This window comes from Saccostrea echinata, unplaced genomic scaffold, assembly GCF_033153115.1.
Source record: "Saccostrea echinata isolate AGI-Se365-2 ecotype Australia unplaced genomic scaffold, CSIRO_AGI_Sech_v1 ptg000034l, whole genome shotgun sequence".
In the NCBI taxonomy this organism is placed as follows: domain Eukaryota; kingdom Metazoa; phylum Mollusca; class Bivalvia; order Ostreida; family Ostreidae; genus Saccostrea; species Saccostrea echinata.
The window spans coordinates 4020048-4272500 of NW_026889783.1; the positions used below are offsets into that span (position 1 = coordinate 4020048).

Here is a 252453-nt window from a genome sequence, read left to right on the forward strand (position 1 = left end):
ATGGTACATTCAGATAATGTTTCTTTGAAAAGAATTCAGGAGAAGAAATCCTAAACGACTTTAGTACTGTAACACTGAACGCAATGGATACTACTTCTGAGAAATCGGATATAAAGAGTACAGAAATCACATCTAACCAATCAGGTACGAAGTACACAGTACAACATCACGTCTAACCAATCAGGTACGAAGTACATAGAGCTGTGAGAATGTTAATGTAGGAAACACTGATATTCTTTATACAGATACTTCTGTCTATTTTGAATATTGCCTGAACCATCATTCAGATATAATATGTGTCAAATATCAAAATTAACACAAAGGAAGTCAATACCACATATTGCAGGAGAATGTAGTTTCTTACTCCATGGCACCTGGCCCCATCTCTGATGCTGAAAGAGGTTCGTGTATGCTCTGCTCCCGATATATATGGTTTCAATCAGGCCCGTAGAATGCGGGGGGACACTTTTTTCTAAGTATCGTATTTTGCTATAGTAAATTTTCATTTATATGCTGGTTGCCCCCCCCCCCCCCACACACACACTTTTTGTTGCTGCAAGGTCGAGCACTGGCAAATTCCAGGATTTAGTCAGTTAAGGAGGGTTTTTTGCCTGCCAGATTTATTTGGAGAGGTTTGCCCTACCCTTACTTATGAAACGGTTGCTACGGACCTGTCAATGGACTTTTGGTCTTCGTTGCTGTTCGTTCTCTCCATATTTCATTACTTCTAATATAATATGACTTTCATATTCTTTTATTTTGTTTCTCCATTTTAAAGAAATACTTAAGGATTCTCTTATAGAGATGATTATTTCCTAATACTTAAGGAATCATGACCTTCCGCTAGAAACGTGAATTCTTTTCAAAATTGTGTAGAATGTGGTTCATTTGTAATATTTAATACCTCAGAATCCAGTGGCCTTGACTTCTGATCTTGAATATAATATCCTTTAGTCAAGATTAAGTCCCGTAAATAGGACAATAAGGATTTATCCATATCAAGAGTTCCAAAGCCGTAGTTTCTATGAACACACCGTTTCTATATGATTTCAATAGCACATGAATTTCAACAGCTTTCTAAATAGCCAGGAGTTCCAGAGTTATACATGTATAATGCAATACAGGCAGATAGTAATATTGAGCAACTTTGGAAGTAATAGTAGTCCCAAATCTGGTGTGGAAGACAAGAATAACATTTCTCAGTTTACGTGTTTTAGCTGTCCTGAAAACATTATAAGATTGTTGTGAATAAATCCTTAATAACCATGTAAATAATCTACCATCTAAGCCCTTCATTATTTTATGCAGTAACGGTCATAGGTATTTCGATCCCTACGCATTCAGATAGTGTTTTTTGTATTTCTCTGGCGTATGGTTGATTAAGTTTATTATTTATTTTAGATATGGACAAAGATGACATAATAATCACAGTGACTACAATAAGCATCATTCTTTTGATCCTCTCTCTTTCTGGATACTGCTTTATAAGGTAAGAAGCAGATAGACAGGTAAATTGACACATATGATAATCTGATGTAGAAAGTGGAGATGAACAGGATTACATAATAATATGATATAACATAATAACGCTCTGTGAACTTTATTCAAAGTCATACATAGCTGTCTACATTATATCTATGCCTTTTGAAGTTTTTCTCAAACAAAATCTATGTAGACCAAAAATTGCCCTGACTTGACGCTTCACAGGACGGATCTTTTATTGGTAAAATCGCCAAATTTTTCAAAAGTTGTTAACATCAAATGTACGACTTTTCTGTATACAACCATTCCTCACGATAAATTATAAACTAGACTTTTTGATATCGTAGATAACTGCTCCTTTAATAAAAATGGAAGTCGAAAATTTTCCTATCTTGTGATTGGTCATCAACAAAATTACTTTGTCAAAATCACTCTGATTCTACACTCAAGTACTCTGAAGTTGATATTAAAAGGATGCTAGAGTTCCTCATTGACAACATTTATGCAGTCTTCGGAGACCAGTTCGTCCAACAAACTGATGGAATATCGATGGGCACGAATTGTGCTCTTTTATTAGCCCACTTGTTTTTATAATCTATGAAGCAGAATTTATTCAAAAACTTTTACTTGAGAAGAAGAAAACACTTTCTGTGGCCTTCAATTTAAATATCGACGATGTATTGTCATTTACAATGGTTATTTTCATTCATATGTCGATTCGATATATCCCAGTGAACTTCAAATAAAAGACACCACAGAGTCTGCCACATCTGTTTCATATTTGGATGTTTAACTGATTATTTACGATAAGGGCCAACTAACAACTAAATTGTATGACAAACGAGATGACTTCAAGTTTTCTATCGTCAACTTTCCTTATTTATAGAGTAATATCCCGCTATCATCTGCATATGGTGCTTATATCTCTCAACTTATTCGATACTCAAGAGCATGCTCCGAATCCGATCAATTTTTAAAACGAAGCAGGCTACTGACAGATAAGTTGATGTTACTGGGATTTCAACAACCTCGTTTGAAGTCAGCATTTACTAAATTTTATGGTCGTTATAATGACCCCTTTTAAGTAAATATAACCTATCACTGGTCGTATTGTGGCTGACTTGTTTCATACCAATTGTTAGGCCTTTTTTTTTAATACTGAATTTGACTACGGAATGTTCCATCTACCGGATCAATGCATAGAGCTCTAGACGGGTGTGACCAGTTATCAGGGGATGCTTACTACTCCTCTGATCCCACCTCTGGAATTTCCAGGGGTCCGTGTTTTATGCCCTCTTTACAGAATTGTATTGTTTATAGATTTTTTGTAGATCGATCACTGTTCGTTGTCTTCACTTTTTTCATTATAGATGTTCTGCAATTTTTTTTCTGATTTTGATTGTTTGAAACATGTTATAATGGATGTTCCTGAGTTTTTTCGCATCCTATTTATGTCAATAGATTAGTTTTGGTATATTGTTGTGGATTTAACAACTGAACACGTGTTTTAGTCAAGGTTCTATACAAATATGTATACTCAAACTTTTATAAAGCCAAAAGTTCCGGTATATAGCTCTTTATTTTGATATTTACGAAGACTGAAAATTCAAGGGAGATTTTCCTGGGTTTTCACATTTTAAAATTTAACCATGGATGAATGTTTGTTTGACTTACTATGTTACAGTTCATCAATGGTTGATTTAATAGATATTTCTATGTAAGTAATCATGGTTATACACTTTGTCGAAGTCAATCATTTCACAAAAATGCCAGTTTGGTACCTTGCAATAAATTCCCAATTTCATTCACCTGCTTGCTATCTTTGCTTGACACACTTAGCACTGAATGAAATTATTATACCCCCGCTCCGAAGGAGAGGGGGTATACTGTTTTACCCTTGTGTCTGTCCGTAACAAATTTTCGTCACAGTTTTCTCAGCGACTGCTCATCACAGATGATTGAAATTTTAGCACACTCTTTGTTTAGGCATGCCATATGGTGGGATTCATTTTTATTCGAATCTGATGTCAACTTCCTGTTTATCCGTGCGTCTGTGCGCCAAATTTCCGTCAAGTTTTCTCAGCAACTACTCAGCGCAGATGCTTGGAACTTTAGCATAACCTTAATTGTTTAGGCATGCCTTATGGTAGAATTCATTTTTGTTTGAATTCGATGTCAATATGAGAGGGTATATTCACATCGGAGCGGGGATATTACTAGTGAGCATTCGCTCACATACTTCTTGTTAATTATACTTTTGTTTATTATTTCAGGAAAATAATATTTGGAAAAAAGACACATAAAGCCTTAAAGTCGACAAGATTTTATAACAAAACCTATCAGGAAGGTGATGATAAAGCTTCTGGAGATGACACAATACAAGGGCTGCAGACAGATCACTATACTTCTGTAGAACCTTTTGAAGCAGTTTCTAAAGAGGAATACAGTGAAATAGGTATTTACAATCACCTCAGAGACAAGGAACAAAGAAAGGACCAAACCGGGGACTTAGGTTTTTACAATCATCTTAGAGACAGTAAACAAAAAAGGGATCCAAACGGGGGCGTATATGACTGTGCTTCTACACACGAATCTGCGGCCTCAGGTCATGGGAATGTTGATCACATCTACGATCAATCCATTAGAGATGTATATGGGGTAACAGAGCCTGAGTCTGGCCTTGAAGGTGATAAGTATCACATTGGACCTATTCTGACAGAAAACACGTACGACCAAACAAAGGTTAATTCTGCGGAACAAGATATAGACGGAGAGTATAGTCATCCACAAGATTTACAGACGGAACACACGTATGGGAAAGTGGAAGTGGATACTGGGGCTTTAGATGATGAATATTGTCACACAGAAGATATAGAGACAGAACCCTAAAGGAAAAACAACAACCAAGAAGTTCAATGGAGACACGTATGATAACATGAGAGGTTTAACACATAATGATTTGGCAGTTATTTCGAATGCACGGGATGCCATCCATATTTTTTACCTTCATGAATTACAGAAAAAATAAAACGTGTCACACCAGAGTTCGGAAATTATTAAAGAAAGAAACTATTTTTCAACATTGCACCTAGAGACATTGTCTGATTTCCTAGTAAGTCAAGTCAAAGGAAAAGCAGATTTATTAACAATTTTGTCGTTAGAGATTGCAACTTATTCTTCTATTTTTTTTTATAGAAAAAAAATTATCTATTATTTTAATTTTTAAAATTATCTTAGTGTATAAAATGTTTATATATATATATATATATATATATATATATATATATATATATATATATATATATATATATATATATATATATATATATATGAACTCATGAAATATTTCTTAAGCAGGGTATGATTTTTCCTTATAATGTTATTGTACTTCAACATATATATGTTCGATGGAACATTGTTCCAAGTAAAAGTGGACCAATTGATGTCCTTTAGCACCGCATCTTGTTACTTCTTGCTGTTTTTCTTTGTACATGGATATGTAATCATTTTTTGCCATTATCCTTGTTAAATTAGATGTACCTGTACAAGTTTCTTTGAACAAAATTGAGCATAATTATCGGCCACATCAGCGGCCGATCTATTTGTGGTTGTGTTAGAAAGTGCACATGGGGAAATGAGACGTTATTTTTCGATTAGTTCAAATAATTCTTTAATATAACATGTATAAAATCATGAGTAAAATATTTTGAAAATTGGCTTTAATATAAGTCTAAATTGTTGTTATTATATTTCAATTTCATTTTCATTTCTCATCAGATAAATATTGATTTATGATCATATAAAAAGAGTTTACATGCAATAGGTACTCTCCAACCTGGGAGTGAGTAAGATATGAACGCAAATCGATAGGATTTTCCGGATAATAATTTTAAAGTGGTAAAAGTGCTTGATGAATAAAAATTGAAAGTTGTTCAACAAGTAAATATTGTTTTGAAATGCTAAATTTTGTTTGCGTCATACTTGATGCTTTGAATCAATTTTACTTGTATGACTCTTTCTCTTATGCAAGCCATTAGAGTATTTCTTAGTAACCTATATACTTAAACTTCACACCATCGATGTAGCTTATATCCTACTTATAATGTTACATTCATTATTTTGCATAAATGTTAGTATGAAAAAAATATATATGATTAGTTTACTTATCTTTTACACATTTTTTTTCAACTTGTATGTCTAGAATCATCATAATACATTATACAAACTGAACAACGAATTGTTTCTCTAAGTTGCGTTGTATCTAGTCATCATATCATTATAATACAAACTGAAAAACGAGCTAATTAGTTACATGTAAATTGTACTAATGTGTTTTATGCGTATTTATATGTAATCATGATTGTTATATGTCATGCCCCATGAGGCCCTAATTTGGAAATAAATTCTATTTTATTCTATTCTACTCTCTCTCTCTCTCTCTCTCTCTCTCTCTCTCTATATATATATATATATATATATATAGGGAAATAGTGGTGTTACCATGGAAACAAAAAAGTGAAAATTCCCATTTTACTTTGTGGATTTAAATGGATTTTTTATACCATGATCTCAAACATTTTTACAGATAAAAGTACATATAAATGATAGAAAATGTAATTTAAGACATGTTTAAGGATAAATGACTATGAAAACGACGGTGTTGCTGTGACAAAAGTCATTAAAATTAGAGAGTTTCTGTCCCATCTAGCTGCTGCTTTAACAAATATACTAGCATAGTGTTGATATAGAAATTTAATGAAGAAACCCACTATTGTTTACATATGATTTCATTTACATGTATTTTGTTGGAAACATACCTTTTAAGGAAAATTTTCTCATTTTTGATTGTAATTTATTGATCTGTAAACTAGTTGGAAATTCAAGCTAGTAATAAGGTTCAATCTAAATGCAAAAAGAAATTAGTACATGTAGATACTAATGAAACAAGATGTGTTTGTGAAACACTGATACCCCCGTATATGGCAACTTATAGCGAAGGTTAAACTTTCTCGAATGCAAATCAAATATGTTGGTACCCAAAGTAAGTTCTTGTCCCGAGGAATATTCCTGTGAAATATGAAAGCCTTAGCAGCAACCATTTAAAAGATATGGAAAAGGTAAAAAAATTTCAAAGGTAAGTCAAACATCAAGGTCAAGGTCAAAATTAATGGTGCCCAAGGAAAGGCCTTCTCACAAGAAATGCACATGTGAAATATGAAAGCCCTAGCACCAACCGTTCAAAAGATATGGCCAAGTTTAAAGTTTATCAAAAGGAGGTCAAGGTCAAAGGATCAAAGTTGTAGGTATCCAAAGTAAGGTCTTGTCACAAGGATTACATATGTATGAAAGCCGTAGCACCAACCGTTCAAAAATTATTACCAAGGTTAAAGTTTGGTAAAAATTTGGAAAACTGGGTCAAACTCCAAGGTCAAATATGATGGTATCCAAAGAAAGGTCTTGTCACAAGGAATACACATGTGAAATATGAAAGCCATAGCTCCAACCAATCAAGAGTTATGGGCAATGTTAAAGATTTTTCGGACAAACAGATAGACAGACAGACGGACGGACAGGGCAAAAACTATATACCCCCGAATCTTCGATACGTTAATAAGTGAAGATAACGAACAGTGATCAATCTAAAAAAAAACCTACAAACAATACATAAAACATGGACCCCCTGAAATTCCACAGGTGGGGTAGGAGGGGTAATCATCCCCTGTTGACCCGCAAATGTTAAAATTTTTTCATCGTTGCCGAATTCACTTGCTTAGTGAACATGGACACCAGTTTGTATTCTTTATGTAATAAAATCAACTGTCCATTTTTCATAGATGAAATGAGATGACATACAGGGTATAACAATATAAACAGGCAAAATTGATCATAAAAAATTGAAGTCATCCCTTTTGTCATGTTTACAGTAGTTGTTAGTTTGGCCCTTTAGTCAATTAACAATCCAAATATGAAACAGATGTGGCAGATCTGGGTGTCTGTTATTTTGAGTTCACTGTGTCGTTTCGACATAGACATAAAATTAAATATTGTTAAGTGATACATCATTGATATATCTAAATTTCGAACTGAAGGCCATGTAGCAAGAGTTTTCCTCTTCGCTTGTAGAAGTTTTTAAATAAAGTTTGATTGAGGAGAATATATTATCAGGTTTGCAAATAAAGAAACACAATTAGTGCCCATCAGAATTCCAACAGATTGTTGGAAGACTTGGTATTAAAATACTACAAAGATAATGTCAATCAGGAACTCAAGTATCTTATTAATATCAACTTCAGACGACTTGCTTGTAGAATCAGAATTATTTGAACAAATTTGTAGATGACAAATCACAATATATAAAAAATTTCCGAGCTCCATATTTATTGAAAAAGCAGTTTTCTCCGATGTCAAAAAAACCTGGTCTTTAATTTATCGTCAGAAATGGTTGTATAAAGTCTTGAAAGTCTTAAAAATCATTCACTTATCATATGCTGTACCTATCCTGAAAATATGCATCCTAAATATAGTTTTGATGAGATTTTTTCTCTAGTAGAGGGTCTTAAAATATGAATTAGTTTAAACAATATTTATTCAAAATAATGAATCGATTGGGTAACAGGCAATGCCTATAAATACCCTCTCATACAAGAATCAAAGTTACAAAATACAATGGACTGAGTGAATATATATATATATATATATATATATTACAATGCGGGTAAACACACACAGACACATCTACAGAAACACACACAGACACACACACGCAAGCACACACTGACACGCACAGATCCAGATGAATTAAGCATAACACATAGTATTAATGAAATATAGTAAACAATATATATATCATAAGGAAATGTATTTAAAAACGTTTTGTTGACCTAATATATTCTTGCACATAATTTGTAATGTTGATGTTCGTTTGATACGATAACTTCGAACACCCATATAAAAGAATCTTTAGTTCATACGGTATACCTAGCTCTTGTAAATTTTTTCTTAGTTCATTTCTTTGTATACTGTAAACTGGACAATTCATAAAATAGTGCTCATTATCCTCATTATGGTAATCACACCTAGGACAAGATGAATCAGCTATTATATAATGATTTTTTAAGTGTGCATTGAGGTTACTAGCTTTTCTGCGTAATTGACAGTGAAGTATATTCTCTTTTCTGTTACCATGGTTATAAAGAAAAATATTAATTGACGGCATAGAAATCTCTATGATATCAGAATATCAAATAAAGGTATCTTACTGACAGAAAATTAAATGAAATCGATCTGTAAAAACAAAATTTTGGGGAAAATCAAGAACAGAAAAATTAATAGTAGTAAAGAAACAATATAACGATGTCTTCTATTTCATTATCACTAGATATAAAACATTGTCCAAGGGGAAAAACAAACTCAAGCAAAAACAAAGAAGCAAACAAGAAACAAACAAAATTATGCAACAACAGGAAACTTTTTCGAAAGTTACACATCATTCCATATATAATAGAATTAATACACAGTAATGGATTTATTTCAAAATTGAAAGAAAATGAATACTTATTGAGATAATCAATATCTTCTCAAACATTGCAAATTACTGCAAAGAATGGGCAGCAATAAACGTAACCGGAATTGAAAGACGGTGAAAAATCTACTATATAGAAAGTTTTCCCTCGTACCTTGGTATAAAAAGGGGGATCTAACTATGTAACAATTGTCTGTGAGGAAGGGGGTCACCTATAGAGTCTGTTTGTCGGGGAAAGGGAGGGGGGATGGCTTGTGGGAAAGGCTACTATTCACCATTATATCAATATTTTTTTTTAAGAAAGGACCTTTAAAAAAATATAGTATTTCGAATTTTTTTTAAATAAAATATTTCGAACGAAAGACAGATAAATTCAAAGTGATATGAAAGCTTCATTCCAATAAGATATGACTCTTCCAGAGTACTCCATCCCAAATAAATATCTTATTCTAATTACATGTATATTGAATGAAAATACTCCAGAAGATCTTATCCTAACTAAAATATATTTAACCACTTCAACCCTCCAAAATTTACATAACCAAACTTTATCCTATGAAATTTCAATGATACGAAGATGAATTTTAATTAGCTTAACATCAACTAAAATACGAAGGGAATGGAGTGGGGTCTGTCAGCTAACATCCGCAACTGTACTCGGCAGTGCTGGTACCGGACATCCATGACTGTACCTGCTCACTAATATTAAAAACGGAATGTCAGAGCAAGATTTTCCGGATTGTTCAACATATTAAACTATATGTTTTTAATTAAGTATGGATTGTTTTTTAATGAAAAATACGAAATGTGTTAATATGGAGGAAAGAAAATTTCTGATTTTAAATAAATCTACTTTATGGAAGGCTGTAATCGCCAAAACGGTAACGATAACTGGCTTAGTGAATATATCGCGGAAAATATATGTAAACTTGACTATGCCTAAATTTTGTATATCTATGACTGTATACCTGTGCCTGATATACACCATCTGCGACTGTACCTGTGCCGTACATACACACTACCACTGACTCAACCCGCGCTTGATTAATAACATCCACGACAAAAAATTCTGTGGATTTTCTCCGATTTAAATTTAGAATGAATTCAATCAAAGCGCAATTAACGCTAATCTTTATATTACCCATGACAGTGATACCGAGACAAACGATGACAGCAGTGATTAGGGAAAGATCCAAAACTTTTACAGCTTTATGTTCAGAGTACAATATGAGCCAGGTCTTTAATTTTTTTTTTTTTTTTTTGGGGGGGGGGGGGGGGGGCTGGGGGCATGATTTCAATATCCTACGTGCTCAATAATAATGATGAATTTAAAATGAAACATCCTAGTATAATTATAGAAAATATACGAGTAAACAATAAACAAAGTAAAATAAAAAAGGAAATTAAAATACATATTGAAATTAATTTGTAATCCTTAATTTTATGTTAGAAAGTATAAGTACGTCACAATATTATTAATTTCACCCATTTTATTGATCACGCAAGTGGTGTCAATGAAAAGCACAGGTTTTTTTCCCCATATATATACATTTGTATGTCTTACGATATATACGGGTGGAATGGGCTGATCCACCCGTTTTCAATGAGTTATATATAAACATCTCAAGTGCACCCCAGGAAATAGCCTCCAATGCCCTGAAAAAGAATAGTTCCTGACAAAAAAAATTATTTATTTACAAAGTACATAAAATTTACTAGGCACAGGTATCAAAGTTGTAAAAATAAGCTGGAAGACCCCCCCCCCCCCAAAAAAAAAAAAATTCTCAAAAGAAATAAAAATTAATTTTATATGCATGGAACAATTAACATCATGACTGGTCGATAACCGTGGCGTGATACCTGAAATATGTAGGGTATGGTATTAAAATAATTGCTCATATTAAAGGAAATTAATGCTATAATTATCGATAACATCCGAAGAAAATATTTGTATAAGTAAATATTCTTATTAGATCCGCCTCTCTAAGATTCTGCAATCAGTTGTCTGGAATCAATCTATAGGGAATATCGGTGAAAAGCGTTAATAGCACCTTTATAAAAACGTAAGGAATTTCTTGGGATGCAACATCAACAACTGTACCTGTCCTGACAACTGTACCGGTGTCTGATTGACAACATCCACGACTGTACCTGTCCAGTACACACACTTTATTCTACATCCATGACTGTGCCTGTGCTTATAAACAACATCCATGACTGTACCTGTCCAGTACACACACTTTATTCTAGATCCATGACTGTGCCTGTGCTTATAAACAACATCCATGACTGTACCTGTCCAGTACACACACTTTATTCTAGATCCATGACTGTACCTGTGCCTTATAAACAACATCCACGACTGTACCTGTCCAGTACACACACTTTATTCTACATCCATAACTGTACCTGTGCCTTATAAACAACATCCACGACTGTACCTGTGCATATATACACACTTTATTCTACATCCATAACTGTACCTGTGCCTTATAAACAACATCCACGACTGTACCTGTGCATATATACACACTTTATTCTACATCCATGACTGTACCTGTGCCTTATAAACAACATCCACGACTGTATCTGTCCAGTACACACATCTTACTCTACATCCCTGACTGTACCTGTGCCTTATAAACAACATCAACGACTGTACCTGTCCAGTACACACACTTTATTCTACATCCATGACTGTACCTGTGCCTTATAAACAACATCCACGACTGTACCTGTGCATATATACATACTTTATTCTACATCCATGACTGTACCTGTGCCTTATAAACAACATCCACGACTGTACCTGTCCAGTACACACACTTTATTCTACATCCCTGACTGTACCTGTGCCTTATAAACAACATCCACGACTGTACCTGTCCAGTACACACATCTTACTATACATCCATGACTGTACCTGTGCCTTATAAACAACATCCACGACTGTACCTGTGCAGTATACACATCTTACTCTACATCCATGACTGTACCTGTGCCTTATAAACAATATCCACGACTGTACCTGTGCAGTACACACACTTTATTCTACATCCCTGACTGTACCTGTGCCTTATAAACAACATCCACGACTGTACCTGTGCATATATACATACTTTATTCTACATCCATGACTGTACCTGTGCCTTATAAACAACATCCACGACTGTACCTGTCCAGTACACACACTTTATTCTACATCCATGACTGTACCTGTGCCTTATAAACAACATCCACGACTGTACCTGTCCAGTACACACACTTTATTCTACATCCCTGACTGTACCTGTGCCTTATAAACAACATCCACGACTGTACCTGTCCAGTACACACATCTTACTATACATCCATGACTGTACCTGTGCCTTATAAACAACATCCTCGACTGTACCTGTGCAGTACACACACTTTATTCTACATCCCTGACTGTACCTGTGCCTTATAAACAACATCCACGACTGTACCTGTCCAGTACACACACTTTATTCTACATCCATGACTGTACCTGTGCCTTATAAACAACATCCACAACTGTACTTGCGTATGACACACACTACATCTATGACTTCCTATGCCTTATAATCAAGATTTACACACAATAAACTTCTCAGGGTTTAAGAGGTACGTATTGTATACTGTATTTGGACCATCCTACCATAAAAAACAACAATATTTAAACAATTTTCTTTCACTCACAAATTTTGATCTTTAAGTGTGTACTTGACTCTTGAAATTTGACCATGAAAATCAATTAGAATCAAGTTCGAGACACAATTAATCATCAGTGTACAGGTGGAAAACTCAAATCTATAAGTCAACATATAGCCAATTACTATTATTAATTTTAATTAATTTTAATAAACATTTGTCGTATACGTTTGACGTATAATCAGTTGTAAACTATGATAATAATACCCCTCAACTTTGGGGTTGGCACAGAAGAAGGTATAAAAATGTTTTCATAGTTGAAAACATTTTAGGATGGAATAGTGCATTTTATCGTGTTAACAAAGAAAGACCTATCGAAAATAGTTATTGCAGTACATGTAATACTACATGTATCTACACTTCACAATTCAATGTTTAAATGGCATTCAAAAGAATTAAAAAAAAAAAAGAAGTCTGTGAGCCAATGCTCACTAGTAATACCCCCGCTTTGACGTGAATGTACACAAGTTCAGTTATGGACAGAGACAAGAATGAACAAGAAGTTGACGTCAGATTCGTACAAAAATGAATCCCACAATATGGCATGCCTAAACAAAGAGTGTGCTAAAATTTCAAGCATCTGCGAAGAGTAGTTGCTGAGAAAACTGTGACGAAAATTTTGTTACGGACAGGCAGACAGACTGACACACAGACAGACGGACAGACAGACAGACACACAAGGGTAAAACAGTATACCCCCCTTTCCTTCGGAGCGGGGGTATAATAATGATGACAATAATAACAATGATGAAACATGACATAAACAGGAGGGGAAAATGAGGAAAAAGTTGGACTTTTTTTCATGTGCTTAAGAGCCCTCTATACACTGCACACTAAAGAGTTCTAATTTTGTGGTACATTTATGCAAATAGAGTAATCTGCCCTTTCAATAAGAACAAGCATTCTGAGAGTATTGCATTAGCAATACTAGTCCCCTACCGGCAAGTGTAATCTGGTTCCCGTTAAAAATTGAAAATGCCATGATTCCGTCAAAAATCAATGAAGCGGAACGAAATGCAAACTTCATCTATAACTCATCAAGGTAAAGTCACATACCAAAAATCAGCTCAATATCTGCAAACGTTTAGAAAAAAATGCGGAAAACCCCGAAAAAATGAAAAGGTCGTAATTCCGTCAAAAAGCACTGAAGCGGAACGAAATGCAAACTTGATCTGTAACTCATCAAGATACACTCACATGCCAAAAATCAGCTCATCAATATCTGCAAGCGTTTAGAAAAAAAGTGCGGAAAACCAAGTTGGACAGACAGACAGACAGACAGACAGACCGACAGACGGACGGACAGACTCAGAGGAAACCTATAGTCCCCTCCGGCTTCACCGGTAGGGGACTAATAAAATAAATTGAAACCGGAGGGGACGATAGGTTTCCTCTGAGTCTGTCCGTCCGTCTGTCTGTCAAACTGTCCGCCTAGCTGTCCCTCTGTCCCACTTGGTTTTCCGCACTCTTTTCTAAACGCTTGCAAATATTAAGCTGATTTTGGTATGTTAGTGTGTTTTGATGAGTTACGGATCAAGTTTTTTTATTTCGTTCTGCTTCATTGATTTTTGAGGGAATTACAATCTTTTTAATTTTTAAGGGTTTTCCACACTTTTTTCCCAAACGTTTGCAGATATTGAGTTGATTTTTGGTATACGAGTGTATCTTGATGAGTCACAGATCAAGTTTGCATTATGTTCCGCTTCAATGATTTTTTGACAGAATTACAGCATTTTCCATTTTTAATGGGAACCAGATTACACTTGCCGGTAGTGGACTAGTATTGTTAATGCAGAAAGCTTGTCTCAATAGCTTTAATACGCATGCTTGAATAAACCATATGATAGCAAGAATGATAGTAAAATTCTGCCACCTATCGCAGAGTTAATTTAGAAAGGTGACATATTGGAATGATTTTTTCATATTCATATACCGAATATTTATGTGAATTTTATCAAAAAACATAACTTACTTGGGAAAACAAAGAGAGATAAGTCTATAATTTTGGTAAAACTTCATCTCTATAGAAATCAACGGAAAATATTTTTACTCCCCCCCCCCCCCCCTTCACTGAAACAACAATTCCTTTTAAAGTATTATGAATTGTTATTTCAGAAATTCAAATTTATACCAATTGTTTCTTGTTTCAGGGGAGTGGGTTGTTGGGGAGGAGGGGGGGGGGGGTATGAGGGTATAGAACATATATTTACATACTAAAAGCAGCAAAAATAGTCATTTTATTGCCAATGAATCTAATATGTCAGTTGACTTTTACATAAGTTAAACATACGGAGAGATTTGATGGTTATTTATCCATTTCCATGAGTATTTGAAAATCTGGATCACTTGTTATGTTTAAAACCCGATTTCAATTTATAAAATTGTCTAACCCTTCCCCCTCTTTATGAGAAGAGTTTTAAATGAACAGTTAACTTTTTGACACTGGTTTTAAAATAATTAATCCATTACCTATAAACTCTTCTACAATAATAATAAAACTTGGCAGAAGTTGTGAAGGCGAGGATGGAGTATATCGAAAGAAGGAGTATTTCCTCTTAAAAAAAAAGACTAAATCCCAAGCTTTCTTGCAGGATTATATGATTCAATTTTTTTGACGGAGTGGGGGTTGCATTGGGGGTGGGGGTTCGGGTCACAAACGACAAAAGAACAAACTTTTAGTAGAGCCTTGAGTAACTTTTCTTGGATGTTGTTAATAACGCAAAGATGCAGACATGGAAGTAGAATAAAGTGTGTGTACTGGACAGGTACAGTCGTGAATGTTGTTTTTAAGGCACAGGTACAGTCAGGGATGTAGAATAAAGTATGTATATGCACAGGTACAGTCGTGGATGTTGTTTATAAGACACAGGTACAGTCAGGGATGTAGAATATAGTGTGTGTACTGGACAGGTACAGTCGTGGATGTTGTTTTTAAGGCACAGGTACAGTCATGGATGTAGAATAAAGTATGTATATATGCACAGGTACAGTCGTGGATGTTGTTTATAAGGCACATGTACAGTCATGGATGTAGAATAAAGTGTGTGTACTGGACAGGTACAGTCGTGGATGTTGTTAATAAGGCACAGATACAGTCAGGGATGTAGAGTAAGATGTGTATACTGCACAGGTACTTTCGTGGATGTTGTTTATAAGGCACAGGTACAGTAATCGATGTAGAATAAAGTGTGTGTACTGGATAGGTACAGTCGTGGATGCTGTTTATAAAGCACAGGTACAGTCATGGATGTAGAATAAAGTGTGTGTACTGGACAGGTACAGTCATGGATGTTGTTTATAAGGCACAGGTACAGTCAGGGATGTTGTTTATAAGGTACAGGTACAGTCGTGGATGTTGTTTATAAGGCACAGGTACAGTCAGGGATGTTGTTTATAAGGTACAGGTACAGTCGTGGATGTTGTTTATAAGGCACAGATACAGTCAGGGATGTTGTTTATAAGGCACAGGTACAGTCATGGATGTAAAATAAAGTGTGTGTACTGGACAGGTACAGTCATGGACGTTGTTTATAAGGCACAGGTACAGTCATGGATGTTGTTTATAAGGTACAGGTACAGTCGTGGATGTTGTTTATAAGGCACAGATACAGTCAGGGATGTTGTTTATAAGGCACAGGTACAGTCATGGATGTAAAATAAAGTGTGTGTACTGGACAGGTACAGTCATGGATGTTGTTTATAAGGCACAGGTACAGTCAGGGATGTTGTTTATAAGGCACAGGTACAGTCAGGGATGTTGTTTATAAGGCACAGGTACAGTCAGGGATGTTGTTTATAAGGCATGGGTACAGTCATGGATGTTGTTTATAAGCACTGGTACAGTCAGGGATGTAGAATAAAGTGTGTGTACTGGACAGGTACAGTCGTGGATGTTGTCAATCAGGCACCGGTACAGTCATGGTGTAAAATTTCTAGAGTTGTCTGGACAGCACAGCAGAATCTTAGAGAGGTGGATCTAATAAAAATATTTACTTATACAAATATTTTCTTCGGATGTTATCGATAATTATAGGATTAATTTCCTTTAATATGAGCAATTATTTTAATACCATACCCTACATATTCCAGGTATCACACCACGGTTATCGACCAGTCAAGATGTTAATTGTTTCATGCATATGAAATTAATTTTTATTTCTTTTGAGAGTTTTTTTTGGGGGGGTGGGGTGGGGTGGGGGGTCTTCCAGCCTATTTTTACAACTTTGTTACCTGTGCCTAGTAAATTTTATGTACTTTGTAAATAAATATTTTTTTTTTTGTCAGGAACTATTCTTTTTCGGGGCATAGGAGGCTACTTCCTGGGGTGCACTTGAGATGTTTATATATAACACATTGAAAACGGGTGGATAAGCCCATTCCACCCGTATATATCGTAAGACATATATTTATGGGAAAAAACCTGTGCTTTTCATTGACACCTCTTGCGTGATCAATGAAATGGGTGAAATTAATAATATTGTGACGTACTTATACTTTCTAACATAAAATTAAGGATTACAATTTAATTCCAATATTTATTTTAATTTCCTTTTTTATTTTACTTTGTTTATTGTTTACTCGTATATTTTCTATAATTATACTAGCATGTTTCATTTTAAATTCATCATTGTTATTGAGCATGTAGGATATTGAAATCATGCCCCCAGCCCCCCCCCCCCAAAAAAAAAAAAAATTAAAGACCTGGCTCACATTGTACTCTGAACATAAAGCTTTAAATTTAAATCTGTAAAAGTTTTGGATCCTTCCCTTATCACTGCTGACATCGTTTGTCTCGGTATCACTGTCATGGGTAATATAAAGATTAGCGTTAACTGCGCTTTGATTGAATTCAGTCTAAATCTAAATCCACAGAATTTTTTGTTAGCTCTACTGGTCAGAGACCAGAAGAGCTTATGCGATAGTAAGGTGTCCGTCGTCCGTCCGTCTGTCTGTCTGTCTGTCTGTCTGTCCGTCTGTCTGTAAACAATTTTTCAAAACGCTACTCCTCCTACAGTTTTGGTCCGATTTCAATATAACTTGGCACACAAGTAGACTACACTAAGATACATAATTTAGTGCATCGGTTTTTGATTTCGATGGACGGTGTTGCCATGGTTACTAAAAATAGAAATTTCTGTGAAATTCCTTTAAAACACTACTCCTCCTACAGTTTTAGTCCGATTTCAATATAACTTGGCACACAAGTAGACTACACTAAGATACATAATTTAGTGCATCGATTTTTGATTTTGATGGACGGTGTTGCCATGGTTACTAAAAATAGAAATTTCTGTGAAATTACTTTAAAACGCTACTCCTCCTACAGTTTTGGTCTGATTTCAATATAACTTGGCACACAAGTAGACTACACTAAGATACATAATTTAGTGCATCGGTTTTTGATTTCGATGGACGGTGTTGTCATGGTTACTAAAAATAGAAATTTCTGTGAAATTCCTTTAAAACGCTACTCCTCCTACAGTTTTGGTCCGATTTCAGTATAACTTGGCACACAAGTAGACTACACTAAGATACATAATTTAGTGCATCGGTTTTTGATTTCGATGGACGGTGTTGCCATGGTTACTAAAAATAGAAATTTCTGTGAAATTCCTTTAAAACGCTACTCCTCCTACAGTTTTGGTCCGATTTCAATATAACTTGGCACACAAGTAGACTACACTAAGATACATAATTTAGTGCATCGGTTTTTGATTTCGATGGACGGTGTTGCCATGGTTACTAAAAATAGAAATTTCTGTGAAATTCCTTTAAAACGCTACTCCTCCTACAGTTTTAGTCCGATTTCAGTATAACTTGGCACACAAGTAGACTACACTAAGATACATAATTTAGTGCATCGGTTTTTGATTTCGATGGACGGTGTTGCCATGGTTATTAAAAATAGAAATTTCTGTGAAATTCCTTTAAAACACTACTCCTGCTACAGTTTTAGTCCGATTTCAATATAACTTGGCACACAAGTAGACTAGACTAAGATACATAATTTAGTGCATCGGTTTTTGATTTCGATGGACAGTGTTGCCATGGTTACTAAAAATAGAAATTTCTGTGAAATTCCTTTAAAACACTACTCCTGCTACAGTTTTAGTCTGCTTCTAATATAATTAGGCATACAAGAAGACTATACTAAGATACATAATTATTGCATTGGTTTTTGAATTCGATGAACAGTGTTGCCATGGTTACTTAAAATAGAAATTTCTGTGAAATTCCTTTAAAACGTTACTCCTCCTACAATTTTGGTCTGATTTCAATCTAATTTGGCACACAGTAAGAATACACTACGATACATAATATGTATTTCTGTTTTTTTTTTATTTGGGTGAGTGATGTTGTCATGGTTACCGGTACTAAAAATAGGAATTTCCGTGAAATACTTTCAAAACGCTACTAATCCTAGTTTTCATTTGATTTCAATATAACTTGTCACAAAAGTAGACTACATTAAGATACATAATTCTATTTATTGTTGCATGTTGCAATGTTTCAAATCCAAGTGCTACTTTTCTTTTGTTATACAAACAGACCAGTAGAGCTACAGTCTCATCAGAGACTTCTGGTTGTGGATGTTATTAATCAAGCGCGGGTTAAGTTAATCAAGCGCGGGTTGAGTCAGTGGTAGTGTGTATGTACGGCACAGGTACAGTCGCAGATGTTGTATTATACAGTCATAGATATACAAAATGTACGCTGTAGTAAATGTTACTTTTTAGAGATAATAGCGATCTATGCAATGGATTTAGGCATAGTCAAGCTTACAAATATATTTTCCGCGATATATTCACTAAGCTAGTTATCGTTACCGTTTTGGCGATTACAGCCTTCCATAAAGTAGATTAATTATTAACACATTTCGTATGTTTCATTAAAAAAACAATCCATACTTAATTAACAACATACAGTTTAATACGTTGAACAATCCGGAAAGTCTTGCTCTGACATTCCGTTTTTGATATTAGTGAGCAGGTACAGTCATGGATGTCCGGTACCAGCATTGCCGAGTACAGTTGCGGATGATAGCTGACAGCCACTGTTGAGGGAATGCGCGGACGTTACTTGTCCCCACAAATAAGAAATTATCTGTTAATTATCTCCATCTTTTTCAATTTTAAAACGTACACATGCATTCGTGACGCTGCAAATTCATATCGACATGAACACATCGATATCAGCGGTGATCTCATGTAATTCTTAAACAAAAAAATATACAAAATGTTTACTCTTCGTTTAGAAAGACTAGTCTTGAAAAGGTAAAATATATTTCGAATGGAAATGTAGATTTATTCTTTTAAAATAATAGAATGAGAGGTATTTAAATATTATGTTGGACGAGAATGAAATTTAAATTGATGAGTAAGTATTGCTACAGTGTTTAAGGAAATACTTCAGGCGCTCCTCTATGTAGAGATTCACGTTTGTTTGGTCGCTTTAAATGGCAGGAATGGCATTTTACACAAAAATAAACTGGATTTCCTGAAGTTGAAGATGGAACGGAGAACATACAAATAATTAATGAAATCCACCTGGTAACACGTGTGAATCAGTAATTACTGATCAATAAGACAGACAAGGATTTTAAACTTCCTTAGGTATAAGTTGCATACTTCTCCATTCAAAAATAAAGAGTTAATTGTATAACACAAAAACTTGTTTTTAAATCCCTGCATTTGCTATAACTGAAACTTCACATTGGAGTTCTAGAGTTGAAATTTAAATTTCTATAAAGAATTGAGGTAAAGCGGTACGCGGAAGTAGAAAGACTGGTTCTGTGTAAAACGCCCATCTGTTGATGTACGAGAGGGATGTCTGAGGGAGGTAAACAGATCCTCCTCCTGATACTAATAGTAGCACAAGGTGAAGTACTATATTTTAAATAATTTTCTAAAATTGATTTTCAGTACGTTGTGTATTGTGTGCATTATGTTCAGTGTATTTCACTTCAGTGTATACCCTGTTAGTTTGTGAAAATGTGACAAAATATTTAGGAAAACTTTAATTTGTGAAAATGATCATCGTCGTCTCAGGTTGCCGTTTACCATATCATTTGATGAGTAGTCGATTTGTTTGAATAGGTAGTGGTGCAAGGCGAGATGGTTTATGATAAAGTCGAAAACAAAGGGATTGTTTTAAATCTCTTTACACAAACTCTCAACCAAATTGGTATTCTACTAACACAAACTGTTTACATATCAAGTGTAAATGTATTGATTTCAGACGGAACTTTTGTCTTTATTTTCTAAGATACATAATCCTATCAGACTGGGCGAAATTATGGACTTGGTACCTCCAGCAATCCTTATTCTTTATCTCCAGAACACTCGATATTGCTTTTGTTCTTTTGAAGGAGAGAGCTTCTTGGAATCATCAGAACCATTAACGTGGATTGCGGCACAGAAATTCTGTAGTGACCAGCAAAAAATTCTGATCCCGGGAACAAAGGAGGATTTCCCCTCCCCACACTGGACAGGATATTATCATAGACTATCTGACTGGATACACGTTCTTGGTAAGCGAATTCATTACGAAACTTCTATTTCTTACAAATTAAATTCGGGCTTAGGCCTCATTATCCATTTGCCTCAGTAGAAACTAGAAAGAAAACAATAAAACTCCCCATCTAACTCAAATCACACAAAATAATTGTGAATGAATGATTTAAATGCAAGAGAGATGTGATAAACAGTATAGTGGAGTAGGGACAACAGAGCTATTTAGAATTAATGTTCTTAAGGCTGTCATGGTGTCCAGTCTGTGGAAGATCTGGTGGTCCTCTCTAACTATACTTTGGACAGAGGGTCAGTGGGGCTCTGTCAAGAGAGGTGTGGATCAAACAGCTTCGCTCTTCAGGTATTCAATTAATTTCAATTCATTCTGAAATAAAAATAAGCATCTCTGTTCGTTTCAGATCTATATTTCAGGTCCAAAAAAGAAAACTGAATCATTTAAAATTTGATATGTTAAATTGTAGTTTGAAAGCACTGTATAATCAACTCTCATTTTTTTTTTCTTTGTTTGATTTTAGTTCACGGCTGCAGAATATTTAATATGATCATCTGTATGTTGTCATTTAACACTGTGAATAAATCATTTAAAATTTGGAAGAAGACATAAATATTGCCTTGTAGGTTTTTTTAACAACATTATCCTAACAGACTTTCATCTTTTTGTCTTTGTCTTACTTTACTTCACATCTACAGAACTTCTCTTGTGTACTTTAAAAATTTATATCTTGACAAGGTAGATCATCAACACACAAACACATGTATATAAAAATTTGAAATATTTGCTTGGACAAAAAAGCAAAAGAGAGTTATGCAAAAAGAACTATGATTCATCTTACAGAACACCACGTGTCTTTGTCTTTTTACAGAACACCACGTGTCTTTGTCTTTTTACAGAACACCACGTGTCTTTGCCTGAGGGAGACACCCCAGATTAATAGTCTTCTTCCCTCACGATGTGATTATTACTGTCCCTCTGACGATGATAGTCACGTGAACGACTGCGGAGGAGGCGACACCTATAATGTCTACAGAGTAACAACAAACAATATCTTAACTAGTGGTTAGTTTCAATGCAGTAATTTAAAGTATTTTCATATGGCTACAAATGTACAAAAACTATACAAACAAGCAAACAACTTTAATGGATAAACATTATCACATGATTATATAAAAAATTAGTTTCTTAGTTTCAAATTACCATTTTAGAACGGACAGTAAACTGTGTAGTATTGGGATGTTATGAGCAGTATTCACAGATCCACACCAACAATTGTACTGAGGACCTGGGTCGAGTCTGTGAGTCAGAAGGTAAGGATAGTCATAGGAATATTTTTTATTTGCTGTAATCCAGATTCTCCGAGAGAGAGAGAGAGAGAGAGAGTTTAAATTTGTATACATAATTTCCCCTCATATTTTTAGCAAGTACCAATAAAACGATTGCCCCTGACGAAGAAAATTTTAAGTCCTGGAATCACACCTATACGGAATGTAGGGAGAGAGGGAGCTACCTTTACGGTAACCTCAGCCTCAATGAAGACTCCAGAGCACTGTGTAGTAAGCTGTACAACATCAAAAGTAACACCCCGGAAACCTGGCTGGGGGTGGCCAGACAAGTTTTCCGGACCAGAGACAGAGGTTTGTTGTGTTGTCAATCATGCTACAGCATAAAACTGAAATATTGGGACTTCTTTTATTTTTCAGTTTCAGATTAAAGTGTTATTATCAACGTAAGAATAACAATTATCAGCTGTTTATCTGGATATTGTACATTGAACATATTTTTGAAGCAGTCATTACATGTATGTAGTGTGTATAAGTATGGTTAATCCTGCGAGAGACCATTTCAGGAGAACAGCTGGATGGGCGAGTTGTGATAGACTGCAGCATTTGTCAAGGACAGGCGGGATGTTCCTATGTAGATAACTGTAATAGTAATACAATGAAAGCAACCGCAATATGTGGCAATGTAGGTATCAGTGTAACTAAGCAAAATGACAGCTCGCTTAAAAATTAAATAGTTTTAGAAAATTCTAACTATAGAAGCAATTAAATTCAAAGGAGGACGATTTGCTACCACCTACACTAGGCACAGGGGAAACATCCACGATGACCAGCACTTCAGGAGCAATTACGGCTGCACCTGCACCTAAAACCGGGATCGGTATAAAGTCTTTTATACAGAAAATAGATATTAACGTTGATTTACCTAAATTTTGAATTAAAAATGCCTAAAGACTTACTGTTCTACATAACAAAAATGTAAATTTTCCTTTGACTTGAATTTTGTACACACATTGCTTTGCTGATTTTTCAGAACACGTGTTTAGTCCAAGAAATTATTTCCGAACTTATATCTAAATATCAAAGCAATAAAATGGTGATTCAAAATTTAACATGGTATCCAATATTTTTGGAAGGTGACGATGCAAAGCAAGCAATTGCAATTACAGTATCCCTTGTAGTTGTGGGGATCGTGTTGGTAATTATTGGAGTTGTCTGCATCCGGTAAGTGTCTCTGTAATTTCAAAGACTTTCATTTCTTATGATTTCTTATCATTATCAATTTTTAAAAACATTTACATTTAGAAAACGGAGACAAAGGTCTGGTAAACCAGACGAAGTCCCTGGGGAAAAGTTCGGAAAGAATGTTGTAATTGAAAGTGAAAGAGGCAAAGGTTCGGTAGATTCGTTCATGAAAGAAAACATAAATAGTAAAACAATTGGCTTCGAATCTCCGACTCCATCTGTATCGATACCGAAAGATACACAAAGGGAATCTAACAAAAGGAATGACAAGAAGGAGTTAAAAGAATCAGAGGTGGTGACTGGAGATTCTTCCAATGGTAAATCAGATGAAGCAAAGCTAGGATCGACCAATGATCTCATCCAACAGTCTATCACTCAAATAGATACAGAAAACAAACTGGGCAATAATACCAAGCAAATAGATACAGAAAACAAACTGGACAATGATACCAGGCAAATAGATACAGAAAACAAACTGGACAATTGTCCAAACACAGAAGAAGGTATTCTAAAAGACAGTCCAGAAGACAAGAGTGAAATAATAAAGAGGAAGGTCGAAAATACACCTTATTGTACAGAAATCATACCAGAAAATGATGCCAAAAATCTGAGAGATTCTAAAGAGATTCCAACAACAGATATCGATACAACCAGGACTAAAGAAGCAGAGAAAACAGCATCCGAAAATACAAACACAAAGCAAACGGAAATGAATGTGCCATATGTTGATAGGTCAAAGACAATACCATCAAAAGATGATGGAGTCAGACTTCCGGTTACCAAGGCAACGGCAAACAGCATGCCACTGCCAATTGCAAATATAAGTAGTGGAAATCCAGTGAACAAGAAAAATGTCTCCATTATTCAAGTATCTAAATTCTAACAGATTTGGTTCATTGCTTTTTACTAGTATTTGTATTCAGAAAAAAACTAGAGAAGTTTATACAAGTCTCAAATATTTATAATAAGAGTCATGGCTACAAGCCCTTTAATGATTTTGGGAGGAAATAACTACAATCTGGCAATATGATTGCTGTTACCCAGATGTTTGTACATGTTACCATAGTAACATTCCCACTGACAATCACATGTTACCAATGACATCATTTTTTTTCCTCTTGAATGTTTTTTCATATCAGGAGACAATGCAAGTTTAGTGTAAATAACATTTTATAGAGTTAATGCAAAAGACATACATATTACTGATATAGCAAGGAATAAGATTTTACAAAACGTTCCTTTTTATTACATTTTTTAGTTTTCAATATTTATTATTATCTATCTGTGTTCATTTTTGGAAACAAATCCTTTAGTTAATATTACTTATACTGAGTAAGTGGTAAAAACATGTTGATTTGCAGATGTATTGATAAAATAATCTATTTATTGTACTGTGTTTATGTAACCGGAGTGAAAGATATATTGTAAGGAAATATTTATATTAATTAAAAAATCTTTTGGCATTAATAAAAAAAAAATCAACGATTAAAGTAAAGCATAACGAATTGAGCAAGTAAATTTTATATCAGGTACCAGCTTGTTTTGTTTGAAAACGATTGATCTTCGAACAAAATAAAAATTACAAGAACAGGACAATAAAATATAGTTATTATGACAAATAATATTTGAAAAAAAAAAAACGGAAAAAAACCCAACAACAAGAACATGGGCCAAATCGCTCATATGAGCGCACTGGCTAGTAAGAAGCAGAAGTCAGTTCAGTATTGAAAGGGGGAACTTAAATTTACACTACCTCAGGATGCCTCTATATCAATATTACTATTCATGGTTTTGCTGTTCTTAAACAGAATAATTTTAAAGATTTTTTCCCTATGTATTCCTATGTAAACTTCTGATTGCTCATTGTGGCCCCACCCTACCCACCATAAATTTGAACAAATTTGAATCTACACTACCTGAGGATTCTATAATAATATGACTAGTCATGGCTTTGCTGTTTTTGAGCAGAAGATTTTTTTTCAAGATGATTCCTATATATTCTTTTGCAAAACTTAAAAAAAAAAAGACCCTCTGTTGTGTTCCTAACTCCTGGGGGCCATAATTTGAACAAACTTGATTCTACAATACCTAAGGTTGCTTCTGTATAAATATAACTGATAATGGTTTAGTTGTTCTTGAGGAGAAGATTTCAAGGATATTTCTTATGTAACGTGTATGATCAGGCTCTTACAAGGGATAAATTGGTTTTCCTTTTACTCTGTCCGAGTTAATGATTGAAATGATTATTAAGACAGCTCCATCTGAGGGTATATGTTCTTAAATTTTCTCTTACCAAGAGATGGGGACTGGGTAAGGTACTTCTTGCACCGATTTTCTCCCCTAGGTTCCCATTGATAGATAGGAACCAGTTGGATCAATCTTCTTCAGATTTACTACACCCAGAGCTCAACTTCAATTCCCTAGGATACTTGCCTCTGGTTTTTATAACTTTTATACCTTCATTTTGCTTTTACCCTTAAGGTTTTCCATCCTCTATCCTTAAATGTTCATCGCATACATAATACTCTGATACTAATGTAAAGCATTTTACTGTAGAAAAGGATTTACCAAAAGAATGTTTCAAAAATGTAATTAATTAAGCAGTAAGTACTGAACAAAGATTGCATTGAAGTCTGTGGAGCAATTTTTTAAAAATAAAAATTCAAATAATAAAAATATCAATAAATACTGTAATGGAAAAAAGCACTAAAACACATTAGAAATAGAATGACAATTGAAAACGATTTTTTTTACAGATAATTTTTTTTTTAAAATTGATTTTTTATTAATAAAAAAACAGGTCACCCGCGTGGCGCAGTGGTTAGAGCGTTCGCTCTAGAGTCGCGGCGTAAGGGGTTGATCCTTACGTCGCGGGTTCGAATCCCACTGTGGGACGTGGAGACCGATCCTTCGGATGAGACCGTATAAACCGACGTCCCGTGTCGCAGTAGGTGTTGGCACGAAAAAGATCCCTCACTGCTCAATGGCCCCAAGTGCCGAGTATAGGACAAAATTTTCAGCTCTCCATCCGCAAGTGGTGGCGTCTCCATATGAGTGAAAAATTCTCGAGAAGGACGTTAAACAACAAAAAATTAAAAACAGGGAGATAACTCTTACCAAAATTCAAGATCATAAATTAGGACACATCCCATCCCTACGTGCTAATAATAATAAATGGGAATTATGTCTAAATATAATGAGTATTCAACACCTACACATCTGTTATGTTTTCAATTTCATTGAATCTATTGCTATTAGGATGGAATACCTTAACTTCGTCTTTGCTGATCAATCATCCAACTTCTTCATCTACCTTCTGAATGTCTGACTTTCCCAAAACTTTGCCTTATATACCCTTAGGCTAGTCCATTCGAAGGGTTGTCATGTCATTTTACTATCTGAAGTCTTCAATGCGTTTTCTCAAATGCCCCTTAACCATTACACCTATATATTTCAATGTAAACCTTGACACACTGTTGTGACCCCGCCCTACCTCCGGGGTTCTTAATTCGAACAAACTTGAATCTACACTACCTGAGGATACTTCTGTATTAATATGTCTAATAATGGCTTAGCTGTTCTTGAGAAGAAGATTTTTAAAGATATTTCCTATATATTCCTATGGTAAACTTTGCCCCCCCCCCCCCAGTTGTGGTCCTGCCCTATTCCCAAGGGTCATGATTTGAACAAACTTGAATCTATACTACCTGAGGATCCTTCTATTATAATATGACTAATCATGGCTTTGCTGTTCTCGATAAGAAGATTTTTAAAGACATTTCCTATATATTCCTATGTAAAACTTTGACCCCCTCTTGTGGCCCCGCCCTACCCCCGGGGGTTATGATATGAACAAACTTGAATCTAGAGTATGTAATGAAGCTTTAACAGAAGTTTCATCTTCTCTTGCCCAGTGGTTCTTGGGAAGAAGATTCTTAAAAGATGCCACCAAATGTTCCCAAATCCTTAATTATCTCCCCTTGAAAGAGTGCGTGACACTTCCTGTAAACAAACTTAAATCCCCTTAATCCAAGGATGCTTTGTGGCATGTTTGGTTGAAATGTGCCCAGTGATTCTTGAAAAGACGAAAATGTGAAAAGTTTACAGACGACGGATGGCAGAGGACAGACGGACGCCGGACACTCTTTGATCAGAAAAGCTCACTTTAGCCTTCGGCTCAGGTGAGCTAAAAACCAAAACAAAGCAAAACAAAACAAACAAACAAACAAAAAAACAATATAATTACAACCCAAAATTGTTCTTCGTCAGCCTTTCCGTCCACTACTCTTTTCCTATTTTTTAAAGTATCACCCAGAAACAGCCATGCAGTCAAGTTCCCCAATTTACGCCCAAAGCACTTGAGTAGGGAAAATTTATGGTATTTACTGCGCCAAATTAGAAGGACGATATATTCCTTCCAGGAGATTAATTTAAATAAAAAATATCAGTATATATGAAAACTTCATAGCATAAATTAAGGTTGTTCAAATTACGATCCCCGAAACACATTAGGCTGCTCTATGGATGATCAAGAGGTGATTTTTTTTTTTTTTTTTTTTTTTTTTTTTTTTTTTTTTTTTTTTTTTTTTTTTGTAATATTACACTAAAATGTTTTCCCCTAAATTATGTACATTTAAAAAAAAAAGTTTTTAAAACTGAACAATTTCAATTTTTATTTATAATGCTTTGATATAAATTATAGCTTTATTCCGTATGTTTTCGGTTTTTTAAAAGTACATCATGTTCCTCAAACCATTTTAAATACGGCATATAATAAGGTTTACAAATCTAAATACAATTTTCCGGCATACTGATTAAACAATGCTTTTTTTTTTAAATCGACAAATAAGTTCCCTGTGCTATTGATTAAATGAAAATACTATCTATCTTCAACAAATCTACTTTTTAAATATCCCTTTTAAAGACATGGTTATTTTCAATTTTTCATTCACTCATTCAGCCAATATCTTTTCACGGTCCCACAACATAAATTCTAGTACCGGGAACTACTTAACATAGTCTTAGAAGTCAACTGCTCTTGGGGTTTCCTTGAAGCATTCATTTATTATACTAACAATGAATGGGAAAAGGGGGAGTCCGGTTTCACTGTATTATGTAGGTCTATCGTCGTGGCAACCTTTTGAATTTAATATGTCTGGGAAGAGCTGAGGGTGTCGGCAAGCGGAAGTTAAATCGCTGAATACCCAGATATATATAAAGTAGACAATGATCACCTGGCAATTATTTATCTTGTCTCATCTTATTTATCAAGGTAAGAAAATTAAATTATTCGTTTATTTCTCCTGTATTTTTCAAACCTGACCTATGTCACACTCTACACCGTGCACGGCAAACCAGTCAAGCATTCTAGTCAGAGGTATATCTAGCGTGCACATTGCAATTAACGCAAAACTTTCTTCAAGGATCCATGTAAATATAGATTTTTTTTGTAAAAATGACTAACGAACAGTGGGAATTTGGAATTATGGTATTAAAATATACTACGCTGTGTTTATTATGGTCAATATTTTTAAAGAATGAAATGTCTTTCAAAAGTGAAATTCCTTCGATGCTTCATTTTGCGAATAACCAGTGACGCATAGAAAGATGGATTGAGATAGGGCTAAAACAAGAAGATTATCATAATTCTCTAGGCATACACATTTCCGTCATTGGCAGATAAACAAGGATTAATATATTATGTCATTTGATAACGTCTTAAAAAGAATTATGTCCGTAAATCCTTTTACTGTGATTGAAAACCGCTATAATATGATGAATATCAGGTGTCATTACATTGTTGTATATATCCTTGTGTTTTTTTTTCTACTTTGCATGAACAGGTTCAATGCATTTTGATATTTAAAAAACACGCAAATTTTTAAATCTTTAGTACAAATTGTATTATTTACATTTTTTTTGCTATGATTTTCTTCAAAATCGTTTATTAATTTTTTTTCGTAGATTTAAAACAAATTTTATATAAATCACGTATACATAGCAATAAAATCAGTATTTCTTTCAAGGCGAAAGTTTGGTTGTGTCAAAAAATAACTTAACTTGGATCGCGGCCCAGAAATTCTGTAGTGACAAGCAAGAAATTCTGATCCCTGGGACAAAGGAGGATTTCCCCTCCCCACACTGGACAGGATATCATCATAGACTTTCTGACTGGATACACGTCCTAGGTATACAGTATAAACACTGATAAGAAAACTCATTCACCGCAGGTTGGTCATTTCAAAAACATTGACATTGGGTGTCGATGGATATATAGCTGTTTTGATGTGTTTTACTTCAAAAATTTATATTTAATCATAACTACATGTGTATTTGCATTTATAAAGTGTTCAATAAAATTGGTAATTATCTTATGAAGTCTAAAATTGTATTTTCTGTATGTCACTTCATAATCCAATACCATACAACTCATTTACTACGGTAAAGTTATTCATAAATGCACAAATCTAAATACATGTATGCTTTAATTTTTTTTGTTCAAAAGGGTACACACAACATTAAAAAACAATTTGACAGAAACTTAATCCTTTGAAAAGATGACAAAGCATGCATGAACGACACAAAAAAAAAAAAAAGAAGACATATTCAAAAATGAAGTTGCTTTTCAGGATGCTATGATGACGAGTTTGTGGAGAGCCTAAGGGTGCAATCGACTCACAGACTTGTCAGGGGATCAGTGGGACTCTGTCAGGAGAGATGCCCCTCTAACCGCTTCGCTCTCAAGGTGTGCTGTGTATTGTGTGTAGAAGAGCTCAATCTGACAATGATTATATCTATTACAAGTTTTTGTGAAAATGTTTATCTTTTGCATATCAATGAAAGTGAGAATCTCATTTTTTTGTGATTATCATTATAAATAAAAAGTCAAATGCTGTAATGGGCGTACAAGTTAGGCTAAATCAGGAGGCTATATACATGTATATATAATACTGAGTAATTGATTAAACATGTATGATATATATTGTGTGTTTATTAGTACATGTATAATATTTTGGAAAAGCAGTTAGCGTGTTGAAGAGGACATTTTACATACAAAAAAAGCTTTTTCCCTCTAGAACAACACGTGTCTTTGCCTGGAAAATGTTCCCCAGAATAATGGTCACCCTCCCTCTCTCTGCAATTGGTACTGTCCTTCTGAAGATGATAGTCACGTGAACGACTGCGGAGGAAGCGACACCTATAACGTCTACAGAGTAACACCAAACAATAACTTACGCAGTGGTGGGTTTTCTATTCATTTGTTTTTTTCCCTTCTTGTTAGTGAAATTCGATTACTGAATATGACAGTAAATATCTGATATTATTTTTTTACCTTATCTAGAGAGGACAGTAAACTGTGTAGTGTTGGGATGTTATGAGCAGTATGCACAGATTCACACCAACAACTGTACTGAGGACCTGGGTCGCATCTGCCAATCAGAAGGTATGGATATGTAATTCAAACTGATCAGTTTAATTCTAAAGAACAATTCACCTTGTATTGTTATTACTAATGTAGCATTGATAATCAGAGAAATTCATAACATTCTCATAACAGACCGTTGTAAAAGACACTAACATGCAGTGAGTAATACAATCACAAATCCAAAGAAAAATAAACTTAAAATGATGAAATTGATCGAGTCCTCTTACTTATTTGTTTCAGAGAGTACCAATAAAACCCTGGCCCCAGATGAGGATGACTTTAAGTCTTGGAGCGAGACATACACTGAGTGTAGAGCGGAGGGGAGCTACCTGTACGGTAATGTCAGTCTGAAAGAAGACCCCAGGGCGCTGTGTAACAGTCTTAGTAACATAAAAAGTAACACCCCGGAAACCTGGCTGGGAGTGGCCAGGCAAGTCTATCTAACCAAGGACAGAGGTATGATCTCCTCATGCAAACTATTAATTAAGCTTAAAATTCAAGTAATTACTATAATATTCCAATTTTGACAATTGTTTGGGACCATGAAACCTGACAACCTTGACCTTTCATTCCAAAGTAAACATATAATGGAAAGACTATACATCTTAGACACCGGTTCAATCTGCCTGATGCTCCCTCATTCACCGGGAGTCTATAATACACATGTTCATTTGTTTTAAACCCAAGGACTATCACAGCCTGACCAGCATTCAAAGCTTTGAAATATTGAGTATTAAACATAAATTCGTTTTAAAGAGGAATTAGGGTATAATCGGAGAAGACTGCATCTTTCATGAGTTTTTCGTTGCCTTTATTCATCTTAAGATGACTGCTTAGGCTAACAAGCGGCCATTAGCCCTAATGATAACCTAATAGTCTCATGGCAAGTTTCTGAACCATGTCATGCATTCCCTTCTCTCATCTACTCCATGATAAAACGCCAACTTTATGTACTCCATTTTGTCGTAATGACAATGGTATACTGATAGGATTCTATCCTACAAGAGAACCTTTTGGTGAACGTTTGACGTTTTTTAGCTCTTCTTTGAATTTTTTTTTGTTTTGAAAGCATTGAGTCTTAACTTCTGGTGACTGCATATGAATTTTAAAATTAAATACCCCTTTATTCTTAAAAATTATTCTTATAAAACTTCCTACAAATTAAAAAAATAACCCCTTTTGTAGTCCCATTCTTGCCCTCGGTCCTAAGGATTGAATAAGTATTACTAGAGTATAGCTTCAATAAAATACAATTGGCATTCTAAAATTGTAAGGTTTCCCTATGTTAATTCAAACTTTGGGTCGTTTTGTGGTAGTACCGTTTTGGGGCCATGGTTTCAATAAAGTCGAATCTCCAAAAACAAAAATGCTTGCATTTGTTTGAGAGTTTTTTGAGAAGAATTTTAAAGATGTTGTTTATTTTAAACCTATTTTGAGACCGAATCTCAAAGATAAGACCGCGGAACATTAACTGGCAAAATTGGAAATATGCAGCTTACGTCATTTTCATCTGTTACCGTCAAAACATTTAATGATAGACAATGAAATGGGCGGGTACAATTCGGCACGGACGTCTGCGAAAACATTGGAATTGAAATTGCAATTCGAAATCCATTTTCAATCCACCTCAGCTACGCTAGAACGCACGGTGTTACTGATTGACACAGAAGACAAATAATTTGAAATATATATAAATCAGAATTTTCTATCCCATGTTTTTAAAGAAATATAAAGGGAAAAATATTTGATTTCTGTTTGGTATGTGTGTGTTGGGTGGTTGGAGGGGGAGGGACTGAACGATCTTGGAAATGAATAAGAACGTTTTATTTTAGTTTGGACAACCCCTCCCTGTTTTTGTTTGTCAAACATTTTTCAGAGAAGAAAAAACTAAAAAATAAAAGCTCTTGTCATCCTAAAAATTAATACATTCTTCATGTGAAGGCATGATCTGACTCGACAATTTTTGACACCCCCCCCCCTTTCTAGAATCAAATGGCCGTCCCCTGATAAATTATATTTATGTATTCTAGGACTTTGACGTGTCCTTAAAATTATAGGCTAAAAAACTCATATAAATATGAATTTCAAACAATATGTATTTGGGAATTGAATTTATTTGTCTTTTGAATCATACATTCACACTTAAAGAGGCTGGGGGGTTGTGGCCATTTTTAGACTATATTGATCTCCTTTAGAAGAAGAGCTCCATATGAAGATATAGAAAATGATCAAATTTTAAAACCAAAATTTTTGAAATTTTTCTTTGCCAAATGATAGTTGAAAGCTTAAGATATCATATCTAAAAAATTAAGTTAAATCTAGTGGTTAATTTGTTGACCCCCCAGCCTCCTTAAGGTTTGAAAACAGCTCAGATGGATTGAAATTGAATTTCAAATTTTTTTTCAGTGAAGAAGAAAATAAATAATGTCTTTTTTCATCCTACAAATATTTAATATATTCTTTCATGTGAGACATAACCATAAATAATCTGATTCGACAAAATTTGCTAGCCCCCCCCCCCCCAACTTCTAGAATCAAATGGTCTTCCCCTAAAAGAATATACATATAGCTATATCTTCTATAACTTTTGTTTGTCCTCAAAATAGAAAATTGTTATACATTAATTTCAAACTATACGCATTTGGGAACTGAAATTATTTGTCGTTTCGATCATATAATTATAGCTTTGCTAAAAATAGCTCAGGTGGATTGAAAATGAATTTCGAACTGCAATTTTAATCCAATGTTTTCGCAGACGTCCGTGTCAAATTGTACCCGCCCATTTCATTGTATATTATCAAGTGTTTGACTGCGATAGATGGAAATGACGTAAGCTGCATATTTCCAATTTTGCCAGTTAATGGTCCGCGGTCTTATATTAAGGTTTAGGGCCAATTATTTAAAAACAGCTTTATTTTAGAAAGCTTTCACAAAAGTTTATTTTTTTAAAAATTATCTTACCCACTTTGCACTATTACTAAATTCAGGTCATGCTCCTTTATTTGAACAAATTCAAGGATGCATTATCATTTGCTGTGTTTTCAAAAAAGTCTTACATGTGAAAAGTTAAACGACACACTACGGACGAAGAATGAGACAGTGATTCAGAAAAGAGAGAGACAGAGAGAAATATCTGATTAAAAGTTATTTCCCCATTTCTCGATGGTGTAAACTAACTTTTAAAAATCTTGTCATAAACTTTACAAACAAAGATTTTTTTTTCAGGAGAGACTCCCGGTGTTGTGACAAGTTGTCAAATCTGCTTTGGTCAGTCGAGATGCTCTTTTATTGAAAAATGTGATGACATTTCTCAAAAAGCCTATGCAGTCTGTGGAAATGTATGTATAAACTGCATTGAAAATGCCTTGTATTAAACATTCAATATATGATAATGTTCATGTAAATTAGTTGAATCTTATTCGTCGAGAAACATTTGTTAAAAAACACTTTTACCCGCTGAATGATGAAGCCACGCCCTCCAGCGTAGCAACATTTAACATTGCTTGACGATGGGTGTTATTCCAAAAAGAAGTGACTGCGCATAATTTATGCGCAAAAGGTTCAGTGTTACATGTATTTGTATAAAATATTCAGTATAATATAATAAAAATTGCATGTAGATGAGTGTAGACTCGGTTGACAATGGTTTTCTTGGGGTGAAAATTTCAATTTTACAATCAACTACATGCAATATTATATATATATATATATATATATATATATATATATATATATATATATATATATATATATATATATATATATAATGATACATGCATGATCCAAAAACCATTAATTTTATTGTAGGCTAATGATTTATTAGACACTACCACAGTTACAATAACAACAGAAGGAAGCATAATCACTACAACGGAAAATCACACAACCACAACAGAAAGTCCCACAACAACAGAAAGTCCTTCAACAACAGAGAGTCCCACAATAACAGAGAGTCCTACTACAACAGAAAGTTCCATAACAATAGAGAGTCCCACAACAACGGAAAGTTCTACAACAACAGAAAGTCCCACAACAACAGAGAGTCGTACAACAACAGAAAGTCCCACATCAACAGAAAGTCCCACAACAACAGAAAGTTCCACAACAACAGCAGAAAACCCTACAACAACAGAAATTCAAACAACAACAGCAGAAAGTCAAAAATCAACAACCGAAAGTCCCATAACAACAGAAAGTTCAACAACAGAAAGCCTTACAACAGAAAATCCCACAATGGAAAGTTCTAGAATGACAACAATGGAGAGAGGTACAACAATAAAAGAAAGTTTCACAGCAACAGAACATCCTACCATTACAGGAAGTCAAACAACAATAATGGAAAGTAAACTAACAACAGAGAGTTCCACAACAGAAATTCCTATGACTTCGATGGAAAGTTCCACAACAAATGTGACCGAGGTAACAACAGGATTTACAACCACAAATCTATCACCATCTACACCAGAAGAAACTACGAAAGCATCAACAACAGAAACAACAGCAGAAAGATCTACTGCAACAACAAGCACTCAAGTGACAACTAAGACCACAGCATCAGAAGCAGTAACACAGGGACCGATAGCGCCTGAATCACAGACCGGAACAGGTTATAATCTTACACATAAAGTTGTTTGGTTTATCACATTCTCTTATGCCACATGATTCACAGTTTTACACATCGAGTTAAAATCATGTGTAGAATGTTATTATATCTCGCTTTTTATAAAGCATGAGATCATTAAATCCCATTCGTCCGTCACTAAAAATTTAACCTTGCGTATAACTTTTGAATGAGCAAAGACAGGGCTTTCATATTTCACATGCGCATTACCTGCGATAAGACCTTTTCGAATGCACTATGATTTTAGTACCCTATGACCTTGAAGTTTGACTTCATTTTCTTACATATTTTATTGGTCATAACCTTTTAATGAAGAAAGATAGTAGTTTCATATTTTGTGTATTAAGAGCCCTCTATACACTGCACACTAAAGAGTTCCAATTTTGTGGTATACTTTTAGGCAGATAGTGTGATCTGCCATTTGGTCAAAAATAAAATAAATTGAAATGTACAGTTTATTACATGTACTTGAATTGTGATCAAATAAAGCATTCACAGCATTTTCATAGGCCAAGATGAATATTTGCAGGTATTTTGCCCACTTAAGTAAACAACAGTGAATTATGTTCAGCAGTACTTTATTGTCTTTGAACATTTTTCTTGGGGGTAAATGCAAGGTACCCTTTGTTAAAAATGTGATAGTTAAGCTCAATAATTAAACCTTTACAGGCTATAATTTTCTTAATGTTTAAGAAATATTAACAATGTTAAGTTCTTTCGATTGCACTATGAATCTTGACTCCGTGAAGGTTGACCTAATTTTCTAAAATGTTAACATTAGAAATTAATTTTGAGTGAAAGATGATAGGGCATTCATATATCACATGTACAAGTTTAACCTTCTTTTCAAAATAAATAAAAAGGCAACACCTTTCAAGGAGTACAATCAATCTTGATCTCTTGAAGTTTGACATATTTTTTAAAAAAGAAATTAATGGTACCATACTGCTCTGAATTTGCTTGTTTATTTAAAAAAATACGTTAAACTTGCAGAATAATGCACATATTTGTACTAAGCAATAAGCGTTCTATCAAAACTGAGATAAAGGTGTTTCTGGAATAAGGCTTAAGGTTTTTTGGGGTGGGGGTGGATTAGTGATACTGTGCTAAAATTCTCCTTATAGTAGTTAAAACTTTTAATTTACTGAGTTTGTCACTCTTACAAACTAAGAGAATAGACGACAAAATTTGATATTACTTAGACAGTCAAATATTAACCAGGCCTGTAGCAACGCTTTCAAAAGTAGGGGGCCAACTTCCCAGAAAAATCTGACAAGCAAAAAAAAAAAAAAAAAACCTAAAATGACCAAAAGTGGGGGATGGGGGGGGGGCAACTTTCTAAAATTTTAACAAACAAACAAAAAACAATTGGCTGTTCAAATCCTGGAATTCGCTTGTGTTCGACCTTACAGCATCAAAAAGTGTGTGTGGGGGGGGGGGGGGGGGACAAGCATCTAAAAGAACTACATGTACATGTAAAGCAAAATACTATTCTCAGAAAAAGTGGGGGGCTCCCCCCACCCACCCACCCCCTGTTCTACGAGCCTTTTAACTACTTTGATAATCATTTAACGTCTTATGATTTTAGATGCCAAGACAGAACGAGCCATCACTGTAGTCGTGTCTGTAACCATCGTTGGAATCCTCATGGCGATACTAGCAATCGTCTTTAAACGGTGAGTTTCGACGTCATTTATATTAGTTACAATGGTGATGTGAAGTAATAGTAAAATATATGTATATTAAAGTATATTTCCTATGTTAGGAGAAAAAAGATTCCGTTCAGAAAACAAAGGAACCCCATTGGAATTACTTACCGGCATTTCAGCAGCGGTATAAGCTCAATTTACGACCAAATTATTCTGCCGGAAATGGACTTACTGAATTTCGATTCAGAGAAAGAGGATGCTGGAGACATCAACGAAGTCGGAGCTTATTATCAGAATGTGCATACCGAAGTTGAATCCGACAATGGTAATCTTGTGTCGACAGAAGAGCAAAAGGAACTAATAAATCATGGAAGCATAAATCACGTGATACAAAATGGAGGGAATACCAAGGAACACGCCGTCGATACAAATGGTGTAAATATAGAGAATTCAAAAAAAATATCAGTAGCAAAAAATCAAAATGGTGAATCAAATACTAGTATACAATTAAACGAATCTCCGTCTCATGTATCTGTGATAAACGTTAGAAAATCGTCTCAATCCGGGGCCTCTGGAGATCGACCAGAACAAACTATGACAAGACCGAACGCAAAAAATGAAACGAAGAAAAATGTATCAGTGATTCATGTCTCAAAATCATGAACTTAAAATGAAAACTGATTATGTATACTGTCCATGTTTTATCAAGAAGTCATAATATAGGATTTACAAAAAAATGAATATAATTAAAAATAAAAAATGTTATTCATATTTTTACAAAATAATGCTATAAAAATTATCTATAATATTCTTCATATATACCTGTGCTACATATTTAAATTTTAGATGTTTATATACTAGTAAGTGCTATTTGTCTTTATACAATGTAAGAGTAACATATGACTTTTGTAACGTCATGTAATATTTTTAGTTTTTACTGTATATAATTGTTATATATTAAATGAATGTAAGAAAGTTATTAGAAACACCGGAAGTACTTATGTCCTGACAGGATAAGTAAAGAGAACCTTTTATCGTCCCAGATTAATGAAGAGTCCCAATCTCACACAATATTTACACTGGCGGATTAAGAGTAGCCCAGGGCCCCCTTTTGTGACCAATTAATGATCTTTTTTTGTTGTTGTGGGATATTGCATTAATTTTACATAGAGTTTAGCTAAAATAAGTCAAAAAATGTTCCATAAAACTCCTACAACCTAAGAGCTTCCGATGGCTTCGCCCCCTGGTCCCCGTACCCAGACCACGATCTGGTTGGGTCCCCCGTTTTTAAGAATCCTGGATCCGCCACTGATCTTGTACATGTAATGTGTTAATAGCTTTAAACTTCAAGTATCATACCAGATGTGTAACAGATTTATTATCCTGCTCAAGCGCTTGTTCACCATATAAACTTTAGATACTGAAAATAAACAATTCAGTCTGTTCTCAATTTGTGGTATGTCATATTGTAGCGAAGCAGAAACATACAAGACAGTTTCAAGTTATATTGTTTATTACATAGCTCTGATCCTTCGATGTATTTCGCTCCAGTCTTTGGCAATCCCCCCCCCCTTTTCCGATCTTCAAGGATTTTTTAAAATCATTTATTATTTTAGAAATACATGTATTTTGGATTTCCAACATTTCGGCATGAGCATCACTGAAGAGACAAATCGATTTACATCTCCGTCCACACGTAGAGAATTTGCCATCCTATCTCAAGGACACCACGGACTACATTAACAAGACGCCCTCTACTGGCCTTCCAGATCATACCCTTCTCGTGACTATGGACGTCACATCTTTGTACACCAATATTCCGCACGATGAGGGTATCGAAGCCTGTAGAGAAGTCTGGGATAGTAGATCCATACAAATTCCTTCTACCGAGTCCCTTGCCAAGCTCCTTGAACATGTTCTCAAGTATAACAACTTCATGTTTAATGGAGATTGGTATCAACGTCTATGAGACACTCAATCCTATTGACTGTAGACCAGGACAATTTTATCTGCTTCCTAAGATACACAAAGAAGGTATGCCAGGTCGCCCTATAGTTATGGTGTAAATATTGTTAATACTGATTTTATTTATATATAAAAAAATTGTAATTAGAAAAAAAAAATCTCGTTGTGTCTGACTGAACAGAACACGACGGCTGTCGCGACAATGGGTCCATCTCTAATTCATACTTACAGTATATGAAGTGTATGTTTAATTAGCTGGACACTCTAGACAAATGGGATTAAAGGTTTTGGCGGGAAAATACTGACCAATGGCTATTTTTATTTATTTATTCAAGGTTAAAGTTAAGTTGTAATTTTAGAACTCTATAGATTTCTAGACTTACATTATAGAAAGTTGTTTATAAATCTATTTAACTGTTTATTATTTAAATAAAATATATTTATTTTAAATCAAGCTTATTATTGAAAGTTATTTCATAATTTTAATGGCATGTGAAAGAAAAACAGTGTTAATTAAAATCAATATAAGGCAATGACTATCACAATACAGTTGACTATGTCTTGTTATATACATTCATACTTACTGCCATACAGAAACCTATTAAATTTAATGACCAACGGAACATATTTCAAGTGATCATATATTCATGATAATTATGGATTCAAATAAAATAAAGAGCAAGGGCCACTTAGGGCCTTTTTTGGCCTTGTGAGTTTTAGAAAAATCGAAACTGCTCCGTTTTGGTTGACAATGCAGTATTTATCACTTGGACCCTTTTTGACTGTGTATCTATTGAACATGACGTAATTTTCTTCATAGTCAATGCATTATGACGTCATAAAATGCGTCATTTTTACCGTATCCTGTAAATTCCTTTAAGGGGATGAAGGACACGTGGTCACATGACTGGTTAACTACGTCATAGTCTCCGTTTATATAAACTGTGCAAAACGTGTAAAGCATCAGTTCATGTATAAATTTTTGACAATTTTTAAACTTTAATTTACCATCTTATAAAAAAAAATAAAAAGTGTTAACATTCTTGTAAACATTAACAAATTATGAAAAAAGATTGATCCACTCCTCTGTTTCCCCAAACTGCGCGTCCAACAAGTCGATGACGTCATACACGATCTGTTAGTACAGCAAGATCATACTCGGTGAACACATGGGCGGTGTTATTATGTAAAAACAGGTCATAATCAGTATATGATGAAATATTTTGAGAAACGGGAACACAAAAATTATTTTTGCATGGCTGATGACGGAAATCTTATGTAAGTATATCTTATTTCGCATATTTAGCTTACTTGTGACGTCATAGTTGGTTTTTTCCGTACTCGAGAAATGTAACATAACACGTTTTTGTCATGTTTATGTCCTCTTTAACGATGTCCTGTGAAATAATGAGGTCAGCTTCATCATTCGAAATTTTTACAGTTAATAAATAATATGAAGGATTTGCATTTCAACATAAATTAAAAAATATTGAATGATAGAATTTTTGTAAATTACGTTTTTTATTGTTTAAGTTGTCTTAAAAAGTGCGTAATTTTCCCTATCCAGCTGCAGTGTAATGGACAAAACTTGCTTTTGCGCATTTTAAACCCTAGTTACACTCTGAAATATTTTAAAAGATACATGTCCACTTTAACATTTATTATATATGCTTAAAAAATCCCATTGTGGACAGAGTAATGAGCCCGGAAACATGGAGAATTAATACTCAACTTAGATACTGTAGGGCATAGTATTTTTCAATCAATATCTCCAAAATAAGGTAAGAAACCTAATGATATAACTGCTGTAATATATGTGGGACATACTTAATTAGAAATATACAAAATATAAAAAAAATTGAACGACAAGTATTTTTTTAGCTCAAGGTCCTTCTCCTCCTTAAGGGGACGAAGGACACATGGTCACATGACTGTTTATCTACGCATAGTTTCCGTTTATATACAGTGCAAAACGTGTAAACCATCGGTTCTTGTATAGATTTTTGACAATTTATTTTACTTTAAGGTCAAGATCTAGTAAATGGCTTTAGACTATCATTTTGGTGCTAGATCCATTATGACGTCATAATCAATTTCAACTTTCTTTTTCCCGTACTTTACGGCTTTAATAGAATTATGTAGAAAATAAAGTATTTTCATGGAATTCAATTTGAAATCATGTGAAAAGTAATCCCGATACCTATATTATTCAATTTAATATTATTTTATAGAAGAGGCTAAGAACATACAAATTACCGTTTTCTGAGAGACTCTAGGCAATCTGGATACATTTCCCTTGTCTGATATGGAAAAAAACTCCCGAATTCATGACTGGTTTTCTTAATTTTTCATTGAAAATGACAGTTTAAAATATGATTTTTTGTCTTGTTTACTTACAAATTATGCCCCAAAACACCTTATTTGACCATGCTAAAGTTATAAAGCATAATTAAAGGAATTTATTTCTCAAATTTGAGAAATCTGTAGGCACCTTTCATTTACTAGATCTTGACCTTAATTGCCATCTAATATGAAAATAATAAAAAAAAACTTTAACATTCTTGTAAACATTAACAAATTACGGAATATGTTGTTCCACTCCTCTGATTCCCTACACTGCGCGTCCAACAAGTCGGTGACGTCATACACGATCTGTTAGTACAGCAAGATCATACTCGGTGAATACACTGGCAGTATTATTGTGTAAAAACAGGTTATAATCAATATATTATGAGATATTTTGAGAAACGGGGAACATAAAAATTATTTTTATATGGCTGATGACGAAAATCTTATGTAGGTATATCTTATTTCGTTTATTTAGCTTACGTGTGACGTTGGTTTTTCCCGTACTCGAGAAATGTAAACATGACACGTTTTTGTCATGCTTTTGTCTTGTTTAACGATGTCCTGAGCAATATTAAGGTCAGCTTCACCATTCGATATTTTTACAGTTAAACAATAAAACGAAGGACCTGCATTTAAACGTAAATTTTCAAAAATTGAATGATAGAATTTCTTGTAAATTAATTATTTTGTTAAGTTGTCCTTAAAAGTACGTAATTTTCCCTACCCAGATGCAGTGTACTAGAAGAAACTTGCGTTTTCGAATTTTAAACCCTATTCATACTCTGAAATATTTTAAAAGATACATGTCCACTGAGATATTTTTTTATATATGCATAAAAATTCCAAATATGGACAGAGTAATTAGCCCGCAAATATGGAGAATCAAAACTCCACTTAGACACCGTAGGGCATAGTATTTGTCAATTAATCAATATCTCTAAAATAAGGCAAGAAACCTAATGATATAACTGCTTTAAGATATGTGGGACATACTAAATAAGAAATATACAAAATATGAAAAAAAATTGAATGACAAGTATTTTTTCAGCTCAAGGTCCTTCTTTCCCTTAAGAATGGCCAAAAGTTGGAGTATTTTTTCAATACTTCATATAGAGCACAACCTCTGATCCAAAATATGCAATTACATAATGAAAGGTCTGTTTCTTAAGATCATAAAACATGGTTTAATTTTTGGATCGAGGGCTGTGCTCATATTTTAACTCTTTGCTGAATGTAGTCAAATAAGCATGTTTTCTGCAAAATTCAAGAACATTGCATTTTCACAATGCCAGTTTTCCAATACCTGAATTCTCAAAAAGAAATTTTGTTATAGGAAATGAGAGCACTGAGTCTCTACTTTATTTTGATATATGAAATGGGACAGAAGGTGATAGTCAAGTAATTGATACAAGAACAGGGTCATTTTATGCATAAAGTGAACCTAGCTCCTTGTTTAAAAAGTCTAAGAAAAGATTATTCACAAAGCACATGATAGTAACAATTTTTTTTTCCGATTAGAGAAAATATTTACGTATATATACGATTACTTGTAGCAAAATTTGCATCTTAGTTCACGATGACGCCGTGCTGCCTTCATGACGTCAATTACGTGATATTTCTTATCCAAAATTTCTTTATTTAGTCTATGAGATAAACGGTTTGAGATTTTATTTTAAAAATAAAATGATTTATAAAGGGCATCTACTTGTAACAAAAATCTTATCAAATTTGGAGGCAAGGCCAATTTTGATGCTTAACTAGCCTTGTTCTTTACAAAATAAACCCAAGTCAACAATGGTCTTAATGAAACAGTAAACAGTAAAAGTAAATAAAATAAAATCAAACTATCACACTTTTCAAACCAAAAAATTGAATATTGAAAGGTCATTAATACTTTGGCCATATTAAACAAAATCGTATATTCTTTTTTAGGGGAATCAGGAAAATTATCTGTTGTATGTTTATGCACAAACTTTCTAACTACTCAGAATACTTGTTCCTACTGTATTTCACAGAGCAAACTCACACACATATTTTTATAAAAATGAATTCCAAAAGAATGAAATCCAAATCCAAAAAGAGACTGCTCTTAGTTCAGGACCATTATTGGTACTGTCTTTGGACACAATTAAACTCTTCACTCGCAGAAGGCTTCCATTGTTGGGGGCAGGTTGGATCTGAAGAAGTTCACACACTAAAGGATAGATGTCCACGTTTTTAAACACCGGTACTTGATAGTTCTGGCGAATGTTTGGACCCATGGCTAGGAATATTGGCTTCATGCTTAGTAAAGCGTTGTCGTAACCATGATTTCCCTTCTCGTTTATTCTTTTGGCCAACGTGGCATTCTGGAAAGGTATTTGATAATTTAATATCATAAAAAAAATTAGAAGTATAAATCAAACATTGATTGTCACACGTGAACAACTAAATTTGGGCGCTGAAAACTTTATTTTTGATGCTTAATCTTGTGGAGATCGAGTTAAACATCATCAAAAGTCACAATTAACTGTATGAACTCTATTTTTTCTAATTTCCTGAATGGCAAATAAACACATAAACATGCTAATCTCATCAAGGTTCTTTATTTGACAAAGAACAAACTACGGTTTCAATACTAATCTGACCCTCTATTTTAGGTCGGTTGAATCAATCATCTGCTATCTTTTTTGTACGTCGTCGTCTGTCGTGCGTCGTGTACAATATATATATATATATATTTTTGACATACAAAAAATTTTAAAAGTAAATAGTCCAACACCATGGGTATTTTGAATGATAAAGTTGTAGGTCAAAGATAATGGGAAGTTGTGATGGAAAAAAGGAATTTTTTTTATCACAAAAAAGCAACATTGTTTGTTAAATATAAAATGTTCAGAGCTAAAGCTTCTTCATGCATTTTTGATATTTAAAATTTTAAACTTTACTACTTTAAATACAGAGTAGATGTTTTCCATTCCAAGTGGACCTGAGATGAAATCAGATTTAACGTGCATTTCCGCATATTTACCTTTGTGATGTTACATGTTTAGTATCATGTAAGTGGTTTGTAGTAAGATGAACATATGGGTTACATTAAATAGTTAACCACAATACTGCAGTACTATATCAATATCACATATAATTGCCGATCCAAACTCTATATCTACATACATCACTATCGAGAAACAAACCTACCGTCACAATACTCCAACCCTCTTCCGCTGTTGCAAAGATTGGCATTACCCTCCTATTATTTCTATAATGCCATTTTATTGGTATCTCTTCCTTTAGATATACATTTAAATGTGGAACTGAAGCGTTCCGTATTTTTTGTATGACGTATTGTGGATCCTTTCTTGGATTGATCTGCATGACCGGTCCGCTGTCCAGCGTGAACAGAATGTCCTCATCCATGTCGACCAACTCAGAGACATCAATCAGCCTATGTTGTAGGTCAATACCGGTCATCCCATGGTCACTCACGAGCACAAGATTGACCTTGTCTGTCAAAGAGTTCCTATCCAAACTATCCAAGATGTATCCCAGAATCCCGTCCATATCCTTGACCTTTTGTACGATCTGTGTCGAGTCAGGTCCATACATGTGACCTGTTTTGTCTGGTTCATGAAAGTACAATGTGACGAAGTCTATTGATTTGTTTACTAACCAGTCGATCACCCGATCCACTCGCGGGATAAAAGGAATACTCTCGTTGTAAGGTAACCAAATGTTTGGACGATATCCGCGAATTTTTGCTTCACTTCCGGGCCAATAAAAGGTGGCGCTCGTCCTGTTGTTCTTTCTAGCCGTGACCCAAAGTGGTTCTCCGCCATCCCACCACTCACTCTCGTGGCTTTGATGACCAAACGTGGCATTAAGGACCGGGTCATACATATGGTTACTGACGATTCCATGACTCTCTTCATATAGTCCTTAAAAAGTAATTTATTAAGTCTGAAATGAGTTCAAATCCCAGCCATAGTGTAATTAAGATGAATTGTGGAATAGTGTTCAAAAATATTTTATTCATTATAAGAATCATACCTTCAAAGACAATTACCAAGAATATTGTGGACTATAATTCACAACTATTTTCTTCGTAATGTGAATGTATTAAATTGAATGTTTTAAATGATGTATACGCCTATAAAATAGTTTATAGGCTCTTAATAATCCTACAACACTTACCGGTTACAAGGGTGTAATGATTAGGAAACGTCTTTGTGACGAAAGTATTATTAATGTACAGCGCATGCGTTCCCAGCCGCGCCATGCGGTCAAAGTTTGGAGTTTGTGTTTTCTTCAAATAATCCCATCGAAAACCGTCCATAGAAACCAATAACACCTTCTGTGTGTATCCGGGGATACTTCCGGTCACGAAGTTCATCAGCACATAGAGAATAGTCATCCAGAAGGAAGCCTTGTATTTCGCCATTTTGCTTTATAAGTTTGAGATATATAAAACTGATAAAACGAACTTGTGTTTGATTAACTGTTCAAACTTGATAGATCAAGTACGTGGCTCTCATATCTTAAACAAATTAACCGAAGTCTTATCGTCCCTTAAAAGCCAATGAAAGTGACTTCTTCAACTGACAAAAGTACATTTGTGTACATCATTCAATGGGAAATATAATACTCAAATTGTTTTGATTTTTGTACAATTTTATGACAGATGTTAGTTCAGTGTCCTTTAATCAATAATGAGGATATTCTTCTCCTTTTGAATTGGCTGCAAGGTTTGCATTTCCGATAAAGTTTACTCTTTTCAACGCACTGCCTTTTTCATATTCCGTTTCCAACAGTATATTGAAAAACGGAAATTCTTGCTTCAGCAAAGTTTTTGAGGCGAGATATACCTTGGAAGTGTCTTTAAGAAAAATGGGCGCTATTTTTTTCTGAAACATCATACAGCAAATCTATCATAAAATTTTATTCAAGATCGACATTTTCAACAGATGTTAATACGTATTTAATTTAAAAGGCATACCAATGGCAAATTGTCATATCATGCAAACCTTAGTTGATAAAAATAAGACCAAAGTAAAAATCTACAAAAACTAAATTATTATAAAGATTAACAAGAAATAAAAATCTTGCATGAAAAAAAAAGAATTGAATTTTTTTTGTTTATTAATAGTATACGGGGTTGTTTGTTATATTAATGTATATACTATATTAGACCTCCTACATCGTTCCCTACTCAATGCATGAAAAGTTTTAACACATTAAGAAATTTACTAAACAGTGAGTAAAAGGGATCCGAAAGACATTCATGCTATATGTAAACCCTACTCCAATCATTGAAGTAGTGGGCATTCATGATAAGTGTCACAGATTTTAGAGGCACTCTAAAATGTTACAGAAACAATTCCAAGCTTTTTTTCTACAATTCAAATCTACAATACAGTACCTGGTTTTAAACTTTGCCTTTTAAACATGAAGAAAGTGAAAAAAAAAAAAAAACATCCTAGAGTGTCAAGTTTTAATATCTTCGCTATTGCTATAAAAAGTCAAATACTAGGAAAACAAACAATGTCAATGACAAGAGTACTGCACTGGGAAACATATATGTGCCATTGTTAGTGAGATTTGCTGTTCGTGGTTTAGGTTTTACAATAAAGTTGCGCACGCGTTCCAAACTTCCGTTGTTTAGCGCGGGATTGATTTCCAGAAGAGTGCATAGAAGTGAGTATATATCTACAGACAGAAAGGGCTGACAGGTGTGGTTTTTTCGGATGTCCGGTCCGGCAGCGAAGAACAGAGGTTTCATTGATGTCAGTCGATTATCATATCCATGATTTCCCCGATCAGTCTTATTAATCAGGTCATCTTTATCCTGAACAAAAGAAAAGAGTTTTAAGAAGAAAAATAGTGTGATATGCAAGTTTAAAGATACAGATAAATCAAATATACAAGTTTCTAATGTCCTTCAACTATAAACAATTCAGTCATGTTGAAGAGTTCATTTCCAGTAATTATCATATGACTTGCGAACCAAGTACTAGCATTTTAAAATCGAATATCCAGGTTTTGTATAAAAAAAAAATCTTTTCACTTAAACAATTGTTTTAAACTCAAAATGAGTGTAGAAGTCTCTAAAGAGTTTTTTGTCAAGTATATTTTTAGTATCTACACACATAGCTTAATTAAAATCCAAAATAAAAAATAGGGTTCAATGCGCTTCTTTTGACGCTACATTTAATATGACCTTTTTGCACTGAAATTGTGTCTTTAAGCATGAATCATTTCTTCAAAGCTTTTCCTCCAATATTTTTTATTCAAATAAATCAATGGGATAAAATATACCTTAATCTATCTTGAAAAGACACATTAAAATACTACGACAAATAAAAACTTCAAATTACTTCGCATAATCAATTACATGTACTTAACCTTTCTGCACTCACAAAATGTCATTTTTCTGGAATTAAAAAATTGAACACGCAGGAAAATTATTCTAAAGTCTTAAACTTTTACTACATTTAAGCAGAATCTTATATACCTTATATATTCAGAAAAAAAATCAAAAGTGGGGTCTATGATGTAAATTTTTAGATATTACTTAAAAAGTGTTAATTTTAAGTTAAAATTGGCCCTATTTTTCTGGACTTACAGAATATATTTGCTATATTTGTCATAATATGACTTCTTGATTGATTGTATGTTGTTTTGCGTCCCATTCGAGAATTTTTCACTCATGTACAGACGTCACCATGTACTGGTGAAGGGCTTCATTTTTTTAACCTTTACTCGGTTCCCAGGGCCATTGAGCAGTGAGGGATCTTTATCGTGCCAACGCCTGCCATGGCACGGGGCTTCGGTTTTCAAGGTCTCATCCGAAGGACCCGCAACTTTCAAAGTGCCAATAGCATGGCGAAGGAACAGTTGCTACCCATTTTTTTTTATTGACTTAGGTCAGTCGCGGTTGAGATTCGAACTCACGACCTACCGAACACGGAGAGAGTGCTCTACCGACTGACCTACCATGACGGTCAGTCACAATATGATAATACAATCATAAAAGTTAATTTAATAAATAGATCTATTTCAGGACCAGCATAAAACATTTCATTACACGAAATAACTCTTTGTGCAGTCTGCATAGAAAAATAGGAATCCAAAATTAACAGTACTGTAAATTCTTAGCAAGAGAAAAATTGATCATTTACGTTTTAAAAAACCCGCCACAAAAAAAGTTCCTCACTTAATGCTTTTCGTATGGAATTTAATTGTGGGTTTTTGATTGAATATAGTTTAACTTGCATTGTAGAATCCAAATTTTATGTAAGAACTACAGTCCCTGAAACGTTCTACTTTCCCATTTTTCCGTTCGCTCACCGTTCGTTCACCGTTCGTTCAGCGTGCGTTCACCGTTCGTTCACCGTGCGTTCACCGTTCGCTCTCCGTTCACAGTTTTGCGTTCACCGTTCACCGTACGCTCGCGTTCACCGTTCACAAAGCGTTCAGCGTTCGCTCTTCGTTCCGTTCACTTTGCGTTCACCTTGCGTTCAGCGTTCACCTATCGTTCAGTTTTCATTGCCATTCGGAACTCCCAAGTGAAAGGACTTATCTTTTTGTAGGTAAGGAGTTACAGATTTTTTAATTTAATAATTAACATATCGTGTTTGAAGAATCATTATTTCATCGGGGAAAATATCTAAGATATATATTTTTATTATTCTAACTTAGCTATTAGATTATTTATTAAATTACTCTGGAAAATAAATGTTGTTATAAGCACATTCTGTACCTATGTAGAACGATGCTGATATATTAAATTTAACTAAGGGCAATGTGCAAATACTTCAAGCACTGCAACATTTTGTTGTTTTGTTAAAGACGACAAATCGTTAATCGAGATATAATTATCCAAGTCAAATAATTACGCAGCAAAATTACGAAAATATTTATTTCTAACGCGTTTTTTTATTCAGTTACTACAGAAAATATGATAGAACTAGTTCTGAGAGTTATACATAGTACTGTGGATATCCTGTTAATTTATTACCTTTGGAGTGAATTAAATTGATAGTGTGTTTAAAGGAAATATTTATTTAAAATGTAATGCACTACAGAATTTTTGCTACTATAATACATGAATGTAAAGTCTATAGTTATAGAGAAAAAAATTCTTTTTTTCACCGTAACTTTATATGTTTGCCATTCGATAAGATTAATACCCCCCCCCCTTTCCCCTAAATCGGTTACTTAGTCAGTACTGTATTTCCAGAAAATTTTAATTAACCTGTTAAAAAAAAGTTAAGGTCTTTTTAGAGCAAAAATTTCAGTCTCAAAACAAACATGCATCTAAAAAAGTCGCAAAACAATAGTAGTTCACAATGTACACGTGTCGGCGGTGGTATTTCAAGTGTTAATGCCCAATATATTTTATTCATTTATTATTCAAATGTTGGTATCAAATCTAGAAATGATGAAAATAAATGTTATAACTTGTTGGAAATACTCGCACTTCGTCTTCGATGTGACGAAACTTTCACACCTGCACAGTGTCAATGATTTTGATTGACAGGACAAGCACGTGGACTTCGTGTGAACTTGAAGCAGGAAAATAAAAACTGTCAAACAGATGGATATGATTTGTTGATTAAAAAAAGTTACTTTCACTGTCTAATATATTTAGAAAAAAATTTCAGAGTTATTGTTTGATATAGGTACAAACATTTAGTGAAGCCTGAAAGGAAGGGGGGGGGGGGCTAAAACGGAATCTCTCTCTCTCTCATTTGTCTGTTTAATAAAAATTATAACAGCATATTACTTAAATATCAAGTTCTGAAAATTGAATTTATAACAAATAATATGAATATGTATCTTTGTATTATCTTGTCCGAGTATAATCACGGCCATCTACAGATACATGTAGAAGTCTGCTCAATAAATCATCATGAAAAATAGAAATGATACATAATATATTATTGTATTAAAATTCAAAATACGAGCGTATAAATGCAAAACGTCCACTGACCTTTGTAATTAATTTTTTTTCATTACATGAAATCGCCTTGACACGGAGATATATGAATGGATGTTACAATCGCTTTAATTCATTCTATAAGTCAGAAGTTTTCTCTGATTTGTTATCAAATAAGAATAAACATTTTTATTTTCCAACTAAAAAAAATATCTTTTATACTTCAGCGTTCGGCAACAATTGCAATGTTTTAATGCGTTAAAAATCGTATGATTAAAAACTTAATGTGCATGAATCGTCTTTCTTAGGACAATTTTGGAGAATTTATTTTATTTACTTATTTATTCATTCATTTATTGGTTTACTTATTTATTTATTTATTTTTATTTTATTTTTTTTTTTTTTTTTGGCACCTGACATTATAATACAATAAAATAGTTTCAATGCAAGGAAAAGATCAGAGGCATTCCGAATATATCGTTCATCTTGCGTTCACCGTTCGTTCACCGTTCACTTTGCGTTCGCGTTTGCGCTCCGTTCGCGTTCTGCGTTCGCTCACCGTTCACCGTTCACACATCGTTCACCAAGTTGCGTTCAGCGTTCACACATCGTTCACTCACCGTTCGCTCTGCGTTCGTTCAGCGTTCGTTCACCGTTCGTTCAGCGTTCGCTCACCGTTCAAGTGGGAAAGTAGAACGTTTCAGGGACTGTAATATATTATACAGAATTCTAGAAATAAAGGTCCACAGTAAAATCTGCTCGAAAACTCAGGATCGAACCTCTTTAAACAGGCAATGATTTAGTTTCTATAATGGTATATATGCGAAATTTACTATATTCAACGTTTATACATGTACACTTGCACAGCACTTGCCGTCATGTTGATTCAGAATTGATATTTAATATGAACTTATACCATAACGCCATTTTAGAAAGAACTCCACTATTCAATGGCTTAAATGACTATATTAAAAGAGGGTGTTGCAGAAATTCGAGATTATTCCCTAAGTCGGGAAGGACATTTTAATACCCACGACGCGTGAAGAGTTATCTCTAAATATAGATAATGCTACGTAGTTGACTTTATTTATACGGCGGGTATGTCCAGCTTGTTATAACAAAACACTTCACATTTTACGTATATTTCATGCATAGTTTTTCCTAGTACTAGCATAGACGGGCGACCTGTTAGGAAACTTTTTTTCACAACTATGATCACTGTCGCCATATTGCACGAGAAAAGTTTGAGCGTTAAAAACCACAATTGATGGCAAGTGCACCTCGCACATCATTTTGAAATTAAAGATGTACTGTAGACAGCGCGTGTTAATAAGTAAGTAAGTAAGTAAGTAAATGGTTTATTATAGTGACATGTGTTATGTACAATTACAACAACTGTCAACAAATATACATATAATAGGAATTTAAACACCCGGCCCATCGGGCCTATATGTCACTTTTACCGATATAACATTCAATAAGAATACTGTGATATTACGCATTGCGTTTATTATAAATAATAGACTGTCTGTAAGTATAAGCTGAGTATATGAATTTTCCGATTTGTTAATATTTGTTAATATTTTTCAATAAATAAAAGTGTGTCCAATAATCACGCTGTTGATGCAATATCCAAAAAATTCCATTGAGTCATTTCAATTTAATTGTTTCAAATTAAATCTGAGCCACTAATTAACAGAACAATAATGAAAGAAATAAGTATGAAAAAAATAAATTATTTAAAATGATAGTACCTTATTTTTTAAGACATCGCCACTAAATAATAACATTAAATGTATGTCTTATTAGTTTTAGATCACAATATCAATGAAAACAATTTAATTCTGCATGCATTTAAAATATTACCCATTAACTTTCTGACATTCTCTCCCTCTCTTTCTGTTACATTACACATAATTCCATTATATAAGAAAAAAATATGTATGCCGTTACAGGATTCGAACCCATTCTCAGGTAAAAAGCATCTTCGCATAGAGTCTACACGCTTTACCACTAGACCAGCTCCGACACTAAACTATTTCGTGCTATTTTATGTACACGTTTTGCATTTCGGATGGATAATAATATTTTATTCGATTTTAGTGATTTTCAAAAATATGCCTCTTTGAAACAAAAATCGGAAATGGCAGTTTTGAAGAAAAATCCTGTCTCTTTATGTGTATATCAAATTCATTCTGTTTCAAGGAGGCGATTTTTCAGAACAATGGGGATTCCCTGTTCGAAAAACAGAAAACTTGACTTATTTTGCTATGTGACTAATTTACACTTCATTTAATGGCAAATTGGAAGTCGATATGCAGTTTCTAAATATTGTTCTACATTGTGTTGTATATACCGTTGTATCTGAAAAAAAATTAAAGGCCGTTTTCTGTTACTTAAAATTTTTCTTTTAGACTGCTACAACTATAGGGAAAATAACAAAAGAACTTCAACACCATCTTTGATTTTTTTTTTATATTTATGTTACGAGGTCTCTTTTTCTCCAAGCTTATTAATTTCTCAAATGGGTTAAGAATTTATTCCGCCTCAGACAAAATAAAATATTGATTGGCTAAAAACAAATCATTTGGAGCTCTAAAATACACAGTCTCCGAGCAGGGGAAATCGGAAATGGCAGTTTTGAAGAAAAATTCTGTCTCTTTATGTGTATATCAAATTCATTCTGTTTCAAGGTGGCGATTTTTCAGAACAATGGGGATTCCCTGTTCGAAAAACAGAAAACTTGACTTATTTTGCTATGTGACTAATTTACACTTCATTTAATGGCAAATTGGAAGTCGATATGCAGTTTCTAAATATTGTTCTACATTGTGTTGTATATACCGTTGTATCTGAAAAAAAATTAAAGGCCGTTTTCTGTTACTTAAAATTTTTCTTTTAGACTGCTACAACTTTAGGGAAAATAACAAAAGAACTTCAACACCATCTTTGATTTTTTTTTATTTTTATGTTACGAGGTCTCTTTTTCTCCAAGCTTATTAATTTCTCAAATGGGTTAAGAATTTATTCCGCCTCAGACAAAATAAAATATTGATTGGCTAAAAACAAATCATTTGGAGCTCTAAAATACACAGTCTCCGAGCAGGGGACTATTCAAATTTTGACACGAGATTTCGTTCAACTTGTATCTGATGTACAGAAACGCAAGCAGTTTCTTTGTTGAAATTTGCTGTAGTTAATACAAATCAGAAGCAGAGCAAACACGGACCCCTACAAAAAATCATAGGTGGAATCAGGTGTCATTGAAGAGTAAGCATCCCCTGTAGGCCGGTCACACCTGCCGTGTGCTCCTTGCCATGATCGGGTAAACGGAAAAATCCGTACACAATTCAGTGTGTGTAGGTATCTTCAACTGTAATGATGCAATACTGATAATATTTGATGTTCAATGATATTTTGAAATATGTTTTTTTAAATATGTAACTGACCTCAGAACAAATCTTAAGATTCTTCCTTTCGTTACGCACTTATTTTGCAGGCTAGTAGTTGGGGAGGGGGGGGGCAACTTCCCAAAATAATCTGACAAGCAGAAAAACCCTAATTAATTGTCCAAATCCTGGAATTTGCTAGTGCTCGATCTTACAACAAAAAGTGAGGGGGGGGGGCAGCATCTAAAAGAAAATTTATTATAGCAAAATACTTTACTCAGAAAACGTGGGGGGGGGCTCCCCCCCCCCCCCGCGTTCTACGGGCCTGAGTTTGTGACTTAATACGGAGTCATCCAGAGTGTGAAACGGAAATCCATACTCGGGTTCGCCTTGCTTAGCACTAATTTCTATTTCACACCCCTAAATGACTCCGTACTAGGTCACAAACTAACTGTATAACTAATGATGCACCCTCCCTCCTTAGACATGAAATGAAAAAGGTGTAGACAACGAACAGTGATCGATCTAAAAACACACACAGAAACAATACAAAACTGTGAAAAGGGCACTAAACACGGACCCCTGGAAATTCCAGTGGTGGTGTTAGGTGCCTAGGAGGAGCAAGCATCCTCTGCTGACCGGTCATACCCGTCGTGAGTCCTATGTAATGATCAGATAGACGGAAATATCTGTAGTCAAGTATAAAAACAAAGGCCCAACAATTAGTATCAAATACGTCTGTCAAAATATGACCCAATGATATATATTTGTTAACAAAGTCATTGTAACAACTGTAGAATTTACGAACTGCTGACTTTAAATGAGGTTGCTGGAATTCCTGTAACATTAACTTATCATTCAGTAGCCTGCCTCGTGTCATGTTGTAAATTTTTAATTTACCGGGAAGCAGTAAATACAAAATTTATAAAATGACACTCGGTTTAAAAATTGGTCAAACTCGGAGCATTTTCTTGAGTATCGAATCAGTTGGGAGACATAAACACCATATGCCTGTAAAACGCGGGGGGGGGACTTTTTTTCTGCGTTTTTCTGTAAGTTTGAGCACTGGGCAAACTACAAGATTTGAAAAAAAAATGTACAAAAAAGGAAAGAAAGCCCCCCTTCCCTCCTCCCTCCCGAAATACGATTTTCGAGTTTGGAAAATTTTCGGGTTTTTAGGGGGTTTGTTTGTTTTTAGAGCCCATCTTTTTAAAACCGTTGCTAAGGGCCTGATATGCAGGTGATAGCGTAACATTACTACATCAATAATGGAAGTTGACGATGGAAAAGATTAAGTCATCTCGTTTTTCATACAGTTTAGTTGTTAGTCGGCCCTTATCGTCAATAGTCAGTAAAACATCCAAATATGACACAAATGTGGCAGACTCTGTGGTGTCTTTTATTTCATAGGATTAAATCGAGTCGACATATGAATGGAAATTACTATTGTTAATTGATAAACGTCGTCGATATATCTGAATGTTGAAATAAAAGTCACAGTAGCAACAACATACACACAGGAGTCTTCGTTCGAGATTCTAAAGCCATGCACCGGAAATAGACATGAATTAATGAATGATAGGCCACTCAAAAATGACAATAAACATTTAGTAGTACTCTTCAGTTCCAAAGCAACAAGCATACGCTTGTTTGTCATGACTTGGTACGATAATGAAGTTTTTTTAATTTTAAAAGTAACGTTAAAATTGTCTCAGGCAATAGGACACTATGACATAAAGATGGTACCATGAGCAACAGAACCTCTTTGTCAAGAGGAAAATTAGTGTAAGGTTTAATGACTTGTAACGCATCTATTCTGGAGGAAAGAAAACATTGTAAGTTTTATAAAAATACATCAAACGGACTCGGATAAGCTCAGTGGGGCGTGTTACAGACTGCGGAGTGGAGTTTTGATTTGTGTTTGAACAGCGCGGGAGGTTTAAAAAGTCTGCGGTTCACAAAACCTCTATACTTGTTGTTAAGGTAAAGAAGCCTATTTTACTGTGTAGAGAATTTGCTTTTATGACTTAAAACAAATGCGTCTTAGATTAAAGTTTAAGACTACAAAAATGTTCGAAAAAAGCGGTGACTAACTTTTAGACAATTTAGAGTCATTAAGGTAGCTTACCCATAATATCGACCACCCTTCGTCTGCCACACAAAGAATAGGCATTACCCGCCTATTGTTTTTATAGTGCCAGTATTCGGGTATATCCTCTTTCTTGTACACAGTCATTTTATCACTCTTGCTGAGAGCTTGGTATACAGATTCTAGCTTTCCCTCCACTGGAGTGATATGCATAAGTGGCCCTTTGTCGGATTTTCTGACAATGTCGCTAAGATTAACTAATGATGCAATTTCTATTCTTTTTTTTTGAAAATCTATTTCTGTCATGCCGTGATCGCTGGTCAAAACGAGGTTCACTACAGACGTAAGTTCCTTCTCTTCTAGCATATCGAGAAGATATCCCACAGCGCTGTCCATTTCCTGTACTTTTTCCCTTAGTTCCCGTGAATTTGGTCCAAATTTGTGCCCCGCTTTGTCAGGTTGTGGGGTGTACATAACAGCAATGTCAATGTCGCCCTTCAGCCAATCAGTGACGTTGTCAATCTGTTTCCGGACATCTACACTGGAATAATTCTTATACTTTGTTGGCCTTAGGCCACGAATTTTTACCTCACTTCCTGGCCAGAAATAGGTGGCGCTTTTTAATCCGTTTCTTACCGCTGTGATCCAGATTGGCTCGCCATCATTCCACCATTTTGACTCACGGGTTCTGGGAGAAAAAGTTTCATTAAATTCAGGATCGTACATCACATTTCCTATAATTCCATGACTTTCCTCGTATAAACCTAAAACATATAGGATTTCAAGTTTAAATGTAAATATAACAAGAGGCCCATGGGCCACATCGCTCACCTGAGCACATTGGCTAGGAAAAAAATGCAAAAATCAGTTTAGTATTGAAAAGTTAATGAAGGGAGGGTGGGGGTGGGGGTTGAATTTTAAACTACCTGATGATGCTTTCATATCAATATAACAAATGGCATTGCTGTTCTTGAGTAGAAGATTTTTTCCCATATATTCATTTGTAGAAATTTGATCCCCCATTGTGGCCCCACCCTACCCCCGGGGTCCCTCATTTGAACAAATTTCATTCTACACTATCCAAGGATGCCTCCATATCAATTTTACTAACCATGGCTTTTCTGTTCTTGAGAAAAAGATTTTTTCCTGTATATTTCTATGTAAAACTTTGATCCCCCATTGTGGCCCCACACTACCCCCGGGGGTCATGATTTGAACAAATTTGAATCTACACTACCTGAGGATGCTTCCATATAAATATGACCAATCATGGCTTTGCTGTTCTTAAGAAGAAGATTTTTAAAGATATTTTCCTATATATTTCTATGTAAAACTTTGATCCCACATTGTGGCCCCACCCTATCCCCAGGGGTCATGATTTGTACAAACTTGAATCTACACTACCTGAGGATGCTTCCATATAAATATGACCAATCATGGCTTTGCTGTTCTTAAGAAGAAGATTTTTAAAGATATTTTCCTATATATTTCTATGTAAAACTTTGATCCCCCATTGTGGCCCCACACTACCCCCGGGGGTCATGATTTGAACAAATTTGAATCTACACTACCTGAGGATGCTTCCATATAAATATGACCAATCATGGCTTTGCTGTTCTTAAGAAGAAGATTTTTAAAGATATTTTCCTATATATATCTATGTAAAACTTTGATCCCACATTGTGGCCCCACCCTATCCCCAGGGGTCATGATTTGAACAAACTTGAATCTACTCTACCTGAGGAAGCTTCCATATAAATATGACCAATCATGGCTTTGCTGTTCTTAAGAAGAAGATTTTTTAAAATATTTTCCTATATATTTCTATGTAAAACTTTGATCCCCCATTGTGGCCCCACCCTACCCCCAGGGGTCATGATTTGAACAAATTTGAATCTACACTACCTGAGGATGCTTCCATATAAATATGACCAATCATGGCTTTGCTGTTCTTAAGAAGAAGATTTTTAAATATATTTTCTGAAATATTTCTATGTAAAACTTTGATCCCCCATTGTGGCCCCACCCTACCCCCAGGGGTCATGATTTGAAAAAATTTGAATCTACACTACCTGAGGATGCTTCCATATAAATATGACCAATCATGGCTTTGCTGTTCTTAAGAAGAAGATTTTTAAAGATATTTTCCTATATATTTCTATGTAAAACTTTTATCCCCCATTGTGGCCCCACCCTATCCCCAGGGGTCATGATTTGTACAAACTTGAATCTACACTACCTGAGGATGCTTCCATATAAATATGACCAATCATGGCTTTGCTGTTCTTAAGAAGAAGATTTTTAAAGATATTTTCCTATATATTTCTATGTAAAACTTTGATCCCCCATTGTGGCCCCACACTACCCCCGGGGGTCATGATTTGAACAAATTTGAATCTACACTACCTGAGGATGCTTCCATATAAATATGACCAATCATGGCTTTGCTGTTCTTAAGAAGAAGATTTTTAAAGATATTTTCCTATATATTTCTATGTAAAACTTTGATCCCACATTGTGGCCCCACCCTATCCCCAGGGGTCATGATTTGAACAAACTTGAATCTACTCTACCTGAGGAAGCTTCCATATAAATATGACCAATCATGGCTTTGCTGTTCTTAAGAAGAAGATTTTTTAAAATATTTTCCTATATATTTCTATGTAAAACTTTGATCCCCCATTGTGGCCCCACCCTACCCCCAGGGGTCATGATTTGAACAAATTTGAATCTACACTACCTGAGGATGCTTCCATATAAATATGACCAATCATGGCTTTGCTGTTCTTAAGAAGAAGATTTTTAAAGATATTTTCCTATATATTTCTATGTAAAACTTTGATCCCACATTGTGGCCCCACCCTATCCCCAGGGGTCATGATTTGAACAAACTTGAATCTACTCTACCTGAGGAAGCTTCCATATAAATATGACCAATCATGGCTTTGCTGTTCTTAAGAAGAAGATTTTTTAAAATATTTTCCTATATATTTCTATGTAAAACTTTGATCCCCCATTGTGGCCCCACCCTACCCCCAGGGGTCATGATTTGAACAAATTTGAATCTACACTACCTGAGGATGCTTCCATATAAATATGACCAATCATGGCTTTGCTGTTCTTAAGAAGAAGATTTTTAAATATATTTTCTGAAATATTTCTATGTAAAACTTTGATCCCCCATTGTGGCCCCACCCTACCCCCAGGGGTCATGATTTGAAAAAATTTGAATCTACACTACCTGAGGATGCTTCCATATAAATATGACCAATCATGGCTTTGCTGTTCTTAAGAAGAAGATTTTTAAAGATATTTTCCTATATATTTCTATGTAAAACTTTTATCCCCCATTGTGGCCCCACCCTATCCCCAGGGGTCATGATTTGTACAAACTTGAATCTACACTACCTGAGGATGCTTCCATATAAATATGACCAATCATGGCTTTGCTGTTCTTAAGAAGAAGATTTTTAAAGATATTTTCCTATATATTTCTATGTAAAACTTTGATCCCCCATTGTGGCCCCACACTACCCCCGGGGGTCATGATTTGAACAAATTTGAATCTACACTACCTGAGGATGCTTCCATATAAATATGACCAATCATGGCTTTGCTGTTCTTAAGAAGAAGATTTTTAAAGATATTTTCCTATATATTTCTATGTAAAACTTTGATCCCACATTGTGGCCCCACCCTATCCCCAGGGGTCATGATTTGAACAAACTTGAATCTACTCTACCTGAGGAAGCTTCCATATAAATATGACCAATCATGGCTTTGCTGTTCTTAAGAAGAAGATTTTTAAAGATATTTTTCTATATATTTCTATGTAAAACTTTGATCCCCCATTGTGGCCCCACCCTACCCCCAGGGGTCATGATTTGAACAAAATTGAATCTACACTACCTGAGGATGTTTCCACATAAGTTTCATCTTTCCTGGCCCAGTGGTTCTTGAGAAGAAGATTTTTAAATGATGCCATTATTTTTTCACTAATTCCTAATTATCTCCCCTTAAAAGAGGGCATGGCCCTTCATTTGAACAAATTTGAATCCCCTTCACCCAAGGATACTTTGTGGCAAGTTTGGTTGAATTTGGCCCAGTGGTTCTTGAGAAGAAGTCAAAAATGTGAAAAGTTTACAGACGGACAGACAGACAGACGGACGGACGGACAGACGGACGACGGACAAAATGTGATCAGAAAAGCTCACTTGAGCCTTCGGCTCAGGTGAGCTAAAAAGCATAAAATAAAATAAAATACAAATTGTTATGAAACTTCTTTATATAGTCAAAGATTTGAATAATATTGTCTATGTTGCTCCATATCTGTAAATGAAAAATGATTAAATTTTTTTTTAAATGTACATATAATTTGTAAATTACTTTATTAGACTTTTTTGCTTCAACTACAAACTTAATAATTTGTTAAGTGTAACCTACTTTCAATTAATTTTTCAGCGAAATATATTATGAGGGTTTTGCAAGATATTTCTGAGCTCAATATAATTCATAGAACTCTTAACATAGTTTTATGTGTAAATGATAAACTCGTAACGTGATGAAAACCTTTATTTCACCTATGATGTCACTTTACACAGGTGTTTCCAATAAAGAAGATTTAAAATGAAAAAAAATCCACTTTAACCAATCTCAATTTTAAACAAGAGGCCCATGGGCCACATCGCTCACCTGAATAACTTTGGCCATGTTGTTCTTTACCAGATTTCCCCCCTTTAATATACCTATTGTGGCCCCGCCCTACCCCCGGGGTCATGATTTGAACAATTTAGAATCTACACTACCTCGGGATGCTTCCAAATAAGTTTCAGCTTTATTGGTCCAGTGGTTCTTGAAAAGAAGATTTTTTAAGATTTTTCCTATATATTTCAATGTAAAACTTGGATTTCCTATTGTGGCCCCGCCCTACCCCCGGGGGTCATGATTTGAACAATTTAGAATCTACACTACCTCGGGATGCTTCCATATAAGTTTCAGTATTTCTGGCCCAGTGGTTCTTGAGAAGAAGATTTTTTAAAGATTTTTCCTATATATTTCAATGTAAAACTTGGATTCCCTATTGTGGCCCCGCCCTACCCCCGGGGGTCATGATTTGAACAATTTAGAATCTACACTACCTCGGGATGCTTCCATATAAGTTTCAGCTTTTCTGGCCCAGGTGTTCTTGAGAAGAAGATTTTTAAAGATTTTTCTTATATATTTCAATGTAAAACTTGGATTTCCTATTGTGGCCCCGCCCTACCCCCGGGGGTCATGATTTGAACAATTTAGAATCTACACTACCCCAGGATGCTTCCCTATAAGTTTCAGCGTTTTCTGGCCCAGTGGTTCTTGAGAAGAAGATTTTTTAATGACCCCACCCTATTTTTGTCTTTTCTTGATTATCTCCCCTTGTAAGGGGACTTGGCCCTTTATTTTAACAATTTACACTCCCCTTCATCCAACAATACTTTGTACCAAGTCTGGTTAAAATTGGACTAGTGGTTCTTGAGAAGAAGTTGAAAACGTGAAAAGTTTACAGAGGGAGGGACAGACGGACGGACGACGGACAACGGATGATCAGAAAAGGTTAACTTGAGCTTTCAGCTCAGGTGAGCTAAAAAGGAAATAGTTTCAGAGTTAAATATTGTTACGCACAAACTCTTAATGTACATATGTTAAAGTCCAACCATTTCTCCAAATGTTTCATTACTATGTCCATCCTTTCATTTACCAACATTAATGTAAAAGAAAATTGAGTACAAATAATACCTTAAAATTAAAACAATTTTTTTTAATAACGATACTTTGAAACAAATGTCCAATATCGGCAAAGTTGTTTGGTAACTAACAGAGAAATCTAAAATCATATAGTTGCGTTTCTGCTTTTTAGTACACCTTCACTACATGCAACGTATTGCGTACAAAAAAAATCAACAATTGGAATTCAATTACTCAGAATAAACAAAGGTGATTTTCTTACCTGTGGCCACACTGTAGTGACTGGGGAATGTCTTTGTACAGAATGTGTTGTTGATGTACTCTGCCCGTGTCCCCAGACCCGCTAGGCGGTCTAGATTAGGGGTGGAGATAGTTTTCACGTAATCCCATCGGAACCCGTCCATTGACACAAGAAGGACCTTGTTGCGGCGCGCCGCTACACCCACTGCTGCTAGGACCAGAAAACTTAACACAAGTGAAGTCATACCCAGGGTAGGTAAATGCATGATTCCAGTCCGCGGATGGGGACACGAGTTCCAAGAAAGCGAGCTATACACTGATCGTCCCACGGATTGTTATCACAATGACTAAACCTTCCAAATCACTTCCCTGTAACAGTTTCTGATCTCATATTGTGTTATGTATATCCGTCTCACTGATCGCAGTTTTTCAATACCATGTGCCCCCTTCTCATGAAACACAACTACCTAAATAAACATTTATAAACAATCTATATGACTCCATCAACAATACACCAAAACCTCCTCTGTGTATCCCCATTATTAATGTTCTCACTTCTGGATTAATGTTTTCCATCCGATATAAACAGACATTGGTTCAAACGCCTGCCCAGTATTAATGGCTAGTCTTATTAATATACCTGGTCATTTTCCTCTTAGCAAACCGCTACATTAACCATTTACTGGCAGAAGTAGAAGACGGCATATGTACCAAAAGCTGGTCAATTATCCTGACATCCGTGAAATTTATTTTATAATTCGAAAAACTGTTTTCATTAAACGACATAATTTGATAGAAACGACTTAGCAAATACTCACCTGTAATACCTTTGCCAAAAATGAATTTGTTATGCAGTTCTGATAATCAAGTTTTAAAAGCCAATCAAGTTGTACGTATGAGGCAGACATCGATAAAGATTGACATATCAATAGCTCACACATTAGAGAATCTGTCCGCGCGATTCCCGCGCGCCACACACGCTGATGACGTAAGCACGACCTCGTTCTGTAATTTATCAGCTCTCCAGAAGTTTTATGTCATTTGATGATTAGACGCTTATCGTTCACTTTTTTGCAGTTTATGTTACATAAATAGAAAAATCTATATCTGTATCACCAAGATATGTACGAATTCACCCTTTTATTTCATTTAATAAGCTAAATTCTTTTAAAAACTAGATAAATTATTTATTATTTTAGATGATATCTTACGTTTAAGTTAAAATTGAGTTTACCCTCGTGCACTTTGTTAATTGAATAGGGCTGAAGAAAATTTTCCGTGAGAACAGCGATCATTTTCGTTACTAGTAATAGTTAAAAATAGTGGCAAATACATACAAGTGTTCTTGAATTTCTGAATAGTGACACTTCACCTTTGTTAAAGTACAGTGGTACACACACCAGTTCGAATAAGTACAGTATACTTTATGACAAGTTATAATAATATAGTATCATCCCATAAGTTTTACATACAGTTTTGTTTATTTTTGCTTTATTGCATTTTTTTTGGTATTCGTATTAACATTGCAGAATAGAAATATTACTCATAAAAGAAATTAACCGCTTTTAAATATCATTATTTATTTTAAAAAAAACTGTGGGTCCACGTTTTTTGAACAACAACAGCATACCCCTTTTTTCCCTAGACAAAAGTGTCTATTATTAAAATGCAAAATATTTTGTATGGGGATGGTTGGGGTAATTGACAAGCAATTTTTCTTTACTAGTTTTCTCACCTCCTTTTTTTCTCTTTCAAAACTAAAAGGGTGTTGAAACCACAACTTTTGGGATCCACCATTGAGCTGGTTCAAACTTATCTTATTCAAGTCTCTGATTTTAGTGTAAAATTCAACAATAAATTTCATTTAATTAGCATAAATTTTGTAGCATTTGCTTCTAAATTTGATAAATACTACGAAAAAGTATTAGGTAAGATTGTAGCCCTCTCCAAATACAGGGCTTTTTTTGGGAGAGGGAGCCTAATACAATACTAAAGTATCTCTATAATGATGCAAAAGTGGTTTTACTATTAGCGACTTCGGACAAATGAAATGAAAAACGAACAGTATTCAAGCTCACAAGTCCATTTCAAACAATACAAATCAAGAACAGAGCAAAGACGGACCTCTAAAACATCAGAGGTGGGATCAGGTGCCATAGAGGAGTCCGACGACATCATAAAATAAGAATTTAATGCTCAAATTTATATTCTATATTTTTTTCTTCATAATTGTTAATTTCGTTAATCTTTACTATGAATTTAGCACCTGTGACGTGGAAAGTTACATGAAAATTGCGAAGGAAAAATTACACATTAATTTTAAACGTAATTGTTTTATTTTTACAATAATTTAATAGGGTAATTGGTTTTTTTTTTAAAATTAAATTGAGCCCAAACAATTTTGGTGTGCCTAGGATACTGAAAATACATATAATTCCTACTGTGTATTCTACCTTTGGCGTGTGTTATAGGGTATTGGATGTTGTAGATTTCCAACAGATTTTTTTATAGAAAATCACACGAAATGTAAATATAAACCTATATATAATAATATAAAACAGGTCATTTATATTCATCAGAATATATTTCAGTAGTTATTCCACCCGTACATATTTTACTTGTTCCTATGCTATGCATATGTTCAGACCTTCACAAGAGAATAAATATTAATAAATCAACTCGTATTTATAATCCTTGATCAAATATGAATTTTTTTTATATAATTAATGTCGTTTTAGTATGACATATATTTGTCATGTCTTTCGCTTTCCATTCCGCGTTTTAGCATCACCTTTTTTCTGAAGGGAAACAATGTAATAGGGTGGGGAGCACAGCTTCCTACTAGCTTGAACTAGTGGGTTAAGAAATAAGGTCTACAGGAAGAACACTAAACCGACATGCCAGATGCCAGAAGTCCCGAGTTCAATCCCAAGAACAGACATTTACATCTCTACATACCTTTGTTACGTTTTGGCGGTTTTTACATTAAATATGGAATGGGTTTCAAGATAAGAAGTTTTTCCTAAAATATATCTTATAATATCGGAGCTGACATTTTAATCACGCTTCAGAAATGAGACTAAAATAACGATCAATTCGCTGAGCACTATATAAAGCATGCACTATATCATGTCACAGCACACCACATTGTTTGGCGTCTTTATCACCCTATTTTTTGTAACTACCTTGGTGAAGAGTGTGCTCATTCAGTGTTATAATTTATGTCTCAAATTCATTTAAGGACAAAGGATACTCAAAAATAGAAATTTGTAAAACAAATTGTGATCAGGCTTTATTTCTTACTAAAACACATCCTCTTCGTGCTTTGAGCACATAAGTTTTGAATATCCTTATTTTGGTTTTGGTTCTGATAATTGAAGATTTCCAGATGTTCCGTAGGTTTTCAAAGGTGGCAAGGGCTTTTGCTATTCTATTTTCAACATCCTTGGTGGAATCTCCATTGGCTGTGGTCTTCCTGCCAAGATATATAAAATTGTCTACTTCTTCTATTCTGTTGTTGTTTGCTGTAACTTTTTTTTAAATCTATCATTGTAATTATCTTCATTAACTTTTTTTTGTTTACGTTTATATTTAGTCTAAAAAGTCTGCTATACTTGTCTAGGACATCAATTTTGCTCTCGAAATTCTTATGTCGCTATGCTAGTAAAGCGATGTCATCTGCAATGTCAAGATCTTCGAGTGACTGTTGAAATGTCCAGGATATTCCTCTATTAGCCTGACTGGTAGTGATTTTCATAAGGCAGTCTATGCAGAAAGTACAGAGCAGTGGTGAAAGCAGACATCCCTGTCGTACCCCGTTTGGATTGGAAAGCTGTCTGTGAGTTCTGTGCCCCATATCGCCTTTGCTTTTAAGTCCTTGTAAAGCATCTGAATGATAGAAATGATCTTATTAGGAATGCAGTAATGTGTGAGGATCTTCCATAAAGCAGGACGATGTATACTGTCAAATGCTTTGGCGAAGTCGATGAAATTGGCATACAGCGTTGCATTCCTGTTCTAAAATTTGCCTCAAGGCGAATATTGGTATCTGGTCTGATTTTCCTTTTCTGAATCCAGCTTGTTCTTTACGAAGGTATGGGTCCACCAATGAGGCCATTCTGTTTAAGGTGACTCTGCTTAGGACTTTGCTGGTCACTGACAGCAATATAATTCCTCTCCAGTTATTTGTGTCTGCTAAGTCACATTTCTTGGGCAGCTTCAATATGAGACCAACCTTCCAATCATCTGGTCTGTTTCTGTCTGCCATATAGTTTGCAGGATATCGGTAAGAAGGTTGGGTGTTAATACTTCCTCAGTTTTCAACATTTCTGCAAGTACCTGATCGATCCCTGGGGCTTTGCCTTTCTTAAGAAGTTTGATGGCCTGTTTTTATTTCCTCTACTGTTGGTACATCAGTTATCTACACCTTCACTTATTTCAGCATATTCTGTTGACATTCCTGGTTTATTACTTTTTCAAAGGGATTTTTCCAACAGGTAAGCTCTTCTTCTATACTGGAGGCCAATTCTCCATCTTATTTTCACACTGGTGTATCTGTGCTTTTGAATCCTCCACTCAAAGTTTTTGTGTTACGATTTAAGGTCCCCATGTCTTGTTCATGTGTAAAACACATATGAACGAAGTTTATATTTATGAAGAAAAAAGTTAAAGGAAAAAAAATCTAGTTATATACATGTACCAAGATAGTGAGTGCAGGAAAGGTAACCCATAATTATTCAAATAGCTAACAAGATTCTTGTAATTAACTGACAGGAATATACATGTAGATGTTCAGTTTACTTCTGTCAACTCCACAAGACATACTTAGTATACTGCCATTGATATTTGAGCTAAATTACCGAAACTTAGAGCGCAGTTTAAATAAGATTTTGGCTCTTTTTCGTAAATTAATCTTGTTCTCCTCTCGTATATTATATATAATATATGTAAATGATTTAAATTCAAGACTAAATTCCCTTTTTTATTTAAATGTTTCCCAAGATTCTTGTAAAATCTGAGAAGGAGGCGTACATGCGCTGATCGTAAAGAATCAACAACGCTTACATGTAATAGACAGTGATCTAATAATATTTCACGAAGTCTACAAATAATAAAGATTCCGCTGGACTAGGTTGTCCTCTTTCTTATCAAGTGACACTTGAATATCCCTCAGGGTGCCGATTCTTTCGAGTTTGCTGATGTCACCATTTCGTTGTCCTTTAAGACATTCTGGCGTCAGGTTAACTCTCAGATCCGATGGTTCCGTCATTGTTGTCAATAAAGACTCTTGCCTTGACCTCTGTGAATACTGAATCATAATAATCAGTTTAAAAGAAGGAATGTTTAAAGTATTAGATGTTGGATCAAGGAGACTACACTCAACTTTTAAATATCTGTAAATCCCATTTTATTTCCGAGAAAATTATTATAATTACGCTAGGCCTCTGCTCGCGAAAATGTCATTAAAATATTATACATAACAATAATAAAAATTGTGATTTTTTTTAATTACAATTACCTAGTAACAATCTTGCAAATATGAGGTGTCGCAAAAATTTGGAGATCTACAGCAGATGGATCTTTTTTCCAGTCTAATGGTTCAAATACACTTCATTCAATGATACTAAACTTTGAAGTATTTGTGTTCATAGGCGCTTGGTTTCAGGATGGTGTATTTTGTGTATTGTGTGTTCTTCTATGTCTGTCTAGATGCACTTATTAAAATAAAAATCAAAACTCGCTGGAACAGCATTTTTAAAAATATCATATTTCAATATATAAAAATACACAAGGTTCGCAACTCGCCATCTTGGATTTCAGGGGGTGCCTCGGTTCACGCTTGATTTTATTCAACATCTACACTTTTCCTACCGGTGAGATCTAGCTTCAAAAATGATTGAATGACCCCTTTCTATTGCCTGCCGATTTGCACTTGCCGTCTAAAACGCATGCAGTAAACCAAAAACGTCCTCGATACCTAGCACTGAAACTGAAAGCAACGGAAGTGATGATTTCTAACTATTTAAAGTATTGAGGCGTCCTGGAATTGCAAAGAAAGTCTAGAGAGGTCAGAAACCGCGCCAAACTTGTTCTCTTTAGACTTTCTGTGCAATTCCGGGACGCCTCTATACTTTAAATAGTTAGAAATCATCACTTCCGTTGCTTTCAGTTTCAGTGCTATTTTTTTTAAATTTAGGGCTAATTATCAATTGTCAAAAAATATATGTGATTTACACTAATAACTTTTTTTTTATTTCCAATGAAATGAATAATAAAATAAAATAAAATCAAGAAAAGAAAGATATCAAATAACATTTGGAGATAACGTACTTAAAATGCGTCGACAATATCATGCTGCATCGTAGTTGTCTTTGAAAATGTTTCTCCTATTTTTGTATACTAAATGCATTGACTAAAACAAAATATATGAGGTACGAATACCTGCATGCATGCAGACTAAATAAAATTATCAACCGGAAAAAATACCCCTTTTTTGTAAAAATTAAAACGAATCCCGATTTCTTTTCTGAAGTTAACTTGAGCTCTTTAATCCAAAGCCATAAAAGGCAAATAAACCAAAGTGAAATTTGCGGGTTTATTTCTTTATATGTTTTAATAAGATAATACTTACCATGAATTCTTCTCCCAGACTTTGAACAAATATGTCTCTGATTAACTGAACAATGCCAAAGGCATTTATCTTCTCGCTTCGCAAATTCTTTTCTCCTTAAATTTTAAAAGTATCAAATTAAACTCACGAAAATAAAACTGGTATACAACTTGCATATGAAGAACTTTATTTTTACCTTTTGCAGTGAATTTTTCTTTAGCTTTATCCTTCCTCTGGAGTGCCATCGCCATTCCAAACAGATTACTTATGCTGGAACTAAGAATATCAAGTATTCCGTATGTTTCGGGATTTTGCCTTGATTGATGGCGAACTTTCCTGATGCTGTAGTTAAGAATGGCAGAGAACATCGTTAACAAAGTGAAAATGACACAAAATGTGTACGTAAAATAGAAGAAAGAAGCCGCTTCAGGGGCCACGTGTATCATCATATCCAGGCGATTCTTCCCAATCAAGGAATTGGTCAGAGTTCCAAAAGATTTGAACACAGTGTTGTATTCGCTCAAAGATGTACCATATATCAGAAAACCAAATATGACGTAAGCGCTGTATATTATGCTGAAGACGAGGCCAAATCCGATTAAGTCCCTCGCAGAACTAGTTATAACTCTCACAATCTCTGTTAAACGCCTGTTGTACCCCAAAATTCTCAGTATTCTTAAGGTCGTTATGAAGGTCAGAACGCCAACAATACAATTAAAAGCAAAGTCCCACAAGAAAACAGTCTGAAAACCATCAAATGTGTCGTTTGACAATTCTTTGGCCTTTGGTATGGTTTCATTGGCTTTGTCTAAACGAATTGAAAAGACGACTATTCCAATATAACTGAGAACAATACAGGTCATGTCAACCAAGTTCCAGATTTGTTTTAGGAATTTCAGTCGCCTTTGATATAATTCTTTTATGACCCTGAAGGTTCCCAAGCATAAGAATATTAGAAAAACAAGATAACACAGGAGGGCATATGTTCCTAGCGCACCGGTAAACTCATTGGGCCTGAAAACCCAGATGTTGGACCAGGGCAAAATCCCACCTGTCTCGATGAATTCGGCAATAAACATGGCATACGTGAAGATGTTTATGTTAGGATTGTAAAGGTTGAGTTCCAGGAACAAGGCTCGAGTATGTCTATCCACCCATCTGTACTCGACCAAATGATGAACAAGGTCATGTGCCTCTGTCAAGGACCTCGGCAACATAATTACGTAGCCCCCAGGTTTGTACATGTGAATTTCACCAGGAACATCTATCCCTTCATCTTCAGATGAATATTTCCAAGCACGTCTGAGAGACTGTGGTGTTCGAGACAAACTCTTTTGGAGTCTCCAATACGGGTAAAAATTTCGGGTTTCAATATTTTTATCTTGGTATTCTCGTATGCATGGGCGAACAATATGAAATATGTATGAAATACAAGGCTCTGAAATTAAATGACAGATTTAAGCCCCACTACAAATTATTCAAATAATTTTCAATAATTCTAATAAAATACATACCTACTATTTTGACACTGCCTCCTTTATACAAACGGATAAGTGAAGAAATATTTAAATTAATGCTATAAAATAGGATATTTCCTACCCTCCGTGACTCTAACTTGTCGTAGTTTGGCGGTACCCACTCTGATATTGACGAGGTCCCCTACCCAGGGAGCGGAAGGAAAGGAGTTGTTACTCCAGTCACGTGATGGATAGAGATGCGGTACAACCGTGTTATTTAACCAGTTAAAGTAGTCAATTGTCTTATTAACCTAAATATAATTGAATGACATCAGACATTTAAGAAAAAGAAATATAAGAATAACTATGAACAACGTTTCAAATAAATTTTAGGCGATTTTCATACTAATATATAGTATTTCCTTACGTTTGCAAATTTGTTGTAGGATACAGGGTCCTTGACAAGTATATTATGGACGTTTTGCTTCAGTAGAAATGACCTCTGGTCTTTGTGGATATAACTAATGCTGAACATAATGAAAGCAAAGACTCCATATGTAAGAAGTTCTATAAACACACCCCTGGCCCTGACTTCCTGTTGACGTCTGTTCTTAAAGTTTTCAACATCGTGAGGTAAAGCTGGCTCGTGTTTACCCAGGATCTGTCTTCTCATTACTTAATTATAAAGGCAATACAATGTTTATTTCACCATGGACTTAAAACGATTGACAAAAAAAAATAAAAACAAAAAACAACAACAACAACAAAAAAACAGTAAACAAAAAAAAAAAGAATGCTTCATTTTTAAATTAAAAAATTGCTAATGGTAAACAGGATAACCATTTAAAGATCCACTGTAATTGCTGTAGAAGACTTTTGCCAAACGACGAAGATGGTGGACATCGACATTCAATTTGTATTGCGTTTCTTTGTTTTTTAAAAACAGCGCAACCATCAAGGCCATCAAAATGATCTGTTAAAAGGATATTAAAGTCTTTTAAAAATTCAAATTATAGTTTAAAAAGATTTTAAACTAAATTAGATGTGTCGTTAAAAGTCTTTTAAAAATTCAAATTATAGTTTAAAAAGATTTTAAACTAAACTAGATGTGTCGTTATCGCCACGAATGCCCCCACAAGCACGCAAAATTTCAAATGAAATATTTAGCATTAAATTTGTATTAGAACTTGACCCGTATTTTCTGGTAAAATGCCTGCATATGCAATTTCAACCTTTCAATTCTCAACCCTTCAAGAAAATTTCTTATTTTTTTTTAAGTTCAAGAGGAATAACTCTGTCAAAAATCATCGGACCACGACCAAATTCAAATTTGACCTCTATTTTTTTTGGTAAAATAAATGCACATGCAATTTCACCCTTATACATACATCACTTCAAAATTTAGCGGAAACTAAAAATTTCTTATTTTTTCTAAGTTCAAGAGGGATAACTCTGTCAGAAATCATCGGATCATGACCAAATTAAAACTTGACCTGTATTTTCTGGAAAAATACATAGATATGCAATTTTAATCTTATACAAACATCGCTACAAAAGTTAGAGAGCGGAAACTGAAAATTTCTTATTTTTAAGTTCAAGAGGGATTACTCTGTCAAAAATCAATGGACCATGACCAAATTCAAACTTGACCTGTACCTGCATATGCAATTTCAACCTTATACATGCATCTGTAGAAAGGTAGAGAGCGGAAACTGAAAATTTCTTATTTTTTCCTAAGTTCAAGAGGAATAACTGTGTCAAAAATCATCAGACCATGACCAAATTCGAACTAGTACTTGACCTATATTTTCTGGTAACATGCCTGCATATGCAATTTCAACCTTATACATACATCCCTACAAAAGTTAGAGAGCGGAAACTGAAAATTTCTTGTTTTTTCCTAAGTTCAAGAGAGATATCTCTGTCAAAAATCATCAGACCATGGCCGAATTCAAACTTGACCTGTATTTTCTGATAAAATGTCTGCATATGCAATTTCAACCTTATACATACACCCTACAAAAGTTAGAGAGCGGAAACTGAAAATTTCTTATTTTTTTCCCTAAGTTCAAGAAAGATATCATCGGACCATGACCAAATTTGAACTTGACATGCGTATTTCTAAGACGTATTGATATGTCAAATTTGAGTTGAATGTGTGCAACCGTTGCAGAGATAATGAACGGAAAGTGAATGATGACGGAATGACGGAACAAAGTAACACTATATGTCCCAGCCAATTTAAGGCAGGGGCATAATAAAGCCCTAAGTACCTTTCCAGGATCCACAATAAATATAGACTCCAGGAAAGACAAAATGAACTTGATAAGCCATCTTGTCGACTTCTCTTTGCCCCACTGTATGCTGTACAAAAGCAAAAAGAAAGAGGAAACCGCAGCAGAAGCAAACAGTAGGAACCAAGCGAAATAAAGTACCCATTTTGGGAACAAAGTCACTTCTGTATCAAATGTTGAGGTCAAGTCTACATTAATGGGCACATCTGTATCTGTTGAAGTGTACTTTTCCGATGTTGTTGATCGTTTCCTTGAAGAGATTCTGCTTAAATGATACGAAGATTTGGATGTTTTTTTAAACACAAACGAGGCGCATAAAATTGGTGGAGTAGTGATCAAGGCTACCATCAAAGACACGTAGAGGTCCTTCAAGGAAAAGTCCAGACTACCGATCTTAACTTGACTTGCTGATACAATAGCGTTCTCTTTGAAGTACATGGCATGACTGATCATTGTCAGCAGCATAAGCACAAACAGACAAGATCCTCTCTGGACGCGGGAAAAGTTGCTGCTCTCGGGACGAATCAAGGTAGACACGAGAAGATGACTGTCAGTGAGATTGAGTTGAGCCTGCTCCGAAAACCGAGTGTTAAAGCTGTTGAGATTCTCCATTGTACAGACAGGAAGAACCCTCTCTGTTCTACCGTCATCACGATCCAGTGATAACCATCTCCCACAGTGAAATATATATCTTCAATAAATTACAATTAAGTAAACATATAAAATAATACAAAACTCGCCGTATATGCATATTTTATGTAATATATCATACCTTGCTTTTGTTTGCAAATCATCTACAACTATTTTGTTTAAGAACCAGGACTTTGTATTGCCCGGTCCTGAGTTATCATGCCATATTCGGAGATAATTCAGTCTCCCAAAATTTGATCTTGAACTGGCAATAAACCTACGGACAGATCCAGCTTCAAAACCCTAGGAAAATAACAAAGTACATCTTTGTCAATAAATGTTTGCAATGGAATTCCCTTACCTGTGCGTAACGGCTTGAAAGTGTCCTTCTTAAAAATTTAGCAGGATATTTGATAGGAAAGCTTATACTATTTGAGACTTCTTCAAATGATAAAACGATATTTTTTCTTAACCCAAATAATCCAGTTGTTACATTCCGCTGATATTCGAATATTTCATTCACCTCGAAGTACATAGGGAGAGGGGACAGAGATATTTGGGTTATAGTTTTACGAACTTTTGATTTTCTTTTTTGTAGATACAATAGCAAAAACACTCCATTTACAGTCGAGTTTTTTGAGGAATAAAGTATTCCTAAAGGTATTATTGTAAGAAAATTATTATTTGGTGATTAAGATTTTCCGAGATTTGATTAAAACTTGCAGAGTGAGAACTTCCGCTCAATATTCGTATCCCAGAATCTTCATCCTCTCCCGATAAAATGAAATTGACGTTTGACATCGTGGCGGCACCTCTGCGCATGCCAGTGTATACAGTTATCATGTAAAAGTAGATGTCATTCTCACCATTATCACAAAGGAACTGAGGGGCCCACTGAAAGAAGATTTCCAATGGAGTTAAATGCTAAAACTGTATTCAAATACGTTTAATAGATTATTGTAATTAGAACAAGAGGCCCATGGGCCACATCGCTCACTTGAGCACTTTGGGTAGGAAATCAGTATTGAAAAGGACATTACATTTATAAGTGGTCCCTACCTACCCATAAAAAGGGGGGGGGGGCAAGATTTGAACAAACTTAAATCTAAACTAATTAAGGATGCTTCCATATTTCTTTATACTAAACATGGCTTTTAGATTTTTTTTCCTACACGTTTTATCTTTTATTGTGGCCCGGCCCGATCCCCAGCGGTTGATGATTTAAATAATCTTGAATCTTTACTACCTGATGATGCTTCCGTATGAATATGACCAATCATGGCTTTGCTGTTCACGAGAAGATTTTTACAGATTTTTCTTATGTAAAACTTTGTTTGTTCATTGTGGCCCCACCCTATTCCCGGGGATCATGATTTGATGAAATTTAAATCTCCATTTCTGGAGGATGCTTCCATAAAAATATGACTAATCATGGTTTTGCTGTTCTTGAGAAGAAGATTCTTCCTATGTAGTCCTGTGTAAAACGTTAATCGTCCATTGTGGCCCCACCCTTTCCTCGGGGTCATGATTTGAACAAACTTGAATCTACACTACTTGAGGATGCTTCGATATAAATATGACCAATCATGGATTTGCTGTTCATGAGAAGAAGAATTTTTAAGATTTTTCCTATGCATTTCCTATGTTAAACTTTGATCCTTCATTTTGGCCCCATCCTTCCCTCAGGGGTCATGATTTGAACAAACTTGAATCTACACTATGTAAGGAAGGTTTTACATAAGTTTCTATTTTTTGGCCCAGTGGTCCTTGAGAAGATACCACCAAATTTTCACTATTTCTTAATTATTTCCCCTTGAAAAGGGGAGTGGGACTTTATTTGAACAAACTTGATTTCCTTTCACCCAAGGATGCTTTGTGGCAAGTATGGTTGAAATTGGACCATTGCTTCAGGAGAAGAAGTCGAAAATGTGAAAAGTTTACAAAAAGACGGACTACAGATAAAATGTGATCAGAACTCCGGCAATGGAGAAACTAAAAATTTGTTAACACCCATCAGCAGCCTCATTTTACATTGAAAACAAGTGTATGCGAGTACATTGGACTTAGGATTTAAATTTTTTTTTTTAAAGTTAGTGGCATTAAAATCTTGGAATAATTGCTAAGAGGATTTATACCTTCAGGGCGTCTTTATAATCCTGTTTTCGGAGTATAATGACCAGGATAATATAAAGACACAACATCACAATCAACGTCCCATACACTGCAGCGTTGTCGACGTCAAAGTCTGAGAAGTCGACGCGATCAATCAGGTTCGGTTGAACGTAGAAAGTGGATGTGAAAGCGCTCTGCTGACCGGAAGTGTGTGGACAGTGGCAGACGGTAGTCTCGATTGATGATTCATCTCCAATCTAACAATTTAAAAAAAAGGTTTGTTACACTATATTGAAATCTTAATCTCTGAAATCGGTATTTAATATTAAACCTTGCATCCGCCTGTGATCCACGATGCTGACGTGAATGACCTGGCCCGACAACCCATAGTGAAGACCTGTACACCAATCGTAGCCAGAATGACACCTTTCTCGGCATTATTTTTAATTCTGGTCTCAACAGCATCCCTAGCCTTGCGTCTTCTATCCTCTTTTTCTAACAAATTTTAACATATTAATAACATTGAACACAGCTTTATATTTGATTGAAAAATGAAAAAAAAGAGGACATAGCGAGATACCTTTCTTTTTAAGCATTAAGTATCCTTTGGTGTGCGAGATTATTCCAGAAGGGACTTTAAAGCTGGTCTGATGTTTTCCAATATCCAATTTGATGTCGAAGTTTACCTCAGTTGGACGGGCTCCTCCTTTTATGTAAAGTTCCCAATCTGTAAAATCCGTGAGGTTTTCCGGTTCCAAGTGAATAATCGTGAGGTCATTCATGCTCACAGCAAATTCTTGGTAAAAGGTCATATTAGAGTGAAGGAAAAACCAACTTTTATGCAAGTTGTCTACATTCCTGTTCCGCAGACGGGCTGTGATATTGCAGGAAAAATTACCTTTCAATACCAGGACTTCAGACCAACCATATGAAGTGTCATTCAAAACTGGGAACGGAGATCTTTTGAATGCTGCAATCTGGAATTTTGAGTGTTGAATCATGAATAGAGTTATGTTTCACGTGGTTGATAATCTAGATTGAACAGTTTTCGAACAACCTATGAAGCAAGAATTCTTACCAAAATATTGACGTCATTGTGTTGATTTCCTTCCGCTTGCAGTTCTACATTAATCCCACCAACTGTGGCGGAGTAATCCTTAAATGACAAAGGTTCGATCCTCTCCACCACAACAGAGACTAATGTACGGTTCACCGATAGTTTCCTCCCTGTTTCAGCGGTGGTCATTGCCTTTTCTATCGCATCCAATGACTTCATCAAAATGGAGGCGAAGGACTCTAGCTAAAAAAATTTTTAAAAAAATTTGCAGACGACATTACCTTTACTATGCGCCACGTATATAATATCACTTAATTAATTAAGATTGTTTGGCGTCACTAACCATTTTCATCCTCTTGGTTGTTTGATATTTCTCCGATAGCATGTAATCTTTAATTAACCGTTTTCTTACAAAAGTTGTGGAAACATTCTCCACCTGAATTAGCTCTTCTTTATTCAAGGTCATTAGTTCATCCAAATCGTCCGTGTAATGATAGTAACTACTCAGTAATACTGTGTCAACGATTTTCAGCAGACCTATACAATTACAAAACAGCATATAAGAGAGAGAGAGAAGGGGGATTCAAAATCAAATATGCAAAATGTTTCTTCCTTTGATCAATACTATACCAGTGATGGCCTGTATGGCTTTGTCCTTGTCTCTGAGGAGACTTCTTGGCAGGCTGTCATCAGAAAGCAGCACTCTCAGTGCATCCACAGTGGTTATCTGTTCAGTTATGTTACATGTAATATCAAGCATTGTATTCCTCCAGAAACGTGTAACATGTAAATTCTTTAGACAACAGGAAATTTTCTATGGATTGGTAACAGATTCACCAATGTGTTCAAACCCATTCGACGATGATATACTTACTATAGATTTGGGTGTTGTGATCTCCGGATTCTTTGTGTAGATGTGCATGCTGTCCATGGACAAAAGCAACATGTGACATGCTTCTTTATCGGAAAGCATGCTTTGTTCATAATGTGGAGATCCCAAAGAAAACTTAGATATCCAATTGAGAGTGGACTCGGATAGAATGTTAGTTCCCTGAAGAAAATAAGAATGAAAACAAGCTTTTGGTTCTTCTACTTGCAGATTAAGTTCTATACTTGTTCCTTATTTTACCTGTTGTAATTTCTTTAAAATGGACGAGTTGGCAAAAGCCAACATCGCTCTCAGATCTGAAATGTCTGCATTCATTAACCCTGAGACGTTGATGTTAGGAAAAGAGTCCTGCAACATAGAAAAGCACTGTCAGCATAGACAATCTAGAGAAAGACGATTACAGAACAATAATACCGAAGAATCTGATGGAGCAAAAGGAGAAAAAGTCTGTATTATAACTTGTGTGTTCAAATCTTACATTGAACTGTACTCTGCTGAGCTCGTTGGCTGTAATATGGATGGCATGCATCTGGGTATCAGGATTCTGGCTGTACTTAAGTTTGGTTAGAAGGTTCCGGCATAAAGTATCAATATAGGTTTCTCTGTTATAATTATCGTCTCCTGCCTACAACATTAAAACATTCGATGTTTGATCAAACAAATCATAGTGACTTCAGAAGAAAAACAATATAACAAGGCGTTTTTTAAATTCTACTACGGTTATCGCAAAGATCAAAGAGGTGCCGCCACCATTATTCTCCAATAAATCACAAATGTCATCAACAATCGATTTCCTCTAATTGTGACTGCCTTCACTAGGAAAAGGATAGATGTATCCTTTGATTGTGACGCAAATTCGTGGGAAAAAATTTACTTTGGGTTAGGATTACAACGCTCTTTATCTAATCTTTGAGAAAAAAAAATGAACGAGGATAGCATTTAATTGTGACGTCAAAAGACACTTACGATGACGTCGAAATCTAGCTTCTGCATTTCTCTATAAATATAAAATACATGGTTACTGTCTTGGAATATAAGCGATATTTGGGCGAGGGTAAGAAAACGTGATAGAGGGCGAGGCTTGCCGAGCCCTCTATCACGTTTTCGACCCGAGCCCAAATATCGCTTATATTTCAAGACAGTTATCATGTATTTTGTTTATCCTGCAACTTTTTTCAAATAATAAATTGGTAAAAAAGTAAAATTCAAAGTATTTTGCGTGTTCGTTATATTATTGCGCTGAGCTCGCATCACCGCTAGGTTGAAGCGTGAAACATTTATCCTTCCGCATAATAACGTAAGTCTACACAGATTGTAAAAAATGTAGTAAAACGAAGCACAAAGATAAAATTGATGATTGACTGAGATATTTATTAAATAAAATATCATCAAAATTTTATTTGAATTAGCAATAATCGACGAATGTAATTTTGAAGTAGATTGTAAACAAATGACGTAAATTTGTAACAGTGTCAAAACCGCAGGAAAACAAAGTGGCGAAAGTTAAATTATTGTGAATTTATGATTGATGTCCAGTGTAAATGTTTAAATTCTGGATGTGAAGTGTCGCCCCAAAGAACATGGAATTCATCTGGCTGAATGAAGAGGCTTCCGACACTTGTAAATTGAAATTTTCAGTTGCATTGTTTTGTATAAATTGTGAATTACTCGTACATGTAGGATTAGGCCTGGGATCAACTGAAGTGCTGCTCAAAATGTGTGAGTATTTTCTCTGTTGATTTTCGGTAATAGAGCTGTAGTTTAAGACAGATTGTACATTTTTATGTCCACTTATTTGCATTTTATCTGTTGGTGGGACATTCAAATCACGGAGCTTTTGAATAAGATGCTTTCTCGCGCTGTGGTTTGTTAGTTTTTTCCCTGTAAAGTTGGCTTTAACAGCCATTTCTTTCATGAAGGATGCGAGCTTTTTCTCCCCAACTTTTTGTTTTAAATACCATTTATCACTTCTGGGGTCATCTAGAGGAATAGTGCGTTTTGAAAGATAGAAAGGGTCTTCATCCGAAGAAAATCCAAGAGGTCTTTTGGCCGAGTACAGTTTGTAAGATTGAACAGGATCTCTTATATCCCCAGAAGAAAACATTTTGGGTTTGACCTGGCGTATGTCAACAATATTGTCGCCTGTTCGTGTTTTGGTTTGCCTTTCATTATACTCTAAATATTCTGTCCCATGTGATGATACTTTGAGTTTAATATCCCTCCAGCGTAAATTATAGTGTTCGCTCACTCCTCGTAGTCCGAAATGAATAGAGTTATTGAACCAGAGAGTATACAAGAGGGACTCGGGGGTTTCATTACCAAGGATTTTCTTTTCATATAATATGTTTATTTCTTCGTCTGAAATTGCCTCAGCTTTGCTTGGTTTATTGCCTTTACCTTGTTTTTTCAGATTTTTTTGTTTTGCTTTTAGGGCGTCGCGAGTCAAACGAAAGGAATCGTCTTGACTATCCATGATTTTATGCACATATTTTTGTCGTCCTAGTTTTCTGTCCAAACTACTTATTATAGATCTGAGAGAACTTGGTTCGTATTCTTGACCGTCAGTTTTTCTTACTGACAACACAAACATTGCTAAAAGCTGATCCAATTCGTCACACGGAATTTCATTCAAATCGCGGTTTTCATTTTGAGGAATTTTCTGACAAGATTCACATCTTTTAGAGTTTTCTTAATTGTGTTTGAGTTTTCTTGATTAGTTATGAAAGTTTCAACATCGTTAAATTTCAAATCAATAAACTGAGGGTCATTGTTGACTCGGACTTCAGTTTGTACGGTAGGCCTTGCTGATTCTGAAATTTCTGCAGACGGATTTTGTTCCAAGTCATTCAAAATATCAGATAAATTTTCATCGAAAGAAATATCAAGGATGGGAATTAATTCGGGTGGTACAGGAGGGGCCAAACCTTCGTCATGCGTGTCGCTTAAAGTGTTTTGATCCACCTCTTCATCATTGTTTACGTCAAACTGGAGGTCAAAGGCGTCAGCGTCCATTTTGTCGCTAAGTAAACAAAGTAGTCCGGCATCGAAAGGTCAATAGGTCAGCTCGAGGCTTTAGGGCATTGACCGAATTAATCTTTGGTTTATTAGGTTATCTTTATTAGGTCAATGCAAGGGGTGGTTGCAGGATAAATATAAAATACATGGTTACTGTCTTGAAATATAAGCGATATTTAAGCGAGGATAAGAAAACGTGATAGAGAACGAGGCCTGCCGAGCCCTCCATGTTTTCAACCCTTTTATATTTCAAGACAGTTACCATCTATTTTGTATATCCTGCATCATATTTTTACATTTGACGTCCAAAACGAGCTATTTTCAACAGATTCGTCAGAATTGTTAGAGAATATACCCCTTAGTCTCGAGATTTTGTTGGCAAATAAAAACCTCGCCCTTTGGGCTAGGTTTTTATTTGCCAACAAAATCTCGAGACTAAGGGGTATATTCTCCAGCATTTCCTTCGACTCGGGTATTATATCTTAAATATTTAATGTTTTCGGAGCTCTAGAGTATATGTCAACACAAGAGTGACATCTCTGACTATACCTTATATATGGGTACTAAAAGGGGTATACCAAACTTGGGTTGAATACGAAAGGGAAAACATCAACGTCAACACTTTTTAGAATAGATGTTGAAATATTAAGGTAACGACCATCATGCTCAAAGTCCACTGAAGCAATAAAAATTGTGAGTAGAGCCAACATGGACCTCTAAAAACAGAAATGGGATCAGGTACCATGGAGGAGAAAGTAATCTCTGTCGACCTGTCACACCCGCCGTGTGTTCTATGTCATTATCAGGTAAACAGGAAAATCCGAAGTAAATTCAGTATGAAAATAATGGCCCAACAATTTGTATGAAAGACTTTTGGTAACATTCGACCTAACGACAGAGTATATTTTCAAACAAGGTCATTGTATCGACCATAGAATTTGCAAAAATATTGACTTCATTCGTAAGAATTCATACGTTCGATGCTATCGCTTTTGAAAAAAAAAATGTGATTTCAAATTTTCTAAAAGTTCTTTGGGGTTTTTAAGGTATCAACATCTGATGAACACCACTTCTCGAATATGTTGTTTCACAGTACTGCAGAAGTTTTTCCTTCACTGCTGTTAATATTTTTGTGGGGAGGAAAGAAAGGCTTGATAGAACATTCACTTGATCCCGCTATATCTCTGTAAGGAATTTTATAAATTTTTTCTAATCCAATATAGAATGGTAATTCAAAATATTTTGGTAATGCACCTTACAAACAAAGATAATGTCAGCTGGGACCAGTACCTACAATTGTTATGTTATCTGGATAATTCTTTAGCCACTTCTGAATTATTGAATACATAAGGACAGATGGTTCTCATACTGTCCCTCAATCGTTTTTACAGATTTTAACATCCACCTTTTACTTTTTATCCATTCTGAAAACAGTGTCAGGGTCTTCTTCATAATTAACCCATCGTCTGGCATAATTTCCGACAGAATTTATTATAATTATAAAATTCTGTCGCCAATTGAAAGATCTGGGTTCTGTAAATTTCAATTCTTTTAAAATAAGTGAATTAAGGTCCTCATAGTTAATGATATTCACCAGTAATGACATGAAGAACATAAATACGTAGGAGGATTTTGTTTCAGATAGTCGATATCTAGGCTCTGTTAGATTTTGTAAGTAAAAAGTTTGGAAGCAATGGTCGATGAATATTTGTAAGAAATACAAGGTGTGGACTTCAACTTGAAACATGGTGGAATATAAGACTGGACCTTTTCATGATTAAGAATTGCATTAAATGGTTTAATTGCGCCTATTCCTTTAATGGCACATTTAAGTTTAAAGAAGAAACGGGTTACTTGAGAAGTGTTCTCTTCCATAAATCGTTGCGATTTAAAAAGCCTGGATTAGCATATCCATAATCCCAGATCCCATCCCGTACTCTGGTGTCGAAGAATCCAACCATGAATGGCTGTTTCAAATAGACCACTTAAACTTTCAAAGGGACGGAGTAAAGTTTGGTGCGGATGTGATGAAGATCTGTCTATTTATTTACGTAACATATTCGTGAATCAAAAGAGATATATCGTGTGTATTAGATTTATTGTAAGACCGATGGCCATGACTACGCTTGTACGTCTCTGTGTATTGTTGAAAAGTTCTTTCACATTCATATAGCTACAATGTGGACTTGAAAGATTCCCCTCACTATCTATATTATCATTGCAACCATATAGAAAAACAGTGCCTAGTTTCCTTGTCAAGTATTCTTCTCGTCGTCTAAGGAAAGATGTACTTTTAATTATTTTTAATTTTCATTGACAAGACAGAATGATCAGGTAAATTTATGCGGTTGTGGGGAAGACATAAATAAATCCTCAGAGGGTAAATTGTTTTCCGTTGACAACGTTAGAAGATTTGCAGTTCAGGTTTCCCACGGTTTGGTATTAAAACTTTGTCAGTAAGAACCATTAAATAACACCTTATAAGCAAAACGCTACAGGTTTTACAGTTTTTGGCAGAATATTTAGAATAAGACGACATAATCCCGAAAAAGATTCTTCAAATACAACTCTAATGAAAACTTTACATTCATTCACTTTTTTTTGTACGAATTGTTGGTTATCTATGACATATGTTTAATATCCCGAAGGATGGTCCGAAGGACAACAACTGAATGTCCCTTAAAAGAGTGAATTTTTTTTTAATACATGGCGAGGCGTCAGCCAGTATAATTTCGTTATTATTTGTACTATTTATGAATGAATAAGTATCGAACGACAAGTGACAGACTGTCCACGAGGAGATATGCCTTTGGGTGGTTAAATGAAATATAAAGATTACAAACAGTAATCTTGCTCTAAGGTCCATTTAAACAATACAACTTGTCAGCAAAGCAAACATGGACTTCTAAAACAAAGGTTGGATAAGTTGCCATGAAGGAGTAAGCATCCCCTGTCGACCGGCCGTAGTACTCATATTTCCTTTCCAAAAGAAGAGCTTCTTCAAAGTCACGTTTCATCCGTTTTCAAATACATTAAACATCACAGTCAACTGAGGCGAATTACAGAGTTACCGTATCTATGCTGGATTCAAAAACCTCGTAAAATCCTTTAGAAATTAACAAAGATACATTTCAGAATCAAGTATTGGTAAATGTTCTTCCAAAACTCTTTCTTTACTTCTTTAAAGTATATTAAATGATATTATATGATTATATTTAATGATATTAATTGTTGAGACTAATCACTGTAAGCTCCACCTTTTTCATTACATGATGTGTAATGTTAAAGATAAAATAAAATGTTACATCTTGCCTAGTACTGGAATATCTTGAAAGATATCATTAATACAGTCTATTTCATATTACTGGGTAAGTTCATACCTTGACATATACAATTACATTGTTACATCTCAGACTGTAATACGTAACGATAATTTTTTTATTTGTAACATTTTGTTACATTTATTTAGCATTGGAATACCTTGACAGTTACGGTTACATTCGTTTGTGTTTTGTCGCCAAATCTGTCTTCCACTTCCACCTCTACTGTGACTCGGTAACCTTGGGAGGCAGCGCCCGAGGGTAACATAAAGGAGGGGGTTGACGCTTCATCTTAAACAATAAATACTTTGAAATGAAACATTAAAAATTGTTGTTTTTATGATATTTAATTACAGAAATTATGAAAACACCTACAGCCTTGGTACACCGTCACTTGATCACTACTGGATGTTCTATAGCGGACTGTATACAGCAGGGGGACTTTTGTTTGTTGATGAGGTGTGTTATAATCCTCCGCCCCCGCTCGCCAGTCCCTACAAACTACCATAAACTCTGTCTGAAGCACTAAACCTGATGCAGTAAAGTAGTATATTCATTACAATGAAATATATGAAGATAACGAACTGAGACTGCTTTAACAATGATAGATTAGAATAATTAATTATGCGTTGTTTATGGTGTCCGGATAGGGCCATTTGCAAAAGCTCAAAAGCGCGTTCAGAAAAAAGCGCCGTCGCGCTAACACACAACACGCTAACACAAGTTCGTACAACACGCCGTCGCGATTACACACAACACGCTGTCACGCTAACACAAGTTCGCACAACACGCCGTCGCGCTAACACGCTTTCAAGCAACACGCCGTCGCGCTAACACACAACTCGCATTCGCGCGATCACAAAGTTGTGTTAGCGAGTTGTGTGACAGCGCGACAACGTGTTGTGTAAAGTTGCGATAGCGCGACGGCGTGTTGTGCGAACTTGTGTTAGCGTGACAGCGTGTTGTGTGTTAGCGCGACGACAGGGTGTGCAAACTTGTGTTAGCGTGACCGCGTGTTGTGTGTTAGCGCGACGGCGTGTTTTTCTGAACGCGCTGTTGAGCTTTTGCAAATGGCCCTATCCGGACACCATAGTTGTTTCCTCTTTTTAAGAGAAGCGATACACAACAGACACACACACAAATTTGAGATACAATCATACTCAGACCAAAGCACCTCTAGCACTTTATATATATCATATGTATATCAAATCTAAAAAAAAAAAACTTGCCCTCTTTGGGCATAACTTCACAGCAACCTCCCGTCGGTGGGCTGTTCATATGAAGATGAATAAGCCAAGGAACGTCACCTGTAGTCATTTTCAGGATATAACGCTTGCCGGCTGCAAGACGATTTGTCTGTACAATAAGATGATGCCGGTCTACAAAAAAAATAAATGTATATAAAAATAAAATAAAGGTAATATTCATGCCATAGCATTTCAGATATGGAAAGTCTTTTTTTTATTTAGGTTTTCCATTTGCATAACTACAATTAGTCAATTACTGCCTTTTTCCCCTGAACACAATAAATTTTCATTTAGTCATGGTTTAACCTCCGATTGCAAGAAACCTCATCAGTTTTGCAAGTGTCTAGATTTAGGGGGTCTGGGTTTGATGCCTGGCCTGGTTCCTCGCATTTTCTCCCTTTCTTCTACATATGATATGACAAGGATTTCTGAATATAAAACATGGCTTTGCTTCCTTTAATTCTTTCGCCGGTAGCCAGATAGCCTAGTTGGTAGAACAATTGTCTTGAGATAATGATACCCAATTTCGAATCCTTGTATGGTCTGTCACATTTTCCGCCTTCCTGAACTTTTTAATATGCATAGTCATTCTTCCGATCAAATACCCCGAAAAAAGACAGTTATTCTTGAAAAACCATCTAAAACACATTTAAGAGCCTCTAATTTTTTAAAGTCCATAGCCATAATAAATTTCATATAATTTATTTTTAAAACATTGAACAAAAGTATAATTCTATGACTTATTATTTCATTTAAATTATTTTCAAAATAGGTTTACGAGATTTTACCTATGTGCATTAAGCTTGTTCCGTTGCTCAATGGATATCCTTTGATCATTTGTAATACAGATTTATTGTCTCTGCTATCTGACACGTCATATACTCCATGTAATTTTGCTGTTGCAATGCAGTTTTTATTCATGCTATTCATCCTAGCTACGTACTTCTTTGATAAACTGGTTCTAATTTCGCAATTTTTCACGCAGTAGTATCTAGAAAGAAAAAAAAAGTATAACAAGCATCCAAGGCCATTGGGCTACAACCCTCCCCATGTCATGTTTACATGTCATGTCATATATATATATATATATATATATATATGTGTGTGTGTGTAAAATTATGTGTGAGTGTGTGTAAATTTGAACACTATTTTCTGAAAATGCAATTAAAATCAAAACTCAATCAAAATATCCTTATCAAAGTATATTGATCTAAGCTGATTAGGCTCTCAGGATTGACATCGTGGAGGAAATTAATCAGATTTTGAGATGTTAAACATTGGATCCTTTTTTTTGGGGGGGGGGGGGTCGTCCGTCGTATGACAGCACCTGGTCCTGTCGACAAGTTGAATAGTGCGCGCTAGCAAACATACACTTTTGTGTTCCTAGTGTATTGAAAATGTATGTAGTTCCTATCGTGTATTCTATCGCGCAGTAACAAGGTTTCATGGGTATTATAGGGCTTTAAATGTTTCAGATTTCCAAAAGGATTTCATAAAGGAAATTACACTGAATGTAATATTATATATACATGTGTATATGATTTTTATCAAGCAGCATAGTCCTTAGATAATGTCTTTTTTTCTATTAGATATGTTTCATATGTATGTAATCATGGCATTCTGTGATATTTTTACCTGAATAAAATGAAATGAAATAAAAAAAAAAAAAAATAAAGGCCTTTGTTTTTATACTGAATTTGACTACGAAATGTTCTGTCTACCTGATCAATACAAAGGGCTCACGGCGGGTGTGATCAGTCAATAGAGCATACTTACTCCTCCTAGGCACCTGATCCTACCTCTGGAATTTCAAGGGGTTCGTGTTTTATTCCCTTTTCACAGATTTGTATTGTTTATATATTTTTTTTAAGATCGATAACATGCGCTATCTTCACCTTTTTCATTTTACTTGAATATTAAACGTTGTTGTTCTCACTTTGCCGTAAATTAGCCATGAGACGAACAAGATTGCACTGCCAATTTCTAAATTTAGTTAATTGAAGGACATTAAGAACATCCAAAGTCAATCTGTTGCAACTTTAAGGCACGGAAACTAAATCAAAGCGAAGCCGACGGACTCGGGTAACAAAATAAGCCCCCAACCCGCACTTGAGAGGTGAAACCATACAAAGGTACAGTGTGAAATTAAAGTGACGAAGTTTAACACGTACTTAATGTTGCATTCATGTTCGCCGTCATGAACAAGCACAAACTGGTAAATGTACTCTATTGATGAGGTGTAGTTGACCCTCAGGGCGATCTCTGTAAGTCCTCGCTCCATCCTTTGGAATGGGTTAATGAGAGTGAGTTTTGTAGAGTTCACGTAGTACAATTTTACCCATTTTGCAGCTGAAAATCCTTGAGGAATCAAGTTAGGATTAGAGTATCTGTAAACAAATAAAAAAATAGGCCCAAAATGGGCATGAACGGTCACTTGGGAATCGCTACGCTTCAGGATATAGACCGCCAATATCTTCGTGTTTTGCTACATAGGATCACATGATATTAACAAAAGAAAAGACCCAAAGAGATGTTTTTAAATCTTAATTTTGAGTTTAAATTATAGTCGAAACCTGGCTTAGAACCATAAATTATAGTCGAAACCTGGCTTAGAAAAATTGGAAATTTTGTACATTTTTGACCACCCCTGGAGGAAAAAAAATATCGGGTTTGCGAATAATTACTTTTTAAAAATTTTTTCTAATTTCAACACAAATTTAAAGATGCTTGTCAAAACATGATTAGTTTGGTAAAAAAAAAATCTTAAAAAAACACCTCATTTATACATAACATGTTCCTCCGTAGAGGTGAAACTTGCTGGACAAACTTCGATCTATATATGATCTATATATGTAACCTTTATTAAAGATTCATACTTGAGTTATGTCGTGTCATTCTTAGAATCACTGTCCTGGTATCTAAATTCTAATTCCATGTGCCATTTCTTGCACAAAGAAAAATGGATAATAGGTAATAGCTGTAAACAATTGTGTCCTTTGAATATCAAATTTTTAACTTTATTGGTGCTAACCCCTGGGTCTCTGGCTACATTTTCACAAACTTTTGCTTTCTTTACTCGTTGCCAAAGATGCTATATACCGAAAAAGGTTAAAATTGGTTAGTTTTTAAAAAAAAACAAACAAACAAACAAACAAAGACACACAATTTATATTTTTATACACACACAATATGGTCTGTCATTAGCCATAGTGCTTGGGAAAGAGAAAATCCCCAATTATATGATCAATTCAATCAATATATATTTGTGATTAAACGTTATGTTTTGTGATTACCTACCTTACAACCCTCCAGGAATATGAAATATTTTCACCCCAGACAGGCAGAATCTCAGCATCCACATTGATATTCACCATACTGGTGGAATTATTCACAAACTGACAGAGAACACTTCTGTGAAAATTCATCTGATGTTCAAATATAAACTTTATATAAAGAATTCCAGTTGTGGAAAACTGTCCAACCTGTATTGTGAGGGAAACTTTAAACAAACCCGGGGTGTGTGATATCAGAGGGAGTTGGTCTCTCCTGGACTTTGTTTCCTCGCCTGTCTCGGTGTTAGTAACTTTCCAGAAGTAGGTCAAATGATCCGTATGTTCGGTTCTACATCTATCTGACTGATGATCGTATTGTTTTCTACTTTTAATAATGATGTCAGAGAACAGGAAAACCGTTAAAGGATTGGATGGTACAGAATTCCGAATGTCAAACATCGGTGTGGCTTGAAAGCAATGATGATCAAGAACCATAATAGAGCGGGAAATGGTCAGTTCTTGTTTGTTTCTATGAAACACACTGAGTTTAATCGTCATGTTTCCTGTCCTGTTGTAGACATGAGAAATGGTTCTGCTTTGAGAAAAATTATTTAATGTTTTTTCTACACCATCCCCAAATTTAATGCAGATTTGTATCTTGCCGCAAAAATTAGAGATGATAAAAAAATAACTGGAAACATTGGACTTCGTGTTATCTGTTGTATATAGTTCTACTCCTGGAAACTTTATATTCCTCCGCGGTTGGGAAGTTGTGGGGTTCGTCTTTAAAAGGGTTGAATATGTAGCGGTCAGACTAGTCGTAGTGTGGGATGTCTGTGATACTGAAAATGCTTCAAAAGTTGTATTCTGGGGAACGGGTAAAGGTGTTTGTATTGGAAAACCCACCGATGCCATTGTGCTCAATTGATTGACTGTTGTCGTCAACCCTTTATTTGTGGGTTTCCAAGTTTTTAGTCGAATTTTTGTTTGTTCCGAGGTTGGTGCCAAAGTTGTGACATCATCGTCGAGTTTCCTAAAAGTTTGAACTAAAGTTTTTACTCCATTAGAAGAAAACAAGACGAATAATCCACTTTTGAAGTTCAGATCGACAGATTGTCCATAGCAAAAGGCATTGGGTAGAATCCATTCGTTGAACTGGTTACTTCCAATGTTTACAGAAGCATTGAACTTTGTTACCCCTTTCACAACCTGGAATTTTGGTAACTCCTGAAAGACAATTTCAGAGTATCTGATATATTATACCAAGATTTATTTCAGTACACTAAATACAATGCACCATCACAGTAAAACGTGAATGATGTGCCAAATGATAAAATATTTACTACAATCGTGAATATTTGTATACCTGTATACCTGTGTACCTTCTTGTTGATATATCTGCTGGAGACCGGTCCTTTGAATGAGACCGTATAAACTGAGATTCCGTGTCGCAGTAGGTACTAGCATGAAAAAGATCTTTCACTGCTCAAGGACAAAACATTAAGTGCCGAGTACAGGTCTAAATTTGCCTCCTGCAGCCCTTCACCACCAAGCGGTGGCGTCTCAATATGAGTGAAAAATCTCGAATGGATGTTGAACAAACAAAAGCAGTGTAACTGACTCATCACAAACTTTATCCCAAATAGAAGTTGTATCTTTATCTTAGTTCTCGGGAATAGATAAATTATCTTGCAGGTTGCACACGTGTGTGACGAATCTCTTAATTTTGTAACTTACCTTAGAGGATACAATAAGTGCTAAACTTCGTCTCGGATATACATGTATCTTATTTATAGATTTCATAATTAAGGACGTATGTCCCTCTGATAAAGAGAGATAACTCTAATAGCTTTTGATCTCTGTTTCATTTATAAATATTCATTTAAACAATGATTTGCCTCAAGTTTTTACATGTACATTATGGTATATTACATTTGGTTAATTTTTTGTGTCTCATATTGTATACCATATTTTCTGTCACTGAAATTGACACAGAACTTTTTATTTGTTTTGTATACTTACAAAAGTTTATAATTATAAAGTTGTGCAAAGATTTAATTTAAAGCGACAGTACGGCTCCAAAATGTGTGCTTTTTCATCCAAATTTACCCAATATATCATTAAGAAATAAGGTATAAAGTTGATGTAAGCAGTTTGAGAAACAGAAATATTCTCTACTCAAACAAAATTAACGTAATTAGAATCTGTCGGAAAATCAAGGGTCGTACGAACTGGAGCAATCTTAGATCTGTTTATTTGTACCACGTGAATTCTAAAACGGCACGTGCCTACACTGTAGAGTTTACAGTTGTAATGAATATTAGGTGAAAGCAATTTTCAAAAACACAAATTATCATAACTTTCTGATAAAATAATCTAAAATAATAATAGTAAAGATTTTAGTCTGCATTCAGGCGAATTTAACAGAATTAAAAGTACAAATGTTTACGTTTTGTGTATTGGGGTCCGAGAAAGGAAAAACCAACTATTCATACGTTATCGCGCCAAATGTCAAACTAAGTATTTTTCTGCACAGTTAAAAAAAATTAGCATTTCAAATGGCAACAATGTTTATAAGTCAAAAATGTATTTTTTATGTTGAGTTTACACTATTTTTTTCTTTGAAAGCGACGGAAAAATGAGAAATGATAACTAGTATCAACAAACCTGTCGAATAGAACCTTCGAGAGCCCTGCGTGAGTGTCGCCGAGTTCCCGTTTCTTCCTTATCCAGCGATTTTATTAATCCCCAAACTAAATTTTAGTCAGGAAAGTTGCTTTTTCAAGTTCTATTTTCAGTTTCTTTTTCTTTTTGGTCGACTTTGTCAATGTAGCAGGCCTACCGGGATTCCCTCTCTAACCATGCTGTTTTGTTTATGAAACTACGCATGCGTGCATAGCATGGAATGTGGAACCCCGAACACGTTGCGATGTATATATTTACGTCCCATAAATAACTATTAATTTTAATGAAATAATCCAAATCATTTAATTGTAAAAGTTGTAATTTTCTGAAAGTTTATACATTTATGAGTAGTAAAAAAATTCCAAATCTTGTCGGAAAATTTTGTCTAGTCAGTTTTTTGATGAGATGCGCCGTACTGTCACTTTAAAAAAATAAAACCAAGAGGAATTTCTCTCTTTGCATTTTACAAACCTTTTCATGATCATTTACGTGTTCGAAACGAATAAGAATGGCTCTATTTTTCGACTTCTGTCCCAAATTGACGTATACTGAAAGCAAATATACACCGGGAGTTTGGTTCAATGAAGTTTTCGACATCACGTCTATTATGAATTCTCCTGTTTCATCTGGAACTCTATAACACTCTGTGGTGCTACCCAGTATCTCCCACCTGCACGTCACATTCTTCCACTCAGAAGGCAGGTAACCTGTCACTTTAAGTTTCAAGGTGATATTTTGACCTATGGGCGCCGGTAGAGGGAGCCCCGTATAATTCATCACCTCCACTTCGATAGACGATGAGCGAGAGACTAGAAAGAGAAATATACGCAGCGTTACCTTAATGATGAAAAGAATAAATAGAGGATATTCAATGTTTTGTAGATGAATATGGAATTTATTTCACGAGTGGGACAGGATTTTTTTATATTTTCACGAGTGCGAAGCACGAGTGGAAATATCAAAAAATCCTGTCTCACGAGTGAAATAAATTCCATATTCATCTACAAATCATTGAATTTTCTGTTTATTATATTTTCTTTGATTTTCCCTTAGCCTCTGTCTTATCTTAACACAGTGTCATAGGCTTGACGTCATAGTTGAGCGGTTGAGACGTCATAGCTTGGTAGTTGTGAGATTGAAAACATTACATAGCATGGATTTTAGCAACATATTTGGGAAGAAATTGGCAGTTTTAGCTCTATTAAGATGGATAGTTACTATCTCTATCTTATGACAGACCAGAAATTATTTTTACTTAGTACTTTGATATCCTTTCACTCTGTGAGAGAATATCACTTTGATATCCTTTCACACTGTGAGAGAATATCACTTTTATTCAATAAATAAATCACAGTATTTCACTTTTGAAAATGTAATAAACTAGAATATAATTCAACTGAACTACTCAGCATGATCGAATACCCTATCGTAGCCATGTTTTATTTCGGACGACACGTTTTGAAATATTCCAAATGACCTTGAATTACGTCTCTTGAAATAGATTCTCTTTATAATAAGAGTTTTCACCATTTCCTTAACTTAATCTCACACAAGTGTTCACAACTTACATACCTTTCAAGTTACAAACTGAGATGGAAACAGATAAATAGACGGACATACCAAAAGCAATATCTCCCTCCTGGTCTTTGAAATAACCTGGGTGAAAGGAATATTACTGCAGAGAATTAATTAATATTTGAGACTAGAAAATCAGTTTTCTCATAGAGATGTTCATCGAAGGCAATTAACCCCAACTAGAAATGTTGTTTAAGTTTACTATAAACCATTTGTCTCCCCTTTTTATTTATTTAAAGGACAAAAGTTATATGGAAGTAACTGTTGGCACGTAACATTTTTTTATGATGAAACTCACAGATAATTCATCACGAGTCTACAAAATATGAACAGAAGTTTTTGCTGACAAAAATTCAAATTTTAATTCGAAGGTAAACGACAATGTCATTTGTGGGTCATTTTAATTTAAGGTTAAATGTCAAGGTCATTTTTGAGTCATTATACATGCATTAAAATTAAACCTCAACATTTCAAATACCATAATTTAAGATTAGAAGATAAGTAAGGTGTATTCTAGTCAAATGTATCCACCCCACCCCTCTAAAAAGAAAACTTTTATTTTGACTCCAGTGTCAAATGTGAGGGTCGCTGTCGAATAATGGTACATTATACATTCTTCTGTAGTTGAAAAACTATTGATATGAATTTAAGGTCAAAAGACAAGGTCAAATATGGGTCATATTGGGGGACGACGATTGTGTGACGTATGATGTTTCTCACCTTTGTGGCTCCAATGTGTTCTTGAATGCTGCAAGCTTGCACATAAGCTAGATTATCTAAATAGCTATAATAACCTAGACTTTCATGTTTCACTAATTTTGAAACAATAAGCAAATGTGCAAAGCAAATTATTCTTACTAGTAGTTTCAAATTTAAAATGTCTGAAAAAGGGTAGCTACATGTAAATGGCTACTATGAGCCTGATCTTTGTTTAGCTTTAGATTCTTTTTGGCATCAAAATATTTTGATCAACAGCTACACGGATCTTTACGTTTGAAATATGAACTGGAATTGAGGTCTTTGAATAATAAAAAAAAATCATGTAACTGGAAAACTGCCAAATAAGGGTCTTGCTAAAAAATATATTACAGTAGCATGAAAATGGGGGAAAAACAATGAATAAAAACTTACTAAAGTAAAGGGTAGTGGTGGTAAGGGGAGAGGAGACAAAAGAAACAATCATAGAATAACTAATGTAACTACAAATTCAGCGATCTCAGTGACCAAACTGACGGAATCGATACTTACCAGGATGTGAACCTACCAATAAAAAAACAGTTTCTTTGTAATTACATTAGTAATAAAAATTACGCGGTTTATCTTTTTCTCTTTTTTCACAAAATACTTTAGAAATATAAAACAACATAATATCATTTAGACCCACTGATGAAGGTATTAAACAAAAGATCATCATTTACTAAAGGTGATTTTGAACGAAAGGGACATGAACTGACAACAGGTAAGGTTACACCTGACCATTCTGTAGTGTGTAAATGGATGAAATATATGCAGTTTTCAACCCCTTTCTATGAAGTTTGTAAGCCAAACATTACATTGGCGATTATTCCTTGCATCCCTAGCTCATACTCCATTATCCACGTGGGTGACGTAAGAATAATAATAGTAAAGTAAGCTAATGAAACATCATAACAAATCAGAGTTTAGTAATATAATCATAGAAAATCACAAAGAAAAAACGGGGGGCATCTGTGCTCAGTCTTAAATATACGGTCTGAAGTTTTCTTGTCAAAAAAGAAAGAATAAAATCATGATAAACTTAACGCCACGCTTGATCAGCTCATTCCGGGAGAGAAAAAAAATAAGTAAATTCTTACCTGGTGTACTGATATCGGAGTTTCCGAAACAGAATACATAGAGAAGAATAAAGCCAGGGATCAAAGTACACCTTGTGGAGGATCTCATTGTCCGATACTGTGATACAGAAAATTCCGGTAAATCTATCAGTCCGTCAACGCCGTGCGCGACAGAATAGACGTCTGAAAGTTTACTGACCTTCCAAATCATTTTTATTTCAAATGGAAATATAAAAAAGTGTGCTTTTTAAATTATGCACATTATTATTTCATATTATGTACAGGATTGTGAGATTAGTTGGACAGCGGAAATTACACGGGCCTTATCAGTTTCTGTATCTCAGAAACTCGGATATTTCTTTAAGAGATCACATGTTTTAACGATATTTTATTGAGTATAGTAATCGGGCACCTGTCGCAATATCAAATAACAATAAACGTAGTTTAAACGATTAGAAACAAAATTAATAAACTAAAGTAGCGACTTTAGAGGTATGAAAGTTATGGCAGACTTGGCATTGCTTAGAAAAATGTTGAATCAATCGAATCAAAATAACCAGAAATGCCAGCAAATATCAATTTAGCACAAGTTAAAACTGAACAATTGTAACAGACTTGTAGTGATGTAATATAACGAACGGTATTCAAGTTCTCAAAGTCCAGTTAAACAATACAAATCGGGAGCAGAGCAAACCTCCAAAAACATCAGAGGTGGGATCATGTGCCATGGAGGAGTGAGCATTCCCTGCCGACCGACCGGTCATACCCGCCGTGTGCCCCTTGTCATGATCGGTAAATAACGGGAAAATCCGTAGAGAATTCAGTGTGTAAATAATGGCCTTACAATTGATATGAAAAACGTCAGTCAGCATATGACTTAATGATAGATTGTATTTGCTGACAAGGTCGTTGTGTCGACCATAGAACTTACGAAGTGATGACTTTAAATGAGACTGTTGATATTCTTGTTTCATCAACTTGTTTGTCAATAACTTATCTCGTTTTAGAAATTTTTCATACGTAGAGCGTGCTCTTGCGTATCGAATCAACTGAGATATATACACCCGACATGCAGGTGATAGGGGTATATTGCTGCATAAGTAAGGGAAATTGACGATTGAAAAGTAAAGTCATCACGTTTTGTCATAAAGCTTTGTTGTTAGATTACCATTAACGTCTTTTTCTAGTAAAATATCCAAATATGAAACAGATGTGTCAGAATCTCTGGTATCTTTTCATGCTCACTGGGATATATCGTGTCGACATATGCATGGAAATAACTATTGTTAATTGATAATACGTCGTCGATATATCTAAATGTCGAGTTGAAAGCCACAGCAAGGATTTCCTTTTTTCATGTATATGATTTTGAATAAATTCTGCTTCATATGAATACAAAAATAGGTTTGCTAACAACGGGGCGCAATTGGTACCCATGGGAAATCTTACAGATTGTTGGAAGACCTGGTCTCCAAAAGCCACAGAGATATTCTCAATCAGACACTCGTATCTTCTTAAAATCAACTTCAGAGTACTTGTGTGTACAATCAGAATGTTTTTTAACAAAATAATTTTGCAAACGACCAATGACAAGGTAAGTAAATTTACGAGTTCCATTTTTATTGAAAACGCACCTGTCAATGATGTCAAAAAGCCTCGACAAAACTATTGTTAGAGATTCTTAGAGATGTTAGAAGACAATCAAAATAATGTTGTATCAATTTAATATAAATGGTTCGATGTTCGTGGGCAATCAAATTTTTTCCTGTTCGTCGGGGTGTAATTTTGGAACGAGTTTTTATTACAGGAAATTCAGTGAACCGAGTTATCGTTCATGGACATGTAAATTCATGTTTAAAGGTGACCAAAGGAAATTGATCCCCCAACGAACAATGATGATTTAACTGTAGTTACATCAATATCAAAGGGAGATTATCAATGAGAAAGGTGAAGAAAAATGAATAAACCTACAAACAATAGAAAAATTCTAGAGGTGGCATCAGATGTCTATGAGTATATCTCGTGCCGAACCGGTCACACCCGCCGTGAGCCCTGTATATTGATCAGGTAGACGGAGTAATGCGGAGTCAGATTTTAAAACAATTGGCATAAAATATGTCATTCAAAATATGATCCAATGATAGGTTGTATTTGCTATTATTATGGTGCCTGTAAGTTATTCTTTATATTCAGTACCCAGCTATTTTTGCATAGTGTACAATTGATTTTTATTATTGTTCAAAACAATGATTTATAGAGCGAAAGATACTTCGCCGAAATAGTGCATGGCTTTTTATATATAGAGAGAATATCCATTATCTCCCCTGACAGAGATTGAACTCAAAACCCCGATGTCAGGGAATAAGAAAAATGCTTGTTCGTATAACGCTTAATTTAAGAATGTGCAGAAAAAATATCAAAAAGATACAGAACCCTCAACTGTCTAGAATTGGGGCCGTTCAAAGGTCCCAATCTCATTTCAAAAAAGTTTCTTTTTCCCCAGCTGAATATGTTAATTTGCCCAATATTCATTTCCACAAAAACTTCAAGAACATTATAAAACATATCCACACCAGTTCTTGGTAGAAAGCAATGTTTTAGTTTAAAGTATTAAACAATGAGACAAAAAAGTATTTACTATTTACAAATAACTTTATATCAAAAGTTTCTCTCTCACTATTCATTTGCATCAGAAAAATATGATTTAAGTAATTGAAGGGTTTTCTGATAGATGTCCGGGCTTGGATCTGTGATTATGGATTTTCGCGAACTATTTCTAAAACGTGGCAAGCTATTGTTAAACAAAGAAACCAGAATATCAACAGACTCGTTTAAAAGCATCATTCGCAAGTTCTATGAACGATACAATGACCTTGTCACCAAGTACAATCTATTATTAAGTCAAATGCTATCTGACGTTTTTTCATACCAATTGTTAGGCCATTATTTACACACTGAATTGTCTACGGATTTTTCAATTTTTTCCCAATCATGACAAGGAACACACGGCGGCTGTGACCGGTCGGCAGGGGATGCTCATTTCTCCATGGCACCTGATCCCACTTCTGATGTTTTAGAGGTCCGTGTTTGCTCTGCTCCTTATTTGTAATGTTTAAATGGACTATGAGCTTGATACTGTTCGTTATCTCCACATTTCATCTTTCATTGTCATCCACAAACTTACTTTGTTAAAAACCATTCTGATTCTACACACAGATATCTGAGCTTGATATTAAAACGATGCTTGGGTTTCCTATTGAAAATATATGTGTATAGTCTTTGGAGATCTGGTCCTCCAACAACCTGTCGGAACATCCATGGTAATTTACCATGCTCTATTATAAGCAGACTTGTTTTTGCATTCTTATTGGAGCAGAATTTCTTAAAAAAAAACTTTTACATGAAAAGAAGTTCTTGCTGTGGCTTTCAAATCGACATAAAGGTATATCAATGACGTTTTTTACATTAACAATATTCATTTTCATTATATTTGGATATTTTACTAGAGAAAGCAAAACTTTTAAACTTTATGATAGAACTTTCAATTTTTCTTTCGTCAACTTCGCTTATTTATGTAGCAATCCACCATTATCACCTGCATCTGGGGTTTATTTTTTCCCAGTTGATTTGATACGCAAGAGCATGATCTACATATGAAAAATTTCTTTAACAAGGCAGGCTGCTGACAAATAACTAATGATACAAGGGTATCAACAATCTCGTTTAAAGTCATCTTTTTGCAAATTCTATGGTCGATACAATGACCTTGTTAACAAATATGAATGTCATTAGGTCGCATATTGAGTAATGTCTTTCATAAAAATGGTTAGGCCAGTTTTTTCCTACTGAATTATCTACGGATTTTCCTGTTTTCCCAGTCACGACAAGGGGCACAAGGTAAGTGTGACCAGTCGACAGAGGGAGGCTTACTTCTCCATGGCACCTGATCCCACCTCTGATGTTTTCTGTGTTTCTGTGTATATGTAGATTTAAAATTTTCATTGCCTCTGTGGAGAAAGATGAAAAGGGTGCAGTCTTTATTGGTGTCTTAGAAATGTCTACCAAAATACTATATTTATATATTAAGGAATCACCGTGCAGGTATCAAGGTCAAAGGTCTTCACGTGTTTTGGAAGACTCAAAGTCACAAAAAATTTAAACTTGATCATCATTTTAGATACATATTAAAGAATCGTATACGAAAATTAAAAGGGAAAATGCGAACAATTCATCCTTCCGTTTTCACTACATTGGAGAAGATACAAGAACTAGAGAGACTATATGAACAATATGTAATTGTTCCAGCAGACAAGGCTGGTAACAATATCGTAAGGCTCATTATTAAAATTGTATTTTGGAAGAACTTTGTTTTGATTCTACGTCTGGAAATCCTACATTTACTCGCAGTTCACTTTCCAAGGAGGAAATTCTTCAAAATCACGTTTCAGTGTTTCATACTTTTAACAATTCAGTCAACCAAGGTGAGTTCTATTTACCCAACCTACACTGAATTCCTAAACTTCATAGGGATCCTTACAGACAGGGATATATTGTCGGTCCAGCTAGTGCTCTACCAAGCCCCTATATTTACTTCTTACCAAAATATTAACTGCTGTTATGGAGAAACTTCGGACGTGCTGTGCTGCGTCGTACTCTAGAAGTGGTGTGAATCCGATGTGGATCCTCAAAGATTCTAGGGGACTTTTGGAAAGTGAAATCACAAAATTTTTCAGATGTCTAGAACATCAAAAGCTGGGGCTTTTCTGCACTTTGTGCGGCCGTTCCTCGCGGTTAATTAGGAACTAGGCTTTTTAGTATCATAGACAGCTACCTCTTCAGTGAGCGGAGCTTGGAAATTTTCACATCTTGTGATTGGTCATCAACAAAATTACTTCGTTGAAAATCACTCTGGTTCTGCGCTCAGGTGCTCTGAGTTTGGTATTGGGAGGGTGCTAGAGTTCCTCATTGGCAATGCTTGTGTGGTCTTCGGGAACTAGGTCTTCCGGCGGGCTGTTGGAGTTCCAGTGGGCGTTAGTTGTGCTCCTTTGTTGGCCTTCGGCTTGGCATTTGGATATATCGACGACGTTTTATCGGTTGGGAATAGTTATTTCCATTTATATGTCGAATCGATTTGCCCGGTGGGCTTGGGATGAGGACACCACGGGGTCTGCCACGTCTGATTCGTATTCGGATGTTTTACTGACTATAGATGACCTAGGCCAACTAACCACAGGCACTTGTTTCTTATACAGGGCATCCCTACTTATTTTTATCACAAAGTAGTTAACTCAATTTCAGGCACCCCCACTTCAATCCAATATTTTATCAATTTATTAATCATTTACCTACTTCAATAATACATAGTTCGCTTCTAGAGACATTTGTCTTTTCAAATATATTATTTTCAGACGTCCTTGATCAAGCTTCTTAAATGTAAACCACTCAATTTTATTTATCGAAAATTACCTCAGGACACATTAAGACTATAGACGGGATACAAGAGCTTCCGGTTATTAATTGGTATAGTGTAGGATAAAACCAGAATCTTCCGATTTCATTCTGAAATGTCTGGTTTTATCCTATATTCCGTCTACTTGAACACTACATAGGGTTCACGGCGGGTGTGACCGGTCAACAGGGGGTGTTTACTCAACTAGGCACCTGATCTCACCTCTGGAATTTCCACGGGGGCCTGTTTATGCCCTGTTCGTAGATTTGTATTGTTTGAAGTTTTTATGAGATTGATCACTTTTCGTTGTCTTCACCCTTTTCATTTCAACAGCTATGAAAGAATTAATTCAAGTTACAAAGAACTCTGAGAGGAAAACACTAAAAACGATCCGAAAGCATACATGTAAGACAAAATAAAACACCAATGAAATTAAAAGATACATGATAAGTATGACCAGAATATAATCAGTTCCCTGTAGCTTACTCTGTTAATTTGTTTACAATAAAATGTATCACTAAAAAGTGCTAAGTCTCAGTTACTGTTGTCAAAATACAGTAAAACACGGTTACAGCGAACACGCTTATAATGAATATACGTTTACAACAGTGATTCTCATTTCCCGTACTTATTATGAACTCAACGTATACATGTAAGAAAAAAACATAACGAATCAAAATTGTTCTTGTTCATTTAATATGTTCTATAAGCGTGTTTATTGTAAATTGTCTACATATTAGAACGTTCATGGTGTAACAACAATATGTACAAGTCGTCCCAAAAGTTGAATATTAATGATAGAATATCCAAAGTATATGCGTAAAAGCACGTACAAGTTTCTGTTTCAACCATAGAATGTACAGTCTATACTAAATCAAATTTCTAAAGTTCTTTTCTAGAAAATGTAAACAAAAGTCGTTGAAAAGAATTTCAAGAAACACGATTGAAAGTACATTTTAAAACTAACAATACAAGTTAACTACTGAGAATACTCTGGAAAGTGCTCATGTCTACTACATGTATTGACTAGTTCTCTAGGTCTTCTAATAGATATACACATGTACAATACAACAGAACACACAAAGTGTTTTTATGGGTGAAATAAATCTATTACCACACAATGGTATGTTACAGTATTCCCATCTGGTGAGTGGATCCAGTGTGTAACACCAAGGGCCTGCCGCATCATATGCCTTTGGGTTCCTGCAGAAGTTTTCATGCATACTGGCGTTCCCAGTCAAAATGTCGGTGTAAGGATGTGTCCATGGCGACTGTCTGTCCCACCTCTGACAAGTCTTTCCAGAAATAGTAACGGATCTGTTTCCTCTATATTCCAAGCCTTCTTTGGTTTTTTTACAGTCTAGCATGTGTTTATTTCAAAATTCTTTATCAGATTTAATATTTTTTCAACATTAAAATATTAAGCAAACCTTTTGAAAAAAATATATATATTGGATTTTTTTTTTATCATCTGAGTCACTCAGGTGACCTATCGCTATCAGTATTTCCCGTCATCGTGCGTTAACATTTGAACATTTCCAGCTTCTTCATTTTGACATATAGCATCTATGGGTGAAGGGGAACATAAATTGTAGATTTCATGGTCCCTGTCCCCTGGGGCCTGAAGAATGGGGCGTAAACCATCAAATTTAATGCAATCTTTAAAATTATTCTTTACTCTGGGACATCAAGCAGTAAAACTGTTGGCATTGTTGTAATGAGCACTGAGCCCTCTACAAAAATTGTAAAATTAATAGCCCCAGGGTCAAGGGTTCTGGTGTAAGGGTTGGGCTCATTGATCATTTAAGTGAAAATACATACGTATACATTCTTCAAACATTTTCTTCTCTTTCCCGTATATTTAGCAGACAAACTAAGAGCATGAACAGGGCTCTATTTACCATATAGTGAAAATGCTTTAATTCTTTGAAATTTCCTCTCTGCTACTGGGTATTTTGAATATAAACTTAGTGCATGGTTATAATTAGCAAAAGTGCTTCTTCCAATTCTGTGAAATTAATTCGTGGCCCCTTGATCTGGGGTTCTGGAGTTCTCCAGCGGCTCTATTTAACATAATAGGTCACAGGTAATGCACATGTCAAATATGAAAGCCCTATCTCTTCTTAATCAAAAGTTATAAGGAAAGCTAACTTTTTCAAAAGTAGGTCAAACTTCAAGGTTAAAAATTAGTATATTTAGAAAGGTCTTGTCACAGGTAATATACATGTGAAATATGAAAGTCCTATCTTTTCTCTTTCAAAAGTTATAACCAATTTAAATTAATGTTAATTTTTTAAAAAGTAGGTCAAACTTCAAGGTCACGGGGTCAAAAACCTTAGTATATTTGGAAAGGTCTTGTCACAGGTAATGTACTTGTGAAATATGAAAGCTCTATCTCTTCTCATTCAAAAGTTATGACCAAGGTTAAAGTTTTTGTGACAGACGGACGGACAGACGAATGAGATTTAATGTTCCCTTGCTTTCACGAAAGCCGGGGACAAAAAGTGTTGTTTTTTTTTCAAAAATGTGAAATTCATGGCCCCTTGGGCAGGGGTTCTGAAGTTAGGTTTGAACTCTATTAAGTCATTTAGTGAAGACACAGTAATTATTTGAAAAATCTTCTCTGCTCTTGATCATTTTAGCATACAAACAACCTAAGGGCATAGATATAATGAGCAAGAGTGTCTCTTCCAAAATTGTGAAGTGCATGGCCCCTTGATCAGGGGTTCCGGGGTTAGGGCGAGGCTCTGTTGATCATAGTTATTCGTTGAAAATCTTCTTCTGTCCTCTTGAGTATTTGATAAACACAGTGCATGGTTATGATAAGAAGGAGTGCTTCGTCCAAAAATGTGAAATTCATGGCCCCTGAGACAGGGGTACCAGGGTTAGGGCGGGGCTTTATTATGATCATTTTTGGGAATATTTACTCTGCCTTACAAGAAGTTATTTTCCTTTACTATTCACTTATGATAATAGATTAATGTAGATGTCGTAATTAAAATGTAATTTGAATAAAAGTTTTTTAATATATACATGTAATATAAAATGTACTTTCCTAGATTTTAATAGTCAGGTAGACTTGAAAATAATAGAATAATAGATGAATAAAAATGAGATAAAAATATTTTATAAATTAAAAACCAAGGGAGGCAATCGTAATGTGTGGATTCTGTGGATGTTACGCTCAAGTCTAAGCACTAATGTCATGTTATGTTCGTGATAGTGATAAACTTTAGATAGAACTGGCATATATAGGCGAAGCATTGAGTTGTTGCTGATTATCAGAGTGACTTTTTTGTTGATCCTTGATCATCATCTTAAGTCCCCGTTATCGAAGATTCGGGGATATATATAGTTTTGGTCTGTCCGCCTAGCTGTCTGTTTGTTTATCTTTTTGTCCGCAAAAACTCTAATCTTGTTCATAACTTTTGAGTTGATGGTTCTCTGGCTTTCATATTTCACATGTGTATTTCTTGTGACAAGACCTTTCTTTGGGTACCAATATATTTGACCTCTTGATCTTGACCTTGGAGTTTGATCTACTTTTGTAAAATTTTACCAAACTTTAACCTTGGCCATACCTTTTGAACAGTTGAAGCTAGGACTTTTACATTTCATATGTATGTTTCATGTGTTTAGACCTCTCTTTAGGTACCAAAATGTTTTACCTTTCGACCTTGACCTTTGAGTTTGACCTACTTTAAAACTTTAACCTTGGCAATTACTTTTGAACAGGGGTGTTATGACTTTTATATATCACAAGTGTATTCCTTGTGACAAGACCTTTCTTTGGGTACCAACATTTTTTATCTCATGACCTTGATCTTGGAGTTTGACCTACATTTGGAAAAACATTAACCTTAACTTTAGAACAGTTGCTGCAAAGGCTGTCATATTTCAATACATTCTTTGTGACAAGATTTTTCCTTTGGTATCATTAGTTTTTGATCTCATGATATTGACCCCGCAGTATGACCTACTTTTTGAAAAACTTTAACCTTGGCCATATTTTCTGAATTGTTGGAACTAGGGCTATTATATTTCACATGTATATTCCTTGTGACATTATTTGGGTATCTACAGTTTTTGAACTCTTGACCTTGGACTTTGACGTACATTTGAAAAACTTAAACCTTAGCCTTGAGCTGCCATACGGGGGCATCAGTGTTTCACAAACACATCTTGTTTCTCTCGTTTTTGAGTTTATATCACTATTAACCATTCCATGGATGCTTTACAGTGTTGTATTATACTCATGTGAGCGTTAAGACCATTTGGCCTCTTCTTTAAAAGAGATGTGACCTTAACTGAAAATAGATAATTGTGTTATACCTTGTCTAAAAAATCTCTTATATCATTATATATACCATTTATTAATGATGGAAAGATAATACATGTATTTTGTGGAAAAAAATCATCGAAACTACACATCATCCCAAGGGCCTTAACGGTCACCTGAGTAAAATACAACACTGTAAAGGATCCAAAGAAGTATAAAACAAAATTAACTGAGAGATGAAGCTATGTTGCCCAAGAATTTCAAAAATCTGGTAAAAAATACCCTTGCTTATTGTAACGTGCGAGACCCAAGTGATCTCCTTGGGATTAAACTTAGTTTTCCTAAGTCTTACAGGGATGATAATGAATGCAAAATATACAAATGCATGTACAATGAACACTTGCCTAGTGTGTAAGGTATTCAATATATACAGATTTGTTTTTGTCACCTGCCTAGGAAAGACGAATCCAGCCCCCCCCCCCCCCCCCCCCGTTGATTTTTTTCACATGTAGATAGAACTTATATGTCCATTATCCTAAAATCAAGGAACAAACCTTTGATTTGTAAGAATTTGTCAGCTTTTGGGGGCTTCGTCCCCGACCCCCTTTAGGGCTTTTCCTTTGATCCACTGGGGGTTTCAATGCAGCCCCAAGACCCCCTGCTTTCTACTGCGCCCCCCCCCCCCCATTATGAAATTCCTGGATCCGCCATTGCCTAGTGCTACAATTAAGTACACAAAGAGAAATCTTCAAATGCCTGTATATTGATTCGAGGTGATGTCTCTAGGCTACGCAAACAACTAAGCTGCTTGCCACTTGGTAACACTTGGTACAACACTTGTCCCTTGGCTACAAAAAAAACTTAGTAATACTTGTTACCAACACTCTCCACTTGGCTTAGTATACAACATTGCTATCTGCCACTTGTCAGTAACTACAACATGTCCCCTAGTCATCTTGGCTCTCTGTTCACTTTTTCAGTTTGATGAATTATAAATCAACTTTTTGCAGTCTCTTGCCAACCAAACTCTGATCTCCATGGTTTTACCTGACTATCGGACGTCAATTGTCCAACAGAGAACACTATACATACTAAGTACAATTGGTCCTTTTGCTACATAAATAACCTTTATTTCAATCTTTTATACTGCTTTCCAGGCAAGAATCCGACTTTGAACATGCTTTGCTCGTTAAAACCAAGTATTCATTCTATTATATTTCGTTTTCATATACTATAGTATATAACATTCTTTCTTGTATTCTCATTTTAACAAATAACCTGATAATTAAATTATATACAAGGATTTCTTGATGTAACACAATTTAGCAAAGGGGAGTAACTTTCATTTGCTTCACTTATTACAAATTTTGTACTCTGTTCGCCTTCTAGATACCCAGGAGCAGAGAAAAGGCACATTTACTTATATTTATACATTTACATTTATACGTACTATTGCATTATTGCACAATTTTGGAAGAGGCATCCTTGATCATCATATATATATGCATTTAGTTTGTTTGCTAAATACCAAGGGGCAGAGGAGAAGATTTTCAAAGAATTAATTTATTTTCAGTGTAAAATTAAAAAGTCCCCCCTCCCCGAACCCCTGACCCAGGGGCCATATCTTTCACAATTTTAGAAGAGACACTCTTCCTCATCATAATTATGTACTTAGTACATTGGCATATTACCCAGGAGCAGAACAGAAGCTTTAAGATAATCAAAGAATTAATGCATTTTTACTACTTTATCATTAGAGCCCAGAACCCCTGGCCCTTGGGCTACTCTTTGAGAATTTTTGAAGAGGCACCCTTCTTAATATCCAGGAGCAGAGGAGAAGATTTACGCAGAATTATTGCATTTTCATTATCATTAGAGCCCCATCCTAACACCAGAACCCCTGACCGAGGGACCATGAAATTCACAATTTTGAAAGAGACACCTTTCTTCATCATAACTATGTACTTGGTTCATCAATTTGATACACAGGAGCAGAGGAGAAGATTTTCAAAGAATTAATGCTCTTTCACTATATTATTATTAAAGCCCCGCCCTAACACCAGATCCTCTTATCCAGGGGCCATGAAATCCACACTTTTGGAAGAGATAGCTTTCTCAATCATAACAATGTTTAAGTTTATCAGCTCAATACCCAATACAGAAAAAATGCATTTTCACAATATAATACTTAGAGCCCCTAGCACCAGAAATACTGACCCAGTGACCTTGAAACCACAATTTTGGAAGATGTAGCTTTCCTCATCATAACTATGTACTTCTTTCATCGGCTTTCAGGAGCAGATAAGAAGATTTTCAAAAGATTAATGCATTTTTACTGTATAATCATTAGAGTCCCACCCTAAAACCTGAACTCCTGACCCAGGGGCCATGAAATTCACAATTTTCGAAGAGGCACCCTTCCTCATCATAACTATGCATTTAGTTTGTTTGCTTAATATCCAGGAGCAGAGGAGAAGACTCTTTACTGAATAATGCATTTGTTCACTATATACTTAACAGACCCCCGCCCTAACACCAGAACCCTTGACCCTGGGGCCATGAATTTCGCAATTTTGGAAGACGGCTCAATGCTTATTACAATCTTCCAACAGTTTGACTGCTTGATGTCCAGGAGCAAAGAAGGAAAAAAAATTAAATGGCATTAATTTTGGTGGTTTAAGCCCCACCCCTCAGGCCCCATGGGGGGGGGGGCAGGGACCATGAAATTCTCAATTTTTGTTCCCCTTCACCCATAGATGCTTTATGCAAAAATTGATTGAAATTGGTTGAGCTCTTTCAAAGAAGCTGAAAATGTTCGAATGTTAACGCACATCGCACGACGACGGACGAAAACAGATAGCAATAGGTTACATGAGTAAACTCAGGTGACCTAAAATTGCAGATATCATGAAATTTTCCAAGGCATATTGTAATTATGTATATTGACGATTGTTTACGTTAACTCTCGAATCATTTTGATTGATTTGGAAATCTGTTAAAATCATGTAAAGCAAATCAAAGCTCATTCTGCTCTATACATGTACATGTGTATATCACCTTATAGGACAAAACCTTAATTTGCATTAAATTTATGCAAAGTAAAATAATGCTAATTAAATTTAATACAAATTAAGGTTTCAATTTAAAATTCCTGTTTAAAATTTATATTTTAAACAGTTTTGTCCTATTAGGTGAAATATACTAGTATGCCTTGGAAAATGTCATGATATCTGCATTTTTTACCTATATCGCGAAATGTTTTCTGGTTGCAAAAATATTCAAAGTTGTATTCTGTAGGGAATTTCAATTAAACTTTTTAAAAAGATGGGCGAACAAGGTGAGCGCAATGCCCATAGTGCAACAAAATATAAAATCTCAATTTTAACAAAATTTTCTTTGATATATTCCATCTAAAATTAAAGTATACTTTATGTAAAATCTCCAAAATTTTGCAAAAATCTCACTAAGATTGAAATTATTTGCCTATGAAATAGCATACACACACTAGAGATGGCAAAAAGGATCATTTTGTTATGAGTGGGTCTTCGCTCCATATTTTTCGAAGTTTATCCTCAAAGTTTGCGAAAAATTATACATTTTTTGGTCAACTAAAACATGGAGCAAAGACCAACTATACCTTAAAAATAAACTTTTATGATACATCATTCGCATCACATGTTTGTGATATGACCCTTGACGTACTAAATGGACTTCAAGTGGTTCTCGGAAAGATGCAAATGTTCTGTCATAAAAGTGTATTTTTGAAATATAAGTGGGTCTTCGCTCCATGTTTTTGTTCAGCACAAAATGTATATTTTCACCCGGCGCTAGAACTGCCTTGATTTTTACGCAAATTTTGAGGATAAACTCCCCCCCCCCCCCAAAAAAAAATGGAGCTAAGACCGACTCGTATGCGTGTATACCATTTCATAGACAAATAAATTCAATCTATGTGAGATTTTTTGCAAATTGCGGCGGTCTTACATAAAGTACTTTAATGTAAGATGAAATTTCAAAAAAAAAAAAAAATTGTTATAATTGAGATTTAATTTTTGCGGAGATTTTACATAAAGTATACTTTAATGTTAGATGAAATATCATAGAAAATTTTGTTAAAATTGAGATTTAATTTTTCATCTTGATGTTTGTCACACTACAGGTATTTCTCTCGCCTTGTTCGCCCACATTTTTTTTTTTTTTTGTATCCTTACCTTGAATACTTGAAGCAGAATTTCCCAAAAGAGATACAGAGAATAGAATGGCAATCCAAGTACACCTCATTGCGGATCTCATTTTCCCTCACTGCTGCATGTACACGACAGAATTGTCGCCTATTGTGGTGGATCTAACCATCGTCAATATATTTTTAGTCAAATGAAAATGTGATGTGTACTTCTTTAAAGTTCAAACATTTACAGATTATCTTTTGATACCTGATCGATGAGATTAGCTGGACAGCGGATATTAAGCGGGCCTTATCGGTTTCAGTAACTCAGACACTGATATTTTATTTTACAAATTACAGATTTTTCATGGGACTTTATTGAATATTGTAAATCGGGCACCTGTCGCAGTATTAAATAAAGTTTTCAATGATAAACGGAGTTAATAAACTAAAATAAATACTTGATATAAATATGAAAGTCATGGCAGATTTGGAATTTCCTTAAAAAAATATGGTTACTTTGCTCTTTGTTGAAGAAATATCTTAGCATCAATAAAAGTTTTTGCTAAATTGTCCCAATTTTTCCCCCTCAAATTCCCTAATTTCATCTCAATTTCCTATTACAATTGTCCATTTTTTTTCAGTAAATGACATGTTTCTTAGAGATTTTATCCAAAAATTCGAAAAATTTAATTACAAATAATGTTTTAGCTCTAGCTCTGATGAGCTGAAGCTCAAGTAATCTGATTAAAAAGTGTCCACCTTCCGTCTGTCTGTCGTGTGTTGACTGTAAACTTTTAAAATTTTCGATTTCTCCTCCAAAACCACTGGGCCATCTTCAACCATACTTACCACAAAGCATCCCTGGGTGAAGGGAATTCAAGTTTATTCAAATCATGACCACGCCTTCTTTTTTTTTGGGGGGGGGGGGGGGTTTAATTAAGAATTTGTGAAAGTTTGATGGCATCTTTAACTACATGCATCTTCTTGAGAAGCACAGACCCAGAAAAGATGAAATGTCTAAGAAAACTTTCTGAGATTTGTAGATTCGGTTTCTTTAAGCAAGCATCCTCACGGCCAGGAACACGTTAAGTTCCTAGACAGTACCGTTGTCAGAAACCTTTAAAGTTAAGCACTGAAACTGGTTCGTTGTCATGAACATACAGGTGAGGTTATGATAAAATCCGTCCGGTGTCATGCAAAAGATACAAGAATTTCTACATAATACCTAAATTTTAACGTTTTTGACAAATTCTAAGAATAAATTTGAATTTTGGGAAACAGAAACAACTTTCATTATTCCATACAAAGATTTATGTACTTGATATCCACAATACATTTTGAGGAGTTTTGGTTGGCGATCACATGCCCATGTGTGAAGCGAAGATCGTGAGCTAGAAAATTATATATTTCTTATATTTAATTCATCGAAATGGTTCTTCTATTCTAAAATATGAAGAGAAATTTCATTTGCAATGTATTAGGCAACCAACAGCTTTTTGTAGCTAACATGTTTTTGAAAAAATCGCAATTTATAAGCAAAAAGTCCGTTGTAATTACATGTTAAGTTTGTCTGGTCCGGTGTCATTTTTCTTAACATGCAAGAAAATCAATAAAATGCAACAGAAATGATCAAATATATGCCTAATTTAAAAAAAATACAAAGCATATTACAAATGTATTTGAATCTCGGGGTTATCTTACAGCAGCTCACACCAACGTGCTAACTATTCAGCGATGTTTTTATTTTCAATTCATTTTCTCTTAGGAACCTGCATCCTAGCTAGTATGCAAACATATACAATTCCTTGTATATCATTAGAATAACAAAATTAAAATGTTACGCTTAGGTCACATTTAAGCCGATGATCGGGCAACCAAATTATTTTCGTATCGTCAGCTGAGAAAACATGATCGGTCGACACTAGTACTTGGCGACGCAGCGTAGTGATATCAATTCCTAGGAACATCGATACCTTTAAAAGTAAAAATATTTATAAGTTGGCCAACCGTCGCCCGATCATCGTTCGCTAGGCCGCAGTTTGATTTTCATCTTCGGTCGTCAGTTGTACGAAAACTCAATTCCTAAATGTCGACCGACTGAAAAAACAGTTTAAAAACTGTATGCTGATGGTCGGCCTATGATCGAAGGTTGGTGGACGGACTATTCAATGAGTGCTTCAATTGAATCGGCCACAGACGCAAAAAAACTTGACCCGACTGACATGCATAAAATTGGTCGGCCGACGAAAATTTTTTTTATAAAAATCGGGCAAGACAAGGGTCGATAATATGAAACTTATGTTGAAGCATCCTCAGGTAATGTAGATTCAAATTTGTTCAAAACATGACCCCCGGGGGTAGGATGGGGCCACAGTGGGCTATCAAAATTTTACTTAAGATAACATAGGAAAAATCTTTAAAAATCATCTTCTCAAGAACAGCAAAGCCATGATTGGTCATATTTATATGGAAGCATCCTCAGGTAGTGTAGATCCAAGTTTATTCAAATCAAAGTTTAACATAGGAATAAATAGGGGAAATCATTAAAAAATCTTATTCTCAAGAAGAGCAAAAACATAATTGGTCATTATAAAATAAAAGCATCCTCAGGTAATGTAGATTTAAATTTGTTCAAATCATGATCCCAACAGAGGGGCCAAACAGGGGATCATAGTTAAACAAAGGGCTATGAAGGATATATCAGTAAAAATTTCTTCTTTAGAAAACAAAGCCATTATTAGTCATATTAGTTCAAAAGCATCTTTAGGTGGTGTAGATTCAAGTTTTTTCAAATCATATCCCCCTCCCCACTTTAATAATTAAACTTTTGAATACCGAACTGATTTCTGCGAACCAAAGTGCTCAGGTGAGCGATGTGGCCTATGGGCCTCTTGTTTTTGGTGGATTTGTGAATGTAATTGGTGTGTAAATCATACTGACGTATCTCGTATGCTATTCATGCAGCGTGATTGTGGCGGTACATTTTGTCGTCATGTTCATATTGTCGCGGGCGACAATGTGTATATACACTCACTGAGCATATTGTCGTCCATCAGTATATCTCGCATGACAATGCATGGTAATGTTTCCATATAGATATGACTAATCATTGCTTTGCTGTTGTTGATGTCAGATATACACTGATCCCTTCTCTAGGGTCTGATGTCAGATATACACTGATCCCTTCTCTAGGGTCTGATGTCAGATATACACTGACCCCTTCTCTAGGGTCTGATGTCAGATATACACTGATCCCTTCTCTAGGATCTGATGTCAGATACAACTTGATCCCTTCTCTAGGATCTGATGTCAGATATACACTGATCCCTTCCCTAGGGTCTGATGTCAGATATATACTGATCCCTTCTCTAAGGTCTGATGTCAGATATACACTGATCCCTTCTCTAGGGTCTGATGTCAGATATACTCTGATCCCTTCTCTAGGGTCTGATATCAGATATACACTGATCCCTTCTCTAGGGTCTGATATCAGATATACACTGATCCCTTCTCTAGGGTCTGATGTCTGGTATACACTGATCCCTTCCCTAGGGTCTGATGTCAGATATACACAGATCCCTTCTCTAAGGTCTGATGTCAGATTTACACTGATCCCTTCTCTAGGGTCTGATGTTAGATATACACTGATCCCTTCTCTAGGGTCTGATATCAGATATACACTGATCCCTTCTCTAGGGTCTGACATCAAATATACACTGATCCCTTCCCTAGGGTCTGATGTCAGATATACACTGATCCCTTCTCTAGGGTCTGATATCAGATATACACTGATCCCTTCCCTAGGGTCTGATGTCAGATATACACTGATCCCTTCTCTAGGGTCTGATATCAGATATACACTGATCCCTTCCCTAGGGTCTGATGTCAGATATACACTGATCCCTTCTCTAGGGTCTGATGTCAGATATACACTGATCCCTTCTCTAGGATCTGATGTCAGATATACACTGGTCCCTTCTCTAGGGTCTGATGTCAGATATACTCTGATTTTATCTTGATGTCAGATATATACACTGCATGATCCCTTCTCTAGGATCTGATGTCAGATATACACTGATCCCTTCTCTAGGATCTGATGTCAGATATACACTGATCCCTTCTCTAGGATCTGATGTCAGATATACACTGATCCCTTCTCTAGGGTCTGATGCTAATATACACTGATCTCTTTCCTTTTCTGTCTCAACATTGTGTCCAGAATTTGAAGGTCAAACCTACAGGAATTCAAACATCTCCCTCTTCTACTCCTAACATAAAGTACCCCCGAGAAATATGACCTCTGGTGTAAGGGTGTGTTCAACAATAAAATAAACCAGAAGTCTCTGATGAGACTGTAGCTCTACTGGTTTGTATTTATAACAAAGGAAGAGAAAAGTAGCACTTGCACTGGAAACTACTCAAAAGCAATAGTACAACGGTCCTTGGTTTAGTCTCTTTTTGCGGCAAGATTTATTGCAATCAGATTAAAACTGTTGGAAGAGTAACCCTTTGAAAGAATTTCATGAAAATTTCCTATTTTTAGAAACCATGGCAAGACTGTTCAACAAAATTAAAAACTAACATAAAATTATGTATCTCAGTTAGTCTACTTGTGTGCAAAGTTATATATTGAAATCAGATGAAAACTGTAGGAGGAGTACCATTTTGGAAGTATTTCACAGAATTTTCTATGTCTAGTAACCATGGCAACACCATCATTCCAAATCAAGAAACAATACACAGAATTATTTATCTGAATTTGAAACCTTGTGTCCAAATTATATTGAATTCAAATAAGACCAAAACTGTAGGAGGAGTAGTGTTTTGAAAGTATTTCACAAATATTTCTAATTTTAGTAACCATGGCAGCAACATTCACAAAAAAAAATTGATAAAAAGAATAATGTATAATAGTGTAGTCTATTTGTGTGCCAAGTTATATTAAAATCAGACAAAAACTGTATGAGGAGTAGCATTTTAAAAGAATTTCACAGAAATTTCTATTTTTGGAACCATGACGACGTCATTCCAAATCAAAAACTGATGCACTAAATTAAGTATATTAGTGAAATCTACTTGAGTGCCAAGTTATATTGAAATCAGACTAAAACTGTAGGAGGAGTAGCATTTTAAAGGAATTTCAGAGAAATTTCTATTTTTAGTAACCATGACAACACTGTTCAACAAAATCAAAAACTGATGCATTTAATTATGTATCTTAGTGTAGTGTACTTGTGTGCCAAGTTATATTTAAATCAGACTAAAACTGTAGATGGAGAAGCATTTTGAAAAATGTTTACAGACAGATGGACAGGTAGACAGAGGGACAGATGATGCATGGACACATTACTATTGCAAAAGGTCTTCTGGTATCCGACCAACAGAACTAAAAACACTTTATCATAGCTCTTCCTTCATTATTTATTCATCAAACAGTTAACAATATACATTTATGAAGAAATACATTCATTATATTTACACAACAGTATAGAGATTGTGGTACTTGTATAAACCAAATAGTCTTCCCAAGTGTAGAGATTGTGGTATGTACCACATAGTCTTCCTAAGTGTAGAGATTGTGGTATATACCATATAGTCTTCCTAAGTGTAGAGATTGTGGTATATGGTTTTATATTTTAGTCTTTGACCATAATGCTACAGATCCCCTAATGCAAATAGGGTGCAATTTATGGCCCAAGACTTTCTGCGCACGGCTGGGGAATTTCTCCATTTTCCAGCTTTGGTCAATCAACTACTTTTCACTCCTTAATTCTAGACATATTCTTTAACCAACCTGTATAGTTTATCCACATCCTAACCCTTCATATTCATCTCTATAGACCAATAAACTCGTTTCTTTTGAATTTTTTTGTTGGATGGCATAAAAACCAAAACAAGCCAGTTTATTGCTCTGTAGAGACGACTATGGAGGGTTAGGAGGTGGATAAAATATACAGGTTGGTTAAAGAATATGTCTAGAATTAAGGAGTGAAAGGTCATTGATTGACCACTGCTGGAAAGTGGAGAAATTCTCCCCAACCCACTACAGAAAATCTTGCGCTATAACTTGCACCATATTTGCATTATGGGATCTGTAGTGTTATGGTCAAAGACTAATATATAAAACCATAACAATACAGTTCTGCAGCTAAGTATATACCAAATAGTCTTTCGTAAGTTTAGAGATTGTGGTATATACCACATAGTCTTTTTAAGTGTAGAGATTGTGGTATATACTAAATAGTCTCCAGCAAAATCATTTTTTTTAATAAAATAATTTTTATAATGAACTAAGTACGTAACAAATTAGAAAGCTACTCGATACAACCTTACAGAGTAAAAAAAAAAAATTTAAGTTCCTCTCAAAATTAGTAAATCAAAATTTTCCAAAAGAATTAAATACCACAGCAAAAAAGATAAAAACCCAGTAAGTAACTTAATCCATTAATACAGAGCTTAGAAGTACGTTAATTGTAAAAACTGAAACTTCCCCTTGGAGAACTAATCAAGGAATGTTAAGTGTTACCTTCATTAAATCTAGAACTCGGCAGTACAGATATATCTTGTATTACTTTCATCTTTCCTGTCTTCATACATCACTCGGCAGTACAGATATATCTTGTATTACTTTCATCTTTCCTGTCTTCATACATTACTTTTGCCCATTTACTTACTTTTGCCTGTAATAACACTTGGATGGCAAATTATAATGAAAATCCAACAATCTTATGAACATCCAAAGTCAAATCAAACACCAGTAGCTTAAAACAAGACAGAGTTTCACAAGAATGTCACTTATAGCTGAAAAGAAAGTCACTTATATATGGTACTTTGACAAGAAGATGAAACAATGGACAGAGCTATGACAATATGGCATGAATTTCTTGTGGTAGTGAGTCAGGTAGAAGACTCTGGGTCCCAGCTCTCATCTGTTTCATCAGAAGCGTACTCAGACAGGAGTTGACCCGCTGATTTAGGAATGAGAACCTCGTAGTCACTACCTGTGTCATACACTGATGGAGATGTTGTAACACTGTCCTCTGGGGAAGTCCCAGGCTCCCAGGTGTAATCTGTGTCTGAATTGTAGTTTTCTGTATCCAGTCCTGAATACTCAGACCTTGTGTCTTGTACTTGAAATACTCTCTGTGATGTCACTGTACATTGCCTAGAATTTGATCTTTGACCTTTTGGATGGTGCTCTGTGGCACTGGTTCCACATCCAGGACATGACCTCTGATTTCTTGGTTGGTTATGGTACTCTGTGGTACTAGTTCCACACCTAGAATTTGACATTTGACCTTGTGATTGGTGCTCTGTTGTCGTGGTGTCACATTTGGTATGGTGTGATGAGGAAGTGTCTGAGGACGATCCCATTAAAGTTTGAAAAGTTTTATCCTGATCTGTTTTTCTTCGTTTGCTATCAGTTTCGTCATTAACATTGGTAGAATTTGGAGTTTCTGTTCTCTTTCGTTTAGAGGTCAATCTTGGTTGAACATTTTCAGTACTACTAAAGCTTCCCTCTCCAATTCCACTGTCACTCTGTGACCTTTTAGTAGCAGATTTTTCACCAGAGTTTGTCTCCTTGCCATAGCATATCTGCTGAGACCTTGTATGTGGCCTCTCAGGGGAGTGACTTCCTCTATGATGTTGCTCAGGTTGATTCCTGGTGCGACTTCTTCTATGATGTTGATCAGCTTGATCCCCGTAGTGCTTTTCTCTCTGATGTTGCTCAGGTTGATCCCTGGAGTGACTTCCTCTCTGATGTTGCTCAGGTTGATCCCTGGAGTGACTTCCTCTCTGATGTTGCTCAGGTTGATCCCTGGAGTGACTTCCTCTCTGATGTTGCTCAGGTTGATCCCTGGAGTGACTTCTTCTCTGACGTTGTTCAGGTTGATCCCTGGAGTGACTTCTTCTCCGACGTTGTTCAGGTTGATCCCTGGAGTGACTTCTTCTCTGACGTTGTTCAGGTTGATCCCTGGAGTGACTTCCTCTCTGATGTTGTTGTTGATCCCCAATATTCCTCCTTCTTGGCAACCATTCTCTGGTGACACGATGTGCATCATCACTACTATCCATTTCCTCACTTTGATCTGACGGTCTTCTGCTCCTTTGTATTTCTCTCCTGTTGTAATCCCCTCCAGTTTGCCTTCTGTAGTCTAAGTCTTCTTGATGGGAGAATCTTGAGCTTGTTCTTGAGACAAGACTGTCATTGTCAGATTCCATGTCTGTTCCATCTCTGTCTGAATTGTGGCTTGATTCACTTCTATCAGAGTAACTACAACTTCTTGAGCGAAAATGATCCGGTGAAGTAGGGCTGGAGGGAAAATAATCTGGTGAAACAGGGCTTGATCGTGCCCTTGAATGTGACCTTGAATAAGATCTTGAACGGGATCTTGAGGATGAATTCAAGCGTCTGGATGAATGCCTCCTCCTAAAATGATACAAACTGGATTCACCAGATAGAATAGAGTTTGGACTTGTACTTCTTGAAGACCGAAATGATCGACCTGGAGTACTGAATTCACTGCGTCTAGATCTATCACTATAGTGAGAACTCCAGCTACGATTCCTCAAAGTTCTATTTGAGCTGCTGCTTCTTGATGAATGGTGTCTCCTTCTACGAGTTTCTCGTGAAGAACTCCTGGAATTATCACGTGAGAAGGAGTGCCTGGATTGATAAGATCTTGAGTGATAAGACCTCTCAGATGAGTCATCATTCCAATGTCTGCTATGATGCGATGTTTGGGGTGAGTAAAGTTGATGCTGCAGAATATTTCTATCTACATCAGATTCATTCACTACATCTACTTCCACATCACTTCCATCTTGGTCATTAAATGGGGAGGGAGATCTAGGGGGAGTGTTAACAACATCTATTTCTCCAGAAAGGTCCTCCCTAGAATCTCTCTGCTCACCTCGCCTGTAATGCCTTCTCCTTCTTCTTGGACTATCACCAAAGTCTCGCATGCTTCTCCAAAAGTTTCTGTCCTGACGATCAAATTCTTCAAAAGTCATGCCATGCCTTCTGTCTTCAGTGTCTGAGAATCTGTCACTGTACTGGCTATAGTCATCCAATGAACTCATTGAATAAGCTGGACTCTCACTTGATGACATCAAATAATCATAAGATGGGCTTCTCCCATGTTCTCGTCTAAGTGCTTCAATTTGTTGGTTTAATTTTTCAGTCATTGTGTTTAGCTCATTTACTTTTTTCTTCAGGGTATCAACTAGGGAATATTGTTCTGAAAATAACCAACCAAATATTTTAAAAGTTAGTGTTTAATTTTTCTTTGCAAAGCTAAATATTTTCAGTGATAAAAATTAGGGTTAATTTAATATAATTTAGCCAAATAAATATAATTCAGCCAAGACAAGAGCTATTCACATTCAGTTAACTGAATAATAATAACTTTACATCAAAAATCACCAAAATGTCCCTTTAAAAGAGATGAAAGTGGCAGAAAATTCAGGGTACCTAAGGAGTATTTCCTGAGCTCTTCAATACAGTCATGTCCGTCATAAATTCGCACTGGAATCATCAAGCCACACACCCTGGTACACAATTTTTCTCTGTGTTCACATTCTTCTTCTTCGTGTTTTTTCAGAAACTTGCGTAAAACTGATTCAAAACATTTTTCATATTTACAATTCATCATTTTGAAGTCACACTCATTGATATGTTTGTCGTACATCTCCAAAGTCACTCGTTCCTGACAACCATTAATTCTAAAATCGCAAAACATCGACAAACGGTTTAACATATTTTGTACAATAGGAAGGATTGGTTTAAGATGTCTTGTTTTCAGTCGATGGCGACATGTTGGACAGTTTCTGTTGTGACGCAGCCATGTCTCTATACAGATTTTACAGAAGACATGACGACATGGGCTCTCTACTGGTCCATCCAGCACACACTGACAGATACAGCAGATCAACTCTGGATCAGGTGGGGAATCAAACTTCTCCACATCAAAACGAGACATGTCTGCAAGAGATCAATCATTCACTCACACATGTATTGTCTGTCCATTAATAAGGTCAATCCAATATAAATGTTTACAAAAAATGATACAGTTAAAGAAGTTTATTGTTAACATTAATTGTAATAATAATTAATAAATGTCTTGAAATCCTATCATATCAATATGTATCAATTGTTCAATTTGTGTAACCCAGTCACTTTCATTTTACTCACTGTAGCAGAGCTGTTTACTGAAATAATTGTTTTTTATTATTAAGAAACAAGTATTTTACTATAAATTTGGGATGTCAAATATTTTATTTACCATATATAAACATCTGACACCCATTCATCAATGTATTACATACACTTTTTTCTGAATTAATTTTTTAACCGATATTATGACAGTGACGAAAGGTATCCAACTCCAAATTACATGGAGTAACTCCCTCCCCAGAATCACAGTCAATTATGCTTTGGGGAATATGTACTTCACAAACTGTGTATTACCATTTTCTTTTAGGATAATTTTAATATCTCCAAAACCATACATGGCAAGCTTGTCTTTATTTTCTTTTAAATATCTGTAAACAGCATCAAAACTCTGCTTACTGACTGGAAAATTTGTTCACACAACAAAGTGCTATGTACTAATCTCTGATGAAATATCTAGTTAAATTTTGATTGACTAAAAGACTGTTTCTAAAATTACATCAAACAAATATTGTCATTTATTTATGCAAAAAAAAGTAAAATAATTATATTTATCAACCGCAATATATATACATTGGGATTGAATTTTTAAACCTACTGCTTTCTTCCCAAGACTGGTACATAGCTTTTGGTGATGTGAACACAGGTACTTGTGGACTGGACCCCCCCCCCGATATTCAACCCCGGGGCTTGTTGGACATTTTTTCACAAATTATATTTATTAAACTTATTCATCATGTGTACCATATGAAAAAATTGTGAAAACCCCAAAATAATCGTTCCACACAAAACTACCCCACTATACATTATAAGAGAGAAGGGTATGCCACTTCGGTTTGTTTACGTTGTACCCCCACTGGTCTTTCTGGGTTTAAAAACATGTATTTATTTTATTTTAACCTAAAATGTCGGTTCACACTGTCTCTACATATATTTCTGTCTTAGTTCATGCTATCGGATTGACTCTGCATCTCGTAAGAATCCCACAATTTCTCCTTAAACAGCATTGCAGTCAGTGCATTGAAAAATTAATGTTTCACTTATTACAATAACGTTCGAGAGAGTTTTGGCCTGATGTAATAATCTCTCTCGGGTGTTATCATCGGTTATTATAATATTGTCTTCAGTGACCTCTCCAATTGCTGGCATATTTTCTGGTTATTTCTCTCTGCTAGACGTTCATACATAAAAGATTGACCATCCATAACCAAAGGAATATGGCCGATGTCAAAATTTCAACCGGCCATATTGTGTAGACTATTTATTTAACGTAAATATCTATTCAATATATTTTTTCTTACAATAAAGCTTTACTAGTTCTAATTAACCATTGACATCTATGACGTTTCAGTACCATGTGACACCTACCTAATTAGTGGAGATTTTACTTCGAGGACCCTATATTATGGACGTTTCATCGTCTAATTATGACCGTTTTCAAAATTAATTCATAATTAAACGATAATTATATGTTTCAATAATATAATATTGTTTCATTTAAAAGAAATTTAGATACGTGATAAATACACTTTAAAAGGATGTCCAAAACCAATAGTTTAAGTCTGCTGGGAATTCATTTCAGCCCGCATTGATCGAAACAAGCTGTCAAAGTCCGGGCAAGATTTCCTGAGTCACTTTGTGTGCCACTGGTCTGAGATTTTTGAAGAGATCTTGGAACGACTTTATTTTACCGGTCCCCAGAAAAAATGTGCTAAAATATAGTGTCGCCGTAGGTGACTTTGGTATATATGAGATCGCGTGAGCAATAAAAAAAATAAAAAGTATGAAGTTTTGGCCTTTTTTACTCCAAAATCGAAATCTCCGGTTTAAAGATTTTTTTTTTTAAAATGAAGTTTTGAACCTGGTTCTCCAAAAAAAAATCAATGTATATTGTTTATTCATTGAAAAATCGACATTGTCAACGAAGCGAGTGCGGTGCATGCTTAGCGATGTTTCTTTCGTACTTAGCCATTTACCATTTTTAAATGAAGTTTTGAACCTGGTTCTCCAAAAAAAATCAATGTATATTGTTTATTCATTGAAAAATCGACATTGTCAACGAAGCGAGTGCGGTGCATGCTTAGCGATGTTTCTTTTGTACTTAGCCATTTACCATGTAAACAAACCAACGAAATGCCCTTGAAGCTGAATTAAGATCTTGCAAAAAATGAATTTCTTAATTTATCTAAAAGAACGAGTCACTAACCCAAATCTCTCGGGTGGTATGCTAGGCATAACACAAATAACCGGGACAGATGCTAGAGTAACCCTAATCAGTCAAATAATGTGGGAGGACTAACCCTAATCTCTCGGATGGATGCGACACTAACCCTAATCAGTCAAATACTTGTGCAAGGACTAACCCCAATCTCTCAGGTGGGTGCAAAAGTAATCCTACCCAGCTGGGTAGTGTGCAAGACTATAGGCTTAACCTTTATCAGTTGAGTGACGTAAATCATACGTCATAGTGCAATGAACAGGCGGATCTGGGGACCAGTAAAGTCTACCCGAGATCTATGACAAAAATTTTTAGACTCGACAAATTTCCCTGAGATTAAAGGTATATAAACTTAAATGCTTCATAACTGCATATTTATCATAAAGCAATAATGCTCTTCATGAAATATGCCAGTGTGATCAAAGCATCAGTTCACGCCTGCATAAGTTTTCAAAAATTAAATTCATTTCTTAATGAAACAGTTATAAACACAGGCATGCCACACATACAAGGTCCGGCACAATCTCTTGATTGAGCTATATAGCTTGATTTAGCTATATAGCTTTATTAAGCTATTCAGAATAGCTTGATTTAGCTATTTTATTAAACTTTTTTCTCAAATGTGTTATTTTCCAAGTATGCACAAAAAGTCGCACCTTGGTGCAGTGATGATATTCAACCTTGAACTCTCATGAAAATAATGCATGTAAAAATCACTCATCAAATTGCGTCTCCTTAAGAGACTTTGTACTCAAAGTTCTAAAAGTTTTGGGGCTATATAAAGCAATTGATATAGTTACTTCTTCAATGAAATTATAAAGGAGGCCAATTATGGTCAACAAGATAATTCAGTACAATGAGAAGCAATCATACTTATCCATGCCTCAACGCACACAAGGTAGTGTACAGTTACCCAAACAATGGAAATTCATCTTTTGCTTAAAAGTATTCAAATGCTGCAATGTTAGAACTATCTTTGATTTGGGTTGTTGATTTGATAACCCATATTACATATATGAATAGTCAAATACTTGCGACTTTTTGTCTATTTTGCACAAATAACATTTTTGTGAAAACCTACATATAAAGAGCTTTATCAAGCTATTTTGAATAGCTTAATAAAGCTATATAGCTATTTCAAGCTATATAGCTTAATCAAGAGATTGTGCTGGACCTGCATATTGTATTTGGTTTTGTAAATAATTTATCAGAGAAGAGAATGGTAATAAACAATTTGCCATTGCGTTTTATCTGAAAGCGTAAATGATTCCGATTTGGGGAAAGGTGTTCTCCATGTAATTCGGAGTTATATTTTTGTTATACTGTGGGGTAAAAAAATATTACAGAGACATAACTGTGATAACGTTTGACTCTGCAGCTGTTGAATAATCTATTCTTGCAGTCATTAAAACAAGGCGAACCCTATTATTTACCTCTGTCTTCACACAAAAGTATTTTGTAAATTTACAAAATCTTTCATTATTTAGGTCTATGATATGTTATATATCTCAGTCAGTCTGTGTGCGTCCTCCATCTTTTTTCAATTTTTGCATTGTAAGTACACAGAAGAGTTCCAATGAAACAGAGTTGTTCCTCTTGGAGTATGTTTGGAAACTTCCGGTGCACGTGTTTACCATAATCATGATGTTCATCAAGTGACAACAACTAAAACTATGACACAGCTGAAAGAAAAGTAAACTATTTTTTGTAATTTATCTAAAACCGAACTTTTCAAATTGAAGATTCACAAACAGCCCATTGATTGTTTTAAGATAGTGTTGACAATGCATAGATGCATAGTGCACATGTATGTGCTCATACCTGTATATTATCCTTTCAGATGTGTTTAAGCTCACAATTGTTGGTATTTGTTGGTGTTTTGCATAGGGAATATGTCCATTGAATTTTCAAACTGTTTTTTTAATTTGCAGTTTTGCTGTAGAAACAAAGCATGAGCCATTTTTCACAGGAGGAAAAATTTATGTAAGTAATATATATTCATAGCAGACTCGACTAATTAGAGAATAATTTAATTCTGGTTGTAACGCTGTATTTGATTGGATAAAAAATTTACTTTGTACCATATAAAATGGGTTGCCAACGTCACAATGACTTGCTTAAAAACATATCGATCCGCCTGACGTTAAATTCAAATTTTGAACAAATTGTAGTCATTTTTTAAGGACATGCAATCATCTTTTTTTCTGACACCAAATGAATGAAAATTAAATTATAAAGAATGAATTTAAAAGCTATCCAATTTATACGGTATATAAACTGGGTTGGAACATTTTACGCTTTTTTATAAACTGCTTGGCGGTTTATAAAGCGTAAACTGCCCCCAACCCAGTTTATACCGTATAAAATGGATAGCTATTAAATTCATTCCTTAAATAAAAAAATGTTGCCTGCACATGCGCCCTACATAATAATGATCTGCATGATTATGAATTCAGATTTCTAACAATGGCACATACATGTTTTGTGGATGTGGGAACAAGATTCACATATTGGAGGTAGAATCAGGCCAAACCAAATTCACATTATCTCAGGTTTGTTGAGCAATAAAAACTATGATTTAAAATATTTTTAGCATATCTTTTGTTATGATAGTTCATTTGATGAAGCTTTCTCAGTTTCAGCTGGCATTTGTCAGTGGTTGTCATGGCACACCCGAAATCCAACAAACTGATTAAAACATGTAAAACATGCAGTTATTAAATTTACAGACATCTATTATGCAACAGATAGACAATAGTATCTTGGACATAGTACTGTATATGGAAAAATGAATTATACAAATTTTTGGTTCACTGGAGCTTAAAGCTAAAGTGAGCTTTTCTGATCACATTTTTACCAGCGTCTGCCTCACAGTCTGTCATCCGCCTGTAAACTTTTCACATTTTCAACTTTTTCTCAAGAACTATTGGGCAAATTTCAACCAAACTTGCCATAAAAGCATTATGATTCCTTTGGCAAAGAGGATTCAGGTTTGTTCAAATGAAGGGCCACACTTATGGGAAATATCTAAGAATTAGTTAAAATTAAATGGCACATACCTTTCAAAAGTCGTCTTCTCAAAAACGACTGAGCCAAAAAAATTGAAATTCATGTGAAAGTTTCATTACATAGTTTAGTTTCAAGTTTGTTCAAATCATGACTTCCAGGGATAGGGTGGTCCCACAATAGTTGATCAAAGTTTTACATAAGAATATATAGGAAAAAATCTTTGAAAATCTTCTTCTTAAGAATCACTAGGCCAGAAAAGTTGAAACATATAAGTGGGTGGGGTGACAATGGGCAATCGGAGTTTACATAGGAATACATTGTATATAGGAAAAAAACTTTTAAAATCTTCTTCTCAAGAACAGCAAAGCCATGGTTAGTCATGTTAATTTGGAAGCATCCTCAGGTACTGTATCAGAGTTTTTGAAATCCACTGGTCCCACCAGCAAAACCGGTAAATATTTCAAAAGTCCAGTAATTGTCTTCATGTAATCGGTCCGAGCGACCTGTAAAAAAAATTTTGACCTTTCCGGAATTTTAACCTCTTAACCATGTTAACCTGTGGATGTTAAGTTTATTTGTGAGATCGTCAAAACAATTGAATCTGAGTGTATGATAGAATAAACTCAATTGCTTTTAGGACAGTTAGTTTTTCACAAAATGGCGGCGCTGGGGCCTAATTAATTTGGTAAAAGAAAATCAGACCCATTCAAATTACCCCCGCCATATCTGTGTTTGTTCAGTCAGGTGATTCAAATTATACAAAAAATGTTAATTGTCCAACTAGCTTTATTCGGATATAACGTATGTCAACCTAATCATCATTTCCCTTAAATATACAGAGTAATGATTATTGTTACATCAAGCATTTCCCCCACAACATTTAGATGTTTGTTTTCTACCCTAGACAGCCATGCATGGTGTCCACTGTAAATATCACACCACCTGGTTAATTCAGTCCTGGGATGTTTGACTCTCTCATTGATTAACCAAAAAAAAAAAAAAATAAGTAAATAAAAAAATCTCTGACCTACCAACCCCTTGATTTTTTTGGAATGTTACAGTAAACACACATAATTTTTTAAGGCCTAACTGGAATTAAAACAATTTCTCAGGTTTTTGATTTTTTTTTTTTAAGTATCTCAATATGTATGCTGATGGACCAGTGAATATTTGTGTAGGCCAGTGAATTTCACTAAATCACTGATCCGCTTGACCAGTGAATATTTTTTTATTTCAAAAACTCTGCTGTATATTCAAATATGTTCATATCATGACCCCTGGGGATAGAGTTTGTTCAGATCAGGTCCATCGAGAATAGATTTAGACTACAATAGGGGATCAGAGTTTACAATAAAGTATATAGGAATAAATCTTTAAGAGAGTGGCAAATATTAAGAAGCAAAACATACCTAAATTTTGCAGGATCTTTTTTTTTTGAATTATGAGCCCTAGGGTTAGGGTTGGGCCAAAATCAGAGGTTCAAATTTTACTATGCTTTGCACAGGAAAAAATCTTCTCCAGAACAGCAAGGCCATATCAATCGTATTGATTGTAATTGTAATACATGATTGTATAAAATTTATATAGCACTCTATTAATTTGAGTCCTCTATAAAGTGCTTTACAAGTAAAATATATCAAAAGAGATAATTGATATTGAAGCATTCCATGTTGTGTGGATTCAACCTTGATTAAACAATAGGTCCACATTATAAAGTCAACAATATTTTGAAATTAAGGCCATATAAATTTAAAATTTAGATTCTCATCCTAATTTGCTGAAACATTGGGGCGGGTGGGCGGATTTTATTTTTTATTTTTTATAAATGAAAGTATCAACAACACATTCGTACACTTGATTTTTACATTATGTTAATGCCAATATGAATAGATTTTATTGTTTTCATATTCTTTTAATATCTACAGAAGATTCTTGTTATAGAAAATTAAAATATTTATAGTTTTATTAACAAATAATCAAGTACATAGATACAGCACACGCCAAACAAAATGAGGTGCTGATCCTAATAAATTGCATATGCATGTTTTCTCATCGGCCTTTCCCCAAATACCTTATAGTTTTACCAACAACTCCTTCTGTTCTGTGTGGTATACAGATATCACAGATTTCCACTGTCCTCATACACTCAATCGTTCTTGAGACTTGACATGTTCGACATTAAATATATCAAATTTGCAAAACAGGATTGTTTAAATCTGTAAAATATTCTACTGAAAAGCCTAGGCCTGAACAGTTTTAAGATTTAACATTTCCTTAGCACTATTATTCTCTAAAGTCTTTGGACGATGTTTTTTTTTAAATGCAAAATCACATACATCTGGAGATCGTTATTTAAAACTTGACCATGTGTCATTTTCTTTGTCTGTTTTTACTTGGTTAAAATCTCTTTAAAAACTTGCCCATGCCAGTGATGGTATCTAGATGTGTTTATATGTTATTTTTGCTTTTCTGCCTTCTCATTACTGACAAATTATCTTTTCCTTACATATTTAAACTGCTTTTATTGCCGATATTTCTCCATTCTTCACATAGTTTTTTTTGCTATAAATAGCGCCACGCGACTTTTAATACAGACGGGAGATAACTCTTAAATTTTGACCCAGATTCTTGCTGAATAAAAATACATGAAAATAATACGTTTGGCACCGAAAAAGCAAAATAAAAAACAACGGGGCGGGGCACTTTGAGAGGGGCGGGCGGGGATGAGAATCTAAAGATTAATTTTACCTGGCCTAAAGAAGGAATTTTTGAAAAATAATCCACTGACTAGAACAGCAGGGCCAAAGTGACTCGGGTGAGTGTTGAGGCCCATTGGCTTTTTTTTTATATCAGGAAGAAGATGAAGAAATAACCCATTTCTGTCTATCTCCAAATAATGAGGTAATCATTCTGTAGATACTAAACCAATGTATACTTCTTAACTTGTATTTACATAATTAATAGGGATGTCAACGAGTACCCAGTTAACTGGGTACTCGATCGAACGTCCGAGTATCGAATACCAAAATCGGTATGTGGTTATTAATGGATGTATATTTTTTCATATTTCAAAGTGCATATATTTATTAAAAACTTTCCAAAAAATGTGATTTAAAAATGCACCGTCCATGTCTTCACAGTAATTAACGTCACCTACACCAGTTAATACCCGTTATTGCCTGTGGCTGTGTACATGTATATACAGTAATTACCAGGACCAATCACTGGACACCATACACAGATGTTTTCACCTTTTGTGACTCTAATTTTTGGATAGCTTTAATTATTTGTTTTCAATGAACATCGTTTAATTATGATATATTAATTATCCTTAGATTATTTAATTAGCTTACGGTAGCAAAATCAGACATACATAGCAGACATACCTCTACCAAATGAATTCAAAAGCAAAGAAATATTTAAAAGAAACCGAAGATTTAAAAAAAAATGTTAAAAGTCAGTTGTGCATTGTAAATTTATCTTGTACAGGGGAAACATATATTTAGGGAATCACTGTCTAGTTTGTTGGGTATGCCAGGGCATCAACGGCAGTGCAATTGGAAACATGGGATAATTTATGCAGAACGGGTGAAGTTGTTAATATTGAGAAATCAACGTACTTATCTTTAAAGTTATCACAGAGAAAACATTTGGAAATGTAATAATATATACGACTCGTGATCACAACAACGTCCATTCCCAAATATATTCTTTTTTGCTAGTCTAATCATTACAAAGTTGTGTCCTTCTCTTCCGTTGATTAAATTGTCTTCCTAAACAAGAACTGTAAAGCATTAGTATTTATTTGTGTATTAGTTGATCATGTCTTTTGTGGTTGTTTGATACATAAATTAAGTACCAAAAATCGTTTTCGTTGGGCTTGATGTTTATGCACATGCATTTTAAACAGGTCTCAATGAAATCAACAAACTTTTACATGTATACACTTTTTCTGAGTACCCGGGTACTCAATCGGAAAATCGGAGTAACCGATTATCAAATATTGACTGATTTGACATCCCTAATAATTATTGGTAATTTATTTTTTATGTTTCACAATATTCATACCGTGTTTAATTAACATTGGTTATTTGAAATGATGCACATTATTTTAACTTCACTCTGTGAGTGTTATCTGAATGCTGTTTTCTTTTAAGTGTCATATTATCTCATTTGGATACTAAAGTATTTAAACAGCTCTGTGTCCACTTTCAGTATATAGTATAAACAGCTCTGTGCTCCACTTTCAGTATATAGTTGTAGCCACAAAACACCTGGTTTTGAGACAGTGGAACTGGAAAGATCAGGTCCTGGTCAGGTCATGGAAGGTCAGTACACAAGCTTGAAGGTCATAAACCTTATAAGAACTTTTAAATTATTAGATTTTTTTGTTAAAAGATAGTCTGAATAAAAACATCTTCTTATAAAGATTCGTGCAATAAATAGATGATTAAGATTTGGCAGTGTTAAAAATAGATTATGATTTTTCTCTTCTGTGCCTCTCAGGTAGCTGTAGGTTTTACTGTCAATATGAGATCGCGTTCAGGGAAGAGAGGGTTAAAATCTAGGTCTAAACATGGCTAGGATAAGGTGACCCATAAAATATTCCAAAGCATTGAATGGGAGGATTGTAGCATTGAGACAGGATCAATTTATCATTACAGTCGCTTGCAGATATACTTAAAGCAGAGTGATAGAGCACCTGTCCATTGTTATGGTGACTTATGGCATTTGTTTCTAATTGTGTACTTATTTTTCAGGCTATTCATATATCCGCTGTCCTGGCAATGGACTTTGACATGTCCTCCACCTTGTTAGCAACAGGAAGCTCTGACACTACCATTAAACTGTGGGACATTGACAAGCAATACTGTACACACAACCTCAAAGGTCATACTGGGGTCATAAGGTGAGAGGTCACAGACACTGTAGTCCCTTTTTTTTATAGATAACTCTTCACCTGGGCTGTGTTCAATATCCTAGTGGCTAAAATCTTGTACAATTTGCTAGCCTAGCCATGATGAGCATTAATTCATACAGTGTGTTCAAAACATCCTAGATCTCTAACATAACAGCTAGACTAGCTGCTACGATCTTGAACACGGCCTTGATATATACAAAAATGTTCAACAAAACTTATTTAAGCAATTTCTACATGTATCTCAAAATCAAAGTTTTCTGTGTTTGTTTAAAAATTTATCCATAGAAATTATTAGAATTCGACAAATTACAATTTTTTATGGTAGTATTTTCATTTACATGCTAGATGAATGAATAGGGTGTTCAGTGTCACATTATTACACAGAATGTAACTATGAAATTGTTTTCTAAAGTTTGATATGAAAAGTTTGAATGCTCTTTAAGGATTGTATATGTATGTGTAGGGACTATGTACAGAAAAGTATGCTATATGATATTCATGTGACAGTTCAGGCCCATTGGGCATCTGATTGGAAAACTTCAATTGTTGATATTGAAAAAGCACTCACATCTTAAAACTATCAACTGTTAACTTACAAATTAAATTAAAATATCCTGTGTATGGTCAGGTTTTTTGAAAAAGAGGAAAATGAATAAATGTACAAGATTAAAAAAGAGTCCCTTTAGGGATCATTATCTTGATGTGGTGAAGTTATTTTGATGTGGTGAAGGACTTGTGTGTCTCAGTGACCCAGAGAACTATGCTGGCAGGAGTCACCCTTGCCAGACAGGTTGACAGGTAGAGACCAGACAAAATGTGATCCACTGGTCCTCAAAGGTTGGGTTTCGGGGATAGGGCTCACAACCCTATCCAAGAAAACAACCATGTTATGGAAACAGCAATACTGTCCTAGACACCACAGGGTGTAATGGTCAATGATTGTTAATGAAGAGTATTATCAAAATAAGTAAACAAGCAAAGATTGGGTTTACAGTGTTAACATGTAATTCCTGTCTTGACCAGCATGGTGAAATTTCACCCAGACAATGAAAAACTACAGCTGTTTTCTGCTGCTGATGATTACAAGGTCAAGGTTTGGGATCTAAGGACAAGCAAATGTCTGGTGACTGTGGAGGCCCACTTCAGTGTTGTCACAAGCATGGTCTTCTCACCAGATGGAACCACAATGTACAGGTAATATTTACTTCTCACCATGTGGTACCACTATGTACAGGTAATATTTACTTCTCACCAGGTGGCACCACTATTTACAGGTAATATTTACTTCTCACCAGGTGGCACCACAATGTACAGGTAATATTTACTTCTCACCAGGTGACACCACAATATACAGGTAATATTTACTTCTCACCAGGTGGCACCACTATGTACATGTAATATTTACTTCTCACTAGGTGGCACCACTATTTACAGGTAATATTTACTTCTTACCAGATGGTACCACTATGTACATGTAATATTTACTTCTCACTAGGTGGCACCACTATGTACAGGTAATATTTACTTCTCACCAGGTGGCACCACTATTTACAGGTAATATTTACTTCTCACCAGGTGGCACCACAATGTACAGGTAATATTTACTTCTCACCAGGTGGCACCACTATGTACAAGTAATATTTACTTCTTACCAGATGGAACCACTATGTACAGGTAATATTTACTTCTCACCAGGTGGCACCACAATGTACAGGTAATATTTACTTCGCACCAGGTGGCACCACTATGTACAAGTAATATTTACTTCTTACCAGATGGAACTACAATGTACAGGTAATATTTACTTCTCACCAAGTGATACCACAATGTACAGGTAATATTTACTTCTTACCAGGTGGCACCACAATGTACAGGTAATATTTACTTCTCACCAGGTGGCACCACTATGTACATGTAATATTTACTTCTCACCAGATGGAACCACTTTATGCAAGAAATTTTTATTTTGGATAACATGAGGAAATTACATTTTGTGGTAATGCAACAAATGTAAAAAAAAGTGCAGTGAACAAAAGCTAGAGAATTTATAATGGCTCTTAATTTAAAGGTGCTTGGACACAGATTTGAAGTTAATATTTTCTCAAGTTTTCGGTATAATATCCTGACTTATATGTTGCTATAGCATTTCAAACGAAAATAAAATAAAAAACTTATTTTATCTGGAAATTATTGAAACTACAAATTTTGGGATGCATTTGATTGATACATCCTAGCACTTTTATAAAGCAAACTTTATCCTTAATACTTAAGAAAAGTGAAATTTTTGTTGTGTATTAATGAAATATATTCAAATTATAATCCAGAAAATTCAGAGTAGAAATGTAAGAAAGCAAAACCAACTCACCAGTATTGTCAGTCCGTGCTCAGTGATGTGTGCAGAGTTTAACAAATTGAACACACCCAGTCAAACATAAACATTAACAATAACAGAGCTAGTTTCCTGTTTACAAAAACAGTTTAATTTTCACGGGTGTGTTCAATTTGTTAAACTCTGCACACATCACTGAGCACGGACTGACAAAACTAGTGAGTTGGTTTTGCTTTCTCACATTTCTGCTCTTTATTTTCTGGATTATAGTTTAATATTTTTCATTAATGCACAACAAAATTTTTACTTTTCTTAAGTATTAAGGATAAAGTTTGCTTTATAAAAGTGCTAGGATGTATCAATCAAACGCGTCCTGAATTTTGTAGTTTCAACAATTTCCAGATAAAATAAGTTTTTTATTTTATTTCTGTTTGAAATGCTATAGCAACATATAAGTCATGATATTATACTGAAAACTTGAGAAAATATTAACTTCAAATCTGTGTCCAAGCACCTTTGATTTACTTCAGGTTGTATCACACCAATTAATTGGATAGAAAAAAATTGTTTATATCCTGTAGCCTGTGTTGCTTACGTCACAATGATGTCCACTAAGGACGTATCAATCTGCTTTATGTTAAACATTTGCTCAATTTGAAGGCAATCTTGAGGGAAAAAATTGTCTTATTTTTACATTAAATGATAGAAAATTAAATTATAAGGAATTAATATACCAAATCTACCAAAGTTATATTTATATAACCTGGGATGGAACAGTTTACACTTTTTTAAAAACTACTTCACATTTTATAAAGCGAAAACTGACCCAACGTAGGTTATACAGTGTAACTTGGGCAGCTATTAAATTCATTCCTTAATTTTATAACGTGTATGTAGTTTGGTGCTGACATAGTAATCTATTATTTCCACAGTGGAGGCAGGGATCGCATTATTTCTGTTTGGAATTTAGAGGAACTGAAAGTCATCAAGGCTATACCTGTGTTTGAGGTAGGTTTATACATGTAGAATTTCTGCTGTGTTTGAGGTAGGTTTATACATGTAGAATTTCTGTTAATATATTTGAGGTAGGTTTATACATGTAGAATTTCTGTTATGTTTGAGGTAGGTTTATACATGTAGAATTTCTGTTATGTTTGAGGTAGGTTTATACATGTATAATTTCTGTTATGTTTGAGGTGGGTTTATACATGTAGAATTTCTGCTGTGTTTGAGGTAGGTTTATACATGTAGAATTTCTAGGGATGTCAATTTTGTCAAAAATTCATATTCGAATATTCAATGAAAGTATTCGAATATATTCGAATATTCGATAAAATGATATAAAAAAACTTGTTTATTTTACATATGCATCAAATTACTTTTATAACAGGTTTTTGAGTCTGTTTGATATATGATTTTAACACGTGTTATTAATTACAATTATCTGCCTAATAAAAGATATGATCATAATCTCTCATACAGTGTTTTGAAAATATAACCAAACATACCCATAGATAATTTTGTAGGTCATTAATTAATTAATTTTCCGATAAAGATTTTAAAATTTAGGAGTATGCACAGCCCGAGATAATGAAGTAAATGACACATTTATTCAACAATTGAGCCCAGCAAACTAATTCTACCAAACATATAAATTAATGATCAATGGAATTTATTTTGATTACATGTAGTACTCTCTTTACTTTTTTAGACAGTTTACGATGAATGTCATTCTCGATATGATTGTATTAAAGTATTAAATATAATGAAAGTAAGTTGTATCATACATTAAGATTTCTTGTATTCTTTTATACCTAACTCAAAATGAATTAATTTAGTAGATATGCTACATCTATAAGATAAGAAAGTAATGAAAGAAATATGGCGCTAAAATTTTATTTCTAGTAAATAAAAAAGGGATATTCCCAGCACTGTTCTTATGAAAAGTTATCAATCATAGTAATCCCTTTTTGTGAAATCTGAAAAACACCGAATATTCGAATGTTAAATTCATATTCGAATATCAACTCATCGAATGAATATTCGAATGTTCGAATATTCGTTGACGTCCCTAATAATTTCTGTTATGTTTGAGGTAGGTTTATACATGTATAATTTCTGTTGTGTTTGAGGTAGGTTTATTACAATAGCATTATGCTTATTGGACTAATTTGATGACAGCATAATGTTCACTGGAAATTTAATGAAAGCAAAATATTTATTGGAGAATGTTATCATATAAGCATTGTGTCTGTTGTCTGTTGATGTTTATTATAGAGTGTTTTGTGTGAGCATTATTCTAATTGGAGAGTGTTTTAATATGTCAGTAGCATGTTTTTTGATGTTAACATCATTTTTGTTGGAGAGTGCCTGCACTGATGTGGGGATGGGGCTTTTAACTATTATATAATAACGAGTGTTTTAATTAATGTCAGCAGCATTCTTATTGTTTTTGTAATTTTTATTGGAGTTTTTTAAAAATTTTGTCAAAATGTTGATTGGATTTAGTGTTACCTATCAGCATCATGTTTATTGTAGAGTGTTGAGGCAGTAATCTTGCTGCCCCCAGACCGGGAATTCCCTGACCTTGAAGTCACCGACTCAGGAGTTCCACACATTATAACAGCTGGCAGTAAAGGTCAGATTCTCAGAAAGATTTTCAATTTTTTCTCTTGATTTATTTTAAAAAAAAAAAGACCTCTTCTGTATAGTGTCACATTTACAGGTGTTTTAGGTTGGAGCAGAGAAATTTGTTCAGAATCATCTCTTTTTTCAACTATTCAAGGAATCGCTGTCTAGTTTGTTGGGTATGCCAGGACATCAACGATAGTTGGAAACGTGGGATAGTTTGCATAATGGGTGAAGCCTTTTATGCATAAATTATCCCACGTTTCCAACTATCGTTGATGTCCCTGGAATACCCAACAAACTAAACAGTGATTCCTTATATTTATATTTCTTTGGGAAATAAAATTGTATTTATAAATTAAAAAAAATGTTTTCTAATAGATTTAAAATACATGAGACCTCCCATGTTTATTTCAATAGTCCCCGCCCACTAACGTCAAACACAAAGACAGCCGCACAAGATTGACATGCATATTAGTCTCCTAACCTTTCACTTGGTGAAATTTACATTCTGATTTAATTATCAAGAAATCAACTCACCTAACTTTTAGAGTTATTACAGAGAAAACAATTAAAAATGTAAATATTCTCAAATAAACAGGAACTTCTAAATAAAAATACTTAGATGCAGTTAAAAACGCTTATAAGAAAGTCATTGGAACTTCAAAATTTTACTTCTTTATAATCAAGATTCTTTATATCTGTAATAAAATATAGTGAAAAGTCACCTATAACTGAGACTTCCTTATAAATGAGTTCTGTATAAAAGTTTTACTGTAGTTAGATATTTACGATTATTCAGGGACTTTGCGAGTTTGGAATATTGAAAAATCCAAGTGTGTACATGTAAGGAAGGAACTGATTGGTCGAGCTGTGAACAATGACCAGGATGATCAGAACATTACTCAGGCACTGTACAGTGATGCATTACAGAGTGTTGCCGTAGTTACTTTTGACAACAATATCACATTGTGTAGCCTGGAGGATCTGTCTGTCAAGAAACAGGTCTGTTTGAATTTTTAGACGGAATGTGAAAACTCTTCCCCCAAATTTTAAATTACTTATTTTATGTTACGCCTTTTCTACTCTTTCAAAATAGGAGCATGTAAATATGTCAACTCCAGAAACATGTTAGTAAACTGAGAGGTGTTTTTAATTTTCAGTTTTGTGGTAACACAGACCAGGTATTGGATGTCCAGTTTTTAGGAGCAAAGGATACTCACCTGGCAGTGGCCACAAACAGCGAGCACTTGAAGGTGTTTGAGATTTCCTCCTGGAATTGTCAGCTTTGTTCAGGGCACACGGACATCATATTGGGAGTCACTGTCAACAAGAAGAAAAACTTGCTGGCGACATGTTCCAAGGTAGGAAAAGTACCACATCTTAGAAAACATCATTAATTGATGTCACTGCACCAGAATACTGTAAATTATAATTACTTGATAAAAAGCAGTCAGTTTAAAGTGATTTATATGTAGATATCAAAGTATTTACAGTTACATCATAAAGGTAAGGTGCTTTTTGGTTTTGGGGCATTAAAAAATCAGTGGATAATTAGGGCCCCGCAAGGATTTGCGGGCGCCCTATAGTAATCACTCTGTCTGTCTGTCCGTCTGTCTATCTGTCCGTCTGTCTGTCTGTCTGTCCGTCTGTCATTCTTCCATCCACAAATTTTCTGTTTTTTTCCAATAACTTTTTTTGTAGTTGACCAATTAAGTTCAAATTTGGTATGTTGGTTGAAGAGGCAGTAAGACGTATTTTGATGCTAAGTTTGGTTCTCTATGTCATCCACTTTGGAGCTGGGGTGGTGGGGTAGATTCCTTAACTTTACATTAGAATGAATGCCAGGGCAAAGAGAGATAACTGCTGAGAATGTTCCTATTGTAAACTGTGAAAGCTGCAACTAGTCCCATGGGATTAATTAACTTTCCTCTTGAAGAAAATCCAAAGCATTATCTGTTTCTGTCAAATTGAGATTAATTAGCACCTGCAAATGAAGTTTGTTTTGAAGTTAAGGTCAATTCTGAATGATTTACATTCTCTGAAATGTGGATTTAAATAATGTTCATACTTTATTTTGGTAAAATACACAATGAGTTATGATTTTATTAAATTCTAAAAACAAGATATACATAAAGATTTTTTTTTAAATTTATTTATTCATTCTTTTTTTTTTTTGCTGCCGTATGTAAATTCAAGAATGCTATTAATTTCAACAGGTAGTCCAATAATAAACTCATTCTATCATTACTGCAAAAGTTTTTATTGTAAACTTGGAAGAAAAGGATGTGAGAGCAGTACAATTAATCCCCTGGGATTAATTATCTTGTCTGGGGCAGAAAATTTTCCAGGCTTATCTTTATTTGTCACTTTAAGATAAATTAACCTTTGTCTGCAACTGATGTTTGTTTTGAAGTTAAGGTCAAGCCTGGGTGATATTTGCATTCACTGAAGGCTGGCATTTTATAAAACACATGCTTTGTTCTTGTTTAAATATACATTTAATTGAGTTATTATAGATATGATGTTTTTTACTGCCTTATGTAAATACAGGGATACTCTTTACAGGTTGTTGGATATTTATGAATTATCTTGAAATTTGATAAATACAGTTGTTATTGCATATTCTTCTTCGTATATTTTTTAATTTTTGTAATCAATTAAAATTCTCATTCTATAAGCTGCACCCTTATATTTCTACCCCTCGGCGGGGCCCTTGCTGATTGGTCAGTTTTCTAGTTCTAAATGGATAGAAATTCATATCAGAGGTTTTGTGGACAGGATCTCCATTTTTTTCTTACAGGATAATACAGTGAGGGTGTGGAGATTTGACCCAGAATCCGGACATGTCACCTGTATTGGGGTGGGCCATGGTCACACACATATTGTGAGCACTGTAGCAATGGCAAGGTTTGTTAACAAAAATTGTTCAATGGTAATAACTCTGGTGAAAAGCTTTAGGTAATCTTAACTTTGGTAATCCTGCTGTATACAACACTGAATCATTGTTCATTCAGTATATATTCTTGTACTGGCAGTGTATCAGCTGGCTGGATCGTAAGTGGAGGACAAGATTTTACCCTGAAGAAATGGAAGCTGCCCCAGTCACTGGAGGGGTCCTGTACTGATCTGAGGTGTACTCATACAGAAAGAGTCCATGAAAAAGATATAAACTGTGTGGTGGTGTCCCCTAACGACAGATACATAGCAACAGGGTCACATGACAGAACAGCCAAGGTTAGATCATCTTTTAATTCTACTCCATCTTGAATTCTGTAGTTTTCCTTTGTATTGTAACTGTGTGTAACTTTGGTTTTTTTTACAGCTGTGGGATGCTGAATCCTTTGCTCTAGTCGGCGTAATGAGAGGCCACAAAAGAGGAATTTGGTGTGTCCAGTTTTCACCTGTAGACCAGGTAAAGAATTTAATCAATTTCCAAATGTATCTTTAATAATTTTTGTAAATCTTTGTAAGTTATTGTCAAGAGAATAAAGCTAAATGTTTGACTGTTTAACCTGATACTTTTAATGTTCTTACTTTTTTGTTTGTTTTAGTGCATTGCCACTTCTTCAGGAGATGGAACCATTAAAATCTGGTCTATACAGGGCTTAGAATGTGTTAAGGTGAGATCAAATTAGATAAAATTATCATTTACTTAAACTTTGTCTGACATTATTTAAACAAAAAATGGAGATACAGTGCCCACTGTCCAATCCGACAACTGTGCAATCCGGCACACTGGACTTTCCGACCTCATATTTTATTCCCAAAAATTTCTTTAAATTTTATATAGAACAAAACACTGTATATTCCGACCACTGTACATTCCGAATTCCGGCGCTTTTTTGTCATCAAAACTAGATAATTACATTATGATTTCACCTGGGTAATCCGACATAATTACACGGGTGTTCCGTAATTAGCCGCAGGCCAGGTGACATGAATGCCCCGTTTGGCCACAAGATTGGTCTACTTACAGAGTAGTTAATTACATGTAAGTTTGAAAGTGTTTATGTAAGCGTTAAATGATCAGTTTTTTAATTTAAAAAATTAGGCAATCAATTCTCTTTGTTGTTATCAGTTTTATTCTCGCATTTAAGAAATAGCATCCACGCGACAGAAAATAAAAAGGGTACATGATATTTTGATTCCATTAAGATTTTTAGCTTGAAATTAAAATCAAACATGCAGTCAGTCCTTCATAAAGCCATGTCCCGAAAAAAAAAAGAGTACGGCGCACGTAACATGTAGACAATACACAAGTTGAATTGTACATCTTGTCTAAAAGAAAAAGTTTCATTTCAGGGTTAATATACACTGAATTAAGCAAGGCTGTGCACATAAAGGATTTGCCGGAAGCAAAAATACCGCTTTAAGTTGCCCATTAAATTTTAAAATATTACGATTGTTTGATAAAAACCACAATGTTTTAGAGTTACGTCCGGTTTGTATGAAAAGTCACGTGACAGTATTAATAGCACAGTCTATGTTGAGAAGTAAACAGTAGAGAAAATTCGGAGAGAAATGTAGTGTAAAAAAAAAATAATAATACCACTGTGTAAAGAAGGTACATGTAAACGAAATATTTACTTAACCATCTACTGCTTTAGTAAAATGCTAAAAATTAAATTGCAACATCTCGAAGCGATCGGCAGTTCCATCTGTTTTGTCCATTAAAAAAACAAACACCGTATATTACTACAGAGTTTACTAATGCTCGAAGAAATGCTAATTAACGAAGGTATATTTTATACAGTAAAGAAACACACAATTATGCAAACATTTTGACAAAGAAATACACGTGTACTCTAAACCTAATGAAAAATGGTTTTTGAAGTCATTTGACACCAATCATAACGCTCATAAATATTCAACACTGGGTAATCCGACACACTGTCTAATCCGACATTGATTTTATTTCCCGCAGCATGTCGGATAAGACAGGTTTCACTGTACTTGTACTTACATGTATAAACCGTAATTCAGATTTTCTAGCAAATATTATAGAAGAGAAACTACTGTAAGTCGTTTTAATTCCAGTGTTAGAATTTCATGATTTCTGAAAAAGTACCAGTCGTGATGGTTTTAATTTCAAGCTGCAAGAAATTAATTTAAATTTTATATAAGCATTTAAATGTTTTAAAAACTAATAAAAGCATTCACGATGGGTTTATTTTCGCGGAAAATTGATAAATCGCAAACATAGTGAAATTAAAACCATCGTGATTATTTGCCAATCTACAGTATGTGCAGTATACATTGTACATGTAAACTAGATCAGTGTTTTTTTTCAGTCATCTGTCAGTTTATATCAATGTTTAGTGTAGCCAGCAAAAGTGAGAGTTGTTAACTTGTTATTTTAGACCTTTGAAGGACACGACAGTGCAGTGCTGAGAGTGACCTTCATCAACAGAGGAATGCAACTTCTCTCTTGGTAAGTCTAGAGACTGTGTCCTTAATGAAGTCTAGATTTGTTAAAAGTGGATTAACTTCTAATGAAAATCGTGCAGTAAAACTTAGTCATAATAATATTAATGATTTCTAAAACTATATATTAAAGAAAAAAACCAGGAAGCAGAAAATCATAAACTAAAAACTTAATGTTCTTTATCTTTTGAGACATTTTCCTTTGAATTTGTACCTTGATTTGAGATTCTGAATTTGTACCTTGATTTGAGATTCTGATTTTGTACCTTGATTTGAGATTCTGAATTTGTACCTTGATTTGAGATTCTGATTTTGTACCTTGATTTGAGATTCTGAATTTGTACCTTGATTTGAGATTCTGAATTTGTACCTTGATTTGAGATTCTGATTTTGTACCTTGATTTGAGATTCTGATTTTGTACCTTGATTTGAGATTCTGATTTTGTACCTTGATTTGAGATTCTGATTTTGTACCTTGATTTGAGATTCTGATTTTGTACCTTGATTTGAGATTCTGAATTTGTACCTTGATTTGAGATTCTGATTTTGTACCTTGATTTGAGATTCTGAATTTGTACCTTGATTTGAGATTCTGAATTTGTACCTTGATTTGAGATTCTGATTTTGTACCTTGATTTGAGATTCTGAATTTGTACCTTGATTTGAGATTCTGAATTTGTACCTTGATTTGAGATTCTGATTTTGTACCTTGTTTTGAGTTTCTGATTTTGTACCTTGTTTTGAGTTTCTGATTTTGTACCTTGTTTTGAGATTCTGATTTTGTACCTTGGTTTGAGATGTTTCCCTATGATTTTGTACCTTGTTTTGAGATTCTGATTTTGTACCTTGTTTTGAGATTCTGATTTTGTACCTTGGTTTGAGATGTTTCCCTATGATTTTGTACCTTGTTTTGAGTTTCTGATTTTGTACCTTGATTTGAGATTCTGATTTTGTACCTTGTTTTGAGATTCTGATTTTGTACCTTGTTTTGAGTTTCTGATTTTGTACCTTGTTTTGAGATTCTGATTTTGTACCTTGGTTTGAGATGTTTCCCTATGATTTTGTACCTTGTTTTGAGATTCTGATTTTGTACCTTGTTTTGAGATTCTGATTTTGTACCTTGTCTTGAGATGTTTCCCTATGATTTTGTACCTTGTCTTGAGATTCTGATTTTGTACCTTGTTTTGAGTTTCTGATTTAGTACCTTGTCTTGAGATTCTGTTTTTGTACCTTGTTTTGAGATGTTTCCTTATGATTTTGTACCTTGTTTTGAGAAGTTTTCCTTTGATTTTGTACCTTGTTTTGAGAAGTTTTCCTTTGATTTTGTACCTTGTTTTGAGAAGTTTTCCTTTGATTTTGTACCTTGTTTTGAGAAGTTTTCCTTTGATTTTGTACCTTGTTTTGAGATGTTTCCCTATGATTTTGTACCTTGATTTGAGATTCTGATTTTGTACCTTGATTTGAGATTCTGATTTTGTACCTTGATTTGAGATTCTGATTTTGTACCTTGATTTGAGATTCTGAATTTGTACCTTGATTTGAGATTCTGATTTTGTACCTTGATTTGAGATTCTGAATTTGTACCTTGATTTGAGATTCTGAATTTGTACCTTGATTTGAGATTCTGATTTTGTACCTTGATTTGAGATTCTGAATTTGTACCTTGATTTGAGATTCTGAATTTGTACCTTGATTTGAGATTCTGATTTTGTACCTTGTTTTGAGTTTCTGATTTTGTACCTTGTTTTGAGTTTCTGATTTTGTACCTTGTTTTGAGATTCTGATTTTGTACCTTGGTTTGAGATGTTTCCCTATGATTTTGTACCTTGTTTTGAGATTCTGATTTTGTACCTTGTTTTGAGATTCTGATTTTGTACCTTGGTTTGAGATGTTTCCCTATGATTTTGTACCTTGTTTTGAGTTTCTGATTTTGTACCTTGATTTGAGATTCTGATTTTGTACCTTGTTTTGAGATTCTGATTTTGTACCTTGTTTTGAGTTTCTGATTTTGTACCTTGTTTTGAGATTCTGATTTTGTACCTTGGTTTGAGATGTTTCCCTATGATTTTGTACCTTGTTTTGAGATTCTGATTTTGTACCTTGTTTTGAGATTCTGATTTTGTACCTTGTCTTGAGATGTTTCCCTATGATTTTGTACCTTGTCTTGAGATTCTGATTTTGTACCTTGTTTTGAGTTTCTGATTTAGTACCTTGTCTTGAGATTCTGTTTTTGTACCTTGTTTTGAGATGTTTCCTTATGATTTTGTACCTTGTTTTGAGAAGTTTTCCTTTGATTTTGTACCTTGTTTTGAGAAGTTTTCCTTTGATTTTGTACCTTGTTTTGAGAAGTTTTCCTTTGATTTTGTACCTTGTTTTGAGAAGTTTTCCTTTGATTTTGTACCTTGTTTTGAGATGTTTCCCTATGATTTTGTACCTTGTTTTGAGACATTTTCCTTTGATTTTGTACCTTGTTTTGAGATTCTGATTTTGTACCATGTTTTGAGATTGTGATTTTGTACCTTGTCTTTCAGTGGCTCTGATGGCCTTATGAAGATCTGGGTGATAAAAACCAGTACCTGTGTCTCAACAATGGATGAACATGAGGATAAAATCTGGTCCATTACTGTCAATAAAGAGGAGGATCACGTAGTAACAGGGGGAGCGGACTCCAGTATTATACTATGGAAAGTAAGTGCACAGTCGAGAGAAGTGTCACATAATCAATATTTGAGACTCCTCATTTTTGATGATGTGACATTTAGTTTTCCTAGCAAAAACAAGTCACAATATTAATACAATGTACTTTAGACATGAATCTGTCAGCATTTTTGTGGCTGAATATTTAATTATTCAGAGCAAAAACATTTCTTTGGCTTAGAAATTTGAAAAAAAAAGTTTCTAGCAGATAACATTTGGTCTTTAAATCTGATTATAATACACTATTTCATTAACTTTTAGGATGTAACTGGAGAAGAGGTGCAGAAGAAACAAACAGAGAGAGAGGAATTTATACTTAAGTTAGTGTCACATACCACAGTCAAACTTGTCTATTTTATCCTTTGTTAGTGTGACATACTACAATCAAACTTGTCTATTTTATCCTTTGTTAGTGTCATATACTACAATCAAACTTGTCTATTTTATCCTTTGTTAGTTTCACATACTGCAATCAAACTTGTCTATTTTATCCTGTGTTAGTGTCACATACTACAGTCAAACTTGTCTATTTTATCCTTTGTTAGTGTCACATACTACAATCAAACTTGTCTATTTTATCCTTTGTTAGTGTTACATACTACAGTCAAAATTGTCTAAATTTTATACTTAAGTTAGTGTCACATAGTCAAACTTGTCTATTTTATCCTTTGTTAGTGTCACATACTACAGTCAAACTTGTCTATTTTATCCTTTGTTAGTGTCCCATACTACAGTCAAACTTGTCTATTTTATCCTTTGTTAGTGTCCCATACTAGAGTCAAACTTGTCTATTTTATCCTTTGTTAGTGTCCCATACTACAATCAAACTTGTCTATTTTATCCATTGTTAGTGTCACATACTACAATCAAACTTGTCTATTTTATCCTTTGTTAGTGTCACATACTACAATCAAACTTGTCTATTTTATCCTTTGTTAGTGTCACATATACAATCAAACTTGTCTATTTTATCCTTTGTTAGTGTCACATGCTACAGTCAAAATTGTCTAAATTTTATACTCAAGTTAGTGTCACATACTACAGTCAAACTTGTCTATTTTATCCTTTGTTAGTGTCACATACTACAGTCAAACTTGTCTATTTTGTCCATTGTTAGTGTCACATACTACAATCAAACTAAACTTGTCTGTCTATTTTATCCTTTGTTAGTGTCACATACTACAATCGAACTTGTCTATTTTATCCTTTGTTGGTGTCATATACTGCAATCAAACTTGTCTATTTTATCCATTGTTAGTGTCACATACTACAGTCAAACTTGTCTATTTTATCCATTGTTAGTGTCCCATACTACAGTCAAACTTGTCTATTTTATCCTTTGTTAGTGTCCCATACTACAGTCAAACTTGTCTATTTTATCCATTGTTAGTGTCACATACTACAATCAAACTTGTCTATTTTATCCTTTGTTAGTGTGACATACTACAGTCAAACTTGTCTATTTTATCCATTGTTAGTGTCACATACTACAATCAAACTTGTCTATTTTATCCTTTGTTAGTGTCACATACTGCAATCAAACTTGTCTATTTTATCCTTTGTTAGTGTCACATACTACAGTCAAACTTGTCTATTTTATCCTTTGTTAGTGTCACATACTACAGTCAAACTTGTCTATTTTATCCTTTGTTAGTGTCACATACTACAATCAAACTTGTCTATTTTATCCTTTGTTAGTGTCACATACTACAGTCAAACTTGTCTATTTTATCCTTTGTTAGTGTCACATACTACAGTCAAACTTGTCTATTTTATCCATTGTTAGTGTCACATACTACAGTCAAACTTGTCTATTTTATCCATTGTTAGTGTCACATACTACAATCAAACTTGTCTATTTTATCCTTAAGTCAGTGTCACATACTACAGTCAAACTTGTCTATTTTATCCTCTGTTAGTGTCACATACTACAGTCAAACTTGTCTATTTTATCCTTTGTTAGTGTCACATACTACAGTCAAACTTGTCTATTTTATCCTTTGTTAGTGTGACATACTACAATCAAACTTGTCTATTTTATCCTTAAGTCAGTGTCACATACTACAATCAAACTTGTCTATTTTATCCTTTGTTAGTGTCACATACTACAATCAAACTTGTCTATTTTATCCTTTGTTAGTGTGACATACTACAGTCAAACTTGTCTATTTTATCCATTGTTAGTGTCCCATACTACAGTCGAACTTGTCTATTTTATCCTTTGTTGGTGTCACATACTGCAATCAAACTTGTCTATTTTATCCATTGTTAGTGTCACATACTACAGTCAAACTTGTCTATTTTATCCATTGTTAGTGTCCCATACTACAGTCAAACTTGTCTATTTTATCCTTTGTTAGTGTCACATACTACAGTCAAACTTGTCTATTTTATCCTTTGTTAGTGTCCCATACTACAGTCAAACTTGTCTATTTTATCCTTTGTTAGTGTCACATACTACAATCAAACTTGTCTATTTTATCCATTGTTAGTGTCACATACTACAATCAAACTTGTCTATTTTATCCTTTGTTAGTGTCACATACTACAATCAAACTTGTCTATTTTATCCTTTGTTAGTGACACATACTGCAGTCAAACTTGTCTATTCTGGACACCACTGCTTTTTAAGAAATTGGTGGATTAGGCAACATTCCAGATTAAACAACGTTTAAAAAATGAATTTACTGAAAGAGCGAAAAATTTACATCATACTAGGCAAGATTTTGAAATACACAATATCTGGATTAGACAAGTTTTACTGTATATGTCTTAGAAGTCCTCTATGGAATTAATGGCTCTAAAAACTCTGATATACATTTACATGAACACTTCTTTTTTGTAGAGAGCAAGAGTTGAGTAATTTGCTCCATCAGAAGAAGTACTTGAAGGCTATAGGTCTGGCGATCACCCTAGAACAACCCTTTAGAGTTCTCAGTATTATTAAAGGTAAACACAAAAACTATCAGGTCATAATAGGTAACTCATGTGCATGATAAACAACAGTCATGTCAATGCACATTTTGTAAAATAATTTCCATTTTATTATTCAGTACTGTGTATGTTATTTTTTTTTAAAACCAAAGAAATCTGACATCATTTAAAAGTTCTCGTAGTGATGATGATTAAAAGAGAAATAGCATGCTCAATTTTAAAATTTGTGTTTTAGAAATTCTTTATAATCCTAATGGAAAAACAGAACTGGAGACAACTCTTCAAAAACTGAGGCTTGATCAAATAGGTAAGGGGTGAAAAGCCAGATAAGGGCATATTATCAGTGAGCTTCTGTTTATTCTAAATATTTTTAATTTTTGAAATTTGATGATAGAGTTAATCTTCATTCATGTACATGGCTGTAAATTGCAATGAGACTGTACAGTGGTTTACAGCTGTAAATATCTTCTGTGGATGATTTTTCTCCATGTATCATTTTGAAAGGCATTGTATCAGTGTTTGTCCATGATAAATATATGTACAGTGGGACTGCGTTTATCCGGACGCCATTTATCCGGACACTTCACAATCCGGACGATATTTTTGGGAACCAATTTTTTTCCACGTTATTTTGTCTTATTTATCAGGAAATTCGCGTTTCGCATCCAGACGGTCGATTTCTACTACAAAACGTAATAGTTCATTGAAAAAATGACTCATTTATCTGGATGGTAATTTTTCAAGAAACGACTTTTTTCACACTTATCTTGCAGTAGTGTTAATGTTGTAAAAACATTGGCATTGCAGTTTAAAATTCTTCTTTAAAATTCTTCTTCTCAAGAACAGCGAAGCCATGTTTAGTCATATTGATATGGAAGCTTTCTCAGGTATTGTAGATTCAAGTTTGTTCAAATCATGACCCCTAGGGGTAGGATGGGGCCACAATGAGGGATCAAAGTTTTACATAGGAATATAAAGGAAAAAATCTCTTTCTCAAGAACAGCAAAGCCATGTTTAGACATATTGATATGGAAGCATCCTCGGGTAGTGTAGATTGAAGTTTGTTCAAACGATAACCCAATGGGGTAGGGAGGGGCCACAATGGGGTATCAATTTTTTACAAAGGAATATATAGGAAAAAATCTTTAAAAATCTGCTGCTCAAGAACAGCAAAGCCATTTGTTATATTGATATGGAAGCATCCTCAGGTAGTTTAAAATTCAAGTCCCCCCACCTGTAAACTTTTCAATACTGAATTGATTTGTGCTTTTTCCTATCCATTATGTTCAGGTGAGCGATGTGGCCCATGGGCCTTTTGTTTTGAATGTTTTATGCAGTTAGGTATAATGTGCAGATATGGGCCTAGTCTCAAAGAATGTTGAGTAAACAGGGAAAAGTTACATGAAACTTTTTTAGAAAAAAAATATTTTGTCAAATATATGAAACTACATTTACTTACATTGTAATAGAATGTATTAAATAATGGTGTCTGTGGTGTAATCGGTAGTGCGTTGGACTGACAGTCTCAGGAATGTGAGTTCGATCCCCGGTGTGGGCACTAATGGATTTTTTTCAGAAAAAGAAGCCATGCACTATTTCTGCATAGTATGCTTAAACTTTATAAATCCTTGGAACAGTATGCAAAATAGTTGGATATTGATTATACAGAGACAAATTGACATGAAGCATAATAACTATATATATATATATATATATATATATATATATATATATATATATATATATATATATATATATATATATATATATATATATATATATATATACACTTCTTTTTGCTGTAGATTTTTAATTTGAGCACTATCCCCTCTTTTTGCTGTAGATTTTTAATTTGAGCACTATCCCCGCTATATACCCGGTACTGTATGATGCAGTGTTTGATCTAAAGTGCTCAACTGTACTGCATACATGTACACTTTAGTGCAGTATATGACTTTGCTTTATTTTTAGATTCGGTTTTGCGGTTTGCCAGTGAATGGAATACAAACAGCAGACATTGTCATGAGGCTCAGTTTGTCCTCCATACAGTCCTGAGGACATACCCTCCAGAGGAAATCCTCAAGTTTTCTAACATCAAGTCTACCATGGAAGCTCTCATACCATACACAGGTACTTCAATTCTTGTTAAAGTTGGTGAAGATGATAATTCTGCTGATAGTATTATGAATTTTGCTAAGAAGTATTTTCTGATTTCCATTTTTATTTTGAGAGTTTTACCAAAATTTTGGAGTCATTTCACTTTGTTTTGCCAAGTAATTCACATATGAAAATTTATATAAGTTATAGATACTGAAAACAATCATTTGAATATGATAAATTGACTCAACAGTAGGCAGTAAAGCTGTACTATTTGTCAGTTCTTTGTAAGTTCTCAATGTTGTTTGACAGAGCGCCACTTCCAGAGGATGAACCGCCTATTACAACAGGCCATGTTCCTCGAGTTTACCTGGGGATGTATGAGGAGGGCAACGGAAAAAGCAAGGTCAGTACCCAAGTCAATACCATAGTAAATACTGTGTCAGTACCAAGATCAGTACCCAAGTCAGTACCATAGTAAATACTGAGTCAGTACCAAGGTCAGTACCCAAGTCAGTTCCATGGTAAATACTGAGTCAGTTGCATAGTAAAAACTGAGTCAGTACCATGGTCAGTACCATAGTAAATACTGAGTCATTACCATGGTCAGTACCCAAGTCAGTTCCATGGTAAATACTGAGTTCGTATCATGGTAAATACTGAGTCAGTACCATGGTCAGTACCCAAGTCAGTACCATGGTAAATACTGAGTCAGTACCATGGTAAGTCATTACCATGGTCAGTACCCAAGTCAGTACCATGGTAAATACTTCAGTACCATGGTAAATACTAAGTCAGTACCATGGTCAGTACTCGATTCAATACCACTGTCAGTACAAGAGTCAATACCATGGTCAGTGCTTGAGTCAATATCACAGTCAGTACCTGAGTCAATAAATGTAGCACAGTCGAGTCAGTATCACGGTCAGTACTCAAGTCAATATCATGGTCACTACACAATTCAATACCATGGTCAGTCAAGTCAATAGCATGATCAGTACTCAAGTCAATACAACGGTCAATACAAGTGTCAATACATACCGGGTAAGTCAATACCATGGCCAGTGCTCGAGACATTGCAACGGTCTGTACTTGAGTCAATACAAAGGCAGTACACAAGTCAATACAAATGGTATGAAAAGTATACACTGGTACTTGAATATAAGGTATTTAAAATGAATATCAGTGTTTCTTGTTGTAGGCCAATGGAGGATTTAGAGCATATCACATCAGAAGGACAAGATTGTATGCTGATTACAGAGTCAGCAAAGATACCAGAGGAGGAGAGGGGAGATAAATCATCATCAGAGAGTGATTTAGAGAGTGATAAATCAGATTCAGCAAATTCAGAAGAGGATTCAGAAGGAGAATCCATGGAGAAAAAAATCAAGGAACAAGAGTCTAGTGATTCAAACAGTTGTGAATCTGACATTGAGAATACGACACCATCAGCTCTGATGAATGAGCCACAAGAAACTGACAAGACATCTGAGAAAAGGGAGGAGTCACAGGTGACAGACACATCATTACAGAAAAGGGAGAAGTCACAGGTGACAGGCACATCATTACAGAAAAGGGTGGAGTCAAATACAGCTTCATCAAGTGACTCCGATTCGGAAAATGAATCTTCTGAATCCAGTGTGGATGTCCCTCCAGTTACATCCATTCAAACAACAGAGGTGAAACTTAATTATGACATATCTTTTTTGTTTTGTACACATATTTATTAATTTTTTTTTTTCATTAATTCACCTAAAGTTAAGAATTTTATATACTCGCCTATAAGTTGGTACACTTATAAGTTGGTTGTGTTTTTTATATTTTTTTTTTGCCGGAATCTGTGGCTAATTACAGATTAATGTACTAAATGTATTTAGCTGTGTGTTCAAAGTATGTTTTGGGGTATATTTGATTTGAAATTAACAATTTATAACGAATTACGGGGAGGGGGGGGGGGCAACTTCTTTCAATACCAAATTTTATTCATACCCTTCCCTTTTCATACCCTACTACATTACCCTTCTTTGACTATACTGCAACAAAAAGTGGGGGGGGGGGGGGGGGGGGGGGCGACCTTTCAATTGTAAAAACTTGTGTTTGGAAAAAAGTGGAGAGGGGGCATATACAGTATGTGAACCTTTATAAAAGAGCAGTTTATTTTATTTTGCCATGGTTTGTGATCCTTATCTCTCAAAGTTATATAATGTTTCATGTTTTTTAGGGAGATAGTAATTTAGCACAAGAGACATTCCAAGTCAACACGAGGTTGAGAAGATCACAGCAGATACTGGTAAATAGTGCAAAACAGAACACAACAATAAAAGAAGTCCAGCAAACCATGAGGGTCAAATCAAGTAGGAAGAGGTCACAGCAGGTGGAGCGTGACGAAGAGGAACAGATGGAAACTAGACAGAAATATGTGAAGAAACCAGAGAGGGGACAGAGAACCAGTCAAACTGTGAAACCTGAACTTGTAACAAACAGTGCCAAAAAGTTAAAACAACCACTCACAAGGTCCAAATTACTAAAACAAAAAGGGAGATAACTGAGCTTAATGGGCTTTATTTTTACCATAATGTTTTTTTTAAACTACGGTATGTTATGAATATTATAGGTACAGGTATCAAATTTTATCCATGTACCAGTACATATTTGTTTTGGAATTATGCATTTCTAAAAAGATGTACAGTAAAACTTGGATATATAGAAAAGTCCTGTGAATTTATTTAACTATGTACATAATTTCTTATACCAACAAATTACAAAAAATTTGCAATATACATGTTTCCTTTAAGTATGACTACTGAATATGTATTAAATTCAAGACTTACCCTGGAGTACAAAACTTTTCACATGAATATAGGTATAGGTATAAATATTTATGAAAATAATATCAGTTCAGTATTTTAAATTTTGAGGTCTTAAAAATTTGCTAAAAAGATGTAAATTTCATTGTTTTTAACTTCTACAAGACAAAAAATCAGTTTGCTAAATCCGTAAATTTGCTATATCAGAGTTCACTATAACTGTAAAATTTACAAAGAATTCTTTAAAAAAAATTTTGGGGATTCAGAAATATTCACTTAATCTGTAATTTTGCTACATCCATGTTTGTATTGAGGGATTTTTACTGTACATGATATTACACATATAATGAAACAACTTGAAGTTGATTAAATTTGTTAAGTTTGTTATGTTAATGTATACACTCAAAGTAAAAATACATGTGTACCTCAAGCCTTTGTTACTAATTTTCAATGACTTCCTCCAGCAGTCTCAGAGAGTGATAAACAGAGAAACACTTCTGACATACGACTTACCCAGTATCTTGATCTCCCAGCAAATAATAGAAATATATGGCTAAAGAAGATGTTAGCTTCAAGAAAAAAAAAATGATGTTGCTTGTCTGTATTATCCGTGTAAATACTGAATTCCTGTTACTAGTAATTTAAAAGTATAAGCCAAGCATTATTAAGAGAGCTAACTCCTCAGTTGGATTATATTTGAGAATTTTGGTAAGGCCTAACTAGAGGCCCTTGAGCCACAATGCTCACCTGAGTAACTATGGCCTTTCTAGTTCTTCATTAACAGATTCTTTTATATATTATTTAAAACTTTGATTTGCCCATTGTGGCCCCACCCTATTCCTGGGGGTCATGATTTGAACAAACCTGAATATTACACTACCTTAGGATGCTTCCATATGAATATGATTAATCATGGCTTTGCTTTTCTTGAGAAGATTATTAAAGATTTTCCTATGTTTTCCCATGTAAAACTTTGCAAATAGTGTCCCCACCCTATCCCTGGGGTGTTATTTGAACACACTTGAATCTACACCACCTGAGGATGCTTCCATATAAATATGACTGATCCTGTCTTTTTCTGTTATTGAGAAACTTTGATCATCACCCTAGCCCCAGGGTTCATGATTTGAACAAGTCTGAATCTGCACTATGTCAGGAAGCTTTCACTTAAGTTTCATTTTTTCTGGCCAACTGGTCCTACCCAATTTTCTACTATTTCTTAATTATCTCTCCTTGGAAGAGGGTGTTGCCTGCATCTGAACAAACTTGAATTCCCTTCACCCAAGGATACATCTGTACTAAGTTTGTTAAAATTGGCCAAATGGTTCTGGAGAAAAAAAATGAAATTGTAAAGTTTACGACAACAATGGACAATTTTGATCAGAAAGCTCATTTTAGCCTTCTGCTCAGGTGAGCAAAAAATAAAAGATACGAAGTGGCTTCAGGGATACTGGGTACTCCCCAGATATAAGATGTGTCAAACAAAGAAGTTTCCAAATTGTTTTTTTTTTCATTTATAATCTCTTTGTCTGTCTGTGCAATTGTTTCTGTGGCCTAATTTTGTAATGGAGAAACATTGGAAGTTCGTACTTCACCAAAAAAATTACCTATGACCTGACACGTATCATGACTTTGACCTGAGGTCATTTCCACAAGTTCAAGGTCACTAACAGAAAAAGTATTTAATTCTTGTCTGTAATGGAGAAACACTGGAAATACACTGAAAGTTCATAAAAAAAAAAATTGCTTACGACCTTAAGGTGTGTCATGACCTTTGACCATGGTCTTTTGATCAGGCTCAAGGCCACTTTTAGTAAAATGTATAGTTTCTGTATTTACCCCATCTTGTAAGGAGAAACATTGAAAGTTAATACTTAGCACAAGGATCTCTCATGACCTGAGGGTGTCATGACATTGACCAAAAGGTCATTGCAGGAAGTTAATGTCATCGGCTAAAAAGTGCAAAATTTGTGTCTGGTTTATAAATGTCTAATGGATAAACACTGGAAATTAATACTTGAGGAAAAAATTGCTTATAACCTAAAGGATTTGTCATGTGAAAAAATGTAAAATTTGTGCAAGTGAACGTTTTTTATGGAGACACACTGAAGTTCTTACTTCACATAAATATTGGGGTGTGTTATGACCTTGACCTGTGTACCAAATCACAACCCAATACCTTAAACATAACCATCAAGAGGGCCATGGGCCATATTGCTCACCTGAGCACTTTGGTTAGAGAAAAGCAGAAATCATTTCAGTATTGAAAATTTAAAGGTGTGTGGTCCCACTCTACCGTAAAAAGGGGCAGGGGAGGGGTCATGATCTGAACAAACTTGAATCTACACTAGCTAGACATGCTTGTATATTTATATGACTAATCATGGCTTAAAAAGATTTTGATAGACTATCTTGTATATATTCCCATGTAAAAATTTGATCTTCTATTGTGACCTTGCCCTACCCCCGGGTTTCATGATTTGAACAAGCTTGAATCCACACTACCTGAGGATGCCACCATATTGATAAGACCAGTCATGGCTTTGCTAATGAAGAGTTTTTAAGATTTTTCCTATATATTCCTATGTAAAAATTATATTGCCTATTAGGGTCCTACCCTACCCCGGGGGTCATGATTTGAACAAACTTGAATTTACACTATGTAATGAAGCTTCCACGTAAGTTTCATCTTTTCTGGTTCAGAATTATTGAGAAGAAGATTTTTTAAAGATGCCTTTAATTTTTCACTCTTTCTGAATGATCTAACCTTGAAAAAGGGTTTGGTCCTTCATTTGAATAAACCTGAATCCCCTTCCTCCAATGATGCTTAGTGGCAGGTGGTTGAAATTGGCCCAGTGGTTCTTGAAAGAAGTTGAAAATGTGAAAAGGTGACAGACCACACACAAAAGACAGATGCCAGACACTCTTCAATCAGAAAATCTCACTTGAGCCTTTGTCTCAGGTGAGCTAAAAAGTTCTGGAAGAAAATTCATGGGCAGACAGAGATAAAACTAATTGTTTATCCAGTAGTGCACTTACAAGATACCCCACAACTTCAGTCCTCCTTTATCGGTCAAATCAATGAAGTTATGCATAAGTTATGCAAGCCTTAAAATGGTAAGGAAAAAAAATTGTAAAACTCCAATTTATTGTTGCTTTATATATGTAAGCAATGTAAAAAACAAACACTTTAATACTTCCATAAATAAAATTAAATATCTCTCTCTCATCAGTATACACACATCTCCTTTTATAAACATTTTGTCCAGTATAAATATGGTGTACAATACCATTCACAGTACAGACAAAGTTAGTATACAAGTGATGCAATGAAAAATGAATGTTTTCACAAATTTTTTCTCTTTATATTTTGATCACTCAATATATAAACTAAAAACAAGTTAAGTAGGAAATCACCTTAAATCTTGTATCAATACTGATCCAAATAAAAATAACTTTCAAGTTCTTGGAATCACAGAATGTTGTTACTATATATAGACTTTTATTAGTATAAATATCATAAAGCGGTCATTGTCTGTGCCTCTTCACACAGACTCCGTAACCTTGGTGACAGTTTTTGATGAGTTGAACAGTTCATTCCAACTACTCCTGCCAGATCACACATCTACAATTAAAGACAACAAACTTCAATGTAAAAATGTTTAATTTTATTAATTAAGGTTATTGGTACATGTATACAAAAAAAAATCATGTAGCATGATATATCTATAATACATGTACAGTATGTTGCAGATTTGTGTCCCCTACATGTAATATAAATTATGTTATGTTGCAGAATTGTGCCCCCTTACATGTAATATAAATTATGTTATGTTGCAGAATTGTGCCCCTTACATGTAATATAAATTATGTTATGTTGCAGAATTGTGCCCCCTTACATGTAATATAAATTGTTTTGTTGCAGAATTGGGCCCCCTAACATGTAATATAAATTATGTTCTCCTAATTTTGTTACAATGCTGACAAGACTTCATCCTCAGAGCATTTACTTACATCATTCATCTAAATTCAAGTAGGTTTTCATCCAATATCAACATTTCCTCATGAACACTATTTGATTCAGTTATGGTTTTTAGCTAAATATATTTCATATAATGCCACTAATATTAGTATTTTTTTTACTACTGTAATATTACTAGTCTGCCTACCTCTTCATTGCTCCTCATCAACTGTAACAGACTCATCATCAGGTTGTATGCTGAAACGAGAATACAGCGTGTGTCACAATTAACAATCTTCCTTTAGGTTCCAAACATACAAAAACATGCTGGATATATGTAGCTCTTAGTTTCAGGTGCTACTTGAATTGGAAGAGGTAAAAATATTCATTAGTAATCAAAAGCTAAGGCCACTACAATCTCATTATACATGAAAATATTTTACTAGTAACTCTAAGTCTAATGTTAATTTACCAGAAATAATGTACAACCAAGACATAATGATATTCAGATAGCTTGAGGGATGATCTTGCATACCTAATACTTTTATATAAGTGATATTATTTTCTACAGATAATTGTATTGTAAAATCATTACATTCACAAATTACAATACACCTGAAGATATAATTACCAGTAGTTTCTGGGAGATCTTTCTGTAGACATTCTAAAATAGCACTCCCACACTCCACCTGAGCATCCTCAGGTAACTAAAAAGATAAAATACAGGTGTACAATGTAGTCAATAACATATATAAACATTGCACACCTGGACATCCTTAGGTAACTACAAAGGTAAAATACAGGTGTACAATACAGTCAATAATATATAAACACTAGGTGAAATCCCGCGCAAGCGCGGGGAATTGAATTTATACCACTACCGAGAGAAAATATATTGTAGTTTCTACTGACAGCCTACAGGGTTATAGCAGGAAGAAAGACTTTGTTCAAAATCCCGCAAGTGTGTCTCCCTCCACCCCCCCCCCCCCATCCCCACCCCTTTTGTAAAAACTTGAAAACTTAACAATTTCAGTAATTGATGTTTATTGTGAGACCTTTTATACTATGTTATGGATATTGTACTTCAGATGCTCTTATTTCATTTCCGTCAAGGATAAAAGCAGCGAATATGCACATTTTACTGATAATTAAATTGTTTTTTTTTTTTCAGGTGCTTGGGTCTTGATGTATAAATATGTATGTATCTTATTGATACGTATAAAATGTACTTTACCTTTTTTTTTACATATCAGTAAGGTATATACATATATATAAACCAAGACGCAAGTATCTGTGTAAAAATTAGCTTTTAACGCCCTATGAATAGGCCGAGTATTTGATACAAAAGACTGTATTTAGACATTGAAACTGAAATGTATTGATCAAAGCACAAACGTTTACAGCTTTAATTGTATTTGAACAACATCTTATTCATTAATTTTCTCTTTTCAAGTAAGCAAGTTTATTACGAAGTAGAAATTGTACTTCGGGTTCGTGGTTCGTTGCCACGATGCTCTCAGTGAGGAATATTTACACATTTTACCGATAAATTTATTAGGAAAACCTACCACAAATATGTAATAGTCTTTCGATGTATAAATATGTTCACAACTTATAGTGTTATCAATGATTTACCGTTATTTCAATGACCATTCACACAAAAACTTTTTTTATGTTCCTGCAGCTATAATCGTCTCGTTTTTCTTTTTAACATCGGGCTCGATGCTATATGATGTTCTAGAAGCTTCCGTCAATATTAAGATCGGTGGATGACAAAAATAATTTGCACATTTCCCTTTTTAATCGGTTATCACAACTTATTTCTTTTATGTCATTTAAATCAAGTTTTGATTGAATAATTCAGTGATGACGTTTTATGAAATAAATAAACGATTGCTTGTTGTCAGTTTTATTGCAAATTGCCAGAAACTTAGATCCGCCAACCGGAAACGCCACCGTACTCACGTTTTTGCTATTTCATGGCTGTTTATAGAAAATAAAAGTAGACTTTTATTTAATGTACGATACTTACAATGCGAGTGAAATCTAAATATAGTTTACGGACATCATATTGTATCTAGTGTATTCTTAGAGGAGTAAGTAAAAGCTCTGCTGCATCCGTTTCGGAGTTTATTTGCAAAATTTATTAATTTATAAGTATAGATTACACAGCTGGACCATATAAGTTTACAATGTAGTCACCATAAATATTGAATACATTACACACCTTGGCATCCTCAGCTACCTACAAAGGTAAACAAGAGGTGTTTGTGAAACACTTATCCCCCCCCCCCCCCCAAAAAAAATAATTGGAATTTTTCTAAGTCCAAGGGGCATAACTCTGTCAAAAATTGCTCGATCATACCCAAAACAAAACTTGACCTATATATTTTTATGATAAATTTGTATACCAAATTTCATTTCAGTAGACCGACCGACCGACAGCAGCAAAGCAATATGCCCTCCCTTCTTCGAAAGGGGGGGGGGGATAAATATTGGTGTACAATGAGGTCACCATACATATAAAGTACATTAGACACCTCTGCATCTTTGGATAACTCTAAAGGTAAAATACAGGTGAACAATCACCAGAAATATATAGTACAGTATATTACACACCTAGCATCCCCAGGTAACTGTAAAGGTGAAATACTATATTCTCATAATAAATTACAAGCATACATGTATCATAGGGTTCATCTTGCAGCTGATACCAGGCATTTCATTGAATTTATGACTTATAACCTTATGTATAGGATAGGACTGCCTTATATCTAAAGATGTTGTGTATACAAAGAATACCTGATATCTACTGACACTGAACAGCAGATGGTTTATATATTATAAATATTATTGCAAACACTTGGTAGTGTGGCATAATAAAGAAAAAATAGTGAGTGTCCATGAACATGTGATAAAAATTCAAAATCTATATTTTTGATGTTTATATCATAAAACTAGTTTTACATCAGACTGGACCATGAGGCTCGAATGACTCAGTGTGTATATACAGTAATTAGTGACCAATCATTTTGTACACAGCTGTTCTCACCTATTGTGGCCCTTAATTTTTGGATGGCTTCACTGATTGTTTTCAGTGAACTCAAGTACTCAAGTATGGTCTATTATCTTCAAATCATTTTAAATTATTTAGTTAATATACGACAATGAAATCGGACATGCATAACCCACTTCAAAAGTGAAGATTAATATTAAGAAATAACTAAAGTTTCAAAAAAATGTTGAAAGTCAGTTTGCATAGTAAGTTAAGTGTGTACGGGGGAAACAACCAACAAATAAAATAATAGACTAGCGATCCCAACAACGTCCGTTCCTTCTCTTTCGCTAGTCTAATCATCACAAACCTGTGTAACAGATTGTCCTCCTTTTGATGAAATAGATCCTAAACAAGAACTGTAAACCATTTGTAATTTTTTATGTATTAATTGTGTCTTTTGTGTTTATTTGATAAATAAATTTAGTACCAAAAAATCATTTCCATTGAACTCGATGTTTATATACATGTACATTTATAAACGTGATAAAAACAGCTTCAGGGTTTAACAGAGCTTAACGGGGCTCAAGAAAATTAACACATTTGTGTAAATTTACATTTTTACCAAGTACCCGGGTACTCGATCGGAAAAACGTCTGAGTAACTGATTATCAAACACTGATCGATTTGACATCCCTACTTCTTATACATTTACCAAAGCATGGTCTATATTAATATATTATTGTACAAGTTCGGCACATGTTCATTATTAAGAAAATTACATAATTTTCTGGGAATTTTATGGAGAACATAATATCATGATAGAAAGGTTGTATAGGAGAGGATTGCCTGATATCTACAGAGATGGTATAGATAATATCCTGATATCTATAAAGGTTGTAAAGGAGAAGACTGATTTCTAAATATGAGGTGACAGTTGAGAATTCTCTTATATCTGTAGAGGTTGTACAGGAGTGGATTGCATATCAATAGAGATTGTATAGATAAAAATATCCTGATATCTATAAAGGTTGTATAGGAGAAGACTGATATCTATAAAAGTTGAATAGGAGAAGACTGATATCTATAAAGGTTGTATAGGAGAAGACTGATATCTATAAAGGTTGAAAAGGAGAGAACTGATATTTATAAAGGTCGGAAGGTTGGATAGGAGAAGACTGATATCTATAAAGGTTGTACAGGAGAAGACTGATATTCAAATATGAGGTGACAGATGAGAATTGTCTTATATCAGGGCTGGGTATCAGCTGGGAATTTCGTATTGCGATATTTTTAACTGTATTGCAATATGTATTGCAATATTTTTGATAACAGTTAAAATGTTCTTTCTTATTTTATCAACCTCCATTTATAAGGAGAGTGCATAAAACTATTATAAATATGTTGAAACAAAAAAGTTCTTGTTGATTTCCCTACAGTTTTGCAACAGAATACAACCAAACAACCGAAACCTTTACTGTTTGGCACAATTGAAAAGTTTCTGACATATTAAATCTCATATTTTACTTTAGAAATCTAAAGCCCAAACATTTTGTCAGTACATAAGTACTGGAAAAAAGTATCAACAATATTTTTTGTTGATAAATCACATTATACCTGAATATTGATATTATTGTGCAGCTCTAATATCTATTGAGGTTGTACAGGAGTGGATTACCTAGTATCCAAAGGGGTTGTATAAAATCCCCGGAATCTGATATCTACTGAGGTTGTAATTGGGGATGTTTCTTGATATCTGCTGAAGTTGTATTAGGGGATATTACCTGATATCTGCTGAGGTTGTAGACAAGAGCTGATGCTTTGCTGTAGATATCCTGGTTGTCATGAAGTAGAGCCCAGACACACACCTCGGGACAGAGAAGTTTAATGTTACTCTGTTCTCCCCCCTCGCTGTCTGTCAGAAAGCTGTGCCCCATCTGATGACTGCAGCAATTTGTTAACTAGTCAAATAAGGAATAAATCTCAATATATGTTACTTAATATATAGCCTCGGAGTGCATTGGGTTCTTCATATTACATGTGAGATTAGAAATTTACATTTTATAAGTAACTACAATTGAAAATATCTAATTGTCTAAATTTACTTTATGCAAAGAAATCAGTGGGGAAGTGATATTTGAAAAGATATTCTAGCATTATCAATAATTGAAATTTCAACAGTACAACACCATACTAAATAAATGATCTTAATCTTGTTCTTATCAAACCCCTTTAAGAGATAACAGCAAATAGTATTTTTTGATTTCATGACATTCATAAAGAGGAGAAATAATGTTATTGAGGCTATAATAAAACCTTTCTGCTAACTTACTTCCTTAAGACAAGTAGTGACATCTGTACACTTAACCATTGTAAGGAATGACATTTGTATGCTCACGACCTTAAGTAGAGACATCTGTACATTAACCACCTTAAGTAAAGACATCTGTACATTAACCACCTTAAGTAGAGACATCTGTACACTTACCACCTAAGTAAAGACATCTGTACATTAACCACCTTAAGTAGAGACATCTATACATTAACCACCTTAAGTAGAGACATCTGTACATTAACCACCTTAAGAAGAGACATCTGTACATTAACCACCCTAAGTAAAGACATCTGTACATTAACCACCTTAAGTAAAGACATCTGTACATTAACCACCTTAAGTAAAGACATCTGTACATTAACCACCTTAAGTAGAGACATCTGTACATTAACCACCTTAAGTAAAGACATCTGTACATTAACCACCTTAAGTAGAGACATCTGTACACTTACCACCTAGGGTAGAGACATTTGTATGCTTATCACCTTAAGTAGAGACATTTCTACACTTACCATCTTAGAGACATTTGTACACTTACCACCTTAAATAGAGACATTTGTACACTAACCACCTTAAATAAAGACATTTGTACACTTACCGCCTTAGGTAGAGACATTTGTACACTTTGAACCTTTAAGAGAGACATCTGTACATTTACCACCTTAAGTAAAGACAACTGTACACTTACCACCTAGATTAGAGACATCTGTACACTTACCACCTTAAGCAGAGGCATCTGTTCATTTAACACCCTAAAGTAGAGACTTTTTTACACTTATCACCTTAAGTGAAGACATTTATACACTTACCACATAAGCAGAGTTATCTGTACACTTACCACCTTAAGTAGAGACATCTGTACACTGTCAGTAAGCTCTTTATAATGTAATAACACACTGTTCATTAACTTCGTGGGTTCATTTTGTAATAGTTCTACAAAGTCCTCAATCAAGACCAGATCCTGTAGAAGCACACATATCTCTCCCCTCAATTTATCACCCATGCGTCCATCCCCGATCACTTTGTGGATGGTCTGGACATGCTCTTTACACAGAGACCAGGTAGGTGATTTTGTTCCTAGATAGTCATACAAATCTGATACAAGGCTAACTTCCTTTGGAGAGAGTTTGTCATGCACATCATCTAGAAGGGGTTTCTTTGAAGGTCTTTCCTAAAATTTTAATTTTTTCTTATAAATAAACACTGCATGCAAGTCACATTTGAAAAGATGAGTAAAGCCAAGCTTAAAAGTTCTAGAGATCTTACTGTTTTTAAAAGAGATAATTTTTTCATAAGATATCAGGGGTTGAAATATACAGTAGCCCGATATCCGGGGGTAATTGTTTTAAGACTCGGGCTAGCTTATTTAAATGTAAAAACAGTCCGTCGGACAAGCAGACCAGAAAAAAATTCTTGTCAGTTTATTTTTGTTTTCTATGTATGAAGACTGGTTTCTTTTGACTGAAAACTAGTTTAATTTGTTTCTCTCAACAAAGCGTTAGAAACTTTTACTTGTGCTGTTTTTCATTTTGCATAAAAAATTGTTGGGCTAGTTAGTTTGACATTTGGGCTAGTAATTTTTTTTACTGATCAGTAGCCCCAGGGCTAGCAAGTTTTCCAGGAAAATTTCAACCCCTGAATGATATGCAAAGAAAACAAGCATTCTGAGAGCATTGCATTAGCAATACTAGTCCCCTACCAACAAGTGTAATCTGGTTCCCGTTAAAAATTGAAAATGCCATAATTCTGTCAAAAATCAATAAAGCGGAACAAAATGGAAACTTTATCTGTAACTAATCAAGTTAAAGTCACATATCAAAATTCAGGGCAATATCTGTAAGCGTTTAGAAAAAAATTGCGGAAAACCCTTAAAAATTGAAAAGGTTGTAATTCCGTCAAAAATCAATGAAGTGGAACAAAATGCACACTTATTCTGTAACTCATCAAGATACACTCACATACCACAAATCAGCTCAATATCTGCAAGCGTTTAGGAAAAAAGTGCAGAAAACCATGTGGGACAGACTGACAGACAGACAGAAGGACAGCTAGACAGATGGACAGATGCAGAGGAAACCTACAGTCCCTTCCGGTTTCACCGGTACGGGACTAATAATTAGTTAAGTGATTTACCTCTCTGTATATGATAGGTTCCATTTCTCTAGTTTCTGTATCGCTCTCCACATTAAAATCTACAGGAGACCCTGACCCTTGTGATGTTGGGGGTGTCTGGCTGGTGGCCCCCCTAGGACCCTCAGAGAGAACCTCTGAACTTGGCTGTTGTCCTGATGAACTTGCAGTCTTAGAAACTGGACTTGACCCTTGTTTATTATTGGGCTCAGTCAGGAATGTATTACTTGGTGGGACATTTTGAGACATGGCAGGGTTCCCAGCAGGAAAGAGGGCATGTCCACCACTAGGGTTCACAGACATAGCATCTACCCAAGGCTTCAACATCTGACCTAGAGGTCTATAACAAAATTGTTATAAAAAATATAATACATAAAATATTAAAATTACAAGATTTACAATGTACAATTATTGACTTTTGGTGAGATATACTTGTGACTATATTAAGGTGGTCAGGTATTGGTTGACCAAGGCCGAGGTTAACCAATACTGACCAGTTCTGTATAGTCATGAGTAGACCAAATTCGAAAGTCAATAACTTTAGTTTTATTAAGTAATCAGGAATTTAACATCATTTTCTACAATAGAGTTATCGTCTCCATCAAATATAAACACTCATAATATGATATGTTTTGTAGCAACATATCATAATTATATTTCAACAGTTAACAGCTGTTTAAAAATGTGGAATATAATATTATAAAACAATAAATACTAACACATTTACTTATAAAGGACCTAAGATTCTTTGATACTGAGGTGAACTCATTCTGAGGTACATCTCAGTAAAAGGAGTCTGGACCAAACAGAAAGCATCAAAATTCCTGATCATTTAACATTAATGGTTGTTATTATACCTGACTTCAGCAACATTTCTCTTGAAGTTCTTGTGTACAGAAGTATACAGATCTTTTTATAAACTGTTTTTCATTCATGCATAAATAGACAGAACTCATATTCCCTTCAGATCAATGTTAACTTACGTGCTGAGAACCTCCGCTGGCAATCCAGTGATGTATGATGGGATATCATTGCCAGTCAAGAATTGGGCCACCTCAGAACTAAAGGTGTTACAGTTATGGTCCAGTAGATGATAGCAGCTTGGTCTGTAAACACAATATCAAGCTGATCGAGGAAATCTGATATTAAGTTCTTACTTAAATACGTAAAGACTTATACCAATATAATAATTATGTTTCTAGCTGCTTTTAAGACAAGGAGAAAAGAGAGATTTGTCTAAGGAAAATGAACCCTGTTGACAGTAAGGTAACTGACCTATAGGAGGATTGTGCCAGATCACCAAGGTAACTAAGGAAGACATCACGTGGTATCTGTGTGCGACCTAACTCCAAAACAGTGTCCGGCTGGCCTAATATAGTACCTCCCTGTTCAAATATAATAACTCCTTTCCATATTTTTATAGAACAATGCACAATACTTCATAAATTATGACTTTATAAATATGCTTGACATCATCATGAACATTTACACAATTGATACCTTGTGCAGATCTGATCAATGATAACAGTAAGTGCAAGTCTTAAATTTATATCAAAATATAATTCTATATAAACAAATTGATTTCAATACAGCTGTGAATATCATCAGACATATAAATAAGAGATAATTGCAACTCTGTCATGAAGAAGTTTCTTTGCTAAAATATATGTCAAACCTGGCATTATTCTTAAAATTACCCTATTAATACAGTACTGCTTTTATATTTTGATCTGAAGTTAAATTATTGTAAATTCTATAATAAATGGGTGGATGAATTTTAAAGTTTTCAAATTATACCCTGATTAACAAAAGCAAAGTAGGAAAATTTCAAGATTAAACTGATTGAAAGTTGGAAAATCTCAAAGGCAGACAGGTCACACGTTGCTTTTTCAAATTCTTCCTTTCTTATCATTGTATTAAATAAAGAAACTTATGATTTTTTTTTTTACTTCTTTTACTTGACAATTTTAAAAATTTATTTGAATCAGATATTACACAGAGCAAGCTTTTAACAAGAGGCCCATGGGCCACATCGCTCACCTGAGCACATTGGCTAGGAAAAAGCACAGATCAGTAAGTATTGAAAAGTTTACATCGGGAGGGGGAGGGGGGGGGGAATGAATTTTAAACTACCTGAGGATGCTTCCATATCAATAAAACAAATGGCTTTGCTGTTCTTGAGCAGAAGATTTTTAAAGATTTTTTCCTATATATTCCTTTGTAAAAATTTGATACCCCATTGTGGCCCCTCCCTCCCCCCGAGGGTCATTATTTGAACAAACTTGAATCTACACTACCTGAGGATGCTTTCGTATCAATATGACTAAACATGGCTTTGCTGTTCTTGAGAAGAAGATTTTTTCCTATATATTTCTATGTAAAACTTTGATCCCTCATTGTGGCCCCTCCCTACCCCCGATGGTCATCATTTGAATCTACAATACCTGAAAATGCTTCCATTTCAATATGACTAAACATGGCTTTGCTGTTCTTGAGAAGAAGATTTTTTTTTTCCCTATATATATTTCTATGTAAAACTTTGAGCGTCTATTGTGGCCCCACCCTACCCCCAGGGGTCATGATTTGAACAAACTTGAATCTTCACTACCTGAGGAAGCTTACATTTCAATATGACTAAACAAGGCTTTGCTGTTCTTGAGAAGAAGATTTTTAAAGATTTTTTCCCTATATATTTCTATGTAAAACTTTGATCCCCCATTGTGGCCCCACCCTACCTCCAGGGGTCATGATTTGAACAAACTTGAATCTTCACTACCTGAGGAAGCTTACATATCAATATGACTAAACAAGGCTTTGCTGTTCTTGAGAAGAAGATGTTAAAAGATTTTTTCCTATATATTTCTATGTAAAACTTTGATCCCCCATTGTGACCCCACCCTACCCCCAGGGGTCATGATTTGAACAAACTTAAATCTACACTACCTGAGGATGCTTCCATATCAATATGACTAATCATGGCTTTGCTGTTCTTGAGAAGAAGATTTTTAAAGTTTTTTTCCTATATATTCCTATGTAAAACTTTGATCCCCCATTGTGGCCCCACCCTACCTCCAGGGGTCATGATTTGAACAAACTTGAATCTACACTACGTAATGAAGGTTTCCTATAAGTTTCAACTTTTTCTGACCAGTAGTTCTTGAGAAGAAGATTTTTAAAATATGCCACCAAATTTTCACTATTTCTGAATTATCTCCCCTTGAATGAGGGTGTGGCCCTTCATTTGAACAAACTTGAATCCCCTTCACCCAAGGATGCTTTGTGGCAAGTTTGGTTGAAATTGGCCCAGTGGTTCTGGAGAAGAAGTCGAAAATGTCAAAAGATTACAGACAGACGGACGGACAGACAGACGGACTACAGACAAAATGTGATCAGAAAAGCTCACTTGAGCTAAAAAAGAAAACAATAGGGTCCATGAGATATCTCAAGATTTCAAACAGTGGTCAATCTCTGTTCTTTATGCCTCTTATATATAGTCAACTATTTTCTGAATGAATTCAATTACACAGGTCTAGGAATCTACCTTATATGGCAGTTGTTATTATGGCACAGAGCGGAGCTCACTGTGAACAGTTGTCCAATCCAAAAAATGAATAGCAAAGAATGATGGGGATACTACATGTTTACATTTTACTACAAACACATGGTTTGGGTCAATTTACGAGGTAATTTTCATGAAATGCAGGAAAAACAATTGAAACTACTTTTCATTGCTTTTATAAAAAAATACAAAGATGAGGTACTAATAAAGATGTTTCATGCTCACATTGAGAAACAAAGTTGTTTTTCTGAGTTAAATAATAAACTGAAATCTCATCACAATACTAGCATTTAAAATTTAAAATGGCCAACACATGGTAATACATGGGGACATCTTAAAGACTATAATCTTGGTCCAGGGATCCAAATGAAATTTGTACTCAATGATACTACAAAATGGACATAGAGACAATTCTCTACAAGTCACCTTAGACAATAAAATGGAGAAAACTAGAATCCTATGTTTATAAATCAATTTGTAAATGTGAGCATGGAAAAAGTTGTTAATAATGTACATATTGTATTTAATTTGCGAAATGAATGAAAAAATTATAATGTGCTTCCCAGAACAAGTAGAAAAATTGGCATAAAATTTCAGCAGTGTTCTTGTAGTAACCCATAATGCAATTCCACTCATTTAACCGATTGGTCAGTGTGTAATCTGAGATTCCTCCGACTCTTACCCTTGCTTTTATACTGCACATGTCACTATATATAAACAGGGGTTAGAGTCAGAGGAATCTTGGATTAGTCAGTGTGTAAATCATGTTGATATCTCATTTAGTATATCAATTTATTCTGACGTCAGAGAATATAAGTTTTCTCTACCTGCCATTCTACTTCGTATGAAACTACTCAAAATGCTTCTTTTTTTTCCTTTTTACCGTCATCTACATTAAATTCGAACACTTAAAATGACTATGGTGTTCCACAGTACTTGAAGAAATAAGAGGTTGATTACTTGTCCTTTTCTTGATAGGGATACATATCAAACATACCGGGGAACAAGCCTCGATTCCTCCTGTGCCACCGAAAAAAAACTCTTCTCCAAAAACCACTATCCCCGTGTGCCACACTCCTTCTATGTGCCTCCCTGCAAGTAACCATTGATCTAATCAGAGCAAATTAATGAAAGACAATCTCCTATGCAGAGTTGTCGTTCGTTCCTCTCTCAGACACCTCTGCAATGGGCTCGGGTCAAGATTTTTGACACAAGGTGAGAAACATGATATTCCAAGGATTATTTCAAATTAAACTAATAGTTATAGATCTACTCAGTAATTATATACCTTGAAAGACAAACATTAGTGCAGGAATTTAATCATAATGAATTAAAACAAATGTACTATTTCTTGTGCTTAACACTATGATACACGCGAGCCAGTAACAGAGGTGAATGTATGAGCCGATGGTACAGAGTGAATGAAAGAGTCTACTTAAGGGGAAGAAGGACCTTTAGCTGAAAAAATACTTGTCATTCAATTTTTTTTATATTTTGTATATTTCTAATTAAGTATGTCCCACATATCTTAAAGCAGTTATATCATTAGGTTTCTTACCTTATTTTAGAGATATTGATTGACAAATACTATGCCCTACAGTATCTAAGTGGAGTTTTTATTCTCCACGTTTCCGGGCTTTTTACTCTGTCCATAATGGGATTTTTAAAGCATATATAAAAAATATGTAAGTGAACATGTATCTTTTAAAATATTTTAGAGTTTGAATAGGGTTTAAAATTCAAAAAAGCAAGTTTCTTCTATCACACTGCATCTGGATAGGGAAAATTACGAACTTTTTAAGACAACTTAAACAACAAAAAACATAATTCAGAAAAAATTCTATCATTCAATATTTTTAAATTTACGTTGAAATGCAAGTCCTTCTAATTATTGATTAACTGTAAAAATTTTGAATGGTGAAGCTGACCTCAATATTGCACAGGGCATCGTTAAAGAGGACATAAGCATGATAAAAACGTGTCATGTTTACATTTCTCGAGTACGGGAAAAACCATATATGACGTCACACGTAAGCTAAATAAGCAAAATAAGATATACCTACATAAGATTTCTGTCATCAGCCATGCAAAAATAATTTTTGTGCTCCCCATTTCTCGAAATATTTCATCATATACTGATTATGACCTGTTTTTATATAATAATACCGCCCCTGTATCCACCGAGTATGATCTTGCTGTACTAACAGATCGTGTATGACGTCACCGACGAATTGGACATGCACTTTAGGGAAACAGAGGAGTGGATCAATCTTTTTCATAATTTATTAACGTTTGGAAGAATATTAAACTTTTCATTTTTTTTAATATTAGATGGTAATTAAAGAAAAAAATTATCAAAAAATTATACAAGAACTGATGCTTTACATGTTTTGCACTTATATAAATGGAGACTATGACGTAGTTAAACAGAGTCATGTGACCATGTGTCCTTCATCCCCTTAAAGCCAATCAAAACTTTCAAAGTTGAATGTAACAGTGATTCTTACAGGCGTTTATCACCAAGATTTGGTACATTTCAACAGGGACCTGTGTATGGTCCCTGACCACATTACCTAGAAAAGCCTGCGAAAGCGACCTGGCCATTCCTTTACTGATATCGTAAATGTAAACTTTCACTGGCCAAGAATCGGGGTCAGACATGATGAAGGGATGTCCAATTGCAACAACAGGTAATATTTTGTGTCAAAAAAGTAAAGTCATGACAGATCCAAACATTGCTAGGTTGTGAATAGTTTGAATTCCGAACCCGATTAAAATTTGTCGAGTTCGTGAGAGTTTCGGGTTTTTATGTGTCATATCATGCATATTGCTGAGAACTTTTCAACTGTTTTAAATTTTTCTGATCTTGATCTTCTCTATGAACTTGACCTCACAATTCCTCATTTTTTGCAATTAAAAGACAAATCTCATACATATTCAAACAATGATACATGTTGATAACTATTTAATTAAATTGAAATTGAAGTTCTCTGACCTTGACCTTCCCTTTTCAATTCCTTATTTTGTAATTGCCTTAGTTTGAAAGACACTATTCAAGATATCTTTATAAAAACTCACACTCATACATGTATATCTATGAAAACTTTTGTGAAAATTTTCTGACCCTGCCTTTCCCTGTGACCTTGACCTCACTTTCAAGATATTTTTAAGGCCAGTCGATATGTTCCTCAGATATCTGTTTTGTATATCCTTGTAATATATAAAAAATATCTAACATTATAATTACCTTATGATTTCTAAACTGGTTTCTGAATTGCCTTTAAAAAATCAAACGGATAATTTTTTTCATATAAACAATTTAAGTTATTTCCAAAAGTATTATATAGGAAACACCATCATCTGGTATCTTGCACAAATGCCTGGTAAGGTACCTTAATTTTTTGTGAGTAAACACATACGTTACAGTAGCAATACTTCAATGATAAATTTTTAGAAAAAGTTATACATTATAGGATAGGAACGTATCGTCTGTCCTTAGATTCATTGAGCTTTATTCAAAGATAGATATTGGCAAGAGCAATTCAACTGTATCATGATTTTCTGACCTTGACCTTCCTCATGACTTTGACCCTGACCTTCATTTTTGAAGATTTTTTTAATATAAAAAAAAAACTTTATATAAAGATACAGATTTTTCCTTTTCCGTATATTTTTCAGGATTTTTCTATTTTTGCAATTTTTCCCTTCCATTTGAACTTTGTCTTTCCTTTTGGGATATTAGACATTAATGATATTGTGTATTTTTCTATCAATGATTTTCTCCCTTGCTTCGTACTAAAATTAGCCAATCCTGCTATCTTATCTTTCAGTCCATGATTTGAACAAACACAAATTGTCACAAAATGATGGTTGTACCATTAATGCCTTTCTTCATTGTGCTTTTTAATGTACATAATTTCTGCTTTTGTGGAATGTTTGTAAGATGACCCCTATTTTAACCCCATCCTGCTTTGAGGTCTCAGGATTTGTACAATCTAGAATCACTCAGCACACCAAGAAGGAAAAAAATGAAATCATTTCTTTTAAAGTAGAATTTTTATCAAAAATACACAAGTACATGAAAATACAATTAACAGAATGATCTTTTAATATATCTAAATGCACATTTAAAATATCATCTCATTCCCTCCTTAAAACTTGTGTCTGCTATCACTGTATTAGAATTAGACACTGGAAGGATGTTTGTTGATTCACTTTGTGCTTCACTAGTGTCTAATTCCATTGGGTTTTCAGCCTGAGTGTCCACATCAGCTAGTCTGTCCTCCTCATTTTCCCTGTTTATCCCCTGAGTACATCCCTGTTCCTTGTCAGGGCACCTGCTGTCTAGATTTACCTCCCCTGTATCTTCATTCATATTCTCCATTTCTCTTTTCTTCTGATCAAATGCAACTTTGCTTGAATTTTTCGTGTGAAGCATAATCCTGTGACCTAATTTGTTAAAAACAAATGGATAGCAGATAAGTTTCTCTTTCTTTTGATGGTACTGTTGATGTACTTCTTTCCATGTGGGATTAATTTACGCTTCGTACGTAGTCACAATTTTCCACTGTAATTTGTCTCAATTTACTTAAAATGCAATAAGGACATACAAAGACAATCAAAGAAATTCGCGTAATTTTCTACCCACAGATTGAACAGAAATTGTGATTCCACAGAATTATGACCATGTGAGAGAAGTACATGTTGGCAGTAACTGATGTCAGAGATCTTAACACAAGTGTATATTTCTCTGTCCTAAGATGTGGATACCAACCTTTACAGTCCAGAATCTCCCGGAATGTCTTCTCTTTACAACAATTCTTGCACATCATATAAGAACACTTTCTACCCTGAAAAGTAAACATCGAAAGTATATCACTGTAATGGGGTACTCTAGATCAATCAACTAGAAAAGGGGGGGGGGGGAGGTCCCTACCCTCACTTTCAGTGACCACTTATAATTTTTGGGGTGCCTTTTTATCCACTTTAGTGAAACATTTTTGTTCTTTTGCTTGTCATTTTTTTCTCTAGCAGCCTCCCTCCACCAACTTTGAAAAACTATGCTAAGTGCCTGTAGTCATTTATTCTTATGTCAGTCTATCAACATTGAGTAAGGTTATCTAGCATTTACAGGTAAAGACACTCACCACCGGTAATCATTGTACAGAGAACATCTGTAATACATTTGAATCCTAATCTACCAGTAACTATTGAGACAGAGATTTCAAGGTTTTAATTCTAAAATAATTTTTGTGATACAAATGATTAACTAGAATGTACATGTATATGTATGCATTGAGGAATCATTATATTTTGTGGATTTTTTTTTCATGGGTACCACCCATCAAAAAATTTACTATGCCATTATGACAAATACCCCCACTGACAGGTAAGTTTTAATTAGGGATGTCAATTTTACACTGACAGTTTAGTCAAATAGTTGGATGCTTTAGTTGAACGATAGTCGAGTACTCATTGAAATATATTTTTGTGTGTATCAATGTCAAGGTGTGTCATTTTCAGACAGGTACAATATTTAATACATGCTACCATCACATGCTTAGTATCTTGGATTCAACATTTAAGTAGAAATAAATATTTGAACTTAATATATTTGATTACAAAATCATTATTTTACTGCATATGTTATCTATATAAGATTTTCAAATACTGTATACTTTTGATACAGTCATGTACTTTGATGTTATGACAGCTTTGTAAACTTCTAACACATACATACCCTGATATTACAGCAGGCCACACACTTCTCATAATTTTCCTCGGAACCTCTCGTCAGCTTTTTAAGGGGATTCCTAAGGAGTCTTTTGATCTTGTTTTTGGACAATCCAGCAAATTCCGGAGACTGGAGTTTCTCCTCCAGAGGGCGCTTTATGGTCTTCTTATCTTTGTTCTTATCCACATCGTTTGGACTATATCACAGCAATAAAAATTGCAAATTGTGTTTCATCACTTTTACATACAACATGTACACTGTATGACAAGGATTAAATCATATCCAACTCTTGAATTTATTTTCCCAGAACTACATCTACATGACCATGTTTATATATACATGTAATTCACATCTGCTTCTAATAATAATGTTTTGACATACTTCAATTAACGCTCCTAACTTTAAAAAGGTAGTTCTAGCCTATTCAAAGACATACAGTCATAAAAATGTTCTGAATAAAAAACCTACTCTGGTCTGACATAGGGCTGACAAATCCAGTAAGGGAAAGGTAACTCTGATGAAAACAGTTCAGGGTTCTCTTTGTATTTTTCTGCATCTGCCTACAAAACAGAATATTATTTTAACATGATTTCAAAAAGGACATTTTAAAACAAATATATATACCATAACAAAAATGGAATGCTGTTTCTGATTTGTCTATCTATTTTGATTGTCTTGATCTTCATTTTGAAGTGAACCTAACCAGGCATCTCTCCTTCAGTTTCAGGGTAGCCAGTCTGAAGCACTCTAAAGACCTTCCAACTGCAATAAGCTCACGAATATCTGCATGTACGTTAAGGCTGAAACAGAAATTATGATCAGTGTATAACTGTAAAGGATCTTATTATGGTGGTTAAACATGCATGTGAGATGTGGTTTATAAACCTACCTGTGGTGAAACACCTTGAAGATGTGTCCCCTGGCATACGATAGAGGACAGGGGTACTTCTCAGCCATCTCAAGGTAGTCCTCAGCCATTTTCCAAACTGGGGGGCTGTCGCCAGTGAACAATGCAGGATTGTGTAGGTTTCCCTCTATAAAAAAAAATAAAAATAGAGCTAGAGATTTTAGAGAACTGAGAATGTATCTGTTCTATAGCCACAATCATTATTAACAATGCTGATTTGTACAGGGAAGTATGAACCCTGAATGATCCCTGACCTGCTGACATGACCCCCTGAACTCCTGTTTGATCTATACACCGCTCCACGTCAGCTAGATACTGTATGTTACCATTAGCAAATACAGGAATTGAGACACTCTCCCTACAAAAAATATTTTTTAAAAATTTCAAACATATTCTCTCTACAATAACTTAAAACATGATACTTAAAAAATACTTCCATCTTGGATGAACTACAAGCCTGAGATTAAGAGATCCATGGACCACAAAGCTCAACATGCAGTCACATTATCTTCAAAATATTACATGCACCCTAGCCCTAGGAGCCATAAATAAACACTGAATGTACACTATCTGAAGATGCTTACATATAAATATGACTAATCATGATCATGTTGTTCTTTACAAGATTTTTAAAAAAAGATTTTTTTTTAAAATTCTCTATTGTGGTCCCATCCTACATCTTTAGTACTAAGATTTTTTTCTATTTATTCCTATGTAAAACATTCTATTGTTTGTGACTCTACCCTATCTCCAACAGGTCATGCTTAGAACAATGTAGAATCTGCACTACTTGAGAATGCTACTAATCATGATCCTGCTATCCTTGAATAGTAGCCCATGAAAATTTTAATACTTTGAGGTCACATCCAACCCCAGGGGACTATGATTTGAATAAACTTGAATCAACTTGATCAGCATGTCAGGAAGCTTTCACATTAGTTTCATCATTTCTGGCAGAGTGGTTCTTGAGAAGAACAATTTTTATGACACCCAACCTATTTTTCTTGATTATCTCACATTTCATGAGGTCATGTCCCTTTATTTAAAAAAAAATTAAACCTCCCTCACCCAAGGCTACTCTATGCCATGTTTGGTTGAAAGTGACACAGCGGTTCTGGAGAAGAAGATGAAATTGTGAAAAGTATATGACCACGATGACAAATTTTGATCACAAAAGGTCACTTGAGCCTTTGGCTCAGGTGAGGTGACAAACTTTTACTCAAATTCCAATGGGGTCCAAAGTGTAAAATTCTTCATACAGTACATGTATATACATATGTAGAATTCAACAGTATTTTTTTTTAATTTTAAAATTAATCTTTATTTTATAAAATGATGCATTTTATCATTTTTGTCCATTTACTGAAGCCTCTTCCTCCCTCCTCAAACTTTTGCATGAAGTAAAAGAATATTTGGTTTAACCACAATGACTAAGGTATCTGACCTGATGAGTTTGATGATATCCCAGTCTGCCAGGCCTGTAAATCTTCCCTTCTGTTCCTTTGTCCGACCATGTACAGTCAACAGCTACAACAGTCAATTGTAGCAAATCATAAATCTTTATTTGCTTGCTAGATAGCTTAGTACAATTTGGTCTGTAAAGTACCACATCTACATCATGAGGCTACTGAGGTAAGTAGCTGATTTAATTTTTATAAACATTATAATTCATACAGTTGAATGCTAGTCACAGCTCTTTCACGTTTTCAGCATTTTGTAGGTGAGAAAAGGGATATTCATATTTATCTGGCAATAATCAAACGACTGCTTAAGGATCATAATACACAGAAAGTTGTGACCAACAAGAATTTTACACCTTACATCTGTAGCCCCCTCTGGACAACCTTTTTATCTTGACTTAACAATTGGCTCATAAAATATAATCAAGGATAATTTTGTAAACAGATGCAAAGACAGACAGACCAACTCAATATGCTCTCAATTTTTTGTAGACAGCTCTTCCTACCTGACAGCCAGCCTTTTCCAACATCTGTGCGTAGAGTACTGTCTTCTCTTTTGACTCAAATACTCGAATCTTACATGTAATTGGAACCTTCAACTTTTGATGACAGAGTGCAACTACAATATGACATATCTAATCAACTGTTTCTCCTAAAGTTATATCTACATGTTTAGTTACTTAGTGATGATTTATTGAACTTTCCTATTGAGCTATATTAAAAGTCATCATTAAACACAAAATCTCTATAAAAAGACAAAAGCTATCATAACTTAATCACTGATATGAAATAATGAATAAATAATAAATGTACCCATTTTTTTCAGTAGGTCCCACTCATCCTCTAAGAATGCTCCATAGTGACCTCGTTTGGCAATAGTCTGAGGACAACCAAGGTTTAAATCAACTGCATCACAAATATCCTCCACATACTGGGCTGCCCTCAGGAATGTGTCAGGGTCATTGGCACAGAACTACAGTATAATAAAGTATCAGTCTGGTGTGCTTCATTCTGAAGTAGGAAGAGACTGCCCATCATTCCTCTAATACCACCTTTTCTTACCTGTACAATCAGTGGCCTATCCTCTGGACATGTCTGCATTGCTTCTTTCCGGTAATTAGGATCCCGAACAAAAACTGATGAGTGAAACATGGGGGTGTAACATAGCTCTGCTCCATATTTACGGCTCAACATTCGCCAGGCCAGCTCACTTGCATCCACCATTGGTGCCACCACATACTTGGCTGAATTTAGAGACTTTTTCCAAAAATCGAATCCTGAAAGCTTCCTCTCTACCTGTGAATTATTTATTCATTTAAAATTACTAATTTATCTTTTTAAAGAACAAAAACTGTGCAAAATATTCCAATTTGAGATCTTTTTTCCTAACAAGAACAAAATTTTACAAATTAAAATCCATAGATAATTTTCATTGCTGCAGAAGTTTCTAATGGATACCCAGTGTATTTATCTTACAGTACTGACATGTGTTGCCCTCAAGTTACATCACTCTTCTAATATAAACATGGCATTTGTATGGAAATAAGAAACAAGTCATATGGAACCATTAAAAAGGGAAATAGAACAATCTAAAAGTAGCTAAATACCAGGTAAACTACATTATACGTATAAAATGTCCCTGTAGTGGAAATTAATTGAAATACCTGAATCACCTCTTCTTGTTGACGTTCTTCCATCTTCCACATGTTGACACTGAAGAGCTGACACGGGAGCTAATACTGAAATTTAATGTTGAAGGATCGTCTCAAAAACCAAAAATATTTTTAAAATATTTATTTACAATGTGAAAAAACTGCTTTATAGAAGTTAAAAGAAAAATAGTAGAAAGCAATTTATTAATATTTTTTGAACCACAGTAATCTTGGAATTGTCAGTGAGTTTTTTTGCACATTTTCCGGATATTTTCTGTTCTTTTGATTAATATTTTAAAATTTAGGATCGTCACATGACAAAACTGGTTATTCTGCTGAGAGTTGAGAACCAGGTTATCAGGGAAGAACTTTCAAGAAGTAGGCGGTGTAAATGCAAACTTCATTAGAGACGATTCCAGTGTTTAAATAAACACAAGGTTAGTCTAGTTTGGCCTATACTGAGAAGCACAGGTTTCTGTGTTTAGCAGAAGAATTTGTTGAAAGATCCACAGTGTAGATATACTGTAGACCCCCTCCTAAAAAAAAATGAACTACAGCAGTTCATGCATTTTTTTTTAAATTAATTTTAAGATGGTGTCAATTAATACTGTTAATGGAAACTTACAATAAATTGTAAGGATGTGAGAGCAAATGGAAAACGTTTGAATATGATTTAACATCAGTGTGATTGTTTTTATGTAAAAATTTTGAAGAGAATATTCAATCATTAATATGATATTGGCCTGTCCTTAGACACAGTTATATTATTCTAACTATAGTCTATTCACAAAGGAGGGAACTGCAATTTGACCTTATAGGAACTGAAATATTAACATGTTTTTGTTGTGTGGTTTTTTTTCTCTTACACCTTTAGTACCAAATGTAACTGTTTATACATATGTCAATGAAAGATGAAGAAGAAGATGATGAGCTACCAGTCATAAGTTCATACTTTAACCATGTTAACCAGGTCTGGCACAATCTCATGATTAAGCTATATAGCTTTATTAAGCTATTCAAAATAGCTTGATTTAGCTATTTCATAACACTTTTTTCTTACATGTGTTATTTTTGCAGCATGCACAAAAAGTTGAACCTTCAGTTGGTGCAGTGGAAGTATTCAACTTTGAACTCTTCTGAAAACATTGCATGTAAAATTCACACATCAAATTGTGTCTTCTTGGCACAGGTGCTTGGGGACGGGACCCCCCCCCCCCCCCCCCTCCATTCTGTACCCCAAGAGTTCTTCAACTTTTTGTATGAAATATTTTCTATGACACATTCACGAAGTATTACAATCGAAAAATCCAGAATTTAATTGTAGCTCTCTGGTCGTCCATCCCAATTTTTTTCAGACCAGCTAGCTACCTGCAGCTAGGAATATGACTGCTTTTTCCTTATTGTCTAAGGCATCTTTTGAATGATTTAATCAAGTGGCTTCATTAGATTCAGTTTTACCCCCTGCATATGTATAATTTGGGAAATAAGAATATACTGATAGACATGATTTATGGATGATCTTTATTACATCATCAGTTCATGTACAAAGGTTGTGTAGACTGCAGCTCAAGTTTACAATATTTTCTATGTCTTTTCTGATAGCACAGCTTAAAAAAAGTGAATACTGAAAAGATAAGTAGCCTTCTGGTCTGAAAATTTTTCAATGAACAACAAAGATTGACATCCTAATTCTATTCATACCAGTTCGTACTATCCAGATTTGTAGCTTACTGAAAACATAAAAGTTGTGAAAGAAAATATACTTTACAAAGAAGAACCTCAGGCTATACTCTGATCTTTTCATTAATGTTGTACAGTTTTTATTTCGCCTGAGTGTATTGATACAAACAAGAGTGCATGCAGATATGAATTTGTCAGGGTATCAGAGGTTTAAGGTTTACTTCATCCTATAGAATTTTATCACTGAGTTTAAGATTTTGCCTATATTCAATAGTGAGTTTTTTTAATCATAATCAGTGATTAGGGGACTTTCATCATATTTTATAAATCCTCTTCAACTTTTTTGACATGGCATCGATACCTGCCATGTTTTACGTCTTATGTAAATTTTAACAACACATAAAAAGGTTACTTTTAGAGGAGTCCCAACTGAGTAATCCATGTTGTTGTCAGTTGCTTCAAATACGGATACTCTGCTGTGATCCATTATATTTCAACAGCAGTAAAATAAACGACATTTGAGTCTATGATTTTTTGTTAATGATAAAGCACTTGTCTGTGGGCAGGTACCACTTGTCAAATAACTTGGCAATCAAACAAAATTGGTTGTCCTGGGCATTGGGCAATGCTATTTGTCTAGCCCTGGCTTATACAAAAAATATCATTTAGCAGACCTAAAGCAATGGTTAATGTCAAAATATAGGGATGAGATATGCATTTGTTTGGGTTAATAATGTTTTCAGTTTCCTTTTCAACAGAGGAAGAGTGGTATATATATAGGAGGAGGATGTATAATTCCTAGTAAATATGGTAATTAATTGAGCTTGATGTATGAAGGGAAGGTCATTACACTAAATTTAATAAATTGTTCCATGTTTTCCTTTAGTTAGCAATCTTGACAGAATATGCACCGTCTTTGTTTACCTTGAATGGTACAGGAAGATGTGAGATCTATATAATATAGATGTGAAACAAAAAAATATGGGGGAAAAGATCAGTTAAAAGATAAATTAATTAAAATAACATCCTGATCACACTGATGACATACCAAGCATTTACAACAAAAAACTTAAAAAAAAAAACATGATCATGTAATGTAATACTGGGTGTAGGTAGATACTGCCTAAGTCTGATCACACTGATGACGTACCAAGCATTTACAACACAAAAACATAAAAAAAACCACGATCATGTAATGTAATACTTGGTGTAGGTAGATACTGCCTAAGGCTGCAGTTAAAATAAATCTTGATTCAAGATACTTGGTTATAGGAAGAGGTGTAGTTGATCAGGAAGAAGAATATAATATTAGATAGTGATAGAGACAATTAATATCTTTAATGCTTGCTTAAATTGTTACAAAAAAAGAGAACAAAAAACAGGTGCAATTTGAGCAGTGTTCTGTTCCAGCTTTCTTACATTACAGAACTAATTTCTTAAGGACAGATGATACAAACAATAAAATAGATGCCTGGATTGGTATATATTTTTTGACCTATTTTGGTTGTAAATTATGTGAATATTAAACTTGTAAAATATGAAGAAATTGTAAACTTTCTATGATGTTCAAAATTCTACCTTTCTGCAGTCATCCTTATTAATATGTAACAGAAGAGGAGAAAAATGCGACAGACCAGACCGGAATTTAAACCAGGGTCCCCTGAATCTCCAGTCAGGTGCTCTACTAGCTGCAGAACTGTAGCATTATGGTTCTATATTTTAGTCTTTGACCATAATGCTACAGATCCTGTAATGCAAATATGGTGCAATTTTTGGTGCAAGATTTTCTGCACACTTTGGGGATGTATTAAAAGTTTATGTGCGTGAAAGTCAGTCGATATATCAGTCTCAATAGCTCAGTGGTTAAAGCATTGGCACGATACACCAGAGTCGCTGGGTTCGAGTCCCAGTTGAGACTTGATTTTTCACCACCTGTGACATTTGGCCCCCAACATGCAAATACCCACTATTCCCTGGGAACGTCTTACAGCATTTCCTTAACTCCTAGAATTCGAGGACAAATTTCTACAAAGAGGGGTAATATGTCACCAGGTACACAGATGTGTGAAAGTCAGTCAATATATCAGGTCTCAATAGCTCAGTGGTTAAAGCGCTGGCACGCCAGAGGCTCTGGGTTCGATTCCCGGTTGGGATTTGACTTTTCACCACCTGTGACTTTTGTTTGTATCATCTGTCCTTAATATGCTACAGTAGTCATGTCTTATTCTGTTTATTGAGCAGTTTTAGCCCCTTTTTATGCACCTTTTTATTAAAAAAAGAAAAAAATCCATTTTAATTTTTTAAAGCCCAGAAACTGCTCTGACATTGTTTGATCAGCCCTACATAAATAAGATATATAAACTTGGGTAATGAAGGAAGGAAATATTTGACTTTAAAATGACATATTATAAGTTATTAATTGGTATTTTTGTTTGTAAACTGGTAACACTAACCAAGTACTCATTGCACACAACAATTAGCATTAATTAACATTAACATGACACATTAATTCAAAACTTGCCAACATGCATCCCCCAACAAAAAACTGAAATGATCATTGTATATATAAGTGCCTAATTCTGTAATGTTATTAAGATTTTGATGACTTAAAGTATATTTGACCTTTATCACAATACCGAGTTAATGATGTTATTAAAGTTCAGAAACAGCTGATAGGTTATCACATGACAATAACTGTAATCTGAGTCATGTGACTTGTACTTCTGCAGCTGTTTTCATCTTTGATTGCTGTTCTATACAAGCATATTTCCTATACCATATGTAAAGAGCTTGAAAACTAGGCAAGATTGACAGCTAGGTAGCCCAAATATTACCTGAGAAGTCACTCAGGTAAGAAGTGAACACATTCTCGTGTTGGGGGGCTGGATGTTTGTTTTGTGTAAACTGAATATACACATTTCTTATCTGCTGTATAATTGAGAAGTGGGAATCAAGCTAACACTTGGGCAAGTGTGCTTTTTTTTTTAAATTATTCTTTATATTTATTTATTTTAAGATAAATTAGCATTGTCTACCATGTGATTCTATATTTTTAGTACAAAATGTTTCTTAATAACTTAATGGTTATACATGTATATAAATATATATTGTATCCATAAGGAACATCAGTCCCTGTGTTTCTATTGGATGAAATGAAGAAAGTCAATTCCCCCTGTGAACTCTTTGGACTGAATTTTGGTACAATTTGTTTCCCTCCTCTGAGTCAATTTTTTTAACTTATAACTTGTCACTAAGTTGTCCATTATATTATAACTTCTGAGAGGTTTCCTGTCTTGGTTCATAGTCTTTATTTTTTTCCCTGTTGTATTAATACTCCTTATGCCAACTAAGTGTATGGGTCAGACAGAAGTGCTTAGTTAATCAGAACAGGATATAAAGATGCCTATTAGCCATTATGATGTGTTAGTGATATATTATACAATTATTGACAATTATCGGTCAACCAATACCTGACCAGGTCTGTATAGTCAAGGTTAGACTGAAATCAAAAGTCAAGAACCATTTTATTAAATAATAGGAATTTTTCACACTACAGTTCTTCTGTCTTCAACAAATTTAGTTACACATTCCTGATAATGTGTTGTGTAGCTATACATGTATATCATAATGTAATTTTATTACATTTTCAACAGTGAAATACTGTGATTTATTTATTGAATAAAAGTGATATTCTCTCACAGTGTGAAAGGATGCCAAAATGATATTCTCTCACAGTGTGAAAGGATATCATAGTAAGTAAAAAATAATTTCTAGACTGTCATAAGATAGAGATAGTAACTAACGATCTTGATAGAGCTAAAACTGCAAATTTCTTCCCAAATATGTTGCTGAAAGCCATGCTATGTAATGTTTTCAATCTCAGAACTGCTAAGCTGTGACATCTCAACCACTCAACTATGACGTCAAGCTTATGACACTGTATTAAGAAAAGACAGAGGCAAAGGGAAAATCAAAGAAAATGTAATAAACAGAAAATTCAATGTTTTGTAGATGAATATGGAATTTATTTCACTCGTGAGACAGGGTTTTTTTGATATTTTCACTCGTGCTTTGCACTCATGAAAATATAAAAAAAATCCTGTCCCACTCATGAAATAAATTCCATATTCATCTACAAAACATTGAGTATCCTCTATATATTTCAACAGGATAAGACTGTTTAAAAAAGCGGAAAAGAGTGTAATAAAACACTAAATACTCAACCATTTATTATGCCTTTCTTCAAAGAAGGGAGGGCATATTGCTTTGCTGCTGGCTGTCAGTCGGTCTGTCTGTCGGTCCACCAACAGTTTCAGTTCATTTTCTTCCCAGAGGTTGCACATACTAAAATGAAATTTGGGATACAGATTTATCATAAAAATATCTAGGTCAAGTTTCATTCCATGATGAGATGGCCTTTCTGAACAGTGAGAAAGAGAGAGTATATTTAGAAGTATATCAGTAAACGTTTGTAGTTTCTTCATGTAAAAGTCTTGTTTGATGAATTGTATGGACCAATAGAATGTTTATAATCCAGTTAGATGGTTTAATCTGGATATTAATATGAGATCCTATTAGAAGTTCAAAAAACTTATGGCCAGCTGTTGGGTGTAACTGGTAAATTGTGATAAGATGTTTGACCTTTTAAGGACACTGACATTATATTACCTATGTAATTAAGGCTTACAACATTCCTGTGTCTTAAAGGGGAAAAAATACATGTGTTCTGACAGCTTCCAAAATAAAAAAAAGAGGAAATAGTTTTGCACACATTATCAGATTTTTAAAAAATCTTTCTGCAGACTTGGCATAGTTGTGAGGAAGAATCTTCAAACAAATTCAATGGTTTCGCATAATAGAAAACTTAAGGAAATAAACAAGTGAATACAATGTGGTTGATAAAATTACTAATATTCAGGTAGACTTGGTTCTGAAACACTGTGTTTATTTAATGTACATTGTCAGTAAACCCTGCAAAGGATTGTTGTAATGTTGACTTTTTGTAACTGACTGGATTTTCTTAGACATGTTAGACACGTTAGAAGTGTTGCTAGTTCATATAAAATGCAGCATTGTTGTATGCATTGGGATCTCAGGGATTTATTAATGTCTGGAGATTAGTAAATGTAGTGGTCATATGTATTTGAAGATCTTCATATCAGTCAATACCTTGTCATCTGTTACATTAAGTTGTCAAACTCAATACATTTATTTGGGTCACAACATCTTAAATAATCTGAAAATCTTTTTTTACCACAGACATTTGAGTAAATAAAATCCTGTCTTGACTGAGGAGCCAACAAAAGACTACCAAGATGGGGGCTCTGTTCCGTAGCGAGGAAATGAATCTGTGTCAGATTTTCCTCCAATCAGAAGCTGCCTATGCCTGCGTCTCAGAGCTGGGGGAGCTTGGGCTGGTTCAATTCAAAGATGTAAGGTTTATGTTATAAACCACATACAACTTTCTGAAGATCCTCATGTATTAGATATTTATTTCCATGCAAATTCATGATAACAGATTCATTCAGAAACCATACTTGTATTTTATTACCAACATGAGACAGCCTTGTTAATTTTACTATTGAAGAATATAATGCAATCACATTATTTTTCATTCTAGTATTGTTCAAGTTATATAAAAATATTCTACTGAATTAGTGACTTCTGTAAATTAATTGTTTTAATTTATTTGTAGCTGAATCCTGATGTGAATGCCTTCCAGAGGAAGTTTGTGAGTGAGATAATGAGATGTGAAGAGATGGAGAGAAAACTCAGTAAGTAGTTTTTGTGAGTGAGATAAAAGAATTGGAGATAAAACTCACTAAGGAGATTGTGTGAGTGAGATGGAAGTAAAGGAGAGAAACTCAGTAAGTAGAGTTTGTGAGTGAGATGAAAGAGAAAACTCAGTAGATTTTGTGACTGAGATGTGAAGAGATTGAGAGAGAGATGGAATGAAAAATCAGTAAATAGAGTTTGTGAGTGAGATGTGAAGAGAAGGAGAGAAATCTCCGTAAGTAGATTTTGAGTGAGATGTGAAGTGATGTAGAGAAATCTCAGTAAGTAGAGTTTGAGTGAGATGTGAAGAGATGGAGAGAAAACTGTAAAGTTTATGAGTGAGATAATTAGATGTGAAGAGATGGTGAGAAAACTCGTGAAATTTGTAAGTGAAATCTTAAAGCTACATGTAAGATTTTATAACCATTCTTCTTCTGTTTCATAGGTTGCCTTTATCATGAAATGAGACACTTAACATGTTATCACTGTTTGTTACAGGATATATACACAAGGAACTGAAGAAGGATGGAATGAAGATTCCAGACCGAGACGAGAATCCGAAGGCACCAGCTCCTAAAGAAATGATCGACCTGGAGGCCACCTTTGAGAAGATCGAGTCTGAGTTAAAGGAAGTGAACACAAATGCTGAGGCTCTCCGTCGTAACTATCTAGAGCTGACAGAGCTTAAAGAAGTCCTGAAGAAAACACAGCTCTTCTTCTCCGAGGTGGGTTTACATAAGGAATTCATAGACTCAGGACAACTCAAGTGAGTGTACTCGAGTCTCAAAGCTACTCATGAAAAAATATGATGAAGCTAATCTATCTATAGCAATGCCTTTAGAAAAGATGTGAAGAGTAAAGATCAATGATTGAGAACTAAACAGGTAGATAATACTGTAAGAAACTGAAAAAAAGCTACATCTATTGTATATTATGAACTCTTATGCAAATTCATCAATGTAGATAAAGAAAGGTATTGTCACTCTCTCATGGAATTCACTTTTTCAGCATGGCCGTCATGGTATTGTGGAGGATGCTCAGAGTGCTCTAGTCCATGATGAGGGAGGGGGATTTGTTCCCATCACTTCTGTACAACTAGGGTAAGTATTGTGCAACTCAGATAGATAATGTAAAGCTCAGTAGATATTGTACAACTCAGTAGATATTGTACAACCCAGTAGATACTGTACAACCCAGTAGATATTCTGCAACTCAGGTAGACGTTGAAAAACTTGGATAACCTGCTATTGTACATTTTGGTAGATATTGTATAACCGAGTAAATATTGAACACTTCAGGTAAATATTGTGTAATCAGGTAGACATTATACAACTCAGGTAACCTGATATTGTACAACACAGTAGATTCTGTACTTCCTTAAGTAATGTAAGTAAATACTGTACAACCTGAATGAATGTTGTACAGTCTAGTGTAAGTAAAGCTTCCTGTACTTATTAAATTGATAAAAATGATTGGTGACATATTATTGCAGACTTTTAGTTTTATATTTATCATCCTTGTATTTATTATAGGTTTGTAGCTGGTGTGATTCCCAGAGAAAAGGTACCTGCCTTTGAGAGACTTCTGTGGTTTGCTAACAGAGGGAACACATTCTTGAAGTACGACGAGATTGAACAGGCCCTGGAGGACCCAGTCACAGTGAGAAGAAATTCTACATATCTTACTATAAAGAATGCAAACATAGGAAAACTCCTGTTCAGACTTCGTGATAAAACTTGTCATTTAAATTTTCTGTTTAACGTTGTGAACATTTTACATGATTTATGATAAAATTACATTGTTTTCCAGGGAGATGCCATTTCTAAGTGTGTGTTTCTGATTTTCTTCCAAGGAGAACAACTTAAGGCTAGGGTCAGGAAGATTTGTGAAGGGTTGGTAACTCTAAAATGTATAAAAAAAAAAAAATAAATAAAAAAATAAAAATAAAATAAAATTTGGCAAAAATTCATTAATACTAGGTTAAAAATATTTTCAATTTTTGAATTTAAAAACTTGTAGGTTTAAAGCCACACTTTACCCATGTCCAGAGAGTGCTCAGGAGAGAATTGAAATGTTGAATGGTGTGTCTACTCGACTGGAGGACCTCAACACTGTAAGTACCCAGTGACTTGTATGTATATCCATACCTCAACACGGTAAGTACCAGGTAGCTTGTATGTATATCCATACCTCAACACTGTAAGTACCCAGTAAATACTCACTGACATGTATGTTTACATATGATAAATATCTATGGCACATATTAAATATGAAAAAAAAACTTGACAATTAATATCCTATATGTTTATCCATAATAAAATTGTCAGTTGATTGACATCCTAGCCACTGTGTAATTATAACAATTTGTAAATCTATAGGTTCTCCACCAAACCGAGGACCACAGGAAGAGAGTGTTGATGAGTGCCCAGAAAGAGATACGACCTTGGATTATCAAGGTCAAGAAGATCAAGGCAATCTACCACACCCTCAACATGTGTAACTTTGATGTGTCCCACAACAGTCTGATTGCTGAGTGCTGGACACCAGTCAGTGGGCTGGAGGAAATACAGAGGGCACTCAAACATGGCACTGTAAGTTCTGATCTTCCAAAAAATGCAAAAATGTTAACATTTGTAGTTCACGTTATGTACAGTAAAAACTGCCGTAGCGACCCACTGTAAGCGACTTACTGTCATATGTGACCGTAAAAAAATCCTCCCAATTCTTTTCCCTATATATTAAACCTGTATTAAACAACCACCTGTCTGATGCGACCAGAGACCGTGATTTTCCTAACCATTTTTAATGATTTCACGCAATTTAACCTTGATTAAACGACTATTTAATTTCCGATTCCTACTTTCGATTTCAGTCAAGCATGCTACATTTGTGGTTCAAACATCTATATTTACAGACACATGTTTTAATCATTTAAAAATTATATATAGTGAGTTTTACAAATAAAACAACATTACAAGATAAATACTTTTACTTACGTGTAGATATTTATTGAATAAACATTGAAATCTAAAATATAAATATTCACGTTGTTTGAACGCCATTTTGAAAATAAACGTATGAGGTCGATCCCGATATCATTTCGTGCTATAGCAGTATAAGGGCCTAATAGACATTCAGCTATAAAACTTGTCTGTTTTACTTTTAATTTACAAAATGCAAGTAACTAACTCCAACATGTATATTTAATTCAAATGTGTCACTGCATGGTTATGAAAACACACGGTAGCTAGCACCCAAACCAGGTGATAATTAGGGTACCTGGTGACAAACACGCAATTAGACGCGGTAATTTACTCAGGAAAAAATTAATTAGGTTAAATAATTTTTTAGTTATAAATTTAATTCTTATTTGTTACCAAATGCATAACATTAATCATGACACAATTTTAAATTCTTAATAATGTGCAGAAAATACGAAGTTTTATAATCTATTGTGTAAAACAAAATCTATTATAAGAAGAAAATCTTTAGAGCTTTTTTATTAGGATTAAAAAATCTCAATATTTTCAGAAAAGTGGAAATATACAGTACATGGTATAAAATACATTCCACATACATGTATAATATTTTCAGCATTGTATATTTGAACACTGCAGAAAATAAGCAACCTGTATTAAGAGACTACCTATCAAAACTCAAAAAATAAAAACATATATAAATAAACAAAAAATCAAAATATCAAAAAATATGTGACCTTTTTTTCTTTCTCCTTTGGAAGGTCTCTTAATACAGGTTTGACTGTACTTGTAAATTCTGATGCACAGAAAATGAAATAATCAAAGATAAATTTTATACAAGTAGATATAAAAAATAACAAATATTTGTATAAACTATTTTTTTTTTTGGATAAACCTTATTTTGTTGATGATTACAGGAGCTGAGTGGAAGCACCGTTCCTAGCATTCTCCATCGTATGCAAACAAAGGAAGTTCCACCTACCTACTTCCGCACAAACAAGTTTACACTTGTGTTTCAGGAAATCATTGATGCTTATGGTATAGCATCCTACCAAGAGGTCAATCCAGGTGTGTAGATTTTATTATTTATATATTTTTATATGTACAATGTATAATGGGCACTCCAACTCATTGAAAAAAAGTATACACTTTGCATGTACATGCAACATTAGAGCATTTTGCATGTACATGCAATATTAGAGTATTTTGCAAGTATGATTCAGGTGTTGTTAAATAAGTAAACCAAATAACTAAACCTTTGCATCAGCAAAATGTAATATACATGTAAATACATGTATATGTATTTATGTACACTTTAAAATGAATAAGTTACACTTTAGCATATGCTGTCTACAGTCAAACTTTATCATCTCAAACTCAATGGGACCGAGAAAAAACTTCAAGATATCGGAGTATTCAAGATATTGAGGGTTTAATGCTTAAAGAATATGTCGTTGGGACTTCCAATTCACTTCTACATATCCATGGTGCTCCAGATATCACTTTTTGAGATACTGAAGTTCAACTGTATATAATTCATGTATATGTGTTTCTTCAGCTCCCTATGCCATCATCTCCTTCCCATTCCTGTTTGCCGTCATGTTTGGAGATTTTGGTCATGGATTCATCATGTTCCTGGCCGGACTGTGGATGGTCATCATGGAGAAAAAACTGATGGCTGACAAGTCAGACAACGAGGTAAGTGGAGGACAACAAGAAGTAAATTGGCAGTAATGTGGAGAACCATGCCTCAAGACAGAGTATAGGGGAAATTACACTAAATAGACAGTAATGTGGAGGGCCATGCCTCAAGACAGAGTATAGGGGAAATTACACTAAATAGACAGTAATGTGGAGGGCCATGCCTCAAGACAGAGTATAGGGGAAATTACACTAAATAGACAGTAATTTGGAGGGCCATGCCTCAAGACAGAGTATAGGGGAAATTACAATAAATAGACAGTAATGTGGAGGCCATGCCTCAAGACAGAGTATAGGGGAAATTACACTAAAAATGCAGTAATGTGGAGAACCATGCTTCATGACAGAGTATAGGGAATGGGGAATTACACTAAATAGGCAGTAATTTGGAAGACCATGCCTCAAGATAGAGTATAGGGAATGGGGAAATTAAACTAAATAGTCAGTAATGTGGAGGGCCATGCCTCAAGACAGAGTATAGGGAATGGGGAATTACACTAAATAGGCAGTAATTTGGAAGACCATGCCTCAAGATAGAGTATAGGGAATGGGGAAATTAAACTAAATAGACAGTAATGTGGAAGGCCATGCCTCAAGACAGAGTATAGGGAATGGGGAAATTACACTTCACAAAATAACATTGTATACATGATTATGAGGAGTTCATGAAATGAAACTGAACAACTATTGGTTTTGAATCTCAGATGCACTTGATAGGAACACCTGAACTCTTCTTGAATTTGATGTTGCTGTTAAATACATGTACACAAAGCTTGGATGTTGACTCTGATGAGAGAGAGATGGGACAACAGAGCAAATTTTGAAAGTACATGTACTTGTTTACAAAAACAAAGAGAAATACCACTGTGTGTATATTAGAAATGAGCCGTAACAGGAAATATATGTTATTTCAGATAAGGAACATGTTTTTTGGTGGTCGTTACATCATCACAATGATGGGTCTCTTCTCGGTCTACACTGGACTGATCTATAACGACATCTTCTCTAAATCCGTCAACATATTTGGATCAGCGTGGCACCCTAACTACGAGTAAGTATGTCTCTCTGTTCATGCAAAGCCAAATTATTTTGTCACATGTTACAGTATAGTATAGTTACTAATAGTTAGTACTTAGGTAAGTTATGAGTTAATTGTCAGTAGGTCTTTAGTTGTACCCTATAAATGTGGATTATAATTGATCTCTTGTAGTTTTGACACATTGATGGCTCAGTCCAGTCGAGTCCTAGATCCGCTGGAGCATTTTGACAATGCCACAGGTCCCTATCCTTTTGGAGTTGACCCAGTAAGTTACTGCTCTACATATGATACCCATTACAAATAAATGTAAATTATTGTCCATTGATTTTATACATGCAACCGTACAGTTAGTATTTGGAGGTACATTATTTATAGAAATCATCATACTTACATGTACATTTTTGTTAATTTCTTGTTTTGGAATACCTTATATGATGAACATGTAGGAATTTGTGCTTTAAAAAACTTTGTCATAAATGTATGAATGACATGTATCTTGATTGTTGATTATATTGAACAGTGATCAATTTAACTGTAGAAAAAAATAAATTATCTGATTAGTTGCAAGTTTAATTTACATAGGTATAGTCATGTCCTCATGTTTTAGTTGTTTTTGTGTCAAAAAGAGAAATTCTGATTAGATATTTCAAATAAAATTGAAAAAATCCTGGAAACTGCCAAGTGAAATTTACAAAATCAATACATATCTCTTCAACTTGCCAAATTTTCTACTTTTTGAAATTATCAGGTCAGAATGCCAATTTCTAAACTCTTTGATCTCTCATCCCCCCCCCCCCTCCCCCACTCCAAAAAAAACATTTTGCTACTTCAAGTTTTTGGGAGTCACCTTACATGTATTTTGAATTTGCTCTGCAATTTAAAGATTCAAGTTGATCTGAACAACAAAGTAACACAGTCATCTTTTCTTTAAATTAGATCTGGCAGGGAAGTCTAAACAAGATCACCTTCACAAACTCTCTGAAGATGAAGATCTCCGTCATCTTTGGAGTTTCACAGATGTTGCTTGGTGTACTTCTGAGTTGTGTCAATCACGCGTAAGTCTTTTTTGTAAAAGATTCTTTGTAAACAAAGTCAGATATAAAATGTGTGAAATTTTTAAAGCTAAAATTATTGAACCCTGCATGTACAGTATTTGAATGTATTGTATAATATTTATATAAATAAATGAATTTTTTTTTAAAAAAATAATGTGCAAGTTTTCCTGAAAAATTGAAAAAAAAAGTGAACAGATTTTAGTTTTTAGTTTTGGGAACATGCGTTTACCAATTAAGATGCTGTAACATTTAAAAAAATAAATAAAAGTAATATTCGGACACATGAACAGTGTGTATGTTTATTTACATTGTTACAAACTTGTTCTAAGAGAAGAATAAATGAAAGTGTTTGATTGGATTGTCTTTTTTGTGACCACCTTATTTATGTTAACATTTGTTTTATGAGGCTGATTCTGTGTTCCCCAGGTACTTCCGTCGGCCTCTGAACATCTTCTGCGAGTTTATACCTCAGTTGGTCTTCCTGTTGTGTCTGTTTGGTTACCTGGTGGCCCTCGTCTTCTATAAGTGGATCTTTTTCACCGCCCTCTGTACCCAGTATGCACCACAACTTCTGATCCGTAAGTAACACTTTATATATTGAACAGCAATCCATATTTTATCTTTCTGCTGTCTTATTTCCTTGAACTATGTTGCCATGGCTACTAAAAATAGACATTTCTGTGAAATTCTTTCAAAACACTACTCCTCCTGTATTTTTCTCTGATTTCAATAAATCTTGGTACACTAAGATATGTTTGATTCTGTATATCAGTTTCTGATTTTGACAAATATTGTTGGAAAAGGCTACTCCTCCTACAGTTTTGGCCCAATTTCAAATTAACTTGCCTCACAGAGACTTAAAAATCATAATTCTATTTCGATTGCCATAATTTCAAGCCAAATTTCTACTTTTCTCCTTTTTAGCTCACCTGAGCCGAAGGCTCAAGTGAGCTTTTCTGATCGAAATTTGTCCATTATCTGTCATCGTCATCGTAAACTTTTCACATTTTCATCTTCTTCTCAAGAACCACTGGGCCAATTTCAACTAAACTTGCCACAAAGTATCCTTGGATGAAAGGGATTCAAGTTTGTTCAAATGAAGGGCCATGCCCTCTTCCAAGGGAGATAATTATGAATAAGTAAAAAATTATTGGCATATTTTAAAAATCTTCTTCTCAAGAACCACTGGGTCAGGAAAGATGAAACTCATATGGAAGCATCCTCTTGTAGTGTAGATTCAAGTTTGTTCATATCATGACCTCCGGGGGAAGGGTGGGGTATCAAAGTTTAACATAGGAATTCATAGGAAAAATCTTCTTCTCAAGAACCACTGGGCCAGGAAAGATGAAACTTAAGTAGAAGCATCCTCTGGTAGTGAAGATTCAAGTTTGTTCATATCATGACCATGGGGGTAGGGTGTAACCACAATGGAGTATCAAAGTTTAACATAGGAACACATAGGAAAAATCTTTAAAAATCTTCTTTTCAAGAACCACTGGGCCAGGAAAGATGAAATTCATGTAGAAGCATCCTCTGGTAGTGTAGATTCAAGTTTCTTCAAATCATGACCCCCGGGGGTAGGGTGGGGCCACAATGGTGTATCAAAGTTTAACATAGGAATACATAGGAAAAATCTTTAAAAATCTTCTTTTCAAGAACCACTGGGCCAGGAAAGATGAAACTCATGTAGAATCATCCTCTGGTAGTGTAGATTCAAGTTTGTTCAAATCTTGACCCCTGGGGGAAGGGTGGGGCCACAATGGTGTATCAAAGTTTAACATAGGAATACATAGGAAAAATCTTTAAAAATCTTCTTCTCAAGAACAGCAAAGCCATGATTGGTCATAGTTATATGGAAGCATCCTCTGGTAGTGAAGATTCAAGTTTGTTCATATCATGACCCCTGGGGTATCAAAGTTTAACATAGGAATACATAGGAAAAATCTTCTTCTCAAGAACCACTAGGCCAGGAAAGATGAAACTCATGTAGAATCATCCTCTGGTAGTGAAGATTCAAGTTTGTTCAAATCATGACCCCCGGGGGAAGGGTGGGGGCACGATGGGGTATCAAAGTTTAACATAGGAATACATAGGAAAAATCTTTTTCTCAAGAACAGCAAAGCCATGATTGGTCATAGTTATATGGAAGCATCCTCGGGTAGTGTAGATTCAAGTTTGTTCAAATCATGACCGCTGGGGGTAGAGTGGGGCCACAATGGGTGATCAAGGTTTTGCGTAGGAATACATGGAAAAAATCGTTAAAATTCTTCACAAGAACAACAAAGCCATGATTGATCATGAATATAAAAGCATCAAGAAAGGTAATGTAGATTTAAATTTGTTCAAATCATGACCAATCAGGAGAATAGAGGATCCATTAAAGTGGATCATAACAAAGGAAAATAAAGGTTATATCAATAAAAATTTTCATCTTATAAACAGCAAAGCCATTATGTGTCATATTAATTCAAAAGCATCCTTAGGAATTGTAGGTTTAAGTTTGTTCAAATACACCCCCCCCCCCCCCCCAAACCCACTTTTATATTTAAACTTTTCAATACTGAACTGATATTTGCTTTTACCTAGCCAGTTCCTCAGGTGAGCAATGTGGCCCCTGGGCCTCTTGTTTATAAGTACAATCCAGTAGAGATACAGTGTTTGAAACTCACCGTAAAATTAGCTAGACATACAGGGCTGGCTGCTAGTGAAAGTTGTCAGCCCTACCAAAAATCCTCTAGCCTGAGAAAATAATTGTCTTTTATAAATTTGTTTTTAGCGATAATGTGAATTGGGCCAGATCACCATAACTTCAATTTTGAATCTATAAGCTAACAAATTCTACCCCTTTTACCTATTACACTTTGCTACTGATACAACATGTATAAATTGATCTGAGAAAGATTTATCAAATATATGAATTTTAATTTAAGTGAAATTTTAACACGTCCAGCCAGGCGTCAATATGTGCAAATCTGTTCACCCATGGCAAAATTTGTGCGTCTCAGGCGGTCGGGCACATGTTTATTTCAAACACTGGCTACAGTCTCATCAGAGAATTCTTTTTTTTTAAAGAGTTTATCAACATGTTTTTGATAACGTACACACCCCGCTCAAAACCAGCCAATTTTACTGGGGACCTGTATGCCTGCTCTAGTATTGAACCGAAAAGTATCAACGCAACGTCACAGACTGTCTTCTTTGAGTACCAGGTAAATACATGTACATATTTATATCATATTCTCTCCACTCAGAATCAGATGAATATGTGGTCATCATATCCCTACATCTTATGAACTTGATCTCTTTGTTTTTAGCAACCTATTCAGATCACTCTGGTTGTATTGGCGTTATCAATGGTTCCTATGATGTTACTAGTGAAGCCCTTTATCCTGAGAGCCAGACATAATGCCAGGGTCAAGGTTAGTATGTTACCATAGCAATGGGAAATGGAGGTCAAATAGAATAGGACTGTGTTTATAAATGTCAAAGCATTAACCTTGACTTAATGAGTCAACAAGGTGAAGGTCTTTCTTGAGGAGAAAAGCTTGATTTAATTTTCACCTACATGTACATGATTGTATATTTGTATCTCGTGTTGCTTATGTGTACATGTATATTGTTGATATTGATCATAATATGATAACTACACAGAAATTGGTGTAGAATTTTATATTCAGAATAAAATGTCATTATTTTTCTTTATTTTTAAATGTTTATATTCTTGTAACTAATCTAACTGGAATATCATAAGAAAGATCATAAGATGATTCATTTTCTGTTTTTATGCCCCCGGATCGAAAGATCCCAGGGGTATATTGTTTTTGTCCTGTCTGTCTGTTTTTCTGTTTATCTGTTTGTCTGTTTATCTGTTTGTCTGTTGTCAACTTTAACCTTGCCCATAACTTTTGATTGGTTGGAGCTTTGACTTTCATATTTCACATGTGTATTCCTTGTGACAAGACCTTTCTTTGGGTACCATCATATTTGACCTTTTGACCTTGACCTTGGAGTTTGACCCACTTTTGCAAAATTTTATGAGACTTTAACCTTGGCCATAACTTCTGAACAGTTGGTGCTTGGGGTTTCAAACTTCACATGTGTATTCTTTGTGACAAGGCCTTCCTTTGGATACCAACAACTTTGACCTTTTGACCTTGACCTTGGAGTATGACCTACTTTTGAAAAACTTTAACCTTGGCCATAACTTTTGAACAGTTGGTGCTTGGGGTTTCAAACTTCACAGGTGTATTCCTTGTGACAAGACCTTCCTCTGGATATCAACCTCTTTGACCTTGACCTAGGAGTTTGACGTAATTTTGAAAAACTTTAACCTTGGCAATAACTTTTGAACGGATAAGCTAGGGCTTTCATACTTCACATATGTAATCCTTGTGACAAGACATTCCTTTGGATACCAACCACTTTGACCTTTTGACCTTGACCTAGGAGTTTGACCTACTTCTGAAAAACTTTAACCTTGGCCATAATTTTTGAATGGTTGGTGCTAGGGCTTTCATACTTTACATATGTAATCCTTGTGACATCACCTTCCTTTGAATACCAACCACTTTGATCCTTTGACCTTGACATAGGAGTTTGACCTACTTCTTAAAAATTAAACCTTGGCCATAATTTTTTAAATGGTTGGTGCTAGGGCTTTCATACCTCACATATGTAATCCTTGTGACAAGACCTTCGTTTGGATACCAACCACTTTGACCCTTTGACCTTGACATAGGAGTTTGACCTACTTTCGAAAAACTTTAACCATGGCCATAACTTTTGAATGCTTGGTGCTAGGGCTTTCATACTTTACATATGTAATCCTTGTGACAAGACCTTCCTTTGGATACCAACAACTTTGACCTTGACCTTGATGTTTTACTTACTTTTAAAAAACTTTAACCTTCGCCATAACTTTTGAACAGTTGCAGCTAGGGCTTTCAAATGTAACATTTTTTTATCTTTTGGCCTGGATTCTGACTTGCATTTGAGAAACTTTAACCTTTGCCATAAGCTGCCATACGGGGGCATCAGTGTTTCACAAACACATCTTGTTATTTTTTGGATCTAATCTAACTGGTACTTCATTAGAAAGATCAAAAGATGGTTCATTTTTGTTTTTGGTTTTGACCATTAATATTACTTGTTTCAAATTAGTAACCTGTTAATTTTTATTAAATCTGTGACCTGTGAATTTGATCATGTGACCTTTGATTTGATCATGTGACCTGTAGTTGTAACTGATATTGATCATGTCACTTTGTACAGGCCAGTAACAGTGTGAGTATGGAGTACTGCTAGTAATGTAACAGGCTAGCTGTGTGTGTATGTTTCAGTTTTTTTACAGGGCTGTCAGTTATTATTATAATTAACACAGATTTTACTACTCTATTTTCATAATTGTTATGATTTTTTATTATGCATCTACTTGCATATAAGATTAGACATATCTTTATGGAAGAGGTCATATCTGTTAATCAGATATGTAAAACTAAAGCTATTTTCTTGCCCCTTAACCAACTTACAAGCAAATATTTACAGATAATTGATAACATATTTAGGATGTAAACCAAAAGCAATAGGTATGCTTGCTCATATTAACACAGCCTGCATTGCATTCTTGTGTGATATTTTTCAAATTTTAATGGGGTGATAAAATTATATTTTTTGAAAGGGAAGTCAGTGAAAGAGTATCTCATTCATATCTCATCATATAGTGGTGTGAGATATATATCTCATGATTTAATGCTGGTGAGATATCATATGATGGTGATGAGATATATGCATCTCTTGAGTTAATGGGGGTTATATAGCATCAGTGAATATCATTTAGTGGTGGTGAGATAAACATCTCATCAGTTGGTGGTGAGACATACTGAGATATACCCCAGTACATCTCATCATTGAAGTTGAGATATCTCGCCAATTACTTATTGTGAGGTATACACAGGTACTTCATACGATAAAGATCTTTTAATTTAGCACATATATCTGGAAAGAGCTTTGCTATGAGAAAGAGCACAAATATGTTAGTTCATCCACAAATACATGTATATGTTTATTGTGAAATTATTAGAATTATTAAGTATTTGGAATGATCATTCTGTATTTTATTTTAAAAATCTTTCCATTCAAATGTACACTTCATTTCAGTGAACTAGATGAGTGTAATTAATATTGTGTGTGTACACCCTGGGGTACACTAGGATTTGCTTTTGAGTAATCACTCTGTCCATCTGTCTGTGTGTCTGTCATTCAATTTTCTTTTTTTTTCAAAAAATTTTTTATGAATGAATATTATGTTCCTATTTGGTATCAAATTTCAGTAGACAGCAGGACATCTTTTGATACCAAGGTTGATTCTGTATGTTATCCAGCTAGGGGCTGGGGTGATGGGATAAACTCAAGTAGAGTAGCAAAGGGTTCCCTGGGATTAGTTATCTTGCCTGCTGCAGCAGAGCCTGTTTTTATCATGTTTAAATTGATGAACACCTCTACCTGCAAGTGATGTTTGGTTTGAAGTTGAAACCTGGATGATCTTTGCATTCTTTGAAGGCTGACAATTTGTAATTTGCCTACTTTATCCTTGTTCAGACACACATTTGATTGAATTATTTTTTAAGGATTTACTTTTTCAGTAAATTAATATATAAAGGTAGGGATTTTTTATTACTGCCATATGTAAATACAAGGATAATGCTTGTTTTTTCCAGGAAGTTGAATATTGATCTTATTCTGTCATAATTTAGGAGATGTCTTTGAATTTCATAGTTACAGTTGAGTTGTCATTTCACATTTTTCTCATATATTTTGAACTTTTCTTTCTTTATCAAGTTATCATATTCTCACCTGTATTATCCCACATTCATATGCAAATCTGTTTATGTGGCCCTTGCTGACTTGTCAGTTTTCTAGATTGTCTTGTAAATTTACATAACAAATTAAACTACGTAAATCCATTATTTGTTAATTGTTCAGAAAAATTCATTATTTTTGCACTTAGTATTTAGCCAGTTTAATTAAATCCTTAAATTTTAGATACCAGACTGCCACCTCATACATCCACATTATTATACCCCCCGCAAACGAAGTTTAGGGGGGGTATATTGGAATCAGCATGTCCGTCTGTCTGTCCGTCTGTCTGTCCGTCTGTCTGTAGACGAGATTTTGTCCGGACCATTTCTTGGAAACTGTTGGAAGGATTTGTCTGAAAATTTGTACACTTATTATTCACCATATGAAGGTGTGCACCTGGTATTTTCATTATGATTGGATAATTATTTTGCATTTTACAGGTGTTTTTTTCATTTTTATTATGAGGTTTTGTCTGGATCTGTTCCCAGAGACTATTGCATAGATTTGTATGAAAATTTGTACACTTATTATTTACCATATGAAGATGTGCACCTGGTATTTTCAACATTATTTGATAATTTTTCTGCATTTTACAGGTGTTTTTTTTTTAATTTTATTTTTATTGACTTAGTCATTTCGGGTTCATGTCTATGGTTTGAGACATAGAATCTAGAACATCTGTACAAAAATGTGAACTACAGCTTAAAACTACTCATTAGAACTAAAAAAAACAAACACAAAGTATTAAAAACAGTTTTTACATTACACAGCAGATAGTGTAAATCCATTTGTCCCTTGGGAGTAATGAGTGGACATGCATCCAGTTAAAGATTAATTAATGAGTTCAGTGTGGGAAGCTGTTAGGGCATCTCTGATCAAGCAGGTCTTATCTATATCTCGGGGGAATTGGGCAGAAAGAAATAAAGATCTCTGTTGTCTAAGTCTCTTAATTGTAATTTATGTCTGTCAAAATACATAGTTACTAAAACCAGCCTTTTATTTTTAAAATGAGTTTGATATAAAGGTATTAAAATCAATTTGATTTTCTATAATTAATTATGATATTTTTTTTCAACAATCAATTTGCAGTGTGTCATGTCTCACAAAGATGGCAGATAGTTGCAAACTTTTTTTTCAATGTAATAAAAAACACTGTAATTATTAGTGTTGATGTTTTATTAGGCTGCACCTTAGTTTCATTCATTTAATAAAGTGCCCCACCACAGCATGATATGCCCATCAAATATTGTTAAATTATCAGAAACAGTTTAGATTCAATTGTTTGAATGACATCTTTGCGAGACAAGGCAGTCTGCAATTTGTTGTAAAGATATAAAAATTCAAATAAAAAATGTACAATATAAAATAATTAGTTTAAATTATATTATACAATATCATATAAGTTTTAATTATTATATACAATATCAAATTAGTTTTAATTACATCAAATTTATCTTGAAAGTAAGACTAGCCAACAAGAACAATTCAATACAACAAAAGCAATTAATTAAGAGACTGATTCCTTTTGCCCATTTCCCAAGAGATGTAGATAACACCTGCTTGATCAGAGATGCTCTGCCAGTTATCTCCTCACACTAAACTCATTAATTTATCTCTAATTTGACATGCAATTTTCTGCTATCAAAATTTTCCTTGACCAGTGCCTGATCATTACACCCATGGGAGAGGTGGAATTTTTGTTGTTACAGATTGCTGTAAAGAACATAATGAAAAAAATAAGACTAGTATTTTCTTGATTTAACACTTTTTTAATAAAGATACTGCAATACTCTGACATCTTTTGGGATTGTGTAATTTAAAAATTAAAAGACATAGTTTTTTGATTCTAAGTCTAATGGTTTTCTAGTTATGATTTTTCCATATTTGGCCATAGCGTCTTTATTAAAAGGTCAGAACGACATGGTTTTAATGTGCGACACACCTACCCTAGATGTATCAGCTGACAAAGTTTGATAATTCTAGGCTTAATAGTATTAAAGTTATGAGCCAGACATGAAAAAGCTAACGGACGGACAAACATGAACGCTATAACATAATACGTCCCGTCGTAAATCATATTTCTCTTAGTGATTTGGTACTTTCTCTGAAAAAACCCAGCGGGGGGTATTTGTCCCTTTTGGACAGTTCTAGTTTTTGTTTTCAATGGCTCACCTGAACCAAAGGTTCAGGTGAGGTTTTCTGATCACCTGTCATCTGTCTGTCAGTCTCTTAACTTTTAACATTTTTTAACCTTTTCTCGAGAATCATTGAACCAGTTTCAACCAAACTTACCAAAAAGCATTCTTGGGTAAAGGGGATTCAAGGTTGTTTTTTTTTTTTAAATAAGGGCCTGTCCTCTTTAAAGGGGAGATAATCAAGAAAAGGCAAATATAGGGTGGGTGTCTTAAAAAATCTTCACAAGAACCACTTGGACAGAAATATGTGAAAGCTTCCTGATGTATAAATTCAAATTTGTTCAAATCATGGCCCTCCAGAGTAGGGTCAGGCCACAATGGGTGATCAAAGTTTTACATGTGAATATGTGTGAAAACTCTTTAAAAGTTTTCTTCTCAAGAACAGCAGACTCATGTTTAGTCTTTTTAAAGTGGAAGCATCCTCAGGTAGTGGAGATTCAAGTTTGTTTAAATCATGGCCCCCAGGGGTAGAGTGGGGCCACAATAGGAGATCAAAGTTTTACATATGAATATATAGGAAAAAATACCCTTAAAAATCTTAAAATCTTCTTCTCAAGAACAGCGAATCCATGATTTCTCACAGTAATTCGGAAATACCCTCAAGTTGTGTAGATTCATGTTTGTTGAAATTATTACCCCAGGGGTAGGGCCGGACCACAATAGGCAGGGGTAGGGCCAGACCACAATAGGCAATCAAAGTTTTACAGATGTATACAAAGAAAAATTTTCTCAAGAACAGTAAAGTCATGATTAGTCATAATTATAATGGAAGCATTTTCAAGTAGTGTGGATTCAAGTTCAAGTTTATTCTAATCATTTATTTTTATCATATTCATTTATCGTTAATTCCCCCAGAAGGGAAGCATGTCACCACAATGGATGATCTAACGTTTACGTAGAAATAAGTAGGAAAAAATCTAAAAATTTTCTCAAGAACAACAAAGCCATTTAGTTGTATTTTTATGGAGGCATCCTCAGATAGTGTAAATATAATTTTGTTTAAATCTTGTCCCCTGAAGGTAGGGTAGGGTCACAATGGGAAGTCAAAATTTTATGTAGAAATATCAAGGGGGAAAAAATCTTCTCAAAACAGCATGGCCAAAGTGATATAAGTGAGTGTTGTGGCCCATGGGCCTATTGTTTTTCAGATATTATAGGAAACTTATAGAATTTAATAATGCATTCATATTTATTCCTCACTATCAAGAAAAAGTTACAATATTTAAAGTAAAATACAAATATTTAGAAATTATGCAACACAATCATGTTGCATTTTGTGCGCTACTTTATTATTGCATATTGTTGTCATTAATTCAAATAGCATGTATAGGAAAGAGATCAGAATATCTCTGCTGTTATTTTAAGGTTCATCAAGTTATTCATTTTTCTGTATTGGATGTGTTTAACACAAGAAAGCATGTCTTTTTTCTTTACATTTCAAAATCTAATGACCTTGTCCATTTATTGTTAAACAGAGTACAGTAATATGCATTTTAATTTAAAAGTAATTTAGTGTGCAATTTTACAGAGAGATGAATTATATAATTAAAAGTCTGGAATTTCATATGAATATAGATTAAGTGTATAATTTTCTATTTCTTCTTCAGCGACGGCAAGGGCTTTATGCCACTTCACAGCGAACACTGATAAATAATGAGGAACCACCTGATCAGGTAGGCATAGCAACCATCATTACCATAGAAACCATGTCAAGTTGCAGTTGAAACATCACTGACAAACACTGTACCTTACATTTCATGTATTTTGACAAGGTTGCAGTTGTTTTTATACTAAAATAAAAACACTATAAATTTGTTAATGCTTTAAGTGTCATCCTAACATGGGACAAACTAATATCAGTCATTAGATCATTAACAGCATGTAGAAGGAGTGATGCAAGATGGGTTTCTCAGTGTCATAAATCCAATAATGAAAAAAATGGTGATTTAACACAATACAAAGCTAAGACTAAACTAAACATAAAATTGTCTAATATTTAAATAGTAGAAATAAAATATTTAAAGGAATGTAGGAGGGGAAAAGGAGTTGTGAGGACTTTGCCACTGTTTAAGTCATCTGGTGGTGATGTTTTAAGAATTGCATGGCTGAGTTGCATGTGAATTTCGCAATTTTTTTTCTATTTTGGTGAAAATTTTAAGATTTCCTTATGTGTGTAATATTGGCTTGCTGCTTTTTCTAAAATCAACATATTACCTGATCTTTTATTTATTTAATTTTCTTAATTTTTTGGCAGGAAAATATATAATATGACATTTTTTTGTGGCCTGCATGTTTTTAAACAGCTGTTGTATGTTAATAGAGTTGTGGCCAGTCTGTTAGGGGAGTCCACCATACTGTTTTCTGTGGGTAGATTTTTATTAATTGATGTGCATAATAATTTTGTAGGCAAAGTATGAGGAAAATTTTATTAGTTTATTAAAAACCTCTATTAAACAATTGTAGGAAACTCCCAAGTTCTGATAATGTTGAGTGGTGTGGAAATTAAATGTGTTATAAATTTTAAAGGCCCCTGTAGTACACCTGTAAGCAGAATTCAGACTGGTGGGCCCTCCATTTTTAACACCCCCTGTACTTAAGCTTCAGTCTGATTTTTTGCCTTTTCGCCTCTAGTCAGATGACACTAAAAAGGGTAAGGGGGAGAGACCTGAGGCCCATCTGTCTGACATTGAGCTTGGGGTAAGTTTTCGGGTGTGTTTGCGGATTTACCAACCATAGCTTAGTCCAGAATGTCAAGTTGCAACACTTATGAAGTGGGATACATTAACAAGTTAAGGTTTTATTAGCTTACTCGAGTCTGGGGCTCTACTTATGTTTTCTGATCACACATGTCCATTGTCTACCTGTACAGTACTTTGGAAGAACTTGACCAATTTCAATTTAACTCGGCACACATCATTGAGTGATGGGTGTAGTCAAAACAAAGCAAAAATTAGATTTAGTTTAATAATCTTGTGGGAATCAAACTGCTGCTGCTTCCTTCAAGGTCAAATGTCAAGATCAAGCTGAACAGGTCAGCATCCTTGAGTCAATACAAATGCTGTATATCAATCATATGATTAGACTTTGCTCAAGGATATTTTTTTTCTAATTTACAAAATCCATTTATGTTTTTTTTTTTTTTAAACTAGTAATTTTCTGACTATTTGATTTATTTTAGAAATTCATTTCAAAAATTAGGTGCAAGTACCATGGTTATAATTTTCCATACATTGAAAATTTGAAAATAAAATCCTGAAATATAATCCTTACAATGTCAAGGCTTTGTGATATCATTCCTCTACACAAATCCTTGACAAAAGTCACGATTTAAGAGTTGGGCTAGATTAGCTACTACATGTACTTCATTTGTTCCCAGTTTTGGACTGGGAACGATTCAGTAAATGGCTTTTATACTGGGTAAATTTTATAAACAAAATGGAAAGTTTTAGTTGTTGGATGTGTGAGAAATTACCTCTCATAAAGTTTTAGAACCTCTCAATCATGCACAAATACAAGAGATTCTGGGCTATAAGCCACTAGAAAACAACAGATTGTCAAATTATGTATATCATTTGTGTCTTAATAAACTGAACAAAACTAGATCTCGAAAATAAACAAAAACCAAATGAAAATGAAAAAAAGTGAACTTCTCTGCATTTTTTTGAGCTCAGATGTTCTGTGAAAGAGAGATTCTCATTGGTTGGTTAAATTATTACATGTATTACCCATTTATGTCATGTGTAAACACTAGCCCAACTTTTGTCTAGCGACTTTTATCAAGGGTTTGTGTTTAGGAATGATATCACAAACTTTGACATGGTGAGGATGGTGGAATAGAGTAGGGGTGAAACGATACACCTCCTTCACGGTTCGATACGTATTGTATAATTTTGTCTCGGTTCGGTTATTTTCGATACGATACATTTTGATAGAAGGAAACAAATTCTACGTTGTTTTATGCTTTCTTTTTCTAAATCTAGTCACATATTTTACGAATTTTATTTGCAAATTGACTAGAAGAAATTGATTAAAATTATTTGACTGTCAAAAATTATTTTACAAGCTATCAGTCATCAAAAATTTACGTTTTCTATACTTATTTATACTGAGTAACGTGTTATACCTTATGCCAAACCCGACTGAATAACGATCCCGACCGAAAAATGAACCGAACCGAAAATTAGAGATTTTGCACCGTGTACCAAACCGAGAAAAAATACCGCGGTGCATCGATACCGCGGTGAACCGTTTCACTCCTAGAATAGAGTCATTTAATTTATGGCCTGTGAGGCCAGAGAGAGAGATATTTGTAAGTCCTGATTTGCTGTAAGAGTTACCAAGTGAGCCTTGTGGCTTAGAACCCTTTTATTCTGATTTAACTGTCCATAGTTAAATCTTTTTAAGAAGAGAATTATTGAATTACTTACAGCCAACCTTACTTCAATCACAGGTGCATGCTTATGATTTTTTTTTTCATCACTGTCAAAATTCTTGATGCATGGAAATTTATGTTCCTTTGTATATAATGTACTTTATTTGCAACTTGACTTCTTTATAATCTACCAAATAACCTAAGAAAAATGTCTTCTTGCTTTAAGGGAGATATATATATTTATATTCTGTATATATTCGGAAACCATATAGCCTGCTGCTTGCTTATTTCTATACAACAATTGGTAATGTTTACATAAAAAAGTTAGTTAGACTGTGTATTCTGCTTAACTAAAGGTGACGGAGAATTTTGCATGAGAGTATTAATCGGGAGCCTCACTTAAAAAAAAGTCAAATTCTTCAGCATAAATGGTCAACAATATGAAGAATTTTATAGCATTTAGTTGTTCTCCCTTCCTTATATTCCATTATCTATACATACACTGTACCAGTACTTAATATTGTACATGTTGTATGTGTTAACATATAAACAATACTATACTACACTCTGTAAGAGTGCAAGTTTCTAGTATTGTTTTGAGGATGTTTCTAGCAGCTAATATATTACATTTTTTGTATTATTTTTATTGTTTTGAAGTTGCCTTAGAAAGTATTCTTTATTCATCTTGTTCAAAAGGACATAACAAGGACATAACATTGAAAAAAAGATAAACTAGTCCTTTGATTGACATGTCATTGGAGCATGTGAAAAGAGCTTCTTAGTAGACAACAATGTACTCAGACTTGTGTATCGGCAAATTTAGACAAAATTTTGTTTTCAGGTTCATGTAGCCTTTCACATTAATATGCATTTGCTAACTAAATACTTCGTATTGCAATGCACATATAAAGAAATGTCTTATGTAAGGTGTTATGAATGTGTTTTGATATGGAACATCTATTTTTCTAAAATTTTGACAAGTATATTTCAGACTTATTTATGTTTCTACCCTTTGTTTCATCTTTTCTAAAGACACTTACTTCTTAAGTCCTAATCTTCTGGTGAATTTTGTGGTATTCAGGTTAGAGATTCTGGGAAGAATGCAACCATGTCAATTAATGGAGAGGAAGGGGGCGTGGTCAATCACACAGAAGGCGGGGCTGCAGGACATGAGGAGGAGGAAGAAGAAAAGGTGACATTTTCACATTTTATTGTTTTATATGTCAATTATTTAAGAGTCAGTTCCATATCATTATAACAAATTTAAGAACAAGGTCTTGAGGATTTCTTTCATGTAAGAAAAATACAGTTCAGGTCAGCATTGTAGCCTGTGTGCTTTGATTTCAGTTTGAGATGGGAGAGGTCTTTATACACCAGGCCATTCATACAATAGAGTACTGCTTGGGCTGTATCTCACACACTGCCTCCTACCTACGTCTGTGGGCGCTTAGTCTGGCTCATGCTCGTAAGTACTTGTCCTCAGCCTCAGTCCCGCTCATGCTCGTAAGTACTCATCTTCAATCTCAGTCTAGCTCATGCTCCTAAGTATTCATCATCAGTCTCAGTCTGGTTCATGCTCGTAAGTACCCATCTTTTGCCTCAGTCTGGTTCATGCTCGTAAGTACCCATCTTTAGCCTCAGTCTGGCTCATGCTTGTAAGTACCCATCTTTAGCCTCAGTCTGGCTCATGCTCATAAGTTTACATCTTCAGTTTCAGTCTGGCTCGTACTCGTAAGTTTACTCAATGCTACCTTCTTGTCTGCAAACAGGGTAGTTTTTAGGTGTCTTCTCTCATAAATGAAGCTTATACATATCCAATCCTTTAGTTGTTATCTGATTAAATGTTGTTTTTTTACAGAGTTGTCCGAAGTCTTATGGGGGATGTTGTTTCACATCAGTCTCACTATGAAGTTTGAGTACGTGGGAGGGATCATTATTTGGGCGGTGTTTGCAGTTTTTGCTGCCGTGACTGTTGCTGTATTACTGTTGATGGAGGGACTCTCTGCTTTTCTTCACACTCTCCGTCTTCACTGGTAAACTCCATTTAATTATTAATCAATACTTTATCTATTTGTTGACTTACTTTTCCAATTATATTGGAACTTTTCCATTAAATTATGTGTATTGTGAGACAAATCTTCACTCCATGCAGGTATGCCCATTGTTACATGTATTTACCATATTACCATTAACAGTCAACATTATGTTTTGTTCTGTATTTTTTAATAGGGTGGAGTTTAACAGTAAATTCTACATGGGGGAAGGTTATAAGTTTGCTCCCTACAGCTTCAAGCACCTGCTGGATGCTGATTTGGACGATTAACCTGAACCACGTCACATAATTCTGGTGCTCATTGAACAACCAGGACCATGCCTTCTGTAGATTGTTCCTTCTTTATTTTAGAAAAACAAAGGGCTTCCAATTATGTATTAAACAACTGCGGATTTGAAATTACTTGATAATGACATTCTATGGTTAAACCGTTTGATTGGTGCTTAGTGTTGAAGAAATGTTTAACAACAGAGTGAGGTACAAAAAATTGTCACATTTCTGTTTCGCTTTTTACCAATTGACATTAACCATTCTGTGATTATGTATTTGTTGGGAAATTATAAACATTTTTAAATTAGAGGAATTGAGTATTACTTAGGTTGACCAATAAAGCATAATCTGCTGATTTTTGAAACTGAACGTATCAGTATATGTTGATTAATCTTGTTTGTCTCATTAACAGAGTTTTTCTGATGATATCAGTGTTTTCTGGTGATATCAGTGTTTACTGTTGAATGGAATCCTGCTGTTTACTTGTTAAATCTAGGTCAAGGACATTCAAGGCTGATCCTCTGATATACTGAAATGTCTGGACTAAAATTGTTTCTGTGATTATATACTCATCAGTGATATTGATTAAAGAATATTTCCTGCTACATATAGTTTTCCTTTATATTTTCAAAATAATTGCAATTCCATTCTTTTCTGACCAGCTAAATATTGTGCCTCTATTCTATATCTATTTCTTTTTGTACAACACACATTTTAAAGTAGGAAAGGTAGGATAAAATTTCACAAAGGTCAAAATTTAAAACATAATTAGGGCCCCGCTCTGCGGGTGCCCTATAGTGATCAGTCTGTCCATCCGTCCGAGATCTCTTGTCCGGAGCATATCTTCTCTCTCCTTGGCCCAATCTGGCTCATACTTCACCCACAGAGTGTCTGTGGGTAGAGGGTGTGCAGTGACCTTGAACCATGTGTCAAGGTCATAGCAGAATTATATGAAAAATCCTTGTCTGGAGCGTATCTTCTCTCCTCTTGGTCCAATGTGGCTCATACTTCACTCACAGAGTGTCACTGGTCAATGGATGTGCAGTGACCTTGAACAAAGTTTTTAGATCAAGGGTCAAGGTCAAAAATAGCCTCTCTGTTTAAATTCTTGTCCGGAGCATATTTTCTCTCTCCTTGGCCCAGTCTGGCTCATATTTCACCCACAGAGTGTTTTTGGGTAAAGGGTGTGCAGTGACCTTGAACCATGTTTCTAGGTCAAAGGTTAAGGTCATAGCAGAATTATAGGAAAAATCCTTGTCTGGAGCATATCTTCTCTCCCCTTGGTCCAATGTGGCTCATACTTCACTCACATAGTGCCACTGGTCAATGGGTGTGCAGTGACTTTGAACGAAGTTCTAGGTCAAGGTCAAAAATACCTTCTCTGTTTAAAACCTTTGTTCAGTGCATAATTTCTTTCCTTTAATTCCAGTCAGCCTCAAACCTTACCAATTGACTTCGGGTTCGCAACATTTGTGATTTTCTTCCATATTTCTTATAGAGGATATGCAACAATTTTGAATTCATAGAGGATATGCAGCATTCATGAATTTTGTGCCGTTTTTTGATAGAGGGAATGGAGCACTCATGATTTTCGTGCCATTTTTTATTATAAGAAGTATAACATAGAAGCCCTTTAGACTCAAACAACACATCCCTTAATAGTACACAAATGTTCCTCTTCAAAATAAACCCTTTTTAGCTACCTTACATTTTCATGTTCCTTGCTGAAAGTGGGGCCCTTTGAGATGGCTACCATCTCAATGATATCTAGTTGTTAATAATTAAGCACTGAATTCTTATTTTTTAGATGTCGTCCGTCCTATCACAGCATCTGGACTTGCTGACAAATTGAATACCACGGTGTGATAATTTGTTGGCATGGACAGGTGCTGTCATAAGACCGACAACATCCAAAAATAAGAATTCAATGCTTATATTTACATTTTCTAATTTTTTTCTCTTCATAATTGTTAATTTCGTTCATCTTTATAATGAATAAAACACCTTTCAGAAATGGTCCACTTGAAACACATGTAGATATAAGAGCCATTGTGATGTGGAAAGTTGAATAACACAAATGAATATTGAGAGGGGGGAAAATGACTAATTTTAAATGTACAATTGTTACATTTTTACCATAATTTAATAGGATAATTGTTTTTAATTAAATTGAGCCAAAACAATATATGTGTAGTGTTCCAAGAGTATTGAAGGTTTCGCATGTGTTACAGGGTATTGATTGTTGTAGATTTCCATTGGATGTCATAAAGAAAATTACGAGGTACACTGAATATAAATACGAACCAGAAGTCTCTGTCAAGACTGTAGCTCTACTGGTTTGTACTTATAATCAGACTAAACTGTAGGAGGAGTAACCTTTAAAAAGAATTTTACAGAAATTTAAGTTACCATGGCAACATCATTCACCAGAATCAAAAAAACGATAAAGACAATTATGTATCTCAGTGTAGTCTACTTGCATACCATGCTATATTAAAATCAGACCAAAACTTTAGAAGGAGTAGCATTTTGAAAGTATTTCACAGAAATTTCTATTTTTAGTAACCTGGCAACACCGTTCATCAAAATCAAAAACCAATACACAGAATTATGTATCTTAATTTGGTCTACTTGTGTGCCAAATTATATTGAAATTTAACCAAAACTGTAGGAATAGTGTTTTGAATGCATTTCATAGAATTTTTTTTAGTAACCATGGCAACACCATTCACGGAAATCAAAAACCGATACACAGAATTATATACCTTAGTGTAGAATACTTGTGTGCCAAGTTATTTTGAAATCTGACCAAAACTGTAGGAGGAGTAGTGTTTAGAATGTATTGCACAGAAATTTCTATTTTTAGTAACCATGGCAACACTGTTCATCGGAATCAAAAACCCAAATATAGAATTATGTATCTTAGTGTAGTCTACTTGTGTGCCAAGTTATATTGAAATCGGACCAAAACTGTAGGAGGAGTAGCGTTTTGAAAAATTGTTTACAGACAGACGGATGACGGACACCTTATTTATCGCATAAGCTCTACTGGTCTCTGACCAGTAGATCTTAAACTTAATGTGGAGGAAAAACAGACATTACTTGGTCAAAGGTTGAGATGATTAATACATTTACAGTAGGGATGTCAATTTTGCTTTAATAGCCTAGTCAAATAATCTGGGGCTTCATGCTTATGATAGTCGAGTACTCGTTTAAATAATTTTCTCACATCGGTAACTTTGTCCTTTTTAGACTGCTGGTACACTCAATATTTAAATCAATTAAGCTACCATCACAATCAACGAATTTCTAAATACTTAGGACAAGTAAATACTGAGTAGAAAAAAACTGCACTACATGCATTTTAATGCCAAATTAATTTGTTACTACATAATTTATCTAAATGTCCTCAATTAAATATAGGCTTAAGTATTAATCAAACCCCTCAATTATGTATTACATAGGATTAAGTATGTAATCAAACTTTGTTGAAAAAAAATTAATCTGCAACATCAGAGGAGGGTATAAACCATGACATCAGCTGAAGAAAAATAATATCTCAATTTTTTTAAACTTTCATTTGGAATTACAATTATAAAGCATAACTGAGTAAAAAAAAATTAGTCAATGGAGAATGTCTCGAGAAAAATTAGTTTTACCAGTAGATAATTTGGTTATTGACCATACAGACATACAGTCTAATATATATACAAGTATTACATCTATTTGAACGAGATCAATGCTGGCCTAATCCCAATCACAAATACTTGATGGTACATATATATGTACATTATCTAAGTGACGTTTTCTCCCTCCCTTGACTTTACGAGGAAACTTGTGTCTGAGATATACATTGTATCTGTATCTACATGAAGTTAAGTGGTCCATTGAAGAGAGTTTGATATCTAGCACTTTGCCTAGCCACACTGATATCAAGATATCAACAGCAGTCCAAATACTTTGTATTGGCGTCTCTTGAACAAAGAGTAAAGATTATATACTGATATGACTACTACCTATTTAGGTGATGCAGTGCTGGTACATACATTTTTATTTAAATTAAATTAAATTAAAAAAAATAATTTACATATGGAAAATATGAGTCTAATACATCATCTGAAACGAAACATAATATTAAGTACATCTTTGAATGCTGGTTGGGACTGAAGACTTTGTCTGGAGATAAAAGCAAAAGTAGTCCAGAAGGTGAGTTACATGCTTTCTATAGGTAACCTTATAAATTGATCCAGAGTCAAACTGAAGTATGGAACTGATTATGACAAGTTATGGGAAACTAATGATTGTCAAGCTGTCCACATACATGCCTGAGTAGTGTAATATACTCCAGAAAAAAACTATGAAACTAAATGAGTGAGTTTGGAAAAGAAAAAATTTAACCACAGTCACGCATTTTAACACACATACCATTTCCCATTTCTAACGCAAAATAACGCATATACCGTTTCCCCGCAATCACAAATTTTTCACGCACTTTCAAAAGTAAATTTAATCTTCAATTGAATTGAATGCCAATTCCTTTCTATTTTATACTTCCTGAAATATCATTAAATAAGAAAAGTTATAATCTTATTAAAATATTACGTCATAATTATTTACTCTAAACTTTAGAGAAACTTGTACCGCTCTATAAAGTGCTTGCGGGGAAAAGGTAATTCATTTTTCTGTGACGTGAACATTAAGTGTATGTTGCGTCACAGTTCAGTAAGTTGTAAAGAGTTAGAGTTGACGACAACAAATGACACGACAAACTTAGATCAGAAAAACTACTTCGATATATAACCATGGTAACATGCATCTGATTCTATTCATCATATCAGTTAACTAGGAATATTGACAGTTTACCAAAAGGAAACTGAACCTTTAATAAAAACTTGTACAATACAATGCATAACTTGGAACAGATTCATATAACCACTTATCATATATTTTTATATGCTCTATATTTGGTCATGTATTGTTCTTTTTTTTTTTAAATATTCAGAAACCAAAATCTAATGTAAGTATATTGTCTTTAAAGAATCCCATATAATAGAACTAAAGTTTTGTGTCCACACCACATAACTTTATATCACAAAAACATGATTCCATGTCATGATAAATTTGTTTGCTGATAATTAATAGCACTTTATGAATCAAAATGGAGCTGTTTTGAACACAGTCCTTTAAGTCAATTTAACAAGCACTGATTGATCTGTAACAATGAGGGAATTCTCGCATTTCTGAGGAGAATCACACTGGATTTAACACTACATGCAGGCTTTGATGTCCAACACTGGCCTGCCCATTCCCCCCAGAGAGAGGTCTTTATCACAGATATAGACACCATTAGCTGTGCGATCAGTTCCGGGCCGAGGAAACTGTCCCAGGGGCAATGGACATCTCCCCTCCTTGGCCTCCATCTCGGGGTGGACTCTGCAAATAGACAACTCTTCATCAAATGACTCTTCAATAAATGACTCTTCAAAATCCAAATGATACAATACTGTACAGCAGGTTAAAATGGTGGTCGGAAAAGATCACTGTTTTCTCAATTTGCAGCAAATAGCATTTATCTTAATTTGTGGAAAGGAAAAACTAGACAGAAACCTTTTTCAGCATCGCACTTGTATTTTGCATGCATAAAATGTACCCCCGATAAATGCTGACTTTCAAAGAGAAACAAGCTTAGTGGCTTGTGTATGCAATTGAAAAAACTTTCCAGACAAATTAATGGAAATTATCCAATGATCTCTCTCAGCTGTGGGGTTTACATTAGAGACACATACTGTACGTGTACATAAACTGGCATATTCAAAATTTAGCGCAATCACTGGGTATGGAGTTGTTGGCGAAATCATGAATTAGCGCTATATATGTCTGTGTCGTATATTGTATTTATAAGCAGTATTCATGAATTAGTGCATCGTTGTCTGCGCCAAAGCCGCTCAAATATGAAGCCTGGTTTTTTAAGTACACATACAGTATAAGATCAGTCATGAGAGTGCACTGCAAATATGTTCTGTCAATTCATTTCATGATATTTGAATTAATGTTCATTGTCTCTTCTCAATAATAGTAATCACTGAATGATACACACAGATGAAATAGAGGTTTATGTATCAATTAAGCTCAACCCTCTCTCCCCCCCCCCCCCCCCCCCTTTCCGTTAGTGATCAATCTGGACACTTGCAATCTTGAAACATACAATAGGGGATTCAGAAGATCTAATTTTAAATAGATTTACATAATTATGAAGACAACACTGCTATAATAATTGTTGCTTTTATGTTTGAACAGAAACACATATAGAGTTCACTTATCTACATGTATTTACAGATAAAAGTATAATATTTATTTTATCCTTATAAATTTTTTTAAAAAGAATTATTCACCGTATTTTGAATTTGCAAAGTTTTTTCCACGCATATAGCAAATATTAACTCTGTGAGTTAATTTCCTTCTGTGCAGCATCACAGCAGATCAATATCTCATGATACATTTTACTTTCACTTACTTTTACATGGATTTGATTTCGTAGCATGGCAGATCTCAATATCAAAGCCTGTGAAATAAAAATTTTAGAAGATAAATATTTTTTATAAAATACTGCACATAAATATTTTTAAAAAACATAAATACAATTTAAAACAACCTATCTGAATCTATCATGTTCAAGATTGTAAAACCTATAAGCGTACCTTTGTGCGTCGCTGATACTCTTTGCCCATGGCAAATGACTTCTCAAATGTGGAGCTTCTCTGGTCTGTGTCTTTTGCATATAAAATCTATAAAAAAAATGCCAAAGTGAATACAGGCTCATTATTTCAATAAACTTGTGGTTCTAGACTTTTATTTTATCAAAATATTAATCAAAATTCTGTTTAACACAATCCCAGTGTCCAAAACAGTATTACCAACAAGGATACACACAAATGAATTATGCAAGTAAATAATAATAAACAATTTATAATCAGGGTTTATAGCTGGTATGTTAACTGGTTCCCTGACCTTGTTGTGGGAGTCAATTCGGGCATTGATTTGTCCATCCAGAATTAGCTGCATGATCTCGTCCTCCAAAGCTGGGACTGTCGTGTTGAAAGCTTCAGCCATTTTCCTCATGTCAGCGGATAAATATGGACTAAAGTACTGAAATCGGTAAACATCATCTGGTCATTTCTTCTTATTATCCTGTATGTTACGTATTTACGCTAGAACAAGGCTTCATATATTTGTGATTTTCAATCAATAGACAGGCATTTCTCATTGAACTGGGTCTGAAGAAACATCAGAGGTAAAAACAACTTTAATGATGAAATTCAACATTTTATGTGTGTTCCCAAGTAGATTAAAAAATTATTTAAGCTAGTATGAATTTTACATAAACAATGCATATCAGAACATTTTTTCAGTGTTATATGAAGAGTGTAACACAGATAAAAAAATCATCTCCTTACCTGACATAATGCTCTATTTCTAATTTGTGTATACAGGACTTACCTGACATCATGCTCTATTTCTAATTTGTGTATACAAGACTTATCTGACATCATGCTCTATTTCTAATTTGTGAATACAGGACTTACCTGACATCATGCTCTATTTCTAATTTGTGTATACAAGACTTACCTGACATAATGCTCTATTTCTAATTTGTGTATACAAGACTTACCTGACATAATGCTCCATTTCTAATTTGTGTATACAGGACTTACCTGACATAATGCTCTATTTCTAATTTGTGTATACAGGACATTAACATGTGGAGCTAAATACATATCCAGTAGTAGGTTATCCTATAAAGCAAAAAGTCAAGCATAGGTCAGGGGGGAAATTCCAAAGTATCAAAATTCCCAAAATACTTAACATATCTTAAAATTGATATTATACATGTATTATGCTTATCAACATTCCTCATTTCTTGGAACAGATTCACTACTAATTAATAAATATAAACTAAGTATTACCTTAATTTCTCCTAAAAGTTTCAAACAAGATGCATACTTTGATTCATAAAACTTGTGGATTATGTCTCGAAGCTGAGGTTCTAATTCTAGGAATAATTTAAAGGAGCTGCAAATGAATAAAGGATATGCAATGAGTCTAGAATTTACATAGCATACAAATAATGTGATGTATACAGTAAAATTTGCTAAGTGAAACATGAAGATAGCAAATTCACAAATAAAGCAAAGTTTTTTGCAATTCCCAGTGTAATTATTTACAATTCCTTGCAAAATTTTTCCGATGTAAGGAACTCGAATATAGTGAACTTACAGTTAAAGCGAACTGATTTTGTGTCCCCTAGAAGTATAAAATGGCTTTAAATAAAATTGGAAATCCCAAAGCCGTCTTCATCCGAAAACTTCTGAACTCCAGAGTAAATTTTGTATTCTATACTTGGTACTGTAGATTTCTTATTTTACATGAGTACTTAATATGGCCCTTAGACAAATCCTAAGAACAATAATTCACGAGTGGACAGTTGATCAAGAGATTTTACATGGATTTCGGCACCATAAAAATAAAAGCGAGTAATTTTACTTTGCTATAGATGCTTCTCTCGTAATTGCGCAATAATTAATTCCTCACATATATTTAGAAATCTACAATAGTCATACTTAAATGAAAAAATCTATAATGGGAATTCACTATGTATGCTTTAAGGAATTCGTTATACAGATATAACAAATCATTGATATAGCGAAGTAAATTCTCAGGTCTCCAGAACTTCGCTGCAAACGAGTTTTACTGTATTTCCTGTTACCATAATGTTTATCATTCACATAAGGATTTCTCTGTACATTTACATAAAACTTCCATGTTCAGTTATTGATAAATTCCTACCTGCTAGATATAACATTTTTCTGTAGTTCCTGTCTATCAAATGATGCCAAAGCACATAAAGCACCATATGTAGCAACATTACAGGGGGATAACAGCTGAAACAGATAGAATCTTACATATTAAACAATTATAAATATTTATACATGTATATTGTAATATTGTATATTTTAACAAGGTTTTTACATGAGAACTTTGTTTTATGACTGGATAAAATTTTACTGTCTGCCTTATTGTACATTGACTTTAGAATCAAACAAAGGGGATAAAATGTACCTTTCAACTTAGTGAAAGAAGTTATATCAACCTTAACTTTAACATCAAAATGATATAAAATCTGTCTATCATCCACAATATCTTACTTCTGGAAAGTCACAGTAGTCAAAGTTTGCTTGTAGGAAATATTTGGCAGCAGATTTATACTTCTTTGTGGCTAAGTCCGCTAATCCTGCAGCACATTTTAACTTTGTCAAAACAGTCTGTCCAGCATCCTTCCCATGCTGCTGAAAATGTTCACTGATAATCAGCAAGATGCAGGGTAAAGAACAAATTCTCTCACCATTATGAACTCAGAATCTGCATGTTATTCTAGTATATAATATTCCAGTGTATTCAACATCAAGTGGACATGTAGTTCACAGTGCTTTCAATAGGGGGCAGCAGGAGGCGATTTATGACCATTTCAATGATCGGAATTTGCTGCTATAAATTTCATAATTAGCAAACTATTGGAAATAATTCTAAAATGGCCTCTTCAAACAGAAAAATTCACCTCTTATCTTTAAAATTATTGCAAGCTCTCAGTTCATATTAAATAATCTAATCATGAATTTGCGATGGCTATTTACACTAACCATTCATGGCAAAAAAAAGTATTTGCCACATTGTAGCCAGTGCAAAAGGTGCTTAAATATGAATATTACAAATACATATACATACATAAGTACATTAACAGTATTTTTCCATGTTTTCTGAGTCTCAAAACTGCATAAAATTATAATAAAAAATAAAACCCAGAGCAATTAAACTGAAAATATGAATGTGATAGATACTAACCTCTGCCATTTCTGGTGTGCTTTCTGCTTTGTTGACATAACTCTGAACATGTGACCAATTTTGTAAATATACACTAACCTGTTCAATATAAAGTCATTTTTATCAATACAGGTGTTATCTTTTTCATTGAGAACTACATGTATTAGTATCTGAGAGCAGAAATAAGAAGTTACGTGATTTTTTATAACTGATTATTTTACATATCTGAGAGCATGGATTAAGCATCTTTTTACAACTGATTACCAAATGTCAGGAAGCATCTCCTGATTAAAGACTACCTTTATGACATTAAGACACATGTTAACCACATGTTTTGGACTTGTACAGTAATCCCTTGCTCTTGAGTAGCACTTTAATGCATTGCTTAGGTCTCCATAATCTAAGTAGTGATCTCCCAAATCATCATGGCCTCGCCTGTAAAGACATTTTTGATGCTCTTTCAAACTTTCAGCAATGAGTTTTGTCAAAATTCCCATGAAATATAAACTATGGGACATAAAATGATGTTATTATCTGAATCTATACTACATGTATATATAGCTAGATACCTCTGATAGATTTTATGAATTACCGCTTTTTGAGGCTTGACCAATTCCATACCTGAGAGGCATGATTTCAAACTTGAATTAACTTTAATCTACTCTATTAGAAAGTTTTCCATTTTCTTTTCTGGACCTGAGGTTCTTGAGATTGAGATTTTTAAATGATGCATCCATTTTCACTTTTTCTTTATGAACTCCCCTTAAAAAAAGTGCATCCCTTTAATTGAATAAATCGGCATTCCCTTCACCCAACTTAAAGTTAAATTGGCTGAAATTTGCCTAGTGCTGGATTTCAAAAAAACAGTTTAAAATCTAAATATAAATTACAAATATATTTACATACAATGCACTTATTTTGAACAAATCAAGCAGATTTAAACATAAGCAAAACACCCAAATATTTATTCATAAAAGGAGCCAGAGAACTATTCCAAAACATTAAATGGGGTTATAAATTCAAAATCTTCATTCATCTAGACTAACCTTATACTCTCCTTTATGGAGTTACTTTTATAATTTTTTAGGTCTGTATCCAGCTTTTCCAGTTTGAGGGCTGCTTTCTTGGATGTGGTCTCTATCCACTGTGTGTCTAGATTTGGAACATTATGAATGGCTCCAGCAACAGCATCCGGAAGACTGGAGGACCTAAACACAGCAACAAAAGTCTGTCAACAGTCAACATAACTATGAACAAAAGTCAAGAACATTGATATTCTTTCAAAATGCATGACACATATGACAACAAATACTTAGATCTAGAACTTTTACAAAGAATTGTTCACAAAGAAAGTACTAACGATGTGACTGCCTCCTGAAGTTTACGGTGGATCTGTTGATACAAACTTGTGTTGTAAGTGTTCATAACATACGCCAAAGCCATCCTAAGAGCCTCTACTCTAAGCATTGGACAATGATCCGCAATAAATAAGAGTCTGTTCAATTTGGCTAGACCACTGTATTGGGCTGCATACTGTTCTAAATCCTATAGATAACAGGTTATTATAATTAGCAAGACAAATAGATCTATTTAATCAATTTATGACAATCATGCCTAAAAAATAATTTAATTTTTTTTTTCAACGAAGACCTTCCTGACAAAAATTTTCATGTTATTCCATCACAATGAATGTAAGAAGATACCAGTGTCGTATTCTCCACCACATATCGATCCTCCTCCACATTGTCATTTTCTTCTGGTTGAGCATCAACCTGCATGGGCTCTATGCCAACCTATAAATAAAGCAAAAATTATTATATTCATCAAAATTACAAATTCAACAGAGGAAATATTTTTTTTTATTATATTCCCGAGGAAATTCGGGCGGCAATGCTTGTCGTCAGTTTGTCACTACTTATCATCTCCATAATCAAACACTGTCGGTAGGAAAGGTCATTATATGTCTGTTACAATAAATTCTCCAATATAAGTATGTTTTTATCATCTAGTTTTCGAAAGAAAGTGATGTACAGCATTTTAATCCGCCATCTTCAGCTTGTCAAATCCGAGAAAATTTTCAGTGACAACATATTAAAGTCATGAATGCGTTCTGAATGCATCTGTTCCTTAGCATAAATGATGATTTAGTGATAAGTAATTTTCTACAGCCGTCTGAATAGACATAAAACACTGAATTACCTGTAAAAATCCTGGTTGAATCGGCAACGGCATTTTCCCCGGAACTGATTATCTTCAACAGAGGGCATGCGTAAAATTCTAATTTTAAAAGTTAACTCGAAAGATTGTTCCGAAATAAACTAGAGCACGGGGGAGATCTCAAAACCTTCAATTTAATTATCTTGTCATATGCCATGCTTGTATGTAGGTCCCTGGTCATATGGAATAAAATTGATAATGAAGTTAGCTACTTCTTAGAGAAATTTCATATATGAAATGAACAAATAAATGAAATAAACGTGTACTTCTATTATACCGTACAAGCACAGGGGCTCGTCACGACTTATTTGTCTTCTTTACTATGTGTATTTTTGAGTAAAGGGGTGGTCAAATTTAAAGAAGACAAATAAGTCGTGACGATCCCCTTGTGGTACAAGGCCATTCTCTAACGATAAACGTAAGAAAAAGTACAATCTACTTGCACAGAAGGACATATGGATGTGATTGACGGAAAAATAAGCAGTTTTATTCAAAATATGTTAAAATGGCGGGAAAAGGTGAACTTTATGATGTCATATTTCTAAATTACTGGCATTTTGATCAAATTGAAAATTACAAATAAAGGTCACGTGTATAGCTGTGCAAAGTAAAACCATATATAAAGTGAAATTAAGATATTCATTTTAAAGGGTCATTTGAGACACTTATCATACATTGATCCAAACTCTTACATACTTTTTAATTAAAAGGTGGGAGGGAGGCTATCGATCCGCACTTCAGGCACCTGTGACTGTAGTTGGAGTGGGTATCACTGGGTTGACCCCCCCCCCCCCTCGGGATTTTCAGAGTTATTAAATTTTAATGGCAAAGTTTTTTTCTGAGTAAAGTCTGAGTATAGTTTTTGCTATAGAAAATTTTCCGTTAGATGCTGGTTGCCCCCCCCCCCCCCCCCCCAACTTTTTCATGTTGAAAGGTCGAGCACAGATAAAGTCAAGGATTTGGACAGTAAATTAGTTTTTTTTTTTTTTTGCTTGTCAGATTTTTGGGGAATTTGCCCCCCCCCTTTTGAAACCGTTGCTTCGGGCCTGAAAACCGACCCTAAGTTTAGTGAGAAGAGACATATACATCTGTATGAAGTTAAACGCCCTGTCCTTGAGAAGTGCTTAACCCTACTCTCACGTACCTTCACCGCCCCCCCCCTCGCACACACACACACACCCTCCCTCACACACACACCCACACACACAAACACACACACAATAGTTAGGTTTTTCACACTTGGGCAAGTTTACCTCTCTTTTTATATTGCTTGCCAAAAAAAAAATTTGGATTTTTATGCTTTAGAAGGGGGGGGGTTTCTTGGATCAACCCATGAGTCTCTCTAAAACGTTATCTTAAAATTGAAATAAAGGATGTATTCATTCAGTAATGTGAAAATTACAAATTACACCTCTCCATTTCTAATTACCACATGCATCGCCCCGCCCAAAATATGTACTATGGTTGAAGTTTTCATCATACAATGAAATGAGCTAGCATAGCATGGCATACAAACACAGCTAGACATAATTAAAGCCAATTCTTTCTTAGCTCGTATGAGGAATCACCGTTATAACAGCTAATCAATAATGAAACATTAAAGCCCAATGATTTCTCAAATAATGGTCTCCAAATTAACAAATTGATTACGTTTGTAAATGATTACAATTTTCAATAAACCATAATAATAAAGTTTACCTGAAATGCAGAATATTGCAGATAGATTAAAAATTTACAAATAGTCCGCAAGAATTAATGCAAAATTGATCAATATCTTAATCATAATACTAGCATATCTGGTAAAAAAAAAAATAACTTCATGAAAAAACAATTAAAAAAAAACTACATGTTTGTTACAAGTCGAGATCCCAAAACGTTTTCATGTTAGACTTCAAATGATTTTTCACATTTTCAAGTGTGTTTAAACAGTCACAGACTGGGAAAATTCTGATATACGTAATAAAGGAGAGAGAAAGCATTGGACACTGGTGAGGGAATTATTCGTGAGGACACCAATAGCAGAAGTTCATTCTTTGTAAATCAATATAATTCTTAAAAAGTACTTCAGGCATGATCGGCCACCAAAACTTCGGCAGACAATCTGAATAAGATTTAAGTCCACTATAAAAGTAATGGAAATCCAAGATCTATTCAAAGTATTTTAACAATATTTTGTCAACACACAATGAAAGCGTAAAATAGACACTCATCTATAGTTCTAATTCAAAGGATCACCAAACAAGATAGTGTTGAATTTTTTTTTATGAAAGTTTTATACAGATAACTGATTCTCGGGTTAAAGATTTTTAGAATGAAACTAGAGTATTTTAAAGAAGGAATACATCCATAAGCAATATCTAAATGCATGAAACCGGGGGGGGGGGGGGACTATAGGTTTCCTCCGTGTCTGTCAGTCCGTCTGTCCCTCTGTCCCACTTGGTTTTCCTCACTTTTTTCCTAAACGTCTGCAGAAATTGAGCTGATTTTTGGTATGTGAGTGTATCTTGATGAGTTACAGATCAAGTTTGCATTTCGTTCCGCTTCATTGATTTTTGACGGAATTGCGACCTTTTCCATTTTTAAGGGTTTTCCGAAATTTTTTCTATCTAAATGCTTGCAGATACTGAGCTGATTTTTGGTATGTAACTTTACCTTGATTAGTTATAGGTTAAAGTTACATAGTGAGTCAATATCATGTGTTTCTTTTAAGATAATTTTATAATAAAGCTAAAGATATATGAGAAATATGAATAAGGCGAAGTTTTGAGATCTCAACTGCAAACTGTAAGTGCCGGAAAAAGAAAAGTTGTATCTATGGCGTGGTTGTTATCGTCAATGTCTACAATGTCAAGGTCATGTGTCTCATTTTTAGCGTGAAACTTGTAAAAAAAACACATTGCAATCAAAAGTGATAAATAAGTTATGATCATCTATTTTGAAGATTATATCAAAATCGTGGGTCATCCGTCATTTATAGCTATTGAATTGACACCATGGTAACTTCTTTAACTTTTCTGCGCATGCGTACCTTAAAGAGGAAGAAGTGGAGCAATATTTTCGTGTTGGGGCAAACTAAAATTATTTTTACTTATATTTTTCTCCATAAAAGTAGACTTTTTAGGTTCTGAAACCTGTAATTTTCTGAAACCTAATACTTTCAAGAATTGGATAAAATTTGCATGCGTCTTGCAAAAATTCTACTTGAGTCAATTTTCCCGTTTTTCCGTCACGGTGTCTCTTTAAGTTTGCATTTCGTTCCGCTTCAATGATTTTTGACGGAATTATGGCATTTTCAATTTTCAACGGGAACCAGCTCCCAAGACCATAAACTGAGAACAGACTTAAGTCAAAATTTCAGACCAATATAACTTTTGAAATAATTTTGATAATGAAACAAAATTTTTATCTTATATTTGAATTTAAATGTTATATAAAATTGCAAATTTTGAAGCAAATACGTTAAATAAAACTCAAGATATTAAAAATCAAAATTTTGTCTTAAGTCTATTCTCAGTTTATGGTCTTGGGGTCAGATTACACTTGCCGGTATGGGACTAGTATTGCTAATGCAATACTATCAGAATAAACTTGTTATAACTTGATTTCACCTGTTATGTAGAATTAAAAGGAAAAGCCGAAGTTTATTTGAATATTAGTTTACCCTTGAACTGAAAGGAAGTTCAGAGACCAAGGTCAATGTCGCATTGACGGCCAATAATTTCTACAGAAATTATAAACAAATGATGTCAATGACAACAAGCATATTCTGAGAGTATTGCATTAGCAATAATAATCCCCTACGGCATGTGTAATCTGGTTAGTTTTTTTTTTACTAAGGTGAGTTTGAGAAAGAAGATATCAGACCCGTAGGAAGCAATTTCAGTTTGGGGGGGGGGGGGGGGCACAGCCATACATTTTCATTTGGAGGGGCACTATCAACTACCAAAAATTCTTGACAAGCAAAATTAAAAAAAAAAAAAAAAAAGGTCATTAGACGTCTTTATTGAGGGGGCACAAGCATATGGTAGCTATGTTTTCTATAGTAATCTATATATCGGCAAAATTACTGGGGGGGGGGGGGGCACGCCCCCCCGTGCCCCCCCCCCGGTTCCTACGGCCATGGATATATATAGTGTGACAGACGGACGGACCAGGATAACAAACCCGGTCTTTCTTTAGAAATTAAAATGTGGGTATAATTAGCCCGCTATATATCTCCAAACATTACTTTTGAAATGCACATACTTAAATTCCAAAAACAAGGTTAAGTTCAAGGTCACAAGGTTAATAAGGCTAGTACTTTATGATATAAATATGAAATCCTGACTTTTACAGAAGGTATACAGCAAAATTGATAAATCTTTGAAGTCAGAGGTCAAGTTCACAGTTATAAGGTTCGTATATTGATGTGATGAATATCATCTTCTGGTTTATCAGATTTACAGAGCATTGTTAATTGAGAGTTCAATCAATATATCAAAAGTTCAAGGATACTAAATCAGAGAGGCCTGTAGTTAAAGGAAGGGCTCATAACAAGCAATACATATTAAATATCTCTAAGTCATAACAAGACCATTCAAAGAAAATAAAACTATTCTTTGAAATAGGCCAAAAATCAAGTTCAAGGTCACAAGTTCAATAATCATGACTTTTTTAGGCATTATTTGCATATGTTTAACATCATAGTTCATCCCTCATATTAAAAAAAATTACAATCTATCTCTGTTCATTTAAAATCATACCGTATCTGAAAAGAATGTCAAAAGTTAAGTTCAAGGTCACGAGGTTAGAAAGCCTGGTGTTTTCCAAAGGCTTTATGCCAAGCAATAAAGATATATATACGAAATATTAGATTCTCACCTCTTACAATTCACAAGATATATACGTCGTACGCGTGGCGCAGTGGTTAGAGCGTTTGAACTAGAGTAGCAGTGTAAGGAGTTGATCCTTCCGTCGCGGGTTCGAATTCACTGAGGGATGTACGTGGAGACCGGTCCTTCGGATGAGACCGTATAAACCGAGGTCCCGTGTCGCAGTAGCTGTTGGCACGAAAAAGATCCCTCACTGCTTAATGGCCCTGAGCGCCGGGTATATAGGTATACATTTGCAGCCCTCCATCGGCAAGTGGTAACATCTCCATAAGAGTGAAAAATTCTCGAGGGACGTTAAACAACAAATAAACAAACAAGCAAACACAAGATATACACTGAGACCGATCATGGTAGCCTCGTAATAGAGCGTTTTCTTCGTGATCAGGAGGCCCGCGCCGCGACAAACCTAAACATAGGAAGTGGCTGTTCCTTTGCCATGCGCTCGGCAAGTGAAAGTCACGCGGGTCTTTCGGATGAGATCTTAAAAACCAAGGTCCCATTTCACGGTTGGCGTTGGCACGATAAAGAACCCTCACTGCTCAATGACCCTGAGTGCTGAGTATATAGGTCTAAATTTGAAGCCATTCACCGACATACGGTGACGTCTCTATATGAATGAAAAATTCTCGAATGGTACGTTAAACAACATACAATCAATCACTGTGACGAACAAACACACAGACAAATATCCAAAATGCATGATTCCCAGATAATTCTCTGCTTTGCATGTGACACAGAGGGTCAGAGGTATTCCATAGGACTTTATATATTTTTTAAGCTTATCAACTTTGCGACATCTTACTGGCCATGGTGCCACATATATATTGAATATTGGCCAAAGGAAATATATTTGGCCCCAAATGAACCTCCAACACTTTTAAGCACCAACATATCGATTATCGACAGCAGAGAATTTGTCTGGTACTATGTTTGCTAAATATGCAGAATTTTATTATTGTTTATTAATGCAACAGATTTTTTTAAACTTAAGGTAATTAGAAAGGAATACTAATTTAGTGATCTTTAGGAAATTATAGTATGTCCAGAAACAATGTCATATTTCCCGTCTCAATTGGTCGATATACCCGACTACACCTCAGCTCTATACCACGAATCTCAGCACTTTTAAGCATATTGATAAAAAATTATTAAAACGAATTAAATCAAGTTGAATACAATTTTTCAGTTTGGAAATTTGGAATAGGAAAGTTTGGCTTCCTCCAGTTGTTGTTTGGTGTCCAATACTTTCACTGTCACTTTCGGAATAGTCATTTCATTCCGGTTGATCTGCACACTTTTTAATGTCACGTGATCTTTTGGCGGTATTTTGGAGTCAGAATGACAATGGCGGTGGGGTGACGGAATATATGACGTGTTTGTTACGCCAAACGTGGGGCTATTGGGCGGACAAGGAGTAGGTCCGCGTTCAGTTCGAGAAACAAGATCACACATCGGACAGTCAACGCATGTATGTGATGGTACAATGATAGGATTTAGCTTAGGGAAACTCGGCGGCGGCGTGTAGCGTTGCAATGGTTTACTTTTAGTATAATGAATATTGACCCACTTTTGAACATCATTTGTAGACTTTTTATTGTCTTTTGATTGCTTTTTACTCAACGTGTGGTTCCGTCCTTTATGTTTCATCCTCCGAAAATCTTCGTAACTTGGCCAACCAATTTTCATTTGATCCTGTTGTTGTGCAGTGGGTCCTGTGTGGCGGTATGGATCAGAGAGACTGCCGTTCCCCCGCGATTTCCGCCTTTGCACCGCGGTGATTGTGGTTCTTGTCTCGCTAGGTGCTACACGTGAAGTCTCGGACCGATTTTCTGCCTCCACTTGGTCAATCAAAGATTCCTCTAATGAAGAATTTAGATCCAGTGTTTCAAAATGAACGTCCATCCTGTCTGTATCATCACTGTTTCCTTCGCTGCTTCGACGATGTCCATGTGCTGAGTTACATGTATGGCAGTCCATGATCACTGGTACATTGCGGGTCTTCCGTGGGGTGGATAAAAAGGTATGGTCAGTCTGAATGAGAGGTCGTGGTGTAGCAGTGTCCAGTAATGGGATGTCGTTCTCCCTTCCCGGTGTCACAAAATTGTAGCTTTTTATACTGGCAGACTTGACTCTTGACGAGTTTTTGGCTTGTCGTCTGCCTTTGTCGATCATCATCTTCAGTGACTGCCGCGTGTTTTCTACCGCCCGATTATCCTCGTCGTTCCCCACGTACGTCTCCACGTTAATCCGAAACATCGGTAGGTACACTACTCGTTTGTTGTAAAGTTTTGCTGGTTTTACAGGTTCATTGTTCCTTGAAGCAGCAATTTTATAGCGACTTTCAAACACTTTACTCCTAGTTCGTTGCATTTTGGGGAGGAATTGATCCTCCCTGACGGATACACTGTCCTCCTGTTGATCGGCGGAAATGTCCGCCTGCCTTGTGTCCGGATCGTCTAATGGCGAGGTATACGTTGGCTTGTCTTGGTGGACGAAGCCGTTATCGACTGATATTTCAAGGGATTTCTGAGGAATTTCATTCCTGTCAGAAGTAAAATTAGGAACTTTTGCTCGTCTTATGCTCCCTAGAGGGCGAACGATTTTCATCAGACTTCCCACGTCAGGTTTTCCTAACACAGAATATAGGGGTTTAGCCTGTATTGACATTTTATAATGATCAATTGGCATATTGAATTCTGATTTCGATCGTAAATCTATTATCTTCCAATCGCCTTCACTTTTTAAACGAAAGTCATTTCCAGGTGTGTTTTAACTCTTTGTGAGATTTTTATCTCATAAATAACGTCGACATCTCTGAGACTCGACAAGCCATCAAAAACTGCTTAACTGGACTGACGTAATTCACAGCGAAAGAACTCATGGCAATAAATAAACAGGTCTTTTTTTGACACTTCTGTACGATGATCCATCCTATAATGTGTTTATCCACTATTTTAACGTTGTTTGGTTGTCAACTTTCTAACAATTAAAATTTCCCTCTGCACTTAGAACAGATTTGGTGCTTTAGCTTCATAAACGCCAAACTTGTAAGATTTTACGCACTGTTTAGGGAAACGCCAAATTCCAAAATTATACATCCGTATTTAATTGTACGCACCACACACAACAGTTTGAAATCAGCTAGATTGAATACATGGATTGGAAAGAGGCATTTCAGAGATTTAAAATTATAATCTGATAACAAAACTTTCAATAAACATTTCGCTGCACCATGGTGGGATAAGAAGATCGCCGGTGACGAGTATACTGCAGCGACCTAAGTCCTGTGGTCAGTCACAGCTAATTAAGGAAATCTCTACAGGACAAAGACTAGGGATTTACTTAAGGACTCAGATTAGTATGTTTTAAAGTTGTTTATAAATGCCTTAACCAAACTTTATTACATATTAAAAAGCTGTTTTAAAAGGACAACTGCCTGATGTATTGATTTTGAAAATACACGTAACAAAGTGTGAATTATAGAAGAAAAGATTTAAAGAGATTGATTGCATGTAATTAACGTATGGTCTATCGGCGGTTGTCAGATTAATACCCCTGTAGACAGCACGCGTCCCCGTCACCCGTATCAACCTTACTCTTATAGTACATTGTGCTAGATCTAGATTGTAGTGTTTATAAAAATACTGTTCTTCATATCAACTATATATTTTCTAACTTCTAGAGTACCTGCAATATCTTAACGCAATTTTCTAATGTAACAGACATCATACAAATTAAGCCTGAACTCATGGAAAATCTATCAAACCTAAACAAACGTACCAGTGCCAAAAGCCTGTTTTGTTATTAAAGAAATGTTGTTCTTACGGTCGTTGAAAACATCTCCAGCTAAGACAGTGCTATTTAAAGAGAAATTAAATCCTGGTCAGTATTAGGGCAATCTGAATTAAAAGTAAGCTGATTTTCCGTTAAAGTTCACAAACTGTTAGAAAGAGAGAGAAAGGGGGGGGGGATATTTACTTTTAAAAGTGTCCGATATTTGAAAGCAACTGTAAATTCATGACAAATCTTGATCAGGTCTTTAGATGGGACAGAACAAAAAGATAAGAAGGTGAATGGTCTATCAAATTGATTAAAAGTTACTCATTAATTACCAATTATAAATCAGCACGTACCGGACAACAAGAAACTTCAATATTAGTGTATATGTACAATTACATGCAATGTGACATTTAATAACTTGCACATAAAAGAGAAGGGGTTGCAAGATTAAAAGTTAAACATTGAAGAGAAAAATTAATACATACAATGCGTAGTGATACAATGAAATAGGAAGAAAACGAACAGTAATCCAGCTCAAAAGTCCATTTGAACAATACGGATTGGGAGCAGAGCAAACACGAACCTCTAAAAACATCAGAAATGGAATCACGTGCCATGGAGGAGTAAGCATTCCCTGTCGACTGGTCACATCCGCCATGTGCTCCTTGTCATGATCGGGCAAACGGAAAACATTTCCAAAGAGAATTCAGTGTGAAAATAATGGAATCACAATTTGTATGAAAAACGTCAGTCAACATTGTATTTACTAACAAGGTCATTGTATTGACCACAGAATTTGTGAAATATTGACTTTAAACGGAACTGTTGATAACCTTGTATCATCAACTTGTCTGTTAATAGCTTGTCTCATTTTAGAAATTGTTCGTACAGCATACTCTTGCTGGGAGACATAAACTCCATATGTAGGTGATAATGGTTTATCAATACATAAATAAGGGAAGTTGACGATAGAAAAGTTGAAGTCATCAAGTTTATCTGAAAGTTTTGTCGTTAGGTTGCCATTAATCTCTTTTTCTACTAGAATATCCAAATGTAAAGTAGATGTATCAGACTCTGTGGTATTTCGAGTTCAAAGGGATATATCGAATAAACATAGGAATGAATATTGATACAACGTCGTCGATAAATCTAAATGTCGAAGTGAAGGCCACAGCATTAGACTTCTTTTCATGTAGTAGTTTATGAATAAATTCTTCTTTTTATGAATGGATCTGCTAATAACAGTTGGTACTGTTTAGTACCTATGGGAATTCCAACAAATTGCTGGAATACAATTCAAACGGTAACCAATGGCTATGCCCTTTCTAATACCTCATAGTTTCATGTTTTTAAATCGTTTGTTTTTCCGGCATATACGTAATTTCTATTTACGTAAGATGAGATATTGTTCAGTTTCTTTCCATCTAACTACCACAACCTTGTAATACAGTCATGCAGTGGTCTTTTTGTGAGAAAGATAGTGGTAATGAAATTTTGACATTTAATAAATTAAACAAAGTTAATGAAAACAAGATGTGTTTGTGAAACACTGATGCCCCCGTATGGCAACTTATAGCAAAGGTTAAACTTTCTCAAATGCAAATCAAATATGTTGGTACCCAAAGTAAGGTCTTGTCTCGAGGAATATACCTGTGAAATATGAAAGCCCTAACAGCAACCATTGAATAGATATGAAAAAGGTTAAAGTAATTCAAACATCAAGGTCAAGGTCAAATGGTCAAAATTAATGGTGTCTAAGGAAAGGCCTTCTCGCAAGAAATATACAGGTGAAATATGAAAGCTGAAGCACCAATCGTTCAAAAGTTATGAACAAGGTTAAAGTGTTTCAAAAGTAGGTCAAACTCCAAGGTCAAGGTCAATGGATTACAATTGTTGGTATCCAAAGGAAGGTCTGTCACAAGGGAAAAAAAGGTTAAATATGAAAGCCCTAGCACCAACCGTTCAAAAGTTGTGTCCAAGGTTAAAGTTTTTGAAAAGGAGGTCAAAGTCCAAGGTCAAAGGGTCAAAGTTGTTGGTATCCAAAGGAGGGTCTTGTCACAAGGATCATATGTGAAGTATGAAAGCCCTAGCACCAACGGTTCAGAAGTTATGGTCAAGGTTAAAATTTTCCAAAAGTAAGTCAAACTCCAAGGTCAAGGTTAAGGGTCAAAGTTGTTGGTATCCAAAGAAAGGTCTTGTCACAAGGTTTACATATGTGAAGTATGAAAGCCCTAGCATCAGCGATTCAAAAGTTATGGCCAAGGTTAAAGTTTTTCAAAGGTAGGTCAAACTCCAAGGTCAAAGGGTCCAAGTTGTTGGAATCCAAAGGATGATCTTGTCACAAGGACTACATATGCTAAGTATGAAACCCTTAGCACCAACCGTTCAAAAGTTATGGCCAATGTTAAAGTTTTTCAAAAGTAGGTCAAACTCCAAGGTCAAAAGGTCAAATATGGTGGTACCCAAAGAAACGTCTTTTCACAATGAATACACATGTGAAGTATGAAAGCTCTAGTACCAATCGTTCAAAAGTTATGGCCAAGGTTAAAGATGGGAAAAATTTTGCATGTGAATATGAAAGCCATAGCTCCAACCAATCAAAAGTTATGGGCAATGTTAAAGTTTTTGCGGACAAACAGACAGAAAGACAGACGGACGGACAAGGCAAAAACTATATACCCCGAATCTTCGATACGGGGGCATAAAAATGTGATTGAGGCTCACACCAGTACATTTTCATTTTCATAATAACTAGCACTGAGGTTATGATTTCATCATAACTAACATTGAGGTTATGATTTCAGACACTGAATACCACAAAGTTTGTTCAATAGTTATGACAGTAACAATGTTCTTGAATTTTGCAGAAAACGGGCGTATTTCACTACCTTCAGCAAAGAATTAAAATATGAACACAGCCCTCGATCCAAAAATTAAAACATGTTTTATGATCTTCAGAAACAGGTCTTTCATTATGTAATTTCATATTTTGGATCAGAGGTTGTGCTCTATATGAAATAGAAAAAAATACTTCATCTTTTGGTCATTTCTAAAGGAATTTACAGGATATGGTGAAAATGACACATTTCATGACGTCATAATGCATTGACTAGAGAGAAAATTACGTCCTGTTCAATAGATGCACGGTCACCAAGGGTCCAAGTGATAAAATTCAGCATTTGCAACCAAAACTGAGCAGTTTCGATTTTCAGAAATTCAGGGCAAAAAAGACCCTAAGTGGCCCTTGCTCTTTGATAGGTTTGCTTGCTATATATCACGTGCAAAATTATATTTTACGATATTGACTTGAGTTACTAAAAATAACCTAGGGGAAAACCAAAGATGTGTTTATAATAGTGAAAAGTCTTTATGGCGTATCTGAGCTAAAAAATAAAAATATGAGATTGAGTGTAGATAAACATGATACATGTTATTTACGTTCAAATTAAAATTTTCACCGATTTTGAACTTGAATAACCTCATATTTCCATAGTTAGACTGATTTTAAACTGTCTGTTAATTAAATGCGGAGTCTGTAAATAAATCGGTTATTGTTTTAAATTTCTATTATCTTTGAAACGTGATTGATTTATACTGTGTAATTAACAGGAAAGGCCCATCTTTTATATGAAGTAATAAAACAAATGGAAAGATCTTTTTAATTTTAGTTAGTCTGAATTTATAAAAAAAAAAAAAAAAAAAAAAAAAAAATACGCCACATTTGACTTTAATACAAATTCCTACATAATGAATTTGACTCTTTCCTTTCCAAAGAAACAACAAATGTCAAATGTAGCCCTTTGATTCGGTCAATCCTTAGGTATATCGACTTCACAGAAAAGCATATCGACTTTGCACTTCGTGCTCATTCGATATATGCTTTTCTGTGAAGTCGATATAACTATATATGGATTGACTTCATAAAAGGGCTATATATATATATTTGTATAATATAGTGTCTTTTACCTGATATAATGTCATAAGATCATTGTTAAAATGAGCAATGCCATGTACTTATTGTTACTATCCATTCAATGACTTGTCTTTTTCCTTATTATCGGAATAATTTCATATTTGTTTATTTCTGGGCTCAAAATCAGAAATAAATACACATGTTTTCTGTATTCTGTAAACCTAGATTACTGGGGTCAGCAAGTCCTTGCGTCCGATATTTACTCAGATAACCTAGCTAATGGCGATGAATCACTTGTGAATTATTTTTGTTTTTCGTCGTTGTTTGTTAAATGTGTCTATTGATTTTTCAATTTCTGACATAACGTTTGGGGTAATGTGAGAACCGAGGTTTAAATGGATGCGGAAACGATCTAATCTTCATTGTCCAAGGTACAAACACAACAAGCGGTTTTGGGGTGAAAACACTCCGTCTCAGATGTAGATATATATATATATATGTGATAGAGACGGAAAATAATTCACCGCCTTTTACTGTAGGATATATGTATTTTTTTTACTGTAGGATACGTTTACAAGAATGAACATGCTTTTTAAAATATAATATTACTACAAAAATGACAGTACTAAATCTAACCTGAATTTTATGTTAATTTGTTGGTTGTTATTTTTTGTAATCGATTCATAATATATAGAATAGAATAGAATAGAATAGGATTTATTACCAAATCAGGGCCCAATGGGCATAAACATATACCATGTATAATTACAGATAGGATAACAGACAGAATACAACATATAATGAAGAGCAATACATTGGTGATGTTTTGAGTGTCATATGTAGACATAGGTTGTCTTGGTTTAAGATATATCTGTACTCTTAATTGATACAACTTAATGTGCAATCATGTGCATTACTATTACTAATATTATACATATAACTGAACACATAAAAAATGTCTGATACATCAACAAGTGCAGCAAGAGTCGGTGCTAAAGGATATACAGAAATCCAACTTCTGCCTCATGTAGAATAAACAGATATTCTATGGAAAATAGTATTAAAAAAATTAATAATAATAATAATAATAATAATAGCAATAATAGTCAAAGAGAGTTGCATCAGTTGACATAAAAAAAAGGAGGATACAGAGAGTGTGTCTGAGAGAGGTACGAACGACAACTCTACTTGGGAGATTGGTTCTTCTGTTCGAAATAGTAGAGTAGCAATTTCACTGGGAACCCATAAAAACAATTTCCGGTTCCGGTGCCCAGGTGAAAAAAATGGCTGAACCATAAATGAAACTAAAAACAAAAACATTTCTTTTTTGGATAGAATCGTAAGATTACCACCAGTGTGAAGGTGGGAATTTTCTGCTCTTTGAATTATTAAAATATAGAGTATTCCGACAGATCTGATAATATATCGTGGCATCAGTTACTATACAAGTTGCACTGACCAAGAGGTCACAGATTGAATTGAGGAAGGGTCGCGATGTAAGAACTGTGGATTGATCATGCCGGCGTACCACCTAGTCTGGCTGACACTTGAGATCTTTGTTTCTGGTTTGTTTCACTTTTCTTTATTTGGTGATGTCATATCTATTCTAAGTTAGCTATCCTCTTTAAAAGTCACAGGTGCTATATCAGTATATGACAGTGCCATATAAAATATATATAAATAGCTTTCAAAAGCATATAAAATAGTTTACGATTATTAAAAGAACTGTTACAATATGGTCCAATTTAAATTATATGTGTAACAAATTATATTATGACATGAACATCTATTTATATCTTGTTCAGGTCCAGTCCAAAGACCATTTCTACCTACGTAGCTATTAATAGCTACGTAGGTATTCAAAGCTACCTAAAGTAGCTATTTTTACCTACTTTTTGCATTACTTGCATTTTGTGGCCAAACGGCTGAACGGTGCAACATGGTAAGAGCCAAATTTCTTGCTACAGTCACACTGATGATGAATAAAACAAAATTTTGACCAAAAAATGATTACTTCATAAATTAACAATTTTGCATAGTAATTAATGCAAAATTGTTAATTAACGATGTAATCATTTTTTGGCCAAAATTTTGTTGTATTCATCATCAGTGTGACTGTATTAAGAAATTTGGTACTCACCATGTTGCGCCGTTCAGCCATTTGGCCACAAAATGCAAGTAATGCAAAGAGTAGAATAGCTACTTTGGGTAGGTTTAAATACCAACGTAGCTATTAATAGCTACATAGGTAGAAATATATAGTCTTTGTACTGGACCTGTTGTTAACCACGGACTGTTTGACAATAACTGTGATACTCCTCTTGCAGGGCTAATTGATATAGTTTGGTGAAATATGATCTAACAGCAACATTATTTAATTATTAATTTGCTTTGAAAAAGAGCTGTGAGTGAGTTCTTGAAAGGAATAAAACATGTATTCTTATCTAATTTAATCTTGTTTCTGTACCATATATTTACAGTATTTCACTTTTTGATGAATAACTTTTAAGTATGCAATCCATTTCAAGTCAGTACAAAAAAATGGTAAATGTATCCTAAATTAACATTCTCACAACGTCAAAGGTCTTGAAACAACACATTGCTTGGACTCCTGAGAAAGATCATTTGATATTTTTCAGGCTTGCTTTTCTCATTGAAAAGCACCAATCAAATTGAAGCTTTTATAAGTAGACAGATATGTAAACAGAAAGGAATCAGTTGACACCTCAAATGCATGTGTCACAAGTTGTTTATCACTGAAAGGTTTAATGTGATTGGTTGACAGATAAGGATGAAAAAAAAAATTTGCGAATTGCCCAACAAGGTGTCACTGCAGTCAGCCCATAAAATATTGAATGATCTTTGGGGTTCAACGGCAACATGTTGACTCAGGACCTCTGATGTTATGAGGATGATTTAGGGAAAGTTTTTCTAGCTTTATGAAATTAACCCTGATATTCCATGAACATAATTAATAAACACTGTTGAAATTTCTGGTGGTCACTTGACTCACTTTTCAGAATTTTGTTGTTGTAATTGTGACAGGGTCTTCCATCATAAGGATAAATAAGGCGAATCTACATAAGGAGGTTCAAATATTTTATTATGTCAAATAATGAAGAATGAATGAAGAAACAAATGAAGAAAAGAAGGTGACCTGTAATGAATGTGACACACTCATACAGACAAATTCACTCACACTATATTTAATTTCAATAGTTTAAAATCAATATTAGATTAATTCTTACCAGATATGACCAAGATTCCATAAGGAATATCTTAGCTAAACTGCCTGCTTTGATAGATTTTTTGCAGGAGAACATCAACCCTTACTAATTCAAAGTATTGTGCAAGTTCAAAAGAATAAGTCCGTGCCTAAGTATTTATACTAACACACACACACATGCGTACATAGCAACCACCCCCACACTGTCTGGTTCTACCACGCTCACCCTGGAATCAACAGTAATCACAAGACAATCATGTGACATTCCAACAACACAATCATGTGACATTCCAACAACACAATCATGTGACATTCCAACAACACAATCATGTGACACATACCACCTTACAAACCAGAATACAATACAAACACTGATGATGACAAGTATGAATGAATGGAATTTTACTACAGCTATTTACTACTACATGTAATACTATACTAGCTGTACTAATTAAATAATAACTATAAGTAAAATAAAAACTAGTAATTTTCACTCTGTGACATTATTATTGTGTTTTTGTTTGTTTTTTATCACTCATACACTTTATGACCAATAGGTCACTTCCTGTCAATGTATGTCAATATGTTTAACAGTGGACTGATAGAATAGGGGTTGGTTCATATGCTGTATGTGATGGAGATAGTAAGAATTGTCTAGGATAATTTATGACAAAACAAAGAAATGAAAATGTTTCATAATTTATCTTTCCTCAAAAATTATAAATTTATTTTGACACAAAATCAATAAAGTTTTGTCGGTATTTTTTGTTAAGTGTGCATTCAAAGACTATTCAGTAGCTTGTACTTGTGTGTCAGAAAAATTGACTGGTACCGAACAAACTACAGTAATAGGTGAAAATTTTCTTATTCAGATGCAGGTGTAGTTTTATAAATCCACAGTAAATACATATGACAGAGCTTTTAAAATCTGCTGGTACATGTACCTGGTACTTTTACCAGGCTGAAATCAGAATCGTACTGGTCAAAAATATTCAGTGAAGAAAAAACATTTTAATTAAATTGCTTCTGCCAGGTACCTCATTGTAAACATGGTAAAAGTACCACCTGTTTCAAATCTTTTTGGAACCCTGCATATGCCATGATGCTCATTGGAAATTCAATAGATTCGAATTATAGACAAATTATCAAAGGCTATTCTAATTAATAAAGATGATTATTGACTACTTTTATATGTATTAACAGTGATATCTGGGCAGGAGGATGTACAAACAACTGCTTGTGTGGGACGTTGTGACTTTGGCTACAGAATGGACTGTCCCCGAGGACATAGGGTAGCTCCTCGAGATTTGACATACTATGCCAAACAGACCACAGCCCAGTGTCCGGACTCTGACAACCCGAGCCTGATGTGCCAGGCCAGTGAGCAGTGTTGTAGTTACTATGGAGGTGACTGCAGTTTGCCTTTCTCTTATCAGAAAGCATTCCAGGTGTTTAACAACTGTTCAGGATACCAGAACTGTGGCTGGTTCCGTGCAGAGTCTGTACAGATTGGGTCACGCTGCAGCTATAGAGACAAAACAAATTACATCGCTGCCTCCTACAGCTGTATTAAAGGTTGGTCAAGTATTGTATATTACAGATTTTATGCTCAGAAGTGTTTGTTTTTCAGACAGTTCAAAGAGGTGAGAAAAATATGCCACAATCTAAGAAGTATACATGTCTTATTTTTATGATTTAATATAAAAGGACTAACAGAGCAATGATCCGAGTAAAAGCTGAATTTCATGTCATGAAAAGACAGAAAAATTTATGCAGTGTTTACAGCAACTACATTGTAATAGATGATCTTCATTGAACATTTCTCATCAAAATTCATTACTGAGTTCACTTGTGAAGAGAGTATTTTTTAAGGAATCTTTGTATGAAAATTCCTTTCTAGAATGATCATGCTAAGATTTAGATTTGTTGAATTTTGTTCTTTTCAGAGGAGACTTTTATTGATATCTGCTCTGAGGCATCAAGACGGGGCAAGTCCGTCTCGCTCCTATACAACGGCTCCCGTTATGCCAATGCTACGGGGGATCCACGTGTCTGTTCCTGTGCTATTTCAACATCTGACTGTGACTCTCCGGGCAGGCTGAAGTTTCGTGCTGTAGATGTCAGACTTCATTCTCACAATGATATCAATCACTGTAATCGTCACAGTCGTGTGACCTTGACTGATACCAAAACATCAGAGGGTTACAGGTGTCAGAACAACTACTTCCAGAAGGGCTTCTATGATCTTTTCTACAGCGCCTCCCCCTATGCTAGGGTTTCACTGTACAATCAACCAGGAGTATACCCCTCCCAAGTCTGGTTGGAGGTTTCAGGTAAATGCCTCACCTTTGCTTCAGTTTTCCCCATGTACATATAGGGTAAGATGATACTTACATGTATGTGGTAATTATATATTCTGTGAAGCTTTTGACTACATTATAATGCTTCATCTCATTTCTTTTAATTTAATTGTTTGATGTTGCAGCCACAGTGCGTAATATAGATGTGATTGTAACATGTGGGAGCAACCAGCCTGAGAATTTAGTATTCTGCGGACCCCCATCACTTCTCACCACACCAGCATTTGAACAAAAGACAACGACCAAAACACCAGGTAAGACTAGGCAAGCGCTTAATCTCAGGTGATACAATGGTTATTGAAATGAAATTGAAATACTTCTATGATAATGATATATTATAATATTTATATGTGCTTTCCAGGGGATATATTTGGTCCTTCTGGTAATGAAGGAGAAGTGCCATCTGGTGGAGAAAATGAACCCAGAGATAAGGAGGATGCAACTCTCAATAAGAAGGGTAAGTGGTCTGATAATATGAGACTGACTTATATACACATTTTTAGCTCACTTGAGCCAAAGCAAGTGAGCTTTTCTGATCAAAATGTGTAAGTTGTTTGTAGTCATTGTCATGGTCAATGTTGAACATAATTTCATCTCCAGAACCACTAGGCTAGTTTCAACCAAACTTTGCACAGAACATCATTGGGTTAAGGGAATTCAAGTTTGTTCAAATGAAAGGCCACAAACTCTTGAAAGGGGAGATAATCAAGAAAAGGCAAAAATAGGGTGGGTGTTATAAAAAATATTCCTCTCAACAAAAAATAAAAATGAAACTTATGTGAAAGCTTTTGACATAGTGTAAATTCAAGTTCAAATCATGACCCCCTGGGCTGGGCTGGGCCGAGGCCGCAATAGAGGATCAAAGTTAAAATTTCTTTTCATATCTTCAGTAGACCATTATTAGAGATATGAATATGCAAGCATCCCCAGGTATTGCAGATTCAAGTTTGTGCAAATTGGCCCCCAAGGTATGGTTGGGTTCTAATAGGGGACAAAGTTTTACATATATATAGGAAAATATGTTTAAAGATTTTCTTCTCAAGTATAGCAGGACCATGATTAGTGATACTGATGCAAACATTATCAGATGGCATAGATTCTACTATGTTCAAACCATGGCCGACAGAGGATAGGATGCAACCACTATTGGGCATCAAAGTTTTACATGGGAAAATATTTTTTAAAAAAGCTTCTTTTCACAAACAGTGGGACCATGTTTAGTGATACTAATATGCAAACATTGGCATGTCTTATAGATTCAAGTGTTTGACCCCTGAGAGTAGGGTGGGGCCACAATAGAGAATTAATGAAAAAGACTCTACTTGAAAAGAACAACATGGTTATGATTAGTCATATTAATATGCAAGCATCCTATACCCTCTTCCCCCTCCCCCAAGGATAGGATGGGGCAAATATTATGAAGAACAGTGACTCAGGTGAGTGTTGTGGCCTATGGGCCTCTAGTTATCTGCCTCACATATTGTTTTACAAACTGAAATAAATTTTGTCAAGTTGACAAGGATGCAAACAAATGATATTTCAATCAGTAGACTATGTATGTTCTCAAATTGTTATACAATGTGATGAAGACAAAAGATGATACTTTTGAAGAGTTGATCACAGTAGTGTTTTATGAATTATTTAAGGTTTTGCATGGCCTGGTAAGTTAATTACTGTGTTACATCTTATGAGGCAGTATGTGTCTGTTTATGACTGTCACCATTGTCAAATAGAACAGGAATTATTATTTTTTAAGTCAATTTAAATCAATTTTTCTTGAGGAAGCTAGCATAACCTGCAATTCTTACTGGCTAAATTTCATGTTAAAATTTAGTGTATAAACTTGTTCAAAAATAAAAAGTTTATTTAAACATTCCTTATGATAAGGAAATAAGGAAGCAATAATAGTAAGCCATAAACAGAGACATTCTGTACCCCACCTTTATCAGCATCTGTGTAGTCTTGAACATATCCAGAGTAATCTCATTGAATGATATCACCATATATTGTTGATGTTTTGAGAGCTATCACCAGACACTATTGATGTTTTGAGAGATATCACCAGACACTATTGATGTTTTGAGAGATATCACCAGACACTATTGATGTTTTGAGAGATATCACCAGAAACTATTGATGTTTTGAGATGGTTTTGGTGTATGAGATACTGTATCAGATCCAGCACTTGTCACCCTCACTAAAGCATGATGTCTCTGTCACTGTTTATCACCAGATTATATTTACATGTACAAGCAGGGCTTATTGTGTACAGTTCAAGAAAAGTATATCATGTACATATGTATTTTGTCTTGATGTTCTCAAAATTATTGTCTTGTTTGATACATGATTCCATGTGAGGTCATAGTAATTAACAATACTACAATGTGTATTACTAATTATTATACTTAAAACAGTCAATCTGAACTATGCTGGATATATTCAAAAGCCTGTCAGAGAAATGTTCAGTATGACAAAGATGTGACACCATATATGACATAAATATATATGCTTATGTCTAATTTAGAAATATGTATGCTGAATACCATGATAAATCTAAAAACAAAATGGTAATTTTATTTTTCACACAGGATCTTACCTGCCTAGTAAAAAGTGATGCCGGCTAGTAAAATTTTGCCATTGCTTGCTCGACTTGGCTAGCGCTGAAAAATGTTTTCGGTACACAATACTACAGGGTCCTGAATGACTTTGTTAGATTCATACAACTTCTTACAGATTTTTATTTTGCATGAAATTAAGATTCAGTCAAAATCACTATCTCTGTAGCATTGTTCACATTTTAGAGCTTTAAAATGTAATTTGGGCCCCGATCTGCCCTATAGTGATTAGTCTGTCTATCCGGTCCATCTATCCATCCGATTTCATTTGTCCAGAGCATATTTTCTCTCCCCTTGGCCCAATCAAACTCAAACTTCACCCATAGAATGCCCATAGGTAGAGGATGTGCAGTGACCTTGAACCAATTTCTAGCTGAAAGGTCAAGGTTGAAAAAACTCTCTATGTAAAATCCTTGTCTGGAGCATATTTTCTCTCTCATTGCTAAGTTCAAACTTCATTTATATAGAGTGACTGTGCAGTGACCTTGAACCAGTTTTCTAGATAAAAGGTCAAGGATGAAAACTTCTCTGTGTAAAATCCTTGTTCTGAGCATATTTACTCTCGTTGGCCAAGATGAGCTCATGCTACATCTCACCGTTAGAGTGCTCATGTGTAGAGGGTGTGCAGTGACCTTTAGCTAAGTTTCTAAGTTAGTGGACAAATTATAACAAATCTGTTAAAAAAAAAAATTGAGCTTTTTTTCTCCCATTGGCCCCATCCAGTGGCTAAAACTTCATGAAAGAGTGTACTTGGATAAAGGTCTTTCTTCCTAATTTCCTTTGCTAAAAGCGGGCACTTTGAGATGGTCACCATTTCAAAGGTGTCCGGTTGCAAATTTATCTTCACAGGGATATACAGTACTGGAAACAATCATGCATATAATGTTAACTTTTGATTTGAAGTTAAGGTCAAAATCTAATAAATGTGTATAGACTGTCTTTTTTTGATGCTAGATTCATTATGATATCATAATTAATTTAAAAATAACTTTTCCCTTACTTTACAGCTGTGATTAAAGTGACACTGTGATGCAAACACAGGAAAAATGACAGAAATAAAATTTTTGCATGACAACCATGCATTTTGTTCAATTCTTAAAAGTATTAGGTTTCAGAAATTTACAGGTTTCAGAACTTAAAAAATCTAATTTTATGGAGAAAAAAATAAATTCTTTTCTGCCCCAAGACCATCTTTGCTAGCCAAGAGTTTCTGATCTGCTACTTTTAAGAGTAGTGGATCAGAAACCCTTGGCTAGCAAAGATGCCCCAAGATGTGTATTGTTTCTTCCTCCTTATTGTATGTGTGTGCAGAAAAGTTGAAGTTACAATGGTTTAAGTCCAAAGAAATGAGTTTCTGTAGACCGAGAATTTTAATACAATCTTCAAAAAAGATTATCAGAACATATTCCTCACCTTTGCATGCTCCAATTTTACACTAAAATGAAAGTCATGTGACCTTGACATGGACAATAACAATGATATGGTAGATACAACCTTTGTTTTTCTAGCACTTACAATTTGCCGTCTTTCTTGCTTTACAGTGCAGCTGAGTTTGTCAAAACTTCGCTATACTCATATTTTCCATACCACAGTAATTGTTTTGCTTTATGATACAAATATCTTTTTAAAAAACACATGATTTTGACTCATTATGTAAGTTTGAATAATATTGAAAATGAAGCATGTTTTTTTTTTTTTTATCATTTTTCATTGAAAATGATAGTTTAAAAATGTTTTTTTATTGTGTGTACCTAAAATTACTAGAATGTCCTGATACACCTTATTTTACCAGTTATAGTTATAAAACATCATTCATTTGATTAAAGGAATTTATCTCTCGAGAATTCTGTTGGCATCTTTCAGTTACTAGATCTTAACCTTTTATCTGATTCAGCTGCAGGACTATCTGGAACTGACTATCAATGTTTTGCATTAATTTTCATCAATTTAAAAAGAAATGGTTTGTGGAATTTTGTTTTCAACAGTAGACTTATACTTGACATTAGAAAATAAACCTTAAATTTTCTCACTTTAGGCAATTTTATGTTGGAAAATGTATGAAGAAGCCATTGACATTTTCTTTCCTTGCATATAAAGTTACTGTATATTGTGTAAGCACATTGGTTGAGATTTAACCTTTAAGTATAATAATAAATAGGTAGGGTTTGAACCGTTTGATGCTTTCTCCACTGACATTAATGTCAAACATCCTTGTCTTTCTTCTACTCTCCATTTACTCCTAAATACGTAAAAATTCATAAGAATTAATATATCTTACGTGGGGGTGATTGATTATTGGAAGTGTGTTTAACATGGTTGATGACCAAGGAAGATGACCTCAGTGACCTAGTATGGTCACAGTGGGTGATCGGGAGATCCCTAGTCATGCCTGACTGAGCACTGATGGCCTATCTATCAATGGTCAGCGATGGCTCCACGTGAGTCCAGTGTAACATTTCTTGTGTTAAGGAATAAACACCCAATGTTGGTTGACAGTAAGTCTTACAATACAAAATATGTAAAACTTTGGGAGTCATTTAATATCTACAAAATATCAAATTATTGTGATTGTACATGTATCATTATTTTAATTTTATATATATACGGTATATATTATGATTATAAATCCATCAGTATGTCATTGACAAATCAACATGTTACATTTATTACATAATCCCGATACTGTCTTCAACATATTTATTATGTATGCAATATGAAATAATCCTCTCCCTTTATCTGTCTTTGTTACCAGTCATGTAAATGTCCCTTCTACTCTGAGTGAAGGCTCAGTGGGAACACAGTATACAGACTGCATGTTGTGAGATAATCATGTGTATTTTATATGTAAGACCACACGTTTTAGCTTGACATTAATGTTAAATATGTGAACAATTTCAAAGTACTTATGTAAGTAATCATTGTTATTTGACAAATTGGCGTTAGTTTGTTTCAGCACATGTAATGATAACCCGCTTTACTTGACAAGTTTTCCTCTCTGTTAGGTGAAATCTGCTGTATTACAATTATATCTACACAACAAAGGAGGATATTGAGAGAAAAATTTAATCCTATTTGAGAACTTAGCATTACCCTGCTATACATTTATAGCTGAGATTGTTCATTGTTGATGCTGCTTATCTACCTTGATTATTTACTAATACAGGTTGTAATTTTTTCAGACCTTGGCCTCATTGTTGGTGCTGTGGCTGGTCTCTTGGTCATCATACTTATCATCGTTATTATCATCATCTGTATTAAACACAGGTTAGTCATCTCTATCAACCAAAAATTGTGAATAAATAAGTTACATGAATAATGTACTCTTTTTTTTTTTTTTTATAGAAATTATACTATCTTAATATCTGTGAAATATTAGATGATATCAAAAGGGAATGTCAGAGTTTGGATTTATTAAGTCCTATTAATGAGTTTTAATATGTGTTTATTTTACAGGAGAGAAAAGCTGCGTAAGAAGCCACCAATGTTGCCACACCCTGTCCCTCTGTCCACACCAAGCTCAGTCATTCCATCTTCATTCCCTTCATCAGACACTGAGGAACGCTACACAGAAGAGCAGTTTGGTGATGATAAATATGGAAATTACTATGAGAGCATGGCTCAGCCTAACGGCAGTATGGATAATAAATCTCCATTCACTCCAGGAAAAGCCATGGGGTCGTTCTTCCCCAATGATCGTCCTAGAGTACCTCCCCCAGCCCCTCCTAGTATTCCTGCCACCCCACCAGTGGGGAAATCTCAAGCCATACAAATCAGAAAATCACCGGAGAACAAATTGGATGCTAACCCTTACCATACTCCTTGGGACGGTTCTGTATTCCAGGCTCCAAGCAACAGAGTGAAGAAGAATGATCTGGCTTATGCCACCAGTGATGAGATTCAGGTGTTGATTCAGAGAATGGAGAACGAGCGTGGACATGTAGCAGAGGGACTCAATATTGCTAAACCTATTCCACAGAAAGGATATATTTACATTGATGATTATCAGAAAGGTCAAGGGGAAAGTTCAAAGGCCACAAATACAGACTTGTATGTCTATCAGAGTGATTCAGATGATTCAGAATCAGAGAGCGAGAACAAACAGGTGAATGGGGACCAATCTGATGAGGCCTCCAATCGGCCATCACAGGGGGAGCAGGGAGTAAGTGAGGGAACCCCCAGATCTAATGACAATTTCTGTGGGAGTGAGGACACTGGGTACCGCTCTGTGGGGAGCCCTGAACATGTGTTAGTGTCGGAGGATGATTATCTTGTGCCTGGGTCCGTGAAGTCAAACTCCAGTAAGGGGACTTCCTCGTCCACAGTAAAGGTTAGTGAGAGGGGGAGTGTGATCTATAATTCATCGTACGGAGAACCATATGATGCCAGACGGAGCGAGGCTGGGAGTAATTCATATGGAGATCCATATGACGCAGTGCAGAAAAAGGAGACTGTTGATGTTAAGACTAAATTCTAAAACTTTGTCTGCATTTATTTAGCAGCTTGCCGGAGAATTAACATACATTGGTAGTGTAAATATTAAGAGGAGTTTTGAAACCTGTGTAAATGTCAGATATAAAGAACATGTGAATATTTTCAGTTAATGTGATTTACAATTATGAAAGGTGGTTTATTAGTGTAAAGTAGAGAAAAAGACCAAGTTGCATAATGTAACAGTTGTATTTACACTATACACACTAGACTTTTACCTGCGAACTGCCAGTTTCCTGGATTGTCCCTGCCTTGTCTCGATGTTGTGATTGGTTGTCGTTAGTCCCTTAGTGTCCATTGTGCCATATACTGCGTGGTGCCGAGTGGGGCACCTGCCACCCCACCCCACCTTGTGGTGCTGTTAATGTTACAGACTGTATCTCATTAAGTTGGCAAAGGACACTGGATGTATAAGTCATAGTATTCTTACTAGTCATATTGGATTAACATGTTAACTGGGGCCTATTGTAGCTTAAAACGAAAGTGAGAGTTACGTAAATTTACCTCCCAAAAAGAAAGAGTGTTTTGTGCATCTACTCCGTTGTAGTGTTGAGAGTATGGTTGTGTCACATTATCTTACTATGCCAGATCTTAATGAGCTGGTCAGGTTGTCATGAAAAAGAAAAGCTTTTTCCCCCTACCAAAGAAGATGAGTGGGATTCATAAAGAGTTTGGGCTTTCAAGGTCAATGTATTTTCTAAATAACATAGTCTGTAGTTAGATTTTGTGTTCATTTGTTTCTTTTACACATAATATTGTAACATGTTTAACATATAATTTTGTGAATTTTATACATCAGTATTAATCTGATATAAAAAGGTTGTAAACAAGATAATATTGTAAACATATTACAAAGATTTCATATATTTGGTCATGTATAAGATATTTGTTGTGTTACATTGTTTCCATCATTTAGACAAGATTTCTTGAGGAAATAATTCTATTTTAATTTATTTTTATTTTTGTGGTTGTGAAATATTATTTACTAATAAAAACTTAAGAGATACAGGGATACTTGAATGATATACTTCTTTTACATTTTGACAAATCATATTTACATAACAATGTTTATGTTAACTCTTTAGCTTTAGAAGGAAGTATTTGTATGTTCATTGTTGTCTATAGTTTGAAGTACTAGGATAGGATCTGAATTTTATAAGAGATTTGAGTTCTCTCTCTTTCTCTCTCTCTCTCGACTTACTTAGCAGACAGACAGTCATATCAGAGTCAGTTGTAGGACAAGGTTGTGATTTATAAATGAGGCATTTAATGTTGTTAGCTTCATTCCCTTTTTAGTATTTTTAACAAGGTTTTTCATCTTGATTCCTTCTCCAATAAAAATGTTGCATAGAGTTTCCATTAGTTAATCATTGAATTACTTCATTGGGCCGATTAAACATTCCAGGTTTTTTTTAATTTTCAAAAAGCAGTTTTCCCTTCACTTTTAGGATTTATCTCCCCCTGGTGCTTCCCTTGTGATACTATCATACAATCATCTACAAATAAGTGGACATTTCTTGGTTAGTGTGCTATCAGACTCATGTGCTAAAATTATACTTTGAACTCGGTGTTCTTTGCTCAAAGCATAAAGTAGAAGGGAGAATGCTTTTCCTGTATCAGTATGTTTAAATTGTTGTATAAAGAAAGAGAGAGAAAAAGAAAAATAGGATTTCACCAAATCTGATTCATATAGCTTATTTCTTTCATTTTAAAAATCTGTGACTAAATGTTTTATTTAATTTGTGCATTTGGAACCTTTTATTTAAGAAACATGGTAATGTATGTAACTAAATTTGATTTATTTTTTTTATGAAAAAGAACTAATGCTATTTATCTTTACTCTATATAACCATATAAAAGAAGTTTTAAAAATTGTTATATGTGTTTTGTCTTTTAGAAATTTGTATATAGTATCAATCTAAATATTAATTATAATATTAAATGTAATAAATTTTATATTAGATTTTTCTTTAATGTATTAGAATACTTGTTGTGAAATATGAGATGAATATTGAAGGATGTTTATTATAATCTTATAGATGAGTCAGATGAACGTTTTATGGTAAATCAGAGTCAGCCTGACACTTGTGTTGACAGGCCATGTTTTCACAATTTTTCTGTTGTGGTTGTAAAGTATATTGTATTGTTGCCAAATTATTTATTTTTGTCATATAATCTAGAAACATGATTCATTCCAAAATATTGCAAAATTTATTTTAACATTCCACAGAATTCTTCATTTATAGAAATACATGTAATAATTTTCATGACCATATAGAAAGATGCATGTTGCCCCACTTTTTTTTTTATTTACAAGATTTTAAAGGTAAAGAGAAGCATACTTTTCTTTTTGGTACAAGATTGTATGTTCAGCCTGGAAAGACCATGGAGATGTTAAAGCTTCACTGCATGATTGGATTACATTTAGTTTATAGGATACTTTTTTCCTCAAAATATTGATCAAGAATTTGATCATGATTCATTTACAGTAGCAACAAAAGTTGTGGTCATATTTTCATAAATTTTTGCCACCTATAAATAAAATATGCGATTATGCCTTAAATTTGATCTTTGTTTTGTTTATTTTTGAACAAGATCTCTCTCTCTCTCTCTCTCTCTCTCTCTTCAATGAGTTGTTGAAAGTTAATGAATGAAAACGAAGTACAATTTTATTGATTTGTTTTGTAAAAAAAATACTATATTATGTTCATCTGCACAGACCTTTCAGGTGAACATAAGGATTTATTTTTGTTCTACATTAGACTAAAAATAGATTGAGAACTTCCAGTTTAGTTCTGAAAAGCTATTTCATCAGCACCTTTCCACTCGTGTGAACATAACATTCAGGCACGTGGAATCGAGGGATGGAAAAGGGGGGAGGGGGACTTTTTTCTGAATGTAAATATCAACTATTAATTTAGATTTAAAATGTTCATTGAAAGTCTGCCCCCTCCCTTTTTGGTACAGTATCGTAAAAAATTTCACTTGCATTAATGGACCTGGCGGCAGAGGTATATGTCAGCTGAAAAAGCTGGTAATCAGGCATTATCAAAATCGTAGAAAAACTGGTTTCAAGTTCAACTAAAGTTCAGTTTACTCACCCAAACCAACATACTGGTACATGAGATGACATAATCTTAACATTGAAAGTTTCAACAAAATTTTCTGTATCATGGAAACCATTTAACAATTTATCTTATAGTAGAGTCAGGGAAGGGGGGGGGGGTCAAAGATTTTTTTAGGTAAGTTATTTTTTTTCTTGTAATGTCTGCCCTTTCAAAATCAATGCTACTTCCTGATATTTATCTCTTCCACATAGCATAAAAAAAAATTTATGAAATTCCAAATTAATACTGTTGGTTATGTTTAACCCTGCTTTTCTTATTGCATTTTAGGTAGGACTTAGCATAAATATATATGTAAACAAGAAAGATGGAAGAACAATTATTGCTGTTTTTTCAGTCAATATGACGATTTAGCCACACGAGGAGCCCTACGATAAATATTGTACTCCTCAGGTGGCTAAATCATCATATTGACTGAAAATACAGCAATAATTGTATACTAGTGTTTTCGGGCAACAATTATTAAGTTAGCCATCTCTGGGAAAGAAAATGCCAGCCTCTCGGCGTCGGACGATATTTCGTCACTTCGGGGCTAACACAATTAATGTTGCCCTTAGCCCCAGTCAATATTTTTGTAATATTTTGTGTTCGGAACTATTTTCACTGGGGGGGGGGGGTCCTAACTTCAGTTACGATCATCCCAAAATTGGGGGGAGCAAAACAAAGAACATGCATTCTTCGTTTTCGCAATAATTGAGTCAAACATAGTCTTTCAGAGGGTTTGCAACAAATATATATCGACTGTGGAAATTTTCATTCTATGTCCGTAACTTTTGTTGATTGAAGTGAGATGTGCGTAACTTTTCACGCGGATGTTAGTAACTGTACAAACAAATTTTGCCGTGAGCAGTTGATATTGACAGCTCAGTACAAATGATTATCGAATTGTAATAATATGAATAAATTGATTTTTTTCGATTTATCACACATTATCACACAAACAGTAGCATTACCAGCATCCATGGTCACAGCTGATTCACTTGAAGCCTCCAAGTCCCGAATCAGCTCCTACTCATTTTAGAAATATTGATGATTTTATCCATATTTTTAACGGGGCCTTCCTCAGCATGATTTTAACCTTTTATACATGTGCGATAATGCTCAACATTGGATCCAGGCTCATTAACCAGTTAACGGAAAAAGAAGAAGAAACATTATTGATATAGACAAGCAAAAATAAGCACGGACAGTGTTCCAGCGCCTAAGAAACACTCCAAGACTACTCTTCAGATCTCATGATTCTCATAATTTATGCAGGGTACCTGTTAATTAACAACGAAAAGACATGAAAACAAAAAGAAAAGAAACTGAAAGAAAATACCCTCCTTTCCCCTACTCCGACGCCAAGGCATGTCAACGTTGTATGACACATATATTCGACAATCTGATATTATTTAAAATTTTGTATATGACAAGCTAGTAAGATATACATTGTTAACACTATAAACAATGTAACATATGCACTGGAACAGGGAGGGATATATACTGGATATATTAACAGATTAATTCAGGTCCATAGTACGCAGCTCCCCTTTTCTGATTATATAATTTTGCTATAGTAAGTTTTCCTTAATGTGTTGCCCCCCCCCCCCCACTTATTGTTGCAGTAAGGTCGAGCAGTGGCAAATTCCAGGATTAGTTACGCTTTTTGTTTTGCTTGAACCCCCCCCCCCCCCCCAACTTTCCCACTTTTGAATTTTGAAACCGTTGCTACGGGCCTGATTAATTTTAATTCACATTTGTCTTGTTTTCAGATATATATGTATTTAACTGAATATAATTTAATTCTTATGAGACATCTTCATTATTAACAGATGTCTTTACTGGAAGTGATCTACTCAATACATGGAGATATAATTCTTTCATGATGGACAAGAATTTGGACAAATAATGTGTAATACTTTTTTTCATTGTTTTAATGTCAACATTAATATCATAATGAAAATTCAATGAATGTTAAGTTAATAAAAAAAAGTTTCATTTTACTGTACATATCGAAATAGCGTGAATTTTGATCGGGACCGAGTTCCTGATAATATGCAACACCAGTGGCGGGAAAGACCAACAGAGTAGGTAGCTGGATTCAAATCATAGGTAACTGAATTGTACGCTTGTTTTCAGTTGTCTGAACAGATTCATGATATTTTCTTGACGTTTGTTATTTCCTAAATTAAATATGTTGGCTATTTTGTAGGCAAAAAATCAAATTTATTCACATCTCTCTAACAACCACAGTTATAGTGGTCTCTTTTCAATTCTCTTTAGAGAATATTGGACAGGCTTTATATATCTCATGTAAGCTAAACATGTCCACTTCTCTGAAGTAGCTATTTCACCAATAATATATTTTACCAATAAAATAAAATATCTGAATAGTAAAGTCCATAGCTGCAGAACTGTAGCATTATGGTCAGGTCCAGCACAATCTCTTGATTTAGCTATATAGCTTGAAAAATCTATATAGCTTTATTAAGCTATTTAAATAGCTTGATAAAGCTGTTTATGTGCAGTTTTTTAGAAAAATGTTTTGTGTAAAAAATAGACAAAAAGTCGAAAGTATTTGACTATTCATATACGTACTATGGGCTATCAAAACAACAACAGAAATCAAAGATAGTTCTATCATTGCTATACTTTTAAGATGAATTTACATTGTTTGAGTAACTGTACACTACCTTGTGTGCGTGGATAAGTATGATTGCTTCTCATTGTATTGAATTATTACCAATCAATTATCTTGTTGACCATAATTGGCCTCTTTTATAATTTCAATGAAGAAGTAACTAGTGGTGTTCCAATCATCGATTATAATCGAAAATCAGTCGATTGCTGGCATAATCCAAGTGCTTGATTACAAAATTTTTATTCCGATTAATGGGGTTATTTATTTTATTTCACAAGCATAATAGTTTTTAAGCCGAATATTCCAGCCGCGACTTGTCTATTAACTTATTTGTGCATCGTAATGGCGCAGACGAACAGACGTTGTATTAATACCTGGGTAACAACGCTCATTCCTGGTATGGACGTACTTTGGATTCTACAAAATGAATGATGAACCAGCTGGACTAGATAGAACGTTCTATCTTTTAAATGATATTGTCCAACGGACTAAGGCTTGTCCTGAGACACAGCTGGACCACCACAAAAAGTAGTTATTCACCCATTCTTACCATTTAATAAACTAAATTGACAGACTTTGTAAATGTCTGATTATAATTGATTATTAGTTAGTTACAGTAGCCCGATCATCGATTATGGAATTCTTACCGATTCCCATCACCAGAAGTAACTGTATCAATTGCTTTACAGAGCCCCAAAACTTTTAGAACTTTGAGTACAAAGTCTCTTAAGGAGAGACAATTTGATGAGTGATTTTTACATGCATTATTTTCAGAAGAGTTCAAGGTTGAATATTATCACTGCACCAAAGTGCGACTTTTTGTGCATGCTGAGAAAATGACACATTTAAGAAAAAAAGTGAGATGAAATAGCTAAATCAAGCTATTCTGAATAGCTTAATAAAGCTATATAGCTAAATCAAGCTATAAAGTTAAATCAAGAGATTGTGCTGGACCTGATGGTTTTATATTTTAGTCTTTGACCATAATGCTACAGATCCCATAATGTAAATAAAAGGCAAATTAACGGTGCAAGATTTTCTGCACACTTTGAGGATGTATTATGCCAAAAAACTCGCTTGTTGTAAAATTTGTTGTCGGATGGCATAAAATTCACAACAAGCGAGTTTAAATGTCTGTAGAGACAACTGTAAAGGGTTAGGAGGTGGATAGAATATACAGGTTGGTTATAGAATATGTCTAGAATTAGGAAATGAAAGGTCGTTGATTGACCAATGCTGGAAAATGGTGAAATACATCCTAAAAGTGCACAGAAAGCATTGCTCCCTAAATTGCACTTTATTTACATTACGGGATCTGTAGCGCTATGGTCAAAGACTAAAATATAAAACCATAATGCTACAGTTCTGCAGCTATAAAGTCCTTCTTGTAATAGCCATTGAAAATAGGATAATCTGACATGATTTATAAGAAATAATTTATTTTTCTAACAAATTATTTACCCTAATCATATTGCCACAATTTTTCTGCCAACTAGTTGCATCTGCCAGGTGTAGAAACAGTTTGATTTTCATGGAATCAGGGATGCATGTTGTAGAACTACTACTAGTTTGATTTACAAATAAAGCTATATTTCGTCAGTTCACATGCATCTTTCTTACGATGTATTCACACAAAACGTTTTTTTCTACGTCTTGTAAATACACAAAATAATCTGCTATTCCTAACCATTAATTTAAGTGTCTGAATGACCAAGAACAATAGCTTTCCGTTTTAGATAAGACATGTAAAATTTTCAATATAACAAAAACAACAGCAGATTTATTTTGGGGGAAAAAGCAACTGAAATTGGGAAAGAGCCGATATTCGGATCTAAATTGGGTGTAGAAAAACCACTGCCCATTCACATTATCACTAAAAACGAAGTTATAAAAGACATGTTCTTGGTCTAGTAGATTTTTGGCAGGACTGACGACTTTCACTAGCAGTCAGCCCTGCATGGCTAGCTAATTTTATGGTGAGTTTCAAACACTGGCGAATGTCCATTTCAGCAAGTTGGATAAAGCAAATATAAAATCACACAAATAAAGATGTTCTATTTATCTCATACGATTTTTGTTTTAAACAAAACTTTGAGATATCACTTGTGAAACCATGAATGATTTCAACCCAAATCGATGACGCGTAAATTGATGATGTCGCAATGTTGCCGTTGACATACAGAAAGAAAGTTGTATGTAGATCATGTACTAAATATGAAATCTTGGGATGATATCTGTAGGGTCTTTTAAAACTTTTGTGACAAATTGTTGGAGATTTATTTCATACAAACTTTTGACTGACAGTTGTAAGAACTGAGGAATCATGAATCCTACTCTGAAATCACTCTGTGTACGACGACAATGGCAATGCTAGGCTACTTATAGATCCATGGTAAGTTACATAGTACAGTGATTTTTTTCTACCCATTAGGAAAGGGTCTGGTACCTATTCAATTGGGAAAAATAGCATCGAAGTAGAACAAACTTACAAAGGAGGATTTTCTGTCATTTAAACAAATGAAACATTTTTTCCGTTTATTCCAACCTCATAACCTATTACTCTGTGTTTTAAAGAATAAACAACAAGTATATATTGTTTTTCATATCAATGTCCCTTGTTTTTGCATTTTCATGCTTTCAGTTTGTCCAAATGTAGGACACTATGCTGCCTACACAGGTTGGTCCGAGATCCCACCATATTTCGACTAATCTCTACTTTCAATTTAAGCGGAAGTGAAACAATTAGTCAACTTGTACAGTGTTTCATTTAAAAAGAAATACGATGTCATCGTAGTCTGTTGCTTGGCAGTTGAATTGGGAATTTTTAATTTTAAAATTGGAAAAAATTAACGTTTTTTGGCATTGGGAATGGTACCGTTTATTGGTACCAGTTATATAAGGAAAAAAAACAAAAAAACGCTGTAGTATAATGTAAGAAAGCATTGTTGAAAGTGGCTAGACTTTCCTGCATGGTCAAATGAATCTTCCACCAAAATTTAACTGCTAGGCCTAAAGTTTCCTATCATAATGATAATGGGGGGGGGGGGGGGGGATTTAACATCTGTCAGCGCAGTAGCAATGTACAATAAGTTGATCATTTATGAAATTTGACATCTCATTGAAGTATATAAATGAAACTTTTCTTGTTTGTAACAAACCTTTTTGCTCATTTACATTCATCTGATAGTACAGAACTTTCACAAATTGAAATTTCAATAAGTCTACATCTTGATTATGTCAAAACTGGAAGTGCTATTGATAAAGCATACCCATGGTTAAAGCATAGGTTTATCTAATGGGTCGTATCCACCACACATATGAGATAAATCATGTCATAAAACTCTCCGATTCCAAACAAGATAAATTTTATAAAAATCTGTGCACATTTTTGGCTACACTTAAGATGAATTAGTTCATGCAAGAAAAGAGTAGTAATCATGATAGAAAATCAACAGAAAGTAATCGACTTATTGCTAACATTGAAATGAATATCTGAAGATTATTGTGTATGCTATATTACCTAATTAAAGTACATATCAATCAAAATATCTTATTAAAACAGCTTTCAAACTCTCCGCTTCCAAAAAGATTCACCTGTCTCTTTGTTCTTTATTTGATACTCAAAGAGTCCTTTTTAATTATGTTTCATTAAATTTCTGCATTTGTAAGCATTTTTTGTCTGTTCTTGTTTTCATTCAGCCCTTGTATCAGATACAAGCTTTTTGTTGATGTTATGTTTTATACGACTTTTCAAGTACATGTATATAACTGACATTTTGAGAAATCTATGACAAACAGTATGCACGTAATTTACTCACGTGTGACATTATCATTGTGTTACCTATTTCCAAGTGTGTTGTTATGCTGAGGGTAACATTACAAATTGTTAAATGCATCTAAACCAATCAGATTTTAGCATTTAACAAGAAAGTATAATGATGAATAATAATATAAATGTCATCAAATTCAAGGAAGAATAATGATATCAATATTTCAGAATTGAGAATATCATTAAATACTTGAAGGGATGTTTGAGTTGAATAGTTGTGCACATCAAATGAATTGATATCATCAAATAATTAAAGATACATTTAAAATTATTATTGAGAAGCTTGGTAGTCAGATTTATAAACTTATGGCTATAATGGGCCTCTTGTCTGGCACTCTTACATTCTGTATTGATGATTCTGATTTTGGTAAAACTTTTTGTAGATGTGGAATAATAATTGTCTTGGCAACTTATAAACAAATAGAAGAAAAGGATGGAAAAGGATACAACCATAATGAGTAATTCTCAGGTAAAGGAGGGAGTAAAGTCAGTCCAGAATGGCAAGTCACAGGAAGAAGACATGAAACACTGTGGCCATGGCAGCACTGCTCAGCCAGAGAAGAACCAAATCAATGCAACAAAAAAAGTTGTTCCTGATCATTCAGCCCATCCAGTAGAATTAAATGTGGAAAAAGAAAAAGATTCTAACTTCTCAGCTGCACCAGTTGTGACTGATATGAAAACAGAGACGGATAACTCAAATGCACCTGTTGTATCAAGAAAATCAAGGCAAAAGAAGGATGCCAGTGGAGCAGGGAAAGATGCCAAGGAATCAACAGCCAGTGAAGTTGGGAAAGCAGACAAAAAACAAACTAAATCAGAACCAAGAACAGAGGCACCTCTTACAGAAGAACAAAATACTAATGCTACTGTTACATTGACAGCTGGAAAAAAGAGAAGGCAGACGGTGGTTAAAATGGAAGCTAAGCCAGAAAGTCCTGATGAAGATGTCACTGGTTCAGAAGTTCCAGCTACAAAGAAAAGAGTGGGAAGACAGGCACAGGAAAAGTCAGTACCTAGTGACAGCAAGGTCCAGCACTGCAATAATGACGAAAATACTGAGGCTATTGAAGTAGGGACAAAGAAAAAAGGACTTGGGAAGAAGGTTGTTAAAGAGGAATCTAGCTCACAAAGTAGTGAAGTGAATCCTGAATCAGCAGTTCTGAATGGCAAGAGACAGAGATCAAGACAAAATAAGGTGGAAGATGAATCCAGTCCCAAGAAGCCTAAGCAAGGAAGCAAAGATACCCAGAATATAGCTGAATCTAGTCCCAAAAAGGCTAAACAAGAAAACATCGATTCTCATAATATAGCTGAACCCGATAAAAGAAGAGGCAGGGGTAATAAAACAGAGACTCACAATGGCACAGGGGTGGATGATCCAGCTGAACCAGACAAAAAGAGAGGAAGGGGTAATAAAACAGAGACTCACAAAGGCACAGGGGTGGATAATCCAGTTGAACCCGACAAGAGGAGAGGGAGGGGTAATAAAACAGGGACTCATAAAGACACTCAACTTGATGACCCTACTGAACTGGACAAGAAAAAAGGGAGGGGAAATAAAACAGAGACTCG

At 34.6% G+C, this 252453-nt stretch overlaps 15 protein-coding genes and 1 long non-coding RNA gene across 23 annotated transcripts in view; 8 read left to right on the forward strand and 8 right to left on the reverse strand.

Moving 5' to 3' along the window:
* The window catches only part of LOC133199696 (uncharacterized), a 6197-nt gene extending 1558 nt beyond the window's left edge, over positions 1-4639 (forward strand). The window contains exons 5-7 of the mRNA XM_061335566.1: positions 33-144; positions 1402-1489; positions 3756-4639. Coding sequence (XP_061191550.1) covers positions 33-144; positions 1402-1489; positions 3756-4371 — 816 coding nt within the window. The 3' untranslated portion in view covers positions 4372-4639. The remainder of the gene's footprint in view (positions 1-32; positions 145-1401; positions 1490-3755) is intronic.
* Positions 4640-20506: 15867 nt separating this feature from the next.
* LOC133199398 (uncharacterized) lies at positions 20507-25346 on the forward strand. Of its 2 annotated transcripts, XM_061335202.1 has the most exons (10): positions 20507-20593; positions 21084-21245; positions 21471-21586; positions 22138-22303; positions 22450-22551; positions 22663-22878; positions 23091-23209; positions 23302-23404; positions 23661-23748; positions 23830-25346. In XM_061335202.1, the coding sequence occupies exons 1-10, from the start codon at positions 20542-20544 to the stop codon at positions 24650-24652; spliced, it is 1947 nt and encodes a 648-aa protein (XP_061191186.1). In that variant the 5' UTR covers positions 20507-20541; the 3' UTR covers positions 24653-25346. The 2 variants fall into 2 exon arrangements, with proteins under 2 accessions (XP_061191186.1, XP_061191185.1); XM_061335201.1 differs by lacking the exon at positions 20507-20593 and having other exon boundaries at positions 20738-21245.
* Positions 25347-30401: 5055 nt separating this feature from the next.
* Positions 30402-31524, forward strand: LOC133199399 (uncharacterized). The gene is made up of 4 exons (XR_009722795.1): positions 30402-30514; positions 30846-31011; positions 31112-31213; positions 31436-31524. It is a non-coding gene; the product is annotated as an uncharacterized LOC133199399 (long non-coding RNA).
* Positions 31525-32163: 639 nt separating this feature from the next.
* On the forward strand, positions 32164-39712 carry LOC133199697 (uncharacterized). The gene is made up of 5 exons (XM_061335567.1): positions 32164-32172; positions 35003-35801; positions 37405-37492; positions 37582-37900; positions 39686-39712. Exons 1-5 carry the CDS (start codon positions 32164-32166, stop codon positions 39710-39712), a joined length of 1242 nt encoding a protein of 413 aa, XP_061191551.1.
* A 3971-nt stretch (positions 39713-43683) lies between these two features.
* Positions 43684-46167, reverse strand: LOC133199400 (ectonucleotide pyrophosphatase/phosphodiesterase family member 5-like). The gene is made up of 3 exons (XM_061335203.1): positions 45950-46167; positions 44957-45693; positions 43684-44127 (listed from the first exon to the last, which is right to left on the reverse strand). The coding sequence occupies exons 1-3, from the start codon at positions 46146-46148 to the stop codon at positions 43816-43818; spliced, it is 1248 nt and encodes a 415-aa protein (XP_061191187.1). The 5' UTR covers positions 46149-46167; the 3' UTR covers positions 43684-43815.
* Positions 46168-46749: 582 nt separating this feature from the next.
* Positions 46750-62815, reverse strand: LOC133199593 (ectonucleotide pyrophosphatase/phosphodiesterase family member 5-like). Its single transcript, XM_061335428.1, has 3 exons — positions 62155-62815; positions 56211-56935; positions 46750-47600 (listed from the first exon to the last, which is right to left on the reverse strand). Exons 1-3 carry the CDS (start codon positions 62396-62398, stop codon positions 47265-47267), a joined length of 1305 nt encoding a protein of 434 aa, XP_061191412.1. The 5' UTR covers positions 62399-62815; the 3' UTR covers positions 46750-47264.
* A 2972-nt stretch (positions 62816-65787) lies between these two features.
* Positions 65788-66399, reverse strand: LOC133199698 (uncharacterized). The gene is made up of 2 exons (XM_061335568.1): positions 66141-66399; positions 65788-66020 (listed from the first exon to the last, which is right to left on the reverse strand). The coding sequence occupies exons 1-2, from the start codon at positions 66397-66399 to the stop codon at positions 65788-65790; spliced, it is 492 nt and encodes a 163-aa protein (XP_061191552.1).
* An 834-nt stretch (positions 66400-67233) lies between these two features.
* On the reverse strand, positions 67234-94218 carry LOC133199700 (uncharacterized). Its single transcript, XM_061335569.1, has 29 exons — positions 94131-94218; positions 93849-93928; positions 93544-93555; positions 89053-89262; positions 88061-88818; positions 86935-87150; positions 85552-85754; positions 84746-84895; positions 83892-84047; positions 83677-83807; positions 78959-79840; positions 77660-77806; positions 77422-77529; positions 77167-77343; positions 76923-77019; positions 76636-76829; positions 76314-76535; positions 75816-76212; positions 75567-75730; positions 75259-75492; positions 73847-74017; positions 73266-73426; positions 72473-73184; positions 71040-71172; positions 70627-70874; positions 70342-70510; positions 68939-70180; positions 68764-68855; positions 67234-67440 (listed from the first exon to the last, which is right to left on the reverse strand). Exons 1-29 carry the CDS (start codon positions 94216-94218, stop codon positions 67234-67236), a joined length of 7761 nt encoding a protein of 2586 aa, XP_061191553.1.
* Positions 94219-113401: 19183 nt separating this feature from the next.
* Positions 113402-121908, reverse strand: LOC133199590 (arginine/serine-rich protein PNISR-like). Its single transcript, XM_061335421.1, has 3 exons — positions 121831-121908; positions 117481-117990; positions 113402-117247 (listed from the first exon to the last, which is right to left on the reverse strand). The coding sequence occupies exons 2-3, from the start codon at positions 117986-117988 to the stop codon at positions 114903-114905; spliced, it is 2853 nt and encodes a 950-aa protein (XP_061191405.1). The 5' UTR covers positions 117989-117990; positions 121831-121908; the 3' UTR covers positions 113402-114902.
* Positions 121909-122009: 101 nt separating this feature from the next.
* Positions 122010-149676, forward strand: LOC133199589 (transducin beta-like protein 3). Its single transcript, XM_061335420.1, has 24 exons — positions 122010-122090; positions 122329-122380; positions 122854-122949; positions 126260-126307; positions 127657-127734; positions 128167-128315; positions 129351-129521; positions 131589-131664; positions 133195-133294; positions 134087-134289; positions 134448-134648; positions 136088-136194; positions 136323-136521; positions 136610-136699; positions 136839-136907; positions 138648-138718; positions 141243-141399; positions 141670-141728; positions 144254-144357; positions 144578-144649; positions 146314-146472; positions 146752-146845; positions 147641-148118; positions 148661-149676. The coding sequence occupies exons 1-24, from the start codon at positions 122071-122073 to the stop codon at positions 148982-148984; spliced, it is 3177 nt and encodes a 1058-aa protein (XP_061191404.1). The 5' UTR covers positions 122010-122070; the 3' UTR covers positions 148985-149676.
* Positions 149677-152375: 2699 nt separating this feature from the next.
* Positions 152376-166937, reverse strand: LOC133199402 (uncharacterized). Its single transcript, XM_061335204.1, has 10 exons — positions 166800-166937; positions 165224-165318; positions 161943-162052; positions 161651-161773; positions 160671-161007; positions 159376-159708; positions 157987-158163; positions 153839-153914; positions 153416-153465; positions 152376-152871 (listed from the first exon to the last, which is right to left on the reverse strand). Exons 1-10 carry the CDS (start codon positions 166885-166887, stop codon positions 152764-152766), a joined length of 1497 nt encoding a protein of 498 aa, XP_061191188.1. The 5' UTR covers positions 166888-166937; the 3' UTR covers positions 152376-152763.
* A 1394-nt stretch (positions 166938-168331) lies between these two features.
* LOC133199403 (tRNA-dihydrouridine(16/17) synthase [NAD(P)(+)]-like) lies at positions 168332-174042 on the reverse strand. Its single transcript, XM_061335205.1, has 12 exons — positions 173992-174042; positions 173390-173623; positions 173141-173300; positions 172834-172946; positions 172312-172394; positions 171122-171225; positions 170850-170994; positions 170664-170760; positions 170429-170520; positions 169967-170156; positions 169001-169076; positions 168332-168675 (listed from the first exon to the last, which is right to left on the reverse strand). Exons 1-12 carry the CDS (start codon positions 174031-174033, stop codon positions 168362-168364), a joined length of 1650 nt encoding a protein of 549 aa, XP_061191189.1. The 5' UTR covers positions 174034-174042; the 3' UTR covers positions 168332-168361.
* Positions 174043-174348: 306 nt separating this feature from the next.
* LOC133199592 (V-type proton ATPase 116 kDa subunit a 1-like) lies at positions 174349-204560 on the forward strand. Of its 5 annotated transcripts, XM_061335422.1 has the most exons (24): positions 174349-174416; positions 180919-181091; positions 181355-181433; positions 181933-182159; positions 182443-182534; positions 182967-183093; positions 183244-183326; positions 183454-183547; positions 183813-184025; positions 185330-185480; positions 185971-186110; positions 187028-187164; positions 187324-187417; positions 188089-188207; positions 188634-188785; positions 191280-191416; positions 191522-191626; positions 193479-193490; positions 198868-198933; positions 199892-199957; positions 202714-202824; positions 202980-203097; positions 203491-203665; positions 203862-204560. In XM_061335422.1, exons 2-24 carry the CDS (start codon positions 180975-180977, stop codon positions 203953-203955), a joined length of 2709 nt encoding a protein of 902 aa, XP_061191406.1. In that variant the 5' UTR covers positions 174349-174416; positions 180919-180974; the 3' UTR covers positions 203956-204560. The 5 variants fall into 5 exon arrangements, with proteins under 5 accessions (XP_061191406.1, XP_061191408.1, XP_061191407.1 ...); XM_061335424.1 differs by lacking the exon at positions 199892-199957 and having other exon boundaries at positions 174350-174416; XM_061335423.1 differs by lacking the exon at positions 193479-193490 and having other exon boundaries at positions 174350-174416.
* Positions 204561-208793: 4233 nt separating this feature from the next.
* LOC133199594 (COP9 signalosome complex subunit 1-like) lies at positions 208794-216107 on the reverse strand. 2 transcript variants are annotated; one of them, XM_061335430.1, is made up of 14 exons: positions 216031-216107; positions 215535-215624; positions 215192-215376; positions 214878-215039; positions 214131-214266; positions 213853-213930; positions 213159-213296; positions 212800-212894; positions 211920-212025; positions 211668-211748; positions 210964-211101; positions 210654-210740; positions 210470-210517; positions 208794-209388 (listed from the first exon to the last, which is right to left on the reverse strand). In XM_061335430.1, the coding sequence occupies exons 1-14, from the start codon at positions 216061-216063 to the stop codon at positions 209314-209316; spliced, it is 1452 nt and encodes a 483-aa protein (XP_061191414.1). In that variant the 5' UTR covers positions 216064-216107; the 3' UTR covers positions 208794-209313. The 2 variants fall into 2 exon arrangements, with proteins under 2 accessions (XP_061191414.1, XP_061191413.1); XM_061335429.1 differs by having other exon boundaries at positions 213159-213299.
* A 13837-nt stretch (positions 216108-229944) lies between these two features.
* On the forward strand, positions 229945-243100 carry LOC133199595 (uncharacterized). 2 transcript variants are annotated; one of them, XM_061335431.1, is made up of 8 exons: positions 229945-230177; positions 233042-233413; positions 233785-234171; positions 234324-234452; positions 234560-234655; positions 235845-235859; positions 239993-240077; positions 240267-243100. In XM_061335431.1, exons 1-8 carry the CDS (start codon positions 230129-230131, stop codon positions 241285-241287), a joined length of 2154 nt encoding a protein of 717 aa, XP_061191415.1. In that variant the 5' UTR covers positions 229945-230128; the 3' UTR covers positions 241288-243100. The 2 variants fall into 2 exon arrangements, with proteins under 2 accessions (XP_061191415.1, XP_061191416.1); XM_061335432.1 differs by lacking the exon at positions 235845-235859 and having other exon boundaries at positions 229946-230177.
* Positions 243101-251272: 8172 nt separating this feature from the next.
* The window catches only part of LOC133199596 (uncharacterized), a 24645-nt gene continuing 23464 nt past the window's right edge, over positions 251273-252453 (forward strand). Inside the window, exon 1 of the mRNA XM_061335433.1 lies at positions 251273-252453. This exon is cut by the window's right edge and continues 959 nt beyond it. Coding sequence (XP_061191417.1) covers positions 251312-252453 — 1142 coding nt within the window. The 5' untranslated portion in view covers positions 251273-251311.

Bases quoted from the DNA above. Each gene is read 5' to 3' on its own strand.
- LOC133199700 (XM_061335569.1), bottom strand. From the start codon at position 94,218: ATGAGATCCTCCACAAGGTGTACTTTGATCCCTGGCTTTATTCTTCTC. The intron at 84,896-85,551 runs GTAAAATCTCGT...TTTTTTTTGTAG, and splicing joins AACAAGCTTAATGCACATAG to ACCGGCATCATCTTATTGTA. The intron at 76,536-76,635 runs GTTAGTGACGCC...AAATTTTTTTAG, and splicing joins CAACCAAGAGGATGAAAATG to CTAGAGTCCTTCGCCTCCAT.
- LOC133199402 (XM_061335204.1), bottom strand. From the start codon at position 166,887: ATGTCTGACCCCGATTCTTGGCCAGTGAAAGTTTACATTTACGATATC. The intron at 165,319-166,799 runs GTAATGTGGTCA...GGTTACTTGCAG, and splicing joins GCTTTCGCAGGCTTTTCTAG to GGAGGCACATAGAAGGAGTG. The intron at 153,915-157,986 runs GTAATATCCCCT...TTATCTTTTTAG, and splicing joins ACAACCTCAGCAGATATCAG to TTACCTGAGGATGCTCAGGT.
- LOC133199403 (XM_061335205.1), bottom strand. From the start codon at position 174,033: ATGTGGAAGATGGAAGAACGTCAACAAGAAGAGGTGATTCAG. The intron at 170,521-170,663 runs GTTAGGTTCACT...TCTGTTTTGTAG, and splicing joins AACTGAAGGAGAGATGCCTG to GCAGATGCAGAAAAATACAA. The intron at 168,676-169,000 runs GTTGGTATCCAC...TTAACAAATTAG, and splicing joins GGAGATTCTGGACTGTAAAG to GTCACAGGATTATGCTTCAC.
- LOC133199589 (XM_061335420.1), top strand. From the start codon at position 122,071: ATGACACAGCTGAAAGAAAA. The intron at 136,700-136,838 runs GTAAAGAATTTA...TGTTTGTTTTAG, and splicing joins AGTTTTCACCTGTAGACCAG to TGCATTGCCACTTCTTCAGG. The intron at 144,358-144,577 runs GTAAACACAAAA...TTTGTGTTTTAG, and splicing joins AGTTCTCAGTATTATTAAAG to AAATTCTTTATAATCCTAAT.
- LOC133199590 (XM_061335421.1), bottom strand. From the start codon at position 117,988: ATGTCTCGTTTTGATGTGGAGAAGTTTGATTCCCCACCTGATCCAGAG. The intron at 117,248-117,480 runs GTACCCTGAATT...GGTTATTTTCAG, and splicing joins GCTCAGGAAATACTCCTTAG to AACAATATTCCCTAGTTGAT.
- LOC133199698 (XM_061335568.1), bottom strand. From the start codon at position 66,399: ATGGCAGACAGAAACAGACCAGATGATTGGAAGGTTGGTCTCATATTG. The intron at 66,021-66,140 runs GCAACGCTGTAT...TCTATCATTCAG, and splicing joins GCAAATTTTAGAACAGGAAT to ATGCTTTACAAGGACTTAAA.
- LOC133199400 (XM_061335203.1), bottom strand. From the start codon at position 46,148: ATGAACTTCGTGACCGGAAGTATCCCCGGATACACACAGAAGGTGTTA. The intron at 45,694-45,949 runs GTAAGTGTTGTA...TTACTTTTTAAG, and splicing joins TCATTACACCCTTGTAACCG to GACTATATGAAGAGAGTCAT. The intron at 44,128-44,956 runs GTAGGTTTGTTT...ATACCTTTCCAG, and splicing joins AGGGTTGGAGTATTGTGACG to AATGCCACGTTGGCCAAAAG.
- LOC133199595 (XM_061335431.1), top strand. From the start codon at position 230,129: ATGCCGGCGTACCACCTAGTCTGGCTGACACTTGAGATCTTTGTTTCT. The intron at 234,172-234,323 runs GTAAATGCCTCA...TTGATGTTGCAG, and splicing joins AGTCTGGTTGGAGGTTTCAG to CCACAGTGCGTAATATAGAT. The intron at 240,078-240,266 runs GTTAGTCATCTC...TTTATTTTACAG, and splicing joins ATCATCTGTATTAAACACAG to GAGAGAAAAGCTGCGTAAGA.
- LOC133199593 (XM_061335428.1), bottom strand. From the start codon at position 62,398: ATGCATTTACCTACCCTGGGTATGACTTCACTTGTGTTAAGTTTTCTG. The intron at 56,936-62,154 runs GTAAGAAAATCA...TATATGTTTTAG, and splicing joins TCACTACAGTGTGGCCACAG to GTTTATACGAGGAAAGTCAT. The intron at 47,601-56,210 runs GTAAGCTACCTT...TCTTTTGTTCAG, and splicing joins AAGGGTGGTCGATATTATGG to GATAAAGATGACCTGATTAA.
- LOC133199592 (XM_061335422.1), top strand. From the start codon at position 180,975: ATGGGGGCTCTGTTCCGTAGCGAGGAAATGAATCTGTGTCAGATTTTC. The intron at 187,165-187,323 runs GTAAGTATGTCT...GATCTCTTGTAG, and splicing joins GCGTGGCACCCTAACTACGA to TTTTGACACATTGATGGCTC. The intron at 187,418-188,088 runs GTAAGTTACTGC...TCTTTAAATTAG, and splicing joins ATCCTTTTGGAGTTGACCCA to ATCTGGCAGGGAAGTCTAAA.
- LOC133199398 (XM_061335201.1), top strand. From the start codon at position 21,011: ATGGACTTGGTACCTCCAGCAATCCTTATTCTTTATCTCCAGAACACT. The intron at 23,210-23,301 runs GTAGGTATCAGT...TTAAATTCAAAG, and splicing joins CAACCGCAATATGTGGCAAT to GAGGACGATTTGCTACCACC. The intron at 23,405-23,660 runs GTATAAAGTCTT...TATTTTTGGAAG, and splicing joins TGCACCTAAAACCGGGATCG to GTGACGATGCAAAGCAAGCA.
- LOC133199594 (XM_061335429.1), bottom strand. From the start codon at position 216,063: ATGCCGTTGCCGATTCAACCAGGATTTTTACAG. The intron at 210,741-210,963 runs GTCAGGGAACCA...TTTTTTTTATAG, and splicing joins GAATTGACTCCCACAACAAG to ATTTTATATGCAAAAGACAC. The intron at 209,389-210,469 runs GTAAGTGAAAGT...GTCTATTTGCAG, and splicing joins GAAATCAAATCCATGTAAAA to AGTCCACCCCGAGATGGAGG.
- LOC133199697 (XM_061335567.1), top strand. The intron at 35,802-37,404 runs GTTATAATCTTA...TTATGATTTTAG, and splicing joins TGAATCACAGACCGGAACAG to ATGCCAAGACAGAACGAGCC. The intron at 37,493-37,581 runs GTGAGTTTCGAC...TTCCTATGTTAG, and splicing joins CTAGCAATCGTCTTTAAACG to GAGAAAAAAGATTCCGTTCA.